Consider the following 243,793-nt stretch of genomic DNA (forward strand, 5'->3'; position numbering starts at 1 on the left):
TCTTATCGGTAGCATGAAATTGGCCATGGTGGAAGTATTTACACCACAGAAATAGGCAAATACTACAAATAAAAGCTATTTTGTTTTTGTTTTTGTTTTTTTGAAAGCCAATTCTTAAATGTTTAGCAGTACACCACTGGTGGTATCCATGAAATCAATGGATGAAGAAAGAAAGCGTTTGGAAGCCCAATACTCAGGCCTTTTCCAACCTCCCTGGACAAAAACACATGGCAGGAGACATATTTCAGCGGCCTCCACAGAGCAGACTTCCCCATCTCCTTTGTCCCAGGGAAGACTTTATGTTAAACTGGGTTTTCTTGACAACTGAAAATCATGGTCAAACAGAAGGAGGATGGAAGTGTTTTTCTCCAGGACTTAATTCCAGAGCCAAATGCCTGTTTTGGCAACAGGTCTCTGTGGCCTACAGAGGCACAGAGTCAACTTAATCTTCTCCAGAATCCAAAGCAATCCACAGGAGCCTGGGCTACAATTACATGTGCTCAGGCTTGCTGAAGTGGAGGCCACATGATCGCCAAATGGTGCTGATTTTAATGTTTCCCAATTATCAGGGAATCCCCAAAGAGAGCTAAATCAGAGGAGGCTGGCTCACATATGTGTGAGGGGCAGCAGTCAGCGCAGCCCCCAAAAGGAAACCATTCCTGGAAAGCTGGTTATTGTCCAGGCAGAATCTGAAGACACGTATGTCAGAAGAAGGCTGGAGAGTGGCCAGCACCAGGAGATGAGATCTGTTAGTAATCCTCTGGAAGGACAAAGTTCCAGCAATAAGAAATTTAATTTTCCTCCATGAAAGAAAGCATCTCTCAGTACCCGCTGAATACAATTGATGGAATAAATCTTTCCCATTAGTGGAGAGATAATTTCAGATAAATATATTGGGAGACCTTCAGAGCAGGACTGAGAGTCTTTGCTGAGTCTCACTCGCTTAACTGTTTGCCATGTAATTGCATTTAGACCAAGGGCCTCGGAAGGAAACCACTGACTAAATTAGCATTAACCAGATTGTGTGTAGTGAGGTGAGGTGGGGTGGGGTGGGGTGAGGTGGGGTGGGTGGGGGTGGTAGCTTGATGCATTGTGGGTAGTTGTTCTTGCTTTTAGAAAGGACAAGCTGACAACTAGAGAGACCAGCTGCTTACAAGCCTGGTGTTAATTGCTTTTCTCATGAAACAAAGAAAAGTTTATCACTGTAAGAAGGTAAAGTTGTGACCGCCTAATAAAGCTGAGACTGAGTTTGAGATCTTATTTTATGAATGTCCACACCCTCATCAGTAGCTGTTCCCGAGGCCAGAAAAAAAGCCTTCTGAACCAAGGTGAATGGAGAAAGTTGTCTGGACAGCACCGCCTGGTTTGTCTTGTCAAGCAGGGCTGTCTCCCCAGTGCCCTGGTCCTGTAGGGCACTGACCCCAGTGAGCACCTTCATTTCCACCCATTGGCAGTGGTAGATTAATCTAGAGTTGGGCCCAGAGTTGTGAGACTTGGATTCAAGGCCTGCCTCTGCCACTACCTCCATGTGTGGCTTGGGGCAAATAACATAATCTCTGTGGACGTCAGTTTCCTCTTCTTTCACTAACTCAGTGTGTTTTTTTTCAACTGGCTTTTTTTCTGGTTCTCCAGGGGCTAAGACTCCACTGAGTTGCCTTCAGAATCACCCCAAGAGGAGAGGGGGCCCCCACCTCTGCTTCATCTAGAGCCGATCTTGTTTGTTTTCCACTTTGGGGTCCTTATAAAATGTCATGTGCTAAAAATGGTCTGTTTCTGAAATACTGGAAAAACCATCATTCTCAGTGACCTCTGATCATCCCACTTACTTACTCAAGCCACCATTTTTTTAAAGCAATAACCTAGTAGTACTTGTTAGGCATTTCCAGGCACTACAGAGAGAAAGAAAGAAATAGATCTTGACCCTGCCCTCAAAGAGCTCGTGCTCTAGTGGAAAGGAGACCCTCTAGTGCAGTGTTGTAGGATATCAAGGTGTTTGTGTCAGGTTTTGGAAGAGTTCTTTTTGGGGGTATCAGGAAAGGCTTCAAGGCAGAGGTGTCATTGGAAGCTGTGTCTTAAAGGATGAGAATGTTGAGAAGGACACAGGAGTGACATTTGAGGCAGATGGAAGAACATTGCACAGACACAGAGGCTTTAAACAACATTTGCCTGGCAAGTTTGGGAAAAGCAGATGGTTAGTTGTCTGGAACATAGGGGAAGGTGGGAGAGGGGAGACTGGGAGAGGTGACAGGTTTCGGAACCCACTCCAAGGGGATGATGCTATAGCATCTGCCTTCTCCTCTTTCCAGTGCCAGATGAGAAGTACCCTCTATCCTGTTCACTTTCTTGTATGTCCACTTCCAATGATGCTGTTAGTCACAGTTACAACCACTGCCCTTTATGGAGCTTACTCTGTACTAGGATGAAAAATCAGAGGCTCATAGAACCGTCACATACTTGTGCAAGTTTAGAGAGCTAGAACATGGCAAAGCTGGGATTTGAACCCAAGTCACGTGACTCCAAATTCACACACTCACACACACATCACTACACTGTCTAGCCCTTTCAGATCAGCTTAATCTCCTTACGGCATAATACAGTATCCTTGGGAAATAACCTCTGAGTGAGAGATCTGAAAACACCTCTCAATAATAATTCATTAGAGGACACTTTGGTACCTTAAATTGTGGTAATATGAAAGAAAGAAGGTTATTGTTCATCTTGAGTGAATACCATGAGACCCTAGGTACCAAGACTGTCTGAATGACCTGCCTTCTGTCTTCTGACCTTCTCGGGGTCAGGGGGGTCCCTGCCAGCCAGGGTTCTGAGCATGAAAAGTAGATAATATTCTCTTCTCTGCCCACAGGCATGCATGTGTCATTCGTGGTCAAGTGATGACATCAGATGGGACCCCGCTGGTTGGTGTGAACATCAGTTTCGTCAGTAACCCTCTCTTTGGATACACGATCAGCCGGCAAGATGGCAGGTAGGAGCCCTTTTGTGGACCAAGGTTGGGGAAGGGCCTGCATTTATGGACTTACCACATAGCTGCTGCTGGAAGGACAGCGTGTAAAGAGGATGGGACCTGGGTTCAGACGACCTGAATTCAGAGACCCAGCTCTGCAACTCACTAGCTGTGTGACCTTGTATCTCGCTCTGGCCTAAGTCCCTTTGACTATAAATTAAGCAGTTTCTTCTCATATGGTTCTTAGAGGAAGCAGCAGGGTACCTTATACAAATCCTGCCTCATGACTTATGATATAAAACACTGTCATACTTTGTACAGACCAGGCAGCTCCAGAAATCTTAGCATTCCTGCTGTGTGGTTTCCATTGGCAACCATGTAGGCTTATAGAAACCCTGGGTGATGACATAACTCTGACCTTTGGATCCCTGTAAGAGCCATGAGTAGAATGAAGTCTTTAAAATGACTATAACTCTCCCAGTTTCTAGCTGTGTGTTCTTGGACAAATCTTTTCACCTCTCTGGGCCTCAATTTCTTCATCTGTTAAATGGTTCTAACACTATCACTCTCACAAATTGGTTGTAAGGATTAGATTCTGTGATGGATGGGGAAGCACCTTGAACATTGTAGGTGTTTGATAAATATTAGTTCCCTGCCCCACTCTGGTTCAATGCTGTTTTTCCAGGGTCTGGCACATGGTAAGTATGCAATAAATGTTAGCTGTTTATTAAAATTACAAACTATTAAATAACGAGATGGTAATTATTATAGTACAAGCAATGAGAATATTTTGGAGAAAAGGGGAGGGGAAGGAGGAAAGTGGAATATTTAGGCTGTCAGTGGTGACAAGTCCTCCATTCTTAATAAAATCAGGTGGTGGCAGTCCGTCTGGCTGAGTGTGAGCCCAGAAGGTCGGTTTTCACTCTGTGTTGGAAATGGTGCTCTAGCCTGATTGGTTTTAGCACCTCTTTAATCCAATATCAGATGTGAACATGTCCTGGCCGAGGTGATAATGAAGCAGAGGCTCATCTGTTTGTAGACATGTGTGCCTCTTAGACGGGCTTGGCAAGCTTGGCATGGGAACCTTCTCCCCCTCATCTCGCTCCCTGTGAATGGGAAGGCGCCCAGCTGGAAGAGGCTGGCATCCAGTCCCCAGGGGTAACCTGTCCAGGCCAGGCCCCCGCTCCCTGCCCTGCACACATTCCGTCCTAGGCAGCACCTCAGTGCAGACTTCCAGTACAGCACAGAGGATGCCCTCCTCGTGCTCTGTCTGTACTGCTTTCCAGCTTGAGGCTGCCTGCTTTATGAAAATGGCAGATGTGAGCATCCCGGGCAATAGGGATTCTGACTACGTTATTACCCGCTATGAAAGTCATCAAAAAGTAGCCGTGAGGCCTGCTTTTTGTTTGCCATGAAAACTTGTCCGTCATTCACGTAAGTTGGCAAATCGTCAGCCGTTTGCCCTGTTATGCTTGGTTAGGTGAGTCCATAAAACACACCAGAGTTGCATGTTTGGTGACCCTTGAAAAAGCCCACTCTAGCACTTCCGGGTTTTGATTCCTCCTGTTTGTGCTACTCCTGAAATTCCTACTGCCCTTTGAGAGCATAGGGGTCCTAGGAGGTAAGTATCAGCCATATTTCCCATATCAGCCTGCTAAATTACGTCACAGTAGCCAGAGTCGCTGCAACTTAGAAACTGAGCTTCGGAATAACTCTTACCAATGCATTACGGGGCTTAAATTTTCTTCCCAATGTAAACACTGTATAATGTGTGGGAAAGTTGTTAATTATTCTCTAAGTGTCTGAAGATCCCTGTTTGTTATACGTGAATGGGTAGCATCTACCCATTTCCCTCCCTCCCTTCCATGACTCACCTTCTTTCTTTCCTCTCTAGACCCTTGGAGAAACTGTAAGGCTAGAGATATAATCACAGATTCAGTATACATATGCAAGTCCAGGGGCCATGCCCAGCTCATCTTTGTATTCCTCACTTGACAGGCAGGCACCAGGATACTGACCCTCGTCCAGTGGGCACGCGCACGCGCGCACACACACACGCACACACACACACACCACTGAAATACCAGACCTCAAGTCTTAACAAGAACTAATAAACAGAAAGAAGTGGCAGAGAAGTTAGCCAAAGAGGTCATTGAAAAGATGGAAAATAGAAGTCATAAAGAAAAATTTCAAAAGAATAGCAGACAAGAGAAGCAGTTCAGGCTCACTGAATTGAAAAATGGGATTATACAGAGCATGAGGCCTAGGGAATGGGGCCTGTGCTGTTCCCAACCATTATCCCATCTAATTAATGACTCTGCCAAATGGCTGTGATCATCAGCTTCATTCTACCTGAGGAGATTGAGGCTTAGACAGGTGCCGTAACTCACCTATGCGGGACATCGCAGTGCTTGGACTGACCCTAAGCTGCTTGGGCTTCATCTGAGAGCCAGGCCTTTTCTTTGGGGTCAGATTCATATCCGTGTCCACAACAAGGTTTCCGTCCAGATGAGCAGGTCTGGCTCTTGGCAAGAGCCAGTTACACCCAGCGCTCGGCAAGGCCAGCTGCCCCCAGCTTGCTCACAGCCATGAGAATATGTCTTTTGATGTTTGTCTTCACTCCCTTCCCACACTCATCTTCTCATGAAGGCAGCTGATAAGTCAGGCCAAAATTCTGTTTCATGGTTTAAAATGTTCTGCCAAAGTACAGATGCTATTCAGTTCTGCGACAGAAAAGTTATTCTCTGAGTGCCCCCCCCCCCCACAGATATTCTCCTGGAGAGCCAAAACCTGAACTCTTAGTTCAAAATAAGCATCCCTCCTGGTTTCCTCTCTCATTATTTACCAGAGGATGGTGGTGCCCAACTTCCTCTACCCAAGGGTGGGCCTACAAAGGGCTGAATGAGAAGCAGGGAAAGTGGGTGAAAAGCTTCTGCAAAGGGCAGAGGAGTCAGGTTTTGGAGGCTGGGGGTTGAAATCTGGGAGAGCTATCTACCAAGAGCACGATGCGGTACTAGGACAGTTCAATGCAAAATCTTTGTAGCTTCTAGAGAAGGGAAGAGCAAGCTGGGACAATGAGCCTAATCCCATAGGGTGTATTTATCAGGGATAAAGGAGAGGTAGGTCCTGCACTGGGGTCTCTAAAGCCCACTGCACAGGTAAGCATTGGGTTGACTTATAATAACAGCAAAAGTAAGTAGGAACTTAGGGTATTTAGTGGACAGTCAGTTCAGAAGACTTTGACAATTTCACTCATGCATTGATTCTATAAACTATAACCATCCAGCACTGGGCTAGGTTCTGGGAGGACTGAGAGGAATCCGTGTCCCCAGATTCCAGCACAATGTAATGTCAGCTCTAAGGAGGATTGCACATGGTGCAGTGGGAACCCAGGGAAGGAGCTAGAATTGTGACTCGTATGGAGTTAGCAGGAGCTTTCCACCCAAAAAAAGGCAAGATGAGAACAGGCCTTGAAAATGCATCCTAAAAGTAATAGCTAAAAGGACTTTGTCCAAAGAGACATCACAGCTAGGAGGTGGCAAATGGACTGAATCACTGTCCCCAAGTCCTGAGGACTGTCAAAGGCAGAAGTAAAAGACTAGTTTGAAGTCACCCTCAGCAGGCAGAAGAGGGCCCAGAAGCTAGGAAGTTATAAGGAGAGGAACCCAGGCTCGATTCCCAAAGAAAATTGAAAATGTCCTAACAGTCAGGACTAACCAAAGATGGAACAGTCCTCCTCCTGTGGATGTAGCAAGCCCCTCATCACTGGAAGTGTGCAAGTGGGAACCAAATGGCCCCTTGATGGGGATTCTGTAGAAATGTCATCAGATTGATGGAAAGCAATGAACAAAGGCTGGCTAAGCAGCTGTCAGGGATACTGTCACAGAGATCGCATCTCAGCTGGGTGGTTGGGACTCAGTCTTTTGGTTCCCCTTTCACTTCTGATATACTGTGATTCTAATGGTGCCCATCTCTAAATTGCTTAGCTATTTTGTAATTCCAAAGGCCTATGTTGAGAAATCTATCATAATCAGAGCTAAAATTTCTGTAGAGTCATAGAATCTTAGTGACTTAAGAATAGTCCATTTGAACCTTTACGTTTTATAGATGGGAAAATTGAGGATCAGAGAGGCTAAGTGTGTTACCCAAGATCACACAGTAGTTCATGGCAGAGGCAGAACTAAGCTTAGGGTTCCTAATGCCAAGGCAGGGCTTGTTCCAGGTTTTTCTGCTGACTTTTCACGGCCTTCAGCTCCAAAAGGCCCCAAGTACCAGAAGCACCACAGCAGAGGCTCATCAGCTGTCCTGTGTCCTTGCAGATGGCTCTCCATCACAGTGGTTATTAATTTGGTTTTGGCAAATTCTCTATGATGACTCATTTTCAAATGAAAATAATGCTTTCTGGAATCCCTATTTCTGTTTGTGCCTGCAGTGAAGTCTTTTAGGTTTTAGAGTTTCCTCAACCAGTGCTCAGACCCTTTGGTGTAATTTTTTTTTCTCCTTTCTCTGCCTCTCCCTCTCCTCCTGCTTTTCCTCCACCTCCTCCTCCTCATCTCCTGTTTCCTGCTTTTCCTGCTCCCGCTCTCTCTTCTCCCTCTGAACTCTCCCCTCCCAAACAGCTTTGACTTGGTCACGAATGGCGGCATCTCCATCACCCTGCGGTTCGAGCGGGCCCCTTTCATCACACAGGAGCACACCCTCTGGCTGCCTTGGGATCGCTTCTTTGTCATGGAGACCATCATCATGCGCCACGAGGAGAATGAGATTCCCAGCTGTGACCTGAGCAACTTCGCCCGCCCCAACCCTGTCCTGTCTCCGTCCCCACTGGCATCTTTTGCCAGCTCCTGTGCAGAAAAAGGTCCCATCGTTCCAGAAATTCAGGTACCCAGCTTTCTTAACTGAGTTTCTCCATGTCCTTATTTCCTTTGGGGGATAGAAGAGGATCTCAGAGACCAGGGAAAGAGAGACCCCATCAGCCCACCCTGCAGAACCCAACTGCCTGGCACCCCCCAGCATACAGTGAATTCCTACTCCTCTTCCACTCTGCCATCCAGTTCACTTTCACTTTCCTTTACCCTGAGCTCCAGTGTCCCCCGCTCTCTCATTATTTCTCATCAAAATATTTATCACGATAGGTTCTACCAAGAGGAGTGAGACCGAGGGTCCCAAACAGTGAGCATCATAATAAAGACTAAATGAGAAAATGTATGTTTGGGTCTTAGCACAATGTCTGGCACCAAAGAAGTGCTAAATAAATTTTAGCCATAATTATTATGATTAATATTATTATTATAATGTATTAAACATATTAATATGATAATTATTATTTTACATGCGCTGCTTTCATGCCAATTAAGGATCGCTTTGGCCCAAATCTATAAACACAAGTGCTTTATTTAATTATCATTAAAAGAAAGTAATTTGGAAAGATGCATTTTCACCTAATAGAAATCAAGATAGATTCTTTGCCTAAAAACACTGTGCAGAGTTGAATTTCCTCCACTATCCCTGCCGGTTTCTTCTGGCAGAAACGAAAGCCCGGGGAAGAGGAAAGATGGCAGTGCTGGGGAGAAGCCCCGGTGGTCCTGCCTGCCTAATGAGAGCTCTGGCATAGGTATGCATGTCAATGGATTGCCACTGCTGGTGTAGCAGGGCGTTTTTACATTTGTGTGTGTGTATTTCATGCCTGGCTGAGCAAATACAGCTCTCTGCGTGTGCCCTGTTGAGTGGCTTCGGATGTCGGCCCACAAGAAGGAAATAAAACCATTTTGAAATTCTCATTGCACCCCCAGGTTGAAACCTCACTCCTTTTCAGAGATTCAGTGCTTGTCTCCTGTCTCAACTACTAGGCTGACCTTTCTTATGAAATGGTTGTCAGTAGAGACAGAGCTTGCTGGAAAGAAGTAATTTGTTACTCAACCCTGGTTCAGCTTCAGCTTGACATTTTCCCAGGAGCAGGGACTTGGGAACAAATGAGGTTAAAGGTCCCCACCCTCTTTACAAGGCTCCCTGGGCTGGGTGTCTCTAAGCCCAGCTGGGTCACAACCCTTACTTATGATCAGATTGATGAAATACATGAAAACAAACTCTTGGGTGTTTCTAGTCCTATCACTGGCTAGTGTTTGCAAGTACTGGGAGATGTAAATTTTAAAGGTAAATATTTATGAGCGCATCAGGATGGCCCTTGAACTCTGCCTGTGATGCACTGGGATATACAGGCTGCTTTGCCTAGAATGTATAAGCTGAAATTTAGGAAGATTGCTCTGGTTTAGGCCCAATCGCTGAAATTTTGTGTATTCAGGAGAATGGGTTGGGAGTAGGAGTTCACACCCATCTATGAAATGGAAAGAGAGGAAAAGGCTTTCTTTGTGAAAGCCCAGCTCCTCTGTGAACACGAGAGTAGAATAATCATTGTCCTTTTAATGGATATGCTAGCCACGATAGATTTAATGTCCTCTTCTTGAAACAGAGCCCAGAGCATCAAACTGATGAAAGTTCTCTACTTTTGCCATATTCTAGAAAATCTTGCCATTAATTTCAACTTTCTATCTTGGAACTGAGCCCATTGCACCCAGTAGAATCACTCCGTTCCTCTAAAACAGCATTGGAGCATGGAAACTCCATGCAACTAATTCAATCTCTTTCTACAGACAAGCAGGGGGCATTAGCTGCAGGGCCTTGGCAGGCTGAGCTCTCAACCCTGCATAATTGTCTGGTCAACATCTCAGAGTCTCTGTTTACTTTCCTGAAGAGCAAAGCCATCTGAAACAGATCATACTTTAGGAAAGTTTTGAGAAACAGTCCTTCTTTCTGACACAGCGGTCCACATTAGTCTGAGGGCAAGTTTTTTCTTCATAGCTCGTTCCCCCTGCTTCTAGCACCACCACCAGCAGCAGCAGCAACACCATCCCATTTAGTAACACTTACTGAGTCTCCGTTATATGCTGGGCACTGTATATATGTGACCTTAATCCTCATACTAATCCAGCGAGGAGACTGAGATTGAGAGGTTCCATGAGTTTCCTAAAATGACATAGCTAGTGAATGAGAGGCTATGTCATGGTAAGTATTTTGCATGCATTGGCTACGTGTCCCTCTCAGAATGCAATGAGCTGCGCTGCGTCATCCCTGTTGAATGGAGGATGAACCTGAGCTCAGTGAGGCAGGGCTGTACCATGAAAGAGCTGACCCAGGAACCCAGGCCTTCTGATTCTTCCTTCCCTCCTCCCCCCACTTCCTCTTCTCCTTTCTCTTCCTTCCCCTTCCTCCTCCTGGTCCTTTTCATATTCTATTTCTCCTTCTCCTTTCTTCTCTTTCTTCTAGTTCCTGCTCCTCCTCTCCCCTTTCCCCCTCCTCTCTCTCTGCTTCCTCCTCTGCCTCTTGAACACCCAGAGTATGTGGGGCTATGGCCATCCTCCCTCCAGGGGTGATTCCGTGGCCATCACTTGCTGTGATCTGTCTCTCCAGGCTTTGCAAGAGGAAATCGCTATCTCTGGCTGCAAGATGAGGCTGAGCTACCTGAGCAGCCGTACACCTGGCTACAAATCTGTCCTAAGGATCAGCCTCACCCATCCTACCATCCCCTTCAACCTCATGAAGGTCCACCTAATGGTGGCTGTCGAGGGCCGTCTCTTCAGGAAGTGGTTTGCTGCAGCCCCGGACTTGTCCTACTACTTCACCTGGGACAAGACAGATGTCTACAACCAGAAGGTGTTTGGGCTCTCAGAAGCCTTCGGTGAGGCTCCCAGCCACAGGCCTCAGGGAGACAATAGCACTTGAGGATACAGGGTTCTTTTCCCACCTTGCTTGTTTCTTTCTCCCTTCCTCTTCTCAGAAGCACCTAAGGCTTAGGTGGCCTTTGAGACCTTCCAGTGACCATCCATGATCTAAAAGGACCTGAACATGGAAAACTTGACCATTAAAAACAGGAGTTACAAAACCAAAACTGCTCTTGAAAAAACACTATGGTGGTATGTGATGGGCTGAAAAGAGGCTTTGTACCACCAAGATAGAGCCATGTAGATATTGCCCGAGCCCCCACAGCCATCGGGTCTCAATTTACCCGTGAAAAATATGAGTGTCTGGGTTTCTCCAGTTTTGTTGAGGTACATGAGCTAAGATTCTCCCTTCATCCAGAAAGGTGTTTTGGCCTCTTTACCTCATTTCCTATCAGAGAGATTGTCTCTTTGTAGTTGCTATTGCTATGTTTTATTAAGATGACGCAGAAAGTAACTATAGCCTCCTCTGGAGTCCTAGCCTCACTCAGACCTTGGGCTTCTGGGGCTGTCTGTGCTCATTTCAGCTTCTGGAGCAGGATCCCAGGATTGGTTCAGAGCTGGACTGTTAGCAGCTCTAACCCTTGAAGGGCTAATCCTCCAAGCACTTAGGGTATCAGCCCAGGAAATCCCTTCTCATCTTGAACGCTGCTCCAGTTTCATTCCCTTCCTGATTCTGCAAAGGCAGAATGAGCAAGCAGAGAAGAAGCAGTGCTGTAAAATGCAAGGGAGGCTAGATGGGAGGAAGGAAAGAAATAAGAGACTATCTATTGAGCACCTACTCTGGACAATGTGTCCCTCGGGACATTGGTGTCTCAGTTAATCCTCACAACCACCCTATGAGTCAGAAATTGTCCCCAAATTCCTCATGAGGAAGCGGCAGCCTAGGGTGGTGAAGTGACCTCCCAAGGATCCACAAGGAAGGAACAGAGCTGGATGTATCCCAGATCTTTCCTGTAGTTTGGCATCCCCCCCTACCCCAAAAGGACACATTGGGAGCAAAGATGCCACCTCTCACTATTTGCAATCTCTTCTATGTGCCACACTGCCTCTATGGTCTCTTCAAAAACAATGACGCCTTACAACCTCTTCAGATGAAATGAGCACACTTAGTGTCCCCCAGCCAGTTAAAAAGGGAAGTGTCTGCACAGTGAGACTTCCTGGGCTGAGGTTCACTTTCCTGAAATGACAGGTGACTAGTAGGAGGGCTTATGACTGCTTAAGGAACTCAGAGTCACAGGGAAGAGGTCACAGGGACATCTTCCCTTCCTGCATAGATGACCAGCAATTTTTTATGGCACCTAAAAGAAATGTTCAGGGGCTGCCCACTTGTTCTTTCCCGCCTTGAGCGTATGTGCACTGAAAAATAGTGTCTGCACAGAAAGATATGTGGAAGAAATGGCATTCTCATCCCTGCCAGTTCTTTTCCATAGGCAGTCACAGGGCTTTGTATAAACCCAGCCTCGGGTAGCCTGCCATCGTTAGCCTGCATCCCTCTGAGCTCAGGAGCCCTGGATTTATGACACAAAAGTGAAACCAAGGGATTTTCAAGCAACTTCCTCACAGCAAAGCTCCTCAAAGCAACTTCCAGCTTTCCGAGTGCCCCAATTAAGTTCCTTTTCCCTGTATTCATTAGAAATGATTTTGGAATTTATTTTCTCTTTATTAAAACACTACCATGCTCATTAATAAAAATGGCATAAATGGAGAAAAGATAGAAACAAAAGTCATACATGTTCTTATAAAGAAATACAACCACTTGTTAACATTCAAAATTTTTTTCATGTATAGTTTCTAAAGCATGTATAATACTGTATATAACTAGTCTTTTCAACTTGGCATTATTCCTATGTCACCCTTGGTCTTTACAACCATAATTTCCAGCGGCTGCATGATATTCGTCGAGGGGATACACTTCGGTTTGGTCAGCCTCTAGCCCCTTTTGAACTTTTAGATTACTTCCAGTTTTCCACTATTAAAAATAATGCTGCAGTGACGACTTTTGTGCCTACAGTATTTTCCATACTAAAGATTATTTCCCGGGAATTGATTCACCTGGGTCCCTTAAAAAAGTATTTAATACATTTGTTTAGCTTTTCCTAATAATGTACTGTCGCTCTTCAAAAAAAGGGATGTGAAGGCCGGGCATCCCTGTGTTAGTATTACACGAAGATCTTGTTCTACTTGGAAATACGACCTGTTTATCTCTTTACAGAAGATAAGCGGGGGCCTAGAATGCAGATCTAAAGCCAAAGAAGAGTCTTTTCTGACCTATCTATTGTGTGCCTTTTGTTGCCGCCAGTTTCCGTGGGTTATGAGTATGAGTCCTGCCCGGATCTGATCCTGTGGGAAAAAAGAACAGCAGTGCTGCAGGGCTATGAAATCGACGCCTCCAAGCTGGGAGGATGGAGCCTGGACAAACATCATGCCCTCAACATCCAAAGTGGTGAGTAGATTAATGGAATTCCCAGAGCCAGGTCACAGGTATGTCCCTTGTGTCATATCCTTTGTGCCCGGCCAGGCACAAAACACGCATTTCAGATTCCACAGGCTCATATGTGATCAATCGGTCAGGATTCGTCAACAGGTGTTCCTTGGATACCTGCCCTGTGCTTGTCACTGCTAGGCCCTGGGTGTGCAGAATGGAAAGGCCTCAAGAATTGACTCTGCTCAGAGACCAACACTTCCCAGGGCATATCCATGCTGTGCCATCCAGAGGGAAGCATGGGCCACCAGGGCATAGAACAGGACCACCTCTCTCAGCTTCTTGGTTCAGCCAGGTGTCTCTGGAGAAAACTTCTGACCTGTATCTCAAAGGGTCCATAGGATTAGCCCTGTATCTCCAGGAGGGAGAACATTCCAGACAGAGGCCATAGTATGTGCCAAAGCACTGAAGACTGAAAGAACAGTAATTGGAGAGAAGGTTCACTGTGGTTTGAGTGAAGGATGAAATGAAGGGAATAGCAAAAGCCAGAGCTGGGGGCTTGAGCAGCTGGAGCACAGGGTAAGAAGATTAGGAATTTGAACTTCCTCCAGAGGCAAATGTGAAGCCTCTGAAAGGTTTGAAGCGTGCAGGTGACACAATCGGATCTATATTTTAGATTTCTCACCATATTCTGGAATGAGACCACTAAATATGACGATGACGTCAGATATCTCCTGCCCGATCTATAGATGCAGGAAGTGCCTGTCAAACCCCCCGCATGTTTGGGAGGAAAATTGACACACTAATTGTACAATTTATGATAGAATAAAGATTTGTAACTAGCTAAGGCCCAGTATTTAAAATAAGAATAAAAAGAGGCACTTTCCAGATATCAGCTATCCTGGAAAAACTGAAACCGTGTGGTGCTGGCACAGGAACAGATAAATAGATTCCATGGGACAGAACAAGGAGCCCAGACACTGACGTGGGAGTAGTAAGGAGGACTAGGTTTGGCCATGAGCATCAGAAAAGCCAAAATAAACAGAATTTCAAGCTAGTTAAAGGTTTGTTTCTCACTCACCGAGAAATCTGAAGCTGTATGACCCAGGGCTGGCTTAGGACTCTGCAGTGTCACAGGTCTAGGTGTGTCCCCTCACATGGCTGTCCTCAAGCCTCCATCCCCAAGGTCGTGGTCCAAGGTGACTGCTTTAACTCCAACCTCCACATCCACTTTCTAGCCATCAAGAAGGCGTTAAAGGACTAAGAGCAAGCCCCTTCCATTATAAGGACACCTCCCAGCAGCTGCTCAGGGCACTTCCTCTTCCACACCGTTGGCCAGAACTTAGTCACCTGCCGGGTGTAGCTGCACATGGGGCTGGAGATTGTAGTCGGTTCCCAATAGTCACGTGCCCAGCTCAACATCAGGGGTTCTGTAACTACAGAATAAGGACATGGGATCGGCTGGAAACCCGTGGATAACGACACATTTCTGTACGTTGGAACTTGGTATCCAATAGCAGTAGCGTCCCATATCAGCGGAAGATGGGTAGGGGGTTTAGAAATTGGCACTTCGAAAATTGGCTTACTATGCATGTGGAGAAAAAACACAATTAAGTTCATACTGTATATCAAATAAAGTTTGATTCAACATTTAAATTTGAAAGATAATACTTTAAAATTAATAGAAGAAAATACAGGAGACTATGACATCAGAGAATGATTCCCTAAAACCTGAAAAAGCACAAACACTAGCGTAGAAAAAAGATTGCTTAGACTCCATAAAAATGAAAGATATCTGTTCAATAAAGGACAAAGCCAACAGATGACAGCCTGGGAAAAGATTCTCATGAGCATAAAAACCAAAACGCACTCAGGCATCAGTTGGAAGGGGTGAAGAGTCCAGTGTGGGGGCTGTGGCAATAATACAGGAGATAAAGGATGATTTGGGCCTAAAAAGAAACAGAATAGTACAGGATGAAGCTTACAAGTCATTGAGGTCGATCCCCTCCGTGTCCTCAGAGGTCCAAGGGCAGTTAAAGCAGTGAAGAGACCTATGCAAGATCTGGCACCAGCCCATTAGTAGCAAAACCAAGGAAAAACTGAGGTCTCCTGACTCCTGGTGAGAAGAGACTGTGAGTTTCCCTCGTGGTTTCCATAAACTTTATTGGGACCAACTCTGTGTCAGGTTCTGTCTTAGGCACTGCGATACAGAAAGAGAAAAGACACAGTCGCCGCCCTTGAAATGGTATCAATCTAAAGAAAGAAAAACAGGCAAGTGCAATAAAGAATTCACATGTAACAGAGACCAGGACTAGGTACCTGAGATGTGTACAGTCTATTTAAGAGGCAGTAGAGCTGACTGATTAGGAAGAGCCAGACTCAGGAGGGCGACTGCTATCATTCACGAGGCCTCACGTAAGCCACCTAGCTTGTTCCCCCTGTTATCTTGTGAGGATGCAATCAGTGCAGCAGTATGTCCTGTTCAGGACCCTCTGGGCTTCATTCTGGGGGTGAGACAGGCTTCGGAGATGAGTCTGGAAATGGTAGGCAGAGGTCTTGCATCCCGTGGAAGACCAAGGACTGTGTGGTCAGCCGCAGAAGAGCCTCTTCCTGTTCCATAGGTGATTCTGTTCTGTCCTTGTCTCAGGCATCCTGCACAAAGGGAATGGAGAGAACCAGTTCGTGTCTCAGCAGCCCCCTGTCATCGGGAGCGTCATGGGCAATGGGCGCCGGAGAAGCATCTCCTGCCCCAGCTGCAACGGCCTTGCTGACGGCAACAAGCTCCTGGCCCCCGTGGCCCTGACATGTGGCTCCGACGGGAGCCTCTATGTGGGAGATTTCAACTACATCCGCAGGATCTTCCCCTCTGGGAACGTCACCAACATCCTGGAGTTGAGGTATGTAAGGTGATGCCTTCCGCACAGTTCCTAATAACGTCCCTTTGGCATTAGGATTACCTGGCATTACCCTCTGGGCCCAGAGAAGGCGGCAGGACAGACTCTGGGACTTTTTTCACTTCCCAGCTTGGAGGCTAAACTGTGAGCTGAGGACTCCGGGGAAGTAGGTGCTGCTTTTCCCAGGGCCCCGCAATGAAGGCAAACCACTGTCTTGGGAGATAACGGTGACATCCAGATGATGTAGAAGGCTGCTAGCAGCCAAGAATTAGACCCCTTGCAAGCCCCTGAATCTCCTTTCTGCTTCCTAGCACCAAACTGATTGGAATTAGTCACATGAGTCTTTTTATAAGGATAAGGGGCGGCACAATGGCCCAACCCCCGGGCCAGTGTTTCCAAGTTTGGCCCTGTTAGTCACCGCTCATCAGAGTGAGGAGCAGTTCTCCTCAGCTGCCCGACACTGAGATAAGGCCCATAGGCTAAAATCAGGCCGTGCCTCTCTGCTCCCAAGGTGCTCCAGAGCCAACCGAGGCAGCCTCTTCTTTCCCCAATCCTGACTGTGAGTGATGGAGCACAGCCACACTTACAGCTCGGGGATGGGCCTGATGTGTTGGATTTCCTCTATGCCTCCCTAAACCAGATCGTTTTAGAACCACAACACTGTCACAGGGTGAGTTCTTGGGTTACAGAGAAGCTGTGGTTAGAGACAGTGCAGCCCCGCTCTCCCTTTCAGGAGAAATTACACCACATTCTTCACGACTGCTTTCCCCTGGGCTGGGGTCCATGTGAGAAGGACAGGCCCTTGAGCTGGAAAGCCCTTCTTCAAAGTGGCCAGGGGAAATGGAAACTCTTTTGTGAGGCCCCTACTCTTTACCCAGTATAAGAGTTCAACAAGATAATTATTACAATTGCCCTTGACAAACAAGAGAAAGGAGAGTCGGGTCATTTAAAGAACCTGCCCAAAGTCGAGCTTCTAGGATGGTAGACCCAAAACCAGAAAGCCATCGTGCAGTTTTGCCTCCCCAAAGAACTGTCACCTGGCCCAATGAGGGTGACTTTGGCTTAATACTTTAACTTATTCCCTGGAGGGAAGCGCCGGCTGAGAATCTCCCTCTGCGGTGCACAAGTGCAGGGACGGGAAGGCTTGCTGGCCCCCCAACGGCCATCACAGCCCTCGAGAGGAGAGGGTTAGTATTTGCCCTCACACACAGGGACAAGCGAAGGAGGTCTTTGGCCATGAAAACAATTAGCAGTTCACATTCTGTGGACTCACAGGAAATCCGATAGGCTAAACGAGAACCAGAGACTGATGGGTTATTCTGGGCTTTCTTCTCTCTTTTATGAGTTTGACTGACATAGACATCTGTCAAGGAAGAAGGAACCCTTGAGTATATTTGTTTCCGTCAACTGCTCATATTGTCTTTCCATCTCCTACACTGCGATGGAAAAACCATGGATCGGGGGGTCAGCCCACCTTAGCAGAGAAGCAGTACAACTTTGGGCAAGACAGTTACCCTCTCTGGGCCTCCATTTTCACATCTTTTAAATAAGAGATCTCATTTTCCATGTCTCCCTCCCACCATTTTGGGGAGATCATAGAAGACAGTGGGTAGGGAATGGAGAAGTTAATGAAATTTGGGAAGAAAAATAAATTTACCAGTATATGATCATCTTGCTATATTTTCTTCCAGTCTTTTTCCCAGGGCTGTTTCTCTGTTACCTCGCCCCTCTAATCATAGTATATCTCCAATTCTGGATTCTATTAGAAGAGGATCGTGGTGGGCTATGCAAGTTTTGATAACTCTATGCAGGGCAACGTGCACACAGAAACATATCAGAGAGCATGTATTCTCTGGGAATGTGTCTCTGTCTGGGAGGTCAGGGGGGGAGGGGGTGTGAGGAGGAGGGAGTTGACTGTTCTAACCTCTGTCTTTAGCCCTGGTGAAAGCAGCAGCGTGGGTCAGCCTCATCCTCTTCCCCGAAGTCAGCAGTAGTGGTGCAGGTGAAACCCTGCCTCTTCTGTGATACGTAGCTGCTTGTAAGTGAGCTCACTGACAAGCAATATCCAATATAAAATATATCAGTGTCATAGCTGCTAAGTCTTTATTTATTAGAGCGCTGTACAGTACCATTGCTGTCAAGTTTTCAGGCTGCTAATAATGCTTCTAACCCTGCTGCTAACACCTCATTCTTTCTTCTATTCCCTGCTCTCCTGTCTTCTGTCAGAAATAAAGATTTCAGACATAGGTAAGCCAACCAGTGGATAATTTCCTGTCTCTCCTCTGCCTTGTTGCATGTTGTATGGTAAGACGCATGTGTCAATTTAAGATGGCTCAATGGCAAATGAATCCTGTGTGGTTGGAACTGATTGGGAGTAATCGGTTACAATGAGAGGAAGTCGTTAATAATGGCGGGTGCAGGTGACGAGAACCTGAACTCCTTTCATTTCTAGCAAAGCACAGCAGTTACTTTGGGAGTCTGTGGGAATGACAGGCTGAAGTAGTGGGGGCGGAAATTAACGTTGGCACAGTAATTTGAACACTGCGATCTGCTTATCCTTAGGATAAATGAGGACATCATCCTACCTGTGTTGAGTGACTTTGATGGTCATAGTAGGAAGTCCTGAGAGTATCTTGATCAGGCCAAGAACCTAGAAGAAGACAGGTTTTCGATTTGCACTTCTTTGGGCATTCCCGGTGCCTCAGCTTTGGTGGCTGGGATGCCAGGTGACCCCTCCAGATCGTTTGCCAGCAAAGAAAATGTGGGAGAGGATTTCCAGACGCTACAGACCACCCAAAGAGAGCAATCCCCAAATAGGAACTCTGTCACATAATAGATTTGTCATGGAGGCTCGCCATGGCACTGCCGCAGGCAGAAGTGGGCCTCGTCAGTCACACGAGGAGAGATGTCTGCCTGTCATCGTCACCTGTCATGGTGGCACTCATCTGACTCCTGGGTAATAGTCACCTCAGAGTCCCCCAGCATCACACACATTTGGGTGACTTGAAAGTCACCATGGGCAGATGGCGCTATGGCTTGTACTGTTACAGAAGTGCTCTCTGTGACACACATATGACTCAGATCAAAGCGGCAGATAGGGTGGAGGGTAGTTGGCATAAAATAAAGTCTTAGGATGGTAGAAAGAGGCAGACAGACCCCAAATCCAATAATGATAATATCCATCTCTATATAATTAGATACAGTATTCATGTAAAATCATACGCTCTTGGATATATTACTTTAAGAGCATAATAATAGTTAACATGTACAGAGCATTTAGTGCATAGCTGAGAGGGATTAAGTGATTTACATGGATGATGACAGCTCATCCCCAAACTACCCTGTGAAGGAGGTACTCATGATACATCTAATTTACAGATGAGAAAACTGAAGCTCCCAACTGTGTGACCGCAAAAAAATGGCTTCATCTCTCCAAGCTTTAGTTTCTAACTTGAGGTTAATAAAATCTGCCTTGGAGGTTGTTAGAAGATTTACAGAGGATGTTTGCAAAGTATCTAGCATTGTGCCAGGCACAGAAAGAAGCTCCAGAAATGGTGGTGGTGGTGGTGGTGGTGGTGATGGTGGTGGTAGTAGTAATACTACTACTAATAATAATAATAAATTATCATAATAATAATTATATGATGATGATGTCTCCATCTTTCCCAAAAAAGAATCCAATCGCCTTACAACCAAAGACACATGCATTAAAGTAAACTAAATAGAATTTGGGAACAAAAATGGTGGAAATACATATATGTGATCATACATCAACTCAGACTCTGAACTTCCTGGCAGTCAGACTAAACAGGGAAGCATAGTTATTTTCATGGTTTGCATTATCAGAAATGGGAAAATATGTCTACTTCTCATAGGAGGAATATTTTTTCCTAATACTAAAATCTAAGAGAGATTTTCAGGAGCTTTATATGGGTGATACTGAACTATGCATTGATATGTGCCCTCAAGTTCAGTTTTATAGAAAACACAGAAGTACATTTCCTAAGAAGATCATGGGTGAAAACCTAGCATTTAACATTGAAACCTTCCATCAGTGGGAGTAACCGTCTGAGACACCGTCAGGGGGACCTAGCTGGGAAGGGTCCGGAGGCCAGGGTGCTTGTCCAGCTTTGCTCTGCGTTCATCATGTGACCCTAGGCTGGTCAACTAGCGTTTCTGGTTTTTAATATCATCATTTGTAAATTGAGAGAGTTGTGGTTTTGGTGCCTTTTCTTTCTGATGTTTAGTGATCTTTTGACGTATCCGTAGTATGATTTCAAAACCTGTTTCCTGCCCTCTCTCAAGTCATTGTTTTCTCAGGTGCTAAAAACTATTAATATTTCTAAAATGAACCGAGGCAGGAAGGAAAAAAGGAATTTTTTTCTGCATTTAGGTTTTCTAAATTCAATCCGGAGTGAGAAGGCCTGGTTTCCAGCTCTGGTTTTAACACGCACCTGGATATTGGCAAATCCCTTCTTCTGTCTGTAAATGTCATAAATGGATAAAGAAATTCTGAAAATTTGTCTTCATTAGCACTTACTGTCTCAGCTATTCCCAGGAATAGCCTTTGGCTCAGGCTGGTGCCCTTAGCCTGCGTGTGTGCTCCCCAGGGCCATCTCATCTCTGCCTTTGGCCTTTTCACCCTCAGTGCCAGGCCACCATGCTGGGCATGCTCAGTCCGGGGACCCCTAGTCCTTTCAGCATCTTCCTCTGCAGACCCCTCAGGAAACAAAGATCCTCATCTCTTCCCAGGTCTCTTCCCTAGGGTCGTGGAGGAATGTTTGAAGCCTATTGTTCAGAAGTACATTTCAACTCAAGTCTCCATCAATCCCAGCTATACATACCGTGTTTCCCCGAAAATAAGACCTAGGTGGACTATCAGCTCTAATGCGTCTTTTGGAGCAAAATATAGTAAGTTATTTAGGGCAAAATTATAGTAAAATAAGACCGGGCCTTATATTAATTTTTGCTCCAAAAGATGCATTAGAGCTGATGGTCCGTCTAGGTCTTATTTTCGGGGAAACATGGTATTATGTTAACTCTAACAGAGCCCTGAACTGCCCCCAGGAAATAGGTTGGACGGGACAATATTAACTCTGCCATGCTTGGCTTTTCCGCTATGTAGTAACATAAATATTCAGCTACCACTAATTGGGCATTTTTATTTTTTAATGAAACAGGTTATGCTCAGAGATTAACGTTCTTTGTACAATTTTGTCCTCAAAATACCCACTTGAAGTCAATGTGATTATCCCCATTTCTCAGATGAAAAACTGAGGCTCTGAGCAATGAAGTGATTTGCCCAAAGTCGCCTTCCAAGTGGGTGGTAGAACTGGTATTTGAAACCCTGTCGGTGTGGCTCTAGTACTCAAGTTCTCCCCACTGGTTCCAAGAACCTGTGAATCAGGTTCTGCCAGGGCTGCCTCTAGACGTGGTCAAAGGATGCTCTTTTGCACAAGGCAGACCTTACTCTGAGACAAAGGGAGAATTCTCACTCAGAAGCAGGGAATAGATCGCCTTTCATCGCAAAGACTCCTGGGCTCACAGCTCCTACTAGGAAATTCCCTACACCATCCAGAAAGGGGGCAGAGTGAGGCTTGACTTAGCTCATTAGCTTCAGGAACGATATACCCTTATAGTCCCTAAGATTTTACATAGCCAAGGTTATGTTTAAGGAAGGGGAAGAGAATGAATGTGGGTCCTGTGGCAGAATCTGGGAACAGAACTGTGATCTTAGTCTGTGGGCAGCCCTGCTCAGGATCAGAGTAGAATCAGACTCATCCTGGGGTCCCAGCCCTAGGCCATCTTCCATCTCATGCATTTAGGGTTGACAGAGTATTGTAAGGCCTTGCTACTCAAAGCGCAGGCAAGCATCCTCTGAGAACTTGTTAGAAATGCAGACTCAGGCAGCAGCACCCCAGAACTGCTGAACTGAAATCTGCATTTTAACAAAATTTCCAGGTGATTTATAAGCATATTAAAGTTTGAAAAGCACTGACCTAAAGATATGGTTTCCAAATCTGGCTGAGCCTCAGAGTCACCTGGAGAGATCTTAAAGGTACAGATGCCCAGACCCTTAAGATATTATGGGTAAGGGTGTTTTTTTGTGTGTGTGTTTTTTTTTTAACTTTCCAGGTGAATCTGATGTGGAGCCATGTTTGAGAAACATCACACTAAGACTCTTAGCAGTGGGTATTTCCTGTGTACACTCCCAGGGAGGCAGATGGTCATTCACTCACTGATTCCTAAATTCAGCAGACCTTTCTGGAGCACTTCCTCTGCACCAGCCCAGGTCTAAGTGACAGGGACACGAAGCCCGTCCCTGCCCTTGAGGATTTCAAGATGTCACGGAGGAGACAGACCACTAAACAAAAAAGTGTCTTAAGGTGCTAGAGGTACTAAAAGTACAGTCTGCTTAAGATCCAGTGAGAACACAGCAAGGAAGTGGCCAATTGAACCAGTGGGGTAAGGGGGGCCCAGGAATCCAGGAATGGCACTGTAGATGGGGTAATGCTTGAGGTGAATTTCAGGAGGTGAGCAGGTACTTTCCGATGAATAAGGGGAGTGGAGCTTTCTAGACCCTGAGAAGCAGTGTGGAGAAGTAGGAAGAACACAGACTTTGGAGTCCAGCAGATTGGAGCTGGAAATCCATCCTATCACTTAGCAGTTTCTGGCCCTGGTCAAGTCACTTAAGGACCTGCCTTATATGGTGGTTTTGAGGAAGGTGAGGTCATGCATGTAAAACACTAGCACAGCATCCGGAATGGAATAGGCACCCAGAGGTGGCAGCAGATGCTTTTTTAACAGTGACAGTCGTGTCTGCAGCTGTTCTCCAAGGGCTGGTGGCACTGCTCCCAGCAGAGGGCCAGGTGCTGTTCCCAGTGCAGGTGGCATGAGAAAGAAGTGAGTTGAAGACAGTCCAAGAGCTCTGCCAACTGGAAAGGGCTGTTGCGATGTATAATTTCATTTGATCCTAATGACAAGCCTGTGAGCAAAGCAGAGCAGGGACTTAATCATTTGACAGCTAAGGGACCAACAGTTTGAACGATTTTGGTGACTTGCCCAAATTAGAACCCACAACTTCTAAGCTGCCAGACTTCAAATTTATCCTTGGGCACAAAAGATGGGGCCACAGCATTTACAGACTCAGGAACCATCCTGGCAATACCACCCTTTTCTGGAATTCACTGATCTGAGAAGCTCCACATGAGTGGCACTTCTCTGGGGCAGTGCAGGAAGACATGAGCCAGAAACTCAGGGGGCTAATCTAAGTGGACAGGGCCCCTCATCATATTCCCTCAGGGACCCCTTTCTCTGCCAAGGTGGATAGCACCAGTTTATCTTGAGTGATACACAAAGAAGTGACATAATCACCCCCACCTCATAGCGGTCATCAGGAAAGCAGAAAGATCAAGGCTGCTCTAGCGTTGTAGAGAAGGCTCTAAGGTCACTGCATTTCATCTAGCCAGAATCAGTGTCACCTGGAAAGATTAAATCTGTGCCACATTATAGGGTAAGTCACAGGGGACGTTTCAAGATAAACAGGACAGCTCCGCTGTTACCACCACCCCCAAAAGAGAAGTAAAAGAAAAGCTCAGTAATTTGATTGAAAATGCCACTTAAATGAACAAAAACAAAATGGAGATGCCATCCTCTGAAAGCAAGCAGCTGCTTTGAGCTAGAAGGCACCAAACTGAACACTAGAAATTACAAAATTGAACAAAATCCTGTCTCTTCCCTTCAAGTATTGACTGTCGGATGTGGGAGGCAGGCACCTGAATAAAAAGCTACAGCATCATTTTAAGTGTCCTGTAATCCAGATGTGAACGGATACGAATCTCAGTGCACAGAGAAGTAAGGTTGGGGAAGGTTTGGCCAGAAAAGGTACCATTTGAACTGACCCCTGAAGAGTGAGTTCAGCAGGCTGCATAGGGGAGGGGGACGGACATCCCACAGAGCGGGAACAGCAGGTACAAAGATGCACGAAGGCCCGCTGAGGGACACATAGTATTGCTGGAGTGCAGGGCTGCTGTGAGCAAGTGGCTGGAAGGAGGCTAGGAAGATGTAGCAACAGCAGAGCACAAAGGGCCCTGTGTGCTGCTAGGCTGGGGAGCCTGAACTTAGCCTGTAAGAAATGGGCAGTCCTGGTCTTTGGGGTAGGTCAGGGAAGAATGGCTTAGGGAGCATCCAAGCTGCAGGCAGAGACCTTCCCTCTGTTTGAGGCAGGGCAGTTGAAGAAAATCATGTCATCTTCATCAAATTTGGGGAGAGGAAACCAAGGAAAGCCTTGGGTCTGGAGACCCTGTTGGTAGCAGCCAGTTCCCAAGACACTGTTCCAAGCGATGGATGGTTGTGATGACGGACAGTCAGGGCTAGATAAATACCTTCAGAGATCTTGATGCTGAAAAGATTAAAGTGCCCCAGTCTTCATATGCAATTCAAACAAAAACACCAATCTGTAAAAATGTGTTTTGTAAAAGGACCCAAAACTTACATGCCTGATAAAATGCAAAATAGCTTCTTTCTAGACTTTTCTGATCCTATCACTTGCGTCCTGAAGGGATATACAGTACCCCTACTTGGCTGGTGCTCTAGGCGTCGCTCATTCTGCCCCCTGAATCCCCTGGCACAGTGTGTCCCACCGTGCAGTGAAAATAGCCAGGCCATCCAGCCTGAACAGAGAGATTCCTGTTTGTCAGGAGACGTGCCCAAGACTTGGAAGGGGCTCAGTACTGAGATGCAGTCCGAGGGCCCGTGGATAATCAGGCCTTGCACAGGAGCAGAAAACAGCTCCCCAGGAGTTGTGAGTCCTATTCCAATGGCCGTGAGTTGGAAGAAATGGTAAATCAGTACCATGATAGCAAAAGTCCTACTGTGTATCCCCTCCAAGTGCGAAAACATACATGATGACTAGTAAGTAAAATAGTTAAGATTACTGTGTTTCCCTGAAAATCAGACCCGGCTGGACAATTAGCTGTAATGCATCTTTTGGAGCAAAAATTAATATAAGACCCCAGTCTTATTTTACTATAAGACCGGGTATGATACAATACAACACAACACAACACAACACAACACACTACACTACACTACATCCAGTCTTATTTTACTATAAGACTGGGTATAATATAATATAATATAATATAATATAATATAATATAGATATAATAATGTAATACTGGGTCTTATATTAATTTTTGCTCCAAAAGATGCATTAGAGCTGATTGTCTGGCCAGGTCTTATTTTCGGGGAAACACGGTATTAAGTACCTATGAGGTGCCATACATGACGTTAAATATTTGTCATCTGTGATTTTACGTGATATCCCAATACACCGACCAGGTAGCTGTTAACATCCCCCTTCTGCAGATGAAGAGAACTTGAAGCTCAGGAGGCCAGTTAATCTGCTCGAGTTTCAGAACCTGGAAATGACAGAGCTAGACTTAGAACCCAGACTGATGTGATTCCAAAGCCTGTGCAGTTTTCCTACCCTGTGCGTAGCCGGCAGTGCCCTGTCTCGGTAATGCCGCTGTGCAGTCATGGTCTGACTTCACTTTCCTCTGTTAGCATAGCCTTGTCTTTATGACTGTTTTCCAAAAGCAGAACCATCATCAGCACTGCTCCGGGGTTTGGTTTATGTTTCCTGGGACGTTGATGCAAAACACAAATTAACCTGCAATGCGTTTGTATCTGACGGCAAGCGGGAGATGACTGGCTCCTGAGAAGTATAACGTGAGTGTCAGGTGAAGACCGTGTTGGTGCTCCCTGGGAGTCAGACCTGGCCAGGGTCCTATCAGTCAGTCCCAAGAAGGCCTGTGGCTGCTGTCAAAAGTCTGGGGGAGAAGAGCTTGTGTGTCAGACTCTTAGAGCGTTTTTTAAAGTCAAGCCCTTTCATGTTTCTGGCGTGGATTTGCAGGCCACCTAGGGTAAGCCCCACTGGTAATCCTTTTAGGAAAACGTGTTAAGCACCTGATATGGGTGTGGCCCTGGGCGGGGCGTCACCATCACTGGCATTAATAGTTGGGCGGGAGGCAGAGTTAGACCAACCCCTGGGATCAGAAATATTGGTGAATTATCACCCAAAATGAAGACATCATTCCCATAAGACATTTTTGCTTGGATTTAAGTGGTGCATCTCTGGCTACCTGATAGGAAAAAAGAAAATGCTCACCAATTGGCATGTCCTTGTTTTTCAGCCACAGTCCAGCACATAAATACTACCTGGCTGCAGACCCTATGAGTGGGGCCGTCTTTCTCTCGGACACCAACAGCCGGCGGGTCTTTAAGATCAAATCCACCGTGGTGGTGAAAGACCTTGTCAAGAACTCTGAGGTGGTCGCGGGGACAGGTGACCAGTGCCTCCCCTTTGATGACACTCGCTGCGGGGACGGTGGGAAAGCCACAGAAGCCACACTTACCAACCCCAGGGGTAAGGCCTTTCATTTGAAACACTTTCAGTAACATTTATTGGGGTGTTTTTCATTTCCAAAAGAAATACATTATCATTGCGAAAATTTTTGGAAATTACCAAGAGCTCTACAAAGGGGAATTAAAATTGTCATCATCCCACCTGCTGGAAATATTCCCAGTGAACATTTCCTGTCTTTCCTACTCGTCTTTTTTTCTGTTTGTGTGCATGTAAGGCTCACCAAAAACAAACAAAATGAGATCACCTTAAACAAACTCTGTTAGTAACCTACTTTTTTCTTAACCGATAAATCATGGACAGGTCTCCATGTCATTAGTTTTCTCTGTACTCGTTTTTAATGGCTGTATAGTATTCTATCAAGTGGACAGCCCATCATTTTATATATCAATCCTCTACTGTTGGGAATTTATGCTCTGTCACGTTATTGTTTTATAAAATCATTGCAGTCTGTCCTCTCTGCACATGTTCCTATGCTCTAGGGTGGGTTGGCTGTTTCAATTTTGAGTCCTGTAAAAAATTGGGCCTCTTCATACCCATAATCACAATTTTTCACTCACTTATTCATCAAGTACTTACCGAGTATGCAGTGCACTCTGGTTGCATAGATAAGTGCACTGTAGCAGAAAAATGAGATTGGAACGTGAATCACTCTGATATGGGAGAGAAGGAAAAGTACTTCCTGAGATGCAAGGAGAAAGAACTGTGCATGCAAGTCCAAAACTGAGAGAAGCCCCTGTGCCTAGGAGACTAGCAGGGCTTTTTGGAGGAGCAGCCATCATTAATGAATATCCATCATTCACCCTAAAGCCCGTTACGTATAGTGTCTAAGCCTCAGGGACCTCATTAATGAAATAGAAGTAATAATACCTTCTGTGTCCACCTCCTAGCTTCATTCTGAGGATCAAAATTAATATACTTCGTGTGGCACCCTATAAAAATGACATGAGTGATTATATTATTAAATAGTGCCAGATTTCAGGGCCTGGTTTCAAATCAAAGCAGTTAGACACTAGTGCAATCAGGCAGACCTGTATTCAAATTCAGACATTGCCACTTAATAGCTGTGTGACTTGGGGTGAGTTGCTTAACCTCTCTGAGCCTTATTTCCCTCATCTATGATATAGAGATATAGTGTACAATTGTGGTACACATTAAATATTATCAAGAATGTAAATGCTTAGTACAATGGTGCCAGGCACATGATAAACATCCCATGGAGTGATTTCTATTATGGCTGTTACATTATATTGTATTATATCATATGTCTCTACCACATATCTAGAGTGGTCAGATAGTAACTCTGTGAGGTAAATATCGTGACATCTATGGTTAATCTCCCTCCTAATTATGATTTCCTAATACTGAGAGTGTAACCTGGAGTAGCGAGAACACTGAGCTTGCATTTAGGGACCCTGCATTATGGTTTTGCTCTGCCACTCTCTGGCTTTGTGACCTCCTCCTCTGGGCCTCAGTTTTCCCACTGGTAAATGAGTAGATTAGGCTACATGATCCCTGAGATCGCTTTCAGTTGCAACATTCTCCTCTCCTAGGATTAACAACATTCTACTCTCCTAGAATTGACACTGTTTTTTCCGATAATTTTTACTCTCTCCAGGTCTTTCTCAGTTGCTCTACACACATGTGTGTTTTCCACCATCTCCTCATGCACACGTGTGCACGTGCACACACACACACACACACACACACACTCACGCATATATAGTGCAGTGAAACTTGCCCAAAAGCCTGTAATTACCGCAGATAGAAGTGACAGGGATGCCACAATATGCAGACCCTCTGCAGCAGGGAGGAGAAAAGATGTTCATCTATTTAGCACAACAAAAGGAGAGGAAAAAACTGAAGTAATTAATCAGGGGACAGATCATTTCTATTAGCCTGTGCAGCCAACTTTGTAAACAAGAAACCAGATTGTTCATGGAACACTCATCAGTCCTCGCAGATGGAAGAGAAAGACAGCATAGCCAGGCAGACAGGAAGACTCCTGTCTTGGTCCTTAAGGAATGTAACTAGTTTACTTACATTCTAGGCAGGGACCGAAGAAAGGCTTCCCCGCCTGGAGGCTACCTGGTCCTCTGCATAAAATCGCTCTCCAGCCCTGAACAGCCTGTGGAGGGGGCAGGAGGGACTACTGGCCCAGTGGGTTTTCATCCCTCACAGGCCCTTGGGTGTCTTAAACCACCCTTCTGGCCAATCCTAGATACATGGGTCCCCAGAGCCAGGGCCTTGCCACCCACACAGTACGTGTAAGTCACTAAATTACTGTGGGCTAACTGCTACAAGTCATGTTATTTCCATTTTATTGATGAGGAAACGGAGACTTGGAAGGGAAGTGACTTGCCTAACGTTATATACCTGGGAAGCTTATGTTTCAAGTGTCTCTACCTCTGAACAGCTTTTTCTGACCCCTTCGTTCAGTTCCTTCCCCAGAGTAAACTGAAGGGAATAAAACCAGCCAGAATCTTCTTTATTTTGTCACGAACCCTCTGGCTTCTGCCAGTCCCTGGGGCACTCCCCATGACACCAACTCACTGCGGTGCCTCCCCACCAGGCAGGGTGCTCCTTGGAGGCACGTGTCATCTATGGCTCAGCGCCAGCATCCCTGAGCAGTCCTTGGTTTGGTTTGGTGGCGGTATGTCTAACTCTTGGGATTCTGGACCCAGGGCGGCAGTCAGTATCACTGGGGAGCATTTCTAATATGTGCCTTGGTCCCAGTCCCAGCCAACACTCTGAACTAGTGTTTCCAGGAGAGAGGCCAGGCAGGTAGCTGTTGAAAACAAAACTCTTCAGGTAATTCTGATACACATCACTGGTGAAGAAATCCTGATTTACTAGAGTGGTTCTCAAACTTTGCTTGGTATTATCACCACCCAAGGCACTTGTCAGAAATACAGATTAGATAGATAGATAGATAGATAGATAGATAGATAGATAGATAGATAGATAGATGATAGATAGATAGATAGATAGATAGATAGATAGATAGATAGATAGATAGATAGATAGATGCTCCGTCTCCACTTGTGATGTGTTTGAAATAGCTACCTGGAGGGTGCATTTTTAGCAAGCTCCCAGGTGATTCTCACATCCATCCAAGACTGAGAAATACAGATTCGGAACAACCCCTTCATGTAACGGCTGAGAAAACACATGCAGAGATATCCAGTGACTTGCCCAAGGCCACACAGCTGGTCAGGGAGAAAGTCAAGGGGTGGGACAGTCTCGCGAATGGAATGGGTGATGTAAATACTAATTCTGACGCCTCTCTTCCGTGTGCCTTTTTTTAGAAATGAAATTTACCAGTAGTCCCTACACAGATCCAAAGGATTGTTTTTTTTAGGCTCTATACTTCTATAATGACCAATGAAACCAAAATAGTAACACAATAGAAAACATGAAGAGTGATTATCTTCGAAGAAAAGAAAAATTGTTACCAAAAAGGGGATTTGATTAGTATAATTACAGGTTTTCAGCAGTAGGTAAATTTGAATAATTCACAGTTTTGATATTGAAAAAGATATTCCTTACCGCTTCCTCTCATGCCTAGCGAACCCCCAGAAGTTAAGAGTCCAGTTTTAGTAGATGGCAAAGGTGATGGGTAAAAATCTCCAGCAGCAGCAAGGTGGGAGAACCAGAGCCCTGGAGAATCTGAAGGCCTGGATTCGAGTTCTGCCTGCTTTGTGTAAGTCACTCCACACCGCTAGGCATCTATCTCCTTGTCGTTAGAAAGGGACTAAATGTAGTGCGAAGGATCTAATCAAATCACATAGGGGACATGCTCTGTCAACCCGCAAGGCTGCACGAGTATGTGGGTTGTCACCACCTTTAACACTAAACTCTCTGCCTTAGGCATCACAGTGGACAAGTCCGGGCTCATTTACTTCGTGGATGGTACCATGATCAGACGCATTGATCAGAATGGGGTCATCTCCACCCTGCTGGGTTCCAATGATCTTACCTCGGCCCGGCCCCTCAGCTGTGATTCTGTCATGGATATTTCTCAGGTAAGGAGAAAGCTTCGTCTGCCAGAGCCCTGGGTCTGGAGACTCGTCCTCTCACCTGGCACCCAGCCAGCCCGCTGGCCTTTCCCCTTTACTCTGCACAAGACTTCTCAGAGCACACTCTTGGTGCTGGGCCTGTGAAGAACGCTCAGGACACAGAGATGAGTAGGGCATAGCTCTGTGCTCTCAGAGTTCACCAGCAGTGGTGACAAGTGGGTGACAGAGGGGGGCTCGGGGGACAGAGAAGAAATCTGCCTCAGGAAGCCTCAAAGGCAGCAGAAATTCACACAGTGTGAATTTTAATCCATCGCCATCTGACTTCTCTTTGGGAACACAGGTATTTGTACCTCATTCTACTTCTAGACTGTAAGCTACGTGAGGATAGCAATTCTGTCTCTCCTTTCCTCTGCTGTAACCAAAGTGCCTAGAACACAGTAGGAGCACAACCATGATTTGGTGATTAATTAATTGATTGACTGATTGATTAAATCATGGCTTTGCCACTTACTAGCTGAGTAAGTTTAGACAAGTTTCTGAGGTCCTTTGAGCCTCATTTTTCACATCTGTAAAATGGAAATCATGTTACATCGGCAGGATTGCTTTAAGAATACATGAAACAACGCATGCAAGTGTCCTAGCACTGCTTGGCCTTTCAGAGATGGCCAATAAACAGAAGTTTTCGTGCCCACTTTCTAAAAGGAAGTGACGTTTGTGCCAGGTGCGGAAGGTTGAACAAGGGTTTGCTGGGCGACAAGGCTGAATGGAGACATTTCACACAAAGGGGACAGCATGCGCAAAGGTACAAAGATGTTCACTGGTCTGGTACCTTCAAGGAACACTGGAAAATTGAATGCCTGAGCATAGATTTCTTGGAAGGAAGTAGTAGCAGGAGTTGGAAGCATGATTTGGGGCCAGTTGGTGAAGGACCTTACCATCCCATGCCAGAGACTTTGGACCTTCGCAAGTGGACATCAGGACCCTAATGTAGCCCAGAGAAAGACACAAGTGACTGGCTACTCAGCATGTCCTTAGCTTGTCCTGCAATGACTTGGCAAGGGATATGTCCTTTATTGATAGATCCTTTGGCAGGGCCTGGCCAGCACTAAATCAGTGAACATCTATCTTGCCATCATTAGGAAAACCAAGGACATTAAGGAGGCTTGAGTTATGTTCCATTGCAAATTGGTGTCAGCAATAGCCACGCTTAACTTTTTAAACCCCCTCACTTCTAGGGGAGCCCACACATAGGCGCTTTCCCACTGACCGTGGACCTGCTGACTGGTGCTTGGCAGGATGGGGTCTCACTGGTCACGTCTACCTTTGTTACGGAATGTGTCACAGAGCCCCTGCCCCAGAGCCCGGTGGCTGCTGCTGGCAGTCCCAGCACCCATGTCACATCCCTGTCGGATGCTGTGTGATTTCCCTCTGCACCAACTAATGTGATTGTCACGCTCCAGAATGGAATCTGTTCTCTGCCACTTGTGTTTCCAGTTTGGCAGGCTTCCCTTTGCTGGCTCGAGAGTTTTCCTCTCCAGTCTGTGAGCAAGCTTGAATTACCCGTCAGGAAGCTGCCACGGCCTAAGGATGTGCGTACAAGTATTTTCAATTCTCAAAATGGGTCCTCCACCAGCCAGTGCCGGGTGCTGAAAATTTTTAATCCACACATTGGAAAATTGTTTAACTTTAGATAGAGGTACCGGGACGCAGCCAGAGCAAAGGCTTGGAAGACAACTGCGTGTAATGGAGGGGGGCAACCCACACTTAGATTCAGAAATCCTGGACAGAAATCTCTATGCCTCTGGTCCTCACTCCCTTTATCTAAATCTAAGCATGGAATTCTTTTTATCAACCTCTCCAGACACAGGCATATATTTTTATACACACATATGGGCAGAGAGTACTGGCTTTCGTTCTCAGAGCTTCCTCTGTTACAAACACCCAGCTACTGTACAATACCATAGGGAGCAGGGAGGGAAGCCAGAGAGCTAAGAACACAGCTCAGAGGCAAGGGTGCAAAGGGGAGACGCACGGAACTCAGACCAGCTCCTCTGGGAGGAGATGACGACCAGGACCCAGGAGAAACGAGGAGGCATAGAGTAGAGAAGGAACAGATGTTGCTACCTGTTCAAAATAGGGCATTAATTCTCAGCTCAACAGACTGTGACCACCACAGACACAGGTAGCAACAGGCAACTCTGTACTTAGGGTCCAAAATGACTTCCTGAGCAATTATTATTTGCTGAGCACTGTTAGAAATGGGGATACAGAGATGAGTGCTACTTCACTTTCCTTAGTTAGCTGCCACAATAATCCCAACACATAGATTTTAGCTACCCCATTTTATAGGTAAAGACACTGAGGCTTGGTGAAAGAAAATAAGGTTATAAATACAGAGCCCTGTGCTAGCCTCCATCAGGGATGTAGAAATGATTTTTTTTCTTTTTAATCAAATCATGTAACATAAATTGCGTGTAGCACAGTGCCTGGCAGCTATCAATAGGCTGTAAATATTCATTCCCTTTATAATTTACAAAGAACTGCCTTGTACATTGTCTTATTTGATCCTTTATGTAATATTTATTACCTGTGGGGAAAGTAGTTCGAAGTGTTTAACTCACTTGAGTAAGATCACACCTGTAGCCCTTGGGGAACTGAGACAGGAAGTGAGGTGTCCAGGCCCCAAATCCCTTGCTCTTTCTATGACATTCACAGTCATGTAGTTGTTCATTCATTTGACAATCCATTTTTTGAAGCAAAGAACTCTGTAACAAGGCAGTCCGCTCAAAGTGCTTTTGTAGAGGCACAGAATGCTCAGGAGACAGGGGAGAGGGAGGCCCATTCCACCTCAGGACCACAGAACGTGGGAGCTGGGGGAACCACAGAGAGGGTAAAGTCTCCCCCACCCCCCACCTCCATGATGGGAAATTAAGCCTTGGCATGGTCATCACTAATGGGGAGGTGAAATCAGAGAAGCTTGGGTACTCGGTGTGGTCTAGAACCTCCCGCAGGCCCTGTGACAGAGCGAGGACTGACTCCTAAAGCCCTGCTCCTTCTCTCCCAGGTGCCTTTGTGCATGTGGGCGTAAAGGAGAGAGCAGGAAAGTGCTTGCTCTTCCCTTCCTTCCCCTCGTTCTGCCCCCCTCCCTCCCTTGGCTTTTCTCCCTCCCCATCCACCCATCATGGAGCCATCGTTTCATCATAGTGACAGGCAGAAAGAGTTGGGCAAGCAGGTCCCCAAGGTGCCACAGGACCAGAGGGCATGAAATATTTAGCAGCTAGTGTTGACAAGGAATGGGTTTTAGGAAACTGAAAATTCCCCCGTCACTTTAGAGTAAACTGTTCCTGATGCAGCTGAAGGCTGCTGCTGTGCCACCGTGCCCACCGTGCCCCGGAGAGCCCTGAGAAGTGTGAAGGCAGCAGCCTGGCCAGTGGCTCTGCCATGCCTCAGGCTCCCTCGTTCTGTGAGGACATAGGAACCCAGGCTGGGGGTGAGGGGACGAGAAGACGGTAGGAAGCAGGGTTGGAGGGTAGTGCTGGGAAGAAATGAGAAAGGGCCCGCCCCATCCTAACAATGGCCCTTAGCAAAAGGGGCGGATAAAGGGGGCCATGTCTCACGTGAACATAATTTACTGAGGTTTCTTTTTACATTAGTAAACTGCCACACGTACATCATAAGAAATATAAAAAGTTAAAAATTTCAAAGAAGAAAGTTAAAATGACCTCTAATCCCAACATGGTTAACATCTTGGCGTATATCCCTCAAGCTTTTAATCTCCCCTCTGTCTATAATCTATCTAACTTGTTGTATTTTTCCCCCCAGTTGGGATCACACTGTACTTACAGTTCTGTAACCTGTTCTTTCCACTTAATACATGGCAAACAGTTTCCCATGTCATTAAATATCCATCTATAACATCACTTTTAATGGCTACACAGAGTATTCTAATGTATAGGTGAACTAAATGTGCTATAATTTATTTAGCTAATTCTCCATCAATGGGTATTTGAGTTGGTTCCAGTTTTTCACCGTTATTAAAAATGGCTGTGATAAGCACCCTTGTACACAATGGTTACAAGATTAAATTCCTGGAAGAGAAATGTCTTATCTAAAGGAATATACTTGTTTAAATAAGCCCTGAATTGGACTGAATGTCAACGGCTTGTAGAGGGCTAAGGAACCTAAGATAATGAGTCCCTAAGGGGCGGGGTAAACAAATCAACTGGAGGCAGCACCTGTCAGCACTTCCAGCCCCTGTGCAGTGTGACAGGACCTTTTGGGGCCACAGTTGGCAAAGGGCTTCCCTTAGTTCCAGCTCCTCCCAATGCAATATATCCTACAATCCAGCCTCCACGTCCATTCAACAAAGCATCCCTCACCTCCGACCTGCCAGCATCCATCCCTGTGTGCCCACCTGAAGGCTCCCCGTGGTCCCTGCCAGCTTCCCAGCCTGGCTCGGAGGAGGCTCAGACATGGGGCCCAGGACCCCTGAACCCCTCCTCCCTATTGCTGGATCCATTAATCCCTTCCGGAGCAGCTGTTCTCTGAGGTACAAGAAACCATTACCTAGAGCGGGGCTTCCCAAACTTCAGGAGTCACCCAGGGATTTTGTTTAAATGCAGATTCTGATTCAGTAGGTTTGGGTGAGACCTGCCATTCGACATCTCCAATCAGCTCATAGGCGATGCCAGAGCTGCTGGTGCAGTGATGACACTGGCAGGAGAAAGGACCCAGTTGTCATTCCCAGCCCCACGTGAGAATCTCCCAGGAAGCTTTTGAAAGCATGCCCGTGCCTGAGCCCCACAACCAGAGAGCTGGTTTTATGGACCAGGGAGGTGCTTTGAGCGCCGATACTTTCTAAACTTGCTGCAGGTAATTAGAATGTGTGACCAGATTTAAGAATCACGGATCTGGAACTACGTCAGACGGCGGTCCTGTTTATTTTGTCTTTACATCCCCAGCACTAGCCATGTGTTAATCTGCGAGCTCAAAGAATTGAGAAGTCATCTTTCATACAAAAATCATATCAATAATTCATGAAGGGCCTGTCTTAAGCCTCTGGGCAGCTCCTACTTCAGCCTCCAGACTGCATCTGCCTTCCCCTCCCACCTCCATAACCACATTCGTTGTCATTCTGAGCACTTACTGTGGGTCAGGTACTTCGTCCTATTGCCATTCCTACTTTACAGATGTGAAGATTGAGGCTCCGAGAGGCAGAGTAACTTGCCCAAGGTCGTAAGTGGTGGGGCTAGGATCTCAACCCAAGCCTGTCTGACTCCAAAGTCTGTCTCTTGCCTACTTACTTGGCCTTTATTGGTTTTTGTCCGTTCTTCGTGTTCTGTCAGTCTAAGGGAGGCCATCAGTGTCTCAGTGGCGGTTCTTGCATGGTTTCACTCTGACCAGGTGCCAGATGCTGTTGTTGATGACGGGCTGCTATGAGGATCAGGCAGGGGTGCATGTGCAGGCCCTTGGGATCCTGGTAGAGGCTCAATGGGGTGCGGGGTGCTTCCTGGTGGTCACCTTGCCAGGCGTCTGAGTGTCGGTGTCTCCATTGTCAGGTTCGCCTGGAGTGGCCCACGGACCTAGCCATCAACCCGATGGACAACTCCCTCTACGTCCTCGACAACAACGTGGTCCTGCAAATCTCTGAGAACCACCAGGTGCGCATTGTGGCCGGGAGACCCATGCACTGCCAGGTCCCTGGCATCGACCACTTCCTGTTGAGCAAGGTGGCCATCCACGCAACCCTGGAGTCAGCCACCGCCCTGGCTGTGTCCCACAACGGCGTCCTGTACATCGCTGAGACCGATGAGAAGAAGATCAACCGCATCAGGCAGGTCACCACGAGCGGAGAGATCTCACTCGTCGCGGGGGCCCCCAGTGGCTGTGACTGTAAAAATGATGCCAACTGTGATTGTTTCTCTGGAGATGATGGTTATGCCAAGGATGCCAAGCTGAATACCCCGTCGTCTTTGGCTGTATGTGCTGACGGGGAACTCTACGTGGCTGACCTTGGGAATATCCGAATTCGGTTCATCAGAAAGAACAAGCCTTTCCTCAATACCCAGAACCTGTACGAGCTGTCCTCGCCCATCGACCAGGAGCTCTACCTGTTTGATACCAGTGGCAAGCATCTGTACACCCAGAGCCTGCCTACAGGAGATTACCTGTACAACTTCACCTACACTGGGGATGGCGACGTCACCCTCATCACAGACAACAACGGCAACATGGTAAATGTCCGCCGAGACTCGACGGGAATGCCCCTCTGGCTGGTGGTCCCAGATGGCCAGGTGTACTGGGTGACCATGGGCACCAACAGTGCGCTCAAGAGTGTGACCACACAAGGACATGAGTTGGCCATGATGACATACCATGGCAACTCTGGCCTTCTGGCAACTAAAAGCAATGAAAATGGATGGACGACATTTTACGAGTAAGTATCAAGACAAGGCCACTTACTGGTTTTCTTTCATGAGATGTATTGTAGGTGTAGAGGTGAATGGAAGGAGTGTTAATTTTTGGTATTTCATTTTAGTTCAGGATTTGGGATGCAAACCATTACCTGGAATATGTTCTGCCTGTTCATATTCCAGAGGATTGCTCCTAGGAAGGAACATGGGATAGTAGAGAAGGCATGAGCTTTGGAGTCAGGGGAATTGGGCTTGAATCCCACCTCTCCCACGGACTTAACCTCTCTAGGCCTCAGTTTCCAAATCTGTAAAATGGAAACAGTGAATGTCTTCTCAATATACCACAGGGAGGTGATAGGGATAAAAAGTACTTGATAGAGTGCTAGCATCGTCATATGACCACTGTCCAGAAATATGGCAAATGGGACAAGGGACAGTTCCATATAGATGAATTATTCACATAATTGAAGCTCCCATCTTCAAGTTCCAAAAACCTTTTTTTTTTTTTTTACTTTAACCATTTGGATGGAATTTCTGAAGTGCTTTATATGCCTCCCTTCTCAAACACATTATACAGACACAATGAAACCTTTCTTTTTATGAGTCAAGGAATACCCACAATTGCATATTATGCTGTAATATGAAAACAACTTCCAGAAAGTGAGGCAGTGAGGCTACAGAACCCTTCACCCCTGCCTAAAATGATTCTAAACTTTCTTGTATGAGCTCCTATGCCGAATCGATACAGTTTTACTGTTTCCTCCCTTAGTGAGGCACTATTGTGTCACTATTTGTTTTAATCCTGGTGCCCACTTCAGGTAGCTACTGCCCTTCTCTTCATTCAGGATAGGGCTTCTCAAGTGGTGTGGTCAGAGCACCAGAGTTCGGTTTATTCTAATCCTGTTCAAAATCAAATATATGTCTGTGTTCCTCTATGACCAATTTTAATGAGTGGACTTTGTAACATCTCCTTTTTATACTTAGATTTTTTTTAAGCTTCTTTTTGAGATCTTAGCCATGTTCCAGACAACTGAGGCTGCTGAACATGGGAACATTAAATAAGTATGCAGGAGATGGGGAAGGAACTAGCCTTGTTGCACATCAGATACGGGCTAGGAACCATATTATTGCCTTTTATCCTCACAACAGCTCTGGAAAATGGGTGATACTGTCCATTTTATAGAAATAGAAACTGAGGCTCAGAGAAGCTCATTTGTCCACTGTTATATAGTGAGAACATGGCAGAACCCAAGTCTGTCTGATGCCAGAGCTCATACTCTCTCAGCCCTGCCCTGCTGCCTACTGCTGAGTTTGTAAATCCCAAATGAACTTGAATCTTTGAACCATAAATTGTTCTCAAGCTTGATCAAGCATCAGTTTCTCACAGTCCTAGAATCCAAAGGAAAAGGATCTGTAATAGATTTTTAAATATAATTTGCACCAAAAAATGTCACAGCAATTTGTGCAAAGTTCACTGGCTAAATTCCTTTCTCCAAACAAGGGCCTTGTTAATTATAAAGAAAAGACAAAGATCCAGGAAAACAGCAATTATCTTGATTAACTCATTGAAATGGAAATACACTAAATAATTCAATTTTCCCCCATTGCCCGATGGAAATCTCTTATACATTATTTAGCCAATACAGGGGTTTCTTTGTCAGAGCAAGTTGGTGCATTCAGTTAATTCCCAAGGTCACTCTCTAATCCCAAACTGAATGCTTACACATCACTGCAAGGGTTACTCTCAACCAACCCTGAAATCTAATACCATTTCCTACACCTCTCCCAGAAAGGATCCCATTTCCCCCTCCCTGTCTTCCCTGATGAAATACACAGCCAGAGTTGATATTTTGTTGAGAAGGAAAAGTTAGTACAATCGCTTTTTATAAAATGGGGTTTGGAATTCCAAAGTATCCACTAAAGAGCAGTTCCCAGGAGTTGAAGGTAAAAGCCCTAAAATAAAAAGAGAAACTGACTCTTTTTGAGATGATACCATATGCCACACTCTTTCCCATTTAATCTTGACGGCAACCTCATACAGTAGACATTATCATCTACATTTTTTTACAGATGAACAAACTGAGGCACAGAGATTAGGTGACTAGTCTTTCTAAAATCACCGTGAGTACATGGCAAAACCAGAACACAAATCTCTTTTCTTTCAACCACAGCGACTGTGTTCACCCAAGTTCTTTGTGACGTATCTGTATGACAGGGATAAAAATAGGATCTACTTTATAGGGATAATCTGAGGTTCAATATTTCAATGAGATAAAATATGGAAAACTCAAAGTCTTGACTCCTCATAAGTACTCAAATGATAGCTGCTGTTGTTATCATTATTAATATTATTATTATTATTTTAAGCAAAATTAGTGGCAGTACCAGTAACTGCAGAACTGTTGTTTGGGCATGAAAGGTATTACCTGGGAGCAGCTGCAAGTAAACTAATCAAAGAAGCGGACAAAAGTTGTAATTGAAGTAGGTAGGGAATTACAGATCAGACCAGAAGAGCAGGATCAAATGTCAAGTCTGAGGGATCAAAACTAGGAAAGGGATCTGGTCCCTAAGAATATCTGGGAAAAGGTATGCAAAGTGGGTCAAGGAAAAGTGGTTCAGTTTGGATTGTGAACCAAGTGAGGGTACCAGATAGCTGTTTTCACTGCGTGTTAGCCATGGGTCTCAGGGGCATGCTGGCTGGCTTCCAGACACAAGTCTCAACCAGACGGAAATAATGCCTGCCTTCCCCCATTTCAAGGTCATTGTGAGAGGATCAAAAAACTAAATAAATACTGAAAGTAAAAATACTTTGCAAACTCTGAAGCTCCTAAGTAAGGATGTGATATTATTATTTCTCATGTTTCTTAACATAGATTTGGACATATTTTGCAAATGCATCATTGCCTTAGTGAATTTTCTACTTTTAGCTCCACGAGGCAACTTAGTGGTTTCCAGCCCAAATGCTCTAATATTGAAAAAAAAAAAAAAAAAAATCCAGCCCAGGCTAGCCTGTGACATGGTCTGTTACTGAAACAAATTTTAAGTTGGCTTTATCGATCCTCTCAACAGAGTAAATAATACATGTAACATAAACATCACACACTTCAGAGCAACTTGACTTAAAGAGTTCACAACTGTGGAGAATCGAGGTTACTTTCCTTCCCTCAGGCCACAAGTCTGCTCATAGAAAACTTGAAAGGAATCTATAACGCAGTCTTCATCTCTAATGTGTGGCATCATTAATTTCAGACTTGGGCTCCTGGACAGATGGCACTTGGTGGCTCAAAAAATGGCCTGATGAGCATGAGGCAGGCTCCAAAACTAGGTTGCTGGGTTGGGCATGAGCAACCACTTTTCCCAAGTTTCATAGGGGGAAGTGGCTTTGGCATCCCATGACAGACAGCCCCTGTCATAGTTATTTTCACACTAACTACTGTGAGACACCAACTAATTTATCTCTGTATCGGGCTTAGGACTTGCCACCTAGTAGGTGTTCAGTAAATATTTTATGAATGAAATGTAAATTCAGGAGGGAAAGGCGATAAAGATGGGAAGAAAAAAATACGCTGCAGTGAGAAGAATACTGGATTCAAATTCCAGCTCCAGCACTATCAGTGCTCCCAGCAGGATATAGAATTCAACTCAAATGGTTCAGATGAAGAGACTTGGCTTCTGGGTTTTGCTGAGGATGTAAGAACTGGAAAGAGCATTGTTCCCAATCTTACAAAGAAAATAAGACAGACAAGTGACAAAATTATGAGTTTTCCTTCAACTCCTTCTCTGAGGTCACAGGGCAACCAACTGACCAAATCCAAGGAAAGACAGACTACTGAAGAGAAAGACAAGATGTGAGCACTAGCTTACCTGTGGTAAATGCAACCAATCACCAGTAAGAAGAGTTCAGCTGAGGTGGTTGGAGAATTTATAAATGCTAAGTGTGTACTGGAAAGAGAGTATGAAGCCCTTGAACGCTGCAGAAATTGGGAGAATCCTGATCCTCTTTAGAGCTTTTCTCCACACACCCCACCCGGTACTCTCAGAAAGGAATTGAGAAAGATTTAAGAAAGTGTCCCTTGTAAAAGATCTGGGGTGGGGTGGGGGGTAGGAGAGAGTTCAGCAGCTGCTGAGGGAAGGGCACAAATATCTGCCTACTCCACCCAGACTGTTTTTACCTTATCTCCCAATATGGAACAGAAGCCTTAATCTATGGAGAAAAGGGCAACTAACACAATCCTACTTTGGTACTGGTGGAAACCCACTGCAGCTGAATGAGGGAAGAAAACGTGTTTTAAACTTTTGCTGGGAGAGGAGCAGGAATATGTAATAGGCCCAGAATTTCAGCCTGAAAGGGGGCAGGGGCACTAAAGAGGCCACACACCTGAGACTCAGGGACACATGGGTATATAAGACTGAGGCTTAATCAGAACAATCGAGAACTCTCTCAGGCTCACACCACTCCTCTCCCCTTTCCCACACCACTAGCTAAAAAGCTAAACATAACCATGAAAAGCGGAATAGTGCTGGCAAAGAGATAAGAAAGGGACAAGAGCATAGAAAAGAGATCCTTTCTGAGGCACAGCACAAAGAGAGGACCTAAAGCTAAAGATGGAGTCAACACTGAGAAAAAAAAAGATATTTTTGTACCCTAAACATAAGGTATGGCTAGAAAAAATTAAAGCCTGTAATGCACTAAGGTTAGCCATAGAAACAAACTTCAAAGCCAGTCCAAATTCTAACTAAATTAACTCAAACACCTTCACTAAAGTCCTAGCAGAAGGAAACTCATACCCACCTCCAGTAATTAAACCTGTTACCTCAGTTTCTACTGTGCTACGCAGGATGTCACACTTTAAACTAAACATACAAAAAGGCAAGAAAAAGCAACACACTCCCAAGAGACAAAGGAATCATCAGAAGTACAGTCAGATATGACACAGATGTTGAAACTACCTTTCAGGGAATTTAAAATAACTATAATTATGTTAAAGGCTCTAATGGAAAAGGTGAACAATATGTAAGATCGGATAGATAATTTCAGTAGAGAAATGAAAACTATAAGAGGGAATCAAATGGAAATGCTAGGAATGAAAAACGCAGTTACAGAGATGAAGAATGCCTCTGATGGGCTTATCAGTAGATTTGGCACAGCTGAGGAAAGAAGATGGGTCAATAGAAATTGCCCAGACTGAAATACAAAGAGAAAAATGAGTGAAGGAAAATACAGAACAAGGTATCCAAGAGCTGGGGGGCAATGTCAGCTGGTCTACTATACATGTAACTGGAATTCCAGGAGAAGAGAGAAAGAATAAGACAGAAGAACTATTTGAGGATTTAAAGGTCTATAATTATCCATAAGTAATGATGGACACCAAACCACAGACCCTAAGACTCAGAAAATACCAAGCAGAATAAACACACACACACACACACACACACACACACACACACACCTCCTAGGCATATATTCAAACTGCTACAAAAGAAATACAAAAGAAAAAGAGAAAATTTTGAAAACAGTCAGGGAAAAAAAGGTATTTCATACAGAGGAACCTAAAGATAAGAATTACAGCAGACTTCTCATCAGAAACTATGCAAGAAAGGAAAAAACAAAAACCTGTCAACCCAGAATTGTATGCCCAATAAAAATATCTTTCAAATAACGAAAGGTTATAGAGGTATAGGCAGGGATAAGGGAACCCAGAAAGGATGGTGAGGCACCCAGACACTAAAAATAGTGAACCGTGATCGACCATCAGTCTGAAGGGCAAGGCAGGGAAGGAATAGGATATTGTTGCTGAGTTCCTGTGTAAACTGGAACCGTGAAGGAGAACCATCTGGTAGAAGCTGCAATTACAGATAGATGCATCCACCGTTAGAAATATGGCACTGAAGGAGATGGGAGAAAGGAAAACTTCTCCTCTTGACCTCCAATCTCTTGCCACTATCTACTACCATTGACTGAATCCAACCAGAAGCAAGCCAGCAAGGGGGCCCATGATGTCGTCTGTGGCGGTCAGCTCCTTTGGGCACAGAGTGGATCTGAGGGGAGAACAGAGATTAACCAGCACCGACACTGGCCGGCTTTGTGACATTGTACACATAAGTGTCAGAGCCCGGATTCAATCACAGATCTACCTGAATCCTTTCCACCAGAGGCACTTTCTCCCAGATGCACTGCCTCAAGTACAAGATCAGTGAGAGATAAGACCTACAGTGTACAGTGGGCCAGATCTTAGAAAGGCTAGAATTCATTGTTGGAACTTCATTCTATGGGAAATGGGCAAACAAGTATTAGTTTTTATTGCAGAAGCCAAAAAAAGTCCCCTAGCTCTGGTCCAGTTTTGGAGGAGCTAATGATGTAGTCATGCCATCTATTATAGTGACCTCAGACCAAGGGAAGTACCCATGTGCATGAGCTCTGAACTCTAATTATTCACAGAGGACACAGTGTCCAATTCTTCTTGTTGATGACAGTGGTGTTAGTGAAACAATCATAGATGAAAGTCATAAAAATCAAATATTTTATTTTCCAACTGAAGAGTCCCAATCAGCAAAAGTTAGTATCCGAGAGGCAATTTGTCATTTTCCTTGCTGGCTGCACATAGTTAAATGCCTTGAGATGCGAAGTATTGAGTGTAAAGAAGAAAGCCTTACAATGTGTGTGAAGATACCCTTTAGTGGTCCTCTTCTGAGAGCCAAGTTCACAGCAACTATATGAATCTTTTATGTGTTTTCTTTCCCCGTGCTCCCAAGATGTTTTGGGAAAATGGAGTGAAGAAAAGTCAGTGGAAGGAAATAATGAAACGCCAGTTAGCTGGTCATCTCTATCATACTCCACCGCCCCGAATGGGGGCTGCCATCACTGTGGTGTCAGTGGCAGTAGTATCAGAGCAAAGCATCTTGAAAAGAAAACTGTCAGTCTTCTTGACCCTCTTGAGATTTCCAAATGCAAATTTTTCTTTAACATATGTGATGAACACAAAGGTTTTGATTCGAAATAGCACCATTTTATGGGAAGCTTGATGAAAGAACACACCCTTTCAGGTCAGACAGACTTGACTTTGAATCTATATTCCTCTGCTGGCTGTGTGATCTTAGCCAAGTTCCTTGTGCTTTCTGAGTCTCAGCTTCACCAACAGTGAAATGATGACAAAAATGCCTACCTCAAAAGATGGTTATGAGCACAGTGCTGGGTACCTAAAAGGTACTCTATGAATATTAGTGAACTTTCCCTTCCGCACGTGGAAGCAGGCAGATAAAAAGGGTAGAGCTCTTAGTAATTTTCAGTCCACGTCTTGGAAAAACAAGAATATGTACTATTCATTCATTTATTCATTCATCAAAGAAATATGTATCGAGTACCTTTTATACGTAGATGCTGGGTATTCTAGGCACTGAGAATTCAGACAACGTCCTTGTTCTTTTGGAGCTTGTTTTCTAGTGGGAAGAGACAGACAACAAACAAGTAAACACATAAACATAGAATAAGTGTAGTGAAGAAACTAAAACAAGATAATGTGATAGAGATGGGAGGACTTACCTATTTCAGGAAAGGTGATCAGGAAAGACTTTGCTGAAGTGATAGCATTTGAGCTAAGACATGAACAATAAAAAGAACTAGCCATAACAAGATTGGAGGGAAGAGCATTCCCAGCAAGGCAAACAGTAAGTGAGAGCACCCCAAGCCTGGGTTGAGCTTGGCATGTTTGGAGAATAGAAGCAGATGCAATGGAACGCAGGCAGTATGGCGGAATAGGATTCAAAGTGAGATTCGAAAGAGAGGCAGGAAGGAGCAGGTCATTCAACTAATATTCACATTATTGATCATCTACCAGACATTCTTCTAAGTTCTGAGGATACATCAATGACCAAATAAAGTCCCTTCCCTCAGGGGGCTGACATTCTATTGAGCAAAGTCTCATTGGATCCTGCGGGCCTTGGTCAGAATGTGCATTTCATTTTAAATATGTTACCTTGTTTGATCTTCACAATCTCTGTCTAAGATAGGTATTCTTATCCTCATTTTATAGAGGAGAAAACAGCAGCTCACAGAGGTTATGTTAGGTGACCTGCCTGAAATAATATCATTTGTGGTGGAGGGTTGATGGTTAGCAGGAGATCAGAACTGAGTGCCCGTCCTTTAGAGTCCCATACTGGCAAGCGTAGAGCCTGGATTCCAGGCCTAGACCGTCCGGCTCCAAGGACCCTCCCACACCAATACGCTCCTTTCATTCCTCTTGGTTAGAAAGAAAGACTGTTTGCCAGTACTTTAAGTAAAGCCGCAACAGAGGTAACTAAACCATTATCCAGGAATCACCCAATTGTGGGGGCAGGGCTTGAAGCAACTCCTTGAGATCCAGAAAGTGTAGAGAACTGTCCGACACCCTGACCCCTTGTTGGGTAGCTCTGGCCTTCTTTCTCTTGGCAGCTCTGCAGCAGGAAGAGAAAGGGCTCCACAGAGAGGGGCACAGGGCAAAGGTGTTCAAGCTCCAGAGGATGGGCAGCTGCACTTCTTCCCCACAGAGGCAGAAGCAACATGTTCTGACAGGATAATCACAGGTATCGATCAGGCAGCAGAGAGATCCAGTGGCATTTCTCTAGCTCTGGAAGGCACCGACATGAATGAATAAGAGACAAGAAAATTCTATAAATTGGCTGTTCTATTTGATGTTCACTTAATTGAGATATTCAGTCCTTCTAATGGAAAATGTGAGGAGTGGAAATTACTGTTTTTCAGCCATCTCATATAAAATAAAAACCAGATCTTGAAGGCACGGGGCCTTTTCATTGTATCTTGTTCAGGCTCAATTTCATTATGTATTACAGGCTACCTTCAGTAATAATTACAATTGTCTGCCTTTATGCAAAGCTTCTTTCTGTCTTGGGGACTAAAACGCTAGGGAGATGCCTACAGAGATTGCTAAAGTATCATTTAGTGAAAGCAGTTGATTCTGTATTTGTGCATTCAGCAGATGTTTATCATGTACCTACTGTGTGTCAAACCTCTTTCAAGTCCTGCAGGAGGTAGCGTGTGAATGAATCATGCTCTCTCTTCTCCAACAGAGCACGTCCAATCATGCACTCGTTTATTTGTTCAGCCAACGTCCCCCGCCTGTCTTCTCTGTGCCAGACCCAATACTGGGGAAGCAGAGATGAACCGAGAAACAGCCCTCCAGGGACCCATTGCTGGCAGGTGGTGGAATCCAGATTCCCAGCCTGGCCATCTGACTCCTCAGGCCTGTCCTGACTCAAGCACTCCCAGGGCTAAGCGGGAGATAACTTGCCCATCAGCTATTTCAGTTAAGGGGACACATTCTCTGATGGAGTCGTGCCAGAGTCTAATTGGGAGAAGAGAGACAGGAGAGACCAGGGAGGGCTTTATGGGGTGGCATTTTAACGAGGCCTTGTTAGAAGTAGTATTGAAGTGACATCTGACTGCTAATCAATAATCTCTTTGTCAATTCTTGTTTGTAAGACTCCAAAACTTGTTTTCTAATTCTCCTGTATAGTATAATAAAATCTTTTTTATCTAGTTAGGTCAGGAAATTAGATAGTCTGAGTAAGTAGTCTCATTAATAAAGACTGTAGGTGTTTATTAATAAAGATAACGGTGTTCAAAGACCCAACCTCAATCAGCATACCTATCCCATGAACTGTTGGACCAAAATGGGTCTTCCTGTTGATTTAAAAGATGGCTCAGGATCTGATAGGGCTCAGCTTCCTCACAGACCACAGACACAGTTAAGATGACCAGGGCAGAGCCAGTTTTGGGGATCTTGATATTTGGCCTAGAAGTTTGGGGTACCCTAGGAATAGTTTACTGAAAAGGCCTAGAGGTTGATATTGGCAGATGTCCTAGAATGAGACTCCTCTATAAATGCCAGTAATTTAAAAGGTCCTCTTCCCCAAGATGGCCATACACCCAAGCTCCCTGTATCTGGCATTACTTGGGTTGTCACAGCGCTTTTCTGTTTGTGACAATAACCCATCTTGATTATAGAAAATCTTGGGACTATAAAACATATAGAAATAAGCAATTAAAATCACCTGCAATTCTGCCTCCCAGAGATAACCACTGTAAACATTTTTGTGCAATTCCTTTCTGTGCAAATTTTCAGCAGCCATAAAGGGTTAAACAGAACACCAGCCTCTCCTAGAGTTAAAGGGAGCAGAGCTCTGGGAGTCCCCAGGTGAGAGAGGCCTCGGGCAAACATTCCAGGTGAGACAGGCCTCGGGCAAACTCTGGACTCAGGAAGAAAAATGAGAAATCATGACAAGCAACAGGTTTCTAAAGCCCCTTCACTGCCTATGGGAGAGCCCAAAGGACTGATAAGCCTTGCTCCTCCGAGCCCAGGCCTGAGTACATGGTAGAGACCACTGCATTGCTCGCCATCTTGGAAAGAGCTTCTGTTCCCCTTCCTCAGGCTTCAGCAACAGAGGTTCAACTTTCCCAAAACCCCCCAGCCCTTCCCCCAGAGTTAGTCTTGGGTCATTCAAAAACCCTTTACCAACACCTCCTCTGTAGCAGACTGTGCAGGAACCATTAGGATTCAGTGTAAAGAATGCCATGATCAGCACCAAACACAAGGACGGAAAAGAAGTAGCAGATGGCAGAATCCATGCAACAACCAAATCTGACCTTCGGCAGAAAATTGCTCAGCGCCTAGTCTCACTATACCTCACCTGAAACCATAGAAGCTGTGGGTCTCAGGGCTTCCAGCAGGAAACCAGCCCCAGCTAAAGGAAGCACAGAAGAGCCCAGATAGAGCTGAACTTCTGAGCCTTTCATTTCACCATCATTAAAACCCTCAGGCTCCCAGAGACCAGCTTTACCCCAGTAGTAAAAGCAAAGCAAGAAGAAGAAGTCCAGCAGGGAGACCCAGAGTACATGGGGGACACGACTATGGCTGAACCCGTACTGCAAGCTTGAGCGTGAGTAGAAGTCAGAAATATGGACATCTAGATAAAGAACCTTTACCCCATTCACGCACAAGCGCAAAAAGGCTATTTAAACCTACCTTTTTACACTTCAGCTTCCCATAATTAAAAATAGTAACTAGAATGTGAATAGCTGACTGCCTGCTGTCTCCCAACCACTCTGCAGCAGGTAGGCAAGCACACACAATGGATACTTGCAAATGGACAGTACAGAAATGCTCGTTGAACACAGAGAAGCAAGTGGTGGCTTGGAAGCAGATCTGAGTTTGAATTTTGACTCTACCACATTTATTAGCTGTGTGACCTTGAGCAGGTGACTTCATATTTCTGAGCCTCAATTTCTGAGACTCCTCCAAAAAAAAGGAGATAATATATACCTTTTAGATTAGTTGTGAGGATTAAATGAAGGAATATATTAAATGAGGACCAGCACCATACCTGGGACATTGTAAGTGTTCAATAATGGTAGGTATTTCTTCCATTACTATCAGGAGAATGAGAAAGAGAATTAAGATTCAATTATGATGCTTCAGAAAGACCACACCAGAGCAAAGCTGTGAGGTCTGACAGCTGCAGATACATAGCTTCTTGGTGCCAGATGTGAAATCTAGATGGGAAGAGGTTGCAAGAGCCCATCGTTTTATGTGGCAGCAGAGTCCTGGTTTGAATTGAGAGTCCCCTTTTCCCAGGCTCTGTAGCTTCCTGGGAAGCCCCATCTCTAGAGTTGTTCAGGAAAACTCTGTATACCAGTTCTTGGGGGTTTTGAGAAGATATTCAGGCATCAGGTTTGACCAGATCACCTCTGGGAGTCCCTCAGCTCTGACATTTGGTCAGCGGTCTCATACGGCTGCCATTGTCTCACCCTTCATGGGTGAGTATTAGTGTGTATCCACAGGACACTTCCACATGTTCTCACAAAGAGCCTGGGAGGTTGGCAGGGCAGGGCGTGTCATCTCCACTTTATGGAATTAGGAAAGGAAGACTCAGAGAGGTAAGTCATTTGCCTGCAGTCGGATATCAGTAGGTAGAGTCGTATCCTGAAAACTATGTGCAAGGAGATACTGGAGACTTGGTATTATCTAACCAGAAAGAAAACCAGAACATGCAAAACTATGGCATATAGTAGAATGTGCCAAGTTCCAGCTCTAGCACCATTATATTTCTGTTACTCAGAGCCACCCGTTGGTTTTCAGGTACGACAGCTTTGGCCGCCTGACGAATGTGACCTTCCCTACTGGCCAGGTGAGCAGTTTTCGAAGTGATACAGACAGCTCAGTGCATGTCCAGGTAGAGACCTCCAGCAAGGATGATGTCACCATAACCACCAACCTGTCTGCCTCAGGTGCCTTCTATACACTGCTGCAAGGTAAGCCACGTGGGAGCTTGGGGACATTGAGGCAAAGGGGTGGGGAGACCCATTTGGAAGAAAACGACACAAGAAACAATCTGCTACTGGAGCTGCCCCAAAACAGGAAAGCATTACAACTGGTTTCCCTCTGTACAGCCATCTAATTTTCAAAATATACCAGCGTGAGTCCTATAAATTCTCTCCCAGAAGCTTCAGAGTAATATTTCATTGTCTCATCCCATTATCATCAGAACAAAGGGTAGAGAATCCATTAGCTCCTAATCCAGGTGACCTCGCTATTCTGCCATTCTAATGGTTCTCAGATTAAAGGCGCATTCTCGCACGGTTGCAGGCAAGGACAAAGGACGGAATAATTACACCTGGTACGAAAGGGATTTGGGCATGCAGATGTCCTTCCTGAAGCTCAGGTGAGAATGGTTTGTGCCCCTGCTAGGATTCCACAGAGAGGAGACCCTTCCTCTGCAACCATGACACAATCCTTGATATGAATTGATCTTTCTGCTTTAGCTAACGCAGTGATGAGCCATTGCTGTACATTGTCTGCCTCGATTGTTCTCATGGGATGTGGTACCCCAGAGTGGAGCTTGCAACTTTGTTGGACTTAGTAAGCATGAAACAGAAAAGAAACCATCACCAGGAAAAGTTGTGCTTGATCTACCCCCACCCGCCGCCCAGCCCTCCACGGTGTTTTGTACTCCCAGAAGCTTTGACACAAAGGAGTAAAAAGATCACTGGGCTGGGAGTCAGAAACCTAAATTCTAGTCCTGATGCTGCCACCACTTCACCGTGGCCCTTGATTTTCTTCTCTGGGAAAAGAAAGCAAGCTGAAGCCATGTCAAAGGTGTGGGGCAGTGCAAACAGCAGAAGTTCTCGGTGAGACAGACTGGGCCCCTATGCCTGCTGTGCCAGTTCTTACCTGTGTGAATTGGGTGGAGTCGCTCTTCTCTGGGCCTCAGTTTCTGGGTCTGGGAAATGGGGCTGAATTACAATACCTGCCTCTTAGGGTGGCTCAGACCATCTCTTTAGACAAGGTACATAGAGTGACCAGCCTAGGCCAAACACATAGTATTACTCAGTAAGTTCTTGTTGGATCAATTAATTCATTAACAAGCAGTTTGATTTGCCATAAGAAAATAACTGTATATGTTCACAGCCGCTTTTACTCCCAAATGTAGTCCTATGCCTTTAAAAAAGCTCTAAGAACAATAGCGGTTCTCAGTCAAAGAGAAACCGAGCCCTAGAGTTCCTTCCCCAGCAAGCACCTATTGCAGTGGGTTGGGACTCACCCCAGGTATTTATGCTCTGACTGGCCTATTACCCAGAGAAGGTACCCACTCGGAGCCAGCCAAGCTTTTGCCTGACCAACAAGAGCAGTCTGCTGATCACTTGGACATCTTGTCCTTCAAACCTGTTTTCTTCCCTGTGGTTAAGAATTGTCTCAGATCCTCCATACCACTAAGCTGGCTTTGAGTAATTTTCTCAAAAGTGAATGCAGGCTTTCTTATATTTGGGCAATTCAAAAGTACCATTTAAAAACATTTCAAAATGTACCATCAATTTAGTAACAACTCTTTGGGGAGTAAAGGGTGGGGCAATTCATACAAGGACATAAGACACATTGCCATTTCAGCAACATTAAAATGTGAAAAGGAAAAGTGCGACTTGGAATCCAGGAAACATGGTACCTGTGTTTTCTCTTTGGTACCTCTGCCAAGCTCCCTTTCCTCCTTTTATACAAGGCCCAGATGCTCAGTTTTGCAGCCGCCTCAGTAGTCTTTGTAAAAAGCTCTTTCAGTTTCATCTTGTGTCTGAACTAGGGGAAGAAATAAGAAGTAGCTACTAATGAGCAGCAGCCTTGGGAAGTCACAGCTCACATTAAATGGGGATCATTTGAGATGGGCCTTTGCAGATGCAGTCCCATCCAAAGTCACCATTAATGGACATATGTGGATTCAGCAAGAAGCAGCTTTGAAAGATAAATTGACACATGCTTTTTCACTGTTCAGAGGAAGTAAAATACAGATTGTCAGTGAATAATGCATAGCAAGTTTGAGGCAGATTTTAGAATCCTATGTGTGAGAGAGGAAAAGGGAGAAAAGTGGAGGGAGAAAGGGAGGGGAGAGGGGTGCCAACTGGATGCCATTCAGGCGGGGAAGATGCAGTGAGGGTTTTCCTACAAAAACTACATCCTGATAGCTCAACATAGCCTCGTATATATCTAGTTCAGTCCAGCAAATGTTTACTAAGCCCATGCAATAAAAATAACACTAGCTAACATTTGGAGCACTTATTGGTATGGAGTATATTTTTAGTGTGTTTTACATTCACAGTCCTATTTGATCCGTACAACAACCCAATGAGGTAGGTATTATTAATATCACCCATTTTCTAGATGAAAGCACACTGAGGCACCTAGAGGTTAGGTAGCTTGTCCAAAGTCACACACCTAGTAGGGTCATTCGACCCAGAACCCATTCTCTTAACCACTAATCTAAAGGCAATGGGGAGCTATTGAAGGACCATGATCACAGTAGAAAAGTTCACTCTGACACGTATGTGACATGCGGTGCAGGAGATAGAATGACAAGAGACATGACAGTGACTAGCACAGTACAAGGTACATAAAACTAGTAATAGCTAACATTTCTATAACACTTACTATATGCCAAATACTATTCTCAGCTCTCCATATTTATTATCTCAATCCTATAAGGTAAGGGTAGAGTTATTATCCCCAGTATACAGATAAAGAAACAGAGGCATAAGAGGTTACGGAATTCTCCCAAGGTCCTACAGCAAGAGAATGGCAGTGCTGGGACTTGAACACAGGTAGCCTGGCTCCAAAGTCCATAGTCTCAATCTCAACACAAGAGTGCCTCTCATGGGAGGCACTGACATATTTGAGAATTTGGTCATTAATGGAATGGGGAACACTACACCCCTCAGCTGCAAGACTACTAATGAGCCCCATAGAGAGGTTAAGGGGTGTGTAAGGGTGGCACTCATTCTGACCAGAGGGACGGGGAAAGCTTCTCAGAAGAGATGACATTTAAGCAGAGCCATTAAGGAAGGACTTGGCCTAGCATTTATTGAAGAGAAGGGCAGTGCAGACAGAGGAAACAGCCCAGGAAGGATAAAAGGCGGGAAGCTGCAGCGAAAGTCAGAGAGATTGTTTCCATTTTTAGAAAAGAACTCAGTGTGCATTTCACAGCTGAAATTTACTTTATTCTCCAGAAGCTGCTTTTAGCTAAAGATCCAAATTAAAAATATTTTAAATTTCAAAATCAGATCTATTTTTAAAAGATTGTCATATATGTGTGTATAGATAGATAGATAGATAGATAGATAGATAGATAGATAGATAGACTCCTCAACTTATGATGGGGTTATGTCCTAATAAACCCATTGTAAGTTGAAAATATCTTAAGTCAAAAATGCATTTAATGCACCTAACTTACTGAACATCATAGCTTAGCTTAACCTACCTTAAACGTGCTCAGAACACATTAGCCTACAGTTAGACAAAGTCATCTAACACAAAGCCTATTTTATAATAAAGTATTGAATATCTTATGTAATTTATTACTGCTTTTACATCATTGTAAAGTCGAAAAATCATTAAGTAGATCCATCACGAGTTGGGAACCATCTGTATGTACACATATATGACAATGATTATATTTATATATATATATATATGTAAATAAATATTTATATAATATATATATGTTTATATATTTAAATATATGTAAATACATATGTATTTAAAAATGTGTATATAAATACATATGTATGTATATATATGTATATTTGGCATTCTCTCAGTGATTTAAGTATTGGAGTTATTTTTCACCTTGTTGTAAAGAACATTGTTACCCTAGTATATATCAAGAGCCTTAAAAATGTTCAACCCTTTGCTCTATTAATCCTACTTTTAGGAGTCTATTTTGATTAAATAACCTAAAAGGAAGACATTGATTTATCTAAAAAATATGTTTTTAATTGAGATATGATTCACATGCCATAAAATTCACCCCTTGAAAGTGTACAAGTCAGTGGTTTTTAGTATATATACAAAGTTATGCAACAATTACTGCTATGTAATTCTAGAAAAATTTTATCCCCCCCCAAAAAGAAACCCTATACTCATCAACAGTCACTCCCCACTCTCCCTTCCCCTCATTGATCCTCCTTCTATCTCAATGAATTGGCCTCTTCTGGACATTTCATATAAATGAACTCACACAATACAAGGCCTTTTATGTCTGATTTCTTTCACTTAGCATAATGTTTAAAATATATTTATTTGTTGTGTTACTTGTAATTATGAAAACTGGCAGCAATCTATTTGAGGGTTGGTTAAATAAATTATAGTATTTCTATACAATGGAGTACTACACAATCATTAATAAAAACTTTCATGGAAAACACTCAACGATGTAATACAATCATCAGTGAAAAACTCTGTAAGCAATATTTTATACTATGAATATATTAGGAAATATCCCAACATCTAAGAAAATGCCAGCATATTTACAGTGGTTTTCTTTGGGTATTGAGATGATGGATAATCCTACATTTTCCTAGGTTTCTTCAATAATAATGTTTTGTCTCTATAATCAGAAAAACAAACACATTTAAAAACCAAGCCACTGTCTCTGCTATGTACACACACCGCCCTCCATGCTCGCCCATCTGAACAAAGTCTGTCCCTCTCCCCTCCCTCAGACCAGGTCCGAAACAGCTACTACATCGGGGCCGATGGCTCCCTGCGGCTGCTGCTGGCCAACGGCATGGAGGTGGCACTGCAGACGGAGCCCCACCTGCTGGCTGGCACTGTAAACCCCACTGTGGGCAAGAGGAATGTCACGCTGCCCATAGACAACGGCCTCAACCTGGTGGAGTGGCGACAGCGCAAGGAGCAGGCTCGGGGCCAGGTCACCGTGTTCGGGCGCCGGCTGCGGGTGAGCAAGGCCTCCAAGCAGGTCTGCGCCTGTGGAGGCTGGGTCCTGGGGGGAAAGAATGAGGAAGAATCTGGAGAACTGGGTTCTGTTCTTGAAACTGCTCCCGGGGGAGAAAGTATTCCTGTGCCTCAGTTTCTTCATTTGCAAAAGGGGGAAAGTAAAGTAGGCAACTCATGTCATCTTTTTGTACATCTTTTCAGTTGTCACTTGTGGGAAGATTACTGGCTTTGGTGTTAGTCTGGCCTAAGTTGGATTTCCAGCTTCTGCTATTCCCTGAGCAAATTTGGACAAATCCATTATCTCTTAAAGCCTTGATTTCATTATCTATAAAATGGGGAAGATAAAACCAATTTTACAAGTTCCTACAAAGATTAGAAAAAAGTGCCTCATGCAGAGTCTGGCACATAATAAGTGGTCAGTAATATCTACTCTTGTTGGTTCTGTTATTGCTATTCTTGCTACTATTATTGTTATTACTATTGCTAATATGTCTAAAAATTCAGTTTAGATGTTTGGAACCAAAGCCACATTCTCCACTATTTCCAGGCAATTATCCTTCCTAAATGGGCAAAACGACCCCACCATAGCTGTCACTGCCAGTGGGTTGGCATCTGTGGTCTGGCATTTTAAAGTGTTTTCCAATGCGTGGATGCCCTGACCCAGCCCTTTCTCTGCCTCACTCCTATGTTCCTGTAGAGTGTGGCTTCTGCCCCAGAGCTCTTCCCAGCTTCTACCCAGCTTCTCTTCCCTCCAGCTTTAGAAAGGAAGGCGATGGGGAGATTGAAAGGGAAGAAACTAGCCCTGGCTTTCAGCACAGCACCTTGCAGACCACGGCTATTCTGTAGAGACTAGCTGAGCTGAAGGGAACCACCAAACTGAACCAGATGTCCCTGACTCCTAAAAACCACAGAAGCATCCTCATGCAACACGGCTGCCATTCAGCAAAGAAAGTTCATTGAAGCCTCTTGTTCACACATGGGGCCCCTGAGTTCCAAAGAGGGAAGGGAGTTTCTTCCAGACTCACATAGCTAAGTTAAAGGCTAGAAAATAAGTACCCTGTCTCATAGTTCAATTCAACAGAAACATTAAGTGACTTATTCCGTATCACACAACTAGAGCCAGAAAACCAATCTTCCTGCCTGCCCGCAACAGCCAAGAACTCTGGTAACAATCTATTCTGAGAAACGACCTTTCCCTAGTTCCCTGAGGAAGGCCTAGCTGTCTTTGTTCTCTGTGGCCTCGCTGAGCCCTTGCCTGAATTCTCCAGCAGCCCCTCATGCACATCTGAGGCAGTGCACTTAACGGAAACTGTGACGTGGGCTGTATGTGTAGCCTTGAGCAGCTCCTCTGAGCCACATACTAGTCCTCTGCAGAAGCCAGATAATATATTCGACATACATAGCCCAGTGCTGGTAGACCCCAGGTGCTCAATAAGTGGTAGCAGTTAGTGCTATTAGGATTTCCTCTCTGCCACATGAGCTGGACCAAAAGTTTCCCAGGCTTGAATTGGTCCCTCTCCCAGCCTGAGATTAATGGCGCTCCAGTGAGGTGTCCACATCTCCGCGTCCTCCCCATATAAATGGCCACCCACAGTGCGGCATGTGGAATTAGAATGTTAGCCGGGTGCACCTCCCCATAATGGAGCTCATTTTTTATATAACTGTGAACTGTTTTAATAAAGAAAGATGGAAAATAATCTCATTGCCGCCACCACCAAGCACAGGAAGCATTAGGTGGTTCCCCAGTGAGCTGCTTAATTCAATTTTATGAATTTTGCCACAGAGGTATAGCTTCCCTTCACTAGAGGTCCTCCAGAGGATAAGGGGGCAGCTGGCTAGGTGGCACCACCTTGGGGGCAGTCACCGGGGACCTTCCAAATGAGGCTGTAAAAAGGGCTCCATCATTGTTGGTGATGCAGATTTTGAATCTTCCTTTGCACTCTCGGCAAAGAACACAGCTTCAGCCTCCAATGCCTCTGATTTTTCATGGGAATTGTCTGCCACACTGTTTTTGCTTCTGCAATTGTGTTTGATTACCCCTGGGAAGGCAACCTTATTATAACCAGGCCATTCACAGCTAAAGTCATCTCAGCATCATCATTATAAATCCTTATTTTCCAGGCTTTAGAATTTGTTTGGGGAGAAGGGAGAGACACACATGTCTTTACTTCCTGTGAGAATGACTGTGATCATTAGCTGTCATTTAATGCAAATAATTGCAATCATTAATTCAGTACCTTCTATGTGCCCAGCACTCCACTAGGTAATTTACTTCTGTTTCTTCAATCCTCCCAACAGCCCTGCTGTTTTACAGAGAAAGAAATGGAGACTCAGAGAGGGAATGGCACTTGCCCAAGGTCATACAGAAAACTTAGTCACAGAGTTGAGGCTTGAATCCTGGCCTTAATTCCTAGACCTGAACCTTTTTTTTTTTTTTTTAACCACACAAGGCCCCAGAAGGCCTTTCATTACCTCAGTCCATGTGTGCTATTTTGCATCATGTGACCTACCTTGGCTGCTCTCCTCTTGGGTCTTCCTGAGACTTTTCAAATTTAACCAGTGACTAAGGGAAGAATGAGAAAATGTGCCCAAATGCCAGACCCCAATTAAAGGAAGTCAGCATTTTACTTTCAGAGTACCTAGCAGCGTTTCAGGGGTAACTGGTACCTAAGGGGTGGATCCAAATACATAAACAGGGCTCTGAAGTATATTTCGTTATTAAAATATGAAAAACCTGACTTATTGCTACCCTTGCGGGAGCCCTGTATTTCTGACTCTGATAGGAAATTGAATTGTTTGCTGACCTAGTAGCCCAGGTAGAGCTCATACAAGGGGCTTATGATCCTGGAGGCAGGAGCAAGATGTTCCAAAGCTAGGACTGTGTCCCCAGGCGGCCCACAGCCAGAAAAGCTGTCCCAGATTCAAATGCCCAATGCCTCCCATTGTTTCCAGGAAGAAGAAGGAGGAGGCTTGGAAGCTGACTGAAGTGACAGAGAAGCCCTAATTGTGGTGACAGAGGGCAGGAGAGATCCTACCAGGGAAGGGAAGTCCTAAGCCCCAAGAAGGGGCAGACTCTCTGAGAGGACCGCTAAGCATTTGTTGGCACATTGCAGTGGTGACAGTCAAATCCAGATGCAGTCATTCACCAGCCACAAGATCTGGAGCATGTCCCTTCTCATCCTGAGCTCTGGTCTCCTCAGTGTCAGACACTAGTGCAGGGCCTGGCACATAATAAATGGGTCAGGCACTGATTTGCTGGACCCACGGGGCCTGTTCTCTTTTAGGAGGGAGTCAGGAAGGATCTGCCTTGTCCGCGTTAGAGGAATCACGTTAGGAAATGATGTGGATTATCTTCAGTAACAGCTACTCTTTGCTCAGCATCTGCATCATCTTTATCCTCACAACATCACTGTGTAATTAGCATTATTATTCCCATTTTACAGATGAGGAAACTTCACTGAGCTGACAAGTGACAGAGCCAGAACCCAAACCCTTGTCTGTTGACACCTATGACCTGTGCTGCCCCCTCTACTTAGGAGCTTCTCAGACCAAAGTTCTCAAAATCCAGATTAACTTCTTCCTCCTCCTCCTGCTCCAGGTTCACAACCGGAACCTCCTGTCTCTGGACTTTGACCGCGTGACACGCACGGAGAAGATCTATGATGACCACCGCAAGTTCACCCTCCGGATCCTGTACGACCAGGCAGGGCGGCCCAGCCTCTGGTCACCCAGCAGCAGGCTGAATGGCGTCAATGTGACCTACTCCCCAGGGGGGCACATAGCCGGCATCCAGAGGGGCATCATGTCTGAGAGAATGGAATATGACCAGGCAGGTCGCATCACGTCCAGGATCTTTGCTGACGGGAAGACATGGAGCTACACGTACTTAGAGAAGGCATGTGTCTATCTCCCTCTGTCAGTGGCCTTGCCATGTAGAAAGCCGGTCATTGTGGCTCAACCCATGGCCAGGCCCAGTCTGCTGACCTTGATGGTTCTGACCCATATAGTCTCCAAAAGGCAATGTTCAGGGAAATCTTCAACAGAGGGCCAGGGCTCCCAAGAGGTATCTGGATGGATCATGTTGATGCCATCGCAGATGGGGGTCCCGGGGCCGGAGAATATGAAAGTTGCAGCTGATAGACTGGAGCTGGGAGCAGGCCCAGACACCACCCTGACTTACGGAGAAAGACTGGACTCGGGTAGGGGTCTGCTCCCAGATCTAGGTCACATGGGGTGATCTGGTCACAGAGAACAAGGCAGAGCCTAGGGATCAGTAATTAGGCCGAAAGTACTTAAGTCTGAGCTTTGAAGGCTGGGTGTGGCCTTAGTAAATCCCTTCTGTTTCAGGTCAGGATTCGTTTCATCCCAGGGGCAAGGAATAATAAGAAAGGGCCTGATATCAAAAGTTGGACCCAAATAGGAGAAAATGGTTGCTTTGATGCCTAGATCCTTCTGACTTATTCCTGAAACAGAGTCTATACTTCATGCCAAATTCTGGCCCCCAGATTCTTACTTTGTTTCCTGTGCCTGGTCACCTGTCCCAGGCCCAGGTTCTGCTTGCTCTGTGGTCAGTCTTCCCTCCTGGGCTGGGTGAGCATCTCCAAGAGCAATTAGTAGTGCTAAGGGAGACCATGCAGGTCATCCAGCATACTACAAAACCAAGCCCAGAGAAGGAAAGACCTTTACCAGGGCCACACAATGAGTCCGTTGTTAGAAGCCAGGTTTTCCCATTACCATGTGACCCGTTACTACATAAACAATTGTGCAAAGCCTTAAACAACTTTCTCAGACATGGTCTTTATCCTGAAGGCCACAAGGAGTCAACAGAAGTTGTTTAGCAGTCAATAGACATTGTCAGATGGTGTTTTAGGAAAATCATTCTCACTTGAATAGGGAAATTGATTTAAGAGGATTCTGGAGCAAGGAAGCCAGGAGACAGGAGGCTACACATACTTTAGGCCAGTGCTTCCAACCTTTCTTATACCCCGTTCCACACTGAAATCATCATTTTTGTGCCCTTCACAGGGGCAAACAGACAAGGCTGCTCACCGTAAGAAGGACAATTGCCTGAGTGCTCTGAGGCCCGGCCCCAGGCCCTGCCAGGCCGAGGACTGAAGGAAATCCTTATTTGAGCACATCTGTACCCACTGCAGTATCTTATGACACATTGGTTGGAAAGCTCAGGTGTGGGCATAACTTAGGAGAACCACCAGTTTCCTTGGTCTTTCATTCCTTTCCTTAAGTCTTGGGCACACAGACCTACCCTTCCTCCCCACCACCCTGCTCTCATCTCTGGTTTTCCTTTCCCTCCAGTCCATGGTGCTGCTCCTTCACAGCCAGAGGCAGTATATCTTTGAGTTCGACAAGAACGACCGCCTCTCTTCTGTAACAATGCCCAACGTGGCCCGGCAGACGCTAGAGACCATTCGTTCAGTGGGCTATTACAGGAACATCTACCAGCCCCCTGAGGGCAATGCCTCAGTCATCCAGGACTTCACTGAGGACGGCCACCTCCTCCACACCTTCTACCTGGGCACCGGCCGCAGGGTGATATACAAGTACGGCAAGCTGTCGAAGCTAGCCGAGATGCTGTACGACACCACCAAGGTGAGCTTCACCTACGACGAGACCGCCGGCATGCTGAAAACCATCAACCTACAGAACGAGGGCTTCACCTGTACCATCCGCTACCGTCAAATCGGGCCCCTGATCGACCGCCAGATCTTCCGTTTCACCGAGGAAGGCATGGTCAATGCTCGTTTTGACTACAACTATGACAACAGTTTCCGGGTGACCAGCATGCAGGCCGTGATCAACGAGACCCCGCTGCCCATCGATCTCTATCGCTATGACGACGTGTCAGGCAAAACTGAGCAGTTTGGGAAGTTTGGTGTCATCTACTATGACATTAACCAAATCATCACCACTGCGGTCATGACTCACACCAAGCACTTTGATGCGTACGGGCGGATGAAGGAAGTGCAGTACGAGATTTTCCGCTCGCTCATGTACTGGATGACTGTCCAATACGATAACATGGGACGAGTCGTGAAGAAGGAGCTGAAAGTGGGACCCTATGCCAACACCACCCGCTACTCCTATGAATATGACGCTGACGGCCAGCTGCAGACCGTTTCCATCAATGACAAGCCACTCTGGCGGTACAGCTATGACCTCAATGGGAACCTGCACTTACTGAGCCCTGGGAACAGTGCACGGCTCACCCCGCTAAGGTATGATCTCCGTGACCGCATCACTAGGCTGGGTGACGTACAATACAAGATGGACGAGGATGGCTTCCTGAGGCAGCGCGGCGGTGACGTCTTTGAGTACAACTCAGCTGGCCTGCTCATCAAGGCGTACAACCGGGCTGGTGGCTGGAGCGTCAGGTACCGCTACGATGGCCTGGGACGGCGGGTGTCTAGCAAGACCAGCCACAGCCACCACCTACAGTTCTTCTATGCAGACCTGACCAACCCTACCAAGGTCACCCACCTCTACAACCACTCCAGCTCTGAGATCACATCCCTCTACTACGACCTGCAAGGACACCTCTTTGCCATGGAGCTGAGCAGCGGCGATGAGTTTTACATAGCTTGCGACAACATCGGGACTCCTCTTGCTGTCTTCAGTGGAACAGGCTTGATGATCAAGCAGATCCTGTACACGGCCTATGGGGAGATCTACATGGACACCAACCCCAACTTCCAAATCATCATTGGCTACCATGGTGGCCTCTATGATCCTCTCACCAAGCTCGTCCACATGGGCCGACGGGATTATGATGTGCTGGCTGGTCGTTGGACTAGCCCAGACCATGAGTTGTGGAAGCACCTTAGTAGCAACAACATCATGCCTTTTAATCTCTACATGTTTAAAAACAACAATCCCATCAGCAACTCTCAGGACATCAAGTGCTTCATGACAGGTGAGGACTGGGGCTCGTGCATTTCATCTTATGAAAGGTTCTGAGAACTCCTATTGTAAAAAGAACTGTTTAATGTATTTACCCACTGTTTCTAAAACTTATTTGACCCTTTTTGTAATCATCAAACACTAATATCTTGATTGATGCATTCCTTAGAATACACTTTGGGAGCTTCTGACCCAGAGATCAGGCTGACTATGAGTCCCTGATAAGTTGGGTGAAGATATGGCTAAAAAAGTCAGTTATCTTATTTGGGATGATGTAATAGAAAATTCAGACTTTGGAGACAGACAGAACTGGGCAAAGTGTCCACCACTTCTAAACTATGACAATCACAAAAATTATTTAACTTCCCTGAATTCCTGATTTGTGAATTGAAGTTAGAATACCTACCCTGACTCGGTAAGTTAAATATGCCCATTGTAAATCCTAAAGCAACCACTCTAGGAAAAATAAACCGAGGCATAGCTAATCAGTCAATGGTGGAGATAAAATGAAACTAACAAAAGATCCATCCAAAGAGAATAGGAAAAGAGAGACAAAAGAGCAAAGAACAGGCAGACAAATAGGAGCGGGGGGAAAAACACTTACCTGGTAGGATGGTTGCAAAGGTAAAATGAGATACATTTTAGAACCTGCCTAGCACAATGCATGGTTCACGTTGGTTCCCTTACCTCTACCCTCTGATTTAAAAAGTGGGCTTTGCTTTCCACTGCTGTGAATCCAGCTTGAGTATAAAGTGTCTCATAGGTCACACAGGCCAGAAATGTCTCCAGCAGCCGCAGTCCTCCCCCCGAGCAGCCACTCCCTGGCTAGTCACAGAAGACCTCAAGAGTCAGAGTGGCTATGGGGATTCAGGTCCGGATGAAGCCAGCACTTTTTATAGAAGAGAGTTTGTGGTGGGCAAAAACTGGGCATATTCCAACTTGTAAACCTAGTAGTCTCCCCCTCTTTTGTCCTACAACACAATCCTCTTACCCCGTATTTTCATTCATTCAGCAAATGCCTCTTCTGTGCAGCTACCGTTTGAGGCACTGAGGATAGAAAGATGACCCCTGCCCTCCAGGAATTCACACTGCAGGAGGGGAGACCATTGCTATCCAGTGTGAGGGGCCCATGGTGAGGGGTTGCACTGATGCCCCTTAAAACACAGGAGGCACAACACAGGAGGGAACAGCCAATATTTGAGACCCACTTCCCATCAAGTAATGGGGAGAAGGGCAACCCAGGGAGAGGGACCTGTACATATAAGAGTGTAGACAGGGCAGGATGCACAGCTCACATGAGTGTCCCTTAGGGACATGGCTTCCAGGTCCCCAAACTTGGTGGCCCAGTCTGGACCCTGTTTCTACTGACAGCAATTGGAGGATCCCTCTTTCAGGGAAGAATTCCAGATGACCATGTTGAGAGAATCAGGTGGTCATGTTGGGCGTCCCAAGAGTGGGGAAGACGAGAGAACACAGTGGCGGGCAGGTGTGATGTAAACGCCCTTGGGGGCTGTGGATGAACAGGAATATCCCCACAAGGTTTCACAGCATTCACTGTGCTCAACTTGCTGCCGGCTCTAGAAAAGCTTAACATATTGGAAGGACATTTCCATTATATCTGTCTGCATTAATCACACCCCTGCCTCACCCTCCAATAAGTTACCTGTGAGATGTTTTCGTAGGTTATTGTAGCTGAAAAAAAAAGTGATGCAAACAAACGATTTTACTACTAAAAACCAAAATACTACTAATTCTCACTAAACCTTGCCTTTTAGCGTCCACGTGGGCTACATGCAACCTCATTCACATCCAGCAACAGCAATAATCAAAAGAGCATCTTTTTTCAAAAATTTCTTCAAGGCTTCTGAGATATACTCCAATTTAGGTCACATGGCTTAGGTCACATGGCAACCCCTGAGCCAATCACTATGGCTCGGGAGATAAATGCACTGATTGGCTCAGCCTAGGTCACGTGCTCCATTGCTGAACTCTTAAGTGGAGTCAGCTTTCCTAAAACTACATGAAGACCCCAAAAAGAAAGAGTGAGAAGGAAGAATGTATGCCAGGAAGGCAACCAAAATATGTCCACCAAAAATCGTCATGTACATATACTATTATGCTTAACCCTGACTTGCAGCTTGCGACGTAGGGATTACTGACTCCATTTACAGCGGAGGAAAATGAGGGTCAGAGAGATAAAGTCACTGGACAGCTAAGAAGTGGCAAGGCTGAAGTTAGAACTCTGCACGGATTCCAAAATCCTCATTCTTGGATTTGAATTCACTTTGTAAAATGCAAGGCTGTGCACTTGTGAAAGGGATTATTATTATTCATCACTGTCCCAGGCCACCACACGGCAGTCTGGGACAAATGGGTAAAGAGGAGCCTTTTAACATGAGGGAAATGTCTGCCTCTGATGTCATAAGAAGGAAGAGTAAACTTCCCAACTCTTCAGAAAAGCACTGTAGTTAAAAAAAAAAAAAGGAAACTGAATAAAACAATTTTCAGCATTTTTCCTCAAGGCATCATGAGAAAGTTTCCCACCTTCCATCACTTATAATTAAGGCCCAGCCCTCTTTTCAGCCCCCTGGATTCCTGGGAATTCGCAGTATTTCTGATAGAAGCTTTCCTTTGTGACTGCAAATTCTGATGCAAGTTCTCAGCCTCAGGCAAAATGGCTTTGTAGGGATCCCCTCCTCCTCCTTTCTGTTTGTTTTAATTTCCCAAAGAACCATCTGCCAAGAGTCACAGAATCAGAAATTCTTAGAAACTCAGTAGGAAAGGGACTTTGGAGAAAAGCTGGTCCAAGTGCCTCGTGTTACAAATGAGGAAATGGAGGTCGAGGGCCTTGGAGGCATGGGTTTAAGGAAACACGAAACCTCCTATGAGCCAGGAACCGAACTGCACACTGTAAAATACATTCAATCCAATCATTTATGTAGCAAACTGAGGACAGTTCCTGCTATATGATAGCTGCCCCAAAATGCTAACACTATTAGTGTTCTTCTCCATGATTTAGTGGAAATCGTTTCTACCATCAATTGGCAGACAAGGAAACTTAGCCTCAGAGAAGTTAAGTAAACTGCCCAAGTTCACACAGTTTGCAAGTTGGCAAGCCAGCGTCTGGACCTGGGCTTTGTCTTGCTTCACCATGTTCTTTCCCTTATATGATCTTTCTAAAAGTAGAAGCTGGGTTTCCAAGCTTTCCTTTCTCCCACCCCTTCATCTCAGCTCCTCCAGTTTTCACACCCAAGGAGGGGCTCTGGGACAGCCACAAAACCAAAAGAAAGAAAGAAAGGCAAACATGAGGTTCTTTAAGTGGAAGGTAACATGGGATGCAGCGGGGAGAGGGACATGGCTCTTGGCCCCCAAAGGACAGAATTGCTGGCTCTGAGGCTCAGCTCCAAATGTGCCTTCCCCAGACGTTGGATTCCAAGTCTGTGATCAGCACCACTTTGGCGTCTTCAGCTGCCCTTCCCAAGGAAGGCTGGGCCATGCTGGGACACTCTCTCCTGGAGGCCCCACGTCACCTCCTACCTGCCATCCAGGCTCTTCCTCCTCCAGCCACAATTTTTCTTTCTGGTTCTCTGCCTTGCTAAACTGCACTCTCTGCACTCTCTGAACATGCCCTGCACTCATCTCCCCTCTCCAGCTCTTGCCTTGTACACCAATCTTTGCTTAAAGGGCTCCCCTTTATCTCCATTGAAGCCTGGTGGAATTTACCCAGCTTTCAACGTTTGGTTTAACTGCCACCTTCTCCATGAAGACTTCATCAGTCTGTCCAACTGAAAGACTTCTGCCCTCCTTTCATCTTTTTTTCTTGTATCAACATTATTCATGCCCATGTCTCATCTCCCCCTGAGGGTCCTGAGTGTGCAAGGGTCCGTGTGACACAGTTCTAGGCACATAAAAGGCGTTCAGCAACAGTGAGCCAAGTAGCTGAGCACACACCCTCCACCCTCTTTCTTTTCCTTATCTTATGGCTTCCTGATTCCATTCTTTCATGGCAAAATCCTACCTGTCCCTATACCTAACATTTTATAACTAGTAATGCCCAAGGAATGTTTTAATCAATAAATCCCACGTCTCTGGGGCTAGAGTCCAATCTAAAGACTGGGAGGTTAAGTGACTTCCTCAGGCTGTCAGAGTAAGTACAAGACAGGACTGGGGGTGGGGGGGAGCGAGGACTCTTTGATCTTTGGTACAGGCCATCTCCTTGTCCTGTGGCACTTCAGCCCTGAGGCTCTGATCTCTGCGAAGAGGATTAGGAGAGGAGGGAGGATTTGTTTCTTAAGTGAATTTTCTCTTTGAAAGTCATTCATTAAAATGTCTCCTTTGGGAGTGGTGGTCCTCTGCCAGTGTTTCCTGTAGACGTTGGGGGCTGGGTATGGAGGCATCTTCACCTGTCCTACAGCTGCCCCTGGGTATGAAGCTGAAGGGGGAGATGGAGTAAAAGAGGAGTCTGGAAATCTAGGCTCTACATAAGTTACATCTCACTTAGGTTTAGGCCAAGGATGGGATGCTAGGTCCCAAGAGTATGTTCAGCTTAATACCATGAAACCATTTTCCAAGGTGCGTATCCCAGCTGACTCCCCCACCAGCAGCACTCCACACCCTCACGCCCACCTGCAGCCCAATTCTAGGCTGCTTTATTAGGACATGTCACCTCTGAGATCCACTTACCCTGTGGGGATATCTGTGCTTCTCTCCCCCGCAGATGTCAACAGCTGGCTGCTCACCTTTGGATTCCAGCTTCACAATGTGATCCCTGGCTATCCCAAGCCAGACATGGATGCCATGGAGCCATCCTACGAGCTTGTCCACACGCAGATGAAAACTCAGGAGTGGGACAACAGCAAGGTAATTCATGCCCATGGCCGCCCACCTCTCTGGCCAATCAGACATTACAGGAGTGCATCCCACCAGCTTTTCAGGAAAGCTTGGGCCAATGATGGAAACAGATGTGGTTTGTCCACAGTGCCTGCCAGAAACTGTTCAGCAGGTAGTAACCCTACCACTGGCGAGCCACTGTGGACCCAGCTGTGATGGCACACAGACCCTCACAAGTTCTGTTAAGGAGTTTTGTATGTTACACTGAGTTTGGAGTTAACACAAGAAAAACTATGAGCTTTTGTCACTACCCAGAACAAAAGTGCAAGGAGGGAAGGTGTGTTCTAAATACAAATTTTCTGAGCACCTGAACGCACCTGGCCTTGCGTGAGGTATTTTAAACAAGTTAACTCACAATTATCCCCTGGTATTATTGTTCTCGTTTTGTTACCAGAGAGCAGGCCCTTCTTGGCACAGCATCTCGAGCAAAGAATTGAATGAGATACCGAGGTAAAATAGTGAAAGAGCAGTTTATTAGGGAAAAAAGTACACTTCAAAGAGATAGGAGCCGGCCCGAGCAGAAAGCAGTGGCTCAAGGGCCATTATTAGAAGAGAAAGTACACTCCAAAGAGTTTGGAGCAGACCAAGCAAAAGAACGTGCTCAAAAGGCTCAAAGGCCCCAACTGGCGAAGACTTGGAGTTTTTTTCCTGTTTTTTCTCTAGAATGGGCTGTTCCTTTCCGGGCATGGGACCACTTGATTGACACCTGTGATTGACTAGGGGCTACTACCTCATCTTTTTAGACTGTGCATGTTCCTTCCCAGAATCCAGTCTGTTATAATGATATTAAGGAACTTCTAGGCATATGTATGATATTCTAATGATAGTATAATGAGGCCCAGGTAAAATGAAGGTCATTGTGGCCTTCACTGCACAGGCATGAGTGACCGGTTTAATCTTGTTGGGTATTTTGTACCCATTTGTTTCCTCATTGGGGTATATAATTATAGTAAAAAGGGGACGTTTTGGACAGTCGCATTCTGTGGGTTGTGTTGGACGTGCAGGAATGCAGTCACCCAATGCCTCTCTAACTGCCTGCCTTGTTTACTCCTTGAGAGCTGTGATTCCCATAAAATCTCTATGGGAAGTTGAGGGACAGGAGGTCTTTTGTTCTGTATCTGCTTCCTGCTGGGCAGGGGAGTAGAGCTGTCTCTACCTATTGGGGATTCACGGAACTCTCGCCCTTCTGATCTTAGATGAGAGGAAGGGGTCTCGAGATCTGCCTGGAAGACCACGTTGGCTTCTTTGGTTGGGACTGGTAATCTTGCTGGGGTATCGTCTGTATCCCCAAGGCCCCTGAATGAAGAAAAATAGATTTTAATTAATAAATCCGTTAGCTCTATGGAGCCTGTGGCCTTTCAACCAGTCACTCAGTTGTTCAGGAGCTGGGCCCAGAACAGGTTGGGAAGAACATTAGACTTCAATGATTACAGTCAAGTATAAATCATAAGTTTTAGGGTAATTATCTAAAGCAGAGGGTAGGAGCTAAAAAACTGGGAAAAAGGAAACTTGAAGGAGAAGGAAACTTAAAATCTCTATAGGAAAGAAAACTTAAAGTTTTTCAGTGGGGAGTCTACTCACTTGGCCCATATCAATTTTACAGACTTCATGCCTGAGGCTTTCCAATGCCACACAGCATGGAAGGGGCAGAGCTGGGATTCAAACCCAGACATGTCTGTGGATGCTCAAAAAATGTTACTTTCTCTTGTCTTCCTTTTATGACCCCAATTTCAAAGACTCCTAGAATCATAGCTGTAAAGATCTTTAGAAACAGTTATATCCCACCCCCACTTCAGGCATCCATTTTCTCATTTCTCCCCCCCACCCCCGTCACCGCCCCCATTCATAATGTCTGTACTACTAGGAGCTGGCTCTTCCAGGCCCCACGCTGCACCTAATGAAAGCAGGAATGAATCAGGCAGAGACCAGACCTTCAAGGGGATCCCGGTCCAGGGGGACCCCAGCCTGAGGGAAAAAACGGGGTTGCCAGATCACACACTGCTGGTGGGCAGAAACTTACACTTCCATATTTCTTACTCCAGCCTGATTGCATGAGGTTTCAGCTTAGCTGCCTCCTTCCCCTAGACTCAGGAGAATGTGATTCTGTACCTCTCTGCTCTGGCAGCACCCTCTAGTTTCCTCTTTCACAGCACTCACCACATTAAATTTTAGTTCCTGTTTTCTTTCCTGTATCTTCACTAGACGGTGAACTCCAAAAGGGCAAGTACTGGGTCTTATTGGGTAACCAGCATACCACCTAGCCCACAGAAGGTGCATGGAAAACTCTCACTGAATGAACAAATGGTTAAAAGAAATAGACAACCTCTTGAGTTAGGCATTTTCCCACATTTTACAAATGAGGAGACCAGGGTTCAGAGTGAAAGTTGCCCAGGGTTGCTCAGCTGAAAAGTGGCAGAACGTGATGAGAGCCCACATCCATCTGGCCACAAAGCCCATCCTCTTTCTGCTGCTCTCTGTTGCCCTAGCCCTGCCCCTCAGCCCCTCCCCAGGCCCCACTGTCCCCTGGGCTGCCCCCATGCCCACAGCACGGCCTGTTCCCAGGGCTGATTCCAGCAGCTCAGCTCTTCTCCCACCACCAGGTTCCCTTCTCCACTGCTCAGAGCCCCAGTCTCTGACAGCCTGTTTGCCAACCTCTCCTGTCAATGAATTATTGATTTCTGCCCTTGGCAGACATCGGAGATCTTTGTTGTTGAGCACTCCAACTTTCGTGAAACTCTAGGAAATAATTGTTCACAGACAGGGTTCTATTAATTATAAAGAGGACTTAATTTCAATGAGAAGCGGGTGGGCCTGTTTCTAAAGCCATTTCCCCGAGTTGCTGATAAGGCCCAGGAGACTGCTGCTCCGCCAAGCTCCCCAGGCCATGGGAGGGACAAGTAGGTGGTATGTCAAGGAGACAGGGCCCAACCTGTCCCCCAAAGCAGCCAAGAGCAGGGACTCCTGACGAGCCCCCAGGAAGCACTGTGGGGAGGAGGCCTTCCTTCAATATCATTTATAAACACGGCAGAGAGCAGTAAAGCAGGGTAAGAGGGTTTATATAAATCACTACTTGCTTGTTATCTTACCTTCGTGCCAAGAATACGTTTCTTGCCATTCCTCCATCTAACATCACCCCCTTATCCTTGAACAACCCCACCTTCTCCACCTCGCTCCTCCACCTTCAGGCTGAGATATTCTGAGCCCTGTTTGCTCTCCCCTATTCCAGCAGCCCTTAAAACTGAGCCTCTATCATCAGACCTGAGTTCAAATGTTGGCTTGAACACTTACCAGTTGTATGACTGTGGGCCAGTGACAACCTCTTTGAGCCTCAGTTTCCTTAGATGTAAAATCAGAATAGTAATAGTACCTGCTATATAACGTTAATATAGAGAGCAAATGAGATAATGAATGGGAATTATTTAGCTCAAAGATGAAGACATGTTATCTATAGCTATTACTTCTCTTAGACTACCAGTTATCACATTCGATTGTAGTTTTTTTGTTGTCACATGTCTTTCCCCACCAAATGGTGAGTTCTTCAAGGGAAGGATGACGTCTGATTCATTGTTGTATTTCCAGTGCTCAGGAAAGGGCCTGACTCAAAGTAGGTGCTCTCTGAACAGTTTCTGAATGGAAGGATGGGTGATTGGGTGGATAGAGGATGGCTGGCTGCTGTAGTGATCAGCGGTATAGCTGCATGCTACCATTAATAAATACCGTGTTTGCCCGAAAGTAAGACCTGGACGGATGGTCAGCTGTAATGCGTCTTTTGGAGCAAAAATTAACGTAAGACCCGGTATTATATAAGATCCAGTATTATATTATATGATATCACATTACATTTTATTACATTATATTATACCCAGTCTTATGGTAAAATAAGACCAGGTCTTATATTAATTTTTGCTCCAAAAGACGCCTTAGAGCTGATTGTCCGGCTAGGTCTTATTTTCGAGGAAACACGGTATGTATAGATTTGACTTAGTTATCTAAGCTGATTCTCCAGGATCTTGGGTATTTTTTTTCCTTTGTCTCATTCTCTCTCTCTCTCTCTCCCTTCCTCTCATCAGTCTATCCTTGGGGTGCAGTGTGAAGTGCAGAAACAGCTCAAGGCCTTCGTCACCCTAGAACGTTTTGACCAGCTCTACGGCTCAACAATCACCAGCTGCCAGCAAACCCCGAAGACAAAGAAGTTTGCATCCAGTGGCTCAGTCTTTGGCAAGGGGGTCAAGTTTGCCTTGAAGGATGGCCGAGTGACCACAGACATCATCAGTGTGGCCAACGAAGACGGGCGGAGGATTGCTGCCATCTTAAACAATGCCCACTACCTAGAGAACCTGCATTTCACCATCGACGGGGTGGACACCCACTACTTTGTGAAACCAGGGCCTTCTGACGGCGACCTGGCCATCCTGGGCCTCAGTGGGGGGCGACGAACCCTGGAGAATGGGGTCAATGTCACGGTGTCCCAGATCAACACGATGCTCAATGGCAGGACTAGACGCTACACAGACATCCAGCTCCAGTACGGGGCGCTGTGCTTGAACACGCGCTACGGGACGACGCTGGATGAGGAGAAGGCGCGGGTGCTAGAGCTGGCCCGGCAGAGAGCCGTGCGCCAGGCGTGGGCCCGTGAGCAGCAGCGACTTCGGGAAGGGGAGGAAGGCCTGCGGGCCTGGACAGAGGGGGAGAAGCAGCAGGTGCTGAATGCAGGGCGGGTTCAAGGCTACGATGGCTTCTTCGTGATCTCCGTGGAGCAGTACCCAGAACTGTCAGACAGCGCCACCAATATCCACTTCATGAGACAGAGCGAGATGGGTCGAAGGTGACAGAGAGGACTACGGCCTGGACTTCTTGCCAAAGACAGCTACTCTTTTGTGACTGTGTTGTACTTTTAAAAAAAAAAAAAAAAAAAATCATTTTTTTAACAAGTGCAGAAAAGAAACAAACAACAACAACAACAAGATACTGGTTGCATTGTAACTCGTGCAACATCCTTTTTTTTAAGAAAAGAAAAACACAAAATTGGCCTTCACACATTTTTTGCAAAGAAGAGAAGGTATTTTTTTTTTCTGTAGTGTGATCACAATGAAAACTTTATTGTCTCTTGTTCCATTTTTCCCTGAGGATTTTTCCTTGTTGTTTGGGGTACATTTCTCCTCTCTGAGACATATCTCCTGGGGTGTGTCCTTGTCTGTCCCTCGGTACCCAGTGTGATGTGAGACACGAGTGTCTGTGCTAATTTGTCTCATGTGCAACCTTTTCCTCCATGGGGGTCGGGCAGGAGTGAGGGGTGCAGAGAGTAACAGGCCAGTATCAAACTTCTAGGGGGGTCTGGAAGGTGGGTCTGCAGGACCTGAGGATCCTTGGCTAAGCTCCCGCAGATGAGTGATGGCTTTTTACTCACTGTGTTTCGTGCCTCTGGAGGACCACAGATGGCATCATCTTTCTCCAGGAAGTTTCATGATGTCATTCAGCACCTTTTTCAAGCTGCCCCAAATTCCTGTCCAAACTTTATATTTTGATGCTAGATGAAACCCCCTACCCTTTTTGCAAATCCTGTGTAATTGTCAGTGCCACCCCCATGCTGGGATGGAGAAAGTGTCTCCTGGGTCCTTTCCCCAGTCTGGTGACATAACATCCTGGGGCTTAGAGCCTCATCCCCACCAAGAGGCAGAGACCCCAGGATGTCTGTGGTTGGTGGGTCCTCCCATGATGTTCCTCATTCATCTCCTCCTGTCTCCCAAAGTCGGATGAGAACCAGCACTGCACAGCAAGCCCTCAGTGTGGGCACCATGTCCAGGGAGGGGAGGGCCACCATGGCAAAGGAATGGTAGTGGTGGCAAGGATACCAGCCTACCTTCCTAGGTGAAGCCTTTTCCCCATGACTTTGGGTGTCTTCCCTCCACTGCTCAGCTGCCACCACTGAGAAAGAGGAGTGTGGAGAGGGGTGCTTGGTGGCCTTTAATTTTGGAAAGATGTTTAAGAAAAAGTCAGCCAAAGAGAAGAAGGCGTGAGCCAAGCATCTTGCTAACCAGCTCCTGAAGGGGTCCTCTGCCTTCCACATATGGGCTAATTGCAGAGCTGGGACGCAGCAGGAGAGGCTTTCAGGAAATTCCTTCTGTGAAGTTCTTCTAAAACAGCTTCCCCTCTAGAGGATCCCAACCAGGGTTTTAAAGAAAGATTAAGAAAAAAGAAGGAAAGAGCTAATTTGGTGTGGCCTGATGGTGTCATGCAACCCCACCTGGATTAGGGAGGTTCCTGAGGCTGGTACCCATGGATCCTGGAGGCCAGGCTACAGTTGACCCTCTAAAGACCTATGCCTGAGGTCATTGGGAAAAGGCTTAAGCCCTCTCAGGAGCAGGGATGACCCACACCTGGAAGGCATGCCAGGGAGAGGCGGCAGCCAACCAGGCCAAGGGAAGCATGGAGGGGAGGGGAGAGTGGCAGCAAGAGCTAGGAGTTCCTTGTTCCTGGTCCTTCTGCCTAATTACCATTGTCATTACCACTCAGGAGGCTCTGGGAGACCAGGAGGGGAAGCCAAGTGCTTCCTTTTGAGCTGGGCTTCATAGAAAATGGGACTTTTATGGGTTACATTTACATTATGTGTGGAAAATGAATTCTGAGTCTGAGCTATTCCCCGTGGCAACCTTGTTGGACTGATACGCTCATGGCACCTTTATAGCCTTACTCACAGAGTCTTCAGAATATTACACAAGTTAATGAAACCAAGAAGTTCTCTCCCTGCATGAGAATCGGAGCGGCGTGTCGTCTGGGTTCTGCCTGGCAGAGGGAGGCATCCACAGCTTCTCGGGAAAGGAGGTTTCGCCTTATGTCATCCCACTGGGATGAGAGGATGTGATTTGCTAAGTGCTCTTCCTGTTTCCAAAAAACGTTACACTGCTGTGACAGTGTATGCGCCTTGGCCTGTGTGTCCACTGCTTGCCCAGTGCCTCTGGGGCCAGAGCTCCGCTGAGTCGGAGGCAGTGCTCCTTGGATCCACCCTACACGGCAGGAGCTGGTGGTGGGCTCCCATCCAGCAGGATCATTCTTGGAGGTGATGGAAAACAGTTTGGTCTGAAGAACACAGTTTTTTATCCAAAATCGACTTTATGCCTCTCAAAACGTACTCTGGATAAAAGGGGGTCCCTGGGCAAAGCTCTCCTGCCCATTGGTCTAGTTGATTGGTTCCATCCTGGCTGCCTGACGTCAGTCACGACCTGCTGGGGACATCTACTTGGAGGTCAGAGGCAGCATGAGAGCCAAGGGGGTCATCTCCCTGCACCTGCCCAACCCTCTCACCCTCCACCCCCACCCCCACCGCAGTAGTAGTGTGGGCTTTGAAAGATCAAAAACGCAGAATTATTGAGCGCTTCTTTTCTTTAAATGAACAATGCTGTATTCTTCCTGGGCTGCCTACCAAGGAGGCCCAGCTTCTGTGCAGGGAGAAGTTGAAGCATCCCCAAGGTTTAGAGAAAGGACCTCAGGTGTGGCTGGGCAGCATGATACACCCCAGTTCTATATCGGTGCTGTGGCTATTGGAGCTGCTGCTTCCGGCCTTGGTTTGGTTGGCTGGTTTGGAGTTGGTTTCCATTCGGGCTGGTAGGTGACTCAGTGCCTCTCTTCTCAGTCTGTCTTTCTGCTGAGAGCAGCAGTTCTAATCTTGCAGCAAGAGTGAATCTGAAGGCATAAGCCAGAGTTCCCTGGTGCCTATTTAATGGCCTCCAGGCATCAAATCCTCTCCTTGATGATACCCATCCTTTTGGCACTAACCCACCAAAATGTGTCCATTCCTTGGAGCAACCAGCCCTCCATCACTGGCCCAGCTTCATGATTTGGCGAGATGTTGACATCTGACCCTAGAAAAAGGTTTGTTTTGGAAGAGGTCCTGCCTTCTCCCTTACCCTCCACAGCTGCCATCGGCCCCTCATCCTCAGCCCCTCTGCCATCATCTTAAATAGGATTTCAGTGCTTCCCCAACTTTGTTTTTTATAAGATGAGATTTCCTTTTTACCCACCCTCCAGACAGACATCGTTGGAGGGCAGAGCTGTAACAAAGGGGAAGAAACGCCATAGTAAATTACACCTTTGTCAGCCTCTGATGGCTTGTCTCTCAGAATCATTGGCTAAGAATTAAGCCAAGGAATAGACCAGTACCTGATTTCTACCTAGGGATGGAGGATTTCAAACAATTCCTAAGGATTGTTACAAAGAGGTTGAGAGTGGCCAGGGGGTGTGCTTTTTAAATAATCAGGGTGGGGCAGGGAGCAGAAGGTGATGGTAAGGCGAGGAAGGTGAGTCAACCTGGGCGGTGTTTTTATAACACATAACAAGGAATCAGTTTTGTTAAAAAAAAAAAAGACCTTTTCAGCTGTGACTGTTAAGTACCACCTTTATAGATGGCAGGTGTTTCCATTATGCAAAGACAAGGCTTTCCATGTGAAATCTTAGAATGCAGTTTCACATCTGCAGCCTTGTTACGTGTGGTCGTCACATGGTGAGGGCAGTGACGCTGAGCTTGGTGCCCAGAAGGAAGGAGCTTGCCAGGCTTCGGCAGGGTCCCCAGCTTTGGGGTTTGATCTCCAGTGCTCAAAGTCAAATCCAGTCCTCACAACAACCATTATGCCCAGGCTGTGGCTTTGGATCCTGAACTGGGGCCCGCCACCTGGGGGGCAGGGTGGGGAGGTCCCAGAAAGAACCCAATTTCTTTTTCTTTTTCCCTTGGGATCCCCGTTAGGACTAAAAGCCCTCCTTTTAAGGTTCATAATTCCCAGCGAGGTTTATACACTTGTCTATTTTTTTTAAGGGGAGGGGATTAAAAGAAAGAACTCTGTAGTTGATTTAACCTTCCAAAAGCAGCAAACTCGTTTTAAAGACTCATTGCTCAGGTGATAGAAACTTTATCCTCTCCAACCTTTACATTCTCAAAAACCAGCCTTGTGTATTTGGCCACCCCAGACAGCGGTGAGCTCTTAGTTTTCATCATGAATGTGGAAGATCAGAGTGGGGGGAGGCCCACATGGGGCCAATGTCGGGTTTCTTACCCCCTCTGGAATGCCAAAGGCATGATACTGGGCATCCCTTGGTCCCCAAGAAAATGTGATTGATTCTGCGGGCAAACTGCCAACAGAGAACCAATCCTCGGGTGGCTCAGCTATCGTGGCAGAAGTTGGGTCACAATTGTCTGGTGGTGCCCGGCAGCCCAGGATTCACCCAACACCAGAATCCCACTTTTCTAAACCTGCCTGTTGTTTTTGAAGACTTCTGAACCTGCAGCTTCGGCAAAAGGACTTTCCCAAGCTGCCTCTGGACAACCAACACTGGAGACTCTGGCCTTACCATGTGGAAATAGTTTTCCTGAAGTCTGAAACTAATTTTGAGAAGTTTTTTTCTCAACACTTTTGTGTTTCTAACACTGTATTCTTGACTGTAAATACCAACAAGGCTGTAAATAAATGCAGATGTAGATACCTTCTAGAAAAAACAAAAAAGGCATAAAAACAAAACCAGAAGTGATCCCGTGTAGCCTTCGTTGACAAATAAAAGACTATTTTGTGTTTAAAGGTGTTTGGTGGCTTTTGTTTAGAAAGCAGTGTCTGCCTGAGCCAGTCCTCTGAGTTTGCACCTCTAGATGCTTCTGTGGGGACACAGCCAGGAGAGCAGTTCCCAGGCTCTCGACCTCACATGGAAAGGTGCTGGCTCAGGTAGCAGATGGGCATCAGCTGTTACCAGTTAGCCATTAGCCACTAATATAACTGCCGTGGCTACGCTAGCAAGCACGGACTGCGGCTTGCAAGTGCAGTTAGCAAGCAGATTACATTGTAGATCCTGTGGATCCTACTTCCTGTGTCTTGTCCAGCCGCCAGCAAGACTGGGGTGCAGGAAGACCTCTTGTTGGGGTACTGGCAGGTGTTTGCTTTTGTGTCTCTACCACCTGCCATCAAGAATATAGTGGTATGAACCTCCTACCTGTGGTTCCGTGCGTGTTCCTTTTTGGCCTCACCATATCCTGCATTTTTGTGCGGGGAGCAGGAGTTGAGACCCTGCATGACACGTCTGTCCTCAGGATGACCTGCAGGACTCCTGTCCTCCTCCAAAGTCCCTCTTAATCCCTCCAGGTGACAAGTAACATGGAGAGGCATTTCCAGAGGACACAAAGACCCTGGGGCTTAAACAAATGTCAATGGACTGCTGACATCAGCTGTGTCCCCCTGCTTCCCCAGACCACATCCCACCTGCTGTCCTTACTGGCCTTGGGGACAGACTCCAAGGGGTGGGACAACCCCACCGCTCACTGAAGAGAGATCCTGTGCTCTGCCACTGGGCACGGAGTTGTCCACTGCCACAACAATCCACCTGGGGTGTCACCAGTTGCACTTTTAAAAATAAATGAATGTGTATTCATCATATAAGGTATTATAACCACATAACGCAACTTGGGGAAAAAGAAAATTCCTTTAGCATTGTTTTTATTCTTTTCCTCTGTGTGTTCTTGAAGAATCTTTTCCTAAAACAAACATCTAAGGTAGTAGTAATTGCAGCATACAGGTAATTTTTCATCCTGCTTTTCTCACTTAACCTCACATTGAACCTCTCCATTCTAGAAGTCTCAGATGACAGCTGGTCACTTAGGAAAGGACATTTGCTAAGCCCAGCTCCCTGGTGTGAATGGCAAACCTTATGAAAATTCAAATAATTGAGGGCAGGAGTCAGAGCAGGAGGCTCATTGCTTGCCCGTTAGCCTCAGGACAGGCCCGGCACCAGGCCCTCGGGGAAGGAGCTTCAAGCTTCTGGCTCTTCCTTCCACCCAGGCAACCGTGGGCTCTTCAGACACCGCTGCCCAAACCATCACTCTTCTGAGGTGCCAGGAAGCACCTTAAATGGTGCAAAAACACCTGCTTTTGGAGTCATGCCAAATTGGGTGCAGAACTTGGCTCCAGCGCTTACTGTGTAGTCTTAGGCAAGTCACTGAAACCTTCTAGGGCTTGGTCTTACGTCTCTAACGAGGGTATGATGGTACATATGCCTCCCGGTTACTGCTCAGATCACCTTAAAGGAGAGGGTAAGTCATGTTACATATTGTTCAGAGCACAACAGGCCTTCACCCACGTAAATTTTCCACCCCACTCCCACCGCACCCACCTTCCTTCCAAAATAGGGCACTCTTTCCGCTACACCAGTGGTTGTCAAACTGGGGCCTGCATCAGATTCACCTGGAGGGCTTTTCAAAACGGATTGCTGGGCTCCACCCCCAGTCTCGGAACCGGTGCTGGGATAGGGCACGATAGTTTGCATTTCTAACATGTATCCAGGTGATACGGATGCCCCTTCACGCCCTGAGAACCGCTGCTAACTACACTATCCTTTATACTAGGTACAGAAGAAGCTACTTAGCGCACCACTTGAGATGCCCTTAGTCAACGAAACGTACCATGTCCAGCCAGTAGAGCAGGTGCATCAGGCCCTCTGCCACTCCCCGCCCCCCTCCCACCACACTGCAGTCAGCTGCATGAGAACACCCCACCCCCAATCATACTTATGGAGTTTCACACCTGTGCCGTTGCCCACACCACTTCTCAAGCCCAGCTGAAGCCCTCTCACTTGGCACTCACTGAGCACCTGCCACGTGTCAGGCCCTCTTCAAGACTGAATAATTTTGGTTGTGAGGTCTTGAGCCTGAAAAAGGCTGTATCTATCTAATCCCCTGTGCAACCCCAGTGCCCAAAGCAGGTGCTCCGCTGTGGGTCGCATGACTTCAGCTTTCCCTTTGCCTTAGGGGTCCGCCCTCTCTGGTATATTCGAGGAAGAAGGGGTTTGTCTCCTCTCCACTTCTGAATGTGGCCACGTGTCCTCTGAACTGGGTGTTGTGCCTGCCTCCCCTGTGTTCCTGGCAAATCTGTTGCAGCTGCCACTGACCTTGAGAAAGGAAAAAGTGATGGAGAACAGAGGAATCTCCTCCTCAGTATGCCCCAACCCTCGCTGCCCTCTCTAACCCACCCTCAAGGTTGCCTGACTGATTTGACCTTTCCCAATCCATTGGAGACCATGGAGAAAGCTATAACGTATCAGGATGATAACTTTAACAGTGAGTATTAATATGCCGTTTCCATGTCCAGGGAAGGAGTGTCTAAGAGCTAAACCTTATAGGGCTTTCCACTCCGGCTCATCCCACTGTTCCCGGTCCTCACCCTGGAGTCTCCGAGGTTGTCTCTCTTCCCACACTGGAAATCGCTCTCCATGCCTCGGGCAACTCCATCAGGCAATCCAGCGTTTATGTCTCAAGTCTGAAGTCTTCAGTTTGGAGTAGCCCTAGGGTGGGGTCCAGACACCATCCTCAGGCCAGTCCCCTTTCAAGGACTCAGGGGCAGTAGGAGTTGCAAATACATTCCTTTTTATTTGTTTTAATTAAATTTATTGAGATGACATCGGTTAGTAAAATTATATGGGTTTCAAGTGTACATCTCTATAATACAGCATCTATATATTGCATTGTGTTCTCACCACTTAGAGTCAGTTCTCCTTGCATCACCATATATTTGACCCCCTTTTCCCTTTTCTACCACCTCCTCCCCCCTTACCCTCTGGTAACCACTAAAGTGTTGTCTGTGTCAATGAGTTTTTGTTTCTTGTCTTGTTCGTTTGTTGCTCTCAGTTTTATAACCCACATATGAGTGAAATCCTATGGTTCTCAACTTTTTCTGTCTGACATATTTCTCTTAGCATGATAATCTCAGATCCATCCATTTGTCACAAATGACAGTGTTTCATCTTTTCCTATGGCAGAGTCATATTCCATTGTATATGTTCTTTATCCTTCAAGAATCCCAAGTGTGTTTGTGGAGATACACACCTTTCAAGGAAAAATATAAATCCTTAGGAACAGTAGAGTCTTTGGCCCATCAGGCAGAGAGAAACATTTTCTTTCCTTCCCTGTAATCTGCAAGCCTGTTCCTGCCCGCTGCGAAGTCAGTACCTGACATTGTATGCAGTGCACTTGCTGTGTTTCTTCACTTTTGTAATCTTCTCCCCAACCCTCAAAATATGCTCACTCCTCTCTCCCAGGACTAAGTTCTTAGAGTAAAAAAATCCCTTCTTCAGTCTGTGAGATAGGAACAGAGGAAATAGAGTCATTGTTTCAGATACAGATATTTATTATATGACTGATTGGGTGAGTGGATGGATGGATGGATGGATGGATGGATGGATGGATGGATGGATGGCAAATGAATAACTGAATGAATGCATAGACAGGCCCCAGAGGAGACCTAGCAGAGAAATCGTAATTTATCAATAAACATTTAATGAGCACTTCACATATGTGACCTACGTTGTCTTAGAGGACCTAAATATTAGGTCCCTTTGCTTACACATCACCCAATCTGGGTGATGAGTCAGAAAACAGACTCTGTGATACCAAGAAGCATGTGCTCTGTGTCACTACTCCAGTAGCCTCGGTGTCCAAGCTTGCTAGACATCAGAAGTCTGGTGAAGGAGCAGAAGCTTTCCAGGTTTTTGCCCTGAGAGAGGTGGTCGGAAGCCCAGTCTCAGGAATCAAAAAGTACCATAAGTTTGAGCTCAATCTGGATGATCAGGAGCTGTCAGTTTTATAGCAGAAGCACAGAGGAGCAGCCAGAAGCTCCAGGCACTACAGTAGGTAGGGCTGTTGGGAGCAGAACCCCATCCAGTGTCTACCGGTCAAGTCCAGACCCTGAGGCAAGATGTCTGGGTGCAGGTAAGCGGGCTGTGCAGGTGCCCTGACATCCGTACTTTATTGACAAAGGTTTGACTGTAGGAAGAACCAAGCTCTGGAGGACTGCAGCTCCTCCTCTGCCCACAGCCACGATCCTGTGACAGCAGCCCAGCCCCAGCTCCCACCTCCAGCCGTGCCTAGCGCTCCGAGTGTGCTCCATGCCGTGTCAGCTACAAACTGTAGATTTCAGCTACAAACTCAGAGACTCCGGCTAGCTTGAGGGAAATGAGGGGTGTTTTTTCCCCAACAAAAAACACTTTCCACGGTGCCAATGAAGGGGAGCTCAGGGTTGGCTAGGTGAGAAGAGGAAGGAATCTGAGAAATTTTCTGGAAGAGGTGGGTTTGGTGAGAAAAGATTAGAGGAGAGTGAAAGACATTCCTAGTGGAAGGAAGGTGTGTTATTCACATGGGCCTGGGGGAGCCCGGGCCCCCAAGCTCTACTGTGAACCTAGTCTAGGCAGGCATAAAGCCAAAAATTCCCAGAGATCTGATTTAGCATGTCTCAACTTTTTTAACACAGCAAAACACAACAATGGTTGATGTTTACATTCAGGAGCCACTCCCATGAGTATATCTAGGTTTGGTATAATAAAGGGGTAGGTTATGTGCAAACCTCAACTAACAGGAATGCTGCTTCTTTTTCCCTACTCAAAAATCACATCAGCGTGCAAGTGAGGGAGCATGAGCTACTTCAGGGATAATTTTGAATATACTCTAATGTATAACAAAAGGAATTATTTTGCAAAGCTGTACTTTATCATTCATAATGATATACTATGACACATTGCATCACTGTTTATAGTAACGTGAAGACCAGGAACAATCGCTACCTCCTTTCTTCTTCTCTGTCCTGAGTGCAGGAGTTCCCCATGAGTAGATCCTGAACAAGGATTTGTCTGAAAGTAAGTTGTTAGGCAATAGACCCAGGGAAAGCAGGCAGACATATGAAAGTGAGAGACAAGAAAGAAAAGAGGGTCATCCAGATCTCAGGCCAGTGAGGGAGTTGTGGAACCAATCAAAGTCACACCTGAGAGTTGTCCCTAGTGTGGCAAGGGACTGGGTATTTATACCTTTGCACCTGTTAAGGGCTGTTTCTGGGGATGTGGTTTCCCAGTCACCTCTGGCTGTCTGTGTACCAGGCAAAGGGAGCTCCCGCAGCCTAAGGACAGCCCACCTACAAAGAGTCACAGGTGTTCGCTGTTGGGAATGAAAGCACACAGCTTTCATTCATTTCCATCCAATGAGGGTGGTAGAGTCTCACAGCACCTGTTGTGGTCTCATTTCCTGCCTCATGGTGGGCACCAAGTATACGCTGGCTGACTGTTGGCCAGCGACAGATGCCTTCGAGAGAACAGGACACAATGATCGCATGTATTAAGTGAAAAGAGGGCAGGACCCCAGCTGTTATACTTACCACTGTATCCCTGCCACCTGGCACAGAAAGCCTTCATATGCTTTGGTAGCTAAAAAATGAAGGACTGTCCCCCATGGTGATTCTATGATCGAAGATCTTCTCCAGGACCTCCCTCGTTTTCGCTTTCATTGCTTGTCTAATTCGGTGGATGCTGCCAGAGACAATGGAGCACTTGGGCAGAGGTCCCTGGGGCTTCACCATATGGTGACCCTCCTCAGTGAGCAACACTGTCCAACCATAGGCCCAACATCTGCCTGAGCAGACATTTCTGTGGATAAGCAGTGTTGCTCAGTGGGGAGAGCTCAGTGAAATGCGGTAGGCAAGGGCTCTAGACCCAGTCCTTTCTACAGTAAATTTTATTTGAAACTACAGCAATATTCATGGTAGGTGTTCTTATCTTCCATTATACAGACGAAGCTTAGAGATGTATTTGTTTGTACTGTTAAGTAATGGAATCAGAATTCAAATCCAGGTTTGCCTAACTCCAAATTCTAGGTTATTTCTGTTACGTCTCTAAAACTGGGGAGTAAGAAAATTTCTGATGTGAGAAGCTTTATGCACTGAAAAGTCTGATGATGGCCAGTCACCTTTCAAGCGCCCAGCGGGTCACCTGATGACTATTCAACAGACACAATGTCGACCTGAAACTTTGCTCAACTGTAAACTCAGGGCCGCCTTTGTGGGCGTGCAGCCTGTGCAGTCACACGGGGCCCTGGAGTCAGAAGGGCCCCACTCTCGGTTTAATGCTCTGCTAGCTCCATCTTGAAATTCTTAGTAGTGTTTTAACACGTGGTCCTGTATTTTCATTTTGCCCTGGACTATGCAAGTTATATAGGCAGTGCTTCCCACACTGCTTACCCAGTGTGGACAAACTTTCAGCATTCTAGGGCATTCTCAGGGTTCTAAGGCCAAGGGTGAGGCCTGGAACCCCAAAGGGGTTCTGTCATACATATCTTTGGGGACCAGTGGTACTGAATAGAACCAGCCGACATCGTACCACCCCTACCAACACCAAGCCAAGAAACCCCACACAGTGGTGTGGGGACAGAGCCCCAGAAAGCAGTTTCCAGGCTCTCGACCTCACATAGAAACGTGCTGGCTCAGGTAGTAAATGACCATCAACTGTGATTGGAGCCATCAGCTGTGGCTAGTTGGCCATCAGCTATAACCAGTGAGCCATTGGCCACTAATATAACTGCCGTGGCTACGCTAGCAGAAAATGGGGGCTAGCAAGAAGATGGTGGCTGAGCCTGCAAGCGGTGCAGTGAGGGTTGTGAACAGCGTGGCTCCTTGGCTGGCAAGTGCGGACTGCAGTAAGCACGGAGGAGTGCGGGTTGCAGATTGCAGAGAAGTGGACAGCAGGTTGCAGACAGTGTGGCTCCTGCTTTCTGTATCTCCAACGCAGCCGCCAGCAAGAATATAGTAGGAACGGGACCAGAGACCCTGCAGGCCACCCCACACGACACATGGCACAGCGAGCAGGGTCTTCCGCATGACAAGTGGTAAACATCAAAGTCCACTAAAGTGGCAAAGACCTGGGAAAGAAGGAGATGTAGGGACATTGGGGCACAAAGAAGCTAGTAGTCATTTCCATCTGGATGAGGAAAGGTTTCCAGAGGGAGGCAACACCTTGACTTAAGAGAAGGGAATGAAGAAGGGCATGACAGGTGGAGAGTGTGGTGAGGTAAAGGCACTGAGGCGTCCTGCAGGTATCTCAGCAGGTCTCCTGGGCAAGGCAGTCGGGGAGCCTCAGGAATCAGAACTAGACCAGTGGGCAGGGGCCAGACACCCAGGTAGGTAGGCTTGACTTTTCCTCCTTCCCCCTAAGTGTTCATGCTCCTGTACCGTGTACATTCTCCTAGGTCAGTCTCCATTTCCACCCCAAGTGTTACCAGATGGCTGGAATTTATTGAGATGACGGGTTTGATTTTCTCCAGATAGATGTTTGTCTACTCTTCTACTCTATTGTACAGAGCAGGTGATGAGCTTACAAACTAATTTCTTCACATTGATAGCGCCACCTAGTGGTCATCTGACACATTTCCCCATCTCTCCAGACTGACACAGAAAAACATAGTGAGATCACATATAAGACATAACAATCCCCGGTACACACACCACCACCACCACACCCACACCCACACAGAGAAGGGAAATCAGCTTCAGAGGTCCCTTTTTCCCCTGCCTCAGTGCCTTCTGAGCCTTGGGCCATTGTGAGGAGGATCCCTCAATCTTGAATGTGCTGTCCCGAACACCGTGTGGATGACTGCAGAGGCCACTGCTGAGCCTGGGGTTAGAAGAAGGTGGACAAAACAGTACTCATGAGTCATGGGCTTGGAGACTTACCTTAGGCCTCTTCAAACGATCAATAATGATAACCTCAATAACAAGAAGGAGGGGAAGGAAGAGAGGAGTTGGAGGGAAAGCTGCTATTTCTCGAGCTAGCCTCTGTGCCAGACAGCCATACTAGGCCCTTTAGATATCTTTCCTGAGTGTATTTTTGCAAGTGCATTAAATCTGTCTCAAGCAAGGCAAGGTTCCGATGACAATTAAATAGTCACTGGAGGCCTACTATGCGTCAGGCACTTTTATGAGAAGTTTAAATGCATTTGCTCACTTAGTCCTCACCATAGTAGAACAAGAGAGGTGATATTGTTATCCCCATTTTGCAGGTGAAGAAACTGAGGCACTTGTCCAAGGGCATGTAGCTAGTAAGTGGAGAAATTGGGATTTGAACCTAAGCAGTCCAGTCCCAGGGCATGCACTATTAATCACTACCGAGGCTATATTTTTGAGAGACAAAAAGAAAATGCATATACCCTGTCCTAGAGTATGCTGGGGAAGAAGGATAAGTGATTAAATATCCAGAATGCATTTACTTATTTACTCATTCGACAAACTTTTCCTAAAGGACATCTTACACCCAGGTGTGGATGGATACATAGGTGTAAATTACCCCAGGAAGAGAAGATGAACCAAGCTAGACCAGCACACAGGTAATTCAGGGTGGAGCAGGAGGCCCTGGGACAAGAAGCAGAATCTAGGCACAGCTAGCCAGGCAGAGCTTGAACCCTGGTCTAACTGGGTCTGAGGAGTACCCAGCAAATAATGAATCCTCAGCACACTGCCACTCAAACCCTGGTTATATCTAAGATGCAACACTAATTCTCTCCTTCAGTTTTTTTGCCTCCTGCCTCGGGACAGAAGGGCAACAGCACAGGCAGGACCCAGCTTCTTGCAGCAAAACAAGATTAGCTCCCTCATGGTTCCAGATTCCTGATAGGCGGGCCTAAGCTGCCATCTACTGGCCAACTGTACACACTGCTTGGGATAGTGCCAGGGTCCTGACTTCTTACCCTGGTGCAGGGGAAAAGGGACCTAACAGATGAATCGTCTGATCCTTGAGCAGCCCTGAGAGACTATCATCTCCTGTGTTTTATAAATGAAGAGGAGACTGAGACTCTGATAAGTGACAAGAGGTAGTAATAGCTTTCATCTACCATTTGCCAGGCACTGTGCATTCATTATCTCTGTGAATCTTCTCCCCGTGAGATTTATCCCCCTTTTACTTATATCTCTGAAGTCCCTTAATCTATAATAGTTTCACCTTCTTCTTAATGCCATTTATTTGAGGATGGTGCTAGGTCATTTGTACTATACAGTGTACTATACAGAAGGTCTCACAACCTGGATTGAGGTGATGGCTCTTCCGGCTGTCATTTCACTCTTAGGCCCCCATATCTCCTACAAGCCAGCATGTAATTCTAAAGGCTTAATGCAACTCAGGTTCAGTTGTTTCAAGCAAGACTAGTTCATTGCTTTCTGTTGCATCTTCTCAGGAGGCACATAATGTGTGGTCGTCCTATTTCTAGTGATGTTGAAATGTAGTGCTGTTAAAGCAGTGCAAAAATGCTGACTTTCTAAGTCTATTATTCCTTTATTATGTAGGACTCTTCTTTAAAAAAGAACTTTCAGGTTCTGGCTCCAGATAAGAGGGAGCAGCTATTGAATCTGCACAGAGCAGATACAGGGAGTCTGACAAGTAAACAGCAACAGGCAGGTGGGGGGAAAGACCAGAATTTTTGAGTGCCATTGAATTGGCAATAAGTTTCCCTTTTGTATTCTCCTCTAGAGCCTCCCAGCCTTGATTCAAGCCAGTCCCAAACCCGGAAGTGGGTATCAGCACAGACAGACTCTAGGAGAAACCCTCTGCTTCATGCTTGAGGGATGAGACAGGGGTGTCCAGAGAGTGTCAGCCGAAGCCTCTGACACCCAAAACTGTAAGGGAGGGGGAATAGCCTCTCTGATCAGAGGAGTGATGGTCTCAAGAGTGGGGGTGAATATATCCCCTGCTGCTTTTTTCCCTCTCTGTTCTCCCACCAGATGTCAGAAAGGGGGGGATAAATAAAGCCCCAGATTTCTAGCTGGAAAAACAAAAAGGGAGCCTCAGAGAAACAGAAAACACCAGGGAGACTATGGAGCAGGAGGAGCTCAGGAGAGTGGACCTGTCAGTGGTCTGTCTGTGAACCCCTGGACCCACTCCCAGTGGCACACACAGAGATCTGTCCCTAAGCAGCCTACTAGAAACTGTGAGAACTGAACTGAGCAGTAGACCATGGCCCAGGCCCCAGACTGGCTATTGGGTGGCACACAGATTTGAGCAGCCTGACAAACTCTTTGTAAAGTAAACACTGAAACCACAGTCCATAGAAAGTTGGCCAGAACTTGTGGCCTGAACCCAACTTAGTCAAATGCTTGCTTTTGAATTTTTTAACTTCTCCATGGAATTTGAATAAGATCCGGAGACTCATAACATAATATTCAAAATATCCAGGATACTTGGCACATGAAGAATCAGGAAAATCTCAACTTGGCCAATGCTGAGATGACACACTTGCTGAAATTATCTAACAAAGGCTTTAAAGCAGCTAGTATAAAAGTGCTCCGAAAGTAAGAGTGAACACTTGTGAAGCAAATGGAAAAATAGAAAGTCTCAGAAAATGAAAGATATGAAGAAGAACCAAATGGAAATTTTACAGCTAAAAAGTACAGTAACCAAAAGCTTAAAAACTCACTGGAGAAGCTCAGTATGCCAGAATGGAGATGACAGAAAAAGAATCAGTGACCTTTAAGATAGATTGTTTAAAAGTATCCAATTGGAACAACACGAGGGAAAAAAGATTGGAAAAAGAAAAAAAAAAAAAAAAGAATCGAGATTCAGGGATCTGTGAGAACACATGAAAAGGTCTCACATTTGTGTCACTGAAGTCATAGAAAGAGACAGCCATAGCTGGTAAGTCATTCCCAGCGCTGAGGTCATTCTACACAGATCAAGGTAGGAACACAAGCCAAATGGGAGCAAAGAACTGAGAACTCTTATCAATCCAGGTTCCCAATATTATTGTTGATAAGTAACTGAATTATGCAGTTGTCAGTCTAAGTCAATAGGTTTCGTAACATAATTCTCTAGTAATTAAACAATTATTTGGGCATTTCTTAAACTATCAGGAAATATTTTTGTGGTTCACAACTTCAATCCATTCTATCGGTGAAGAATTTTAGTAAATGGAAGTTCATTATAATGTGAAATGAGTAAACAAATAAGAGAGGACCTGGGAAGCACCAGTGATATTTGCATATTATAAACCAAGAATTATGATGAATCCAATGGTATACTTGAGGTGTTTGGAAAAACTAAAATAATTATAGGAATTTTTAGAAGGGTAGAAGGAGAAAGGGAGAAGGAAGAGAAGGAGAAGGAAGAGCAGGTGGGGGAAGAAGAGGAGGGAGAAGAAGAATGTTTCTTTTCCAACTATTTCACTCTGAAATGCGATTTATATGGGAAAGACAGGACACGTTCTTGATATTTTTTTCTGCCCTTTGTTTATCAATTTGCTAATCAATTAATTGGTGCCCTAGTTGATATATCTATATATATATATATATATATATATATATATATATATATATATTCTTAGAAATAAGATTTTTTTTCCAACTATCATGAACTAATGAATTTTTATGATGTGTTTTTCAGTTGGTTGGTTGCATTTTGATGTGCAAATTGTCCTACCTTAGGCCAACTGGCTCCTAATCCTTTTGACATGACCCCAGTGTGTTATATGGCTTCCTTACTGTCTAACAGAGTAAGATATCCCTAACTCATATTGTATATTTCAGACCCTAAAATTGGAATCAATCATTTCTCAAAGGATTCCTTGTTCCTTTTACTGAGAAATTGTATTTAGATACCACAGTCTCGAAGATATGGGTGCTCATTGCTACAGGGTTTTAATGGCTTCTAGGCCTTTTCAGTGAACAGAGCAAGAAAAATTATATTTTTTAAATGTGGGGGAAAATCATAAATTCTTACTGCATTTCTAATTGTAATTTAAAATTACATGGTTTTAACTTATTTGATTTTGTACTTAGTTTTCTTTCCACTAAATTTGAAAATCTTGATTTCAAAACACATTAACATCATTACTTTTTCAACTTATCCCACAATAAACCTATAATAGTTTCAAACTGACGATAACAAGACTAATTAATATAGTTTGAGATTTCTTTGCAATATTTTGTTGTTGTATGGTGTTTTACATCATTTGAAGAAATATTTTCTCAGTGTGGTATGTCACCACATTGATATAGTTGGGGTCATTTGTTTTCATTTGTTTTTTATTAAGAACTAATATTATTCTTTATTCAACTTATTTCTTTAAACTATGTAAATCATTTACATAGCTCCAAAGTCAAAACTCTATAATGACCTAAATTTACAGAAATCCCACCTTAGTGTCTGTTTTTTCCAACCTTTTCTCTCCCTCCCCTCATACATAATAATTTATTAGGTCTTAGTTTAATATTTCATTTTTTATTTTCTTATATTTATTTATTTGTTTTGTATTTATTGTATCAAGCAAGAATTAGCACACTCTGGTCCTGTTCTGTACCTTGCTTTTTTGTTGTTGTTTTTTCATTTAACATATCCTAGAAATCATTCTGTATCAGTATATAATGATCTTTCCATCACTTTTTGGAATTTCATAGTACTTCATTGCATGTCTATACCATTATCTCTTCAACTATTGATGGATATTTTGGGCTATCTCCAATCATTTGTTATTATTAATTATGCCACAGTGTTGTGCTTAGGTCATATTTACTTTTGTTGGTATATCTTTAGAATCATATTCCTAGAAGTAGGATTGCTGAGTCAAAAAGTAAATTAATATATAATGTTGTTAATATGTCACCCAATTCCCTTCCAAAGTTGTATTTCTAGCAAAAAGGTATTTGATGGCAAGAATGTCTGTTTCCCTCACAGCCTCATCAACAGAATATGTTGTCAAAATTTTGGATATTTGCCAATCTGATAAATGAAAATTGATAAATCAGCATACTTTTAATTTGTATATTTTATTATGATTGAGGTTACGTATTTTTTCTCATGTGTAAACGCTTTTTTTGTTTGTTTCTGTCTCTGTGAAATGTATGTTCCTAGCTTTTGCCCATTTTTCTAAGCAATTATTGGTCTTTTTTCCTCAGTTTTTAAGTTGTTAGGCCTTTATTGGGATTTGAGTAGCAAATATTTTCCTAGTTGTCACTTGTCTATCAGCTTTGCTTGTGATGAGTTTTGCTACACACAAAAAAAAAATGCATCAATATTTTTTTGTATTGCTTTTAGATTTTGAGTCATAGAAGAGTTTTTTTTCTACCCATGTTATTAGGGTAGTAGGAACATTTAGACTGTAATTGACAAATTGCTAGAAGCTCAGTGTGGACTAGTTTGAGAGTTAAAAACTCTGAGAGCCCAATCTTAGGAAAATCCCCACACTTTTATGAGTTTTACCTCTAAGAACCTCTTCAGGTTCTCAGGGTAACAAAGAAAAATCCCTTCATGCTTCCATCAGGGAGAGGAGAAAAGTAACCATTATGAAATACATCCAAAGCATTCTGTTCTCCTCAAAGGAAATTATTGTACCAGAGCCTAACATAACTGGAGGAGGGGAAATAACAGGCATGTGCTGCTAAACAACAGGGATCTATTCTGAGAAATACATTGTTAGGCAATTCCATCATGGCGTGACTATCACAGAGTACACTTACACAAACCAAAATGGTATAGCCGATTACACACGTAGGCTATGTGATGCAGCCTATTGCTTCTAGGCTACAAACCTGTACAGCATGTTACTGTGCTGAATACCACAGGGAATTGTAACACAATGGTAAGTATTTACATATCTACACCTCTCTAAACATAGAAAAGATACAGTAAAGATATAGTATAAAAGATTCAAGATGGTACACCTACATAGGGCATTTACCATGAATGGCGCTTACAGGACTGGAAGTTGTTCTAGGTGAGTCAGTGAGTGAGTGGTAAGTAAATGTGAAGGCCTAGGACACTAGTATACACAACTGTAGATTTTATAAACAGTGTACACGTAGGTTACACTAACTTTATAAAACAACATGTGAATTAAATGAAGCACAAGAAAAAATGATGCCATCAAGAGACATGGTAAATGTGAGATGTATGAGGCTGCTGTCGGTATAACACAGCATACTGCTTTACAGCAAGCTTTTTTTGTATATAAGTACAGAGTACACACTAAAAAACAGTAACGTATGGTAAGTACATATACCAGTAAGATAGTCATTTATAATCATTATCAAGTATTATGTCCTGTGCATAATTATATGTGCTGAACTTTTATACGACTGGCTCGCAGTAGGTTGGTTTACAACAACATCACCACAAACACGTGGAATATGTTGTGCTATGACATTACGACAGCTACAATGTCACTAGGCAAAAAAAATTTTCAGCTCCATTATAATCTTATAGGACCATCATCTTAAATGCTGTCAGTCATTGACCGAAATGTCATTTCGTAGCACATAAACTGTACCCAACTCCAGCCCCTTCTAGACCTTTTTGTCTCACCTAAGGTGGGGGGAAACTGAGAATTGCTTTTGAAGTTATAGCCTAAAGGCACAGACTTACTGAAAGACTGAGGCCTAATTATACAATTATGGGGTACTTTGCCCCACCTTCAAACATTACCACCTCATCAATCAGGGGATCAGTACTGAAAGAACTGCAAAGCTCAGACCCTATTTAAGAAAGAGTCTCTAGAGAATTCCAAAGATAATAAGGAGGACCAAAAAAAGGACAGTAGAGGAAATTTTAGCCTCTAATACCTATAGCCACCACAAGCTGTAAACATAGTCTAATTCTTAGATAAACACAAAACCTCACAATAAAGTCTTATTTAACTCAGTTCCTTTTACCTAATACATCATGTTCAGCTTTCCACACACACACACAAAAAAAAAAAAAGACAAGGCATAAACATAGTCTGAAGAGACAAAACAAGCTTCAGAACTAGACTCAGATGTGACAGAAATTTTGAAACCGTAAGACTAGGAATTTAAAGTAGCTACGGCTGATAAGAGCTCTAATGAAAATGTGAACAACATGTAAAACAGGTGGGTAATGTAAGCAGAGAAATGAGAACAGAACTCTAAGAAAGAATCAAAAGGGAAATTCTAGAAATCAAAGACAATAGAACAGAAATGAAGATGCCTTTGAAGGGCTCCTCAACAAACTGAACACAGCTGAGGAAAGAAAACAAGTTTGAAGATATGTCAATAGAAACTTCCCAAACTGAAAGGCAAAGAGAAAAAAGAATGTGGGAAAATATGGAATGGAATATCCAAGAAATGTGGGACAATTACAACAGACTTAACATATGCATGATGGAATACCAGGAGAAGAAGACAGAAAGCAACACAAGAAATATTGGAACTAATGGCTAAGAATTTTCCAAAAGTAATGGCAGACACCGTACCACAAATCAAGCAAGCTCAGAGAACATCAAGCATGATAAATTCCAAAAACTTGACACAAAGGCATATTATGTTGAAACTACAGAAAAATCAAAGACAAAGAGAAAATCTTGAAATAAGCCAGGGGAGGGGCTTACCTATAGAGGAGTAAGGATAAGAATTATATCAGAAACCATGAAAACAAGAAGAGAGTAAAGTATTTAAAATATTGAATGAAATAAAAAAAATAAAAACCCACCAACTGAGAATTATATATCCAGTTAGCACTTATTCTTCAAAAGGAAAGAAAGACTTCCTCAGACAAATAAAAATGGAGGGAATTTGTCACCAGTAGATCTGCCTTGCAAGAAATGTTAAAAGTTCTTCAGAGAGAGGCAAATGATATAGGTTAAAATATGGGGATATGATAAACAGCATAGAGAATATAGTCAATAATATTGTGGTAGTATGGTACAGTGTCAGATGGTTGCTGGACTTACGGTGATCACTTCCTTAGATATATAAAAGTTGAATAACTATTGTGTACACCTGAAACTAATGTTATATGTTAGTTATATTAATAAAGATCTTTAGAAAAACTCAAGTCTACATGAAGAGAGAGAGAAGAGCATTACAAAAGGAATAAGTGAAGGTTAAATAGCATTTTTATTTTTCTTACACTTAACTGATCTAACAGATCATTTGTTCAAAATAATAATAGCAATAGTATATTCAGTGATTATAGCTTATGGATACGTGAAATGATAATAGGAACATTATAAGAATGGAAGACAAAGAAGAAAAAAACAAGGGTAACAAATAGAAAATAGCTACAAATATCGTAGATATTAAACCAACTATATCAATAATTACTTTAATTTGGAATGTTCCAAATGCATCAAATAAAAGACAGACTGTCAGAATGTATTTTTAAAAAAGGCCCAAGTATATGTTGTCTAAAAGAAACTCACTTTAAATATAAAGACACAAAAGTAAAAATAAAGGGATGGATAAAGATATATCATGCTGATACTCATCAAAAGAAAGCTGGAGAAGCTATGTTACTTTCAGACAAAACAGACTTCAAAGCAAGAAAAATTATCAGGGAAAAAGGGGGCATTCCATAATGATGAAGAGGTCAATTCTCAGGAAATCTTAGCTTTTCAAATCAATGACTGGTTGTGAGCGGGACAATGGGGGGTGGTGATGGAAAAGGATGCAGAAGAGGAACTGACTATGAAAGGTCATGAAGAAACTTTCAGGGATGAGGACAAGTTTGCTACCTTGATTATGGTAAATGTATCAGGGGTATATAGATATGTCAAAACTTGTTCAATTGTGCGCTTTAAATATATGCAGTACGTCAATTACAACTCAAAATTACTTAAAATTTTTAAAAAATGCTTGCCATCATTATCCTTCTCTAACTGAAAGCCATTATTCCTTTTTCATAGTTAAAGAATTTGAAGCACAGAGAAGTTAAGTAACTTGCCCAAGATCACATAGCTAGTAAATAGTAGAGTCAGGATTTGAATTTAATTTGACTGCAGAGTCCATGCTCAACCACTTTTCCTGAGTGAAATAACCATGGCCCACGTCTCCATTGCCGGTTTTGAAGCTGGCCAGGAGCAGATGCTAATGTTTGCTATTGTTGAAGTAATACCTGAGAACAGGCACACATTTAAACAATTCAGATAGAGAAGTTCTAGACAAGGCCTATGTTCTAGAAGTTCTAGAAAAGACCTCTGAAGGGGAAGCCAGGTGCTGGGTAGTGTGGGTGGGTGTGACCTAGGAGGCTTGGAGGCTATAAGTGAAGAGTCCAATTTTCGATCTCAAAGACTCGAATGTGATACACACACACTTTCGCCATCACATGCCCACTACACCTGCAGAGGTGTAAGCTGGTTCCTGTGACCCTGAGATAATCCAGGTCTTTTCTAGAACTTCTCTATCTGAATTGTTTGAATGTGTGCCTGTTCTCAGGTATCCATCTTCCCAATCCTCAGTTTTCCCAAATATAAATTAGGAACAGTATATGATGTCTGACAACAATTAAGTTTGCAAACTTGTTGCAACAATGTTGCTAACTTTTCTGATATCAGAGGGATTATTCATTATGAATTTGTACCAACTGGACAAACACTTAACCACGTTTACTATTTGGAAGTGCTGAAAAGGCTGCGTGAAAAGGTTAGACGACCTGAACTTTTAGCCAACAATTCATGGCTGTTGCATCACAACAATGCACCAGCTCACACAGCACTGTCTGTGACGGAGTTTTTAGCCAGTCAACAAATAACTGTATTGGAGCATCCTCCCTACTCACCTGATCTGGCCCCCAGTGACTTCTTTTTTTTACCGGAAGATAAAGGAAATATTGAAAGGAAGACATTTTGATAACATTCAGGACATCAAGGGTAATATGACGACAGCTCTGATGGCCATTCCAGAAAAAGAGTTCCAAAATTGCTTTGAAGGGTGGATTAGGCACTGGCATCAGTGCATAGCTTCCCAAGGGGAGTACTTCGAAGGTGAGCAATGAGGTATGTAGCACTTTTTATGGGATGAGTTTGTGAACTTAATTGTTGACTTCGTACTTCATGGAATTGTTGTAAGATTTTTTTCTTTTTTTGAACATTATATTTAAGATTTTTTGAATCCCCATTCCCCTACTTCCTCCCTTTTGGCAACTTTTTCAGCTTGTTCTCTATATGCATGGGTCTGTTTCTGTTTTGTTTTATTTATTCATTAACCTGTAGGTCTATCCAGGTTGCAAATGGCAAGACTTCATTCTTTTTTATTGCTAAATAATATTTCATTGCACATATATATGCAATGAAATATTACATATATATAATCTTCTTTATCCATTCAACCACTGATGGACATCATCGCAGCTGCCTCCACATCTTGGCTATTACTAGTAATGCTGCAATGAACATGGGGGTGCATATATATCTTTTCAAATTAGTGTTTTGGATTTCTGCAGATAAATACCCAGAAGTGAAATTGCTGGATTATATGGCAGCTCTATTTTTAACTTTTTGAGGACCCGCCATACTGTTTTCTATAGTGGCTATGTAGTACCCCCCAACAGTGTACAAGGGTTCCTTTTTTTCCACATCCTCGCCAGCACTTATTGTTTGTTGATTTATTGATGATAGCCATTCTGACAGATGTGAGTGATATCTTATTGTCATTTTAATTTGCATTTCACTGGTGATTAGTGATGTTGGCCATCTGTATGTCCTCTTGGGAGAAATGTCTATTCAGGTCCTCTTTAATCGAATTATTTGTTTTTTTGGTGTTAAGTTGTGTGAGTTCTTTATATATTTTGGATATTAACCCTTTATTGGGTATATCATTTGCGAATATCTTCTCCAATTCAGTAGGTTGTCTTTTTGTTTTGTTGATGGTTTCCTTTGTAGTGCAAAAACTTTTTAGTTTGATATAGTCCCATTTGTTTAGTTTTTTCTTTTGCTTCCCTTGCTTGAGATATGTTCAGAAAGATATTAAGATTTTACTGCCTATGTTTTCTTCTAGCAGTTTTATGATTTCCGGTCTAACATTTAAGTCTTTATTACATTTTGAGTTTATTTTCATATGATGTAAGAAAGTGGCCAATTGTGTGTGTGTGTGTGTGTGTGTGTGTGTGCAGACATCTGTCCAGTTTTGCCAACATCATTTATTGAACAGACTGTCTTTACTCCATTGTAAATCCTTGCCTCCGTTGTCATAGATTAATTGATCATGTAAGTGAAGATTTATTTCTGGGCTCCCTATCCCATTGACCTATGTATCTGTTTTGGTTATCGTAGCTTTGTAGTATAGTTTGATATCAGGGAACATGATACTTCCCACTTAGTTCTTTTGCAAGATTTCTTTGGCTATTTGTGGTCTTTTATTGGTCCAATATAAATTTTAGGATTAATTCTAATTCTGAGAAGAATGTCATTGGTATTATAATAGGGATTACATTGAATTGGTGGGCTACTTTAGGTAGTCAGTAAATTTAAACAACATAAATTCTTCCAATCCATGAGCAAGGTATATCCTTGCATTTATTTGTATCTTGTTCAATTTCTTTTTTCAATGTCTTATAGTTTTCACAGTACAGATCTTTCACTTCTTTGGTTAAATTTATGCCTGGGTATTTTATACTTTCTGATGCAATCGTAGATGGGATTATTTTCTTAATTCCTTCTTCTGATTGTTCGTTATTGGTGTATGGAAAGGCAACAGATTTTTGTGAATTGCTTCTGTATCCTGTAACTTTACTGACATCATTTATTCTAGTAGTTTTTTGTTTGAGTTTTGAGGATTTTAGTATATACAGTACCATGTCATTTGAAAATAATGAGAATTTTATGCCTTCCTTTCTAATGTGGATACCTTTTATTTCTTTGTTTTGTTTGATTGCTGTGGTTAGGACTTCCAATGCTATGTTGGATAGAAGTGGTGATAGTGGTGATATGCTTGTCTTGTTCCTAAGTGAGTTTTGAATGAGATAAAATATGTGGACTATTTTGCACAGGAACTGGCACACACCACATGTACAATATATAGTGGATGGTGTTGTAATTGCATCAACGTCATTATTCTCTGTAAGGCATTTCTCACAGTTGTCAGGCACCAGACTAGATCATCACACAGTGAATTCATTGCTAACTTTAGGAGAGCTTTAAAAAGGAGGATATGCCCCATCATTGGGAGTGGTCCTGCCAAAATCAGGGGGATGTAGGAAATAATCTCAGTGCTTCATTCTGATGCTGATATTCTGTGGTCTCAGATTTTGAAACTTCCGTGGATGAACTGAGAGACTAGGTACTGACAAAATGGATAGCCAGCAGTCATAATTGTGGGCTCCCTTGTAAATAAACTGCTTGAAAGTAGAGGCAAAAAAATGTCTTTGTTTGAGTCTTTGGTACTTAAGACAAGGTCTAGTCTACAACATCTGTTCAATAAACATTTAGTAAATCAGTCGATCCCTGTACCAAGGCTTTAGGTTGCTGGTGGCAGGTCATGAGTTGTCCCTCTTTAGGATAGCTTAGGCTGAGAGAAGTGAGAATGCATCCCATGAGCTGCCAATAACATAAATCTTTCTGTGTAAAGTAGTGTTATTATCCACTTTCAGCTTTCCAATTGAACATTACCTGAGCACTGACTTATGCAAGTTACTTATGCACAATTTAACATGAGAGTTAAGTATTAAAAGAAAACCTATCTACCAAATACAAATTAAATACCCTTATCAATAACAGGTATTATCGTGCATGCTTGTCTTGTTCTTCCTCTCCTTCATTAACTACCCAGGTCCCTCTGGGGGGTCCCCAGCAAATGCTCAGCCTCCTGACCAAGCTCAAGGGTTCCTTGATTTGCTAACACTTTCCTGTTACTCTGAGAATATTTATAATTGTTCCAAGCCTCGATTCTCTGTAGGCCATCTGAGCTCCTGACCTTTGCATATTTTCTCTTTCTCACCAGGTTCTGAACTGAAGCCACAAAGTTGGAGATGTTATTTGCTCTGACTTTTGAGTTCTGGTCTTCCTCCTGCCTGATGCTTGCTTTTCATTTGACTTTTTACAGAAAGAGAAGAGAAAGCGCTCTAGAGTTCCTTGAAGGGATCAGACCCTTTAACCTTCGAAACTCCTTTTATAATGTCAATATTTTAAAACTATCCAACTAAACAGGGCAGATGTTAAGCAAGCTTACAGATTAGTATCTTTGCAATATGTCACAGTTAAATGTCAGAACTGGATAATGTCAACATTAATCAAAATAACCAGCTAAGAAGTGCAATGATGTAGGAACTACTTGGGTCCCCATTCAGGAGGTAATATTGCACTGGCAGATGTCAAAGTTATCAATGTTAGCCAACTAAACATGGAACTTCCTGAGCATATGTTGGAGGTGAACTGATCAATGTTGAAATTAATCATGCTTTGGATAGTAGACAGACAATCTATAAACACTCAGTTGGCATCAAGAAAGAAAACCAATTTTATTTTTTTCTATTGCTACTGAAACCTTGACCATATTTCTTGTCATATTTGAAATAAGTTCATTGACTATGTCCATCTCCAACTTATACACACTTCCTTGGTGATATTTACTGCCATCTGTTGTAATTAGTTATCTATCTTTCTCCCACACTAGCCTATAAGATTCTTGAATTCAGGGACTGTGGTCTACTAATGTCTGCCCAGCCTGCAATGGAATAAGCAAGAGCTTGAGAGTAAAAAAATATTTAGATTTAAATCCTGGCTCTAGAACTCTATCATCATGGGCAAGTTTCTTAACTTCTCTGAGCCTCAGAATACTCATCTGTAAAACAGGGATTTTAATACCTACTTAGAAAAGTTGATTAGAATGAAGTGATATAACTTATTATATCATAAAGGTCCTTTGGTTAGAAACAACAGAACGACTGTATCATTAAGATTCTTTGGTTATAAGCAACAGAGATAAACTGGCTAATGAGAAAGAAGAACATGACAACTAAATTCAATGTGTAATCTATTGTGGGATGTAAGGTCAGACAGGGAAATTGATATAAATGACATTATTGGGAAAACATGTAATCTGAAGCACGGACTGTATACTATAAAATAGTATTAATCTTAAATTTTCTGAATTTGATTATCATGTTGTGGTTATATAAGAGAATAGTTTTAGAAGATATACAATGTAAGCTTTGGGAGTAAAGGAGCATGATGTCTAAAATTCTGAAATGGCTCAGCAAAAATATATACATATGTATAATGTATATAATATGTATAACACACACACATAGAGAGAAAGCAATAAATTAAATATGGCAGAATATTAACACTTAGTGTCCAACTGTCAATATTTCAAATAAAGGAGATGGGAGTTTTTGAAATATTCTTGTTATTCTATATTACTTTGAAATAATTTCAAAATAAAAACAAATTTTAATGGAAAATGAGGGAATTTATTGAAATAATCATGGAACATTCAAAATCAACAAGAAGGCTGGAGAACCAGGCTTGGAAACTAGATGGGAGCCCGGACAAGAACTATTCGACTATTAGAATATAGCATTGGAAAAAAATGACTTTCTTCCTTCTTTTCATCACTTCTCACAGGACTCAAAATCCCAGGAGAGAGAGAACTGTTCATGAATCAGTACAGGGGTGGGGATAGGATCTGGCAGAAGGAGTTTCCAGAAGAGTTCGCTATTGTGTCCCTCAAAACCTAGGACAGACAGTGTCCGGCGCAGCACATGGTAGGAGTTTAAAAAATAATTTTGAAAGCATGTTTATACTCTAGCACAATAAAGGCGCACAAGAAACCTACCCAGAAATATTAGTCCCCTTCCTTCCCTTGTGTACCTCCAGTTCCGAGCACTTTACCAAACACATCAGGAGGCCTTCTCCAATGGTTGCTAATTGCATCATAGCATGGCCTGCAGTAGAGACGGCAGCTTCGCTGTGTCAGTGTGCTGGTTCAGGGATCACTTCTTCTTCCTCACTGAGGAGTGTACCCACAGGATGCTCCCCAGACAGGGAACAGCTTCAAGGGTCTATGCCAAAATGTAGGGAGCAGTGCCAAGGAAGCAGAGTAGCCTGGTTTTGGAGTTACCACCACTTAATCACTGTGAGATTTGGGGAGTGAGTCTCAGTCTCTTTAAGTCTTGGTAACCTCATGTGTAGTATAGGATGTTAAATAGTGCTTATAACCACTAACTCCCAGGAAAACTCCTTGTTGTAGCTTAGCAATCATATTTCCCTAGTACTTTCACTCTTCCACTCTCCTAAAGAATTGCTTCACTCTCAATCATCTACATCTTTCCCCATTCTCACACTTGGCTGATGAGCCCTCCCTTTAATGATTCTTCCCAGAAGTTGCACAAACCACTTCTGTTGTATTTTATCTTCTAGCATTTAGTTACCTAGTTACATGACCATGCCTATCTACAAGAGAAGGTAGGAAATGTTTTTATCATGGGGGCCATGGACTACATACAATTCTAGGCTCCTATTATTAAAGCAAGGAAAATGGACATTGAGAAATAGTAGCAGTTTTTCCTATGATGGATTTATCATGTTTCCTGAGGCTAGGGGCCTCACTTCAAAATTATAAGTGAGCCTCAAGTGAACCCTGACTCTGGCAATCAAACTATCTTTCTCTCTAGTCCATCTACTCTCCCACGCTCCTAGATGATCATTATATAGTCTTTTCTCTCTTTTCAAAACTTCAACACCTACTTCACACCTCTCTCTCTCTCTCTCTCTCTCTCTCTCTCTCTCTCTCTCTCTCTCTCTCTCTCTGCATGGGTACATGCAGGCTGGTGGATATGTATGGTAATGCGAGCTGGTTAAGTCCTCAAATTAAAGAGGACTTCTACTAGCTCCCATTACCATATATATCCACCAGCCTGCATGCACCCACCCATGTACTCTACCCTCTCCTGCTATTATAAACTGCACAGAATGTTCCTAGCTAAGCTAGCCCTACTTGTACACTAGACCCCCCGCCCCCTACCTAGTGAATTTTCTCTTTCCTACATTGATTTTTTTCCTCTTCTAGATCTTTCCCTTCTGGTTTCCGATCCAGCATGTGAGGAGCTTGCAACTCATCACTCCTGTCCTCACAACAAGAAAAAAAGTTGAATAAACTGAAAATCAACAAGTCTTCTTAGATCGGTCAGAGAATTGAAGTCACAAGGCAAACCGCTGCATCCCAAATTGGAGAGACAAGACAAATTTCTTTAAAAATACAACTTACAAAAACTGACACAAAAAAGAAATGGAAAATCTGTGCAACATCGTATTTACTAAGCACACAGAATTTGTAATCTAAAACCTTCTCATGAAAAGAGCTCCAGGCCCACATGACTAGCAAATTCTATCAAACATTTACGGAAGAAATTATACCAATCTTGCACAAACTACTCTTTCAAAATGTAATACCCTGTGCTTGTTGATCTCTCTCTCTCTCTCTCTCTCTCTCTCTCTCTGTATATATTATTTATATATATAAATAATAATATATAATATATTATATGTAAATATATAATATATATTAAATATATATAATATTACATATATATAAATTTTTTTTCAAAAGGATCCACGCGTTGCATTTGTGTGATGTGTCTCTTTAATTTTTCCTTTAATCTATAATGCCCCCTCTCCTTTTTTAATACTTTTAGTTGTTGAAGAAACTGATTAATTTGTCCTACAGAATTTCCTAAATTCTGGATTAGGCTTATTTCTTCCTCATGGTATTATTTAGTTTGTTCTTCTAACCCCCATATTTCCTGTTAATTGATATTTGTTCTAGTACGAGGGTTGGCAAACTGTGGCCAGCAGGCTAAATCTAGTCTACAGCCTGTTGCTGTAATTCCTAAAGCTAAGAATGGTCATTTATGTTTTTAAAAGTTTGTAAAAACAAATAAGAAAAACAATATGCAATAAAGACCATATGTGACTTACAAACCGTAAAATAATTATTATCTAGCCTTTTATAGAAACCGCTGATCTAGAGACAATCGAATGTAAGTTTTATTTATTTGTTTATATTTGCAATAATGTTTCACATACTATTCTCAGTATGCAAAGCATTTCCTACTGTATCACATTAGGAGGCATATAATGTCTCATTGTCATACTTTTAGTGAAGTTGGGATTAATCAGTAATTTCAGAGGTATCAGCCTGATCCATTCCTTGTAAAGTTTCCTGTCAATATTTCTCCTGTTTTAGCATCCATTGATGTTTATTGCCTATATATTTCATTAGAGATTATAAAATGGTGACTTTTCTAATTCCATAATTCCCTTTGAATATTTTAGTTGGAATTCTTCAAAACAGAATAACTTTTCTCTATTTAATGGTTTGGTTACCCTGAAACACAGTTCAAGAAAAGCAGGACAAGTGTTTGTTTCTTATTATTTACCAGTTTTCAGAATAACGAATTGGTGTCCTAATAGTCTCCAGAAGTGGCCAATAGGATTTCTTGATTTTTGGGTTTGTTTGTTTTCTAATTTGTTTTTTAGTATACAGTATTTATGATTTCTTGGAGGTTTATAGATTTGATGTCTTTTCCTAAATTGCAGATGTTGTTCTTGATGGACAAAATGTCCCAATTTTGGGAGCCCCTTTTTACAAGACCACATTAATATTCGATAGCTTCCTTGACTATTTGGCACAATCAGCCATCCCCTTGTACATTTCCTTCCTCAGACCTGGAATTGATCTTTTCTCCAAGAAGTCCTAGTTCCATGGGTGACTCTAATCAGGCTTTTGCCACCTCCACTCTACTACTGTAGTCTGTCAATGTCACCAAAGACTCCATATTTCTAAATCCAATGGTCATTGATCACTTCTCATCTGACTTGACCTATGTGTGGATTTTGACGTGGCTAATCACTCCCTCCTTCTGAAAATGCTTTTTTTTACTTGGCTTCCAAGAACTCTACACTCGCCTGACTGCCCTCCTCTTTCACGGGCCTCTTCTCAGTCTCCTTTGCTGGGTCTTCCTCATCTTCCCAACCTCTTAATATTGGCTGCCGCAGTGCTGTCCTTGGACTTTTGTTGTTGTTGTTGTTTTTATCTACACTGACTTTCTCTGAGATGTCATCAGTCTTATAACTTTAGATCCCACCTATATGCCAATTGCTGCTCAAGTTATCACCAACCTAAACTGACTTCCTGAATTCCAGACTTGTATGTCCAACTGCCTGCTAAACTTCTCCACTTGAATAACTAAAGATATCTCAGACTTAACATCTTGCCAACCTCCGCCCACAACAAAATCCTACTTCTACAGTCATCATCTTGATAAATGACAACATCATCATTCCTTTGATCAATTCAAAATTGCAGTGTCATCCTTGACAACTTTCTCACACCCCACATCCAAATACCTCAGGACATCCCGTTGGCTGTACTTCAGGATACAACCAGAATCAGAGCACTTCTTAAGACTTCCTCTGCTACAACCCTGTGCAAACTATTTTACTTTCATTTCTCTTCTGGATTATTGAGGTAACCTCTGAACTGCCCTCTCTGCCTCTTTTCCTGCCCCCTTTCCTTCGATCTAGTCTCAATACAGTAGCCACTGTGTTTTTATTAAAATATAAGTGAAATCGTGTCACCCTCTCTGCTGAAAACTTTCAAGTGGCTCACCACCTTACTCAAAGTAAAAGCCAAAGTCCATTCTCCAACTTACAAGTCCCTCTGTTTTGTGGCTCCTGATTACCCCGCTGACATATCTCTCTTCCTACCAACTTCACTCTAGCCAGCTACACACCTCTTTCTTGTTCTTTGAGGCATGGTCTTTGGTGGGGGATTCAGCATTTGCCTTTTCCTCTGCCTAGAACCCTCTTCCTTCAAATATCTTCATAGCTTACTCCTCACCTTATTCAGGTGTTATCTTCTCAACAAGATCTTCCCTGCCCATTCTATTTAAAATGTTATTCTCCCCAGCACCCCCTATCATCTTTCCCTGGTTCGATTCTTCTCGATAGCATTGAAAATACTCTTAACACACTATCTGATTTACTTATGTGTTTACTGTGTGTCTCTAAGAGGTATGCTCTATGACGCAGAGATTTTTGTCTCGTTTGTTCACTGCTATATCCCCAGCACCTAGAAGAGTGCTTGGCACATAATATTTTGTAAATAAACAGATGAATAGAATTGTTGAGAGGATTAAATGAAATAATACATCTAAAGCCCTTAGCATAGTGAATGGTAACTATTGGTATTAACATTGTCATTATAAACCATTTTGTTTCCTCTGTATGAATGTAGTGACTTTCCAGAGAAGGGGAAAGTGTCAGTGTAGGACAATTCTCTGGTAGGGGCCATAGGACTGATTTCTCCCTGGGTTAATACATTCGTAATGCAGCATCTATACCTCCTGGCACATGTTAAACTGAGGATACTAACAGGCTATTTCAGAGAGCATTGGTTTATTTATAGAAGGCTGTCCAGAAAATAATCTTTTTAAAATCTTTAACTGTCATTGCAAAGTCTCCTTTCCCTAAATTCTTAATAAATATTAAAAAATTGAGAACAAGACTTTTCTCAGACTCAGATTATAATACTGTCATTGTCCAGCCTCTCCGTGGGATGAAAGTTCATTTATTGCAATTCTTTTTCTACTACAAAGAGAAGAGTACATAATAAACACTCCTTTCAGGTTCTACTGGTTTCCTGAAGAGGAAAAGACAGTTTTAACTTGGATTTCTCTTTTCCTTTGTTTTGTTTTTTAAAATGTTTTTTATTACCAATGTGTTAACTTTTGGCTACATTATGGGTTAAATTAGTACTTTTTTATTGACATATAATTGTCATATAACATCATATCCATAATGATTTGATATATGTATATGTTCTGAAATTATTACCATAGTAAGTTTAGTTAACATCCATCACCACACACAGTTACAATTTTCTTGTGATGAGAACTTTGAAGACCTAGTCTCTTAGTGACTTTCAAGTACAGGATACAGTATTGCTAACTATAGTCCCCACACCATATGTTACACCCCCAGGACATATTTATTTTATAATGGAAGGGATTAGCATTTAAATTGGTGGGCTGAGAAAAGCAGATGGCCCTCTCCAATGTGGGTGGGCATCATCCTATCCACAGAGGGCCTGAATAGAACAAAAAAAGCAGAGGAAGGTCGAATTCTCTCTTGGCCCCACTGCATGAGCTGACACATCAGTCTTCTCCTGCCTTCTTGTGCTCCTGGGTTTCAGGTCTACAGACTGGGACTGGAACCAACAACATAAGCTCTCGGGCTCTTAGGGTTTCAAACTATACCACTGGCCTTCCTGGGTCTCCAACTTCCAGAGGACAGATCATGGGACTTCTCAGGCTCCATAATCACATGAACTAATATCTTTAAATATATACTTCCATACGGCATAAGAAATAACTCACCAACTTTCTCAGGGATCTCCAGAAAAACAGGACAAATGGGATAAACGTATCCTATACATGATCCAGGGGTGCTAACTACTAATCCAGTGGTGCTGACTAACAACCTCAGTTCTTTGCCACGTGAGCATCTTCACAGGGCTAGTTGAGGATCTTTAGGACGTGGTACCTTGCAGCCCCTGGAGTAACTGATCCAAGAGAAGAAGGTGGAAGAAGCGATGTCTTTCATGACTTATCCTCAGAGGTCACACACCCACACGTTTGCTATATTCTTTTCGTTCATAGATTAATCATGTGTGACTAATGTGGAGAGCACTATACAAAGCTGTGAATACTGGAAGTAAAGATCACTAGGGCCATTGTGGAGGCTGGCTGCCAGAGCCAGTCACTAGGAAATGTAAACCAAACTATATGATTGTGCTGGGCTCCATCCAACAGGAAAATATTTTTAAAATAGGGATTCAATCAACAACTTTTTAGTGTGTCTATGACATATACACACACACGTATGTAGAAATATACACACATACATATACATACACATCACATTCCTTTATGATACCTACCATATCCTAGTAATGAATGTTAAATTGCTTAATCTGATATATTGAAAATTAAAATTTTACATTTTTATATCAGTCAATGTGCATTATTCTGCAAGTAAAGCCTGGAAAGAGGACAAACCAGTTTTCAGGGAAAGTTACACTATCAGTCAAGCTTCCTTACTGCTGTTCACAGGGACTGGTGGAACTCAAGGAAGCTCTGCTGGAAATCTACCAAAAGCCATATCTAGGTCCCTGGATTTTTAGGCATTACTGTTCCTGTGGTACAGTCTACTTGCCACCCTTGTTCTAATACACCTTTCACGAGCCTCTCCTATAGGAAGTTCAAAGGTTTACAGAGTCATCAATATTTTTTTTCTAGTTTGCAAAAAGGACTGCATAAGCTCCTCTCCTTTTAGTGTTTTTAAGGGCTTATGTAATTGTCTATTAGTTTTAGACCAATGGTGAGTGCTGATAGTCATGTGGATTCCAGGAAAAACTCTTCTCGATTCTTTGTCATAAGGACAAAATTTTTCTTCAGTTAGAAGCTGTATAGTTTTAATCATAAGTTTTTCTTTTCCCAAAATCTCTCTCATTAATTATGATATTACGTACCTGTATCTGACCATATACTTAGTTCTCAGGAGCAGCAGGGAACTTCCTTCAATGAAAAGCATTTTGCCAAAAGTCTCTGAAGATATCCTTAAAAGTAGTGGCTTACCAAGGGTGGGGCAGTGGGGGTGGTCTGCCCAAGGTACAGGCAACAGGGGGTGCACAACTGTACAAATTCTTAAAACAATGATAGAACTAATCAAAAGCCAATCTGCTTTTTATTTGCACGATAAAGTATTCCACCCTGAAAAGTATATCTGAACATTTCTGGAGTTTTACTATTTTGGAAGTGTTATTTCTTTATGTGTAACATTTTTGGAAACTTTGGGGGAAAAGTTGTCCATTCTTTTCAGACTCATTTCATCAATGGAAAATGCTGCAAAACATAGGTATAGGCTGTAAAAAGACTTTCCCATACAAGATGGAGTGCTCATTATGAAGCTGTGTATGCATGAAAGAAGTTTTGAAAAGCTAAACTCAATCTTTGAAGTTCTATGTGATGCAAAGAAAACTATGAATACACGAGGATTGGCTCAGATTTTATTGCCTGCTATATGTGATTTTTCTGAGTTATCTTGTTTTCTGGTGTGAAATTTTAGAGGTTAATTATACACAAAAATATATGTAATCAGACAGAATCAGCTTCAAACAATGTACAGTGAAATTACAAGCTCTAAGATTATTCCCTGAAGATCACAGAAATTGTGCAGAAGGCCATTACCCATGCAACTGAAACTAAGAAAGATTTAAATAGAAAAAAAAAGTCCATTTTTAAAGAATAATGACAAGAGAAATGACAAAAAAAATGCTGGTCTTACATCGCCAAAAAAAAAAAAAAATCAAAAGGGTAATTTTGAGTGTCTTAAGAACTGAACACTATTTCTAAAGCAAAGGATCAAATAATGTCAAGATTTGCTATTATTCAGCTATTTTCTCGCCATACCCCTTTGTAAAAGCAACCTACAGAATGGGTGAAGATGTTTGCAATGCATATAAATCATATCTAGAAAAGTTCATATCCAAAAGATACACATAAGAACTTGTATAGATTAATAAGAAAATCAATTAGAAGAAAACACTACTCAGTAGAAAAGTGAGCTAAAGACTTAGTCAATTCACCAAAAACAAAAATAAACATTGAAAGATGCTCAGGAATAACAATCAGGGAAATGCAAATTAAAACTGCAATAAGATACTGCTACATTTCCACCAATATGGCTAAATTTAAGTCTGATGAGACCAGGTGTTGGCAAGAATGTGACGCAGCAGGAACTTTCATACATGGATGATGATACTTTGGAAAAAATTTGGTCCTATTTACTAAAGCTGCAGTTTTTATATCTTATGATATGGCAATTTTACTCCTAGCTGTTATTTCCAGCTTAAATGCATACAAATATACAATGAGCTATGTACAAAAATATTCATAGCAGTGTTACTCATAGTAACCCCAAACTGGAAACAATCCAAAATTCAATCAACAGAGTGGATAAATAAATTGGGTTGGAGTCATAAAATGGGATATCATACGGCAATGAAAATGAACCAACTATGGCTACAGGCAATGACAGTTTATTCTCACAAAAATAATGAGCAAAAGAAATCATACACAAAAATAACATACTATATGATTCTATTTGCACAAAGTTCAGAGACAGGTAGAACTAAATTATAATGTCTGGACTATGTAGTGAGGTGGTATAAAACAATAAAGAAAAACAAGGAAAAGATTACCAAGGTGAGGAGAGTGGGAAGGTTATGATTGCAAAGAAGAAGGGGATGGCAACGTGCTTTTTCTTGACCTGGATGGTGGTTACACAGTTATTCATTTTATAAATATTCATTAACTGGACATTTATATTTTATGCATTTTCCTGTTGTTTTCATCATAACAAAAGCATTATTTAAACCTCCTTTTATCCTTAGCAGTGAAACCCAGGCAATTACTTGTGCCAATTTACCACAAATAAAGCATAAAAATTGGTGTGATTTACACATTAACTTATTTGCAAAGGATATTACAATTTACTTTCAACCCCATTTTAGGAAATGCAAACGTTTACCAATGAGCCAGCCAATTAACAAGTATCAAACTTCAGAAGTAATTGTACAAAATCAAAATACGTAGCAATCCCTCTAGTAGCAGGCTGTGTCCAATCTCTGCTAAATTTAAATTTTAAAGGGTAATAAAAAAATTAAAAACAAAACAAAACAAAAAAGTTTAGGCACTACTGGGGGTATTTTCTTTAATCTACAATGAGGTCAGAGAACATTACAGAAATCTATTTTCTAAACTTTCTAGAAGGTCTTTGCCAAACACATAGAAAGTATTATGTTTAGTGAAACCACCGTGGGCAAGATCAATATCTCAAAATGGGGGTGAGGAAAGTGAGTAGGCACAAAATAACATCTTCCCGAAGATTCCACAGCTAATTTTTTTTGGTCTTATTTCTCAGAATGCATCCTGCAGATATACAAGTTCTGTATGCATAGTGTGTGAATCCCAGCATGCTGAGTGCAGCCTGCATGGTGCTCCAGCAATAGGGCTCCTTCCACTCTCCTGAGGTCATGGTCTACCCACTGCCCACGAATGCCTCCCTCCCTCTAAACCAGGAAGGCAGCTTGGACTGTAGATTTGTTTTTGTTATAGTTTCCTTGAAGATACGTTGGAAGTTTAATAATATAATAATAGTAACATATTGTATAAAAAAAAGATGTGCAAGTCTCAAAGTAAGGACCTCCTGAATGCAAAAGGAAGAAACCAGGGAAAGGATGAGATCCAGCTATGGAGCAAAGCCAGTCAGAATATTCAGGCAAGAAACCTGGGAATTTGCATTTAATAAGCTCTGCACAATGAAGAAATTGTACAAAAACAGATAGAATTAATTTTGAGCCTGCTACTTTGGTATCTAGAGAGAGTTTGCTGATGAAATTGAAGGGACTTCCTTATTCTAAAACAAAACTCATCAATGATGGAGAGTATTCGGTCAGATATAATACGCATTTCTCTATCCCAAAATTCACAAAACGCTTCAGTTAATACTGTTGACAGCACTGTGATGGAAGTCTAGCATTTAAGTGACTTCCCGAAGATTCCACAGCTAATGAGTTGTGCAGATGAGATTTGAACCAGGCCTTCTGATTGCAGACTAGAGCTCTTTTCCACTATGTAATTGAAAATGATGGGGGTTATGGGTGAAATGACTTTTGGGGGGAAAAAAAGAATCAAAAACATAGACCCTCTAAAAACACTGAGATATTCTCTTACCCAGCATTGGTAAAAATTAGACAGTCTGACTCTATTAGTTGTCACTAAAGGTATGGAGCTCTGAGAACTCTTATAAGCCTTATAGTACCCAAAGTCAACAATAAGGACATTTCACTTCTGTTCCTCACTCCAAGACACTTAAGGGAACTTCCTGGATCATGGAAAGCCTGCTAGGAATACTAAAGAAGGGAAATCCTCTTTAAGTTGTAGGGGGAGCAACCAGAGGGATGTTTAATCACTGCGGTAACGAGTGGGTAAGAAAATGGATTCTGGTGTCAGACTGCCGGTGTAATGGTACCAGCTTGAAACCTCTGAGCTTCAGTTTCTCCTTTGGAAACTGGAGATGATGACTCTAACCCTACTTCAGAAAGCTATTGTGAGGATGAAATGAATGAATATGTGAAGAATTCCCGGCATATAGGCATTCTATAGCACTAGCCATCATTATTATTGACATGGTAATATATTCATTTTGGAAAGACCACTCTGGCTCCTGTCTGAAAGGGGATAAATCTAAAAGGGGAAGTGTGATTCCAATATTGAAAATAAAATAATATGATTAGCTATAGACAAAATGCCATAGGTAGGAAGTGAGCCAACGGGTCACTACTTTTTGTGCCTTGGACAAAGTAGGCATATTCAAAGAGATTTAAAATGGGAAACATGTCATTGCTGTGTACCCCAGATTGTCTTGGTCCCCAGATTTTGTAACCAATACACTGAAGGCTTATTTATTTATTTATTTATTTATTTATTTATTTTTATTTGTTTTTAAGACCCATAGCTACATAATTCTGAAGGCATTTGGCTGGAAGATTCTCTATTTCTTAAGGTTTAAGAAGCGCCCAAGAACTATGGTATTTTCATGGGAAATATTTTCTACTCTGTCTTGAGAACAATTTTACAATTCTTCCATGCTGTTTGCTGTCCTGGAAACCTTTCCTGCTCAGCTGATGGCAGGAAATACCCTTTCTTACATCGCAACCTGGCAAAATTCTGATCCTCCTCAATAACTCAATTATTTCCTTCTTTAGACTACCACTCCACATGCGTCCATTTGTGTATAGTTATGGGTTTATGTTGCAATGACCTGTTTTCTTGCCAGTCTCCATCTCTAGACCATGAGTTCCTTGATTGCAGGGACCAAGATTTTATTTCCCACCTTGAGACATGGTATATATAACATAATAGTTTAGTGCATGAAGCCAGGATTTGGGGGTTAAATCTCACACTTATAGGATGTATATCCTTGAGCAAGTCATTTAACTTTTCTGCACCTAAGTTCCCTCACCTGTAAAATGGTCATAATAATAGTGGCAACTTTAAGTAACTAGCCCTTACTTCTTCTATCTTTTAATCAGAAGCCTTTTGATGATTGTTACTGAGTTACAGGGGATAAATTATGTTTCTGTATACATTTAAAAGGTAGCGTAATACAGTATATAAAAGGATCAATGTTTCCAGGTGAAACAAATGCAGATAGCTGTGTTGGAAAAAAGACTTGAAGATTCTGGCAGGCAATGACGGACATCCCCCCTGTCCTCTCCAACCTCTTGACACTATCGTGCCTTCTCTGATTCCCATGTTCAAGGTCTCTTTAGTTACTCTTACTTGTGAGAGAGCTACCTTCTCCAGTCATCTCTGGCATCCCACGCTGAGGCTTTACCAGCGAACTGATTACCCGTTTACGCCATTGTCTGTTTAAATGTCTGATACCACACAAATTTGACTTGAGCAGGGGCTACACCTTTTTCTGTACTCAGAACTCAGGAATGACTGATATCCTCAGGCAAATCCTCTCAACAACTAAGACTACTTTTGGACGCCTTCCCTCTTCATCAGTCACACCTGTCCTCTCAGGGTTCCTCAGCATCACGTGGAAGCTTTAGAATTTAAAGTTTTCGCACCCCTCCCCCAGCGTGCTCCGTAGCTCCTTCAGCTACTTCCGGAATGCCTTAGCTCCGCCCCACTTTAGCTCCTGATCCCGCCCCTTCCTCCGCCCCGCCGCCTCTTTAAACTGGAGTCGCAAGTACGCATGCTCTTTCTTAGCCTCTTCGTAGCGTGAGGACGTTAGCGTTGGCGTGGTGACGTAGTGGCGGCAGCACCTCGCATTTTAACTCGGGGTCAAGGCGTAGATTTGGAAACTACGCGGGATCGTGGGGCGTCCTGGCCGCCAGCGGCACGTGGTTTCCTCTCGGTTTAGGCCGCTTTATGTGTTGTCTCCGTTCCGCCCCTTCGGGGAGAGGGAAGCGGAGGAAAGGTTTTTTGGGAACAGAGTTGGAGCTTCTGAAGGGGAAGGGAGCACCCAGGGGGCTGTGGCGCGTTTGAGGACAGGGCTGCAGCCCGGAACTGGGGAGCAGCTGAGAGGGGAGGGTCCCCGCAGGCAGGGTCCGAACCCGCTGGGATCAGGGCTGGTCCGGAGGGGGGCCTGGGGCAGCCGCGCCATGTTCGCGGCCCGGGGCCTGCTCCGAGCCCTGCGCTCCTGTTCCTCCGCTCCCTCCCCGAGACACAAGCCGTCAACCAAACTGAGCGTGCGGGACGCTCTCGGGTCCCAGAACACGAATGGGGAGCGCGTTAAGGTTCAGGTTGGTGTATGGGAAGGGGCTGGGTTTTTTTTTCTTTTTAGTAACTTACATGGCACATCCACGTCTAAGCTTGTCTTGTGCTGTCAAGTCAGAACGACAGGCAGGGAAACGTTAGAAAACGTAGGCAATCGTGTGCGTTCACACTTGCCTCCTTTCATTGACTACCATTACCTTTCGCAAAACTGTTGCGATGCCTATAAAGCGCTGGGACTTTCCTTGCACAGTACAGGGCATTACCTGTAAACTTGTTAATCGTACAGCAAAATAAAAGAAAGAGCCCCTTTTCCTTTAGCGCTCAATGAATAGCCACAGGTATATGGTGGCGGTTTTGAGTTACCTCTTTGAGAGCAGAAAGCATGCCTGGCTTGTCTTGGTATTCACACACATGGCTAACAGTAAATATTTGCTCAACTAAACCATACCTTTCCTTCAACTTGTAGCCACCTCAGTGCCTAATATGGGGCTTCGCATATAATTTATGTTTAATAAATTAGGAGAAAGATTGGAGTGTAGCAGCTTGAAAGCTCTGGAGTCAAGATGCCCAGGATTAAATCTCTGCAATTTAATTATGGGCATGTCACTTATGTACTCTCTTATAAAGTGAAGATAATAATAGTCCTTTAATTGAAAATTAAGGGATAATAGGATAATTGGTATAAGACATTTAGAACAGTGGTCTACAGCCAGTAAGTGTTTGCTGCTGTGTTTGCTAATATTTGCAGCGACTCTGCATAGAAGATTTCCTCTTAAGGAGCGGGCCAAGCTGGGTGCTGTGTTTCTTACTAGGTTCCTGAAATACACTGATGCAATTGTTTTTGTTGTCCTCACATATCCTTGATTTTTAGAAATACGACCAATTACGCCTCTGCATTTCTTTGGGTTTCATATTCTTTCCATGATCCAAATCAAAGCTTTTTCTTGAATTCATCTATTAATTCGACATACGTTAATGATACCTTCTGTGTGCTAGTCTAGAGAGGATTTAAAGATGAAAAGAACAACCTACTCCTAGGTTAGAGGCTTTCATTTTAATGCCGTGCAGTCTAATACAGTAACTACCTGCCAATAGTGGCAATGAGCACTTGAAATGTGGCTAGTCCGAATTGAGAGGTGCTGTAAATAAAATACACACCAATTTTGAAGAACAACAACAACAAAAAAGCAAAATACCTCTTTTTTATGTTGATTACATGTTGATAATATGGGCCTAATGGGTTAAATAAAATACTAAAATTCATTTCACCTGTTTTTTTTTTTTTAATGTGACCACTAAAAAGTGTTAAATTATTTATGTGGCTCACATTTTTGTTGGACAGCCCTGGTCTAATGGCTAAGACAAGTAATGACAGCAATATGACAAGTATTAGTGGTATAAATAAAGAACTTGGAGAAAACAGAGGGAAGTCCTTAACTGCCTGAGGAGGTCAAGGAAGACTTGTCTATAGGGTATGGGGGGACACAAAGAAAGTAAGGGTCAGGACAGTCATGTGCCACATGATGTTTGGGTCAGTGACAGAATGGCATAAAAGACGTCCCATAAGAATATAATGGAGCTGAAAACTTCCCATCACCTAGTGACACGGGAGCTGTGGTAATGTCACGTGATAGTACAACACTTTACTCAGGTGTTTGTGGTGACGCTGGTGTAAACAAACCTGTGCCGTCAGTTGTATAAAAGTATAGCCCTATAATTATGTACAGTACATAATACTTGATAAGGATGATAAACGACTATGTCAGTAGCTTATGTATTTATGATACTTTTACCATTACTTTAGAGTCTATTCATTACAAAAAAAGTGCTGTGGAACTGTAGGCAATGCTACACCGGCAGCAGCCTCATACATCCTGTGTTTACGCATCTCTTGATTGCCTCATTTTCTCTTGTGTTTGATTTATTCTGATGTTATTTTGTACAATAATATGCTGTACAGGCTTGTAGCCTATGAGCAACAGGCTATACCACAAAGCCTAGGTGTGTAGTCGGCTTGTGTAAAAGCACTTTGTAGTGTTCGAACAAGGGCATCGCCTAACGATGCATTTCTCAGAATGTATCCCTGTTGTTAAGTGGCGCATGACTATATAGTTTTTCTGAGAAGGATCATTTTTCTTTTCCCAAGCATGTTTGGTGGTTAATCAAACACCGTCAATTATTTTACAGTTGTTCAGTGTCTGCTAGAGGAATATTCTCTTAATTTATATGCTAATTAAATTTCAATTAGATGTGATCTGTGAAAGAGCTATTTTTAATGTCACTAGTCTACTGAAGACAGCTCATTTGTACTCACACCTACTTGTTGTTTAAGTTCAGAATGCCTTTGAAAGTTTATGTACTATTTAGTATATATTCATAATGAGAAGTTTCTTGAGAACTCTTTACGTTGTAAAAGGGAAAAAATCCATGAAGATGTTTCTAGTCTATAACTACATAATCTCCCTCTGGGACTTTGATATAAAAGGAGAAAGAGACCCAAGATATGTGCCCTTTTATTTGTAATGGCCCGAGGGGGCTAGGGTGGGTGTTGGTGCAGGGGCGGGAGAAAATACCTGGAATAGCCAATATTGGGGGGATTGGTTATGTGAATTAGGCTCATCAACCTAATGGAATGTCAGACATCTATTCAGGATGATGAGCTTTATTAACAAATTAAAACATAAGGTGGAATGCCAAAGCTATATCTCACTGTGATAAAAACCATGTAAAATTATACATGCATATGAGTATGAGTGAACTAAAAGCAATTGATTTGTTAAGGCAGGATTATGAGGACATTTTTTTTCCTATTTTCATTTAGTCTTCTAGCTGTATGTGTAACAAAAATGTAAAATGTTTGTGTTTTAAACTCACATTTAGAAATGTTTCTCTTTATTAGGGATGGATTCGTTCAGTCCGATCCCAGAAGGAAGTCTTGTTCCTGCATGTAAATGATGGGTCATCTTTGGAAAACCTTCAGGTTGTAGCAGATTCAAGCTTTGACAGTAGGTGAGTTGGGGGGAAAAAAAGGGTCCTTTGATTATGTTTTTTTTCTCCCATCTCTTCTGCTCCCCATTCCCCTAATCCAGTGTTCACTAATCCAGTTGCCCCCTGAGTGATTTTTCTAAACAAACCTGCGTTTCATAGCTTTCAGGCTCAAGTCCAAATACTCAAGATCCTCCAAGTTCAGACCTTTTCTCCTGTCTAACATTTTCGTGCGACAGTATTCCCCACCTAGCCTTTGCTTCAGTTTCTCTTAATTACCTGCAGCTTTTAACCCAATTAAGGGTAAAAACTTTTATCGTTAAATAGTTTAATGTTCTGGTAGCAAGATTTCTATTAAAATGAGGATTGCATATAACGTTATCTTGTTTATGCCTGTTTTTTATTACTATTAGAGAACTGGCTTTTGGGAGTTCTGTGGAAGTTCAAGGGCAGCTGATAAAAAGTCCATCCAAAAGACAAAATGTGGAACTGAAGGCAGAAAAAATTGAAGTTGTTGGAAATTGTAATGCCAAGGTATGTTTTCTGACCCTGTTATGGAGGCTGTTTAGGCTTAATTTAAAACATTAGCAATCAGTTTTAAAAGTTATTACTGGGAAGATGACGCTTAGAACATGTTTTGATTATGACTTCCCAGATAATTGAAACAGGCTGTAGAGTCTAAGGAATGTAGAGAGTAGCAAAAAGTATTTGTGCAGATGGCTGAGTCTTATGAGTGAGAGCTAAGTATTAATCTGTACATCTCTGTGGTTCATGTTATGCTTGAAACTTACCACTTTTACAAGCATGCCCCATCGGTTGTAAATCCAGAGGTGAACCAGGCAGTCCACATTCTTAGGAAAGCTCTGTCTAGAAGTGACTTTTTGCATGATCTAGAATTGTATTGTCCAATATAGTAGCCACTAGTCATCTGTGGCTACATGTGTAATATTAAATCAATTAAAATTAAGTTTAAAAACCCATTTCTCAGGGGCATTAGCCACATTTCAGGTGCTCAGTGGTTACATATAGTGGCTACCATACTGAATAGCATAGATACAGAACATTTCCACTTATCATAGAAAATTCTATTGGACAGCACTATAGTGTTATAATGCTTGGGCTGAACAAAGAAATTCTACATTAAGACATGTTTGTACATGTTTTTGCAAGATTCTTCTGTGTAGCGTTTTATTTGTAGTCTGATAAAGAGGTTAGAGGGAATAAAATCAGAGATTATCGATCTAATTTCTTAAATTGGAGAAAATGAGGCCCAGCCAGGTGAAATAACTTTCCCAAGTTTATAGTGCTGATCAGCGGCACAGCTGAAACTGATGTACGAGCCATTTGATTCCCCTGTGGTTTTGCAATACTTGTCTTCAAATATTTAATGAACAAAAAATGAGGAAATATAGGGAAATTGCATCCTTTTAATTCATTTTTAGTTCTTTTGGATAACTGGAAGAAGTTAAATGTAGGAAGTAAAATGGGCAATTTTTTAAATATGTCATTCTGAGTAATTTTCTAAGAAATTCTAACTGACCTGTAAAATCAATCAGATTCTGAAGCTGAAGTAGAATAATATTGAATGTCAACTATAATTAAATATATATATATTTATGGTCACAGGATGTAAAGTACAGCATATTATAACAGCTATATATTATACGCTGTCAAAGGGGTAGTAAATGGGGGGGTTATCTCTTTGTGAGGGTGTAAATGTCTAATCATGTTGTTTTGTACACCTGAAACTAGTATAAAAATTTTTTTTTTTAAAGAATTAGGTTCTAAAAATAGACTGAAAATAATTTGGAACTCAGAGAGGAATGGAGATGGTAACCATTTTTGTTTTTGTTTTTTTAGAGGGATAGAGGATTAAGAATTTGCCATGTGTTTTACTCCTTTTAAATGGTTCTCCCTTGGCTTCTGTAGGTGTTGATGCCTTCACCTCTTTTCCTTCATTTCAGTGTCATTTTTAACTATTCAGACATTAGGGAATTCTGAACTCCTAACAGTCCCCAGATTCCTATTTATGTGGTCATATTTTCACTTTAGTAAGTGTGGTGCTTATTTGTATATGACTTAAATTGGTATGTGCACAAGGCCTTGAAAGGAATAGACAAGACTAAAAGAAATAGGCTGCCAGTGTAGCTCTTTTACTTAGTTTCTTTCTTTCTTTATTTTATATTGAAACTTTGGTTTTGGTCTGAAAATTTGTTTTTATCTTTTTAACCTTATAACATGAGTGAGGGTAAGGTGGAAATACTTCTAAGTAAAGTCATGATTTCCTTTAAAAGTTTCGTAAATATATACTAGTGTAGAAAGCTGTTGACCCTCCCTTATGTTCTTAGATAGCAGTACATGTTGATAAACAGTGATAAACAGTATCAGTTGATTATGAATAATTGTGGACTCTCAAGACATTTGGGTGATTTTAAAACTGAACAGCAGCTGTGTATATACAGCTGTAGAAAACTAATGTCTGTAATATTCTGAACTCCTGTCGGCCAAAAAGTGGACTGTTTTGCATAATTATATCCTAATCTCTCTATTTGTAAGTAGTGATTGATAGCTAATGGATAGAAATGTGATAAATAATAGATTAGCCTTGGTGATAGTAAATGTAGTTACCCACAGCTGTAAGTAGTAGAGCAGAATTCAAATCCACATCTCTCTGATTCCAGCCCACCACCATTCTACTAACTTGTTGGAATTAATGTGAACTATATTCAGTTACATTAAGAAATAAAGGAAAGCACCTTGGTTTTGTTGTAAAGCACTATTATTTTTTAAATGCCCTGGAAACTTAATCTTTTTAGTTTCTAATTTTTTTTTCTTTCCATTTATTGGCAGACTTTCCCTTTTAAATATAAAGAGAGGCATCCTCTGGAGTATCTGAGACAATATCCTCACCTGAGGTGTAGGACTAATGTTCTGGGTTCTATACTGAGGGTTCGCAGTGAAGCCACAGCTGCTATTCATTCTTTCTTTAAGGTAAGGTGCGCTTCTCATTGTTTTGTCTTGTGAAGAAGTTGAATAATTGTAACACTGGAGTATTATCCTGAAAGTTCTGTTAGTTATTTATTCCAAGCACCCTTTACTTGAGTGGTACTTTTTTCCTTTGGTTGATTTAAAATTTTCTCTATATCAGTGATTTTGAGCAATTTGATTTTGATGTGCCTTGGTACAGTTTTCTTTATGTTTCTCATGTTTGGAGTTTGTTGAGTGGCGTGGATCTATTCTTTTTAATTTTCATCAACTCTTTCAGCTTTGTCTTCTTCAAATATTTTTTATGTTTCCTCCTTCCTTTGCAACTTCAACTACCCAGGTATTAGGCCACTTGATGATATCTCCATAGCTCACTGATGTTCTTTTCTTTTTTAAAATTATTTTTTGCTCTCCGTGTTTCTTTTGTATAGTTTCTGTTGCTATGTCTTCAAGCTTACTTATCTTTTCTTCTACAACGCCTAATTTGTTGTTATTCCTATTCAGTGCATTTTTCATCTCACATATTGTAGGTTCATATAATATCTAGATGTTTGATTTGGTGCCCTCTCTTTTTAAAAATATCTTCCATTTTCTACAGTTAATTTTCTGAACACATACAATACAGTTTTGAACATATACAATGTAGTAAAAATACTGTTTTTATGTCCTTTCCTTCTAATTCTAACATGTCTGTCAGTTATGAGCTAGTTTTGATTGATTGATTAATCTCCTCATTACGGGTCATATTTTCCTGCCACTTTGCATACCTGCTAATCTTTGATTAGATGCCAGATATTGTGAATTTTTACCTTATTGGGGGCTGGATATTTATAAAGCTTCTTAAGCTTTGTTCTGGTATGCAGTTAAGCTATTTGAAACTGTTGATCCCTTGGATTTTCCTTTTAAGCAGGTCTGGAGAAGTGCTCAGTCTAGGACTAATTATTTCTCATTGTTGAGGTAAAGCCTTCCTGAGTACTCTACCTAGTGCACTGGGAATTATGAGTTTTTCCAGTCTGGCTTGTGGAAATAGGCACCCTTTGCAGCCACATGTGAACACCACACACCGTTTCCTCTAATCTTTTTGGATGATTTCTTTCCTTGGCCTTGGATGGTTTCATAACACAAATGTGCTGATCGTTCCTCTACCTAATACTCCAGGTGACCCTCTACACAACTCTGGAGTTCTCTGTGCAGCTTTCTCTTCTCTGGTACTCTGTCTTATGAATTCTAATGACTTTGGTATCCTTGGACTCTCAGCTCTGTCTCTTCAACTTAGTGAGTTTTCTGGGCTCCACTTTGTATCCTCCCCTCTCCCTGCTGTGGCCTGGGAAATCTCAAGGAAGTAAGCTGGGCTGCTGGGATTTCACTATGTTTGTTTTCCATCTCTTGGGGATTACTGTCCTTTGTTGTCTGATATTCAGTGTCTTGGAAACCAGTCTTTCATGTAGTTTGCCTGTGAGTTTTTTTGTTTTTTATTTGTTGATTATTTCAGGTAGGAGGGTAAATCTGGTCCTCAAGATGGCTTGGTCGTAGACATATTTTATATATAGTAAGCACAAGTTTTAAAGAGTTACTGGCATTGATCAACTAAATTGATCTAACGACTAAAGGCATTTTATCTACTTAGTTTTGTTTTTCAGCCATTTCCCCTCCCCCACCCCAAAGCCACAGTGGAATGTAGCTGGTAAGTTGATGAGGTGAAGGGACCCTCTCCCCATATGGATGGGAGGGCTCCAAAGGTGAGGAATGACCCAGCAGATAAAGTTTAGTGTTATTCCATGTGGTTTTGGAACTTTCTGTGCCACGTTTCCAGATCCAGCTAATTTGCAGAGATTGTTTTAACAGCATATCCTTCCCTGTATCCAAATTCATGCAGGCCCAGCCCTGATATAGCTTACCAAAAGAGTTCTTGCTCTTTGAACAGCTCCTTCTGGCGAAACAGCTAAAGAACATCGTGGCTTTAAAGCATATACTGTACTTTTGAATAAACAATGGAAAATAAATCACATTATGCAATGTCATCCCATTATAGTTTGAAAGGGTGCATTTATATATGCTCTCATAAACTTTCTTATGCAACGTCCATATGTCTTTTCAGTAGTGTTTGAACCACACAAAAAGAAAATTTGTTCAGATCCAAAAATATTTCCCCCCCATATGGCTTTAGCAGCCGATAAAGTGGACCTCCTTTAATTCTGAAACAGTTTTACAGATGTCTGGACACTAGATGGTGGTATTGGCCACCTATTGACAAGGAGGCTTTACTGACTGCATTTCTTCATTACTTGAAGCTTTTGCAAATTTGTAAACAATTGAAAAAGAAGAGAACTAGAAAAATCTGAAATGAAAAAATAAGCAAAATAAAGTAAAATTTAAAAAAAGCATTCTAAGTGGTTGAAAATAAATCTTTGCACTGTTGGTGATAGTTATAAAGTAGGTACTTTTGAGTGCTATAAATTCACTTTGTAATTGTAAAGCCATGGAAAATACAATCCTGATACCTTCTATACCTTCCTGATAACTGCTATAATGTTACCCAGTTATGCGTATGATAATTATGATTGAATTGTTTAAGGAAATCACAGGATATGTTAAATAATCATTATATATTATTTAGTATTTGGTACTATTTCTGTGAGTTGTTACTTTAGGCTCCCTAAAAGATGTTAAGACTTAAAATCTAAAATTTTCATGAATTTCAAATCTAGAAATACAAAGAAAAAATAAACTTGAGCAGTACCTTTTAGTTAGGATACTTTAAGTATCTAGACTTATTTTTTTGGTTTAAGTTTCAAAAATATTTTGTGTGTAACTTGGTTTGCTCATAAAATTGACACATTTGCTATGTACTGAAACTTGGCTCTCTAGAATCCTCAAGGAATGAATTATTTAGAATTGAGTTTCTCAAATAACAGGATTCTCTCTTCAGGCACCAATTTTTCTAATTTCCAGTGGAAGTTATCCCAAAATGTATTGCATACTTAACTTCCCTGGCTTTTTAAATTGAGCTGATAGAAAAGAGTTTGCCCTTTCTTGATGAGTCAAGGTTCTTCCTTTGAGTATCAGAGTTTTCCCTCTTCTGAGTGGCACAATGTGGCGTATTCTTTGTCCCTGTGTTGAATGACCCCAGACTATCTTTGAGTTCCTGTGACTGTTTTCTCTGGATTTTTTTTTTTTTGTCTTCTCTTGCTGTCACATTTTGTTGCCAATGGGGAGCCTGTGGCTAGCAATTGCTATCATGTTGCTTTTTTGTTGATTTTGATTAAATAATGATACTTATTTTGGATGCGTGTGAAAGAAAAATATAGTCCATGAGCCATTGAGGGATATGTGTGGGCTCTTGTAGGTGAATTTTGTAATTTTCAGATACTCAGTGCCTTATAAAATATCTGGTTCTAGAATGTGTAGCTATCAAAATATTTAGATTTTTAGAGGTAGTGGGTGGAATCTGAAAAACTGGATGAAAGTGTGTACTTGTCCCTTCTCTGGCCTTCATACCTCTAATAAGGAGCCCACTTTGCTGTGGGATAGGATAAATACCTGACATTGGTACCCATCGGAGGCAGCCACAGGCTGCGCTTCCCTCCTCCTTGCTACTTATGTTAGTGTTTATCTTTCTACTCCCCTGTCCACTTTCTTTTTTGGGGACTTTGTTCTCAATGCTTTATTTTTCTTCCTTTGTACTCTCCTTCATAGCTTTTGGTGGTAATGTTATGGACTTTGATATGATAAGCCTTGCCAGCAGCACTAAAGCTTAAAAAGTTAGTGACACCTTTGGAAAGGTTTAGCATTCAGAATAATTCCCACTGCTTGAGTGATTTTAAACAACAACAACAACCTCATACTGTTATTTTCATAAAATATGCAGTGTTGTTTCTTGTGGCAGTTGACCAGATCTAACTTTGGCATTTATATTTAGCCGTTAAATTTTCTCCTCCCTCTCCCCCTCCCTCTCACCACCCTCGTTTCCTTTGGATTTTTCACTTCCTTTCTTTGTTTACTGCACTCGTGCTCATAGTTGCCTGCATTTGTGTGGAATAAATGATTCATGTCCATAATTCTTGGCTCCTGAGAGATAAAAATTTTATGCAGTAATGTTATTGATTATATTTCATTCGTTCTCTGTAATGTGCTCTGTGCAGCACCTCTAGGCATGTTGCTCAGGGATTAAGTACATATTTGAATACTTTCTGAGACTCCTAATTTAGAACTTGAATATTTAATCAGTCTACATCACAAGGCAAGTTGTTAGCTAGATATTTTGTATCTTAGCCAGAATACTTGAGTTCAGTCTTTTTAGGAAAGAGCAAATTTGGGAGGTCCCTGGTAACATACTGAGACATTTTACATTCCACCAGTGATAGGCAGAATTTAGCAGAGATAAAATGTGTATATGTGAATTTATTGTATTGATTTCAAGACCAATTTTTTTTTTTTTTTTTGCGTTTAACACATATTATTCTGCCTTTGCAGCATAAGTCCCTTTAGCTACCTGCACCCCAACCCTGCAACATTTATGCTGAATGTAACCTTTTGCCTACATCCATTGTCAAAATGAAAGAAGCATAACTTTGAAGTTGCTGGGTTATTCTAATCCTACAGCTTTTGTGGTTTACTAATGGAAATAGTCACAGACTTTGGAGGTGAAGAATTTCAACTGGGTGCCTCAGTAATGGATGGATTTGCTGCTCAGAATCTTCTTTGAGGCGAAGGAAGTGCACTGCTTGTGCCATGTGCAGTGCACTGTGCAATCCACTTAATGACAGACTTCCTAAAACTCATCTCTGCCTCGTTTGCTGTTTATTTCTCCAGTGCCTATTTGTCAACCTTCATTTTTCTCCTTTTTTGGTTGGTTGTTACAATTGAGGGTCTCATTCCAAAATAACTGAACTTTACATGGATCGCTTTGTATTCCCTTAGCAATGTGGACAACATCATTATACATTAGCCTGGAGTGAGTGAGGGAGTAAGGGAGTGAGTGTGTGTTCAATCATTACCAGTCTGTTAGAAAAGTGGGAAGAAGAAATAGCATCAGAGAGAAACGCGCAAGACCTGGGTTCCAGTCCTTGCTCTGCCACTGATTCCTTGTGTGACTTTTGGCCATTCATTAAATCATTCTGTAACTCAACTTCCTTATCTTTGAAATGAGGAGATTGGACTAGATAATGTCTAACTCAGTTTCTGATTTAAAATTCTTTGTACTTCTGTGCATAGTAAAACACTCAACTTCCTGTTTCAATAGTTTTCTTTAGGGGGTTAGGGAGGGATTGCCCATGGCATTCTCTTTGTGCTCTTTTAATAGTGTAATAAGGTGTCGTTCTTGGAATTGTTTCCTATGCAAATGCACTGAAAGAAAGTGGTGTTTGTTTTTCTTCCAGGACCGTGGCTTTGTGCATATTCACACTCCCATAATCACATCCAATGACTGTGAAGGGGCTGGGGAACTTTTCCAAGTTGAGGTAAGTTGTGCTTCCCACTTTGGGGGACATATTGCCCTCCAATATTTTCCATCTGAGGGTTTGCTTTAAATTTAATAAGAATTGTGTGCATAGACCATGACCAGAACGTGAACTTTTGTCAATAGTAATCCTTAAAAAAAATATGTAGAAAATTCAAACTTTTCTGATTTCCTGTCCTACCAGCTATACTATTTACATTGTGACTAAAAGTGGATTTTTAATTTAGTACTCCATTTGATTTTCCTATATAACTGTGAGTTGGTGAACTAGAGAAATTTGAAGAGACTAATGAAGATTCCAAAATATATTTTGTGCAGATTCAACCCCCAGTTAATATTTTTGGATGTAAGTCACATTTTAAGAGATAAAATAGAAAAGTATACGTGTTAATATTTTCTCTTTCAAAGTCTTTAAAATATATAGTTTTCATAAGAAATGATTTATGTTCTGGATACATCATAAAGGTTCTTATTTTAATTCTTCTATTCAGCAATCATTTTTTTGAGTTCCTAATATGTGCCAGGCATTGTCAATCTGGACTTCTTGCAGGAGTTTTTTTTTTTTTTTTTTTTTTTTCAGTGGCACAGAGTACATTTTAATTGCATGGTTATGACGATTACATCAGATCGATTTGGGGAATGATGATTCTTGTTTTTTTGACTTTCTATTTATGTTGTCTTATGAAACTAAGATTTAAAAAGACTCTATTTCTGTTGTAGTATGCCTTTGATTGTAAATGGCCTCTGATGCTTTCTGGAAATTCTCAGGGTTATTAAACCAAATCAGAGCTGGGTTGTGGACGAGGTCCCCCTAATTCCCAGCACGGTGCTCTTTTTAAATACAGCATCGTGGTTATTGGTTCAAAGGAAGATGGCCTAATTGGTCAGGGCTGTGAACTCAGTGTGGCCATTGGTGCTCAGCACCTCCCTGGGAGTTTGTGAAATATGCAGGTTCCTGGCCCAGAAAGTGTGGGTGGGGCCCAGGAAGAAGGAATTTTTAAATTTACCAGTATTTCTTACTTGTAGGCAGTAGAAAGCCCTTTCATTTACCACTTTGCCAGGCTGTTTAAAATCATTGGCCAGTAGTATAATAATGGACAAAGAAAAATGTATGTTCATGAGTGGTGCTTTTTGTATTTCTTTCATTTATTCACTGATTTCTTTATCTCTAAAAAGTCAAGATTCTTCTTTACACATTTAGTTGATTCCATCAAATGACAAAACCTGTATATAACTGCTCTCTGATTCTGTACACTTTGACTCTCTGTTTTTTCTTCAATTACACTTGATATACAATATTATATTAGTTTGAGGCATATAACATAATGATTACATATTTATATTTCTTAGGAAGCAATCACCACAGTAAGTGTAGTACCCATCTGATACCATACATAGTTATTAAAATATTATTGACTATATTCCCTGTGCTGTATTTTACATCCCCATGACTGTTTTTGTAATTGGTAATTTGTCTTCTTAATCCCTTCCCCTTTTTTCACCCATATCTCCACCTCGCTTCCCATCTGACAACCATCAATTTGTTCTCTGTATCTATGAGTTTCTCTGTTTTGTGTATTTATTCTGTTCTTTAGCTTCCACATATAAGCAAAAGCATACGGTATTAGTCTTTTTCTATCTGACTTACTTCTTGCTTAGCATAATACCCTCTAGGTCCAAACATGTTGTTGCAAATGGCAAGATTTCATTCTTTTTTGTGGCTGAGTAATATTTTTTGCATATATATGCCAAGTCTTTTTTTAAAAAATAGTTTCATTAAAATATAGCTAACAAGCAATATTATATTAGTTTCAGGTGTACACCATAGTTATTCAACATCTATATACCTACAGAACTGATCACCATGATAAGTCCAGCAACCATCTGACACTGTACCACATGATCACAATATTATTGACCTTATTCCGTATGCTGTACATTACATCCCCATGACTTATTTGTTTTATTCCTGGAACCTTATTCCCCTTCAAATTTCCCCCCCTTTTAAAATTTTTCAATTACAGTTGACATTCAGTATTATTTTATATTAATTTCAGGTATATAGCATAGTGGTTAGACATTTATATAATTTAAGAAGTGATCCCCCTGACTAATCTAGTACTCACCTGGCACTACACACAATTACCATATTATTGACTATATTACCTATGCTTTACTTTACATCCCCATGATTGTTTTGTAACTATTAATTTGTACTTCTAACGCCTTCACCTTATTCACCCTATTCCCCAAACCCCTTGCCATCTATCACCCTGATAAATCTAGTACCCATCTGACACCATATATGGTTATTACAATACTACTGACTATATTCCTTATGCTGTACCCTACATCCCCGTGACTACTGTGTAACAACTAATTTGTACTTCTTAATCCCTTCCCTTCACCCATTCCCAACCCCCCTCCTGTCTGGCAACCATCAAAATGTTCTGAGTTTTCCTGTTTTGTTTATTTTGTTCTTTAGATTCCACATATAAGCAAAATTTCACTGCATCTGTCTTTCACTGTCTGACATGCCACTCAGCGCAACACCCTCCAGGCCCATCCATGCTGCCGCAGATGGCAAGAACCCATTCCCTCCCCTGGCCGAGCAATATTCCATTGTACATATGTATCACCTCCTCTTTATCCATTCATCCATTGAATGATTCACCCAGGCTGCCTCCACATCCTGGCCATTGTAAACAATTCTGCAATAAACATATGGCTGCACACGTCCCCTCAGTAGTGTTTTGAGTTTCTTCAGATAAATACCCAGAAGTGAGATTACTGGATCCTTCTTTGATTCTTGTTATAGCCTTTGTTGTAAAGTCTGTTTTGTTTGATGTAAGTATTCCTACTCCAGCTTTTTTTTTGGTTTTGTTTCCATTTTCATGAAATATCATTTTTCCATCTTTTTACTGTCTTTCTATCTGAATGAGTCTCTTGTAGCCAGCATCTGTAAGGGTCTTGTTTTCTTATGTATTCAGCCACACTATCTTTTGATTGGAGCATTTAATCCATTTACATTGAGAGTAATTGTTGATAGATATGTAGTTATTGCCATTTTATTATTCATATTCTTTATTATTTATTTATTTGTTTGTTTGTTTGTTTGTTTGTTTGTCTTAAGGAAGTCCCTCTAAGATTCCTTGTAATATTGTAATATTGGTTTGGTGGTGATGAACTCCCTTGGTATTGTCTTGTCTGGGAAGTTCTTTATCTGTCCTTTGATTGTAAATGACAGCTTTACTGGGTAGAGTAATCTTAGTTGCAGGTCCTTGCTTTTCATCACTTTGAATATTTTGTGCCAATCCCTACTGGCCTGCAAAGTTGCTGTTAAGAAATCAGCTGACAGTCTTATGGGAACTCACTTGTGGGTAACTAACTGCTTTTCTCTTGCTACTTTTAAGATTCTTTCTTTGTCTTTAACCTCTGGCATTTTAATTGTAATGTGTCTTGGTGTGGGCTTCTTCAGGTTTATCTTGTTTGGGACTCTGTACTTCCTGGGCTTGTATGTCCATTTCCTTTATCAGGTTATGGAAGATTTTGTCATTATTTCTTCAAATAGGTTTCCAGTTCTTTCCTCGCTTCTCCTTCTGGTACCCCTATGATGCAGGTGTTATCCCAGAGGTCCCTTGAACTCTTCTCATTTCTTTTGGGTTCTTTTTTCTTTTTGCTGTTCTGATTGGGTGTTTTCTGCTACCTTACCTTATCTTCTAAATTCTGAATCAGTCCTCTGCTTCATCTCATTTACTGTAATGTATTCTTCATTTCAGTTATTGTATTCTTTATTTTTGACTGTTTTTTTTTTTTTTTTATGTTTTCTATCTCTACTTTTATGTTCCCTGCCTCTTTGTTGAAGTTCTCCCTGAGATCACTGAGCATCCTTGTAAGCAGTGTTTTGAAACTCTGTGTCTGGTAGATAGCTTATCTCAATTTTGTTTAGTTCTTTTTCTGGGGTTTTTGTTTTTTTCTTTAATTTGTGACATGTTTCTTTGTCTCCTCATTTTGACTGCTTCCCTGTGTTTGTTTTTATGTATTAGGTAGGGCTGCTGTGTCTCCTGGTCATAGTATAGTGACCTGATGTAGTCGGTGTCCTGTGGGCTCAGTGGTGCCGTCTCCCTGGTCACCAGAGCTGGGTTCTCCATGTGTGTGCCTTGTGTGAGTTGTGTGTGCCCTCCTGTGGTAGTTGAGCCTCATTTGCTGTTTGCATGTCTCTGGGAGGGATTGAGCCTTGGCAGATTGGTTGTGAGGACTGGCTGTGACTACAGTGGAGGAGCTGTTTTGTAGGGGCTGATCCTACAGAGCCAGATTAACTTTAGCAGGGCTCTGGTACCCGCCCATTAGCCCTTTGGGTGTGTCATCTTTGGAGGCACTGGGCGATGCTCTGGCTTGGTCCAAAGCTAGCTACTGGGTGTGCCAGCACTGGAGCCTTGTAGGAGGGACCCTGCCACAGGCCAATTTTAGCCAAAACCTGTTCCCTTCTCAGGACCACGTGGCATGAGCCACGAAGCAGTCCACAGATTGCCGTCATCCTCGCTGGGCTTGGAGGTGCCTTGAGAAGCCAAGCCGCAAACCGAGGCTGGCTGCTGCCAGTGCTGGCTTTGGGGCTGCTCAGCAAGATGTACGGGATACACTGAAGCGAGATGCTGATTGTTTGGGTTTTGTGAATCTTTGAGAGATTTTTAGGACAGCATGCAGCATGAGCCATTTGTATGAAAGAGCCATTGGAAGCATCTTGTGTGTACTTGAAAGTTGGGTGGGGTTGGCTCTCGGGGAATAATCAGAGTGGTGATTGTCTAGGTTGATGGAGACTCAGATATGGTAGCTACCTGCAGCTACATGCTGGGAGGGAGGAGGGCTCAACCAAGAAACAATGGGTTCTGTCAGCACTTCTCTCTGGGAGAAAGCTACCCCTCAGCCCCCGTCCTGCAGCCAGGCAACTTATCTCTTCCCTGTATGTTTCTGGTGCTTTCCAAGCTGCTGTCCCAGCACTGGAGCTCAGGGTGAGTGAGTCTGTGAGTGAGTAAGTCTCTGCGTGGGCCCTTTAAGAAGAATACCTGGAACTCTAGCTGCCCTCAGTCTCACCCAGCCACAAGCTCCCCTGGTTTTCACAGCCAGCAATTATGGGGACTTTTCTTCCTGACCCGGAACCTAGCCTGGAGAGCCTGGTGTGAGGCTGGGACCCCTCGCTCCTCCCAGAAGGACCTCCCACAGCTGAGATATCCCTCCCGATTTTTAACGGTCACATGCAGGTGTGGGACTAGCCCCCATTCCCTGTCTGTGCCCCTCCTACCAGTCTTGAGGTGGCTTTTTCTGTATGTCCTTAGTTATAGGACTTTGGTTCAGCTAGACATCAGGCGATTCTCAATGATGGTTATTCTGTAATTTAGTTATAGTTTTGATGTAATCATGAGAGGAGGAAAGCACAGCATTTACCTACTCCCCCATCTTGACTGGAAACCTGTACTAACTATTCTTTTATTCATTCATCTGATGATGGACACTTCAGTTGCTTCCATATCTTGGCTGTTGTAAATAATGTTGCAGTCAATATTCGGGAGCACATATCTTTCCAAATTAGTGTTTGGGATTTCTTCAACTAAATACCTAGAAATGGAATGCCCAGGTTATATGCTACTTCTACTTTTAATTTTTTGAGGAACCTCCATACTGTTTTCCATACTAATAATTGCACCAATTTACAATCCCACCAACAGTGCACGAAGGTTACCTTTTCTTCATATTCTCGCCAACACTTATTATTTGTTGATTTATTGATGATAGCCATTCTGACAGGTGTGAGGTGATACCTCATTGAGGTTTTTATTTGCGTTTCTCTGGTGATTAGTGATGTTGAACATCTTTTCATATGTCTATTGGGCATTTGTGTACCCTCTGTGCACATTCAGATCCTCTGCCCAATCAGACTGTTTTGGTTTTTTTTGGTATTAGGTTGTATAAGTTCCTCATATATTTCATATGTTAACCCTTTACTGGATGTATCATTGGCAAATATCTTCTCCCATTCAGTAGGTGGTCTTTTCATTTTGTTGATGGTTTCCTTTGCTTTGCAAAAACTCTTTAGTTTGATGTAGTCTCATTTGTTTATTTTTCCTTTTGTTTCCCTTGCCTGAGGAGGAATATCCAAAAGAATATTACTAAGAACAATGTCAGAGAGTTTGCTGCCTATGTTTTCTTCTAGGAGTTTTACGGTTTCAGGTCTTATATTTACATTTTTAATACATTTTTAGTTTATTCTTGTATATGGTGTAGGAAAGTGATCCAGTTTCATTCTTTTGCATGTGTCTATCCAATTTTCCCCAAACCATTTATTGAAAAGACTGTCTCTACCCCACTGTATATTTTTGCCTCCTTTGTTATAGATTAATTGACCATATAGTCATGATTTATTTCTGGATTCTCTATTCTGTTCCATTGATGAGTATGTGTTTTTATGCCATTACCATGCTGTTTTGATTGCTATAGCGTTGTAGTATAGTTTGATCAGGTAGCCTAATACCTCCAACTTTGTTCTTCTTTCTCAAGATTGCTGTGGCTATTCAGGGGTCTTTTGTGGTTCTATATAAATTTTAGGATTTTTTTGTTCTAGATCTGTGAAAAACATTGAATCTATAGATTGCTTTGGGTAATATGGACATTTTAATGATGTTAATTCTTCCTATCCATGAGCACAGTATATGCTTCTATTTATTTGTGTCTTCTTCAGTTTTTTTCTTCAATGTCTTATAATTTTCCAAGAACAGGTGTTTTATCTCCTTGGTTAAATTTTTTCCTAGATAGTTTTTTTGATGTAATTGTAAATGAGATTGTTCTCTTAATTTCTCTTCGATAGTTTGTTATTGGTATATAAAAATGCAACCAATTTCTGAATATTAATTTTGTATCCTGCTTCTTTACTGAATTCATTTATAAGTTCTAATCATTTCTTGGTGGAGTCTTTAGGGTTCTCTATATATAGTTCCATGTCATCTTCATTTAATGACAGTTTTACTTGTTCCTTTCCATTTTGGGTGCCTTTTATGTCTTTTTCTTGTCTGATTGCTGTGGCTAGGACTTCCAATACTATGTTGAATAAAAATGAGGAAAGTGGACATGCTTGTCTTGAACCTGATCTGAAAGAAAAAGCTTTGAGCTTTTCACTATGAAGTATAATATTAGCTGTGGGTTTGTCATATATGGCCTTTATTATTTTGAGGGATGTTCCCTCCATTCCCACTTTGCTGAGAGTTGTTACCATAAATGGATGTTGGATTTTATCAGATGCTTTTTCTGCATCTGTTGATATGATTTTTATTTTTCATTTTGCTTATGTGGTGTATCACATTAATTGATTTGTAGATATTGAACCAACCTTGCATCCCAGGAATAAATTCCACTTGATCATGGTGTATGATCTTTTTAATGTATTGCTGAATTCAGTTTGCTAATAATTTGTTGAGGATTTTTGCATCTATATTCATCAGGAATATTTGTCTATAATTTTCTTTTTGCATCTATATTCATCAGGAATATTTATCTATAATAGTGTCTGTCTAGTTTTGGTATTGGTATTGCTGGCTTTGTAAAATGAGTCTGGGAGCTTTCCCTGCTCTTCTATTTTTTCTGAGTAGCTTGAGGAGGATGGCTATTAATTCTTCTTTGAATGTTTGGTAAAATTAATCTGTGAAGCCATCTGGTCTAGGGCTTGTGTTTGTTTGGAGTTTTTTGATTACTGATTCGATTTCATCAGTAGTTATTGGTCTGTTCAGATTTTCTGTTTCTTCACGTTTCTTCAGCTTTGGAAGATTGTATGTTTCTAGAAATTTATCAGTTTTTTCCAGGTTGTCCAATTTGTTGGCATATAATTGTTCATAGTATTTTCTTATAATCATTTATATTTCTGTGGTGTCAGTTGTCACTTCTCTTTCATTTATGATTTCATTTATTTGAGCCCTCTTTTTCTCTTGATGAGTCTGGCTAAAGGTTTATCAATTTTGTTTATCTTTTGAAAGAACCAGCTCTTGATTTCATTGATTTTTTTTTCTATTTTTGTAGACTCTATTTCATTTATTTCCTCTCTGATCATTATTATTTCCTTCTTTCTGCTCACTTTAGGCTTTCATGTTTTTCTTTTCCTAATTTCTTTAGATAATGATAGATTATTTATTTCAGGTTTTCCTTGTTCCTTGCCTGTATTGCTATGAATTTCCCTCTTAGAACTACTTTGGTTATGTCCCATAGATTTTGGGTCATTGTGTTTTTATTTTCATTTGTCTCTAGGTATCTTTTGATATCCTGATCCCATTAACTCATTCATGTTTATCAGCATGTTATTTAGATTCACATATTCATATGTTTTTCAGTTTTGTTCTTGTAATTGATTTCTAGTTTCATACCATTGTGATTAGAGAAAATACCTGATATGATTTCAGTCTTCTTAAATTTGTTGAGACTTGGTTTGTGACCTGACCTGTGGTCTATCCTGAAAAATGTTCCGTGTGCACTTGAAAAGAATGTATGTTCTGCTGTGTTGGGTTGAAATGTTCTAAAAATATCAATTAAATTCATCTGGTTTAATGTATTATGTAAAGCTACTATTTCCTTGTTGATTTTCTGTCTGGATGTTGTATCCATTGTCAATGGAGTTTTAAAGTCCCCTACTATTACTGTATTACTGTCGATCGCTCCCTTTATGCCCTTCAATATTTGCTTATATATTCAGGTGCTCCTACGTTGGGTGCTTAGATGTTATATCCTCTTGTTGGATTGAATCCCTTTATGATTATGAAATGTCCTTCTTTGTCTCTTATTATTATGGCTTTTGTTTTAAAGTCCATTTTATCTGATATAAGTATTGCTACTGCAGTTTTTCTTTTCGTTTCCATTTTCATGAAATATCTTATTCCATCCCTTTACTTTTAGTTTGTGTGTCTCTTTCAACCTGAAGTGGTTCTTTTGTAGGTAGTGTATGTACGGGTCTTGTATTTTTATCCATCATGCTACCCTGTGTTTTTTGATTGGAGCATTTAGTCCATTTATGTTTAAAATAATTATTGGTAAGTATGTAGTCATTGCCATTTTACTGTTTTCTGATTGTTTTTTAGTTCTGTGTTTCTTATTATTTTGCTCTGTTCTCTTGTATGTTGATGACTTTTTATAGTGTTGTGTTTGGATTTCTTTCTCTTATTTCTTGTATATCTCTTGATTTTTGGTTTGTGATTACGATGTGCTTCCTATATACCAAGCTATGTTTACATCAGACTACTTTAAGTTAATGGTTGCTTAAGTTGGAACACATTCTAAAAATCACAACAATTTTTACTCACCCCCTTCACATTTGTTTTTTTCCATTATGTTTTACTTGTTTTGTTTGTGTGTATTCCTTAATTTGTTGCTGTAATTACATGTGATTTTGTACTTTTGCCTTTTAACCTTTGTACTAGTATTATAGTTGGTTGATCCACATCTTTTACTAAGTTTTTGCCTTTGTCAGTGAGCATTTGTTCTTTCCTATATTTTCTTATTCACATTTTTGATCTTTTATATTTAAAGAAGTTCCTTTATTGTTTCTGTCATGCTGGTTTCGTGGTGATGACTTCCTTTAGCTTTTTTTTTTTGTTCTGGGAAACTCCTTCAATTCTAAATGATAGGCTTGCTGGGTAGAGTAATCTTGGGGAAGGTTTTTGCTCTTCATCACTTTGAATATTTCATGCCACTCCCTTCTGGTCTGCAAATTTTCTGGTGAGCAATCCACTGATAGTTTTATGGGAGGTCCCTTGTATGTAACTATACTAACTGCTTTCCTTATGCTATTTTTAAGATTCTCTTTGTCCTTAACTGTTGGCATTTTGATTATGTTGTATCTTGGTGTAGGCCTTTTGGGTTCATCTTATTTGGGACTCTCTGTGATTCCTGGATTTGTATCTGTACTTCCTTTGCCAGGTTAAGGAAATTTTCAGTCATTATTTCTTCAAATAGGTTTTCAAGCCCTTGTTCTCTCTCTTCTCCATCTGGTATTTCTATGACGCAAATGTTGGTATGCTTGATGTTGTTACAGAGGTCTCTTAACCTATCCTCATATTTTTTCATTCTTTTTTCTTTTTCTTTTTCTGATTGGGTGTTTCCCACTACCTTTTCTTCCAGATCATTGATTCACTCCTCTGCTTCATTTAATCTGCTGTTGATTTCCTTCAATATATTTTTTATTGCAGTTATTATATTCTTCATTTTTGACTGGTTCTTGTTTATGGTTTCTATTTCTTTGTTGAAGCTCTCACTGAGTTCATCTGTTCTTCCAGAACTAAGTTCCTTGACCATCTTTACCACTAATGTTTTAACTCTGTAACTGGTAGATGTCTATTTCATTTAGCTCTTTTTCTGGTGTTTTGTCCTATTTTTTCATTTGGGACATGTTTCTCTGTCTCCTCATTTTTGCCAACTCCCTGTTTTGGTTTCTATGTATTAGGTAGATATGCTACATCTCCCAGTCTTGACAGAGTGGCCTTATGTGGTAGACATCCTATTAGGTTCAGTGACAGTCTCTCTGTTCACATGAGCCGGGTGCTCCAGGAGTGTTCGCTGTGTGGGTTCTGTGTACCCTCCTGTTGTAGTTGAGCTTCAGTTGCTGTTGGCATGTCAGTGTGTGGGATTCACCCTCAGGCTGTCTGGCTATAAGGGCTGACCATGACTATAGTGGACAAGCTTTTATGTGGAGGCTGACCCCGCAGAGTGGGAGTTGCTTTAGCTGGGCTCTAGTGTCAACCGAGTCCGCTCTTGAAGTGTGTCATTTGTGGAGCTGTTGTGTGGTTGTCTGGTGTGGCTAAACCCAACCACTGGGTGTGTTGGTTCTGAAGCCTCTTGGGAGAAGCTCTTGTGTAGGCCAATGTCAGCCTCTGTATGTGCCTGGCCTAGGGCCGCCTGGTGGGAGCTATACTAATTGATCTGTGTTTTGTTGCTGTTTTTGCTGGTCTTGGAGGTGCTTAGGAGAGATTATGCTGCACTCTAAGGCTGGTTGCCACTATTGCCAGCCTTGGGACCCTTGGTGGTCAGCATGATGTGTGCTGAGTGCAGCTAGGACTTGGAACAGGGTTGTGGCTGCTTAGTTGAAGTTACATTTCAAGCCAATACTGGCTGCAGCTTATGCCAGGCTTTGGGTCAGCTGATGGTATTTACAATGCAATTTGAGGCCAGTTGCCACTTGTGCCAGGCTTGGGGCTGCTTAGCAAGAGGTACAGGGCATGCTGAGGCCAGCCACTGCTTGTTTGGGGTTTGTGGACCTATGAGATTTTAGGAAAGTCTAAAGCATGAGCCAAAGCTGGTTGCTTATGTGGAAAAACCGCTGGAAATGGTTTTGTCCGGGCACACGGGTTGGATGGGGCATGGTCTTGGAATCACCAGGGCAATGTGAATGTTAGCCAGGTTAATGGATAGCTCAGATTTGGCCCCTGCCTACACCTTCCAGCTGGGAGAGAAGAGGAGTCAGCAAAGGAACAATGGTGCCTTCCAGCGCTTTCGTCCCCCGATAGAGTTGCCCTCCAGCCCTCGCCCTGAAGTTAGTACATTCACTTCCTTCCTGTATGTCCCTGGTGCTTTTTAAGATGCTGCCCCTGCTCAGAGCGAGTGAGTTTATGAGTGCGGGCTCCTCAAAAGTTACGCTTGGGACTCCAGCAGCTCTCTGTCGCACTTGGATGCAATCCCTAGTGGTTTTCATAGCCAGATGTTGTGGGAACTCCTCTTCTGGGCACTGGAGCCCCAAGCTAGAGAGCCGGGTGTGGGGCTGGGCCCACCTGCCTCCTGAGAGGGGAGCTTCTCAACCAAGATATCTCTCCAAATTCTTAATTGCCACACTGTGGATGTGGGACCTGCCGTTCTGTGTCTCCGCTTCTCCTACCAGTGTCGTTGTGGCTTCTTTATAGCCTTGGTTATAGGACTTCTGTTCAGGTAGTCTTTAGGAGTTCTGTTATGGTTGTTTTATAATTTAGTTGTAATTTTGATGTGATCGTGGGAGTAGGCAAGCTAGCATTTACCTACTCCCCCATCTTAACTGGAAGTCCCCTTCACATTTTGACTCTTGATAATGATGCTTCCTCTTCATATTATTGAGCAGAGTGTTGACTGGGAGAAGTTGTCCTCAGATGTTGAAATCGTTATTAAAAATAATCAATGCTGTCTTTCTTCATACTTAGATTGAAGAAATCTTGATGATAGCCTTCTGCAAAAAGCAGAATACAAATGTTTTCTCGAACATTTAAAGTAGGAGTGTTAGCATGTGTATATATGTATTCAAAGAAGACAGCAAATGATAAAATTACAATACAGTTGTCCCTTTGTTACCATGGGTTCTGAATCCACAGATTCAACCAACCACAGATAGAAAATATTTGGGGAAAAAAAGTTATGATGCTGCTGACATGTGCTAGATAGTTAGGCCTACGATGGTTGCATCTATCCTGAATAAGAGCAGACTTTTTTCTTGTCATTATTCCCAAAACAATGTAGTATGGCAACTATTTACATAGCATTTGCATTTTATTAAGTACAATACATAATCTAGAGGTGATTTAAAGTATATGGGAGGATGTGTGCACGTTATATGCAAATGCTATGCCATTTTATGTAAGGGACTTAAGCCCCCGCAGATTTTGCTATTGGTTGGGGGATCCTGGAACTAATCCCCTGCAGATACTGAAAGACAACTGTATATAAATTGTAAAAATGCTTTTTTTCTTGGCGTTTATGTTGTTTATTTTCTGTTTGCACCTTAAGAGTCTTCTGAATATTGAAGTTATGAAGAGTCACCCACCTTAAATACATTTGATAATCCCTAATCTAGATCACTGAATATTAAAAAGTAAATGACAGGGAAGGAAAGGTATAATTTAAAGGCATTTTTACAAATAAGAAAAGAATTATTAAAGAGACACAAATTAAGCAAGTAAAAAAAAGTCTGTAATACATTTAAAAAATGGAGATAACTGCTGTGCTACCAGGGAAATCCCATAGCAACTGAATGATTACAATATGTGTATTTTGGCTTCTAAACAACACAGGGCAAGTTGCCAGATAAGTATAAATACATAGGAAGGGAAAAAAATTTATTTCTGAAGCTGAACAAATGAGAAGTGTTCTATGTTCATAGTATTTCAGGGCCAGGATGAGGAATTTTATAGTGGAATTAGGCTTGTCTGTTCAGAGTACCAGAAAGAGATGCTTTTGAATTCGTTGATCCTGGGGTCCTGCAGGGAGGGCCTATAGAAGGTTTCAGCAATGTGTGGCTTTTGTGCTGTGACCCACTGTGGTCATTGCTTTCAGAAGTTCAGCTCCTAAGACTTGTCTTCTACCCCTGCCAATTCTCCATCTTCTGAAAGCAGAGTTCCTTGTTATTCTACCTGACACACCTCTGTACTTCCAAACTTCATTGTGTTAACTTCCTCCTGACTGCATGAAGAGGCATAGGGATTTGAATCTTGGCACCCCACTGTTAGGAGGAAGTAGCGTTTCATGTTTAAGTAATTGCTTCTCTTAATAGTGCTCTTTTTGGCTCTAACAACAATGAAGTTTCAGTAACTATTTAAAGGTAAGGATGCTTCGTACACACTCAGGTTTGAGGACAGCAGTAAGAGGCCACCTTGAAATGCATATAGTAAGAGCATGCACTTCTAAAACAGTGTTGAAAAGTGAATGCGTGGCCCATTATTTTAGTTTTCTTTTTCCTCATTTCCATTTCCTGCTTTAAGACTTGGATATTTGTTAAGTTTGGGGGACTACTGAATACATATGTAGAAAGTTGTATTCAAGACATTCATTTGTTATTCAGCAGACGTTCAGTATCATCTGTGTTCAAGATGCTGTGCTAAATGTTACGAGGGATAAAAAGATGTAGTTGCAGTTCTGCCCTATAGAGCTGGTGAGTTGGCAGAGGCTGACAGAGGAAGGAGCATGCTTTTCATTCACTCTTGTTATTTATCCTACAATATTCCTTGATTGTACACTTTTTCCTCTTTAGGTTAAGGCCCTACCTGAGTCCCCACAATTGTTTGGTTTACAATTCTGGAGTAACTATTTTGTCTCTCAGAAGATAAAAGAGATTAAAGGAAGAATTAATAATTGTGGCAAAAACGATGTTGATGGGAAATACGGTCAAATAGCTTTATGTATGTATTTGAGGTTTTAGTGTTACTAATTATAACTGGTATGGAATCTAGAGGAAAATTAGGTCAGTGAGAATTAACTTGGTTAGAAAAATCTTCAAAATGAATAATGTGTTTTGACCGTCCCATTATTATACTAGGGAGAGTATTCCAGATAAGGAGCAATGTGAGCAGAGTCAAGCAATTGAAATGAGTGTGGAGTTTTTTTTCATTGGACTCTGGATGGACAGATTAGAAGGCTTATGTTGGAGAATCAGAGAAGATACAGTTGGATAGCTACAGGAATGAGGAGATGGAGCAGGTTTTTAAAAGATAACTTTATGGAGATATACCGGCGGTACAAAAAAAAATGTGTACACATTTTAAGAGATGTTATCTATGCTCAAGCAGTAGTTCACCGTAATCAGAAGTGTCTGGACGCTGAGGGTAACTACTTTGAGCACCTCTTGTAATTGCAGAAGTCAAATGTGACTTGTATTCATCTTTTGCTATCGGTATATATTGAGTATTACAATTAATACAGTTTTTTCCTTTCTTAAAATGAGTATACATTTTTTTTGGCACCCTCTATATCTTACCATAAAATTCACTTACTTACATATACAGTTCTATGGTTTTAGCATATTCATAGGGTTGTGCAACCATCACCACAATCTAATTTTAGAGCATTTTCATCAACCCCAAATGAAACCTGGTATCCATTAGCAGCCCCTTCCCATTCCTACCCCCAGCTGTGGGTAACTTAAAACGACTCTCTATAGATTTACCTCTTCTTGAGCATTTTATATAAATGGAGTCATACAACATATGGTCTTTTGTGCCTGGCTTCTTTCACTTAGCACAAAGTTTTTGAGGGTCATCCATATTGTAGCATGTACTTCATTACTTTTTATATCTGACTAATATTCTATTGTGTAGATATACATTTGTTTATCCATTTAGCAGTTGATGGATATTTGGCTTGTTTCCACCTTCTGACTATTATGAACAATGCTACTATGAACATTTGTGAAAACATTTGGATGAGCCTATGATTTCATTTCTCTTGGGTGGAATTGCTGGGTCATATGGTAACTCTGTTTGGAGAAACTGCCAAACCATTTTCCAAAGTGACTGCACCATGTTACATTCCCACCAGCCATGTATAAGGCTTCCAATTTCTCCACATCATTGCCAACACTTACTATTGCCCTTCTTTTTTTTTTAATTATAGCCATAGCAGAGTGTGTGAAGTGGTATCTCATTGTGGGTTTTCTTTTTGTCTTTTGCTTTCAAACATTTACAATTTACATATAAATGTGTAATTCACATTTAGCTTTAAATAACAATTCTGGTATGCCAAATAGATAAATGGTCATGTGTTATGAAATTAAATTAGACTGAGACAATCTTAAGAGTAATACTTCATATAATAGGACCACTACTCGAGTCTAGAATTTATACATTTAAGTATTAAAGTGAAGAAGGAACTAAAAGTGTAAGTCTATTAAATGGAATTGAAAAAGACATGTATAATTTTATATCTAAATCTCACACTGTGAGAAATCTCATACTGAGATTCTCATACTGAATCTCATGCTATGTATTAAAGTTTGGCATTAGATTGGTTTGCTTTTATTATTTTTATTTTGGAGATATATATATATATATATATATATAATATAATTTACCACTTTAAACATTTTTAAATGTACAATTGAATACTATTAATTATATTCACAATGTTCTGCAACCATCACTACTATTTCCAAAACTTCCTCATCACCCAACAGAAACTCAATAGCAGTAACTCTCCATTCCCCTTACCCCCAGTCCCTGGTCACCTCTAATCTACTTTTTGTCTCCGGGGATTTCTCTATCTAGATAATTTCACATAAATGAATTCATACAATATGTGGCCTTTCCTCTCTGGTTTCTGTTGTAGCATGTAACAGAATTTCATTTCTTTTTATTACTGAATAATATTCCGTTGTATGGATATACCGCATTTTGTTTAACCATTCATTCCTTGGTGGACATTAGACTGTTCCCACCTTTGGCTAATGTGAATAATGCTGTTATGAACATTTGTGTCCCGACTTTTGTTTGAACACCTGTTTTCTTTTGAGTATATACCTAAGAGTGGAATTGCTGGGTCATGTGGTTATTCTATGTTTAACTTACTGAGGAACTGCTAAATTATTTTCCACAGTGGTTGTACCATATTACATTCCCACCAGCAATGTGTGAGGGTTCTGTTTTCACTGCATCCTCTCCAGTGCTTGTTATTTTCCGTTTCTTTGATTATAGCCATCCTAGAGGATGTGAAATGGTATTTCATTGTGGTTTTGATTTGCACTTTCCTAGTGACTAAGGATGTTGAGCATCTTTTTGTATGCCTATTCCATTTGTATAGTCTTCTTGGAGAAATATCTACTTAAATCCTTCGCCCATTTTTAAATGGGTTTGTCTTTTTGTTGTTGAGTTACAGGCGTTCTTTATTGTAGATGCAAGCCTATCCTTCCCTCTCCCCCCACAGCAGCCCCTGTGTTGCCCCTCAGCAGGCAGAGCCTTGGATTTGCCCACAATCACCAGAGGCGGCATTGGTTATGGCAGAGCTCTCTCTGTCTCTTTCCCAGACCACACCCAGCTCTTAAACTTCACTAATTGCAGGTTGATTGCCCTATTGTTTTCAACAGTGTTCCGGGGCACAAATTACATCAGAGATTGATCCAATCAAATTCAGAGATAGACTTTCCAAGGTCTGTGTTTGAAATTTATTCTGACCCCAGAAAGCCTCTTTCCAGAGGTCTCTTTCCCAGTTTCTGTCCCGCAAACTAGCAGGTCTACAGCCTAGCCTTTATCGCCAATGAATCTGTCTGTCTCCTCACAGTTGCCTTTCATCATAACCACTGTTTTTGAGAGCACCCTTCCTTTTGAACGTCTCCACACAGTGTTGCAAATGAAGTCAGTTCCTTTGGAGAGAGATTTGGAAGTCTGTTTTATGGGCTACATCTAGACCAAGGTAAAATCTAAACCAAGACTCTAGTGCTGGAGGCAGGGACAATGAATGCTTCTCTTTAAGTGACACCCTGATTTAGGAGCTGACTGCTCAGTAGAGCAAGTGCTGCAGCCCCAGATCTACCTGTTTCCCTGAAAATAAGACCTAGCCGGACCATCAGCTCTAATGCATCTTTTGGAGCAAAAATTAATATAAGACCCGGTCTTATTTTAATATAAGACTGGGTATAATGTAATGTAATATAATATAATATAATACAATATAATGTGTAATGTAATATAATATCAGGTCTTATTTTAATATTCTGTAAGACCGGTCTTATATATTAAGTTTGCTCCAAAAGATGCATTAGAGCTGATGGTCTGGCTAGGTCTTATTTTCGGGGAAACATGGTAGGCTTGCTTCTCCCTGCCTGGAACCCTCACCCCATGAACCAGGGCACTGGAATCAGGGCTGTTATTCTCAGCAGTGCTTTCCCCAAGGCAGAGCCTCCATCCCTCTAGCAGCAAGTGGTCAGAAGACAGGAACTTGCGCCTCTTGGCCACACCTGCCCATGGTTTAGCTTCTGCAACAAGTAGCTGTGGGCAATATGAGAAATGCTGGCCTGCTGTGCCTCCTGCTAAGATAGTCTTTTGGGAGCTGGAGGTCAAGATAGCGCCGTGCCCTTGGCTGTATTAGTCTGGAGCGGAGTTTCTGTCATGCTGAGTTGTGATGGGAAGGGAGAAAGTGTTTGGCATTCCAACACCACCAGTGTTCCTTGTCCTTACCAAGTTTTAGTAGATTTTCTTGAATAGCTGTTTCTTCATTTGCTGTATGTCCTGAGGGCCATTTCCGGAGACACTAAATGGCTGGGGTGGGGTGGGCTTTTTTGTTTGTTTTTTATTTTATACCTTTGACCAGAGTCTCTGAGGAGTGGGTCTGCAGAACTCCCCACGCTGTCATGCCAGAAGTGAGGGTAAAAAAAAAAAAAAAAAAAGGTTAGTCACTTTCAGACTACTTTCTACCACCATGATCCTTAATTGCAAAATGTGAATAACACTATGTTTACAGATTGTAAAGATGTAAATTAAACATATGTGAAAAACTTAAAATTGTTATTCAAAAATAAGGAAAACTTAATATGCAGGAGTAAGCTGATGTAAGCACCAAAAGTTTCTTTTCCAAACTGTTATGCGTTCTAGAAATGGTAACAAGATGTTCTTGGACTTCTGGAATTTTGATGCTTGTAAATTTTGATGGCTAAGTTATTTAAGACACATAACATTTTGGTTCTGCTTGATGTTTTCACTTTTTAGTACTCTTACCTGTTTCTTTTAAACTTGAGTAGGTATGAGGTCTAGCCCAGGTCAAACCTCTTCTCAAAAAACTCTTTTTCGGTTAATCTTTTCCGTCTTCCAGCTCCTATTCACTTGTATTCCATTGTTGTAGCCTGTCTTAACATTCAGTTGACATCAATTTTGTTTCCTCATTAGATTGTAAACTCCTTACAGGGAAGAACTGTGACGTCCGCACTATCTGACAGAGGTGGAACCTTTGGATACCTGTTGGTTTTTATTTTCTGTGGGCTCTTTTAGTTTTGCACAACTTTCAACCTTAAGACTAGTCATTTTCTTTTCTGTGAGGATGGCTGTTTCTATTAAGGAAGTCCAGTTTTTGCATGTGAGAAATGCCTAGGACAGACATATCTCGGAAGATAAACGAGAGACTCACAATAATGTTTGCCCCTGGGCATGGGGCCTACTGTTGTATATTCTTTGAATTTTTTATCGTATGCCTGTGTTACTTAAAAAAAAAAAAAAAAGATAATATAAAGGTACGTGATTCAAAAGTTACAAAAGAGCATAAAGGAAAAAGTCAGTTTCCCTTCCACCCCTGCCTCCCAGCTACACAATTCTGCTTCCCAGAGGCAATCAGTTACCTATTTCTCTTTACAGTAGAGTTTGTAACAACTTTTATTTCTGTGAGCAATATGTGTGGGTGCTGTTTCTTATGACTTAGCTGTCAGTGTGTTACCAAGTTTTAAAACTTTTTTTTCAATTTTAATTTGATGTGTTACTTTTTCAGTTGAAAAAGAAAATGCCACACTAGATTAAGAGAAGCAAATCTGTTTTCAAGAGCACTGTAAAGAGAACTGCTCTGGGAAGCGGGTGTGCTCCCACCCATATTGTGTTATTGCCACTTCCATTGGAAAGTGAGGATCTTGTGAATTAACATCATGGTAAAAAAATTTCCTCAGATTGTGAACTGATACAGCCTGCTGCTGCTTCCTATTCAGAAGACTGAGCTATTTCTTCCCTCCTCTGTTACCCACAAAGTGGAGTGCACTCCTAAAATAACCTGATCCCATCTACATCCCAGCTACACACTGGACTAAAATTGCACTATTTGATTCATCCTGTAAATATTTCTTAAGCCTCCTTTTTTTGTGAAAAGTACTGTGCTAGTGCTATTTGACTTACAAAGTTATTTCCGTTTTGCCTCTCAGCAACATGAATTTGCAGGATATTTTTAAACGGGAAAACCAAAATTCTGCAATAATAAATGCCACCGAAATAATGTGCATTTGAAAGCTAGCCACATTAAAAGCAAATTGCAGATATTACAAGGATACATTTTAAGTCAAAAAGAATATGAATCCAATTATGTTTAGGTTTATAATTTTAAAATAGTTTTAATTTGATTCAGATGCTAGCATTTTAACCTGAGGATACATCAGACTAATAACAACACCTAACATTTGTAACATATGTTAAGTCCACTGATATTTGTATAGTACTTTACTGCCATTTGTGTTATTTTGCTGATGTTTTTTGGTAACATTAAACAGGGTACCTAAAGGGAATAATCCATCTTACTATCTTTGAGTGTTCTAAACAGAAAGGAGCAATAGCATTTATTGAATACCAAGTACATTTCAGGCATATTGAATTCAAGTTCCTTTGTATATTATATAATCTTTTTAGCAACCCTTTGAAGTAGGAATTAGTTTGCCTTCAGGAAGGCAGAAACCATGTATTTCTTGTACATTTGTATAATACCTGGCATATTCCCGGGCTCATAGTAAGAGTTATAAATATTTGTTGAATAAAATACCTATTTTTTGTACATGAGGAAATTAGGCTCTGATAGAAAAACTTATCAAAAGTCACAAAGAAAGAGACAGAGTTGTAGTTTAAATGAGGTCTGTTTGGCTGTGAAGTAAATGTTGTTTGTATATACCACAGACACCTGAAGTTGGGTTTTGAGAAAAGACACCAAAACTTCCACTAAAGTTCTCAGGTTAAAAAAAGACTGTTTATTAGGTAACAGACAACTGTTAAAGTAAAGCATCCTTGCCATTTCTTTTTGGCTACTTTCCAAGACAGTCTTTTTTTTTCCCCCTGGGGGAAGGAGAATAAGAACATTTACTGATAACCTGCTGTTGGCAAGAACTATGAGTACTGTTCTTTTTTGTATAAATAACCTATTAGTAATACTTAACTTATTTTTATTAAATATTATGTAGATGTCAAATAATATAAGCGATGTAAGCAGTATGAGGCATACACCTGTACCCACTAGTAACCTTAAGAAAGTGAACATTATTAGTACCGTGTCTCCCTGAAAATAAGACCTGGCCAGACCATCAGCTCTAATGCATCTTTTGGAGCAAAAATTAGTATAAGACCTGGTATTATATTGTATTATATTATTATATTATAAGACCCGGTCTTACTGTATAGTAAAATAAGACTGGGTCTTATATTAATTTTTGCTCCAAAAGATTCAATAGAGCTGATGGTCCGGCTAGGTCCTATTTTCGGGGAAACATGGTACCTTTGATTCCCCACTTTGTGCCTTCCCCATTCCATTGCCTCTCTTCTCCCACTGTGCTGATTTTGTGTTTATTATTCCCAAGTTTATAAAAAAATAGTTTCACCACGTGGATGTACCCCTAGGCAAAATATTGTTTTGTTTGCATGGTTTTCAATGTACACAAATGGAATCATGCTGTTCTGTGATGAGGTTTTATTGCTTTGTTCCAGATTACGTTCCAATTAGATCAGAATCCCTGTGAAGTAGGACTCAAGCCTTAGTATTTCTTAAGGCTCTTGGCATGGTTCGAATGTGACTTCGGGCATATACAGAACAGTGGAGGTATACTTTCAGAGCTTCAACTTTCTCGATAAATCAAAATTTTTACAGGAAGGGAAGACTAAATTTAAACTCCCACCAGCAGCGTGTGCTGTTCCACATCCTTGCTAACATCTCATATTTTCAGTCCTAAATTTTTGCCAATCTGTGGACATAAAATGGTACCTTGATGTGATTTTAATTTGCTTTTCTCTGGGAACTGTTGAGAATCAGTATTGGTTTGGCTTGTTTATTTTTTTGCTGTCATCCATCCTTTTGCTCTCAACCTTTCTTTGTTTTATGTTTTAAGTGTGTATCTTGGAAACAGCATATAGCTCAGATTTTTAAAAATTTAATCACTTAATCTTTGTCATTTTTACTGTTTAATTTAGTCCACTAATGTTTATTGTGATTACCTATGCATTTTGATTTTTTTAACCATCTTATTTTGTGAACTTTGTCCTTCTTTGAAAAACATCCCTCCGTTTTTTGCCTCCTTTTGAATAAATAATTTTTTTTCTCTCCTTTCATGTTTCCCTTCCACTACGAGTTTAGAAAAAACTGATAAGGGTAAAGGAGAAGGGAGAGTTTAAAACAATGATTCTCAGTCTTGACTGCCTATTAAATTCACCTAGCAACATTAAAAAGTATGAATACCAGGGCTCTGCCCCCAGAAATTAAGATTAATTGGTGTAGGATGTAGTCTGGCATGAGGAATTTTTAAAGTTTGCCAGGTGTTTCAATATAGTCAATCTTGAAAGCTACTGCTCCTGCAGAAACTCATAAATGTGTGTCATCAAATGTAGACACAGACTTCAAAAGCTAGGTAATCGTAACTAAACATTCTTTTCTCCCCATACTCACAGCTGCTTTGCCTCAACCAACTAGGAGAATTCACCAGCTAGTCCTGTTCTTTTTTGTTGTTGTTTGTTATATACTGGTATGCACAGATGTGTATTGTGTAATATGTTGAGAATTTTGAATTAAAAATTATGTTTTAAATTAAAGTGAGCTGGTTTTCAAGAAATATTTCCTTGTCCAGAAGATGAAGTTGACAAATGAAACTATAGACAGCATAACTAAATATTTAATTGGGTTTTATGAGGATAATTACACAGAATAATTTATGTAGAATTATTAAATGTCAAATGTGGTTCATATTTTATGTGTGCTAGGAAAGTTTTTTAACAAGGAAAATCAAGTGCTAGAGTGATCAGAGATGTCTGCAGGGCAAATAAGCAGTTTATGACCTTTTTTGATATTTCCGTCTTTGATTTTTGCCCCCGCCTTTGTCTTTCACTTTCTGCTTCCAAAATAACCCAGATTCATCCCAGGTCCCTTTCCAGAAAGTTAAATTGGTAGGAGTTTGGGGAACAGAGAGGCCCTTGGTGAGAAGCAAGTATAGAGTATGAATTATTGATGTACATCACTTACCTAATGCAATGATTAGCTCTTTTCTTCCAGTTAATACTGAGTACTAACATGTACTGGGAACATAGTAGTGAAAAAGTACACAGAAGTCTTTTCTCTCTCGAATGTATATTCTTGTAGAAAGGTAGGCACAATAAGTAATATGTAAAAGTAATATCTGTAGTATGTTAAGTATTGTGGTAACTGTCTCTAAAGATACTGTGTTTCCCCGAAAATAAGACCTAACCGGAAAATAAGCCCTAGCATGATTTTTCAGGGTGACATCCCCTGAACATAAGCCCTAATGCGTCTTTTGGAGCAAAAATTAACATGAGACCCAGTCTTCTTTTCGGGGAAACACAGTAGCTCCCTCGTGTACTCTGCTTCCCAGCATTCATACCCTTACGTTGTCTCTTCCCACACTTCATTTGGGCTTATTTTGTATAAGCAGTAGAGCAAGGAAGAAATGAAGCTTCCTTGGCTAGATCATAAACCTCACAGTTTTTGACTCTGGGCTTTTGGAATGTGAGTGCTAGGGGAAGCCAGCATCTGTATAAGAAGTCTGACTACCATGAGACCACCATGCTTTGAGCTAGCCCAAACTAGTCATGTGGGCAGGCTAAGTGGGGAAACAAAGATTCCTGGCCAGCACCCAGCTGTGTGAGCCATCCCAGCTAAGGCACCAGACTTGTGGTTGAAGAAGTCATCTTAGATGTCTAGCTCAAGTTGAGCCTTCAGATGGCTTTAGTCCCAGCAGCCATTTGGCTCTAACCACATGAGACACCCCAAGCAATAACCACCCAACTGAACCCAGGCAACCCACAGAACCGTGAAGGATAGCAGTAAATTGTTGTTTTAAGCCACTGAGTTTTAGAGTGAATTGTTACTCAGCAACTGGTAATCAGAACTGATGTTAATTAATACTGCGGAGAAAAGTAAAGTGGGAAGAAGAGGTTAGGAAGTACCAGAGAGAGTGAGATTCAAGTTTAAATTGGGTGGTCAGGGAAAGCCTCACTGAGATAGTCAAACAAAAACATGATGGATGTGAGGGAGTAATGTTGACACCTGGGGGAAGAACATTCCATCAAAAAGAACCGCAAGTTGGCCAACCTGGTGGCTCAGGCGGTTAGAGCTCCATGCTCCTAACTCCGAAGGCTGCCGGTTTGATTCCCACATGGGCCAGTGGGCTCTCAACCACAATGTTGCTGTTTCTACTCCTCGAGTCCCGCAAGGGATGGTGGGCTCCGCCCCCTGCAACTAAGATTGAATACGGCACCTTGAGCTGAGCTGCCTCCTGGATGGCTCAGTTAGTTGGAGCGCGTCCTCTCAACCACAAGGTTGCTAGTTCAACTCCCGCAAGGGATGGTGGGCTGAGCCCCCTGCAACTAACAATGGCAACTGGACCTGGAGCTGAGCTGCGCCCTCCACAACTAAGATTGAAAGGATAACAACTTGACTTGGAAAAAAATTCTGGAAGTACACACTGTTCCCCAGTGAAGTCCCGTTCCCCTTCCCCAATAAAATCTTTTTTTAAAAAAAAAAAGAACTGCAAGTGCAAAGGCCCTGTGGCTAGAGCTGCCTGAAGTTTTAAAGAAATAACCACGAAGGCCAGTGTGGATTGAGCATAATGAATGAGGGGAAGAATAGTGTCAGTTGAGGGGAGACGGGTATAAGGGGTTGGGAATAGGTGCAGATTATAGGGGCCTGCAATTTTCAACTTTATAAGGTACAACACTCTTTTTCATAAGAAATATACTGTAATCCCTTTTCTCTCCTGAAATGAAATATAGATAATGAAAGCTTTTTATGTACTTAATTTAAAAAGAAAATAATACAATGTTCACAACTTAATATAAAAAAAGGCATAAGGTGAAACTAATATAATTAGTGTGCTTCATTATGTAAATGCTGTGGTATGACAAGTTTAGAACACAAGTAGCCTTTATATGAGTTGGTGACTTTGAGAGCAATAAATGAGGATTTATACAGGTGTCTTATATTGGTGACTCAAATACCATGAACAGTGGTGCTAATGGTGATGGGATTTTATGAAATCCCAGGTGACTAGCAGGTGAATAATTCTTGATAGAATTATTCAAGTTATGCAAAGTGCATCCTTTCCTTAATTCACATGGAGGATGCATTGTAGTCCACTGAAAGGACAAAATGCACCTAAGTCACTAACACGAATGTTCCATGGGATATTTGAAACTGGTGATACCTACTAAACTCTAACACTTCTCTCTAATCATTGTGATAATCAGCAACATTCCCACTAAGAATCTCTAAGAACTTTAACTCTGAGTGAGATGGGAAGTCAGAAAATTCTAACAAAGGAGTAGCATAAATCACTTATGTCTTAATGAGATCATTCAGCCTGCTGTATAGAGAATAAATGGTGGGTGGGTAAGTGCAGAAGGAAAACCAGTTAAGAGTCTAATGCTACAATTCAGGTGGACAGATGATAGTGGTTTAGACCACAGTCGAAATGGTAGATCCTGAAATGTGGTTGGATTCTGGATATACTTAGAAAGTAGTTTATGCATGTTAATACCGTGTCTCCCCGAAAATAAGACCGGGTCTTATATTAATTTTTGCTCCAAAAGACGCATTAGGGCTTATGTTCTGGGGAAGTCATCCTGAAAACTCATGCTAGCACTTATTTTCCGGTTAGGTCTTACTTTCAGGGAAACACGGTGCCAAGGTACATTGTTGTTGTCATGATTATTATCACCGTCATCGTCACCATCATCTCCACTCCTGGCCTATGTTTTCCCGGAAGTAGTTATGTTGGCCATTTCCCCTCTGTTAGAGACCTTTGAACTTTTAATATGGTGGTGATTATTTTTTTTCTGCAAATGTTTGTGTCCATTGCTAATTAAAGCAGAAAGTGGATTTCCTTTCTTTTATTTAACATGAACTTTCATGTTGCTAGTTCAGACATTAGAATTCAGGTGAGTACTCATTAATGACAAATGTCAGCTTCAGAAACGCTAGACAGCCTTTTGAACTTATACTGTTTAGGGCCAATGCCATTTAATTGTTTGGGGAAATTATTTTTGTTGGAAATTGGACATTTATGGATGCCCTCCTTGGTGAAAGCAGCAAGAATAGGCTAGAAGAGGACGTGGTAGGAGACCAGGAGGTAGTAGGCCATTGGCATAAAATCTAGATGTCAGTGATATGCACGAGGTCTTGGCAGCAATGGTAAAAACAGAAAGGAGATAACAAAATAAAAGTTTTTAGGTGTTAAAGATGAGTACAAGGTTTATCAGTGCTTCATGATCAAAAAGGGCTAAAAGGGGAGGTTTGGGGCTACGCAGTATTCCCAGTTTGCTTTGACTACTTCAATATTTCGGCCACCTCCTCCTCCCAAGATTCTCACTTTTTTCTTTATCTCAGTAAGTGGGACATATACAAGTGATGTAGGGACTGTCACCTTTAAAAATTAAACAACAAAGGTGATCGAGCAGCAGATGTGTTTATTTGGGAATTGCAATTAGGGACATGCAGACTATGGCGAACCATAGGCAAGTCAGGAGAGACAAAAGGGAGGTTAGCTTTTGTTGAGTTCCAGGAGGAAATTGGGGAGGGTTGTTTTGAACAGGAGTCCATTGGTAAGGAATGAGAGTTCAAGGTCAGGGCGGTTTCTTATTGGCGGTGAGCAGAGGGCAGTTGCTGTTGCTGAGGCAAGCAGGGAAGAAATCTTCCTTCTTTTTGCTGGTTATGCAAGCTGCAATGTAGTGCATGAGAGTCTCCCTTCATGGCTTCCCGACTCCATTCTAAATGAGATTTCCTCTATTCATTTTCACAATACTTAACCCTGGACAGAAGATTTCCCTTCTCACAGAAGGGTTTAGAAAATGGGAGGAGAGGATAAGTTAATGGTCTGGGACCATATCATCTCCATCTTTATAACCCCAGTCTGCACACTAATAAGCCAAAATTAATATTTTGTGAATGACACTGAAGAAAATGTTTGGTACATTTTCCCTGAACCCTTCACATTTGGCAGCAAATCTGACTTTTGGCAATTTGCACCATTTCTCTCCTGAAAGAAAGAGGGGGGAAAAAACGGCAGCATTATTTATTCACCTTTTGTTTCGGCCCAGCCTCACTCTGATCTTACAGACTCCAGACCCCTTTTCTTGGTTCTTGCCTTGTTCATTCTCTTTCTCAGACTGCTCAGCAGGAAAGCAGACTGTTTACAAACAATCTGAGCTAACAACTTCCTTTTCTGCTGATCAAATAGTTGCCCAAATGAAACCTTTCTCAGGGCTGAGAGTGGGTGTTCTAGTTAGTGGGTGTTCTGGAATGTAAATGGATCCTTATTTTAAGAAAGATTATTTTTATACTAGAAAGTCATTGTACATACACCAAGATACACACACATGTGCAGCAACTGGAAAGTATGGAAACATAAACTGTACTTAATTAGAAATTATTAGATCAGTGAAAGGCCTACTTATATGGCTTGTTAATAATAGGAGAATCTCAAAACTCATGTAAACAGCAAAGTAGAATACTGTTTATTGAGCCTGTTTCCCTTGGCTTTCATTTTTATATATGAGATACAGTCTGATGTCATACCAGGGAAATTTCTATGACATGATAGTAGTCTCCTTTGAGACATAGTTTGATGGAGAACTTAAAGCTACCCAACCACAAATCTTTGGGGACTGTATGACAGATTTAGTTCCTATATGTTGTTTTATATGATCAGAATTCCATACTTAGGAGAGCAAAAATACACTTTTAGGGGAAAAAAAGCATTTTGAATCCTATATCATTATTTCTACTGCACAGGAAAAAAAATAGGGGAGCAACCTATTATATTAGGAAGATGATTGTACTAGAAGCTGAAAAATTTGGATTCTACAACTGGTCTTGGCCAAAAACTGGTTTCGTATGGCATTTGACTTAATGTTTAACACAACATTTTTAACCTATAGGAGATATATATGTATGTGTGTGTGTGTGTGTGTGTGTGTGTGTGTGTGTGTATGAAGTTGTTGTATTAAGATCTCATCTAACTGAAAGTTTCTTTGGTTCTTCTTTATCATCTGTATCACAAAAGGCATAGCCTCTCTGTAAACCCTTTGGAATAAAAAAAGAATATCCACTAGTTATGTGAAGCTTTCAGATGGTGAGTACTCTCCCTTTCCTTCATGCTCTTTAAAGGAAATTGCAGATTAGGGTAAACAGGGCAATGGCATGCTGTTTTGATTTTAGACCTTTTACAGGTTTCTGTGCCATCCTTCATCTTTATGTGTTCTGTTCTCAACTTTTCCTCTCTGGAATTATGAGTAAATAGAAGAGGGAAAAATGTGGGGGTGGAGGGACAAAGTAGAAGATGGAAAAAGAGTAAAAGGAGATACAATAGGATGTGGGTGCTTCAGTAACTATGGAAGTCAAATGAATTTTCCATTGTTAATTATATTCCTTTCCACTCTTCAGTTAACTGCTGTTTATCCTCTCCCTGCTATGCATTTTACATAGAGGCAGAGGCAGACTTGTGTGGGTTTTTCTATTTCATTCCCTTGAGATTTTGAAAATACTCAGCTATATTTGTTCTGTTCTGAGAACAAATAACTGGAGGGCAATTCAAAATATTTATTTAATATTTTCTTGGAAATCCTCAAACAAACAGGGAGGCATTGAGAATTCCATGTTAATGAAACTAACTGGAATACACACATTTTTTAATTTTTGGTAATTCTTGGTTTCCCTTTTCTTGGCTCTGCATTTTCTGTCTTCCAATGGCAGAATAACCTAGCAAAGAAAAATAAATTTTGTTGTACAGGGTGGAGAAAGACTCTGTTAAATTGTGTTACACTAATAAACTGTATGATCTGGGAAAGTTTAGTTGAATCAGAATGTTAGAGCGGGAGGGACTTTAAAATCATCCATTGTGATTTTGAAATGTTTTTGCTCAGAAGTTTTTTTCAAACAAAATCTTTTACCAAGACCCAAAATATAAAGTAGATGAAGCAGTGACTGTTTATCAGGCAGCTCAGATTTGCATTGTTTGGTTGATAATTTTATTCCAATCGCTTATATGAATGTCCAGCAGAACATTAGCAAGTTGGGAAATCACAGGAAAAGTCTTAGTTGTGTAAGACTGTACATATTGCAGGACATCTTTCACTCCTGCCCACTAAATGCCCTTCCCTACACATTTCCAATGTGTTTGCTAGGGAATATTATCACAGTGAAAAGCATTCATCTACTCATAACCTTTCCCCCAGGTAATCTTACCCAGTTCCAAGGCTGTGTGTACCATCTACATACAGGTAACTACAAACTTTTATCTGCAGCTCCAGCTTCTCTTTCTGAGCTGCAGATTTGTAGAAGCAACTCACATTTTTCCTGTGATATCAATATACATTCAAACATATGTCTTAAATACGTATAACTCTTGATTTCCTCCCTCTGAAGCCTCTTCCTCTTCTAGTCTTTCCCATCTCAGTAAAAGTCACTGCTATCCATTCAGTTGCGTAAGTAAAAAACCTAGAAGTGAAACTTAATTCGTATTTCCCCTGTCTGTCTTCTCTAATCCCACATCTAATTTATCAGTAAATTCTGTTGACTTATGGCAACATAGATCCTTCATCTCTCCATTTCTACTTCCAATGTTACCTATTCAAATCATTGTCTTTTTCCTCCTAATATCTATTCTCCACTCAGACATTAGTGTAATCTTAATATATATCATGCCACAACCCTGTTTAAAACATTTCAGTGGTTACTCTATGTTCTTAAAATAAAATCGAAACTTCTTATCTTGATTTATAAAAGGCACTGCAGTGATCTCACTCCTGCCTCACTCTCCAACCAATTCTTTTAACACCCTCTCTAATGCTTGGTCTTCTCAAGCTATAGTAATCTACCTTCTCCTCGAATATGTGAAGCCCTCTTCCCACCTCCTCATCTCCACTGGCTGTTCTTTGTACCTGGGATCGTCCTTCCCAGTACAGGGTATAGCAAATGCCTTCTCGTCCATCCGGTCTCTGCTTGCATGTTGCTGCTTCAGAGCGCTGCCCTTCCCCACATCGCACCCCTGACTCACTTATCCCAACTTGTAATTATAGTGGTACCTCGGTTTTTGAACGTAATCCACAAGTTCTGAAACATTCGAAAACAGCCGACAGCTAGACCTCAGGATCTTGTGCTCAGTGGAAGCTGTATGACATGTTCGACTTCTGAGTCGTGTTAGAAAACCAAAGCATTTACTTCAGGCTTTACGTCATTCATAAACCAAAATGTTCGTCAATGGAGACGTTCGAAAACCGAGGTACCACTGTACCTTGTTTCAGTATTAGTGTGCATGTTCAGTTTCTTTGTTCCCCATTAGACAATGTGAACTCTCAAAGGAAGCTGCCTTTTTCATTGCTCTGTCTCCACAGTCTAGTACAGTGCCTGGATGAATGAATGGCATGTATGTAGGGGGTATTATGGAAGCCCAGAGGAAGGGCATCTTTTCTAGGCACAGAGTGGGTGGACCTCTGGGTAGAGGGAGCAGTGTATTGGGTATGAAGATCCAGAGGTTAGTGAGAACATTTTACTGTTAAACGTGACTAGATGCACCATGTGAGTATGAATTAGAGCGAGAAGGCCTTAGAAAGGTAAATGCCAGACAGTGAAGTTTCTTTGATGCTAGTTCAAGGGAGGCTATGGGATACCATCAAAGAATTTTTGTACTGTTTTCAGAGTAATCAAAAGTTTAGTTTTATAAACATTACTCTGACAGGAGGCTTGAGTTTTGAGTGGAGTTTTTTACTATTGGAGACCCTGAGATTTCTGCCTGTAATTTTTTTCCGTTTGGACACCTATTTATTAAGGCTTTGTTTAGTCTTTGATTGTGTTAAGGAACTCATTTTGTTTCCTGTTGGGGGAGACAGATTGTTTTGGTACAGCAGTTCCCTAGACCCCTTCACACTAAAAAGTTATGGAGGACCCTGAAGAGCTTTTGTTTATGTGAGTTATATTCTATTGATGTTTGCTGTATTTGAAATCAAAGCTGAGAAAATTTTTTAAATATTTAATACTTTATTGAAAGTTAATTATAATAAACTCATATATTAGCATAAATAAACATTTTTTATGAAAGAAAGATATTTTCTAACACAAAAAGAATTAGTGAGAAGAGTGGTATTATTTTATACATTTGCATGTCTCATTAATGTCTGACTAATATAAGACATCTTGATTCGTTTACTTCTGTCTGCATTAGTCTATTGCAACCTATTGTTGTGGTTGAAGTATATTAAGAAAATCTAGCCTCATATGGATATGTAGTGGGAAAAAGGAGGAGTATTCTAATAGCCTTTTCAGATTATTGTGGCTATTCTTCTTTGATACTATACCACAACTCAGCAAGTGGTAGTTTCTTAACGATTAGTTACGTTATAGTCATATCATAATACACTGATCTCTCTGCTGGCTGTTTCTTGTGCCAGGGCCACTCTTCCCAGTTCATACTATAATAGACATATTTTCATCCTTTCGTATTCTGTTACATTAAAATCCTTTGGTTTCACTTATAATTTGAGTGCATCTTTTATCCATGCATAATTTTGTAGCATCATACATTTATTTGGATAATATTATAGTCCGAGTTATACAGACTTAAATGTTGACACATTTCATTATACAATATCAAAAAATCACATTGATTAATTTCACTCTCAGTCTCTTAAAAAAAGTCTTTCAAGGCTGGGAAGCTATCAAACTCACAGTGATAGATTCACATTTTCTAAAATCCCAAGTTTTTCTTGAAAACTTGAATTTTATCATTGGTTAAAAATGCTGTCCGTTGTTTTCCTTGCAGCAGTAGGCTCCCTTCATTCAATTTTGAGAAAACGTCAACCAAATATGAATAATCATGTCGGTCACTCTTTCAAGTAAAATTGGTATTCCATGAAGTAAAGCATCTTGTTCAACTCACTACTCAAATAATCACACAAGTGCTTTTGCTCGAGACAATTCAATGTGTAGCACAAGTATTTTACGTGTACTTCCTGTTTTGTCACACCAAATATTAAAAAGACATTGTTTTCTTTATTTCTCTTTCTGATAGTTTGTTGTCAGTATATAGAAACACAACAGATTTTTATATATTGATTTTGTATCCTGCAACTTTATTGAATTCGTTTATTAGTTCTAACAGATTTTTGGTGTAGTCGTTAAGGTTTCCTATACATAATTTCATGTCATCTGCAAATAGTGACAGTTTTACTTCTTCCTTTCTGATTTGGATGCCTTTTATTTCTTTTTCTTGCCTAGTTGCTCAGGCTGGAACTTCCAGATCACATAATTTTCATCTTTCATTTTGTTAATGTGGTATATCACATTGATTGATTTGCAGATGTTGAACCATCTTTGTATTCGCTGGAATGAATCCCACTTGATCATGGTGTATGATCCTTTTATTATATTGTTTAATTTGGTCTGCTAATACTTGTTAAGGATTGTTATATCTATGTTCATCAGGGATATTGGTCTGTAATTTTTTTGTTTTGTAGTGTCCTTCTCTGGCTATGGTATTATCTGGCTTAAAAGGAGTTTGGAAGTGTTCCCTCCTCTTTTTTTTTTTTTAAGAGTTTCTGAAGGATTGGTGTTACCGTGTTTCCCCGAAAATAACATCTAGCCGGACCATTAGTTCTAATGCATCTTTTGGAGCAAAAAGATGCATTTTAATATAATATAAGACTGGGTATAATATTATATAATAAATATAATATAACATAATACTGGGTCTTATATAAGACCGGGTCTTATATTAATTTTTGCTCCAAAAGACGTATTAGAGCTGATGGTCTGGCTAGGTCTTATTTTTGGGGAAACACGGTAGTTCTTTAAATGTTTGGTAGAATTCACCAGCGAAGCTGTCTTGTCCTGGACTTTTCTTTGTTGGGAGGTTTTTGATGACTCATTCAGTTTCCTTACCAGTAATTAATTGATTTGTTCAGATTTTCTGTTCCTTCTTGATTCAGTTTTGGTGGGTTGTATGTTTCTAGGAATTCATCCATTTCTTCTAGGTTGTGCAGTTTTTTGGCATGTACTTGTTCATGCTAGTATCTTATGATCCTTTGTATTTATGTGGTATCTGTTGTAATGTCTCCTCTTTCATTTATAATTTTATTTTTTGAGTCCTCTCTTTTTTTTTTTTGGTGAGTCTAGCTAATAGTTTGTGTGTTTTGTGTATCTTTTCAAAAAACAGCTCTTAGTTTTATTGATCTTTTTTGTTGTCTTTTTTAGTTTCTATTTCATTTGTTGAGTGTAGTTTGTTCTTCTTCGTTAAGTAATATAATGTTTTGATCGTCAGGTTAACGGTTACCTTGGGGAGAAAAGAGGAATTACTGAGAAGAGGGACACTAGAGCCTTCTCAGATGTTGTTACCATTCTCTCCTGTGATCTGAGTAGTAGTCACATAGGCGTGTATTTTGTGATAAATCATCAAGCTGTATGTTTTCTGTACTTTTCTTTATGTGTGTTATATATTGCAATAGAAAAGTTAGAGGAAAAAAGATAACGTTAGTGTTTAGTAGTATTTTAGTACACACTTTTAGTAGAAATATACTATTTGTGTTTCATAAGTAAATTATCAATTTTTAAAATGCCTTACCTTGCTAACCCCGGCATCAAAAATTACCTTTTCTAGCATTTTAATATTTTTAGAAATTTATTTTTTTATTTACATCCAGTACGGTTATACTCCTTATTGCTAGCATAGTATGCTTTAAAGTTCCTAACAAGGAATGTTTTAGATAATGTGATGATAATTAAGTGGCACATAGTAGTCACTAAATATTTGTTCAATTGGAAAATGAATTGAAGTAGGGCCTGGAAATATGAGAGATATCTATATTTGAGATGAGACACAAATTTATTTCTCAATGGAGAGACCTTGGGAAAATCTCTATTCATGTTAATTAATGCTAAGGAATACAGTAATCAAAAATGTGTGAATAACCAGAAATTAAAATATACTATAAAGCCTCTAAATTAAAATAGTGTGGTACTGGTACACAAATAAACCAGTGGGACAGAACTGAAGGCTCAGAAATAGATCCAAGTTTCTATGGAAAGGTATAAAGATAGTATCTCAAATCACTGAAGTAAGTGATGCTAGATCAGCTTGTGGCCATATAATTGTATCAACCAAGAATAAGTTGCAGAATTTGTATTTACACTGTGGCAGATAGAGTGATATGAATTTATGTTTTTTTCCAAGGAACTTCGGGCTAATAATGCTGTGATAATTTCTGGTATTTCTAGCACATCAGTAGTAATTTCTGTGATTCTTACAATTATGGTACATGATTCATCTACTTTTATCCCATCTTCACCATGTCTTTCAACCCCTGAGTATTTTTCTCTCATTTGGAAGAAATACTGGAATATAAAAAAGACATTTCTTAAATTATTGTACACTGAAATTTTTGGAATCAGAGCTTTTGTTCATTGTAAAAAGTATTTCTGAACATAAACCAGCAAGAATGCTTGTTACCTTGTTACTTGCCTCATATTTATTGATTTTTGTCATTATGGTGTCTTGATAGTGCATAAAATACTTTCATTTTTATTTTCTTTAATTATGTTGAATCTAGTTATCTTGTTTGTTTGTTTTTAAGATACAGCAGAAATATATTTATTTGGAAAGTTCATTTTTAAGTGGGTTATTTTGGATCATAGAACTCATTTTCCCTTACAGAAATATGTAGTAATTATATTCACAAGGCATCCATAAGACTATTTAATGCATCATATAGATAAAATGTTATAACTATTAATAAAAACTTACAGAACACTAGCAATTAAATGGAATAAAAACAGCGAAACTGAATAAGAAACAGTTTATTTTATGCTTGAAGAAAATAGGAGAATGAAAGGTATTGACACTTGCGGGGATCATACAATACAATGTACATTTTTAAAGAGCTATAAATGTTGATTTGTAGTTTTTTGTAATTTTAAACATACAGAAAAGTACAGAGAATAAAACAATAAACAACCAAATGCCATCACCCAGCTCAATATTTTGTTTCAGAAACTTTTTAAAATAAATAAAACATGGCATTTTTAGTATCATGTTTGATTTTTACTTTAAAACTTACAACTCTCATAGTGCTTGATATAGGTTTGGGTCATTTATAGACTTGCAAGTATAAAGATAGAGGGAAATAAAGAGGCTGTCCCAGAGGTCCCTGGGGGTGATTTGTTAGCGAGCAGAAGGGTATATAAGAGAGTGTATGGATGTCTGCCTCCTTGGAACTGAGTGAGCCACATCCTTAAGAAAGCAGAAAAAGTTGAGATTGAAGTTTGTTTGTTTTTTAGTGATCAGCAGATTATATTGATGATATTACCTCATCATCTTTTCGAAATCTTCCTGTTTGATGGATATCAGAATTAGGGAGATGGTGTTGGGAAGGTGGACAGTGGAGAGGAGATGGCTTTTATATTTAGCTGAAAATGGTATTTTATTGTATAGGATGTCTACAAATTATGTGTTTATGATTGGGATGGATGGGGAAAGATAGAATCATAGTAGTCACACAATTTACTTCTCTGAAGAAAATGAAAATTTTCCTCTAAGCTACTTGAAATTTACAACCACATATTCAAAATACATTCTCTACCTTTTGCATTTTTTAAAATTCTTGTAGGTGTCAAGATGATGGTGATATTAAAGAAAAACAACAGTAAACACCTATTTACAGCTCTACTAAGTAATGGAGAATTAATTATAAGCAGTGTGGTTATGAAAGTTAATATAAGAAATAATTTCTTTCTGTTGTACTACCTGCTTATCAGTACCTATGTTTGAAAACAAACGTAACGCTGAAGGTACACTTCAAGGTACACTTTTAGACCAGCAAAGCCATGACTCTGCTGGAAGTTTTTATGGCTAAATGTACTACGTATGCTTTTTGTGCTTTCCATCGTTGTTCATCAGACTTTGTCTCCCCTGATCTCTGATCGCTGGCCCTCTCTGCTCACATTTCACATCACTCTTTCGGTCAAAAAGAATTTATAGAACAGTTGCTTGTTTCCAGCCCTGGGCTAGGTGCTTAGCATACCAAGATGTATGAACTTGATCTCTATTCAAAGAACTCAGTATCGCTTGGCCTTCTCTTCTCTTGGCCTGCCTGCCCCAACTATTTTCATTATAAGCAGTGCCGTGTTAGACCTTTCTAACCACCTATGTTCTTCCTGGTATTTGACTTTGTTCCATGCTTTGTTCTTGGCTTTTTGATGTTCCTGTTGGTACTGATCAAAAGAATCCACAGCACTACGGGACAAAAGGTAAAATCATTCGTGTGTATGTGATTAAAGAATACACAGGGAGTAAAACCAGTACACGAGTACTGTTTATTTTGAGTACTTGCTGACAATTCCTCAGAATCCAGCTTTTTAAAAATATTATTTTAAATTTATTTTTTGAATAGGTAATGTAGTTCATAGTTCAAAAGACACCAGTTTAACAGTATAGAAGGATTCCCTTCCACTTTGTTCCCCAGTGATCTAGTTTCCTTCCCCAGAATCAACTGTTGTTAACTTTCTTGTGAATCCTAAAAATATTGCGTGGCAGTATCACGTTGTGGTTGAGGATAGAAATTCTGGGGCTAGACTACCTTGTTCGTGTTCTGTGTCACATTAGGCATGTTAAATTATTAACTTCTGTGTTTTAGTTTCCTCCTCAGTAAGTGGGGATACTAGTGCATACCTCGTTGGATTGCTTGCAAACTCCTTAGCACACTGCATAACACATAGTAAGTGCTTAGTGTGTGTTGGCTGTGGTTTTTGTAGAAGTGCATGTATCTGAATGTGTATTTTTTTTAATCTCAGGAATACAGAGTTGAGTTAACCATAATTTTCATTCACGGCCCATTGTTATTATTGGTCTTTGCAGGGGGCCTTTTTTTTTTTCATCATATCACTGTATAACAAAACCATTTATTCTTTCCCATGAGTCTACAGCTCATTTGGGTGGTTCTAATCTGGGTTGGGCATAGTCAGATGACAGGTTGGTTGGGACCTGGCTGGTCTAGGATAGCCAGCCTCATGTGAGATGACCCACCTTTTCTCCACGTGTCTCTCAAATTCCTCCATCATGCTATCAATACTCACTTTGGTCGCATAAGTCCAAGGAAGAATGGAAATGCACAAGCGCTTTTCAAGCCACTATCTTTGGCAGTTTTGTTACTGTACCATTGGCCAAAACAAGTCACATGGCCAGGCTCAGAGTTAGTGTGTGATATGCCAAGGGGTGCTGATGTAGAGTTGTGGAAATTGGAGCTATTGATGCAATTAGTCTAACACAGTCCACTCTCTAGTAAGTGCAGTCTAGCACTTGGTGGTTGCCTTTGAGCTACTGTTGGTCAGTAATAAGGAAGACAAGATAGAAACTTGAGGCCACCAGGTACCTTTGTGTCTGTATGTCACTGTGGCAGACTGCCACAATCTTCTGAGAGTGATGACTTCATTTTCTCTCAAATTTTGTGCATGTTCCTTTCCAACAATAGATGGCCAACTGTAACCTGGAACTGTGCAGGAAAAGGGATGCTAGGAAACACAGTCCTCAGTTTAGATGGGAGCAGTAATGCCAGCTAACAAAATGCAATCCAACACAGCCCCATTCTTGCTTTATTTTCCCTCTTCATTCCAATCCCCACTCCTGTACCTTATTCTTTTTTTTTTTTTTTAATTAAATTTATTGGGGTGACAATTGTTAGTAAAATTACATAGATTTCAGGTGTACAATTCTGTATTACATCATCTATAAATCCCATTGTATACCTTATTCTTTGCCCACTTGGAGGTACCCACTTTAATATCTTTGATATATCTTTTATTATTTATGTAGCCTCATAAAATATGAGTGATCTTTTGTGTGTTTTTTAATTTACATTGATGATAATGTATTATGTATCTTATTGTTTCCTTCTTTCTTCCATTTAACTCTGTTTTGAAATTCTATCTATGTTGCTGAAAGTGCATCTATTTGTTGCTTCTCATTGCTATGAAATATTCAGTGGTATTTGCTACATTTTACTTACTCATTCTTCTAGTAATGAACCCTTAGGACCTTTCCAATTCTAAGTTACATCCAGAAAAAAATACTGCAATAAATAGTCTTATACATATTCCCTAATGGACTTGTATGGAAGTTTCTCTAGAACGTATATCCAAGAGTGGAATTCCTAGGTCATAGTGTAGATACATTCTAATTTCACTGAATTCTCCAGAATAGCAGTACCTAGTCAAACTATAGTGGCATTTCCTGAGAGTTCTGTTTCCCTATGAATTAGTTTTGTATTACTTTGTAACAAATTACCACAAATTTAGTGACTTAAAGCAACTAGAACTTTATTAGCTCACAGTTCTATTGGTCAGTAGTCCAGGCTGGTGTAGCTGGGTTCTACTCAGGGTCTCACAAGCCTGAGAACCAACCGCATGTCAGCGTTCTCATCTGGGGCTTGAGGTTCTCTTACAAACTCATTCCTGCTCTCAGCAGAATTCAGTTCTTTGCAGGTGTAGGACTGAGTTCCTGTTTTGCTGCTGCCTGCTGGCTAGGTTGGTCTCAATTTCTAGAGACTTCTCTAAGCACTTTTCCATGTGTCCTTCTCCATCTTCAAGCCAGCCACAGCATGTCAAATACTTCTCGTTGTTCCGAATCTCTTACTTCCTCTTCTGCAACCAGCTGTAGAAAACTCTTCTTTTAAAGGGCTCATGTCAGGGGTACCCAGAAAATCTCTGAATCTTGGGGCCATCTGATTTGGAACTAATTAGATTTACTAACTTTGCTTCACATCAGGACCTGGCTTAGTGGTTGATTGAGTAAACCAGGAGCTGAGAATCTTGGGGCACATCTTGGCATCTGCCTACCACACCCTTAATCTACACCTGTACTTGATATTATACAACTTTCTAATCTTTGTCAATTTTATGTATGCAATGAATTCTTAAAATGCCTTGTTTTAATTTACAGTTCTCTAATTCATAGTGAATTTGAGTGTTTCTTCATACGTCTTAGACATTTAAATTTTCTTTCCTGTAAATCTACTTTTCCTATTCCTTGCCCAATTGCGGAGCAGCTTATTTTCTTTTCTGTTTCCTTGACAGGAGGTCTTTACATATTCTATCCATTAATCACTTGTCAATTTTAGATACTGAAAATATTTTATTCTAAATCTGTCATTCTTCTGCTAAGTTTGCCTATATCTCCTTTTATTAAATAGCAATCCTTAATTTTGATGTAGTAAAATTTGTCAATTTTGTAATTTATCTTTTGCAGTTTGGGGATCTTCTTAAAGAAATCCTAAACATTGGCAAAATCACAAAGTTGGATACTTCATTTATGTATTTTGTTCTTCCTTCATTACTAACAGAAGCACTGAGTATTACAAATCTTAAATTTGCAATCTTGTATTAGTAGTTTTTAACCCTGTCAGATCCCATAATTACTTGTTTATGTATGCTTTTTTTAAAAATTGAGGTGAAATTCACATAACAAAATTAACCATTTTATAAAGGGTACATTTCACTGGCATTTAGTACATTTATAATATTATATGACTACTACCTCTGTCAAGTTCCAAAACATTTTCATTACCCCAAAGGAAACCCCATGCCCTTTAAGTAATCACTTCCCGTTTTCCCTTCCCCCAAGACCATGGCTCTCACTAATCAGTTGCTATGGATTTATCTATTCTAGTTATTTCATATAAATAGAATCATACAATATGTGGCCTTTTGTGTCTTTCTGTTACTTAGCATAATGTTTTCAAGATGTATATATGTTTTAGCATATATAAGTACTTCATTTCACCTTATGACTAAATATTATCCGATTGTTTGGAATGTGACATTTTGTTTATCCATTTTTCCATTGATGGACATGTGAGTTGTTTCCACCACTGGCTATTGTGAATAGTGCTGTTACGAACAGTAATGTGCAAGTATTTACATGAGTACTTAGGTTTAATTCTTTTAGGTATTTACCTAGGAGTAGAATTGATAGGCTGTATAGTTGTACTTTATTTTTTTAAGGAACCACCAAAATTAAGTTACTCCAAGTAGCTGTACCATTTTACATTTCTAGTTTCATACCATTATGGTCAAAGAATATAATTTGTGTGATTTCGGTCTTCTTTAATTTATTGAGACTTGTGTTATGTCCTAGCATGTGGTCTTTCCTGGAAAATGTTCCATGTGTGTTTGAGAACACTGTGCAGTTGCTATTGTTGGGTGACATCTACCATTTTATTTTATTTTATTTTATTTTATTTTATTTTATTTTATTTTATTTTATTTTATTTTATTTATTTATTTATTTTAATTTATTATTATTATTATTGGGGAATAGTGTGTTTCTCCAGGGCCCATCCAAGTTGTCCTTCAATCTTGTTGTGGAGGGCGCAGTTCAGCTCCAAGTTGAGTCACCGTTTTCATTCTTAGTTGCAGGGGGCACAGCCCACCATCCCATGTGGGAATTGGACCGGCCACCCTGTTGGTCAGAGCTCGCGCTCTAAACAACAGAGCCATCTGGCTGCTCTTGAAATCTACCATTTAAAAGTTTCCTCTTAATTCAGCATTTGTTTGGTAGCTATAAACTTTTGACTACTTTCCACAGTTCCCACTTTTGATTCTGACAGTTTTTACTCATTATTTTCAGTTTTGCTACGGAGGGACAGGCCTTCAGAACTACCTATCCCACCAATTTTGCTGACGTGACTCTCAGCAAGTACTTTTTAAAACAAATATTTTATATGGTCCTTTAATATCCTGGAGTAAAATTTAAAGGTAATATAACTAATACAGAAGTTTTCAAAAATTAATGTAATATATTAATTGTAATATAAAGGAGAAATGAAAGAAATAATTCATAAAAAAGTAGGGTGAATTTCAGTATGTAAATGCTTACTATGCCATTGCAAGACATAATGAAGTAGTGACATGTTTGTGCTTATTTAAATAAGTTGGATTTAAGAGCTATAAGAAGGTCAGATTCTAATTTGTACAAACACTAATAAATGAAAGACTAAAATCTAGTCACAATGACTAGACTTTTTTATATGTACAGGAAATGAGAGAAATAACTTTGAAGAGAAGTTGGGATAAAGCACCAATACAAATTATAGACTAAAGAGGTGAAAGAAAGGAGAAAGTATAATATTCTTATAAATGTGTGGGACCTTATTTCAAAAATAATTATTTAGTAACTATTTAGTAAATTAATAATAATTTAGTAAATTATTTAATAAATATCAGAGTACATAAGTCTTTTATTTTGAAATTCTAATTCACGTCAGGTCAAATTTTCTTTTTAATTAAACTTTATTGGGATGACAATTCTTAATAAAGTTACACAGATTTCAGGTGTACAATTCTGTATTACAACATCTATAAATCACATTGTGTGTTCACCACCCAGAGTCAGTTCTCCTTCTATCACCATTTATTTGATCCCCTTTACCCTCATCTACCACCCCTCTCCCCCCTTACCCTCTGGTAACCACTAACTATTGTCTGTGTCTATGAGTTTTTGTTTCTCATTTGTTTGTCTTGTTCTTTTGTTGTTTTCAGTTTATATACTACACATTAGTGAAATCATATGGTTCTCTGCTTTTTCAGTCTGACTTATTTTGCTTAGCATTGTAATCTCAAGATCCATCCAAGTTGTCACAAATGGTCCTATTTCATCTTTTCTTACCACCCAATAGCATTCCATTATTTATATGTACCACAACTTCTTTATCCATTCATCTATCGAAGGACATTTTGGTTGTTTCCATGTCTTGGCCACCATAAGTAAAGCTGCAATGAACATTGGAGCACACTTGTCTTTATGGATAAATGCTTGCAGATTTTTGGCGTAGATACCCAGGAGAGGGATTGCTGGGCCATATGGTAATTCTATTCGTAACTTTTTGGGGAACCTCCACACTGCCTTCCATAGCGGCTGCACCAGTCTGCGTTCCCACCAACAGTGTATTAGAGTTCCTTTTTCTCCACAGCCTCTCCAACACTTGTTACTATTTGTCTTGTTGATGATAGCCATTCTAACTGGGGTGAGGTGGTATCTCATTGTGGTTTTTAGTTGTATTTCTCTGATGTTTAGTGATGTTGAGCATTTTTTCATATGTTTATTTGCCATTTGTATGTCCTCTTTGGAGAAATGTCTCTTCAGGTCCTCTGCCCATTTTTTAATTGGGTTGTTTGTTTTTTTGTTATTGAGTTGTATGAGTTCCTTGTATATTCTGGATATTAGCCCCTTATCGGAGGCACTGTTTGCAAAAATCTTCTCCCATTCAGTTGGTTGCCTCTTTATTTTGTCGATTGTTTCTTTTGCTGTGCAGAAGATTTTAAGTTTGATATAGTCCCATTCGTTTACTTTAGCTTTTACTTCCCTTGCCTTTGGAGTCAAATTCATAAAATGTTCTTTGAACCCAAGATCCGTAAGTTTAGTACCTATGTTTTCTTCTATGCAGTTTATTGTTTCAGGTCTTATGCTTAAGTCTTTGATCCATTTTGAATTAATTTTGGTACATGGTGAGAAATAGCAGTCCAGTTTCATTCTTTTGCACATGGCTTTCCAATTCTTCAAGCACCATTTATTGAAGAGGCTGTCTTTTCTCCATTGTATGTTTTTGGCTTCTTTGTAGAAAATTATCTGTCTATATTTATGTGATTTTATTTCTGGGTTCTCAATTCTATGCCATTGTGTCTGTTTTTCTGCCAATACCATGCTGTTTTGATTATTGTTGCCCTGTAGTACAAGCTAAAGTCAGGAGTGTGATACCTCCAGCATTGCTCTTTTCTCTTAAGATTGGCTATTCGGGGTCTTCTGTGGTTCCAAACAAATCTGGTGATTTTTTTGTTCTATTTCTTTAAAAAACGCCATTCGGATTTTGATGGGGATTGCATTAAATCTGTATATTGCTTTGGGTAATATGGCCATTTTAACTATGTTGATTCTTCCAATCCGTGAGCATGGAATGTCTTTCCATTTCTTTGTGTCTTCTTCAATTTCTTTCAAAAATGTCTTATAGTTTTCAGCATATAGGTCTTTCACATCCTTGCTTAAGTTTATTCCTAGGTATTTTATTCTTTTTACTGCAATTGCAAAAGCAATTGTTGTTATTATTTCTTTTTCTGTGATTTCATTGTTAGTATATAGGAATGCAATGGACTTTTGTACGTTGCTTTTGTAGCGGGCAACTTTACTGTATTCGTTGATTGTTTCTAATAGCTATTTGGTGGAGTCTTTAGGGTTTTCTATGTATAGCATCATGTCATCTGCAAAGAGTGACAATTCAACTGCTTCATTCGTAATTTGGATGCTTTTTATTTCTTTCTCTTGCCTGATTGCTCTGGTGAGGACTTCCAACACTATGTTGAAAATCAGAGGTGATAGGGGATAGCCCTGTCGTGTTCCTGAACGTAGAGCAAAGGGCTTCGGTTTTTCACTGTTAATTATGAGATTAGCTGAGGTTTTGTCATAGATGACCTTTATTATGTGAAGGTATTTTCCTTTTATACCTATTTTATTAAGTGTATTAATCATATATGAATGTTGTATCTTGTCAAACGCTTTTTCTGCATCAATTGATATAATTATATGACTTTTGTCCTTTGTTTTGTGGTGTGTCACATTGATGGATTTGTGCATGTTGAAGCATCCTTGAGCCCCTGGGATGAACCCCATTTGGTCGTGATGAATAATCTTTTTAATGTATTGCTGCATTCGATTTGCTAGAATTTTGTTTAGGATTTTTGCATCTGTATTCATCAGAGATATTGGTCTGTAGTTTGTGTGTGTGTGTGTTATCCTTACCAGATTTTGGTATCAGGGTAATGTTGGCCTCATAAAATGAGTTAGGGAGTACTGTCTCTTCTTCAATTTTTTGGAAGAGTTTGAGCAGGACTTCAAAGAGTTAGATCCTCTTTGAAGATTTGGTAGAATTCACTAGTGAAGCCATCTGGTCCCGGGCTTTTGCTTTTGGGAAGGTTTTGGATGACTGATTCAATTTCTTTACTGGTGATCGGTCTGTTTAGATTTTCCAGTTCTTCATGGTTCAGCATAGGAAGGCTATATGTTTCTAAGAACTTGTCCATTTCTTCTAGGTTATTGAATCTGGTGGTATATAGTCCTTCATAGTATTCTTGGATGATCCTTTGTATTTCTGTGGCATCCGTGATAATTTCCCCATTTTCATTTCTGATTTTATTAGTGTCTTTTCTCTTTTTATCTTAGTGAGTCTAGCCAAGGGTTTGTCAATTTTGTTAATCTTTTCAAAGAACCAGCTCTTTGTCACATTCATTTTTCTATTGTCTTTTTGTTCTCTATTTCATTTAGTTCTGCTCTGATTTTTATTATTTCCTTTCTTCTGCTGACCTTGGGTTTCATTTGTTCTTCTTTTTCTAGTTCTTTAAGGTGTAACGTGAGGTTATTTATTTGGGATTTTTCTTGTTTCTTGAGATAGGCCTGTAATGATATAAATTTCCCTCTTAAAACTGCCTTTGCTGCAACCCCAAAATTTTGGTAGGATGTATTTTCATTCTCATTTGTTCCTATGTATCTTTTCATCTCTCTTCTAATTTCTTCTTTGACCTGGTCGTTCTTTAAAAGTATGTTGTTTAATCTCCATGTATTTGTGGTTTTTCCTGCTTTCTTTTTGCAGTTGATATCCAATTTCAAAGCCTTGTGATCAGAGAATATGCTTGGTATGATTTCAATCTTCTTAAATTTGCTGAGGCTAGTTTTTGTATCCCAATATATGGTCTATCCTTGAGAATGTTCCATGTACACTAGAAAAAAATGTATAGTCTGATGTTTTAGGATGAAGTGCTCTATAAATGTCAGTTATGTCCATTTCATCTAATGTGTCATTTAGGGCTGCTATTTCATTATTTATTTTCTGTTTGGATGAACTATCCATAGCTGTCAATGATGTGTTTAGGTCCCCTAGTATAATTGTGTTTTTGTCAATTTCTCCCTTTAGTTCTGTTAGTTGTTGCCTGGTATATTTCGGTGCTCCCTGATTGGGGGCATAAATATTGATAACTGTTATGTCTTCTTGTTGTACAGTCCCCTTTATCATTATAAGATGTCCATCTTTGTCTCTTGTTACCTTTTTCACCCTGAAGTCTATTTCATCTGGTATCAATATAGCTGCACCTGATTTTCTCCGGATACCATTTGCTTGGAGTGTCAATTTCCACCCTTTCACTTTGAGGCTATGCCTGTCCTTGTAGCTGGGATGTGTCTCTTGGAGGCAGCATATGTTTGGGTTTAGTTTTTTGATCCAATCTGCTACTCTGTGCCTTTTTATTGGTGAGTTCAGTCCATTTACATGTAGGGTGATTATTGATACGTGAGGATTTCCTATCATTCTATCTGATAAGACTGTGTTTCCATTGTTTCCTTGCCTTTTTGTTGTTGTCTGTTAGTTCTGTGTGGTGGTATTCTATGATTTTTCCCTCTGTTTCTTTTTTTTATTACAGTATATATTTCAGTTCTGGATTTTTTTTGTGTGGTTACCCTTAAGTTTATGTAAAAGAAAGTTTGATAATTTAGAGTATTCCATTTTCTTCAGCATGCTTACTTTCTCCATTCCCATATTCCGGTTCAGGACTTTACTCTCCCCCTTTTTATGTTTCGGTTGCCACAAATTGTCCCTGTAGATGATGGTCGAATAGCCTCCTTTAGTATTTCTTGTAGTGCAGGTCATGTATTAGAAAATTCCCTCAGCTTCTGTATGTCTGGAAAGGTCTTTATTCCTCCTTAGTATGTAAAGGATATCTTTGATGGATATATTATTCTTGGCTCATAATTTCTCTCTTTCAATAGTTTGAATATTTTGTTCCACTCCTTCCTGGCTTGTAGAGTTTCTGCTGAAAAATCTGATGATAATCTAATGGGCTTTCCTTTGTAGGTTACCGTCTTCTTTTCCCTGGCTGCCTTGAGGATTCTTTCTTTGTCGTTGATTTTTGATAGCTTCAATACAATGTGCCTTGGAGAAGGCCTGTTGGGGGTTGAGGTAATTAAGTGTTCTATTTGCTTCTTGGATTTGAAGATCCAGTTCTGTCCACAAGTTTGGGAAATAGTCATCGACTATTTGTTTGAATATATTCTCTGTTCCCTTCTCTCTTTCTTCTCCATCTGGTATGCCCATTATTCTTATATTGTTCTTTCTGATGGAGTCAGAAAGTTCTTATAGAGTTCTTTCATTTCTTGTAAGTCTCAAGTCTCTTTCTTCTTCCATCCTTGTCATTTCCAGGTTTCTATGTTCATTGTCACTGATTCTTTCCTCCATCTGGTCAACTCTACTACCTAAGCTGGCTATTTCATTCTTCATTTCTTCTATTGAGTTTTTAATCTCCAGAAATTCTCTTTGGTTCTTTTTAAAAATTTCAGTCTCTTTGGTAAAATGTTCATGTTGTTCTTTGATTGTGTTTCTGAGTTCATTAAACTGCCTGTCTGTGTTTTCTTGCATCTCGTTGAGTTTTTTCAGAACTGCAATCTTGAATTCTCTGTCATTTAAGTCACATATTTCCATATCTTTAAGTTCATTTACTGGAGATTTTTCACTTTCTTTCTTTGTTGCCTTGGTTATGCATGGCAATTAATGATTTATTATTTCTCTTCCTAGACATCTACTGGAGTGGGTTCTGCAACACGTTAATAGGAAGAGGTCTTTCTTTTGTTTTCCAGTACATGTTGGTAGAATGTTTTATTTTCTCTCTGACTGCAGCCTTTTTTCTCTCTCACACTGTAGTGTTATGTTTTCTCTGTACTATTCCAGCTTCTCACACAATAGGGGGATACCCTGGAAGTCGGGCTTCTCCTCTGTTAACAGTTCGCCTGGGTCATAGGGCACCGTGTCCACATGGGGATGCGGAGAGCTTTTGAAGTTCCAAAGCTCTTCCTACACCTGATTCAGAGTCTATGTGTTTCAGCAGTTCTGTTTACTCCTGCAGATATCTGCCCAGATAGGTGGGGACAGGGGCGGGGTGGGTTGTGAGAGGTTGCCCAGAGCAATGGTGGTGACCACCACCACAGCCTGTCCTCCTTCCACAGCTCACTCCCCTTTGCCGGAACTAGTTGGGCTGCGAATCTATGTCTGCGGACCACAGTTGTCAGAACTGCAAATATTCTGTTCTTTTGATCTGACACTGCTACCGTTCCGCTTCTAGCACTGGGCAGGTGGGCGCAGGGTGAGCTCTGGGAGGGTAGGGAGGGGGCAGCTAGTCTCAGTGTGTAAGGCTTCCATTCTCTGCGGCAGTGAGTGCTTAAACCACTCTTTTCAGCTGTCTTCCCTTAGTCTTTGCTCCAAGGTCTCTGCCGTGTGCGTTGGGTTCAGCTGTGTTATATGCTGTCCCCTCAGCCCTGTGGGCCATAAATGGAGCCCTAGCAGTCCGAGTTCTTCTCTCTCCTGCAGCTGTGGTACTTCCAGGATGCAGCGAGCTTGGAGCACTGAGCTACGTCTGCATCCTGCCCCCACGTGGCCCCGTCTCCACACTTCTCCCTTCCCTCCTCCCCCGTTCGTGCAACTTGCCCACCTTTAGGTTATTTCTGTTGTGTGCCTCTTAGTCTTGCCTGTCTGCTGCACTGGGAGTCCTTTGTGGAATTATAATTGTTCAATTTGTTGTAAATTCCAGGGGATATTTCAAGAGGCTCCCCTTAGGCTACCATATTTATGACGTCACTCTAGGTCAAATATTGTAGTCTTGAGTCTTTACGTCTTTGGAAACCATGCCCTTTCAGTGATAATGGAATTCTAAGATGGATTTTTAAAAAGCAATGATAAGACATTTGGAATCAATATCAAAGTAAACTTGAACAACTAATGGAATTAAATAAGGTATCTTCTTTTCATGTGTTTCTATAATTCTGTATTTGATACTAAGTCTCTTAAAAGGAGTGTTATATCTTGTATTGCATATTTAAAATTGGCTTTGTTGCTTTTACAGTAATTGCACCATTATATTAAAACATTTCAAATACATGCACAATTTAAAATACAAGAACAGGTAAACTGGCTAGCCTCCTTTCAATAAATAGGTGTGAATGTCACAACTTGATCCCAAAGCTTTCTTAATTATACTATTTAAATTATGTTTAAATAAATTTTTAACTTTCTGTTATAAGTGCTGGCTGGCTTGTTTCCTACCCATTTCAAATGAAATAATCACTATCTATATTGCAAGTTCACAAAAATTTTTAAATCTAATTACTCATATATCTCTTAAACATAGGTTCCTATTCTTACCTCTGAGTGGTGGTGAGAATTAAATGAAATAATGTGTTTAAAAGTTTATAATGTGTTTATAAAACTCTGTGTTAAAAGCATTATTACTGACAATTTAATAATAGTAGGTCAACACTATTGACCTGAGAAAATTAAATCTTAATCATGGATCAAAATTTTAAAGAGATTCTATAATTATTCAACATGTAAAAATTTTAATTTGGTCACTTGCCTTGGTTTTCCCCTCAATGAAAATCACTTTTAAGGGAGAAGTGTATTTTGTAACTAAAGTGCTTTGTCCTTTGGTTGTTGTATTCTGCAAATACGAAGCAAACTTCCTTGACTTGAGCACTTTCCAATCGGCATTTTCTCTTTTAGGTGCTAAAGAGAGCTGTCTTTATTTTCATGAGAATGATCTGTCCTCACATATGTTTAATTGCATTATGATTTTTAGTTGTGGCACATATGTGAATGTAAAAAGCAGAGCAAAACGTAATAGCTTTTTTGTGGTTTATGTTTTTCATGTGCAGCCTTCAAGCAAAATGAAGTTACCTGAGGAGAATTTCTTCGATGTTCCTGCTTTCTTAACTGTCTCAGGACAACTTCACCTAGAAGTGATGTCAGGGTACAGAATTTTCTTTTCTCTTTCACTTTAATGGACTAGTGATTATGGGGTGGGTGAGAGTGCAATAATGCTTCCTTTCCCAATGTTAAAAGCAAAATATTGAAGTTAGTGTTTATGGTTAGTCCACTTGAATTCACCAAAAGTACATTTATTGACAATATTCAAGTTTCTTAAAAAAAAAAAAAATCACATTAGTTTAGACTTTTGTTTTTATAGTGAAAAATGTAACACTGGAAATATGAAGTTGTGATTTTTTTTTCATTTTACTAATCTTTTTTTGCTTAAATCTCAATATATAATCAAAATTTTAGTATAATCATGTTTATGAAAACAAAGACAGTTCACACAAGAACCAGGTATTAGCCCAGTTCATTAAACAAAAGAAAGGTACCTGAAACAGATGGAAAAAAAAATACTTTTAAATAATTGGTTTACATAAAGAAAATTAACCTGCAGGGCCGTAATTAGAGACATGTGGCAAATTAGAAAGTCTTAGAAGTCAGATTGCATTGATTTTAGCCATTCTCAACCTTTGGAAAGTCACTATACTACTTTCAGCCTGACTTTTCTTTTCTTTAAAACAGGGAATTGGACAGGAAGGTCTTTAAAGTCCTGTCTAAATCTTATATTCTGTAATTCTGTGGGTAATATCTTAATACTGACTCAAGTACTGAGCCTCCTTTACATATCTTTGTTTTCTTATATAGAGACTGGGACTTAAAAATCTCTTCAAGAAATGGCTCCAATGAAAAAAAGGGAATCTTTATGTGTTTCCCATTATTTTTGAAATGCACAGGTGGGAAAACTCAGGGGAAATAGAATAGTGTTCATGTTTATTTTTTTATGTACTTTCCTGGCAGTATGGAAAGTCAGTGGTGGAGTTCAGGTAAAAATGGCAGAGTAGGCATTTATAATTGGCTATATAGCATATTAAGTTTATTTTTAAAAAACTGAATAATGGATATATGGATATTTTTTGTGACTTTTTGTACATCTGAATTTATTTCAAAATGAAAACATAAAAGATAATCATTGATGACAAAAAAAAATGGTCTTGAAAATAACATATACTTAGATTCTTTACTGATTTACCTTTGAGAGAGAAAGTTCTTTGATAATTCTAATAACCACATAATTTGACAATATTATCAGAATACTGTGCTGAAAAACTATTATATCATCCTAATAGCCCTGTGAGGTTGTAGGATTTGAAGAGCTGTTTGTGGGAAAGGCCATGGCAGACATGTCATGGAAAGTTTGTTATGCCTGTCAAAGTGTAATTTATTTTTTAATTTTAATAATTGTATTCCCATCCTTCCATCCCTCTTCCTTTTGTCAACCATCAGTTTGTTCTTTATATCTATGAGCCTGTTTCTGTTTCGTTTTGTTTATTCATTTGTTTCGATTTTTTAGATTCCACATAAAAGTGAAACCATACGATATTTGCCTTTCTCTGACTTCTTTCACCTAGCATAATACCCTCTAGGTCCATCCATTATGTCACATGTGGCAAGATTTCATTTTTTATTTTATTGCTGAATAATATTCGTGTGTATGTGTGTGTGTGTGTGTGTGTGTGTGTGTGTACACATACACCACCTCTTCTTTATCCATTCATCTATCAACAGGCACTTAGGTTACTTCTATATCTTGGCTATTACTAGTAACGCTGCAGTGAATATAGGGATGCAAATATCTTTTCAAATCAGTGTTTTTGTTTTCTTTGAATAAATATTTAAAAGTGGAATTTCTGCATCACATGGCAGCTCTATTTTTAATTTTTGAATAATCTCCATACTGTTTTCCATAGTGTTAGTGGCTGCACTAATTTATAATCCCACCAACAGTGTACAAAGTTTCCCTTTTCTCCACATCCTCACCAGTAACTTGTTATTTGTTGATTTATTGATAACAGCCATTCTGACAGGTGTGAAATTATATCTTATTGTGGTTTTGATTTGCAATGCCCTGATGACTAGTGATATTGAGCATCTTTTCATATATATGTTGTCTATGTGTATGTCCTCTTTAGAGAAATGTCCGTTCAGGTCCTCTGTCCATTTTTTAATTGGATTGTTTGCGGGTTTATTTTTGTTTTGTTTGTTTTTTTGGTATTAAGTTGTATGAGTTCCTTATCCAGAGGGTGCTAGAAAAGTGTATACACATTTTTTGTTTGTTTGTTTGTTTTCAAAGATTTTGTTCCTCTTTATTTTTTAATTTTTTTTAATTTTATTTTATTAAATTTATTGGGGTGACAATTGTTAGTAAAATTACATAGATTTCAGGTGTACAATTCTGTATTACATCATCTATAAATCCCATTGTGTGTTCATCACCCAGAGTCAGTTCTCCTTCCATCACCATATATTCGATCCCCCTTACCCTCATCTCCCACCCCCCACCCCCCGCCCCCGTTATCCTCTGGTATACACATTTTAAAAAAGGAAAAAACTATTAAAATTGTAATACTCAATATATACTGATAACAAAAGATGAATACAAGTCATCTTGTAGTTACAATTACAAGAGGTGCTCAAAGTGGTTACCATTAGCATCCAGACACCTGATTACCGCGAACTACTGCTTGAGCAATGTTGACCAAAGTATCCACTTATATACATTTTTTTGGCATCCACAGTATATTTTAGATATTAACCCCTTGCCAGATATATCATTTGCAAATATCTTCTCCTTTTTAGTAGGTTGTCTTTTTGTTTTGTTGATAGTTTACTTCGTTGTGCAAAAATTTTTTAGTTTGGTGTAGTCCCATTTGTTTGTTTTTTCTTTTGTTGCCCTTGGCCGAGGAAATATATCAAAAAAGAACAATGTCAAAGAGTTTACTGCCTATCTTTTCTTTTACAGGTTTTGTGATTTCAGGTCTTATATTTAAGTCTTGAATCATTTCTGAGTTTATTTTTGTATATGGTATAAGAAAGGGTTCCAGTTTCATATTTTTTCATGTGTCCGCTTTTCTCAACATCACTTTTTGAAGAGACTGTCTTTACCCATTGTATATCCTTGCCTTCTTTGTCATAGATTAACTGATCATTAATTGATCTGTTCTTATGCCTGTCAAAGTGTAATTTAAAAAAATAAAACATGACTTACTCAAATATAAAGTGAACATGTATCAAATATGTTACTCAATTCATTAATTAATGAGGCCAAGTAAAATAGTACAGCTACTTCAAAGAGCATTTGAGGAGCTGTGTATTCATAGACAATTTAATAAAGGAATTTTAGAATAAGATTGCCAGGTTAGTTACAAACTAGTTAATATCCTACAGACCAATAAACACTAACCTTTGGAATTTTGTCTTCTACCTGACAGAAATGATTTACAACCTTACTGGACAAAATCTACAAGTTAACATATACCTTTACTTAATCTGGGATGTTTAATTCAATAGTAAATAGAATAATGGAGCAAAGTACATTCACCTAAGTAATTAAATAACTTCTGAGAGGGTCTGTGTCTCCATATTACATTGAAAGGACAGGCTATCTATCTTTTGGCCTTATATCCAAGTTTTGGATAACCTTTCTTAACAACCTTTCAATATTCATTGTTTTATCTATAAAATTAGAGGCAAGGTATCTTCCCTTCAGCAGTGTCATAATATGTGAAAGGTGTAAATTTACCAAACATTTGTTTCCCTATTATAGTACTCTTAATGGATTAACTATGTCCCTTCTTTCCCAGTAAATTGCAGTGAACCACAGAACACAGTGTACAGAGAAACTGACAGAAGATTAAATTGGCAGAATATGAGGTTTTGTATTTTTAATGTGTTATGAAGTATTTCTAATAATGTCAGTCAAATGTTCCTAGTTTAATATGCATAGTTCTAGGACTGTTAATATGCAGTACATCATATTTCAGATTAATGCATGATTTAATCTCCAATAAGGAATTGTTAGTCTTCTTTCCCTTAGCTTTGTTTTTCTGTAATTTTATTTAACAGACTTTTTTTTTAACAGACTTTCAAAATTGATTAAGTGATAGTTAAATTTAGAAGGTTAACATTTTCCGAAAAGATATATATATTGATTTGTTGGGTTTATAGTTGCATTTTGAAGTTAATTTTGTTGTTTTTAAATAAACTTTCTATTTTTGAATAATTTTTAAATCCAGAAAAGTTGTGAAGATAGTGCAGACGTTTTTCATACCCCTTACCCAGTTTTTCCCATTGGTGACATTACCATGGTACATTTGTCCAAACTAAGAACCCAGTGTTAGTATATTACTATTAACTAATTTACAGACTTTATTTAGATTTCCCCAGTTTTCCATCAATACCTGTTTCCTTTTTCCAGGATCCAATTAAAGGTATCACATTATGTTTGGTTGACATGCTTCCCCAGTCTCTTCTAGTCTGTAACAGTTTCTCAGTCTTTCCTTTATTTTCATGACTTGTAAAATGTATCCCAATCTGGCGTTGTCTGATGTTTGTCTCATAATTAGACTGGAGTTATATGGGTTTTTGGAAAGAATACCCCAGAGACGAAGTGTACTCATCATGTCATATGTGTATCCAGGGGGTATGTGATATCCACATGGTGATTACCCTTCATTACTTGGATAAGGTAGTGTTTTCCAAGTTTCTCCACTGAAAATGTGCTATTTTTTCCTTTCTCTATTCTTTGGAAGTAAGTCACTAAGTCTAGCCCACCCTCACTGGAGGTGTGAGTGAGGGGTTGGGAAGTGGGAGATGGAATTAAACACCACCTCCTAGGAGGTGGGAGTATTCAGAATTCTTCTGTATGGAAGATTTGTTATCTTTTACCCTTGTATGTTTATTTATGTAATCATTTATATCAGGATGGATTTGTTTAATTTTAATTTTTTACAGTTGAACCTATACTGACATGGTCATCAGTCAAAGCCCATAGTTTGCATATTAGGGTTCACTCTTTTTTTTTTTTAAAGATTTTATTGGGGAGGGGGAACAGGACTTTATTGGGGAACAGTGTGTACTTCCAGGACTTTTTTCCAAGTCAAGTTGTTGTCCTTTCAATCTTAGTTGTGGAGGGTGCTGTTCAGCTTCAAGTTGTTGTCCTTTCAGTCTTAGTTGTGGAGGGCACAGCTCAGCTCCAGGTCCAGTTGCCGTTTTCTAGTTGCAGGGGGCACAGCCCACCATCCCTTGCGGGAGTCGAACTGGCAACCTTGTGGTTGAGAGGACGCACTCCAACCAACTGAACCATCCGGGAGCTCAGTGGCAGCTCAGCTCAAGGTGCCGTGTTCAATCTTAGTTGCAGGGGGCGGAGCCCACCATCCCTTGCGGGACTCGAGGAGTTGAACTGGCAGCCTTGTGGTTGAGAGCCCACTCGCCCATGTGGGAATCGAACCGGCAGCCTTCGGAGTTAGGAGCACGGAGCTCTAACCGCCTGAGCCACTGGGCTGGCCCAGGGTTCACTCTTGGTATTGTATATTCTATAGGTTTAGACAAATGTATAATGACACATCTACCATTATAGTATCATACAGAATAGTTTCACTGCTCTGAAAATCCTCTGTGCTCCTCTTATTCACCCGTCCCTTCCCCACAACCCCTGGCAACCGCTGGTCTTTTTACTGTTTCCATAGTTTTGTCTTTTCCAGAATGTCATATAGTTGGAATCATACAGTATGTAGCCTTTTCAGATTGGCTTCTTTCACTTAGTAATATACATTTAAGTTTCCTGCATGTCTTTTCATGGCTTGGTAGCTCATTTTTCTTTTTTGCACTGAATAATATTCCATTATCTGGATGTACCACAGTTTATTTATCCATTCACTTACTCTCAAAGACATCTTTGGTTGCTTCCAAGTTATGGCAATATCCCAGGCTTATTTTTCAATTTTCCCTACTCTAGCCCTAGAATTAGTCTTTTCTCCAAAGAGCCCTGGTTCCTCTTGTGAGAAAATGGTATTTAGAAATCAAGATTTAATCACTGGGTACCTTGCTGCTACTAGGGGATTATTGCTTCCAAGCCCTCTCAGTGGACAGAGCTATTGTATATTTTTAGAAATAAGAGAAAGCAAAGTGTTTTCATTACCTTCTGCCTATAAATATAATTTATAAGTGGAATGTTCATTCTGAGAGAAGTAGAAATGTTCTAAATTGGAAAACCTACAATTAAGAAATGTCATGTAATAAAATTTTCCATTTCTTGTCAGTTAAAGCCAGAACTGGAGGAAGGCTCAGCCTAATGTATTTGAAAGAGTTTTTGATTACTATTGTTTATATATAACTAACTAACTAACTAGTTAGTTAGTTAGTTAGTTAGTTAGTTAGATTCGTTTCTTTTGGTGTTTTATTACAGGTCTTTTTTCCTAATGGACTTTGAAGTCAAGGATAAAACTGATGATTTCCTCTTGAGCATTGCTGTTGGAAATAGAAATTGGTATGGCCTCTCTAGAGGAATAATCTTTTACCAAGAATTTCATTTCTAGGAATTTTTCTTAAGGAAATGATCTGACAACTCTGTAAAGACATGTAAACAAAAGTGTTGAAAGCAACTTTACTTATACTACTAAAAAATTACTAACAACCTAAATGTCCCTTTAAGAAGATTGATTAACCCTCAGTATACCTAGAAAATAGGCATCACCATTTACCGTCAGGTATTACACATAATTTGCAGAATTGAAAATAAAGAGATTGTGAAAATCAACTTTATTAGAATTTTAATAAGAATTTAAGTGGAACAAACCCAAAACTTTAAAACTGCTTTATTGAAAGATAATTTACGTACCATAAAATTCACCATTTTAAAGTGTACAATTCAAGGGGTTTTAGTATATTTTCACAGTTATTCACAAATATCACCATAATCTAATCTAAGAATATCTTTATCATTTAAAAAGAAACTTTTTCCCACTAGCAATCACTCCCCATCATCCTTTCCACCCTAAGCAAACTACTTTATGATCAATCTATTCTATGTCTCCATGGATTTGCCCATTCCAGATATTTCATATAAATGAAATCACACAATATATCGTATTTTGTGGCTGGTTTATTTCACTTTGCATAATATTTTCAATATCTGTCTATATTGTAGCATGTGCCAATACTTCATTCCTTTCTATTGCCAAATAGCATTCCATTATACAAGTATACCACATTTTTGTATCCATTCAGCAGGTAATGGACGTTGGGTTGTTTCTACTTTTTGGCTATTGTAAGTAAAGTTACTATGAACATTTGAGTACACGTATTTGTGGGAACGTGTTTTCATTTCTCTTGGGTGGGTGCTTAGGAGCGGAATCGAGGAGTTGCATGGGAAATTTATCTATGTGAGGAACTGCTGGGCTATTTTCCACAGTGGCTGCACCATTTTACAATCCCACCAGCAATGTGTAAAGGTTCCAGTTTTTTCACATCCTTGCCAACCGTTTTTGTTACATATCTTTTTTATTGTGCCACTTTAGTGAGTATAAAATGGCATCTCATTATGGTTTTGATTTGCATTTCCCTAGTGACTAATGATGTTGAGCATCTTTTCATGTGCCTGTTGGCCACTTGGGTATCTTCTTTGGAGAAATGTCTGTTTATATCCTTGGTTCATATTTTCAGTTGGGCTCTTTGTCTCATTATTTTGTTGTAAGAGTTCTTCAGTATTCTGGATACAAGTCCTTTACCAGATACATGATTTGCAAATTTCTTTTTTTCTATTCAGTGGGTTGTCTTTTCATTTTTTTGATGATGGTGGCAAACCCAAAGTTTTATTTTTCTGAAATTTGAGATTATCCCCCCTCCCCCAATAAACACAGGCCTTTGAATGTAGCTGTTTATCAACTGCCATGCATGAACCTGGAACACATGCAGATTCTGGATTTCAAATACACCTTTAATAGTTTCTAGCTTATTATTACCTCTGGTTCTTGTACTCACATCATCAAAAAGTAATACTTTTGATAACTTTGACAGCTCATAATTGTGTTGAGGAGAGTGTGGCCATATTTTTGCTCTATAATTACAAAACATTTTTAGTTTTAGATTCATAAACACTCACTCGAATGATCAACTCAGTGAATTTTTTTCATTTCTCCATGATATCTTTGCTTCCAAACACCTTTGTATATGTACTTGTCTACAGCATTTGTCTACTTATTAACCATATCAAGTAAATTTTGGTGCAAAAACATAAATATTGTCCATGTTCGTATTGCAAATTGTTGCACGATGAAGTCTTTACTATGGAATGACTAATTGGAAAAAAATACCATAAATACATTTTTTGCCCTTAGAAATGTATTATTCACTTACCAGTTCTTGAGTTTGAGAAAATTCATTTAGAAAATTGTTATCTGAACTCTCATAGTCTAAAATTTCACTTATATAACCTATTTTACCATCATCATTAGAAATTAGATTGTTACTTCCTCTTTGCATTCATTTCCTCGTTTGTCTAATATTTATAAAGCACCTTTATCATTTTCCTTCTCTTTGTCACTATGAATCAAAAATAAAAGTTCTCAATTCTCAACTATGTTCTCTAAAAACTACAAAACAAAACAAACCCAAAAACCTACAACAGTGGTGTCTCCAGGCTTTTATCATACTTTCTTGAAAGATGACACAATACTTTATGTACTGCAATAAAAAAACTGAAGATGATACATGGTGATTTATCTCACTATGAATCTTCCTCTTAGCCATTATCTTAGGCATCCATCATTCCAATGCTTTCATAATATTTTACTCTTTTTTTGACCAATTAGCAATTGATGAGTAATGATAAAAAAGAATGTCTAAGATGATAAAATAGCAAAATGTTGCAGTATACAAGAAAAATAAGATCACTAAAATCCCATATGTATCTTGGATTCACGAGGGGATTCAATGGGTTTTATTCTATTAGGAAAAAAAATACTGCCCTTGCCTTTGAGTCAAATTCATAAAATACTCTTTGAACCCAAAGTCCATAAGTTTAGTACTTGTGTTTTCTTCTATGCAGTTTACTGTTTCAGGTCTTAGTTTAGGTCTTTGATCCATTTTGAATTAATTTTGGTACATGGTGACAGATAGCAGTCTAGTTTCATTCTTTTGCACGTGGCTTTCCAAATCTCCCAGCACCATTTATTGAAGAGGCTGTCTTTTCTCCATTGTATATTTTTGGCTTCTTTGTAGAAAATTATCTGTCCATATTTATGTGGTTTTCTTTCTGGGTTCTCAATTCTATTCCATTGATCTGTGTGTCTGTTTTTCTGCCAATACCATGCTGTTTTGATCATTGTTGCCCTGTAGTACAAGCTGAAGTCAGGGAGTGTGATACCTCCAGCATTGTTCTATTTTCTTAAGATTGCTTTGGCTGTTTGGGGTCTTTTGTGGTTCCGTAAAGATCTGATGATTTTTTGTTCTATTTCTTTAAAAAATGCCATTGGGATTTTGATGGAGATTGCATTAAATCTGTATATTGCTTTGGGTAATATGGCCATTTTAACTATGTTGATTCTTCCAATCCATGAACATGGACAGTGTTACATTTCTTTGTGTCTTCTTCAATTTCTTTTTAAAATGTCTTATAGTTTTCAGTATATAGATCTTTCACATCCTTGGTTAAGTTTATTCCTCAGTGTTTTATTCTTTTTGTTGCAATTGCAAAATGAATTTTTTTTTTAATTCTTTTTCTGTGATTTCATTGTTAGTATATAGGAATGCAATGGACTTTTGTACGTTGCTTTTGTAGCCAGCAACTTTACTATATTCGTTGATTGCATCTAATAGCTTTTTGGTGGAGTCTTTAGAGTATTCTGTATATAGGATCATGTCATCTGCAAAGAGTGACAATTTAACTTCTTCATTCCCAATTTGGATGCCCTTTATTTCTTTCTCTTGCCTGATTGCTCTGGCAAGGACTTCCAATACTATGTTGAAAAACAGAGGTGATAGGGGACAGCCCTCTCGTGTTCCTGAACATAGAGCAAAGGGATTTAGTTTTTCACCATTATTTATGATATTAGCTGAGGGTTTGTCATATAAGGCCCTTATTATGTTAAGGTATTTTCCTTTTATACCTATTTTAGTAAGTGTTTTAATCATAAATTGATATTGTCTCTTGTCAAATGCTTTTTCTGCATCTATTGATATAATCATATGACCTGTCCTCTATTTTGTTAATGTGTGTATCTCATTGATTGATTTGCATATGTTGAACCATCCTTGTGTCCCTGGGATGAACCCTACTTGGTTGTGATGCACAATCTCTTTAATGCATTGTTGCATTGGATTTGCTAGAATTTTGTTTAGGATTTTATGAATTTGACTCCAAAGGTAAGGGAAATAAAACCTGAAATGAATGAATGGTACTATATCAAACTAAAAGCTTCTGCACAGCAAAAGAAACCATCAACAAAATAAAGAGGCAACCAACCGAGTGGGAGATGATTTTTGCAGACAATGCTTCCAATAGGGGCTAATATACAAAATATATAAGGAACTCATACAACTCAAAAAACAAACAAAAACAATCCAATTAAAAAATGGGCAGAAGACCTGAACAGACATTTCTCCAAAGAGGACATACAAATGGCCAACAGACATATGAAAAAATGCTCAACATCACTAATCATCAGAGAAATGCAAATAAAAACCACAATGAGATATCACCTCACCCCAGTTAGAATGGCTATCATCAACAAGACAAATAGTTACAAGTGTTGGAGAGGCTGTGGAGAAAATGGAACCCTCATACACTGTTGGTGGGAATGCAGATTGGTGCAGCCGCTATTGAAGGCAGTGTGGAGGTTCCTCAAAAAATTAAGAATAGAGTTACCATATGACCCAGCAATCCCTCTCCTGGGTATATACCCAAAAAATATGAAAACATTTATCCATAAAGACATATGTGCTCTAGTGTTCATTGCAGCTTTATTTATGGTGGCCAAGACATGGAAACAGCCAAAGAGTCCTTCGATGAATGGATATAGACGTTGTGGTATATGTACATAATGGAATACTATTCTGCCATAAGAAAATATGAAATAGTGCCATTTGCAGCAACATGGATGGATCTTGAGATTATAATGCTAAGCAACGTAAGTCAGACAGAAAAAGCAGAGAATTATATGATTTCCCTGATATGTGGTATATAAAACTGAAAACGACAAAAGAACAAGACAAACAAATCAAGAAACAAAAACTCATAGACAATAGTTTAGGGTTATCAGTGAGAGGGTAAGTGGGGAGAGTAGTTCTAGAAGAGGGTATTTGGGGTCAAATATATGGTGATGGAAGGAGTACTGACACTGGGTAGTGAACACATAATGTGAGATATAGATGATGTCATACAGAATTGTACACCTGAAATTATGTAACTTTACTAACAATTGTCACTCCAGTAAACTTTAATTAAAAAAAAAAATAGAAATTTTTATGTCTTTTGGAAAACCTCTCTAATGACTTGAGAATTTGTCCCCCAAAGAGACAAGTCCTTTGAATGCACCCTTATTTGGAAATAAGGTTTTTTCGCAAATGCAATCAAATGAAAATACTGGATTAGGATTGGCCCTAAATCCAATGACTAGTATCTTTATATGAGAAAGGAGAGGGACCTTTGGATACAAAGACACCGTAGAGATAGAGAGAGAAGAAGGCCATGTGAAGACAGAGCCAGAGATTGACGCAGAGGAATGCTGAGGATTGCTGGGAGCTGCCAAAAACTAGGAAGAGGCAAGGAAGAAGTCTTCCCCAAACCTTCTGAGGGAGCATGGCTTTGCCGACACCTCGATTTCAGACTTCTAGCTTCCACAGCTGTGAGAGAATAAATTTCTGTTGTTTTTAAACTGTCTAGTTTGTGATAATTTGTTATGGCCACCTGAGGAAACAAACACCATCTCTAAGAAAGTATAAAAGTCATGAAATAGTTTAAACTTCTTAACAAAGAAACTCAAAAATTAAAAAAATTAAAACTGGACATAATGGACCCTGGCAATAAACTGAGGGTTAATTCTGATTCGACCAAACAATGGATTACTGTACAGCCATTAAAAGTGACGATAAAGTTTTACATGTTTTTTATAGGTAAAAAAAAGTGTTGATGAAACACAAAGTAGAATGTAATTTCAGTTTTCTACAATATGTGCATATCTATGCATAGGGAAAAGTGTGGAAAACTATACCTTCAAATTCAATTATCTCTACTAATTTTTATTTATTCTTTCTTAAACTTGTCTTTTTTTCGGATTTGAAAAATCAGTGTTTATTACTTTTATAATGAGAAAAAATTATCTATTTCCATTTTGGGAGGGAAAATCAATTTGGGCTTTGAGTTGATATCATCCCAGTTTGATTAATTGGTTGCTTTGTGATTGTTGTGAGCAATCTGAAACTCATTCCCTTGGGTTATCTCATCAATTCAGATGCTAAGCTCCGAAGCCACGAACTATTCATACTCAGGATGTGCTCATCTTGTTAAGTGACAGTAGTAAGGATGTCACCATGTAAACCTGAGTTAAACTGAGATACGCTTTGTAATTGGGTGTGAAACTGTTTTCCCATCCCATATGACTTTTTCATTCTTCATCCACTTGATAATTAGATGCTTATCTGAATGTTCATTTATACTCATTTGATTTTCAAGATCTTTTCTGAGTGTGGCTATTTTATTCATGCCGTGCATTTTCATGTACATCTGTGTTTCTAATGCTCCTCTATAGAATTAGACTCTTTTTTTCTGTAACTTATTCCTCAGTTGGAATAATCACTTGTTCCTTGACTCCTTCACTGTTTTTCTCTCTATAGAAATTATTTTTCTCTTTTTCCGTTTCTTTTGTGATACTCACCTATTTCATGTCTTAAAGGGAAAAAGTTCCTTTTATTTTTAACAGCCAGTTTGTAGCTCTTTTCATATGTCTGTCTCATAGATTATAAATATTCTAAATACCTGCATCTACTAAAAATAGTATTCAGTAAGTACAGTTGCATTTGTAAAGCACAAATTTTCTTCTAAAAGTTGTCTCTACTGTTTCTACTATAAAGTTGGGCCCACAACAGGAGTTATGTATATATGAACCACTCCTTTTACTCTATTTCATGGAAATGCTATCACCATGAAATTTTGAGATCTTTAATTATCTCATTGTTTCCTGAACATGTGTGAATGGTGATGGTTCTTTATGCTGTTCTCTTTTCAAGAAGGTATGACCTTAAAACACAGAGGTTTCTTCTTTTAGTGTATTATTTATATTACAAGTTAACCCTATTTATATATTATATAATATATAATATATATAATATATAAATATATTTATATATAAATATATATGTAAAAAATATATATACATATACTTATATATATAAATATATAATATATAAATATAAAATATATAAATATAAAATATATAAATATATAATATATAAATATATTTAAATATATTTATATAATATATAAATATATTATATATTATTATTATATTTATATATAGATATAAATATGAATTAACAGACTACTGGTGTAAATGACTCATAGCTTCATTCGTTATCACCTTATCAGTTTCATTATTTGTAAGATACAGCCAGGACATGAGCATTTCAGGCAAATTGAGCAGCAAGTGCAGAGGCTTTTTAGAAGAATATTTAGCTTGCTTGGGTACAGTACAGAGAATGTGAGTATTTGGAGTAACCAAATGTTAGGTATGGCCAAGTGAATTTGATGGAAGTGGTTAGGTATGGAGGTTATAATGATAGATCAAGGAATCTGTGCTTCGGAAAGGAAAGAAGTGAGGAAGTAAGGAAATAGGAGTAAAGTGTGCTGATGGAAAAAAGTGGTGGATTTAAAGAATATAAGGTCTTAATGAAGAACCTTGGTGTGGAAGTACTAGAGTAAAAAACCTGGATGAATATGAGGTGATGGTTAAAGAATGCTGTTGTGAAATCCATACCACTAACATGGAATCTCTGCTCAGCTCCACCTGTACCCTGAAATGCTAATTGTCTTCTTCAGTTGGCTGTTGTATAACCATCTCAACACATTCAAACCTAAATTTATACTCTCATTCCCTGAATCTGTTTTTGTGTTTTTTTTCCCTTCTAAATTCCCTTTCAGAACGTGCACTACCATCCGTTTGTCAAAGCAGCTATATGGATATTGTTCCAAATTCTTCTTTTTCCACACCCTTTGCATTCTGTCAGGCATTTCCTTCCATTTCCTTTGCTTCAGCTATCCTAAACTGCTTATGATATTCTAATCACATCATATAATTTCACATATTTGCCTTGCTTTGCATATGTCGTTTTTCTACTTAGAATGTCCTTGCCCCATGCCTTTATCTAGCTAATCCCTGGCCATCAGGCTAAACTCAGCTTAAAAATGATCTCACCCAAAGTCCCCACCACCATCACATCTTTCTTGTTAAATACCCTTCTGTATGTCCAGGTTGCTTTATTCTAACCTACTCTGTGCCTCTGGAATCACTGATTTTTTCCTTTATAGTTTAGACTCTGAGCTTTTGAATTTGGGGATTGTGTTTTATTTAATTTTGTAACTCTATTACTTAATACAGAATAAAGACTTAAATACCTCTTAGGAAAGGAGAAAAGGTTTTGTATCAATTCTATTTATTTAAAAACTTGAAATTGTATATGTTTATTTGCTTATCTTCCTGTTAGCCTGTAAATTCCTCAAACTATATCTGTTCTTCTTTATCTCCTTAGTTTCAATTACTACCACTTGCCTGATCCAGGACTCAAAAATCAATCTCAATTCAATTGAATATTTGTAGAGAGCCAACTGTGTACCAAACACTAGGTTAGATGCTGGAATACAGAAATGAATAAGACAAATAAGATCCCAACCTCCATGACTCTACACAGTCTAATGACTATGATAGGCATTAAATAAGAAATTAGAAATGTGGTAGCTGTTATAAAAAAGATTGTCCTTAGGGCAAGAAGAACATATGGCAGGGAATTTCACCTTGTCTTAGTTGAATTGGATTTAGAGGTAACCTTATCAGTAGAATGATTAGATGAGAGTGCATTTTAAATTGTCATTTATATTTAATGACCACTGTTATATTTAGTTTGGATTCTGTTTCTTTTCTATTCTTAGAACAACAGAAATCAGTTAATATTTTTCCCCATTATTATACAGCATTTTATGATATATAATCTTTTAGTTATATCCCAGTATGTTATCTATATTTGGCCGTGGAATGTCTTTTGGTACTTTAATGTCATGTTTGTTGCTATGTTGTCTTTGTATGAATTATATTTAGCCAAATGATGAGAAGCTAGAAAACTATCCAGCTTCTCTGTCCTATTTCTTTATTCACTTCCAAATACTTAGAATATTATTAAACTTTATGTGAAGAGCATGTTTGTGTCCTATCTGACTTTAGGACACTAAAGGTACCTGGACATCATGACCTAAAGAACTGGGTGAAGAAACTGAATATGTTTAGCATAGGAAAGACAAAGGGGAGACATGATTTGGTCATTGTTCACATCTATTTCGTGGGCTTCTCTGAGAGCCCTGTATGAGGATGAGTAAATGATATTTTTAAAACAACTTTATTGAGATATAATTCATGTACCGTAAAGTTAACCCTTTAAAAATGCATGATTCAGGAGAATTATGTCATAAAAATGGTCGTGTGAGGTGAGCCTCTTGAAATCACCCCTGAAGTTTATAACAAATTGAACAACTATAATTCCACAAAGGACTCCCTGCACAGCAGACAGGCAAGACTAAGAGACACACTACTGAAGTCATCTAAAGGTGGGCAAATTGGGCAAGTGGGGGAGAAGGGAAGCGGGAAGTGCGGAGATGTAGCCACACAAGCACAGGATGCAGACTCAAGATGCAAGTAGCTGTGGGAGAGGGAAGAACTGGGACTGCTAGCGCTCCCCTTATAGCCCACAGTCCCACCAGAGGGATCAGTATATAACACGGCTGAACCCAACATACACAGCAGAGACCTCAGAGCAAAAACTGAGAGAAGAAGGGTGAAAACAGCAGATTAAGTCCTCACTACCAAGCAGAGGATGGAAGACTTAAGTGTGGAGCCTAGCCGATCCTTCCCTACCCTCCTAGAGCTCGCCCCACCACTACCCTCCCAGTGCTAGAAGCAGAACGGTAGCAGTGTCAGATCAAAAGAAGAGAATATTTGCAGTTCTGAGAAACGTGACCCGCAGCCACCGACTCATAGCCCAACTAGTTCTGGCGAAGGGGACAGAGCCCTGGGGACTGTGCTGGAGGTCACCGCCATTGCTCTGGGCGACCTCTCACAGCCCACCCTGCCCCTACCCCCACCTATCTAGGCGGACCCTTGCAGGAGTAAACAGAGCTGCTGAAACACACAGGCTCTGAAACTGGTGCAGGAAGAGCTTTGGAACTTCAGAAGCTTTCCACACACCCTTTCCCCACCCCCCATGCACTGTGACCCAGGTGAACTGTTCACAGAGCAGAAGCCTGCCTTCCAGGGAATCCCCTCATTGTGTGAGAAGCCGGAACAGTGCAGAGAAAATACACGACTACAGTGTGAGAGAGTATAAAAGGCTGCAGTCAGAGAGAAAATAAAACATTCTACCAACACCTACTGGAAAACAAAAGAAAGACCTCTTTCTGTCACTCTGTTGCAGAACCCCCTCCTGTAGATGCCTACGAAGAGAAATAATAATTCACTAATTGCCATGAATAATCAAGGTAACAAGACAGCTCAGAAAGAAAATGAAAAGCCTCCAGAAAATGAACTTGAAAGACATGGAAATATGTGACTTAAATGACAGAGAATTCAAGATTGTGGTTCTTAAAAAACTTGACGAGATGCAGGAAAACACAGTTTAATGAACTGTGTTTAAAGGCAGTTTAATGAACTCAGAAACACAATCAAAGAACAACATGAACATTTTACCAAAGAGATTGAAATTTTTAAAAAGAACCAAATAGAATTTCTGGAGATTAAGATCTCAGTAAAAGAAAAGAAGAATGAAATAGCCAGCTTAGGTAGTAGAGTTGACCAGATGGAGGAAAGAATCAGAAACATTGAAGATGGAAATCTGGAAATGACACAGATGGAAGAAAAGAGAGACTTAATACTTAAAACAAATGAAAGAACTCTACAAGGACTTTCTGACTCCATCAGAAAGAGCAATATAAGAATAATGGGCATATCAGAAGGAGAAGAAAGTGAGAAGGGAACAGAGAGTAACTAAGTTCAAACAAATAGTTGATGAGAACTTCCCAAACTTGTGGAAAGAACTGGATCCTCAAATCCAAGAAACAAATAGAACACCTAATTACCTCAATCCCAACAGGCGTTCTTCAAGGCACATTGTATTGAAGCTGTCAAAAATTAAGGACAAAGAAAGAATCCTCAAGGCAGCCAGGGAAAAGAAGATGGTAAGCTACAAAGGAAAGCCCATTAGATTATCATCAGATTTTTTAGCAGAAAGTCTACAAGCCAGAAGGGAGTGGAATCAAATATTCAAACTATTGAAAGAAAGAAATTATGAGCCAAGAATAATATATCCAGAAAAGATATCCTTTAAATATGAAGGAGAAATAAAAACCTTTCCAGACATACAGAAGCTGAGGGAATTTTTAACACACTACCAGCACTACAAGAAATACTGAGGGAGTCTATTTGACCAGCATAAATAGGGCTAATGTATGACAACAAAAACATAAAAGTGGGTGAGAGTAAAGGTCTGAACCGGAATAAGGGAATGGAGAAAGTAGGCATGCTGAAGAAAATGGAATACTCTAAATATGAAACTTTCTTTTACATAAACATAATGGTAACCACTCAAAATAAATCCAGAACTGAAATATATAACATAATAAAAGAAGAAACAGAGGGGAAAAAATCATAGAATACCACCACACTAAAATAATAGACAACAACAAAAAGGCAAAGAAACAATGGAGACACAGTCTTACCAGAAAACCAACAATAGAATGATAGGGAATCCTTATATATCAATATCACCCTACATGTAAATGGAGTGAACTCACCAATAAAAAGACACAGAGTAGCAGATTGGATCAAAAAACTAAACCCAACCATATGCTGTCTCCAAGAGACACATCTCAGCTACAAGGACAAATATAGACTCAAAGTGAAAGGGTGGAAATTGACACTCCAAGCAAATGGTATCCAGAGAAAATAAGGTGTAGCCATACTGATATCAGATGAAACAGACTTCAGGATAAAAAAGGTAACAAGAGACAAAAATGGACATTTCATAATGATAAAGGGGACTATAAAACAAGAAAACATAACAGTCATGAATATTTATGCCCCCAATTAGGGAGCACCGAAATATACTAAGAACTAAAGGGAGAAATTGGTCAAAAAACAATTATAGTAGGGGACCTAAATACATCATTGACAGCTATGGCTAGATCATCCAAACAGAAAATAAATAAATAGCAGCCCTAAATGACACATTAGATGAAATGGACATAATTGACATTTATGGAGCACTTCATCCTAGAACATCAGACTATACATTTTTTCTAGTGTACATGGAAATTTCTCAAAGATAGACTCTATATTGGAACATAAAACTGGCCTCAGCAAATTTAAGAAGATTGAAATCATACCAAGCATATTCTCTGATCACAAGGTTTTGAAATTGGATATCAACTGCAAAAAGAAAGGACGAAAAATCACCAATATGTGGAGATTAAGCAACATACTTTTAAAGAACAACCGGGTCAAAGAATAAATAAGAGGAGAGATCAAAAGATAATGTAGAAACAATTGAGAATGAAAATATATCCTACCAAAATTTTTGGGATGCAGCAAAAGCAGTTTTAAGAGGGAAATTTATATCATTACAGGCCTAGCTCAAGAAACAAGAAAAATTCCAGATAAATAACCTCACATTACCTTAAAGAACTAGAAAAAGAAGAACAAATGAAACCTAAGGTCAGCAGAAGAAAGGAAATAATAAAAAATCAGAACAGAACTAAATGAAATAGAGAACAAAAAGACAATAGAAAAAATTAATGTGACAAAGAGCTGGTTCTTTGAAAAGATTAACAAAATTGACAAACCCTTGGCTAGACTCACTAAGATAAAAAGAGAAAAGACACAAAATCAGAAATGAAAAAGGGGAAGTTATCACAGATGCCACAGAAATACAAAGGATCATCCAAGAATACTATGAAGGACTATATGCCACCAAATTCAGTAACCTAGAAGAAATGGACAAGTTCTTAGAAACATAAAGCATTCCTAGGCTGAATCACGAAGAATTAGAAAATCTAAATAGACCGATCACCAATAAGGAAATTGAATCAGTCATCTGAAAACTTCCCAAAAGCAAAATTCTTGGACCAGATGGCTTCACTAGATAATTCTACCAAACATTCAAAGAGGATCTAATACCTGTCCTACTCAAAACTCTTTCAAAAAATTGAAAAAGAGACAATATTCCCTAACTCATTTTATGAGGCCAACATGATCCTAATACCAAAACCTGGTAAGGATAACACAAAAAAAGAAAACTACAGACCAATATCTCCAATGAACACAGAAGCAAAAATCCAAAACAAAATTCTAGCACATCCAAAGCAGCAATGCATTAAAAAGATTATACATCACGACCAAGTAGGGTTCATCCCAGGGGCACAAGGATAGTTCAGCATATGCAAATCCATCAATGTGATACAGCACAAAACAAAATAAAGGACAAAAGTCATATGATTGTATCAATACATGCAGAAAAAGCATTTGACAAGAGACAACATCCATTTATGATTAAAACACTTAATAAAATAGGTATAGAAGGAAAATATCTTAACATAATAAAGGCCATACAAGACAAACCCTCAGCTAATCTCATAATTAATGGTGAAAAACTGACGCCCTTTGCTCTATATTCAGGAACACGACAGGGCTGTCCCCTATCAACTCTGCTTTTCAACATAGTATTGGAAGTCCTGGCCAGAGCAATCAGGCAAGAGAAAGAAATGAAAGCCTTCATAATTGGGAATGAAGAAGTTAAATTGCCACTCTTTGCAGATGACATGATGCTATATATAAATACTCTAAAGACTCTGCCAAAAAACTATTAGAAACAATCAACGAATACAGTAAAGTTGCTGGCTACAAAAGCAACCTGCAAAAGTCCGTTGCATTCCTATATACTAACAATGAAATCACAGAAAAAGAAATGAAAAAAAACACCACAAAAACAATTCCTTTTGCAATTGCAACAAAAAGAATAAAATACTGAGGAATAAACTTAACCAAGGATGTGAAAGATCTATATACTGAAAACTGAGACATTTTAAAAAGAAATTGAATAAGACACAAAGAAATGGAAAGACAGTCCATGTTCATGGATTGGAAGAATCAACATAGTTAAAATGGCCATATTACCCAAAGCAATATACAGATTCAATGCAATCCCTATCAAAATCCCAATGGCATTTTTTAAAGAAATAGAACAAAAAATCGTCTGATTTGATTAGAACCACAAAAGACCCCAAGTAGCCAAAGCAATCTTAAGAAAAAAGAACAATGCTGGAGGTATCACACTCCCTGACTGCAGCTTGTACTACAGGGCAACAATAATCAAAACAGTATTATATTGGCACAAAAACAGACACACAGACCAATGGAATAGAATTGAGAACCCAGAAATAAACCCATCTAAAGATAGACAGACAATTTTTTACCAAGAAGCAAAAACCGTACAATGGAAAAAAGACAGCCTCTTCAATAAATGGTGCTGGCAGAATTGGAAAGACACATGCAAAAGAATGAAACTGGACTGCTATCTGTCACCATGTACCAAAATTAATTCAAAATGGATCAAAGAGCTAAACATAAGACCTGAAACAATAAATTGCATAAAAGAAAACATAGGTACTAAACTTATGGACCTTGGGTTCAAAGAGCATTTTATGAATTTGACTCCAAAGGCAAGGGAAGTAAAAGCTAAAATAAATGAATAGGACCATGTCAAACTTAAAAGCTTCTGCACAGCAAAAGAAACCATCGACAAAATAAAGAGGCAGCCAACCTAATGGGAGAAGATTTTTGCTAACAACACCACTGATAGGGGGCTAATATCCAAAATATATGAGGAATGCATACAACTCAATAACAAAAAAACAAACAATCCAATTAAAAAATGGGCAGAGGACCTCAAGAGTCATTTCTCCAAAGAGGACATACAAATGGTCAATAGACATATGAGAAAATGCTCAACATGACTAATCATCAGAGAAATGCAAATAAAAACACAGAGATATCACCTCACCCCAGTTAGAATGGCTATCATCAACAAGACAAATAGTTACAAGTGTTGGAGAGGCTATGGAGAAAAAGGAACCCTCATACACTGTTGGTGGGAACGCAGACTGGTGCAACCACTATGGAAGGCAGTGTGGAGGTTCCTCAAAAAATTAAGAATAGAATTACCATATGACCCAGCAATCCCTCTCCTGGGTATCTACCCAAAAAATCTGAAAATATTTATTCATAAAGACATATGTGCTCCAATGTTCATTGCAGCTTTATTTATGGTGGTCAAGAGATGGAAACAACCAAAGTGTCCTTCGATAGATGAATGGATAAAGAAGTTGTAGTATACGTACACAATGGAATACTATTCTGCCATAAGAAAAGATGAAATAGTGTCATTTGCAACAACGTGAATGGATCTTGAGATTATAATGCTAAGCAAAATAAGTCAGACAGAAAAAGTAGAGAGCCACATGATTTCCCTGATATGTGGTATATAAAACTGAAAACAACAAAAGAACAAGACAAACAAATGAAACAAAAACTAATAGACACAGACAATAGTTTAGCAGTTACCAGAGGATAAGAGAGGAAGGGGTTTGTAGATTAGGGTATTCAGGGTCAAATATATGGTGATGGAAGGAGAACTGACTCTGGGTGGTGAACAATGTGATGTATAGATGATGTATTACAGAATTGTACACCCACCTGAAATCTATGTAACTTTACTAACAATTGTCACCCCAATAAACTTTTAAAAAATATGCACAGTTCAGTAGTTTTTACTATTTTCACCAAGTTTTGCAACCATCACCACTAATTTTATAATTTTCACTTCAAAAAGAAATCCCTTACCCATTAGAAGTCACTTCCCATTCCCCTCTCCTCACCGTCAGCCCCTGGCAAACACCAGTGAAATCAGAAACAGTGAGAGTAGGGCCCAGCAATCTGTGTCATAACAAACTTACTAGGTGATGATGAGCTGTGGACCACTGCTTTAAAGAAAGACCCTCTGTTCCCTGGTTGATGGGGACATCTGGCTTTCAGCCACTCTGGTGGGGAGCCAGGAGAGGGTTAACAGTTCCAGGTGCAAATTCTCCAAGTATCTCCATTTCCCCCATCTCTCACCTCACCAAAGTTCTGTGTGCAGGTCACCTCCTCTGCTGCAGCATACTCACTCTGTATTCCAAATAATGGCTTCCATGCTTTGACACATTGGTCATCACTTAGCCATCTGTTTTCTGTCCTCCAAAGATTTGTTGAGATATCCTGTCCGCTGAAGGCCGCTTTCCTGTTTCTTTTAATTTTTTTATTATTTTAAGATTGTCTCAGGAAGGAATTAATATAAACATTTGTACTTAATTCACTATTTGAACTTCATTTTTACTAGCTTGAGTGATATTAATTTGCTTTCCTTTAATTGCCTTTTAGGTTATGCATTATTTGCATGATGATTTAGTGTCTCAGTCTAATGTAATGTCTGACGTCTCTAATTAACTCTGCAGTATCTGCATACCACCTTGGAAGTATAAAAGTTGGGTTCTCTACCAATTTCTAGTATTGCATTCCTTTGTGAGGGAGATTTCTAACCCCCTTCTTTTTTACTTTAAGTGTATGGAAGAATAGCCCCACTCTTCTTAGCTACCTTGCTGCAGTCTGGCTAATTAAAGTATCTGAAGGATTGAATGCCTTTGAAATAAATAAGTTTGATGTGAGTTTTAAAAAACTCCCAGTCAAGCCTTTGAGTAGTGATACAAGTAGAACTCATTTTGCATGAAATGCAATGCCTGGTGGCATCGTCTAAAAGCAAATACAGGTTATTAGTATAGTGAGACATCAAATTAATCCTTAGTAACTTGACCAATATGGACAGTATTTGGAGCTACAGAAAGCAAAACTGATGTTGTTACTTCTTTCAATTACTGTATAATTCCATTTTGCTTTGGTGGCTTTAATTATTTTTAGAAGACGGGAGGAAAAAAATCTGTTACATGTTTGCAGAATTTTGGTTGAGTTGGGAACAGAGAATTTATGTCATCTTGACTGTTTTTCCCCCCTAGCTTGTTTTCTTCTCCCAAAAATAACTATGGGTACTTATTTATTCAGCAGTAATTTTAGTGTTCACCCAAGTGGTATGTAACTGTGTTGGACACCAGGAGAGTGTTAAAACTATGGAAAGCCCCACTGAATGCCCAATAGCGGGTCACCAGTGCTGTTAGAGTTAAGTAGCTCCTAAAATAATGTTATCCCTTCCCAAAAGTACTGAATTTGTCCAAGTGAGTGGTTCTGTTCATTGAAGGAAATACAGTCAGAGAGACTTAAATTGGAATTCCAGCTTCTTTAGTTACTAGTTTTATAAGCTTAATGTCTGAGCCGCCCCTCCCTAGCTGTAAAGATAAATTATAATGGCCACCTTGCAGAGCTGTTGTGAGAATTAGATACTGCAAAGCCTAGTGTTTATCACAGTTTGACACTGACATGGTAAGTGCTATTGATGATGGTCGTGATGAAGACTGGGACCTGGAGGGCCCAAGGTGCTGATGAAGCACTAGCTAAAGAAAGTCGCCAAAGTGGCGTACCCAGGAGAATACCTTACAGCTACCGTGTCTCCCCGAAAAGAAGACTGGGTCTTATATTAATTCTTGCTTCAAAAGACGCATTAGGGCTTATGTTCAGGGGATGTCATCCTGAAAACTCATGCTAGGGCTTATTTTCCGGTTAGGTCTTATTTTTGGGGAAAAACGAGAGTAACAAAGTCGTTTTACAACAGTAACAATTGCAGAATTGCACAAAGCAGAGGATTGGGACAAATAGTCCGCCAGGGTTCAGTATTCACAAGACAGGTGAGAAGGTTAAACTAAACCAGTCTGGAACAAAGGCAGGGATTGGGACACAGAAATAAGATACCTGTCAGAATTTGAAGACTAAATCAGAAATAAACTATAAGAGCAGATTAGGTCATAATCTGCCCTCAAACAGTAGTCAATTATGTTGACAGTGAAGTTTCACTGTGTTCTGGATTCTTTTGTCCTTTGAAGTAGATCATTGCTGTGCCTCTTTTGTGGTTCCAAGAACCTGACACTTCATCCTTTATACTATAGTTGGGGCAAGATTGTAATTTAAGTAATTAAATAATAGGATAAACCAATGTATGAATAAGCTCTTTTTATTATTATAGCCTCTCTGTCAACTTTATTGAGTATATTTTAGATACAATAAAAATTCACCCATTTAAAATACACAGTTCAATAAATTTTGACAACTTTATAAACCTTTATAGCCTCTACTGTGATAAAAAATATAGACTATTTGCCCACCCCCTCCAACCCCCAATCCCCTCTTCCCTTTGCAGTCAGTCTCCCTCCTTAGGCAGCCATGGATCTGCTTTCCGTCGTCATATATTAGATTTTTCTTTTCTAGAATTCGACATAAATGGTGTCTGTACACTATTCAATTTATATTTGTATATTTATGTAAGTGGTACCATACAGTATTTACTCTTTTGTATCTGACTTCTATTACTCAATATAATGCTTTTGAGATTCATCCAGTTGTTGGTTCCTTTTTATTGCTGAATATTAGTCCATTGCATGAATATACAATTTGCTGATTCATTCATCTTTTGATAGACATTTGGGTTGTTTCCAGTTTGGGACGATTATGAATGAAGCTCTATGGAAATTCATGCACAAGTCTTTGTGTGCACATATGTTTTCATTTCCCTTGGATCAATACCTAGGAATTGCTGGGCTGTATGGTAAATGCATGATTATAAGAAACTGACGAACAGTTTTCTAAAGTATTGTGCTATTTTATATGCCCACCAACAGTGGATGAGAGTTCTATTTGCTCCATGTCTTTGACAAAAATTGGTGTTGTCAAGTATTTTTTAGTCATTTTAATAAGTATACAGTAGCTCATTATGGTTTTAATTGCATTTCTCGGATGACTAACATTGTTGAACTTATTTTTTCTCCTGTGTTTATTGGCCATTCTTATATCTTTTATGAATTATTTTTTTCAGTTCTTTTACCTATCTTTATTAGGTTGTTTGTCTTATTATTATTCAGTTATAAGAGTTCTTTATATGTTCTGGATACTAACCCTTTAGGAGTTATATGTATTATAAATATTTTCTCCCAGTCTGCCTTTTCTTTCCAACTTTTTAGTGGTCTTCTAAAGACCCAAGTTTTTTATTTTGTTAGTGTATAGTTTATCCATTTTTCTTATGTGATTTATGATTCATGTATCCTATTCAAAATGTTGCAAAAATTCACTCCTAATTTTTTTCCTAGGAATTTTATACTCGTAGCTTGTACATTTAGGTCTATTATCTCTCCTACTAATCTACAAGCTCCTTAAAGGTAAAAGCCCTGCCTGATTCATGTCTGTATTTTCCATAGTGGTTAGTAGTCTAATAAATATTTGTTGAATGAAGAAATAAATGAATGACTTCATGGTAATTAATGATGATTGTAACACAAGGGCAGATAGCGAGGTTGTAGGATGCAGTCTCTATTTCTTCTTGGCTGCTATATCTATGGGCTTGAATTCTGTGCTTTTGACTTATTTCATCAATTTATTCTAGTTGGGGAAAAAAGGTGTCCATCAGAATATGCATTCACAAACTGAGAATAATATTATATTGGATCTATTTAGGTACTTTAAGGTACTCTTATTATACAAAAGTAAAATTTTATTTTACATTCCCATGTTGTTGGCATGAATTCCCCTCTGTATGAATTCATAAAATTTAGTGTCTTTAAAAAAAAATCAAAACTTTAAAAATTCACCAGTAAACACCAGTAAACTGTGTATGTGAATTATGGAAACCACTGAAGCTCTGTTGTATATTTTATTTACTAAAATAGATTTGTTTCCTTTTATACAAAATAAAAGGAAATTTTACCTTTGCTCCTCTAGAAGAAATTGCTAATAAAGAAACTCAGCCATGGTTTTTCTTTCTCACCAGTAGAAATAGGTAACAAATAAGTTTAGTCACATATATTGGCTGATATTCACATTATTTTTATTTCTCTTGATGTGAACTCCCACTTTATCTCCCATCATATACTCCTATGTGGGAAAAAAAAAAAGCCCTGTGTTTTGCTGCTTGAAATGGGTGCATAGGACAGATAAATAGACATTTGTCACATAAACTCTAGAGTTTGGGGAATACGCAAAACCTGAGCCAGCCTTATTTCACATTTAAGAGGCAGATTTAGTGTGTGCATTATGATAGACATTGGAAGATAAGGATGAAAACCTAAAGGATTTTGTTCTAGGAACATCATTTAGTGATTTTTACTTAGTTTCTTCAACTGGGCTTTCCTCCTGATTCTACTTCAGGACAGTATAGTGTGAAGTTCAATGAGAAGATTTGAACTCTGAGCAGACAGTACTTTAGGGACTACTATACAAAGAATTATCTCAGACTTACTCAGGCATGCCCCTTATAGCCAAAATAAGTGTCTGATTTGATAATACTAGTATTTCATATATAGATAGCTGTTGAGGGTTTGGTGTGACTTGGGGATTTGAAAATAACTGCTCAAATAATTCAATCCACACTCTCTCTACCTTTGTGTAAGTCATACCATGATCCATATCATTAAGAATGCTTGTTTTTAGTATCTGTACAGCACTCACTCTTTCTTTGTGGCATTTAGAGACATACGAGCATATTTATAAGTGAAGGCAAAAGATGGAAGCACTATCCATTTCATCATGTATATGTTTTGAATGTCCCAGGATCATTTGAGAGGAGTTGGTTCATCCTTATCTTTAGAACATAATGAATACAATGGTTTATAGTTTGCCCAGGGGTGAGCTAAGAGCCTAAAAAAGCCTGATTCTTTGAGTTATGTATGCATATTGATGGGAAGTTAAAGAAAGCTAGAAACATGGTTTACTGAAAAATTCTTAGGTTGTGTGTCAGTGCCTTTCAGGAAGAGAGCTATTTTTATTAGAAGAGGGGAGCTATGCCTGCAAATGTGAACAAGTAGGGCATTAGTTTGGTAAAGCAGCAAATAAATATGAGAGAAGGAAGGAGAGCCACAGAGGCTTGGCATGGCAGAGCAGTAGCTGTAGGGAAAATGGAATATGTATGACTAGGCACTGGAACAAATTCAGAAACTGTACCCATCAACTCTGTCCTCCATTGATCTCTTTCCTCCTGTCCTGTTGTCTGAACACGCATTTTTATTCAGTTGATTGTCCTCTGCTTTCATTGAGCTTTCCCAGTCTGCTTCAGTGCTGTACAACAGAACTTCCTTCAGTAGTGGCAGTGTGCTGTATCCACACTGTCCCGTGTGGTAGCTACCAGCTGCAAGTGGCTGTTAAGCACTTGGAATGTGGCTGGAGTGACTGCGGAACTGAATTTTTATTAATTTTATTCAATTTTAATTAGAGTAAATTTAAATAGCCACAGGTGGCTCAGAACAGGGCAGATTTAGTTGGCCTCTGTCCAGACTAAAGCATTGAAGTCACCATGTCAAATGTTGTTTGGACATTTCTGTTGCTTTTCACATAGTAATAATGCTGGGCAAATGTAGGTACTTGGTTATGTGTTAATATTTGTTGAATTAAATTGAATGAACAGTAAGAGAGAGGGGAAAGGTAGGAAGCTTGAAGAACTGAGTGGTGCCCTGGTAGGTATTTTGGGCTCTGATGCCCTTTAGTTTTAGTATAATTCTGTCATTTTACTTTTTTATTGTGTTCCATTAGTTTGCCCATCCTGACTTGTTTTTGGTGTCTAAATATTGCATAGGCACAAAATTAAACTTTTCAAATATGTGTATACGTAAAGTATAAAGAATAAACCTGGGTCTCCCCAAAGTGTTTCATTTTTTTAATCTCCTGTATATACTTTTCTAGTCACATCCCCTTCCCAACCCATGAGAACTAGCCACTAACCTCAATTTTGTGTTTATCATTCCTTTCTTTATAATTTCATCATATATGTGCATATTTATAAACAATACATTTGTTGACAAGTTTTTGAACTTTATATAAATGGAATCATCTGTATTCTTCTATGACTTACTTTATTCATTTAACATTGTATTTCTAAATTATATCCATGTTGTATAATCTGTTCATTTTCACTACTGTAGGGTATTCCTTTGTGTGACTATGCCACAAATTATCTCTTTTATTACTGATGGATATTTTTTTCCTGATGTTTTGCTAGTGTATATGGTGCAGCTGTGAAATCCCTGTATATATCACTTAGTACACATGTACGCAGAAAGGTTTATTACTGAGTCCAAACAGACATTTTTGGTGTGTGCATGCATGCGTGTGTGTGTGTGTGTGTGTGTGTGTGTGTGTGTGTTTCTTTGTCTTCTTCTCCCTCTTCCCTCTTCCCTGTTTTCCCTTCCCCCCTTCCCCTTCTTCCTCTCCTCTTCCTCCTCTTCTAGAATTCAGGGAGAATCAATGCAGAGAAATAGAGATTTTTTCTTGTCTTATTTCTATAGGCTAAGTGCTCCTTTAAAAGCATCTTGCCTCTGTTTCTAGGCCGTCACGGTCCCTTTGTGATTTCTGTTCATGGATCAAGCTCTGATTTGGAATCTGTCAAGAATATTAGAAATGTTTTATTTCATTCATAGTTTATAGCTCTTATGCAAATGGTACGCTTTTATGAAATATAATAATACCTTTTGTATCAACTATTTGTGCCTCTTACTTTTATTCATAATTGGTGATTAGTTGGTCTAGATCAGTGGCTCAAATCCCCAGGAAAACAGATTTAATTGGTCTGGGGATGGGACTGAGCATCAAGATTGTTTTTTGAAGTACCATAGGTTATGCTGTTGTGCAGCCAAGATGGAGAACCCCTCTAGATCAGTTGTTCTCAAAGTGTTGCCCTTGCACCACCAGCAGCAGCATTACCTAGGAACTTGTAGAAATGTAAACTCTCAAGTCTACCCTAAAACCTACTGATGCAGACACTCTGAGGGTGGAGTCCAGCAAGCTGTGTTTTAACGACCCCCGGTGATTCTAATGCCTGCTGAAGTTTTAGAACCACTGCTCTAGATCATCTAAGCATTTGTAACAAAGCCTCCTTTTTACAAATGTCCAACCTTTAGGATCTTTTACTTATGTCCAACCTTTAGGATCCACAATGTTCCACAATGGCTCGGGACCTAAAAGTAGGTAAAGCAACAGGGGAGGGGAGTGGGTGAGGAGGGCACAGAAGCATACAACAAAAGAAGTCTTTGTTGCAAAATCCCTGAGCCTGAACAGAAGTGGCAGTAGCAAAAAGGGCTATAGAGGATATTGGATATGTTATCATTTTTTGTACCCTGAAATGGAATGAAAATGTATCCTGATGGACTGTCAATACTTATTAATGACTATCCCCTCTCCACAGAGGAGCTATAGATAGATAAAAGCATTGAGACAGAGAAGAGAAGCTGTAAGTGGTAGGGAGTGGCAATCACAGAGATAGGAAGTGAGGGAGGAAAGGGAGTCAGAACAGCCACCAAGAATTGAATGACCGTGCTGTATAGAGGAGCAAAACCTTCCCAGATAACACTGACATTAAGGGCACAAAACTTCTCTTTGGACCACATGGTAGTGTTTTGTGGGGTTGTGGGCCCATTACTCGTCTGTGTTGCACTTCGTTAGCTTTGAAGAGCACACGCACAGCACAACAGAAAGTGGGCCATGGAGTCAGACTGCTTTGGTTAAAGCCAACTTTGCGATGTTACTCTGGGCTCGTCACTTAACCTGTTTACGCCTCAGTTTCTTCAGTTGTGAAATGAACTCACCTGCCTCATAGGGTAGCAAGGATGAAATAAAACATGTATAAAGTGCCTGATGGACGATTATTTCCAATAAACCTAAAAATTTTTTGTTTTGATAAAATCCGCATAACGTGAAATTTACTATTAATGACACTGTGCAATCAACACCACTCTCTAGTTCCAGAACATTTTTATCAGCCCCAAAGGAAAGCCCAGACCCATGAAGTAGTCACTCTCCACTCCTCCTTCTCCCAGCCCGTGGCAGTTATCCTCCTGCTTTCTGTCTCTATAAAATTACGTGTTCTGGATATTTCATAGAAATGAAATCATACAATACATGGCCTTTTGTGTCTGCCTTCTTTCATTTAGCATAATGTTTCCAAACTTCATCCGTATTGTAGATAGAATGTATTACTACTTCATCCCTCTTTATGCTGAATAATATACCATTGTATGGATACCACATTTTGTTTATCTGTTAATCCATTGGCGAACATTTGGTTGTTTCTACTCTTTGATTACTAAGAATAATATGAATATGTTCACTATGCTGTGAACATTTACATACAAAGTTTTGTTTGAACACCTGTTTTCATTTTTGGGGGTGTATACTCAGGAGTGGACTAGCTGGATCATATGATAATTCTATGTTTAAGTTTTTGAGAGATTACCAAACTTTTCCACGGGGGCAGCGCAATTTTACGTTCCCACCAGCAGTGTACAGGGAGTTTCTTCACATCCTCACCAATACACGTTATTGCCCATTTTTTAAAAATTGTAGCCTTCAAGAAACTTTTTAAAAGTGTATTAATTAGGGATCTAAACTTTTTTAAAGGTAGTGGTTCTTAATCAGGGGTTCACCTAATAATTACTTGGGGACCTTCTAAATATACTCATGGCCAGGAGGACCCTCCCTAGATTTTCTGAATGGAAATATCCAAACGTAAAGCCCAGAGTTAATATTCTTAATTAAGAACCATCGCCCAAGTTACTGGTTCTCAAAGTTTGGTCAGGTACCTTTTCAGGGGAGTCCTTTGAGATTAAAACTATTTTGATAATAATACAAAGACAATATTTGCCTTTTTCATTTTCATTCTCTCATGAATGTACAGTAAACTTTTCCAAAGTCTTCATGACATATAGTATAACTGATTGAATGCATAAGCAGATAGGAGGATCCAGCTGTTTTTTGTGAAGCCAGATATGAAAGAAATGTACAAAAATGTGAAACAGTGCCACTCCTCTTGTGAATTTTTTATTTTTAAAATGTTCTTTATGACATATGAGTTTATCATTGTTTTTAAATGAATTAATAAACAATATTTTAATTTCTTGATTTTAATGGTAAATATTGGTCAATATAACCTACATAAACAAAATCTTTGAGATTTGCAATAATTGAAAGTATAAAGAGATCTTGAGACCATCCAAATGAGCACTATAGACCTTTGGAAAGGAAGGAAACAAAATGAGCTATCCCCCATTTGTTTAACACTTACCTTACAGTTAATATTAAGTTCAACTTTTTACATATATTGTTCCATTTCATCTTTATAATAACCCCAGTACCTATGTATACTTAACCTCATTTTCACAAGGAAATTTAGTCTCAAAGAAGGCAACTTGGCCATTTCATAAGTGGAGGAGCCCAGATCTCAATGTAGTCTAGACTACATGCTCTTAATCACTATCATAACCTTAAAAAAGTGAGGCTCACCTGTACAGGACTTGAGCCCAGGAGATGGTTGATAGTTCAGTGCCTTAATGACGCATCTACCTCTGTAGTATCAGTCCTCAGAAAAGGTGACCTTTGAAATCCTGGTAGACTTAGATAACATGTAAGTACCATGTGGCGCACTTACCTAAAATACTCACCTGTTGTTCTCTTTAGTGGTCCCAGCACAAGGACTGCTAAATATGAGAAATGTAAGAAGGATAATCTAGGCATGAATAGTTACAGCCGACACATGTATACCTTTTTTGGAAAGGTGATTTTCATGTCTTACTTGAAACATGAGGATAAATAGTCAGTTAGAAAAAACAATCAGCAAATTGTGACCCTTTAGAAAAATGTTATTTTCTTAGACCTCAGATCAAGTCACGTCAGCCCTCTGAAGAGCTCATCATTGCAGGTATGATGAAGTGGCAATAATTGTTTTAACTATGGAGAAGCCAAGGGATCGGGTGCTGCTCTGTTTGCATAGAATAAGACTTAGGGTAATGTTTTTCACGTGGCAATATTTTCGTTTCCCAAAAAATAAATCTATGCTAATTAGAGAAGTTCACCTGATGTAGTCCTTTTCAAAGATTTACTTGTTACTTACACATTAAAAACTAATGTGTGGGCGGTCACTTTTCAAAAAACTGATTCTGTTATCTTCTAGTGCCTTCTGTGAAAAAGTATTTCAGAGACTAGCAGAATTTTTTGCTTAGTAATTGACATTCGGTTTACCGTCTTCCTCTTCTTAACTCCTCTGCCCTCACCCCCATCCCATTGCTGTTTCAAAAATTCAGTTTGGGGATCAGCATATTTTATAGAAAATGAGTTATTTGCTTATTTGACAAATATTAATTGTCTATCATGTGTTGGGCACTGGGTTAAGACAGAGGACACTATAATGAACCAAAAACTAGATAAGGTCGCTCATTAAATTTACACTCTAATGAAGGATGTAGGTATTAAACAAATAATCACATCCATATGTGTTAATTTTTTTATTGTGAAAGATGCTGTGAACGGTAGTACATGGTTTTATTAAAGAGCCTAGTGGGAGGATTGATCTAGGAAGGCTGGAAGAAGACTGAAGCCAAGCTGAGGGGTAAGGAGAGGCATGCGTTCTGCTTGGGACAAGTGAAAAGATCGACTTAGTAGATGGGCATATGCTTCTGGAGCTTAGAGAAGAAGTCTGGGCAGGAGATAAATATTTGTGAATTATGTGCCAATGGGAGTTAATTGAAATTACTGGCTGAGGTGAGATGATTTAGGCAGAGTGTATTCAGTGAGAAAAGAAGAGGGTCTGGGACTAAGTTTTGAGAAATGCTAGTGGTTAATGAACAGCTAGAGTAGAATAGAAGAAGGTAGAGATGGAGGTCAAATAAATAGGAGGAAAACTAGTCGATACCAGTGTTAAATATTTCAAGAGGAGGAAGTATTTTAAGAAGTATCAAATGAAATCCAGACTGTCCTTCTCATAGCTTGTAAGGAAGGCCCTGTGTTCTCATCCCTTCCCGCCTCTTTGACCTCATCTCTTACCATCTTGAGGCTCGCCTACTTCTTTAAACATGTCAGGCTCTTTCCTACCTCAGGACCTATGTGTTTGGTGCTCCCTTTGCTGGGCTGCTCATCCCCCAGTTCAGATGTCATCTGGGAGAAGAGTAGCCAACCCTCCACTCCCTGTAGCAGGATTGTTGTCAGACTCTCGCATGACCTTTGAATTTCATCATACAACTAAGATTACATTTTGCTTAGGCCTGAAATTCAGTTCCAAATCAAATATTTAGGACATGTTCAAGAAAATTAATTTTGTAGAAATCTTTAGCGGTAATGGTAAAGAAGAATTTTTAGAGTTTAGAGTCATACTCCCTAAGGATTCTTGACATGAATTGATGAAATGGTGAGGGTCACATCTCTTTTATCCCCTTCCACCAAGGGTATTGCATGATCGAGGAATAGAGGAAAGCTGAAAAGGAGGTAGGTGTCTGGTCCACTCTGTTAGGCATGTAGAAACAATGAGTGACAAGTAAGTCACAGTATTGATAATCCAATGGGTACAAAGCTGTAGTCGATTATATTTTTATTTTGTGAATGATAGGAATACCACTCGACAAAGACTGTTTTAAAAACTAAAGCTGTGAGTTCACTTCAGTTCAGTGAACACTTAACTGAACTGACAGTAGAGAAGTGATCGGAGGTTGGGAGTGGGGGGCCTTAGGGAAAGTCGCTGAATAAGTTCTTCTCCAGCTAAAAAAAAACAATTTCTCTATTCTTTCAAAATATAAAGCTCAGCTCTTGAATTTCAGACCAGAAAGAATAAATGGCCAGGCAATCAGTGATCATTTTATAGTATTCCACTTGCCCACTGAGGTCTTCATAAACTCCACACAAGGAGGAAAATGACCTTTGAAGAACCTTTTTTTGGTAACTTTCTGTTTTTAAAAAGCCTTCTTTTTTTTTTTTTTTTTTTTGTAGCTAACTTGGTTGATGTGTATTGAATGTACTTTTGTTATCTTAAACATCAACTCCAAGCTCATGGATTTTCCTTATATAGCTTTTCTCTCTCCATAATTTGGCACAGGAATGCTTTTTAGTGCTGAATGTTTTCTTTTTCTGCTGGTCTCTTCTCACAGCAGTACTGGCCTTTCACCTGGTTTTGTATCTTATTTTAGAAATGGCCTTGTTCTCAGATCTTATTTTAAATGTTGGTTGGTTCAAGCCTTGCTGCAAATGGCTTTCATATCTGTGAAAGACAGAGAAAAATAAAAAAATCAACAAAAATTAAAATAAGAGTGATTTTACACGGACCTAGGAAGAAAATCCTTACAAAGATACTAGAAATTAATGTGAATCTGCCCTCATCTTTTACTCATGGAAGAATTTGAAGACCAAAAAGGCTCTGTGACTTACTAAAGGTTACAAAACATTGATGAAAATTTATCATTCTCATAATTTACATGAAGAGAATTTATAGAGAGCTGCAACTTTAGCATATAAAACAAATAAGCTATTTGTAAGGAAGAGAAATATGCCAAACTACTCACCCTGGTTATCTCTGAGGGGTGTGCGGTGGGGTGGGTGTATTACAAATTTTTCTTTCTAATTTTCTGGGTTTGTCAATGTTCAGTTCTGAGCGTCATTATTTTAATATAATTAAGGCTGTGACCATTAGAGTGAGATCTGGATTTGAAGCTGGCCTTCCCACTTACCAGGTAGAGATTCAATGAATTTTGGGAAAGCTTCTTAACCTCTCTGAACTTAACAATAGTTTACTGAGTTAACTCTAAGGTTCCTACATCTGATGTCTGGCCTGCGAGGAGCCCTTACATGGCAGCTGCTGTCACTGTTGCTACTGCTATCACTGCTTTTATAACAGAACACAGGGCCCTAACATAGGTCATCGTTATTGAATGATTTAAACATTCATCTCCTGGAAGACTAGATGCTGAGTGAGGCAATTTTTCAACATAGCTTCCACCTCATTTTATCTTTGTTAATTCAGAGGCAGGAAGCCCATGGCCATCAGTGTTTGCATACCCTAGTAGAGTAATACTTAACTCTTGGGTACCTCAGTCAGAGCCTGGTCCTTACCATAATTAAAATAAAAATCCCTGATCCTCTTCTGTATTTTCTACTAGAAAGCTTAGCCTGCATTGCTAGGGAAAATCATTAACCCTTGTTAAATAAAACATCGCTGTTGTCTTGGAGTGGCCAACATAGAATCATTATGTGAGAAGCAGATGCCCTTGTGACTTGAATTTGTAGTTCTTTCAGACACCACTGTTTTCTCTGTACCTGGTACCGTAATAAGAATGACATATCTCTTTTGAGCAGCAATACCATTGGCTTTCCCTGTATTTCAGGAAGATAACTGCTCATTTCTTGTAAATCTCCCTCAGAGCCCCCAAAGTAAATTTCAGCTAGGCCATCTCATTTCTATTTACGCCCTGGAAAATCCCAATAAAATATCCTTTATTGTTAGTGAACATCTGTATATACAATTTCTTGTGATGCAGTACCAGAAAGAAAAGTCATTTTATGTATTTCGATATACTATTGCCAACCTCCGTAGAATTTGCATAGTCACAGATTGGAAATTCAAGGCCTTGTCATTTTTGAATTTATTGTTTGGGACAGGCCTAGATGGTTTGACCCATTTTAGATACTGAGTAACTGCCACAGGAAACAGTGTGCGAGTATTTTTATGTGCATTATTTTTACTGTTACTGTTTGTGAGGATGTTGTGCTTTTTCAGTTTACGACTGAGGAAGCCTGTCATCGTCATTAGCACTCATTCATTCCACAGGAGCACCTGCTTTATCTTAGGCGCTGGAGATGTAAATATGAATAAAACATGATTCCTGCTCTGGAAAATTTCATCGTCTATTGTAGAAGAAAGATACTGAGATACATCATTACATTTCAAAGTGATACATTCTGTATAAGAAATATATGAACAAAGGATTATAGTCACATAAAGGAGGGAACAAGAAATTGGGAGATGTATGCTAAGCTTACAAAGAGAAAGTGACATTTCAGCCAAGTCTTGAAGGATAGATGGGAATTCGCCATTTAGAGAGAGAGGAGCAAGGGATGGGCATTACAGAGTAGGGAACGGCCTATGCAAAGGCCCAACAGCAGGCGGGCATGTGTGAGGAGAATGTCTTCGGTGCAGCTGGAGGAGACGCTTTGTGAAGGAAACTCCAGTCAAAGTTTGGCGTTTGAATTTTATCCTTTGAACAATGGGGAATCATTAAAGATTTTAAAATTACCGACTGATATAATCAGATTTGAGTTTGAAAATATGTAGTATTTTGGGTCTGGTGGTGGACACCAGTTGAAAAGCTGTTGTAGTTTTCCAAGCTAGACACAGGAGTTAGGCTTAGTACCTGTGGAGATAAGAAAAGTCTCTAGCTTTGAGAGAACTTTCCTAGGTGTAAACAGTATAGTTTTGTGCTCAATATGATACAGGAAATGTGGTCAGTGGGGGAGAGGGGAGGGAATCTGGTTTGGGTGACTAGGTGGATTAACTGAGGAGAACAGAGCTGGGGAAAATGTAGAGGAAAAGCAAGATTGTTATTTTTGGTTTTTGTTTTGGGGAATGGGGCAAGAATTTTCATTTTCTACAAGGTAGGTTCTTGGTTTTCAGGAACGTTCTAGTAAGCAAGTCTGCATCTGAATCTTGGGAGTGAGGTTACCATAGTAATATTTGAGTTCTTACTGTTTATTTTTCCATGAGAAACTAAGGTTCTCAGAGGTTAACTGATTGTGGTCTCAGGAAAGTGGCTGTAGAACGAAAACATTTATTCCTAAGCTACTTACCAAGTAGGCCTTAACTGAAACAGCCTTTGGAAAGAAAAAACAAATCTTTTGATTTCCACTATAATCATTTTACTGTTTCATTTCCCAGAATATCTTTACTTAAAAAGAATCTTTTTTAAAAAGGCAACTGGTATGTATATCCACAATCCGTCTATTTTCTGCACATGTGTTCTGATATTAATGTTGTCTGACTGATGACAGACAGATGAAGAGTGTTAAGGACGATGGCTAAGGAATGCCTAACCTCCTCTTTTGTTCTAGTACAACCTTAAAATTCAAAGATTAGATAGTCCTCAAGAAATAGGTTTGCTCTAACTTCAGTTGTTGCCCTGTTTCCATATGAGAGAAGATGTAGTGTCCACTTCTGCAGGAATTTAAAAGTAAATTGTTTTCCCATTTGGATTGCTGAGCTATAGTCTTTTCTGAAAACAGGGAATAAAGTTGACAATTTTTCAAAATCCATCCTAACTCCCAAATTTCAGGGGTCTTTCAGCATTAATTTGAACACTTGGGTGGTTGTGAGGGACTTGGGTAGGCTTTGAACAAGACAAATCACCATACATGTCTGATATTCTTTTCTCACATATTTAAAAAATACTTAGCACACCTTATCCACATGAAATTCTGGTTTTAACTGTTACTATCTCAGTTCTCTGTGTGGCTTTTTGGGCTGTGGCAATTTTTTCCTTTACTTTGTTCTGGATTGCTGTGAAATGTAGTTGCCTGCTGTTTGCGGCAGCTGCAGCAGAGTTCACCCAGAAGTGGTTATAATTCTATATTTAGTAAGCCATAGGGTTTGTAAAGCATTTGCACATTCCTTCAAGATGAAACAGTTTCTATAAATGTAACATTTTTAATGAAACTAGTATTATCACCCATTAGAGAAATACAGCAGCTAATATGTGTGGATTTGTGGACAAGACAGAGGCACAAAACTTTTTTTTTTCTTTAAGAGCTCACTGAATATTTTAAAACTTAATATTAATCATGTGAATCCTATATTTATACTCTTAATTTCCAATTGCAGAGCTTTTACTCGAGTGTTTACCTTTGGTCCAACATTTCGAGCAGAGAATTCTCAGAGCCGGAGACACCTGGCAGAGTTTTATATGGTAGAAGCAGAGATGTCCTTTATTGAAAGCCTTCAAGATCTCATGCAGGTAGGTATGCAAGTTTTAAAATAATTTCTAAACGTCAGGCATCTGTAACATTAAAATGCTTCTGTATATGTTTTTACCTGAGACATCTGTACATTATAGGTGTTCACAGAATGAAGGACATAGAGAATTACTTAATTTAATAAACATCTACTGAATGCCTTTAGTATCATAGTTTACTTAGAGGCAGACAGATTTCAGTTCATATCCCAGGTCTGCCATTAACTTTGTCGTGGAGCTACCTTGGTGATCTTTGGCTTCCTCACCTGTAAAATGAGGACAATAGCACCTATTTTATAAGGTTGTTGTGAGGAGTAAATGAAAAAATATATGTAATGTAAAGCACCTAGGATGGGGTCTACACATAGGAGGCTCAGTAAATAGCAGCTCCTGTGATTTGCTAGGTAAATAAATAAAATGTCTCCATGGTTAGAGAAACAGCTACATAGTTGTATTAGAAAGCATGCACAGGAGCTGTCAGAGCTTTGTTTGGGGGTCAAGGGATATGGCTGGAGAGGCAGTCCAGAGTCAGATCATGAAAGAAAGACTTTGTATTTAAATGCTGCCATACTAAGGAGTTTGAATGTAATTCAAAGGGTAAAGGAGAAAGCATTATCAGTGGGAAAGGCCATGGTCAGAGTTATATTTTAGAAAAGTCTCTCTAGCAGCAATATGAAGAATGATTTAGAGGGAGATAAAAAAATAGGGCTGGGACCCCTTGTAGGAGGCTGTGGACGTATTCCAGATGGAGCACAAAGGCTCCAGAGTTATATGCAATGGGATTTGATTCTTAGCTCTAACATTTACTTGCTGTGTGACCTTAGACAATGGACTTAATTTTTCTGAGCCTCAGTTTCCCCATCTGTAAAATGAGAATAAGTCCTGCATCATAGAGTAGACAGGTAATATACATGTACATAAGGTACTTAGCACATAATTCATGGCACTTAGTAAGTAACCTGAAATCATTAACTATTATTATTATGAATTATGGATGTTATGGATAGAGATCCAGTGACATTTTGGTTAATATCTTAGTTTGGATTTGTAATTACAAAATGGTTATTTTAGCAATTTTCATCAATTCTCACTTCTATTCATTTATATGTCTTTCTATTCTTATTTCCCCAGTAAATGTCCCAATTCCACTTAAAACATAAATACCACGTATACCACCAAAAAGAATGGGCTATTTTATTATCCTGTCTTAGGTTGGATTTAGAGTTTGTTTAGAAACAACAACTCTAAAGCAGAGATTTGCATGCATGGGCTAATTGGGGAATGTTTGAGAACAACACATGTAAGGAAAGGAAGGAAGCAGCAGTGGGCAGAGGGAAACGTCGAACTGTGATGCATTTACTAATGGAGGCCTTCTCCAATCCCATGAGAAACTTTGGAGCTAGAGCGGTCCATAGTTGTCCCATGTGAAGGTGAAGGAGTGGGCTTCTGTGCCTCACCGCCCCCATCAGCCAGTCATTACATGTGGGCCAGCCTTGGGAAAAGGCGTAACCTTGAGTCAGACAGCACTGTTGGTCTGGACGGTTCAAGAGAGACTCGGCTGTGGACCATCAGTGGTTACATTCCCAGCGGGTAAAACTCTTGGTCCTGACGGGGTGTTCTGGCCACACACCACAGCTCCACTTCCATCCCCTTTAACATCTCCCACTGATTGTTCCAGATCAGTGTCCCCTAGGGGACATTTTTGGTTGTCCCTAATAAGGAGTGAGTGGTTGCTAATGGCATCCAGTGGGTAAAGGCTAGGGGTGCTTTTCAACATCCGATAATGCACAGCACCTTCCCCCCAACCAAGAATTATCTGCCAAAAATGTCAATAGTAACACTGTGGAATAACCCTTTTCTAGATTGTAGGGATTCAGGATCTGAGCCTTACAAGGAGTCAGTAAAATTCCTTAAGGAGCTTTCACTTTGAGTCTACCACCCGATTCTGTATTATTCTTTCAGGCCAAGAGAGTGTTGTAAGGAACAGCACCACACTTTTTACCCCCATTTATGCCTTGACCCTGTCTCACCTGACCCAACATAGATACCAGAGAGAAGTTACAAAGACAATACATAAATTGTTAGAATTTACTAAATATTATCATCTTTGCTCTATAATTATATATTCTATAATTAAATAATTCTTATGTAGTTGGTACTCTACTGAGTGGTACTCAGGGCATACACTGTTGACTGATTTAATTAATTGAAATACAAGCTTTTCTCCTAAAGATAAAAAGAAAAAGCCTGCTCCCCCAAAGGTAATCTCCTGCTTCTCTTAAATTTTCTCCTTTTATAAATTACATTCTATGGAAAGTATTATCTTGATGAAGAGATGTCTGTTAAATATTAAATCAAAATATTATAACAAGGAGTCCAGCTCTTGAATCCGTGGGGGGAGGTAAGATGTACTTGGGAGTGGGTCGGCAAGGCCATCGGACCAGGAGAGCTGGGACTCCTGCGCACCCCCAGGGGGCTGCGATCATGTTTACTAATAAGAACAACAAAGAAGCACACGCAATAATATTATAACAAAGTATTTTTCCCCTCATGAGGTATAGTAATTAAATATTACTATTTTAGTGCCATTGAGTAATATATTTTTTAAAATATCTGAGGGTTATACTAACCTTTCAGTTAAGTCTCTTTTTTTTCTTCAACAGTATAGATAGAGCATAGTCTGAAAGTCAAGGTTAGGGAAGCCAATGATTTACTTCTTCAAATGAAAATTTACTGCTCATGAAAGACACCGATTTAACAGCTCCAGTGAACAAAGTCTTCATTTTACAAATAGGTGTATTGTGTTCCTCAAAAGTGCAGGCGTATTATCTAATCTACCTGTTCTTTTTCTTCCCAATATGCACAGGCTTGTTTTTCAATGATTGAGGATATGGCCCTTTATAAATCATTCAGTTACTTAGTGATTTCTTTATCTCACTGCTAAATTGAAGGTGATATAGTCTCAAGGTAAAAGATACTTAGCCTCCTTTTGCTTTTCTATCAAGTTATTCCTTACTTCTGTTTTATACACACACACTCACACAATATACATACATACACACACACACACACACACACACACACACACATATGTGTGTGTGTAAAATATGTAAATATAAATATATCTGTTTGTCACTTGGTAATTAACTACTTTCTTATATCTGATCATATTAAATTATTTTAGTAGACGCTTATTCCCCCCACTGTGTTTGCAGCCTTAATAGGGTATACCAGTGATGCAAGTGAAGAAAGGAAAATGCCTTCCTCTGAGGCAGCTTGTACTTAATAAGTGTATCTTTATGAGTACAACATTTGGGGGGCCTAATATGGTCTCATTGACTTCAAACCAAAAATTTTAGTTTTTATTAAAAATATTTTAGAAATATTTTTCATTCCAATCACCTTTTTCTTTTACGAACAAGTTTTTCCCATGAAACTTCTATGGACGCTCCTGGTAGAATGAATTCTTACATCCTGATTTGTGTTGTACAATGATTTGTTATTTTTGCTTTATGCTTTAACAATGCAAAAACGTATATATTTAGATGTAGTCTATATCTCATTACTTATCTAATTTTAAAGTTTGCTTTCATTTACCAATGACTGAATGAAGCACTTTCCTCAGTGTCTCACTCTTCACAACTAATATTTGTTGTGTGCGTCTGTGAGCCGGGTTCTAAGCTATGTCTTCTACATGGATTATCTCATTTAATTCTCACAACAATCCTGTAAACTAGGTACTTGTATTGTTGTGATTCTGTGAGTATATTGAAATTGAGAGGCATAAATCAATTTTAGCTGTTTATTTGATATCTCACTTCAATACCAGTATTGAAACTGTTAACAAAAATTCAAGCATTTTGCTTTCTCTTTTTACCTGTCTGAGAAGAAGTTGCAGTGCTTCCTCTAATCAATCGGGAAAACTGAACTAACTTGCTATAGGATATTCAGAAATTAAGAGGCCTGTGGATTTATGGTTGCTAAAACCTGGAGAGCAGTTCTTACAAGACCCTAAACAAGTTTTTCATATAAAGTAGCTTATTTGTCAGGCGATTCTGTGTCATTTCTCACAGGTAATGGAGGAGCTCTTCAAGTCTGCAACAATGATGGTTCTCTCAAGTTGTCCTGAAGATGTTGAACTTTGTCACAAATTTATAGCTCCTGGCCAAAAGGTAATTAGTTTGTGGATAAAGCCTAGTACACTACTCTTTAAATATGTTAATTGCATATAATGAATATAATTACATTTAATAATAAATTTTCTTTTTTTCTTACCAAGGACAGATTAGAACATATGCTAAAAAACAACTTTTTAATGTAAGTAGATATTATATTTTCTCTGAACTTTATTCATACTTTATCATCTTATTTATCACACTGTATTAAATTTTTTTTGTTATATATCTGCTTATTATACTCCCTAGACTCAAGGAATGGCCATGATTTAATTATTTTTATAGCTCTTCTGTCTGGTTCATAGTTGATAATCAATGTTTCATGAATAAATAAAAATGAGTAAATTATAACAAGATAAATGAACATTGTAGTTATTAACTGTATTAATTCAATTCAAGCTAATACTAACTTTAGCAATCAAAACTTAGGTTGATCAAAAAACAAAACTTAAAATTCATACATATAATATCTGCCTCTCAGTTTTTCTGTTTCAGTCTTCTTCTTCTTTACCTTCACTTGCTAAAACCTGATAGTATATTCTAAACTGGGTTATTTTATTTTTTGGCCACTTTTGTTAAACCTAAAAATCTGTGTTTTAGGTATAGCCTATACATTATTGCTTCATTTCCACTATAATTCTGTTCAGGTAGTACTTGATATTGGACTGGTTGTTTATTCCACCAACAAATTAATCAGATAGGCATATAAGACAATGTTCAGTGTATTTACAGCGTGTGTAGGAAGTAAGTTTGATACTCAGAAGAGTAGAAAATTGTTTCTAAAAATAAGTTATCATTCTTCACTTACAGTCTTTAGGTTTAGGAAGGTTTTGTTCTAATAAAGAATTCAACCTGTCCTTGAGGTATGGAATACGGAAAACTTGGCAGATTGACTGAGCTAGGAATTTTGGGTGTCAGCCCAGACCTTCAGGCTGCAAGTTAAAAGTGATGTGTCGTTGAGCCTGAATGAATAGCAAGGCAGCAGAGGTGGGATCAGAAAAGAAGGAAATAGTCAAGAGCCCTGTGATAGAGAAGACTCAAAAGGCAGTGAAGTACAAGTGAAGGCTTTTGAGGTATTTTTCTTTCACTTAAATGTGTATTGAATACTTACTATGTGCCAGATGTTTTTCTAGACTCTAAATACTTAAGGCAGTGAATAAAGCAGATAAAATGCCCTGCCTTCATTGAGCTTACATTTCTGGTGAAGGTAACAGTAATAGCCAAGAAACAAAGTAAGTAAGTAAAACATGTAGTCCATGAGAATAAATAATACTAAGGGGTAAAAAAATCCCAGAGAAGAGAAAGTAGATAAGAAAAGACAAAAGAAGAGTGAGGAGGTAGAAATTTTAGCTAGTATAGCAGGGAAGATCGCACTGAGATGAATTTTGAGTGAAGCTCTAAAGGCAGTAAAAGAACTAGTTATATGGATATGTGAGAAAAGACACTCCAGGAAGAGGGAATAGCAAGTACGAAGGCCCTCGGCTAGATCAGACCTTATGTGTGCAAGTAACAGTGAGGAGTGGATAAGGGGAGAAGATAATAGAAGATAAAGTAAGAAAGAAGGATGGAAGTGAGAAGATCATTTGGGGCCCTGTATGTCACCATGAAGAGTTTGGGTTTTCACTTGGATGTGGTGGGGAAGCCATTGAAGGGTTCTCAGCAGAGGGCTGGCAAGATCTGAACTGGACTTAACAGGATCACTCTTGCCGCTTGTTGAGAATAAGCTGTTGTAGGACAAGAGTGAGAGCAGAAAACCAGTCATCTGGGTGAGAGGAAGTGGTGGTTTGGACCGTGTTTTAATCAGGGTTCTCCAGAGAAACAAGACCAACAAGGTGTATGTATAGAAAGATTTATTTTAAGGAATTAGCTCACCCAATTATGGAGGCTTGGCGAGTTCCAGATCTGATGGTCCAGCAGGCTGGAGATGCAGGGAGAAGCTGCAGTTCAAGTTGAAAGGCACTCTGGAGGCAGAATTCCTTCTTGGGGGAGGCCAGTATTTGTTCTGTTAAGGCCTCCAACTGATTAGATGTGGCCCACCCACATTATGGAGAATAATCTGCTTCACTGTTAAGCTCATTCAAAAAACACCTTTACAGAAATATCTTGACTAATGTCTGATTCAGTATCTAGGTAGCCCAGCCAAGTTGACACATAAAAACTAGGATAGTGGCAATGGAAAGAGAGAGAAGTTGTCCTATTCTGGATATACCAGAGGTGCCCAAAAACTGTATACACATTTTAAGAGATGTTATCTATGTACTACTTTTCAAAGTTGAATTGAATTACGTAGCAGTATGTAGTATGATGTTCACTTAAAAGATGGCGTTAACCAAGTGAATGCTAGCGTCATTCATTGTATTACAATTTTAATAGTTTTTTCCTTTCTTAAAATGTGTATACATATTTTTGGCACCTTTATTTTGAAGAAACAACAAACAGGATTTGCTGAGAGTGAAAAAGAGCGAGAAGAAGAATCAAGGGTCAGTGCTTTAGTTTTATACAACTATAAAAATTGATTTGCCGTATATATACACAATGGAATACTATTCGGCGGTAAGAAAAGGTGAAATAGGATCATTTGTGATAACATGGATGGATCTTGAAATTATAATGCTAAGCAAAATAAGTCAGACAGAAAAAGTAGAGAACCATATGATTTCACTGATTTGTGGTATATAAACCAAAAACAACAAAAGAACAAGACAAACAAATGAGAAACAGAAACTCATAGACACAGACAATAGTTTAGGGGTTACCAGAGGGTAAGGGGGGAGAGGGGTGGTAGATGAGGGTAAAGGGGATCAAATATATGGTGATGGAAGGAGAACTGACTCTAGGTGGTGAACACACAATGGGATTTATAGATGATGTAATACAGAATTGTATACCTGAAATTTATGCAACTTTACTAACAATTGTCACCCCAATAAACTGAAAAAAAATTTAAAAAATAAAAGAATTGAGTTGCCACTAGCTGAAATTGGGAGAGTCATAAGAGTAGCAGGGGGCTGGGAGGAGAGGGGCATGTTATCAAGGTCATCATCATCAGGTATCATGTTACGATCGAGAAGCTTTTCAGACGTCTAGTTGTAGATGTTGGGTAGGCAGTTTGAGTGTACAGATCAGGAATTCACAGGAGAGTTCTGGACACAAGCATATTGATAAAAGTAGTCATTAGGTAGATAAGGAAAGAAGTAATTTGGGCATCCCAAGGAATCTGTGCTGGTGACAGAAAACCAGGGAGAAGATCTTAAGAGAATTTATGTAGCTCCTATCTTATGAATTAGATCTTAGATGGTTGAAAAAATAGCTACCATTTATTGAATGTTTCCTATGTGCCAGACAGTGATAAACTTTATATACATTAGTGATTCATTTTGTCTTCACAACTCTGTAAGTAGTTATTGTTGCCATTTTATAGACGAAGAATCAACTCAAAGAGATTAGCTGAGCAAAAGATAAAATGGGGATTCCGACTCATATTCATCTGATTTCAAAGCTGAGACTTTCAACCACTATACTTTAGGTATTTGAAAGGGCACTGGAATTAATGCGAGAGTAGTTGTAGCTCCCCCACTGTCCTTAAGACTCTTACATATCGCTTAACTGTTGTGCTTTGGAGTCCATGTCTGTAAAATACTGAGGTTGGGAAATGGCCTCGTGGGCTGTGCCATGTCAGTCATTGCCATCACCATCTTCCATGCCACACAGCACAAATCATAGTTGAGGTTTAAATTTATATGTGTGGTTATTTGTTTAGTGTCTGTCACCTCCATGTGGTTAGAGACTTGTTTCTTTTGCTTACTATTATACTCCTGTTGCTTACCACAGTGCCTCTAACAGGAACTCAGTAAATATTTATTGAATAACTGAGTGATTGAATAAATGACATTTGAGTAACCATGAGAGTAAGGGTCTCCTTTACACTAGGTCCTCCCCCTGAGGTTTCCTATTAACTCATATCACCATTTACATTAGACACTGAGTGTAATGATCTGTGATTCAGAGGACCTGGATTCTCATCCTGGCTCTACCACTTATTAGCTATTAATGAATTAATTAATATTTTTCAACAAGTATTTATTGACTACCTACTGTGAGTTAGGCACTGTGCTAGTCATTGAGGATTTGGAAGTGAAAATAAGCATGCATTGGTCCTGTTACGGAATTTAAAATCTAGAGAAAAAGGTGAATCATTCAGTATTTGCATGAATAATTACAACAGTGAACATGATTAATAGTAAATCTTTAACCTTTCTGAACTTCAGTTTTCTCATCTATAAAATGGTAACTTGTCTGTCTTATATTGTTGAAAGGATCAAATTATCATACTGCTTAAGCAGTACGTCAGATGAGATAACTTGGAAACACTGCTGCTACAAAACATATGAAAAAGCTAGTTAAAATATTATGAAATCCTTTTAAATGCATTGTTGAGTTCACTAGAAAGTAAGAGAAGTTCTAGGAGTTAGAAATGAAAAGGGAACTGAACACCAGAGAGGCATACATAAATGACATGATGCTGAGTGTTTTCAAGGAGGAGGTACAGGAGATGGAGAGGGGTTTGCCAGGCTTTGAAACCAGAGTTTTTTGACAGTCATGAGAGGACATGAGAGTCGACCTAAGCAGGATTAGAATCGAGCTATTCCCCCAAATACACACTCGTGCGTGCGCACACACTGTACCATATGACTTGTAGTGTTTTGAATAAATAGACTTCAGTGTATTCTTGACTAGTGACAATTGTTTTATATACAATATTATTTAAAGGATTTGTGTAGTCATTGAATTTAGCCTTTATCAAGCAGAAATAGAATTCAATTATTTTACATTTCCTGTATAGTATTAAAGTTTTTAAAATACAGAGTACTTACCTTTTTATTTGCTCTTCATTTATCTGTGTGAATTTGAGGCAAAGAATGCTAATAATGATCTCTGGCATAGCAGTTTTACTCTTAACAGCTTTAGAATAATCTTCTTTCATCAACAGTAAAAAATTTGAAATATGAATGTATTCAGTTTAATACTGTATCATGCAATTTTACAGTGTCTTCTTTCCTCAAAGCACTTTGGAAATAGTTTCTAGTAAAGAGAAGAAATATTATTCTCTATACATATCAAGAAAAATTAGCAGAGTTGATGAAGGCCATTAAGGATATCCAGTGTCAGGACTGTAATTTGAACTGGAAAGCTGTGCCTTAACTTAAAGTGCAAGCGGTGTAGGGAAAAAGATCCAGAATAACAAGAGATGTTTAGACGTGGGAGCCGTTTTTTCTTAATATACCAGTAACATAATCAATGGCACAAAATCCTTGTGCTTTCCATTTTGATTGCTCTTATATTTCTCAGTGTAATGAGTAGATCATATCAAGTAATGGTGGAATAGAACAATAGACTGTTTAAGCAGAAAAGAACGTTAGGCAATATAGTCCAATCACCTTATTTTTCAAGTGCAAACACTTAATTTTTTAATGTTTATGTAGCACATTACAAAAATTTATAAAATGCTTCCATTAAGGTGAAGTGATTTACGTAGCTAGTAAGTGGTAGTAGAGTCAGATGGAGAACCACGAGCCCATTATCTTTTGTTTTGATTGAACATACGAAACTCCAGGCAGTTTAGGCATTATGTCAGCAGTTAAAAACTTAGACCCTGGAGTCAGCACATCAGCATTCACTACTTACATGAGAGATTTTGGCAAGGTAACTGGTCCTCTTCCAGCTTCAGTTTCCCTTCTGTAAAATGCTCATTTAAAAGGTATTTCTACTACCAACACTGCCACCATTCTTGCCTTAGAAATTACCTGTTATTTAATACTGAATTTTAATTTGAATAGAATTTTCGGGGGCTTTATTTTGTACCATAAGACACAATTCTTCCCAGTTAGTTATTACAAGACCAGTGCTGTAGCGCCTGAGCTATGGAGCCTACCATCCAGTTAGTTATTACAGATGTAAACTTCATTGTTGCCTCAGAGAATAAGTTTGTTAGGTAAATTAGTTTTTAAGCTCAAAGTTCTTCAGAAAGTTTGTAGATTTTTGTTTTTAATCATCAAAAATACTGTTGCAGAAGACCTAGGGAAACTGACATTTTCATGTGTTATTGGTGGACATAAATTGGTGTAATGCTATAAAAGAGGAACAATATCTTTCAAAATATATAAAAACTGCAAATGTAATACCCTTTCGTCCAACAATTCTATTTTTTCATGTGCAAAATTAGTTTATAAGAATCATTTATAACAGCATAAAATAGGTGTATATAGTAATGATTTATAATAGCAAAAGATTGGAAGCAGCTGAAATATCTATCCATCAATAAATGACTGGTTAAACTAATTAGGATATATCCAGAAAAAGCAACATTATGTAATAATTCAAAAAACTGAAGCTTTTCATATACTGATAAGGAAAGATCTGCAATGTATATTATTGAATAAAAAATGATGTGAAAGAGTGTGTATCGTATGCTATGGCCGCCATCTATTAAAAAGGGGAAGATTGCATATTAACATTAGCTTATGGATGAATAAAAACCCTCTGGAAGGATATACAAGAAACCACTAACTGTGATTGTGTGTGAGGGGAGAAACTAGGTAGCTATGGGACAGGGATGTAAGACAGATGTATGCTCTTTTATACATCTTGATTTTTAAAAACTGTATATTTACGTACTCAAACAGTTAAAATAAATCCTTGAGTTGGCTTGCTTTAGGCATGAGCGTTTCTTACTGAGGTAACCAATGACATTTTTCCTAAATAGTCTTAAACAATGCTTAGATATATTAAAAAGCCCTTACCATGGCCTAAAAGAGTTCATAGGATCTGACCTGTGACTACCTTTCCTAGCTAATTTCCTGGCATTCTTCCCCTTGTCAGTATAGTATGGTCACGTTGACCTTTTTGTTCCTTGAATGATCCAAACTCAGGCCTCACTTCAGTCCTTTGTACTCGCTGTTCCTTTTGCCTGGAATATTTCCCACAGATATTTATGTGGCTCAGTTCCTTACTTCATGCAGGTTTCTGTTCAGATGTCACCAATTCAGTTAGGCTTTTCTTGACCTGACCATCTTACCTAAAATAGCACTTCAAATACTCTGTCTTCTTACCTTGCTTTGTTTTTCTTCAGAGCACTGTTAGCTCCCTGCATTATATTATTGCTGTTTGTTTCTCCTTCTCTCTTTATTATATTTAAAACCAATTTCTTTGTGTAATTTTGTATTTAATATTTGTCTCCTACTCTGGGAACTTCATGAAGTCAGGGATTCTATTTTTCTTACCACTATCTCTCTCTCTCTCTCTCTTTCTCTCTCTCTCTCTCTCTCTCTCTCACACACACACACACACACACACACACACACACACACACACACACAGAGGAATATCGGCTCCATGAAGGCAGGAGCTTTGTTTTTATTCACTGTCTCTCCAGTGCCTGGAATAATGCCTAGCACCTAGTAGGTGCTCAGTATGTGTTTGTTGGATGAATGAACGAATGATGACTTTAGGGTCCTGAGAGGCCACATGACTCATCGGTGGGCACGCACATAACGCCCGATGCAAGTCTCCTTCACGTCGCTCTCCCAGCCTCAACATCTTGCACCTTTTGTTACAGCAGAGGCATATAATGAATTCAGAGAAAATCTTTACTTAAGTGACTAGCTCCTCTGTGTACACTGCAGGTAGGTCAGGAGTGCAGTTATTAAATGGCCACTTCTCTTCATGCTGATAGGACTCTCACAGGATTAGATCAACCTTAATTCCTGATTACTCAATCATTTCATACTCATTTATGATCTTGAAGACTGTATAGGAACAGGCCTTTTCTAGTTTTCAAATGAACTTGGTAACAACAGCCCATGTATTGACCTTTCTCTGCTTTTATCCTCTTTCTCCCCAGCATTTCTTACACTGAAGCAATGGAGATCCTCAAGCAGGCATCCCAGAACTTCACCTTCACCCCAGAGGTAATATTTATGTGTGTGTGTGTGTTTGTGTAAAAGTGTTCCCCTCTTGTCCGTATCTTATTATTTAAAGCAATCTTATTTCTCTTACTAGCAGTGTGCAGGACTTGCTCCTCTGCACATTTCCTTTTTTTGATGTTTGCTTAACCTTGTTAAAATATTTAGAATAAAAATGATCTTGAAGAAGAATTATATCATTTGGAATAGCACTGACTAAAGCATTATAAAGAAGTTTCCAAAATTTAAGATGAAAATCCTTAAAAAGAATAGTAACCATAGTCTATTAGTGTAGAAATCAACTAGCTCAGCGTTTCCCAAAGTGTATTCTGAGTGATGTTAGCAGGTGACAGACAAAAGAGGTTCTGGGATCAAGTCCGTTTAAGCAACACGTTAAACAGGTTTCTTTTTCTGTTGAACTTCATACAGCCTTCTAATTTGTGATCTACTATGGAAAACACTGAATTGTTTGTTTTGTTTTTGTAAGAACTCCTTTATTTATTTGGCAAGGAGATAGGTCCTGAGAGGCCACATGATTCATCAGTGGGCATGTACATAATGTCAGAAGCAAGTCTCCTTATTCCTATGCCAGCGCTTTCCTGTAATTAAAGACATTGCCAGACAAGTGGGCATAATAAGATAATGCTCAGAATATAATACCTTTGTCTTCAAACTATTCCTTGCACCAGTCCCATCCCCAGTGAAGTCTGATCGTCTTATAATTGTTCCCTGTGCTTGTTATATTTAAAATCAATTTCTTTGTGTAATTTTGTATTTAATATTTGTCTCCTACTCTGGGAACTTCATGAAGTCAGGGATTCTATTTTTCTTACCACTATATCCAATAGTGAACTATATCCAATACCTGGCACAATACCTGAGATTTAATAGGTGCATTAGTATTTGCTGAATAAATAGATGAACTGTGTTATTAAATATTCATCAAAGAGCGTCTGATATATCAGTTAACTCTTTTATTTAAAAAAAAAATTCACTGAGAACCTCCATCTAGCCAAAGATAGACTCAATATTGGAAATATTATCTTTCATCATTTAATTTCCTGAGACTTAGGAACAGTAACTGTGGAAGAAGCTCTAGGCAATATTAATAAAATCTATGATCTCGAAGTCAGTTTTTATCCACTGTGGAAAGTACGTTTTGTTTTCCTGCAGGTGCTGTTCATCTGCTGAGTGCTGCTCCCTGCGACGGGGGCAGAAAGCACAGTGTTTATCTACGAACTTCAGCTTTCATCTTTCCAGGCCTTTGGATGTTCTTGTTAACATAGACTCTCTCTAGTGATCTGTGTAACCTCAGCAGACAGCTCCACACATCACTGAGCCTCAGGGGGCGGGAGCGGTTGGGAGTGACACAGGTTATTTTCAGGTCCTGCATTGTATGTTTCAGCTCTGGCTTCTTTGATCATTTCTTTTTTCTCACTACAGTGGGGTGATGACCTTCATACTGAACATGAGAAGTACCTGGTGAAGCACTGCGGCAACATACCAGTCTTTGTTATTAATTATCCATTAGCACTCAAGCCTTTCTACATGAGGGATAATGAAGATGGCCCTCAGCACACAGTAAGAAAAGAAACTAAATAAGCGGGGGGTTAGTCATCTCATAGTTTGGGTTTTTCCCTTGGTTTAATTTCATGTATCCTTTGGAATAATTTCTTAAATTCATCACTCTACACCTTCTAAAATGATAAAAGTTTCTTAAAGGCACCTCTAAAAACGTGCTCCCAAAGTAGATCCCAATGTTCTATAAACATACTCCCTCATTTCTATGGCAAAGGTGTCCTTAGTTTAGCAGATGCAACTGGAGGTATGTATGGTTTTGTTTTTTAAATAACTGAAAGGAAGTAGCCTAGAGCACTGTTTCATGATGCCTGGTCTACTCTCAAGTCGAATGCTGGTTAGGGGACTGCAGAGTTGGGGGAATATACTGGCAAGAGGATAGCAATGGCACGAACAGGCACAGGAAGAGCTAGCGTGGCAGAGCAGGAGGTGCAGTACTTTGGTTCGGCTATCAAATAGAAATACTGTGCGGAGGGCTCTGGGGGGACCCAAAAGGTCTGGGCCGATTCTCCTGTCAGTTCTCCTCTGATGACCTCTTCTCCATCTGCTCTATTTAGTCTTTCTTATCCTCTGTTCTTTTATCACCCTTAACTTAAGGTGCTTTTTTATTCTTCTGGTTTTTTTCCTTTTCTTTTTTTGTTTTGTTTGTTTTTTGTCTCTTGTCTCCTTAACAAAATTATCAGTTATATGAAATAAGAATATATTTAACTCCAAATATTTATTGAATAATTATGTACTTAATGTCATTAATTATAAAAGTCTATGATACAAACATTATATTTATCTCAAAAAAGGTCCAAAAACTAAACCTTGCTGTTTGGTGCTTGTTACTTGTCTTTAGAAAAGTACCAGTAGGAAAATGTAGATCAGGGCCCTCCTATAAATAAAATGTCCCCCTCTTAAGTACACAGGGTTATCTCTTTGTGTGTATTTCCTGTTTTATGGTATTGCTAAAACAATGGTGGCCACTGATTACTAGATGCCTATGAGGCAAGCATTACCATCTCATCTCTAAATCCTGAAACAACCTTGCCAAGAAACTTGCTGTTTCTCCCATTTTATAGATGAAAACGGGGGTGCAAAGAGACCCTTTGCATTTCCCAAGGCTACAGAGGTAGTAAGTGACAGAGTTAGTATTCAAACCTGATTGCCTCTGGCTCTGAAGTCTGTGTTCCTTTCCACGCTCTATCACTGCCTCAAAATCACAAATACACAGTGACATTTTAGCCATTGATTTTACTCATCCTCACCTTTCGCACAGCATTATCCAAATCCAGTGAGCAACACAATTGATTTACGACTCTTATTTTTCTTTTCCCTACCAATCCTCTAATATAATTGGTTTTGAGAAATGAATTGGCCAACAGGTTGGCAGCAAAAAATAAGTGAGACTGGGGCATAGGTTACTGAATCCTAAATAATTTAGTATTCAGCCTACATCTCAAGACAGAGGACTATGTCTGTTTCTCTTGGCTTTCTAAATTACTCCACCCAATTTCACTCCCACCTCCCCTGCCCCCCACACACCTTGTATTCTTCTCATGTAATTTCTGTAGTTTGAGCACTTCTCATTCATTCAGTTTTGCCCTTCTTACATACTCCCAGGTGAGGCTTTCCTTTTCTGTAAAAAAATTTCCTGGTTTACAAGGTCACCTTGAGCCTTCCTTTTCTGGATTTCTATAACACTTAAAGAATTAGTAAAACTGGTAGCCTTGTGTCTATTTCTTGTAGTCTCTGTATAAGTTTTGGTTTCTCAAACAAAACTCTTAACTTACTCAGGGTAGTGAATGAATTTTCTGTACCTACCATGGCACCTGCCACTCATCCCTCATTCCCTCTAATGTGACTTCCATCTTTATCATACCACTGAAGTCGCTCTCTTTTTTTTTTTTTTTTTAATTTATCGGGGTGACAATTGTTAGTTAAATTACATAGATTTCAGGTGTACAATTCTGTATTACATCATCTATAAATCCCATTGTGTGTTCACCACCCAGAGTCAGTTCTCCTTCCATCACCATATATTCGATCCCCCTTACCCTCATCTCCCACCCCCCACCCTCCACCCCCCTTACCCTCTGGTAACCACTAAACTATTGTCTGTGTCTACGAGTTTCTGTTTCTCCTTTGTTTGTCTTGTTCTTTTTGAAGTCGCTCTCTTAGGGTCAGTAATACTTGTTATTTTATTAAATCCAACAGACTTTTTTTTTAAACAGGCTTGATTCACTTTATTTTTCTTGTGCAAAATTATGTGGTGGCCACAGATGGAGCCTGGGTCCTCTGCACAGAAACTCTGGCATGGGTCTTTACAAGATGGTCACTAAATTCCTGATAGGGAGACTTGGTGAACACAGTCTCTTTCCAGAGGCCCAGGGTGAGATAGGTATAGGTCTTAGAGATGGCATCAAAGGTGGCCTGGGCGAAGTTGCCCAGGGTGGCAGTGCAGCCCCTGGCTGAGGTGTAGCCGTCGTCATAGGGGCCATCAGCAGCAGCTTCTTGGGCACAGGAGCTGAGACAATACCCGTGCCCCTGGTGGGGGAGAGGGAATGAGGCGCACCAGCATAGAGCCACAGCGGCTGGTCACCTTTCAGTAGACAGTGGGGCTTGCCGATCTTGTTCCCCCAGTAGCCTTGCCCCTGCACAGGGACGATGGAGAGCTTGGCCAGGATGATGGCTTCGCGGAGGACAGTGGCGCTTAACACCCAAACCCACGTGTCCTTTGTAGTCCCCGATGGTGACAAATACCTTGCACCAGGGCCTGTGGCCAGCACAGTACTGGCATTATCTTCAAAACCTCATCCCTGAGGGATGCCTCCAGGAAAAAAAATCAATGATCTCAGATTCCTTGATGGGCAGGGAGAAGAGACAGATCTCCTCCGGGAACTTGATCTTCCTGTCCTTGAGCAGGCTGCCCAGCGTGGTGAGGGGGATCCACTCCTTGTGGTCAGCCTTGCCTCCACGCGCTCCGCAGCCCTGGCCCAACCATGAGCCTGAGCCTGACCTCTGCCCCAGACGCCGCGGCCTCCCATTCCAGGTTCTCCAGGGCCCTGCCGCAGCGCTGGCGTCGTTTCCCGTTTGGCGTTACCTCGGAGTCCAACAGACCTTTGAGTCTTCGTTTTACTTCACCTCAGCATTATTCAGCGCTATTCATTACTTTCTTATTATTAAAATTTCCTCCTCCCTTGGCTTCTGTGACATCTCCCAGTTTTCCTCCTTACTCAGTCCATTATTCTTTCTCAGTTTCCTACATAAGTTCTTCCTCTTCTACTAACCCATTAGATGTTGGAATTTCTCTAGGCTCCATCCTAGGTCTTCTTTTCTCTTCCCATGTGAGTTCATCTGTACCCACATTTCTCTGTTTGTTTTCCAGACGCCTCAGAAATGTATATCTCTCATGCAGACTTCTCTGAGCGCTGGACTCATCTCACTGCCATTTCCATATCCCAAGGGCATCTCTAACTTAACATGTCCACAACTGACCCCGGGAATTATTTCTCCTCTTCTCAGCTCCTCCCACCAAATTTAATCTTTCAGTATTCTCTGTTCATCTAATTGTACAAGCCAGGTAACTGAGCCGTTTTTGAAACCTTTGTTTCTCTTACTTCCCATATGCAAGTTGTTACTAAGCTCCGTCATTTTTTTTCTTCTAAATATATCTCACATCCATCCACTGCTCTTCATTTCCACTTTTACGTTTTTTACATTAAGATGCCATCATCTCTTGCCTGGATTACTTCAGTAACCAAGTAATGCGCCTTCCTGTGTCTGTTCTTTCTTCCTCTGGATCAGTACCCCCCATTTTAGCATGAGCTTGTAGAAAATGTAAATCTCATCTGTTATCTCCCTTCTTAAAGCCACTCAGTGGCCTCCCACTGTTGTTAAGCTAAAAGTTAAAATCCTTTGTGTGGCCTGCAAGCCCAGTGCAATCTGGCAGCCGCTGTCTTTCTTGCCTGATGTTCCGTGGTGTTCCCCTTGGCGCTCTCTGCTATGTCCACACCGCCCTTCTTCCATGTCTTCAGAACTGCAGTGCTTTCTCTCACCACACGACCTTTGTAAATAGTGTTCCCTCAATCTAACAGTCTTCTTCCCTAAGTAATTTTAATTATTCTCCAGATCTCCACTCAGTCATCATTTCCTCAGAGAAACCTTCCTTGACCCTCCAGACTGAATCAGACCCTGTCAGACACTACAGTGGTGCCATATTAAATTTCAGACGCAGAGCTACTGATTCTTACTCCATCATAATCCTTAACACAGTTGTAATTTTACGTGTATTTGTATGACTTCTTAGTTCATGACTCTTTCTTCTATGCCAAAGGACTTAAAAACAACCTTTTCAATCATCGATGTATCTCTAGTGCCCAGTATAATGTCTGGGGCATAGCAGTCTCCTCATATCTATTTGGTGATGGATAGGTGATTGGATGGATGGGTGAATCCAGCCCAACACAGTTTTAGACAAAGAGTGGATAAGTAGTGAGTGAGTGACTTGATTTGTTAAGGACATTTCTGGGAAGCTAGAGCTGCTTTTACTGTAAAATTTTTGACTAATAACAACATGGCTTAAAGGAAAGTCCAGTGGCTTTAGAGTCAGACATTCTTGAGTTCAAGCCCCAGGTCGATGTGTTATAAACTGTGTGATCTTAGATAAACCATCTCATCTCTTTGAGTCTTAGTTTTCCAATCTGTAAAAATAAGATGATAATATTTTCCAGAGTTGTGGGGATTAAATTAGATAATATATGAAAAGTACACAGCAGGGTGTTTGAGGTGGTAGATAGTTAATAAGTGGGAAGCCCTCTCGCCTTCTAAATTTTGATAAAATCTTTACTGTGATAAAGCACAATAATGTTAAAATATATGTGTGTGTGTGTGTTACCACATCATAACATGCTCTTACATATGATTCCTTAAAAGGCATTTCTCTCAGACTGCAGTCACAAATATTTCTTACCTTTAAAAGTACCAGGAGGCCTTCATTAAGATGTCTCTCAGCTGTATCTCACAGCTTGAAACCTAAAAGCCTCATAATGGGACTTCAGCGTACTTATATAATTTCTGCAGTGCTGTAGCATATAGCTTCTCAGAGCTAAATTACTGAAATACAATTTATTTAAACTATATACATTAGACATAGATTATAACACTGATTCATTAGCAACCTAGATTTCTTTTCAACCCACTTGTATGAAGTGCCTGCTTCCACCCCTGCTGTTTTTCAGTGGTGAATGAACAGGCTTTTGGCCAGATGACTAAATTCTGTGTTTCTTTTAGTAGAACTATAATAACAGTTGTTGGTAGGGTTGTAAGAGTTTCTGTAATTGGTGTGATGCAATCTAAAAAAATTACAACAGGTGTGTTTCACAGGTGCTTTCTCTAGGGAATCCAAAAAGAACCGTAAGGAAATGTTTAACCTACATTTGTAACGTTTGGCCAGAGGTAATAAATAGTAAAATGGTATCTTTTTACAGTTACAGTTTCTTTTTCTTTCTTTCTTCCCCCACCCCCTCCAACACACACACACACACACACACACACACAGATATGCACTATGTTATAATGAAAACTACACTGAACTGAGAAGTTAGCAGTGCTGGCTTTGAAATTTAGCTCTCTTCTTTGTTAGCTGTATGACCTTAGGCAACTTTCTCCAATCTCTGAGCCTCAATTTGTCTCTCTATACCTTGTTTCCCCGAAAATAAGACCTAGCCGGACCATCAGCTCTAAGGCATCTTTTGGAGCAAAAATTAATATGACCCAGTCTTACTTTACTATAAAACCGGGTTTTATCTAACATAATATAAGACTGCGTCTTATATTAATTTTTGCTCCAAAAGATGCATTAGAGCTGATGGTCCTGCTAGATCTTATTTTTGGGGAAACATGGTAAAATCAGAGAATTGGATTAGATGATCTCCAAGGTACTAACCAGCTCTAAGATTCTCTGATTTCAGGTAGCCTAAGGTTTTCCTTATTTGGATATATATAAGAACAACTTGTAAATTACCAAATGTTGTGCGACCTGCTGTCCGCTTCTCTGCCTGCCAACCGACCTACTCACTGACTCGACTCTCGACTCGACTCCCAACTCTCCAACCAGCGCAGCCGTGGCAGTTATAGCTGTGGCTAATTGGCCGTCAGCTGTGGCCGGTTAGCCAATTAGCCACTGATATAACTGCCGCGGCTCTGCTGGTTGGAGAGTTGGGAGTAGAGTCGAGTCAGTGAGTCGGTCGGTTGGCAGGCAGAGAAGCGGACAGCAGGTCGCAGGTCGTGTGAACCCAGCCTCCAGTGAGACTATAGTGGTATGACTCCCCTACCTATGGCTCCATGGGTGTTCCTTTCTGGCCTAGCCATATCCTGCGTTCTTATGTGGGGAGCGGGACCAGAGACCCCGCAGGCCGTCTCGCATGACACCAAATATGTTTGATGATTTGAAGGGAACAGGTCATGGACCTACGTAAAAATGAATCCAAGCAAACATGCAAAATGCCATATGCCCCTGAGTTTGGGTCCCTGAGTAAGTCCCCCAAAAAACAGGTGGCAAATATTTAGCTAGGCAAATGACTTCACAGAGGAGAATATCCACTCATTCCAACCATGTGTGATAAGGAAAAAGTCACTGCCCAGCAGTTCTTAATGAGATGCCAAAATCACCAGATAATGTTCTCATTTTAAAAATTATATCAATTATATTATTACTTAGCAAATCATAAAACTGTAAGCATTAGTGGGCATTCAATAAAGTACATATTGTGAAGTCAGCTTGGAAGGAAGAATACTCACCCAAGGGATATCCAGTGAATTTCCCTGGGCTGGGGCTAATTAGCTGATCTGCATCAAATAGTAACAGTGATAAATAGTAATTTAAACCAATAGTAATAGTGATAAAAGAAAGCACCAGTTTTTCCCATATCTAATGACCATCGTGGGATATTTATGTCAAAATTGAAAGTATGCATTTTAGTCCATCTGAAATGCTTCCAGACCAGCTGTTTTCCTAGCCAAATTCCATTTTCAGTCTCTGCTACCTGAAGCCCATCTGCATCTTGATATTGTCACACCTGGAAAGCTCTTTCTCAGCTGTGCCTCATTGTTTTTAGGGACACAATACTGTCTGTGTCAGCAGTTAGAGCAAAAGCTCATAGAGGCTGAAACCACAAACATGTTTCCTATGGTTTGTGAAACATTCTTCTTTTGAAAATAGTATGTAATGTTGCTTCCTTATTGGTACAGCCTCCGAGAAGCCTATGAGACTAGGGAGGTGTTCAATTTGTGTTTTTCATCAATATTTAAAAATACTGAGATACGTAGGCAGAGAGGTATCAGAGGAAGGGACATTAAACTTTTGCCCCTTCTCTTTGAACTTCGCATGGGAAGGATAATGTATGAAAGACTTTGTTCCTGTCTAGCCTGTTTGTTTTTCAAGTCAAGGTCTGAGTTTTATTTTCAGTACATTGATTGAAATCTAAGAGTCAAAAAGGAATATCATAAATAGAGACCAGAGCTTGTTCAGCTTGAATACCAACACAGACTATTTCTAGATAGCGTGCTGCTGCAGCTGTGTGACTTAGGCAAAATCAGAACCAGTACACAGTGGAGGAAGACGTGCTAGGCAGCAGTCTGGCCTCGAAGATGTGCCCAGAACGGAATAAGTTTTGTTTAAGACTAGGGAAGTTAGCGAAGAGGGTAGTAAAATTATCTATAGCCTGCCTTATCTGTGTAGGAGGGTGAACGAACAGAAGAACGAGAGTCCTTCCTCTTATTTCACGTCTCCTCGATCTGCACAGGGACACAATGGAGATTTTAACTACAGAAGTGGTCAGATTTGGTCTCCTTGAAAAGAACATGTCACGATGCAGCCAGTGAATTCTCACTTTCCCTAACCAAGGACAGGATTGCTCAGCCCTTGGCTCTGTAAAGCAGCCTTAGATTCCTGTAAACCACAAACCTCCCAGCACATAAAGGCAAATGGTATTCACCAGCTGATGTCCTAGGAAGCTTACTTGTTTCCAACCTGTTTGCACTCTTAACCACCCCCTCACCGCCCATCACTGGGCAAACACCCAACCAAGGTTTTCTCATTACTTCTTTTTCATTTCAATTACAGTTGACATTCAATATTATTTTATATTTGTTTCAGGGTTACAGGCTAGTGGTTAGACATATATATAATTGATGAAGTGATCTCCCAATTAGTCTAGTACCCACCTGGCACGATACATAGTTTTTACAATATTGACTATATTCCCTATGCACTGTACTTTACATGCCTGTGACTATTTTGTGTTTCTCATTACTTTTTAAGAAAGTTGTGTGATTCCCACATTTTACATTTTGTGCACCCTTGTGTCATAGTTTATGTTATGTCTGGAAGTGCCTTTTACCTCCACGAGAGCCCTGGAGAAACAGGTGGTTTCCGTAGTATTTAGCCCAGTTGTTACCAGGGGGAGACATAAGCTAGGAGAAACCTACCTGGAATCGCTACCCTAACTAAAAGGTATGGAAATTAAGGAGATTATTCTAGTGACTGTTAGGGAATGCAGTATTTTTTATATCTTACCAGAAGGAAGTGCAGCTCTGTGTATACCAAATGTGAATGTCTTTATTTATAGTTGAGGAGTACTTTATTATAGCTTCTCAGAAAGTGTGCAGACTCTCTAGATAGACTGGAGGATATCATTATAAAAGAAAATCAGGAAGTATAAGAATCTGACATGGTTGAAAGGAAACTAAACCTAAAGTAAAAGAAAAGAAGTTTATGTGGAGGAAGAGAACGAGGCCTTTGTGGACCTTTCTTCACAAAGAGATAAATCTGTCCTTGATTAAAAAACAAAAAAGAAAGAAAGAAAACAGTACCCGTTTGTCATAGAACATTTATTGGGCATTGTGAAGGAATGCCTTACTCAAAATAAACAGATCTCTTAAAGAGGAGAAGCAACTTTATTAACTATGTCAAGAAAACATACAGGGAATTCACCCACCTGAGAGTGTGAATTTTCAGACCATTTAGACTAAGAAAGGACATAAATGTGTTACGTCATATCAGAAAATTAGTAGTGATATGGGACTTTACCAAGATGTCTTCTAAAATTTTTACTCAGCTAAAATAGGCAATTTTGGTAAGTTCTTTTCTGTAATTTTGGTTAAGTTCCTAGAGTACAGAGCAAGAAAAGAGGGGCCTACTATCCTGATTTTAATTCTAACTGACAATGAGGAATTGGTGGGAGAGTAGAGAGGAAGAGTCCAGGCAGGTGGGGGAAAAGTGACATGGTAAACTGTTTTATGGTACATAAGTATTAATAGTTTCCACTCCTCCTTCAGAGGGAATTATACTGCCTTGCTCCACTGACATGAGCTTTAGTAACTTGCATTGGCTAAAGAACTGTGAGCAAACGGAACCTACATGCCTTACTTCTGGACAAATGCTTCTAGTACGTAGTCATCTGAGCTCTTTTTCCATCTGTCACAGATCAGCAGTACCTCAGAAAGAGGCTTTTTCATCAGCTTCAAACCAGGATGGACATGTAGCATAAGTTTTTGAAAGCCGATTCGTTGTTGTAAAGCAGTGCTTCTCAGTCGGGTAATTTTGTTTCCCGCCACCCCCACCCAGTAGACAATTTTGGTTGTCACAACTAGGGGAGCACAACTGACATCTGGTGAACGAGGCCAGGTGTGCTGCTGAACATCCCACAATGCACAGGACAGGCCCTCACGACAGAATTATCTGGCCAAAAAATGTCACTGATGCTAAGATTGAGAAACCCTGTTTTAAGCTTCTGGACTTATTTGTTAATACAGCATAACCTAACCTATCCTGATTAATATAGTGACTACCATACTAATTTCATAATAGCCAATGTGGAAATAGTTGGGCTTAACCAGTTAGTACCTTGGTTACTAGGAAGACAGGTTTGAAATAAATCCAGAAAGAAAAAAAAGTAGATATCATGCTATGGCATAAGATTTTAAAAGGAATCTCAAAAAGTTCAGCAGCTTCCAGTAATACAGCATTACTGTGCAGTTGCAAATATTCCAGATAAGCAAAAACCAGATACAAAGGTCTAAAACCAGTATGGTTGCATATTGAATTCTGCAGTGAACTCAAAATGTTAAAGGAGGTTCGTAATCAAAGATAAATATCAATTTTTTACACTCCTCCAAAAATAGCATTAAAAAAACCAAAGGTCCGAAATTAGTACAATTTAGACCTGCAAAAAGTGCTAAGATCCCAAAAGGGTTTTGTTTTGCTATATTTGTTTGTTGTGCTTGTTTTAGTTGCATTATTAGCAAGACCAAGCAAGAAATGGATCTCTCTTGTTTGATGCCTATGGACTAACAGAGAAAGCAGAACAACTCATCATGGGTTGCCTCATTCCCTCATCACTGGCCACCAGCCTCAGCTGGACTACCTACTTCCTGTTCTCCCATGATAGCTGATTCTCCAGCATCTTTTTCTGAGGCAGTGGCCCTATTTAGCTCTGCCTCTTAAAGCTTTCCATGTACTTGCAGTATCAGAAGCAATTACTGCCCTGCTTTGTGGCTTGGAATTGCCCCAACTTCAAAACCTTGGAAACAAATGATAGATTTTATTTATTTAATTTTTTTAAAAAAATTTTTCTTGGCTGACATAAATGATAGATTTTAGATATACCTATTCCTTTTTAATAGTCAGAGCTACACAAGGAGGGAATGCTATATTTCAACAGTGGTGGTTCCCAGTCTTTAAATATTTTCAAGTGAAGGCCAGAGAGCCGCTTGGTTGTCTATTCTCTTCCAACCCCGATTGCCTGTAATTTTCAATTAAAAACTCTCAATTGAAGTTAAGAACAAATTTTTCATCATGTGTCTCAACTCTTAGCATGTTTTAGCCATGTCTAAAAGCAAGATACTAGTAAATAAAGAAGCCAGTCCTTCTGTAGCCATAAAAACTCTCTTGAATCTTCTCCTTTCTCTATGAATTGTCTAGCCCCTGAGAGCTTCCTCGTCATATTAGTAAGCCTTTTTTGTCCACCTAGCCAAAGCTGCTTGTTTCATTACCTGCTATCATGTCTGAATCACCAAATCCACATTCTAAAATACCTGCTTGTTCATTGTTGGCCCCGAAATTGAAGAATCACTAAGCAGTGCTAGTACAACAAAGATGTGTTTATACACTTACTTACTCCTCACCAGATTATTGAGCCGTAGGATATCGAAGAAAAGTAGAAGCCATTAGTGAATTTCTGTTCTCCCTCACTCTAATTCAGCCGAGTGACTGATGAAAATCATGCCTGTGTGTCCTCTTTTAATGATGGTACTGCGGATGAGGTATACAGCATTTGGAGCAGATTCTTGAATTACTATATTTTTTATTAATCTCAGTTATTCATAAAGTATATCTCAATCAAAAGTTCTGAAATCAAAACAAGGGGATGGTTTAATAGTAAAGTGAGGCAAAGTTTAAGAAAAGGTCTTGTACTATTCCATTTAAAAATTAAAATGGGCTGTATGGATTTCTAATTTTTCATTTATTGCATTAAATCTTTCTTAGTTTTGTGCCTTCATGTTCTTGGTCTTAAAAATGTCTACCCCTTCCCCTCAAAAGAATTGTCAAGTCACAGGATAATGCGGAAAGCAAGGAAACATTCTCGAAAATGAAATATTACTAGTAATTAAAGAAGTACAAATTAAAAAGTTACCATTTTCCCTCTTAAGTGTTTTTGTTGTTTTCTTATTACAAAAGTATAACATCATTATAGTAAAAAATAAAATATAAATAAGAGAAAAGTCACAGTGACAACACAATTAACATCTTATTATATAGATGTCAGTCTTTTTTCTATCCATGTATAAAATTTATCTAATAGTCTCCTATTGATTTTAAGTAATGCTTTACTGAACATCCTGCACATTAATCTTATTTTTCCATCTCTGATTATTTTGTTAAAACTAACTCCTATAATAGAACTACTATTGCTGAGTCAAAGCATATTGCATTTTTAAGGCTTTTGGTTATCTTTTGCCAAATTGCTGACCAGAAAGGTTGTTATCAAATGTATGAGAGTATTGCTTTACTCATTCTCTAATCCATATTGTTTATGTTGTTTTCTTATCTTCTCCATTTTGTTAACTCCAAAATGGTATCTAATGGTTTTAATTTGTACTTCTTTGATTAATAATCAGAACATATTTTACATGTCTCAATAAAATACTACAAATTAAAGAAAAATCTCTGTTGCCACATTATAAGAGAAAACAAACACACACATACCCCTGAATGTTCAACAAAAGGAAAGGAGTTAAATGTAAACTATGACTCCTAAACAATAAACTGTGCAGCTATTAAAACATTAAGTATGCAAAGTACTTGAACTGACATAGGGAAAATATTTATTGTGTAATATTAGACATTAGAATGGTAAATTTTTATATGTAATTTAAATCTGTACCCTTTAAATGTATAAGAAAAAAACCTGAAAGAAAATATGCCAATATGTAATTCCTTCTGCGTGGTGGTAGGTGATTTTTAATCTTTCATAATTTTTAATATTTTCCACATTTTTTATAATTAACATTTATATCACATTTATGAAGAGAACACATTTTTGTTAAATACACTGCATAAATGGTGCAAGAGAGGAGAGGAAACCGTCCACCAGCAATTTGTGTAGCATGTAGTCTAAACATAATATTAAACATTTGATATTGAAACGGAGCATGAACAGGTAATGTAAATGAGATTCTGATAAGCAGTTAACGCGGTTGTCAAAATGTTAAAAGTTCTACTTGCTTGAGAAGCTGACAATTGTTGGAATCCCCTGAAAATGTAATCTTTATGACTTATTTTTTCTTTTTAGGTTGCTGCTGTTGATCTTCTGGTTCCTGGAGTTGGAGAGCTCTTTGGAGGAAGCCTCCGAGAAGAACGGTACCATTTCTTAGAGCAGCGACTGGCCAGGTATTGGTCAGACCTAAAGAAACGAAGTTCAGAAATTGGGGATGAGGCACTCAAAGGCAGTCATGGCAAAATAACAGAGAGCAACAGCTCATAGGCCTCAGCACCTCACACACCAGAACCTCAAATTCTAAGTGACCTTGAACAAGTTTTTGCTTGACCTTCCTGAGCTTCCTTTTCATAAAGACTGGAACTGTTTTATGAAACAAGGCCACAATAAAATTTGCTCATTATTTGTACATATCTCTTCCTATGGAAATGGCTTTTTTTTTTTAAGTTAATAAGAGAGGGAAATTTCCCCCTTAAAGATTGTCCTTCATTTTTATTTTTCTCTTCCACGCGTTCTTTTTTATTTACTCTAAATTATGATTTGCAGACTCCTGTAGGGATATAAAGAAAGATAAGCTCTGAACCATAAGATAAAGATGGAAAAAGTAAAGATGGAGAAAGATACAAAAATATCTGCTAAGCTAGCATTTAGAATAAGCAGTTTTTCCTTCCTCAGGTTTTCTACATTGTGCAAGGGTCTTGATTTAACTATTTGAATAACTCATTTTAACTTGCTGTTTGAGACCTGGGAATGAATCCATAAACACACAGAAAATGTTTTGGAGAAGTAGGGAATCATGTTCCTAATTGAACTACCACTCCTATATATGCATGGTCTGCCAACAAACTATAATAACTTCCTAAACTAAGGTTATAAACCTCTGTTTTCCATGGTTTCCACTTTTGCTGTACCCAACTTTCAAAAAAAAAAAAAAAAAAAGCTTTCCCATGTTGAAGACATATTCCTTTTGTCCTGGGTTTCATAGTAATCTGGAAAAGCCATAATTGTTTGAAAATATCCCGTTAAATTAGCATTTGTAAGGCCTTTTCCTAATGGAAAAATGCTTAAAAAGTTGATGCTTTTCCAACATCCCAACCTATAAATCTGTTGAGTAACTTGGTTTTGTAAGCCTAATTATATGAACTGCTCTATTTGGTTACGATCCAGAGGAAAGGGGATAAATATGTTCTGGGAGGACCCTTTTTTTCATCAGATTACTAACTCCTTACTATTGCCATAGTGTTAGAAAGTCCTGGGAAAATCATGAAATTGAAGTTAAGGTCAAACTCCTTAGATGGAAAGAATTTAAAGATTCTCTGGGTTTTTTTGTTTTTTTTTAAGCACAATAAAAATCACACATGGCAAGAAACCTCATCTGTTGAAAGATTAATTGGTCTGTTTTCTTTGCTTGCTTCCTTCCTTCAGGAAACCTTTCCTCATAACATTAAATGTTTACCTAGTATCTGATAATATCCAAATTTATCTTTCCAAATGAAATGCATATATGTGTTTCCCTCTCTTAGGTATCTGTGACTTCTATTTATGTGTTCTATATTTTTGCGTATTGGAGTTTTTCATCATCCTGATCACTTAAGATATACTGTGGTCCCAAACACTTTTTTAAAGGGCTTAAATTAATTTTGATGAGTACTGACAGCTTAAAACTTTACTAACATTTCTCAAATTGGCAAAATCCAATTAGAAACCACATTTTGAAGGTAGCCTCAGCATCTATATTTTTGTTTCAGTGTTATAGAATGAAAGGTTTGTCTGTGTAGCCCTTGTTTATGTATGCCTCCCAACAACCTTAAGTAGCGGTAATAGTGCTTTCCTTATGTCATAGGACAATAAGCTCATCTCAAATGAACCCCTTCTTTTGGGCTCTGGACCATACTTTCTTTCTATAACATGTATTATTTATGCCACTTATTTGATGATACCTGGGACTATTGTTTAACTCACCTTTCTTACCATGTAATGAAGGTTTAGCTACTCAGATATATTGCATGTTATTTGAGAGCACAAGTTTTGGTGTGTACATCTTTATAAAGAGCACATAACCCAGAATAAATGGTGATTAGTATGTTTATCTTATTACCATTCTCTGAAAGAATTTTATTTTCCTTTCACAGATCAGGACTGACAGAAGCCTACCAATGGTAAGAATGCAGCCCCTAATGATTTTTATTCTAGCTGTTGGTCTGCGCATTGCATAGTGTTTGCTTGTATTCCCAGGGCACTATGGAAGAGTGTTAAGAGCAATGCACAGCTTCTCAGATTACTTATTCCCTTTGAGTCCTTGAAAAATAGTAATAATAATGGCTGCCATTTATGTATTATTGTATGCCAAATAACTGTGTTAAAAATTTGATGTACATTATCTCCTGTAATCATAATACTCTCTGCGCTAGGTACCATTCTCATCCCCTTTGCTACTCCTCCAGACCTGAGGCCTGGAGATGTTAACTAACTTAACCAAGAGCACACAGTTAGAAGCATCGAGCTGGGACTTTGTTCCCAACCATTATCCTTCAGTTTCTCTGTGTTAAATTAGGAGCTTGACCACATAAGTGATCTCTAAGTGACCCTCACCAACTGTAGAAATCTGAACTGCCTAGGAAGGTCACCTTTCTGCATTCATACATTCACTTTTCCAAAGTTCTGGTTTTCTTTCCACAAACCCTTTCTCTGAGTGCCGTTAAATATATACAAATTTTTTATTCATAATAAAAAATTATTATGTAATTTATTCTGTAATAGCACTATTACTAATAAAAAAATTTATTCTGTAATAGCACTCCTTTAGGGTCTTGGTATAATAATACCAATAGTATTATTAATTCTTTCCCTGTCCTCAGAAGAAGGAAGGGTCAAATTACACATTCACCTTTTGGTAATGAAGGAGCTGGATTTCAGAAATGCAAAAAGCCTAAAATTGGGTTCCGGTAATGGCCCTCAAACGCCTTTGTTTTTTACCAGTAATGACCTTAGACACACTTAATCTGAGTCTTGTTTTTCTAGACTGTAAAATGGAACAATAATATCTACCTCACAGGGTTACTGTGAGGATGAAATGAAACAATATAGGTTAAGTATCTACATAGAGTAGAAACTCAGTAAATGATAGTTTCCTACCCCGTTTCCTTCCTTTGTTCTGAGTCTTACTATTAGCTAGATGAGCCTGATTGAACAAGCTTGTACATTTTACCTCAGTTTCTGTCTACAGAATAATATTCATAGTGTGTAAAAACTAGCTAAATACAAATTTTAATTATTGCTTAAATAAGTTTTGGCCTTTTCTGGTCTTTATTAATTATTTCAATACTATTCTTTTTCCAACTAAAGTTTTCAAACTGTTAAGATCTCTGAACATAAATATTTATTATTTGAATCTTCTTCGTTGTAAATAGTTGTCATAGTATTTTAAAGGTAGAGGGATTTTTAAAAATCTTAGTCTGTGATCTCTGCTAGTGTTCCACCACACTGAGGGGCCACCACAGGTGTCTAAGAATTTACTCACTTCCTATTTCTACATGCCATATGCAAATAAAACCTGTAACTAGTTCCACAAATGTTGTACCATCTCTTCTATAATCTCGTTACCCTGGAAGCAATTTAACAACAATCCTACAAATACAAATTCATTTGAAAACTTGTTTCTTAAAAGTGGATTTTTCCATCTATCAAAGCACAGGCAAGAAAAATGCTACAGACCAAATCCCTCTGTTGAATTCAGTTTCCAGAAATTAGGCAAGTGTTTTGACATCTATGTATGAGGAATTTAGAACCACCTAAAGCTGTTGCTAGACTTCTAGCAGCCAGCTCAGATCCTGCAGGTGTTTGAGGCAGGTGGTTTGATATTTCCTTTATCTCATTTTCTCACTAAATCAAAGTATTCCCTGCCCCCATGCTTTGTAAACTTACAAGTTAATTCAGTTACCAAATATTTCAGTTACTGAAGACTGTGTTCCTTCTATTATTTCTGACAGTTCTTACTAATCTGAAGTTTTATACTAGATACTTCTGTTTATAGATCATTCACTTGGTTCTAACTCACCTAGTTGCAATTCATCTTTTATTTTAGAAAGATAAGTGCTTAATCTTAACTGCCTAAAATACCAATGCATATAGTCATTATTATTAACAGGGAGGAAATAGGTGATAGTCTTTATCCTTAAGGAGCCAAATGACTACCAACGATGGCTTTTACGTTTTATTCTGATTTTACAAATCATTCAAGAAACTGTAAACTTGTTTTAATCAATATTATATAACTCAAGAATTCTCCCACCAAATGGCATAAAAATATTTACAGAATCTTCTTTCTCCTCTTCCTTTCCTAGAATAATTTCTCCCAGGCTAGTGTATTAGAATCTGAGTTTGAATCATGGCTATTCCATTTTCTAGTCATTTCTAGCCATCTGTAGTGGGAATAGGACATGTATGGATGGACTTCAGAGGCTATCTAGCCTTGCAGAAAAATGGACATCTTCCACTAAGCTTAAAGCAGAGAACTGGAAGTTTCTCCTTACTCCAGTGCTCCAGAGTATATTTTCGTGCCTTCAACAAATTTTTTTGTAGTAAGCATACTACTTATCCAGAGCATACTAAGAAATAGAAAAGGAATGTATTTTGAAGAAAATTAGTACAGTTATTAGAACATTTTCTGTAGCCTCATTAGGCAAGTTTTCTGTATATAAGTATATTAAAAAAAAAAAAAAAGGATCAAGTAACCAAACTCCATGAATGAATGAAAGGATTTGCTACTGTTTGTTTGGGTAACCTTAGACAGATCACTTTAACTTCTCTGTGTCCTTAACCTGTCTGTCTGTGGAGCGAAAAGACTGGTCTACCACAATCATGTGAATGATAACAAGTGATTACACAATACTTTGAAACATAAAATTTTTTTATAATATCTGATCCCATACAGCATTTATAAAGATTATGATTCTCTGTTTTTTAAAATCAGGTATCTGGACCTCCGTCGATTTGGATCTGTGCCACATGGAGGTTTTGGGATGGGATTTGAACGCTATCTGCAGTGCATCTTGGGAATTGACAATATCAAAGATGTTATCCCTTTTCCAAGATTTACTCATTCATGTCTTTTATAGCTGGAAGACTGGTTAATGAAAATCACCCCAAGACAGAGGTACCGCACATGAATATGCATACAGGAGGATGCATTTTCAAAATGTAATTGTCCTTCCATAACACATAACGTATGAAAAATAGACGTGATCATGTTTTTCTTAGAAAGTTGAGGGCATTTCATAGAAAGATGGACTCTCAAAATGAAGTACTTACAGCAGATAGAATCTCAAATCTGTTATGTCAATTAAGAAGAAATGAAGAAATTGAACAAGGTGGTCTCAAAGCTCCTTTCAAACTCTAAGACAGGATGGGATCGCAGTGTATTTTACTTGTCTTTAATGATTAGATCTTGTGTGACCTTTGAGAAACAACTAGTAGCTAAAATTACAATATTGTTGGATCTTTTCTCCCTTGCCACTTAACCTATGATAAATGTTCATCTTATTCTCAGTGTTTTACTGAAAATTACAAAAGAAAATATTCATTTTTTGTATCTTGAGTTAATAAAGTTCCTATTCTGAATTGAAATCTGCTTTCATCAGACTGGGTGAAAAAAAATCACATTTAATAACTGTTAACCCTCATTAAAAAGGGTATAGAAGGAAAGTGTCTCAACATAATAAAGGCCACATATGACAAACACTCAGCTAACAATATCATACTCAGTGGTGAAAAACTGAAAGCCTTTCCTCTAAGATCAGTAACAAGACGAGGATGCCCACTCTCACCACTTTTATTAACATAATACTGAAAGTCCTAGCGAGAGCAATCAGACAAGAGAAAGAAATAAAAGGCATCCAAATTGGGAATGAAGAAGTAAAACTGTCACTATTTGCAGATGACATGATTCTGTATATAGAAAATCCTAAAGACTCCACCAGACTATTAGAAATAATAAGCAATGCAATAAAGTTTCAGGATACAAAATCAGTGCACAAAATCCATTGTGTTCCTATATACTAACAGTAAAATATCAGAAAAAGAAACAGAATAAAACAATTCCATTTGCAATTGCAACAAAATGGATAAAATACCTAGGAATAAGCTTAACAATGGAAGTGAAGGACCTATATACACTGAAAACCGTTAAGACATTGTTGAAAAAAATTGAAGAAGACACAAAGAAATGGAAACGTGTTCCATGTTCATGGAGAGGAAGAATTAACATAGTTAAAAGAGCCATCCATATTCCCCAAAGCAGTATACAGATTTAATGAAATCCCCATCAAAATCCCAACGGCATTTTTCAAAGAAATAGAACAAAAAAATCCTCAAGTTTGTATGGAACCACAAAAGACCCCAAATGGCCAAAGCAATTCTGAGATAAAAAACAAAGCCAGACGTATTACACTACCTGACTTCAAATTATACTACAAAGCTACAATAATCAAAACAGTATGGTATTGGCAGGAAAAATAAACACACAGACCAATGGAACAGAATTGAGAGCCTAAAAATAAACCCATACATATATGGGCAACTAACTTTTTACAGAGGAGCCAAAAACATATAATGGAGAAAGGAAAGCCTCTTTAATAAATTATGTTGGGAAAATTGGAAAGCCATATGCAAAGAAATGAATCTAGACTGCTATCTGACACCATACACAAAAATTAACTCAAAATGGCATGGCCAGCCCAGTGGCTTAGGTGGTTGGAGTGCCGTGCTCCTAATGCTGAAGTCGCTGGGTCAGTGGGCTGCCGTGACCAGCCAGAGGTCAGTATGGGCAGCTGTGTGCTGCCGTGGGCTACCACGTGCTGCCATGAGCGGCTGGTGGCCAGCATGGGTGGCCGTGGGCTGCTGTGGGCTACTGTGTGCTGCCATGAGTGGCCAGTGGCCAGCATGGGTGGCCGTGGGCTGCTGTGGGCTACTGTGTGCTGCCATGAGTGGCCAGTGGCCAGCGTGAGCGGGTGCAGCCGGCGAGAGCTGCCATGAGCTGGCGTGAGCTGCTGTGAGAAGCTGACCTACAACTGGCGACCAACTGCCTTAGCCGGGGGGAGCACGAGGTTCATAATACCGGCATGGGCCAGGGAGCTGTGTCCTACACAACTAGACTGAGAAACAATGGCTTGAACCGGAGTGATGGGGGGAGGCAGAAGAAGGGGGGAATAATTTAACTCAAAGTAGCTTAAAGACTTGAATATAAGACCTAAAACAATAAAATACATAGAAGAAAACATAGGTACTAAACCTACAGACCTTGGTCTCAGAGGGATTTTTGTGAACATGACCCCAAAGGCAAGGGAAGTAAAAGCAAAAATAAACGAATGGGACTGTATCAAACTAAAAAGCTTCTGCACAGCAAAAAAAACCATCAACAAAACAAAAAGGCAACCAACTGATAAAAGAAGATACTTGCAAATGATACCTCTGATAAAGGGCTAATATCCAAAATATATAAAGAACTCATATAACTCAAAAAAAAAAAAAAAAAAAGCAATCCAGTTAAAAAATGGGCAGACGACCTGAACAGACACTTCTCCATAGAACACATAAAACTGGGCTAACAGGTATATGAAAAAATGCTCAACTTCACTAGTTATTAGGGAAATGCAAATCCAAACTACAAAGAGATACCACCTCACACCTGCTAGAATGGCTATTATCAATAGCACAAGAAATAACAAATGTTAGAGGGGATGTGAAGTAAAGGGAACCCTCATACACTGCTGGTGGGAATGTAAATTGGTGCAGCCTCTGGAAAACAGTATGGAGCTTCTTCAAAAAATTAAGAATGGAGCTACCATACAATCCAGCAATCCCTCTTCTGAGTGTCTACCTGGAAATTTTGGAAGCACTTATTCGTAAAGAACCCCTATGTTCATTGCAGCATTATTCACAACAGCCAAGACATAAAAACAACTTCAGTTTCCTTCAACTGACAATTGGATAAAGAAGAAGTGGTACATGTATATAGTGGTATTACTCAGCTATGAAAAATGAGGTACTGTCATTTGTGGATAGATCTTCAGAGTATGATGTCAAGTGAAATAACAGATGGAAAGGACAAGAACCATATGATTTCACTCATGTGGGATATAAAACAGAAAGCAACAAACAGACTCATATACACAGACAATATGGTGGTTACCATAGGGGAAGGGAGGGGAAAGAAGAATGAAGAGGGTAAAAAGGGTGAAATATATGGTGACAGAAGGAGAGTAGACTTTGGGCGATGAGAACGCAATGTGATATACAGATGA

The 243,793-nt window shown here is 40.0% G+C and overlaps 2 protein-coding genes, 1 long non-coding RNA gene and 1 pseudogene across 17 annotated transcripts in view; 2 read left to right on the forward strand and 2 right to left on the reverse strand.

The window, feature by feature from the left end:
• Window positions 1-75,552, forward strand: part of TENM4 (teneurin transmembrane protein 4) — a 972,743-nt gene extending 897,191 nt beyond the window's left edge. For 11 of the 14 annotated variants that reach the window (XM_074335694.1, XM_074335699.1, XM_019726370.2 and 8 more), the window contains 15 exons: window positions 2,864-2,983; window positions 7,582-7,843; window positions 10,430-10,697; window positions 13,040-13,183; window positions 15,810-16,059; window positions 18,283-18,303; window positions 26,253-26,485; window positions 30,353-30,507; window positions 36,060-36,937; window positions 49,046-49,218; window positions 53,950-54,185; window positions 57,783-58,079; window positions 59,498-61,112; window positions 65,817-65,959; window positions 70,060-75,552. In XM_074335694.1, coding sequence (XP_074191795.1) covers window positions 2,864-2,983; window positions 7,582-7,843; window positions 10,430-10,697; window positions 13,040-13,183; window positions 15,810-16,059; window positions 18,283-18,303; window positions 26,253-26,485; window positions 30,353-30,507; window positions 36,060-36,937; window positions 49,046-49,218; window positions 53,950-54,185; window positions 57,783-58,079; window positions 59,498-61,112; window positions 65,817-65,959; window positions 70,060-70,818 — 5,554 coding nt within the window. In that variant the 3' untranslated portion in view covers window positions 70,819-75,552. The remainder of the gene's footprint in view (window positions 1-2,863; window positions 2,984-7,581; window positions 7,844-10,429; window positions 10,698-13,039; window positions 13,184-15,809; window positions 16,060-18,282; window positions 18,304-26,252; window positions 26,486-30,352; window positions 30,508-36,059; window positions 36,938-49,045; window positions 49,219-53,949; window positions 54,186-57,782; window positions 58,080-59,497; window positions 61,113-65,816; window positions 65,960-70,059) is intronic. The other 3 variants (XM_074335696.1, XM_074335698.1, XM_074335704.1) reach the window with 1 other exon arrangement.
• LOC141572437 (uncharacterized) lies at window positions 66,441-68,107 on the reverse strand. Its single transcript, XR_012497798.1, has 2 exons — window positions 68,010-68,107; window positions 66,441-67,285 (listed from the first exon to the last, which is right to left on the reverse strand). It is a non-coding gene; the product is annotated as an uncharacterized LOC141572437 (long non-coding RNA).
• Window positions 75,553-110,417: 34,865 nt separating the features above from the next.
• NARS2 (asparaginyl-tRNA synthetase 2, mitochondrial) lies at window positions 110,418-241,118 on the forward strand. 2 transcript variants are annotated; one of them, XM_019726379.2, is made up of 14 exons: window positions 110,418-110,916; window positions 113,790-113,899; window positions 114,289-114,409; window positions 116,726-116,866; window positions 122,239-122,319; window positions 170,788-170,882; window positions 208,889-209,021; window positions 213,092-213,190; window positions 213,298-213,335; window positions 221,094-221,160; window positions 222,598-222,735; window positions 235,569-235,666; window positions 237,626-237,652; window positions 240,466-241,118. In XM_019726379.2, exons 1-14 carry the CDS (start codon window positions 110,776-110,778, stop codon window positions 240,608-240,610), a joined length of 1,434 nt encoding a protein of 477 aa, XP_019581938.2. In that variant the 5' UTR covers window positions 110,418-110,775; the 3' UTR covers window positions 240,611-241,118. The 2 variants fall into 2 exon arrangements, with proteins under 2 accessions (XP_019581938.2, XP_074191806.1); XM_074335705.1 differs by lacking the exon at window positions 221,094-221,160 and having other exon boundaries at window positions 110,421-110,916; window positions 213,303-213,335; window positions 240,466-240,743.
• Window positions 224,980-226,036, reverse strand: LOC141572491 (small ribosomal subunit protein uS5 pseudogene; annotated as a pseudogene).
• Window positions 241,119-243,793: the final 2,675 nt, after the last annotated feature.

This window comes from Rhinolophus sinicus, linkage group LG06 (assembly GCF_036562045.2).
Source record: "Rhinolophus sinicus isolate RSC01 linkage group LG06, ASM3656204v1, whole genome shotgun sequence".
Classification (NCBI taxonomy): domain Eukaryota; kingdom Metazoa; phylum Chordata; class Mammalia; order Chiroptera; family Rhinolophidae; genus Rhinolophus; species Rhinolophus sinicus.

Bases quoted from the DNA above. Each gene is read 5' to 3' on its own strand.
- NARS2 (XM_019726379.2), top strand. From the start codon at position 110,776: ATGTTCGCGGCCCGGGGCCTGCTCCGAGCCCTGCGCTCCTGTTCCTCC. The intron at 209,022-213,091 runs GTAGGTATGCAA...CATTTCTCACAG, and splicing joins GCCTTCAAGATCTCATGCAG to GTAATGGAGGAGCTCTTCAA. The intron at 213,191-213,297 runs GTAATTAGTTTG...TTTCTTACCAAG, and splicing joins TTATAGCTCCTGGCCAAAAG to GACAGATTAGAACATATGCT.